Source organism: Chrysemys picta, chromosome 1 (assembly GCF_011386835.1).
Source record: "Chrysemys picta bellii isolate R12L10 chromosome 1, ASM1138683v2, whole genome shotgun sequence".
NCBI lineage: Eukaryota > Metazoa > Chordata > Testudines > Emydidae > Chrysemys > Chrysemys picta.
The window spans coordinates 330,092,672-330,302,753 of NC_088791.1; the positions used below are offsets into that span (position 1 = coordinate 330,092,672).

General features: G+C 43.6%; 3 protein-coding genes across 9 annotated transcripts; 1 reads left to right on the forward strand and 2 right to left on the reverse strand.

Moving 5' to 3' along the window:
- The first annotated feature begins 14,970 nt into the window (after nucleotides 1–14,970).
- Nucleotides 14,971–39,259, forward strand: CHORDC1 (cysteine and histidine rich domain containing 1). Its single transcript, XM_005304059.5, has 11 exons — nucleotides 14,971–15,246; nucleotides 19,598–19,647; nucleotides 22,161–22,217; nucleotides 23,584–23,744; nucleotides 25,852–25,955; nucleotides 27,278–27,336; nucleotides 29,087–29,157; nucleotides 29,640–29,745; nucleotides 32,503–32,622; nucleotides 33,320–33,382; nucleotides 34,214–39,259. Exons 1-11 carry the CDS (start codon nucleotides 15,183–15,185, stop codon nucleotides 34,364–34,366), a joined length of 1,008 nt encoding a protein of 335 aa, XP_005304116.1. The 5' UTR covers nucleotides 14,971–15,182; the 3' UTR covers nucleotides 34,367–39,259.
- Nucleotides 39,260–68,264: 29,005 nt separating this feature from the next.
- LOC101933817 (N-acetylated-alpha-linked acidic dipeptidase 2) lies at nucleotides 68,265–109,038 on the reverse strand. 4 transcript variants are annotated; one of them, XM_005304061.5, is made up of 19 exons: nucleotides 108,813–109,037; nucleotides 106,833–106,944; nucleotides 103,107–103,293; nucleotides 99,863–99,964; nucleotides 98,852–98,977; nucleotides 97,912–98,098; nucleotides 97,152–97,245; nucleotides 96,455–96,553; nucleotides 92,334–92,419; nucleotides 91,374–91,493; nucleotides 90,799–90,881; nucleotides 87,863–87,926; nucleotides 84,897–84,964; nucleotides 78,709–78,800; nucleotides 77,350–77,440; nucleotides 75,309–75,573; nucleotides 72,466–72,547; nucleotides 71,780–71,872; nucleotides 68,265–70,273 (listed from the first exon to the last, which is right to left on the reverse strand). In XM_005304061.5, the coding sequence occupies exons 1-19, from the start codon at nucleotides 108,892–108,894 to the stop codon at nucleotides 70,084–70,086; spliced, it is 2,223 nt and encodes a 740-aa protein (XP_005304118.2). In that variant the 5' UTR covers nucleotides 108,895–109,037; the 3' UTR covers nucleotides 68,265–70,083. The 4 variants fall into 4 exon arrangements, with proteins under 4 accessions (XP_005304118.2, XP_065437746.1, XP_008170063.2 ...); XM_065581674.1 differs by lacking the exon at nucleotides 84,897–84,964 and having other exon boundaries at nucleotides 78,709–78,853; nucleotides 108,813–109,038; XM_008171841.4 differs by lacking the exon at nucleotides 96,455–96,553.
- Nucleotides 109,039–113,666: 4,628 nt separating this feature from the next.
- On the reverse strand, nucleotides 113,667–168,924 carry LOC101934265 (Putative N-acetylated-alpha-linked acidic dipeptidase). Of its 4 annotated transcripts, none has more exons than XM_024108463.3 (19): nucleotides 168,798–168,924; nucleotides 165,266–165,374; nucleotides 159,925–160,111; nucleotides 158,532–158,633; nucleotides 144,678–144,803; nucleotides 142,196–142,382; nucleotides 136,603–136,696; nucleotides 132,009–132,107; nucleotides 130,584–130,669; nucleotides 129,103–129,222; nucleotides 127,116–127,198; nucleotides 124,751–124,814; nucleotides 124,125–124,192; nucleotides 121,317–121,408; nucleotides 119,787–119,877; nucleotides 118,926–119,190; nucleotides 117,288–117,369; nucleotides 115,412–115,504; nucleotides 113,667–114,318 (listed from the first exon to the last, which is right to left on the reverse strand). In XM_024108463.3, the coding sequence occupies exons 2-19, from the start codon at nucleotides 165,304–165,306 to the stop codon at nucleotides 114,129–114,131; spliced, it is 2,070 nt and encodes a 689-aa protein (XP_023964231.1). In that variant the 5' UTR covers nucleotides 165,307–165,374; nucleotides 168,798–168,924; the 3' UTR covers nucleotides 113,667–114,128. The 4 variants fall into 4 exon arrangements, with proteins under 4 accessions (XP_023964231.1, XP_005304120.1, XP_042711934.1 ...); XM_005304063.5 differs by lacking the exon at nucleotides 168,798–168,924 and adding an exon at nucleotides 167,796–168,190; XM_042856000.2 differs by lacking the exon at nucleotides 168,798–168,924 and adding an exon at nucleotides 165,705–165,842.
- Nucleotides 168,925–210,082: the final 41,158 nt, after the last annotated feature.

The window sequence follows — 210,082 nt, forward strand, 5'->3', positions numbered from 1 at the left end:
AATGGGCATATGGGAATAGATAAAACTCTTGATAGAGGGCAAATGGTAGGTTGGTGGCCAAATATGAGGCAGATGTAGAACAATATGTAAATAATTGTTTACCCTGTGCAGCAAATAATGCAGATACTAAAATAACAAAAGGACCACTAGGATATCAGAGACTAGAGGGTCCAAGGGCTAGGTTGAAAATTGATTTTATTGGTCCACGGGCAAAAACTGCAAAAGGAAAGCAGTATTGTTTGGAAATAGTGGATCCTTTTACTAAATGGGTGGAAGCAATGCGCTCAAGAAATAATAGTGTTAACTACAGCTAGAGTTCAGGTGGATCAATTTATTACAAGATGGGGTGCCCTTAAAGAAATAGATTCAGATCAGGGACCTCACTTTTCCTAGACAAATTAGAGGGTTGGGCCAAAAGAAACCTGATGAGGTTCAACAAGGACAAGTGCAGAGTCCTGCACTTAGGACGGAAGAATCCCACGCACTGTTACAGACTAGGGACCGAATGGCTAGGAAGCAGTTCTGCAGAAAAGGACCTAGGGGTTACAGTGGACGAGAAGCTGGATATGAGTCATCAGTGTGCCCTTGTTGCCAAGAAGGCTAATGGCGTTTTGGGCTGTATAAGTAGGGGCATTGCCAGCAGATCAAGGGATGTGATCATTCCCCTCTATTTGACATTGGTGAGGCCTCATCTGGAGTACTGTGTCCAGTTTTGGGCCCCACACTACAAGAAGGATGTGGAAAAACTGGAAAGAGTCCCGCGGAGGGCAACAAAAATGATTAGGGGGCTGGAGCACATGACTTATGAGAAGAGGCTGAGGGAACTGGGATTGTTTAGTCTGCAGAAGAGAAGAATGAGGGGGGATTTGATAGCTTCTTTCAACAACATGAAAGGGGGTTCCAAAGAGGATGGATCTAGACTGTTCTCAGTGGTACCTGATGACAGAACAAGGAGTAATGGTCTCAAGTTGCAGTTGGGGAGGTTTAGGTTGGATATTAGGAAAAACTTTTTCGCTAGGAGGGTGGTGAAGCACTGGAATGGGTTACCTAGGGAGGTGGTGGAATCTCCTTCCTTAGAGGTTTTTAAGGTCAGGCTTGACAAAGTCCTGGCTGGGATGATTTAGTTGGGACTTGGTCCTGCTTTGAGCAGGGGGTTGGACTAGATGACCTCCTGAGGTCCCTTCCAACCCTGATATTCTATGATTCTATGATTTTTATAGGAGAAATTACAAAAGGATTGTGCAAGGCTTTTGGCTTTAAATAAAGGTTGCATATAGCTGGACATCCTCAGAGTTCAGGACAGATAGAAATGACCAAAAGAACAATAAAAACCGCCCTAAGGAAAGTGGTAAATCAACAGGGTAATGATTGGGATCAGAAACTACCGCTAATATTGATGGCCATTAGGGGAACCATAGTGTTAAATGGCGTAACTCCGTTTAAAGCTATGACAGGAAGAGATATGAGGTTGCCTGAACAATGGTGAGTAATGGGTACACCCCCAGATGGATTACAGCCTAGGGTGTTAACAGACCAATGGATGTAAAAATTACTAGAATCTATTCCTGAAATACATAAACAACTAGCAATAGCACTTAAAGCAATGGTTCAGCAAATGGATAGGAAAATGGGACCAATCCTGCAACTTCAGGAATGGCAGATTGGTGATAAGGTCATGTATAAACACATAAAAGAAAAAGGCCATGTCCTAAGCTCTATTTGGGAAGGACCAGTTAGAATAGTCAATAAAGCAAGCCCTACAGTATATCAATTGGATATTCGACAAGGAAAAAGAAAGGTGTCAAAATGGTTTCACTCATTACAATTGAAAAAGTAGAAGGGAGAACAAAATTAGATATAATAATATCTCTCATTATAGGATAAGAAAAAGATAAGATAGGAAAAATGCAGAAAGAAGGAGTATTGAATGAGATGTGGGATGAGGAAGATTGGTACCCATCTGCAGCTTCCTCTACCTGAACTGAGCAAGAGTTAGCTGAGTTCCTGGAAAATCTGCCCATTCTTGAACCAGCTAGTCAGAGTTCAAGGGTAGACCAATCATCCCAAAAAGCTACAGTTTTTCAAACAGAAGGATAACCCTTGAAAGTTGTAACTTCATTAGGAAAGGATCAATGTAGGAGACCAATTGCCCTGATGAAATTAGAGGGAATAAAAATATTGCAGATAGGCTATCTAGACATGGGATCTTCATATTCTGTGTTGAACAACATAAATAACCCCTCAGATTTCTTACCCTGTATTTCCTCAGATGTAGCTGAAGTGCGAGGAATATTGGGAATAAAAAATGAAGTTTCTGTAACAATCCCATTGAAAGTGAATATAGGGAATAAGGAAATACAGAATATACATTTTGGAGTTATGGAGTTGGGACAGAATGGGACTTGAAATAATAGGCATGGACATCCTTAATGCATTATGATGTACAATAGATTTATATAAGAATATTCTGTGGGCTAAGTGAAAAGAATATTGTCAATAAAATATATGTAAATACAAATAAAGTAGAGATTTGTTTTTATTATTTTTATTTGATAGAGAAAGAAAAAGGGAAGAATAGAATGGATAATTAAAATGGCAGCTTGGTTTAAGGAAATCCTGACTATGGAGGAAGATGAAATGGAAGATTTAATGGATGATGAAGAAATAAGAGATTTATTGAATGTAGCTTTGCCAATAGATGAATTTATAAGATTAGACGCAGCAGTGGATGAAAGAGATACAGATGAAAAAAGTGGGATTGAGGAAGAAGAAGAAGAAGAAGAAGAAAGTGCTCCCCCTCTAATTGTGTCTCAGATATATTTAGATCAGAATATTGTCAATAAAATATATGTAAATATGAATAAAGTAGTGATTTGTTTTTATTTTATTTTTTATTTGATAGAGAAAGAAAAAGGGAAGAATAGAACAGATAATTAAAATGGAAGCTTCGTTTGAGGAAATCTCGAATATGGAGGAAAATGAAATGGGAGATTTAATGGATGATGAAGAAATAAGAGATTTATTGAATGTAGCTTTGCCAATAGATGAACTTATAAGACTAGAAGCAGCAGTGGATGAAAGAGATACAGATGAAGAAAATGGTATTGAGGAAGAAGAAGAAAGAGCTCCCCCTCTAATTGTGTCCCAGATATATTTAGATCAGTACCTGAGACCGATGGCTCCAATCCAAATTACTGAAGTAGAAATTGAAATGCTCTGCTATATGGATACTGGGTCATTGGTTTCAATAATAAATACAGCAGTAGATATGGATATTATACAATATATGTCAGGGGATATGTACACACTTACATGACTATTGGAAAAACAAATATTTATTCCCTTAAGCATTCCTCTATCTATTGACATAGATATTCAACAAAAGAATTCTGAAAGAACTCAAATGTGAAATTGCAGAACTATTAACTATTAACCTGTCCTTTAAATCAGCTTCTGTACCCAATGACTGGAAGTTAGCTAATGTAACTTCAATATTTAAAAAGGGCTCTAGAGGTGATCCCGGAAATTACAGACCAGTAAGTCTAATGTCGGTACCGGGCAAATTAATTGAAACAATAGTAAAGAATAAAATTGTCAGACACATAGAAGAACATAAATTGTAGGGCAAAAGTCAACATGGTTTCTGTAAAGGGAAATTATGTCTTACTAATCTATTAGAGTTCTTTGAAGGGGTCAATGAACATGTGGACGAGGGGGATCCAGTGAACATAGTGTACTTAGATTTCCAGAAAGCCTTTGACAAGGTCCCTCACCAAAGGTTCTTACGTAAATTAAGTTGTCATGGGATAAGAGGGAAGATCCTTTCATGGATTGAGAACTGGTTAAAAGACAGGGAACAAAGGGTAGGAATTAATGGTAAATTCTCAGAATGGAGAGGGTAACTAGTGGTGTTCCCCAAGGGTCAGTCCTAGGACCAATCCTATTCAACTTATTCCTAAACAATCTGGAGAAAGGGGTAAACGGTGAGGTGGCAAAGTTTGCAGACGATACTAAACTGCTCAAGTTAGTTAAGACCAATGCAAACTGTGAAGAAATTCAAAAAGATCTCACAAAACTAAGTGCTTGGGCAACAAAAGGGCAAATGAAATTTAATTTGGATAAATGTAAAGGAATGCACATTGGAAAAAATAACCCCAACTATACATACAACATGATGGGGGCTAATTTAGCTACAACTGATCAGGAAAGAGATCTTGGAGTCATCGTGGATAGTTCTCTGAAGACGTCCATGCAGTGTGCAGTGGCAGTCAAAAAAGCAAACAGACTGTTAGGAATCATTAAAAAAAGGGATAGAGAATAAGACGGAGAATATCTTATTGCCCTTATATAAATCCATGGTATGCCCACATCTTGAATACTGCGTACCGATGTGGTCTCCTCATCTCAAAAAAGATATACTGGCATTAGAAAAGGTTCAGAGAAGGGCAACTAAAATGATTAGGAGTTTGGAACGGGTCCCATATGAGGAGAGATTAAAGAGGCTAAGACTTTTCAGCTTGGAAAAGAGGAGACTAAAGGGGATATGACAGAGGTATATAGAATCATGAGTGGTGTGGAGAAAGTGAATAAGGAAAAGTTATTTACTTGTTCTCATAATATAAGAACTAGGGGCCACCAAATGAAATTAATGGGCAGCAAGTTTAAAACAAATAAAAGGAAGTTCTTCTTCACACAACGCACTGTCAACTGTGGAACTCCTTGCATGAGGAGGTTGTGCGGGCTAGGACTATAACAGGGTTTAAAAGAGAACTAGACAAATTCATGGAGGTTAAGTCCATTAATGGCTATTAGGCAGGATGGGTAAGGAATGGTGTCCCTTATATGCCTGACGGCGCCGTCCTCCCCACAGAGGAGAGACAAGTTGCTGGTGACTGCGTGGCCCCTCTTTCAATCAAGGGGCAAACCAGCGCTCATGGCGCATCGATCCCCATCCTTGATGCACCTCTTCCTGGCACGGCCCACCCATGCAGGGGAGCCGCACCGATCCCCGGCCTCTTGGCACTGCTCTCTGGCAGCCCAGGGCACTGATCCTCTGTCGTCCTCCTACTCTGAGACCTCAGACTCTGAGGCGGAGCACTATTGCTCCGATAGGACCAGGAACAGGAGGTCCAGATCCCGCCACGACCACCAGCCCTACTCGGCACCATGGCCTCCGCAGTGGCAGCCTTCGACACAGTGGCCCTTTTAGACACCCTGGGCATATCAACAGCCAAGAACAGGTCCAGGGCCCAAGATCCAGGTCGGCGTCGGTGTCCTCAGCGTCCTTTGTGGGCCCCCCCCAGGCAACGCCAACACCATTGGTAGCAGCACCGCTGACAGAAGTGCCGACACTGCTGTTGCCCCCTACAGCTCCGGCACCAACCCTCCCATCAGCGGCACCGCTGGTGGCTACAGCATTGATTCCACCAGCGTTGACGATATGAGCACCGCCGAACCACCAACTTCAGCACAGCCTGCCTCAGCACCGATGTTTGCAGCCCCTGCGGCACAGCAAGCTTTGGAATACCGCGTACTGCGAGACCCATGGGGCACTGAAGGGAGTGAGCAGGGCCCGCTGCCAGGCCTCTCCTCATCCTCCCCAGATGAAGCTGTGGCGGGAATATCAACGGCCCCAGCTCTGAAGGATAACAGGGCACTCCAGCAGCCCTTATGTCGTGCTGCCCAGAACCTGGGCATACAGGCGGAGGAGGTGGTAGAGGAATCCGACCCAGTCATCAACATCCTCGCACCCTCCAGTCCCTCTCGCCTTGCCCTTGATAAAGACAATTATAGAGACAACAAAAACCCTGTGGCAGACCCCTGCATCGCTGGCCCCTACAGCTAAGAGGAATGAGAGGCACTACTTTGTCCCTTCTAAGGGATATGAACATTTATACACTCACCCACTCCCCGACTCCCTGGTGGTTGATGCAGCCAAACAGCGGGAGCACCAGGGCTACCATGGCCTGTCCCCTAAGAATAGGGAGGCAAAAGGACTCGACCTTTTCGGCAGGAAGATCTACTCTACTGGGGGACTACAGCTCCGCATTGCAAATCAACAGGCCACTGTGAGCAGATACACACACAACACCTGCGCTGTGATGGCCAAGTTTGCGGAGCTGTTGCCACAGGACTCTCGTGCAGAGTTCTCGGCATTGATGGAGGAGGGGAAGCTGGTCTCCCGAGCTTCCCTACAGGCGGCATTGGACGCAGCAGATGTGGCCTTATGTACAATGGCCACAGAGGTCTCTGGTAACATCCAGGACCTTCCCTTCGAGGGTTCGGCCCTCTTTTCCAATAAGACGGATAAGAGACTCCATAGTCTGAAAGACTCAAGGGCCACCCTTATATCTTTGGGGCTCCATACTCCAGCCACTCAGCATAGGCATTTCTGGCCACAGTCTCCCTCAAGGTTCTACCAACCCCAGAGTTGCCAGAACACTCCTCATAGGAGGAATAGGAGCGGTAGAAGGAGGCAGCACCCCTCCTCAGGCCAGGGCCCGAGCCAGCCCAAGCCAGCACCTGGCCCCAGACCATCTTTTTGAATGATCAGTTGAGGATGGCACACCAGTACTACAGTTGGATCCATCCTCTCTTACCTTTTCATCCCAACTATCCACTTTCTACAGAGCATGGTCCCGTATCGCCTCAGACTGCTGGGTGCTCCGCACGGTAGAGAGAACATAAGAACGGCCATACTGGGTCAGAACAAAGGTCCATCAAGCCCAGTATCCTGTCCTCTGACAGTGGCCAATGGCAGGTGCCCCAAAGGGAATGAACAGACAGGTTATCATCAAGTGATCCATGCCCTGTCACCCAATCCCAGCATCTGGCAAACAGAGGCTCGGGACACCATTCCTGCCCATCCTGGCTAATAGCCATTGATGGACCTATCCTCCATGAACTTTAGTTATTTTTTGAACCCGGTTATAGTCTTGGCCTTCACAACATCCTCTGACAAGGAGTTCCAAGGTTGACTGTGCATTGCATGAAAAAATACCTTTTTGTGTTTGCTTTAAACCTGCTACCTATTAATTTCATTTGGTGACCCCTAGTTCTTGTATTATGAGGAGTAAATAACACTTCCTTATTTACTTTCTCTATACCACTCATGACTTTATAGACCTCTATCATATCCCCCCCAGTCACCTCTTTTCCAAGCTGAAAAGTCCCAGTGCACACCCCAGTCAGGCCACGGCTGGCCCTATAAGAGGGCTGAGGGCCAGAGAATGGAAGACACTCTCTCTTTAGCTTCAGAGAGAGAAGGACCTGGCTGCATGGGAGCTGAGAAGGGTACCTAGGGTGAAGCAGTGCTGGGGAAGGGGAAGGGCAGAGGGAGCTGGGGACCTCCAGCCTAGCAAAACCCCAGGTTGCAGGCCTAGTTAAAGGCCTACAAAAGGGTACTGGGGTTGCAGAGAGGCAGCCCAGAGATAGGCAAAGGCAGCAGGTCCTAACCCCCTTGCCAATGATGAGTGGTTTACAGACTGCAGTCTGCCCCAGGGAGCGGGGGTTAGATGATGACTGACAGTAGCCACTGAGGCAAGGTGGGGGTAGAGGTTTGGGGGTTCCCCTGGGAGGGGAGACCCAGAGACAGTGGGTTGCTGCTGGGGGCAGAACCTTGAAGTAGAGGGGCACCGGGGTCCGGGAGGGACACAGGGGCCAGCGGCAGGAGAGCCACCGGCCTGCAGAGGGCGCTCTGGGCTGGAAAGAGCTAATTCCCGAGACAACCAGCAGGAGGTGCCACGCAGTATTGGGAATAGTAGTATGCTGAATAAAGTTTATTTTATTTTTCGAAGAATTACTGCCTAAGTATCAATCCTTCGAGCGGAAGGCTGTATCCGTGTCCTCCCAAGGGTCAACAGAGTTAGTCTGCTCTAGGGAGTTTTCCAAAATTCAGAAAGAAACCCCTGGTAAAACCTTGGCAATTCCTCTAGGGTAGGTCATCCCCTTTCACCAACCAAAAACTGACCAAGTGAGGACTGAGTTACTAATATAGGCAGGCAGGCCATTGTGGGGGTGCCTTGAGTCTGATTTTAGGGGAAACACTGCTGGAATTGATGATGCAGAAAAACACATAAACGTGCAGAAGGAAGTAACACATACCCTCGTCCCGGGAGAGAGCCCCACAGTCATATTTCACAAAGAGAAGCAGCAAGTAGGGGAGAGAGCAGAAAGTTATACAGCCAGGAAGAAGTTGGCACTTGGGACTGACAAATGTCAATAACCCAGATTTTGTAGCCGTTCCATTTAGACAGTCCTTAATCCCACGATTCTGTCCCATGATTCATATGGCCCTGGTGAAATATTGAGGATAGGGCATCGCAGGCCTCTGATGTTCAAAAAAGATGTTCACCCTCTTAAGAGGAAACCTGACAAGGTGGCCATAATAGCCCCTCCATGTAACACTCTCGGAGAAGGCCACAGAGGAAGAGAAAGAGGAGACAGATCTTATAAAGGCAGGATCCTTGACAGAAAAGGGGGGAGATTTGGAAATGGTTCTTAAAATATGCGTCAAAGGAAAAGCTAGACAAACTGTCTACCCCTAACTCCTAGCAAAGCTGGCAGAGCATGAACTGGCCAAGCATAAAGGAAAAAGTCCTAATGTGCCACCAGTTGTCATCCTATAGGGAGGCTGGATGCTCCGAGACTCCCCAATTGTGGCACAATTGAACTCCAGTGGGTGGAGGACAGTTTATGTGGAGTTTGCAGGAGGGGCATTTGATCAAAATGTATTGGTAGATTCAGGTGCCACCTATTCCTTAATCTGTACCCAAAACTAGAACCTGTTTGGACCTCCAGCTGGAATTAAAACCTTACAGCAGTTTAATGTGGCAGAAACATTGTTCTCTTTTGAAGGAAAATCCCATATAGTGTGGGGACAAAGAAAACTAGGGACAATTCGCTTGATGGATTTGGGGGTGGGGGGAGGAATCCTAGGAACAGATGTTTTGAGGGAATTGAGAGTACTGGTTGATTTTGCTAATAGGATTCTGTGGGAAATGCCTCCTGACACATCCTGGGAGCCTATGGAAATTTCAGCAAGCTATTGAATTAAGCAGTGGTGGGCAACCTGTGTGGCCTGTGGGCCGCATGTGGCCCACGAGACATGTGACAGCCAATCAATGTGCTGCTACGGTTCAATCGGCACACCCCGCAAATTCTTGGCATGCAAGCACAGTTAGCCAAACTACCCTATCCCGAGAGACCGTCTTGGTTTCGACACCGGTGGTCTTGTGAGGTTGTGCTTTTTTATGTTATTTTTGCCGGTAATTTAATTTGTCCCTAATTATATAATGGATCACTTTGTGTTGAAAAGGCATGATAAAAAAGGAGAATCAAGTGCAAAATCAAAAAGTACAGAGGAAGAAGTAGCAGCCAAAAAGAGTAAAATCAGTGACGAGGGCAGAAGGGTAAAAGAGAACTGGGAGATGGATTATTTTGTTATTGAACAGAAAGGGAGGCCATTTTGCTTAATTTGCAATGAGGTGATATCAGTTCTAAAAAAATACAACATTAGGAGACTTTATGAAACATGCCATTCCTCTCCTGTAGCAAAATTTCCCTTAGGTTCTGCCCGATGTGCTCGACAGCTTTCAAATCTGAAGGAAGCCAGGGAAATGCAAAAGCAGGTACTTAGACGAGCATTAAATGAGAGGGATGCAGTGACCTTGGCTAGCTTTCGTATTGCTTGGTTACTTGAAAAAAATGGAAAGCCATTCTCACATGGCGAATTAGTGAAACAATGCGTCATCGAATCCTCAGATGTTTTATTTGATGGGTTTAAAAACCAAGCGGAAATTATTAAACGTGTTAAATGTCTGCAACTCAGCAGGCGTACTGTGAGTTGCAAAGTGCAAGATATAGCTGCCGATCTGTCAGAGCAGTTTTTCAGAACTGTACATTCAAGTGTGGCTATCAGTGTAGCGCTGGATGAATGCAAAGATTTTAACGACATTGCTCTGCTCTGCATATGGGTTTGTTGTGTTGACAGTGATCTGAACGTGACAGAAGAATTTTTAGATCTCTTGGGAATACATGGCCAAGCATAGGGCTCAGTATTTTTTGAGGCATTTACTGATTTTTTCAAAGAGCACAAGTTACCTTTGGAAAAAATTGTATCAGTTACAACAGATGGGTGCCCCTCCATGACAGGAACACACCATGGCTTTGTGGCTTTGTTGAAAGCTTGTGTACCTGACATAATTGGTGTGCATTGCATAATACATCAAGAAGTGCTCGGCGCTTAACTTGACAAGGAAGACAGACTGAAAGGTGTAATGGACAAAGTGGTACAGATTGATTGTTAACTTCATATGCGCTCGCCCCCCTGCATCACTGTCAGTTTGTGGAACTTGTGGACCAAATTGAAACAGAATATGGAAACCTCATCATGCACACTGAAGTGCGCTGGTTAAACCGTGGTAAATTACTGGACCGCTTCCTGGCACTTCTACCAGAAATCAAGCAGTTTCTTACTCAGAAATCTCAAGTGTACCCAGAGTTAGAAGATGAAAACTGGATTTTGGATGTGGCATTTCTCGTCGACATCACTAGCCTAGGTTGTCCATCATTGCCTTAAGGCATCTGAAGAACTGGAATGTCCCACTTGGACCCCAGAAGTTTTAGCAATTGCAGAAATACACCGGGAGGTGTGGGCCAACAATTAAATAGACTGTGCTAAAATTGATGCAGCAACCCTAGTCACAGGCCCTGATCCCCCACATCAGAAACAGTACAGGTATCCCAAGGAAGCAGGAACTAGTCTAAAAGAAAAAATTGACAGATTTTTAAGTCAAGGAGTTTTAGTGGCACAGACAAGCCCCAATAACACTGCTCTATGGCTGGTCCTTAAGCATGATGGCAAGACCTGGAGACTCGTGGTAGACTTTCAACCCCTTAACTTGGTTACCCTGCCAACAGCCCCCCGGTGGTTGAGTATCAGGTGGTGATGGCTTCCACTGTAGGAATGGCCTAGTGTTTTTGGTATTAGAATTGACCAACACTTTCTTTGCTACCCCTTTACACCGGGACAGCTACTATAAGTTTGCTTTCACCTTTCAGGATAAACAGCTGTGTTTTGCCAGGGTTCCCACGGCCCGTAGTAATGCCCCAATTATTTGCCATGCCCACGTAATCAACATGTGGGAGGGGATGCCAGTGATTTCTTATGTGCATGATATCATGGTCTGCACTCAGACCAGAAAAAGAGAATTTGGAGGTACGGGACAAAGTATTGCAAAAGATTTAGGATCTGGGTTTAAGGTAAGCCCAAAGAAGGTCCAGTTGTGCTGCCAGCAGGAAAATTTCCTCGGCGTAACCCTAGGACAAGAAGGGCACTCCCCTGACCAACAGAGGGTTGAGCTGATACTTAAACTCTCAGCCCACACAGACGTCACTGCTGTTAGATGCTTGTTTTATAACCCGTCTCTCCAGGAGGAAGTGGGGGAAAACAGTTTATGTCTGTTTTGTGGCTTGATAACCTTGTTGGCGATGTGGTTCTGTGGGTGGTCTGACTCATGTCTGCTGCTGTCTGGGGTCTTGCAAGTCTATTCTGGCATGGGTGTGCCAGATGCTGTCATAATCAAGACTCGGGAAAACTGCATGGAAGACTGTGTAAAGTGAACGATATCCTTGACATTACTCCAAATGCTAGCTTTATTTTTGGAGAAATGCTCACTCTTGTAGGCCCTTTGAATGGATATTACCCCACTTAAGGTTAAAAGGCCTGGATAGAATAAACATCAGAGTGGGACCTCAAAGTGCATTATAATTTGGACTGTGAATGGTAATGTACTGTGGCGGCTACAGAATCCTAGAATGATGGGCAGAAACATCACCATCCTCATGCATTTACTTTGGTGGTGGGGTAATTGGGGTTTATCCATGGAGCCCAAATAGGAGATTAGGTTGTCGCTGGGTGGGAACAGACTGGCTGTTATACAATTGCAGCCAGATTAAGCCAAAGTGTGCTCGGTTGTGGACTGACCTGCCTAAGAAAACAGCCCCCGGAAACAAAACAGTCCAATTTAAATTAGACTATGCCGCCACTTTCATTGACAAGCAGACAAATTTGGAAAAGATAGAATTGCAAATAGTCACACCTGGAGGGGAATGGCAGATCCTCTTGCCCTTTTCCACCAAGACCTAGTGGCCTCCATAGGAGGACCTCCTGTTTCCACAGTGCGGTGTGCTTGTAAGGATGTTATTAACATGTGGCCTAACTTGATGGGGAAATGGCTTCTACAGTGCCCCCCTAGGGTAAAACGTTGCAACTTTTGGGTCATGGAGTCCCCAGTCACCAACTTAATTGGGACCTATGTTGTCTGAACCAACATCAAAAAACAATTGGTAATCAACCTCACCCACTCCCTCAAAAAGGTCATTCTAGACCTGAGCTTAACAAATATCTCAGTAATAAAAATGCTGGTTTGAGCAATTTGTCCCACCCTTATTTGAAGGTTGGAAAAACTGAGTGGAATTTACATGATATCCCCAAACTGAAAATCTCGGGTGGGGGATGTAGGAGGGTAAAGAGGGACCTATGGGGAGCAGTGGCGTAGCCAGGATCCAAGAGCAGGGGGAGCAAACATAAAGAAGGCACCCCCCTCTTGGCTCCTCCTCTGGCCACGCCCCCTTGGTTCCTCCTCCAGCTGCTCCGCGCCCCCCGCTTGGCTGGCTCCTCCGGCTGTACCACACACCCCATTGGCTGCCGGCCGCCATGCTGCGCCCCTACTTTCTCCTCCGGCCATGCCCACCGCCCCGGCCCATTGGCTGCGGGCCGCCCTGCTGCGCCCCTCCCCCCCCGCTCCTCCGGCCACGGCTGTGGGCCCGGGCTGCCCTGCTGCGCCCCCCCTCGCTCCCCCGGCCGTGGCTGCCGGCCGCGCTGCGGGCTGCCTTACTGCGCCCCCCCTCGCTCCTCCAGCCGCGGTTGCCAGCCACGCTGTGCAGGCCGCCATGCTGCGCCCCTCCCTCGCTTGCCTCCTCCGCCGCCCCCCCCATTGGCTGCCAGCCGCGCTGCGGGCCGCCCTGCTGCACCCCCCTCACTCCTCCGGTCGTGCCGCCCCCTCCCCATGGCTCCTCCAGGCGTGCTGCCCCCCCTTGCCTGCAGGAGGTCAGCGCCGGCCGGCAGTCGCGCTGCTTTTTAAAAACGTGCTGAGGGGAAGCGGCTGCTTCCCCTGCACCCCACTAGCTATGCTACTGATGGGGAGCACTAGGAGCAGTCCTTAACAGTACTGATGAGGAAGTGCTGGCAAATAAAGTGAATGCAATGGGAACTAATATAAAAGATTTAGCTACTACACCTACCAAGGTATCATTCAACCAATTAAGCTCTCTACAATATCAGGTGGCATGTATCCTAAAGGAGTGAGAGCAGTCCCAAGAAAAAGATCATTGTCACCTTTTGCTGGTTGTCGTCACCCTTCAAGCTAATGTTTCTTTGGCTATGGCATGTATGCAAATACAAGTGTAGATAATTGATGTGGTAAAATATATGATCCATGATGGCATAAGTGGGGTATTCCTAATAGAAATAAGAAGCATTATTTAGGAAAATTCTAAATCCAAACTGAAAGGGAGTTACAGTCCTGGTGGAAAAAGCTAAATTTCACCTATAGCAAGGAGTCAGAAGAAATCAGTCTTTGTTTTGCTCATGTCAGAGGTAAAAATAACATGAGTCTCCCCATTACAGCTTTAGGCCTCAATATTAATCAGACTGTGATGGAGCCCATAAATCATAGAATGTGGGTTGTAAAAGATAACCAGAAATGGAAAACAGTGGAATTAGAATTGTTTAGAGGAATCTGGAATTGGATATGAATGTAACTGAAATGCCCTCCACTCATAGGATGTGTGTTTGGAAACAACGAAAGGGAAATACCATTCTCTATTAACCCATTTGCAAATAATGACTCTATGCTTGTGTATATAGGTTATCACTGCATGTGTCTTAAAAGCTGTTGTCCTAAGCGTCTTGTAAACTACATGAAAAAGTAGCTCATGATCCTCTTGAGAATAAATGTTTTTGTTCTGCTGTAGCAATTCAGGCATGCGACCTTGAATTTAAAGTGCCTGAACTTAAAATATAATCAGTTAAAAGTGACATAGACTTTGTACTCTGCTTTAAAACCAGTACCCCTTGGAATGGATTTAAAAGTTCTACAAATGTTGCTTTGTAGATTTGCAGAATTTTTTAAATTTTGGCACACAGCAGCTGGTTGCCACAGGGTCACATAATCTTTAAAAGCCTAGAGAAAAAGCTAATGAATGGGGCTGTACTTTATTACAGAATCTGGCCTCTGGGTTCAGCCATCTAGGAGTTAGTCTGTCTCTAATATGAGCCATCTCCACCAACAGTACTTAGATCTTATTTCGAGCTTGTATGAGATTTTTCATAGACTCTGCCCTCAGCTATTCCCCACTCTGCTTTCCTTCTCCCCCTCTGCTCCACCCTTTGCTGCTTCCCTTCTCACCTTTACTTCCTCCACTCCCTGTCTCCCTACCAGGGGGAGCCCGACAAGGGGAGGGGGGCCAGGCTACTTTCCCAAGCCAGGGTGAGGAGCTCCCCACTGCTGTTAGCAGGAGAGGGGGGGCTGTATTCCCTGCCCCCTCAGGGCCTTAATTACCCCCCGTGCCCTCCCGTTCCTTCCCGCTCCGGACAACTCTGCTGCTACCTGCTAATCCGCCTTTCTACCCCCCTTTGAAACGCTCCTCCCCTCCCTAGCCAGCGTCCCTCACTGCGCACGCGCTCTTAGTCCCACCCCGCTAGCGAGTTCTCCTCCTTGCTGCCAGTTCTAGCCCCTCCCTTTAGAATCCCCTGTCGTTCCATTCCCCCTGCTGAGACACATCGCGCCTGCGCACCTGTCCGCCTTCCCTTCTTCCTAGCCCCTCCCTCTGGCAACTCTTCTCTGCCCCACCCCTTAGCGTCTATGCAATACGCCTGCTGCGCCTGCGCTCCCCTCCCAGAGCCGGCCCTTCGCCCCGTCCCCGAGCTACTACGCGTGCGCTAAACCCCGCTTCTCGTTTTGTCCCGAAATTTCGCGAAGGTTTCCGAAAGCTCCGCTCGGCTTTTTCCGGAGAGACTCGAGAGTGAGGCGGAGGCCTCGTCTCTGCCCCGCCGCTTCCTGTCTCCCGGCTCGTTGCTGTTGCCGGCTCCGGTAACCGGCGCTTCAGCTCTGCCCGCCATGTCCCAGCTCTGCTACAACCGGGGCTGCGGCCAGCGCTTCGACCCCAGCACCAACACGGAGGGTACGAGCCGGGGCGGAGGGGGCTGCGAGGCGTCCCCCTGCCGCTGTGTACCTGGGGCTCCTAGCGTGAGGTTTTAAAGGGGTGCCGGGGTGGCCGCGTCCCATTGGGTTACGGGAGGTGATGGAAGGGGGCTGGCCAGGGGAGCTGGGGCTGGGGGGGGAGAGTAGGGGCTGCGCTGTTTTTTGGGGGGAGCCTGGAGAGGAGCAGGGGCTGTGTTGTTTTTCGGGGGGGAGCGGGGGGAGCTGGGGCTGTGTTGTTTTTTGTGGGGGAGCGGGGGGGAGCAGGGGCTGTGTTGTTTTTTGGGGGGGAGTGGGGGGGCTGTGCTGATAGGGGAGGCTGGTCGAGGGGAGCCTGTTAAGTGGGGTGTTGTATTTATTGGGGGGAGCCTGGTAAGCAGGGGGGGAGAGAGATGCTGATATTGGGAACTTGGCGGGTGGGACAGACAAATAACACAAGTATATAGGAACAAAGTTAGAAAGGCTAAGGCACAAAACAAGATTAAACTAGCTAGATACATAAAGGGTAACAAGAACACAATCGACAAATACATTAAGAGCAAGAGGAAGACCAGGGACAGGCCATTACTTAATAACCGGGGGAAAACAATAACAGAAAATGTGGAAATGGCAGAAGTTCTAAATGACCTTTTTGTTTCAGTTTTCATCAAAAAAGTCTAATAGCGATTGGCTGTCTAAAATAGTGAATTCCAGTGAAAATGAGGTAGAATTGGAGGCTAAAATAGGAAAAGAACAAGTTAAAAATTACTTAAATAAGTTAATGTATTCAAGTCACCAGGGCTTGATTAAATGCATCCTAGAATACTCAAGGAGCTGACTGAGGAGGTATCTGAGCTATTAGCGATTTATCTTAAAAAAGTTATGGACAACAGGAGAGATTCCAGAAGACTGGAAAGGGGTGAATATAGTGCCCAGCTATAAAAAGGGAAATAAGGACAACCCAGGTAATAACAGGCCAGTCAGCTTAACTTCAGTAACCAGAAAATACGGTAGCAAATAATTAAGCAATCAAACACCTAGACACATGGAAAGTGATAAGTAACAGTCAGCATGGATTTGTCAAGAATAAATCATGTCAAACCAACCTAATAGCCTTTGACATTGTAACAAGCCTTGTGGAGGGGAGGAACCGGGGGGGGGGGGGGGGGGGGGGGGGGGGAGTAGTTGATACCGTCTCTCGTGACTATCTCATAAACAAATTAGGGAAATACAGACTAGATGGTGCTACTATTAGGTGGGTATATAACTAGGTGGAAAACCATTCCCAGAGAGTAATCATCAGTGGTTCACAGTCAAGCTGGAAAGGCATATTAAGTGGGGTACCACAGAGATCCGTTCTGGTCAATATCTTCATCAATGATTTAGGGCTGGTGTCATTCAGACATGCGAAAAAGACATCCCCCAAGTGAGGTAAGTTACATCGATCTAAGCGCTGTCCACACCAACGCTATGTCAGCGTAAGACGCTGTCCCACCAACATAGTTTCTGCCTCTCGCAGCGGCAGAGTAATTAATCCGATTGGAGAGCACTCTCCCGTTGGCATAGCACGACTTTACGAGACATGCTACAGCGGTGCAGCTGCATCAGTGCAGCTGTGCTGATGTAGCGCTGTGGTGTAGACTTGCCATTAGATAATGGCATTAAAAGTACATTTATAAAGTTTGTGGACGATACCAAGCTGGGAGAGGGTTGCAAGTGTTTTGGAGGATAGGCTTATAAGTCAAAATGATGGACAAACTGGTGAAATGGTCTGAAGAAAATAGGATGAAATTCAGTGAGAATAAATGCAAAAATACTCCACTTAGGAAGGAACAATCAGTTGCACACATACAAAATGCGAAATGACTGTGTGGGAAGGAGTACTGTAGAAAGGGATCTTGGGGTCACAGTGGATCACAAGCTAAATATCAGTGAAGAGTGTAACACGGCTGCAAAAAAAAGCAAACATCATTCTAGGATGTATTAGCAGGAGTGGTGTAAGACATGAGAAATAATTCGTCCTCTCTACTCCGTGCTGATTAGGCCTCAACTGGAGTATTGTGTCCAGTTCTGGGCTATACATTTCAGGAAAGATGTGGACAAATTGGAGAAAGTCCAGAGGAGAGCAACAAAAATGATTAAAGGTCTAGAAAACATGACCTGTGAGGAAAGATTGAAAAAATTGGGTTTGTTTAGTCTGGAGAAGACAAGACTGAGGGGGGACATAACAGTTTTCAAGTACAGTAACTCCTCACTTAACATTGTAGTTATGTTCCTGAAAAATGCAACTTTAAGTGAAACGATGTTAAATTAATCCAATTTTCCCAAAAGATTTAATGTAAATGCTGGGGGTTAGGTTCCAAGGAAATTATTTTGGGGCAGACAAAAGGTATTATATCCTGTACAGTACTGTACTGTGGTTTGGAAGTGCCCCTGTCTTACCTCACACAGAGGCAGCCCGCTAAAGGCAAGGACCCTAGGAAGCACCTTCGCAGCAGCGGCGCCGGCTTCCCCCAGCAAAGTCGGCAACTGTTCTTCTCTGGGGATGCTCCAAGCCCTCCTCTTCCTGTTCCCGCTCCACTCCAGGCCCACCTCTTCCCACCCCCACTCCATCTCCTCTCCTGAGCAGCCGCATCCTCGCTCCCCTCCCACCCCCCAAAGACCTAAGCTGTTTGGCAGTGGGGGAAGCACTGGGAGAGAGGGGAAGAAGAGGAACTTGTGCAATGCTCCCTTATAAAGTCGCTGCTCTTCCACAGAAGCTTACAAACGTTATAAGGGAGCATTGCACAAGTTTAAACGAGTATGTTCCCTAATTGAGACATAACTTTGAAACAACATTAAGCGGGAGGACTTTAAGTGAGGAGTTACTGTACATAAAAGGTTGTTACAAGAAGTTGGGAGAAAAATTGTTTTCCTTAACTTCTGGGGATAGGACAAGGAGCAATGACAGATTTAGGTTGGACATTAGGAAAAACTTCCTAACTGTCAGGGTGGTTAAACACTGGAATAAATTGTCCAGAGAGGTTGTGTATCTCCATCATTGGAGATTTTTAAGAGCAGGTTAGACAAGCACTTATCAGGGATGGTGTAGATGATACTTAGCCCTGCCATGACTGCAGGGGACTGGAGTGGATGACTTCTCAAGGTCCCCTCCAGTCCTATAATTCTAAGGTGGGGGCTCACCCATCTTGTTTCTCTCATATAACTAGGACTGACTGGGCTACAACAACAGTGCATAATTGCAGTGTAGACATACCCACAGGTAACAAGTGGTCAGCCGGTTCTGCACATGGCCTGATTATATCCTTGTGTCTCTTTCACCAGTGATGTCCTGAGTTGGAACAAAGCAAAGAATACATGCTGGCTGTAGCTAGTTCATGGGATATGGAGCCTTTGGCTTCTAGGACACAGACTTGGATCTGGTTCTGTTTGTCCATTTTAGAGTTTGTGCAGTGAGGGAAACTGATGCTTTATCCTATGATTAAGGTTAAGATTTTGTCTATTATTTTTAGAAAAAGTCATGGACAGTCGCAGGCAATAAACAAAAATTCACGGAAGCTGTGACTTTTACTAAAAATAACGGGAGGGCTGACTGCTGGGCAGGACTGACAGACTGAACCCTGCCGAGGAGGGAGGGGAATCCAGCCCCCGGCAGCTGACCGTTGTGGGAGCCCTGGCTTATAGATTGTGATCATGCCACCTCTTAACTTTCTCTTTGTTAAGCTAAACAGATGGAGTTCATTGAGTCTTTGGCTATAAGGCATGCTTTGCAATCCTTTAATCAAGTTTGTGAACACCAAATAAGATTTAAGGCAGTGTGGAACCTTAGGTCCCTTAGGCTTAGGAGGATTGAATCCATCTCCCAAACAACTGTAAATAGTCATGTTGAGTGTTGCAAAATTGAGTTGAGAATCAGTACCCTTGGACCAGGCTGACATTTGTCTCCCTTTCTACTGGGATACCAGTTAAGGTTAGCTCTATATGAGTGCTGATCATGGTCCCCAAAAGATCCCCTAATAAATGTAGTAAAGGTAATTTTATTTATGTGCTTATATTGTGGCGTATATGGCCAAAAAAAGAAGTTTCTACCTTAAGGAACTTAGTCTAAATAGGCTATATATGGCTCCATATATACTCTGGATGCTTGTTCTGTCAAGTCTGAATTTGCTCTCCTGGGGAGTTTTCTTCAGTTTAAAAGAGTAATGGGAAAGGGGTGGAAGGTGGAGCTCATGTGCAATGCGAGATTCAAATGTGTGGAGTTCTGGCCCTAATTGTGTTTAGTTTAATAGTTGCAGGGTTTTTTGGTTAATTTAATTTGCATTTTCAATTAGTACGGCATTTTTCTTTTCTTTCAGATTCATGCACATATCATCCAGGTGTTCCAGTCTTTCATGATGCTCTAAAGGTGGGTATGCCAGTGTATAGGTAGTGAAAGGTTCTTTAAATCCTTAGATAGTGTGTCTTTGTATCAGTAGTGCTGTGCTCCAACTCAGTCAATGATGTAGCAAATGTCCTTTCTCTGGAATTCAATCAACCCCCCCCAAAATGGCATTTATCTAAAGTTGAAAAAGAAACTGAATATTGGCTAGACTCAAGCAATAAGTAACAGGTACATTGTTTGACCACTCACTGCAGCAGGTGATTATTATTTTTCTATTATTAATCTCAAACTGAGCATGTTTTTTAAGCATTACATATCCTATATCATTTTGTGACAAATGTATTGCCTTACCACAGCCATGTAAAAAGCACTGCATGTAGAACTGTTTTTGATTATAGACATTTTAGAATTTCAGTACACATAATTAAAAATTTGTTATTCTTTGTATTCTTTTTGCATTTTAAAGAAAATTATGTCTCTCAAAAACTGACTAATACACTTTGGAAAGGTTAGACTTTTTCCTCAGTAGTCTCTTGTTTATATCAGCAGTTCTTAAACTGAGATCTGTGGATCATTGGTGGTCCAGGAAGCATTTGTTGATGGCCTGCAGGGACCAGGCTGGTCATATGTTGTTGATTCTCCTCAATTTTGGAAGTTGTTTCATTAAGACAGCAAAAATATATTAAATACTTGTATTTGTCCAGGTAAGCAATTAGTGTAGTCGCCATGGAGATACTGTATGGAAAAATCTGAGAATTCTTGGCTTGTATAAAGGCTAAGGTCTTATTAAGAAATTCTGCCTATCTGACTCTAAATTAAGTTAATGTGAAGTTTGGAAGAGGCAAAATGATAGCTTTAAAATATTGACTGCAAGAAATAAGGAATGGAAAAAAAAAAACCCATAAGAAGAACATCTCAAACCTGTAAGATTCGTGAATTTGTGAATGATTATACAGTGTGGGAGAGGACTTGAAAAGAGGCTGTCTGGCATCAGCTTGCTATAAGGAAGAGGTGAGAAGCAATAGTTAGTCCCATGAGGAGAAGCCAGAAGGTGGAGGAGTGGAATTTCCTCAAAACCTTCCTCTTTTTCAATTTTGTGATGAGGCACCATCAGAAATGGCCGTGATTGAGAGGAGAGATGTGCCCAAGATAACTATTCCTTGGTAATGATAGGAGTGAGCAGCACAGCTTACTAGCTGGCTATGAATAGCTATTGAAAAATTGATTGGCTGAAGCTGAATACCAGAATTTTAGACAGAAATAATATCCAGAATATTTACTAACGGACAACTTATCCTAAATTCTCAATTAGTGAGGGTCAATCTACACTCATTGCCATATTTGCTTTCCACAAGCTACTCTTAGTATAACTCTTTACGAGTGATGTACCCAAATATTTGGATGCTAATATTTTAACTGTATCGCTAAATGTATTAACCTCTATTTGGGATATTGCAGAATATGTACTATATCTATATATCTATATATATAATGATTTTTAAACCAAACTTTGTACTTTTGGATAATTTAGGCATTATAGATGTATAGACACTCTTTCTTTAACCTGTGTATTAGATAATTTTAACATTAGCTTTAATAAAAATTTTAAATCAGCACTTGTTACACAAAAAATACACATTCTACCTCCCTTTTTTCTTCTCCCCTCATTTCCTGGTCTCACTAAAAATTTATAGTGAGCCCCATTGGGTATAATTTTCCTTCTAATATGTGTCCTAAATAACCTAAGCAATAAATGCTGTCTTGCTGTTCACAATATATTGCCTGTGTAAAGGATGAATGTTTAGAGGAAACAGGGAGCATTATTTTGCAGTAGTTCAAAGAAAGAAAGTGTCTCCCATCGTCATGTCTCTTAATCTGCTGCAGAAATACATTGTTAGTCAAAGTATCTTTTGTAATACCAAATTAAAGGTTCTCTGAGTTTCCAGATAAGTTGTTTTGTGTAGTGCAGTAAGATCTGTTTCTCTAGCATCAGGACTGTCTCATCTGATATAATAAATGTTGGTTTTGAGTTGACCTAATTTGAGCAGATGACTGTCTAAATCAAAGATGACACTAGAGAAGGGGGAATGAAAGAGGCTGACATAAAATAGGTAGAAGTCTTTACATTTTCAAAAATACAGAGATGATCAGCAGTGTTCAAGGGAGAAGAGAGTGTTAAGACGGGTTCTCAAACTGGGGTTTGGGACCCCTCTAGGGGTTGAGAGGTTATTAAATGGGGGGGGGGGTCGCGAACTGTCATCCTTCCCCCCCCCCCCCCCCCCCCAAACCCTGCTTCAACTCCAACATTTATAGTGGTGTTAAATATATAAAAATGTGTTTTTAATTTATAAGGGGGGTTGCACTCAGAGGCTTGCTATGTGAAAGGGGTCACCAGTACAAAAGTTTGATAACCACTGTGTTAAGACTATAAAGCAACATATGCTGGAAAGAATTATCACTAACCTTTTGCTTCTAATAAACTGTTACTAATAAGCTGTGTTTGCATTTCTCTCATTATTTTATTCCAAATTTTATAGGGCTGGTCATGTTGTAAGAGAAGAACAACAGACTTCTCTGACTTCTTAAGCATTGTGGTATGTATTGGTGATTTTTTTTATTTTATTTTAAATATTATTGCAGTTTATACAGCTTATCTGTTATGCTATCAAAAATGTTTGGTATCAAAAATCATAGAATTAGATGTTACATTAAGCAAATTTTTAAATGGATATATCTTGTTTAAACCAAAATTATTTTGAATCAGAGTGAAGCAAGGCACTCTTTCTCCTTGTGGACTACTTAGATGTTAAGTTTCAATTTCTGAAATTTCGAAATTTATTAATTGGTTCTGTCAAAATGCGTTTATAATATTATAAAAATATGAGGCCAGGAGAAGAAAGGAGGGTGTTTTTACACTCATTTGTCTAAATCAGAGGTTCTCAAACTGTGGTCCACAGACCACCAATGGTCCACGAACTCCATTCAGGTGGTCTATGGATAGTTCCCGCTAAGGTGCACACCTGGGTGGCCCCGCACAAGAGAATGAAGGGCCACCCATCTAATTAGTGGAGCCGTGCAGGGTGAGAAGGGGTGGGGTGAATTTGGGATGTTCAGGGCTGCGTCGGCCAGAGAAAGAGGTGACTTTCCCCAGCTCCAGGGCTGCGGCTTCTGGGGAGAGACAGCCCTCCTTCTCAGCCCCAGCTCAGGGGCTGCCATGGCGGGGGAGAGAGGGAGAGACCCCCACCTTCCCAGCCCCAGCTCGGGGGCTGCTGCAGTGGGGGAGAGAGGGAGAACCCCCCTCCTTCCTAGCCCCAGCTTGGGGGCTGCCGCGGCGGGGGAGAGAGCACATCTGTTGCATTAGAAAGGTAAGACTGCTGATATTAAAAAATGAGTTGTGTGCTTTTATCTGTAGAACAAAAAAAGTGTTTGTTTGTTTGTTTGTTTGTTTTGGTTTTGGTTTGGGTTTTTTTTAAAATGGTGCTTTTATAAGGCGCTTTACAATAGTTAGCCAACGGTGCAAACAACATTTGGAAAGATCATTAAGTCGTCTGTCAAGACCCTCAGCGATTTTCAAGTGGTCTGCGGGGAAAAAAAAAGTTTGAGAACCACTGGTCTAAATCATAAACAACTAAAGAGATTTTGCTCAAACTTTAAAAAAAAAAAAAAAAAAAAAAAGCCTCTTAACAAGTGTAGAACGCTTCATATAAGTGTTCCAGAAAGTTTGTTTATATATCTGAAAACCAGGAGATGCGGATGTCAATTAAACCATTTTTCAACTTTAGTTATAGCATTTGTTACAAAGCAGCCACTAGAACTAGAGCGAAGGATGAGGGTGAAAAATCAAATTGCATTAGTTCATTAAACTTGGATAATAGTTTGGTTTTGGACTTTGCACATGAAGTAGGTTTTTTTTGTTTGTGTTGTTTTGTTTCACATATGTTTCTATGTCATCTACAACAGGGCTGTACAAAGGGTCTCCATAATAGTGAGAAACCCCCTGAGCCTGTGAAACCTGAAGTCAAAACTACCTCTGAGCGAAAGGAGCTAGCTGAACTGAAACCTAAATTTCAGGAGCATATAATTCGGGCACCAAAGCCAGTGGAAACCATTAATAGGCCAAGGTACGGTATATTGAACTGGCATTTGTGCCAAATTTGTTTCCAATGGCTAACTTAGAACTTGTTTTGGTTATTGCCATTGATTTTATTTGGAAGGTACTATGGTGACAAGCAGCAGCATTAAATCTTAAAATAGATATCCTAACCCTTCATTATATATTACATAATTTTCAAGTGGACATTAATTTATTAAGTCAGACATTTTTTCAAACCTTGCAATGACAATATTTAAATTACAGCTTTTAGTTTTATATGGCGTCTCTTATATTAATTCAAAATATTTTAGTTACATGCTGTGGAAGCATAGGCAAATGAAATGACCATTGTGTACGTGAGAATAGCTTGTACACTGTTTTTAGATGTCTTGGTAGGATAATTGGCAACAATATTGAAGTTATTTCTAATTTTGATCTGGACTTGCCTGAAATATGGACATAAAGGGCCCTTGGTTAACATCTCTTCTGAAGGACAGAAACATAGTACAGAACCCCTCAGTGTTGTCATTGTATAGGAACCAAAGTTCTAGTGTGGAACTTTGTGGTCAAGAGTACTGATAACTGAGCTATATTGACATTGTATATTCCAGTAAGAATATCACTATTTCTATTTATTTCTTAACTTCGTAATCAGACCTTAACACACACAATGAGAAATTAAACACATACGTTAGTTAAATTTGTCAATTTAGTATTCTGCCACAAGAAGTAAAGCCACTCTATCGAATCAAATAATGTGACTTTTATCTAAATCACTCTTAACTTCCACCTCAGGTTCCTGAATGCCTGTGATTCAAATATGGGCTGTGTCTACTCTTGGGTTTCAACTGTTCTGTTCTAAGATACCTCCTTATAGATAAGGTGACAGATAATACAAATAATAATAAATGTTGTCATAGTGCCTAGGAGCCATAGAGAAGGAACAAAACCCCATTGTGCTAGGTGCTGTACAAACACAGAACAAAAAGACAGACCCTGCTCCAAAGATCTTACAACCTAAGTGTAAGACAAGACTATATAGGAATACAACCAGATAGGGAAGTACAAGGAAACTGAGATAATGTGTTAGCATAAGCAGTGATCTCAGCACACTAGTGGCTTAACTGTTGTCAAGTTTTTGTAGGCATTATGGCAAAGGAGAGTTTTAAGGAGTCTAATGAAGTAGCTCTGCAGATGTTTACAGGGAATTGCTCAAGCATGAGGGACAGCATGGGAGAAAGCATGAAGGTTTTTGTTTGAAAATTTTCAAAGTCTGCTAATGGAGGATGGCCTCATGCCCCTGTTGGAGGCAGGAGTCAACATCTCATTATTGAATGAGAGAATGGGGAGAGGTCATGAAGGGCCTTGAAAATGAAGACATGCAGCTTTTGTTTGATACGATAAAGAAGGGGGAGCCAGTGGAGAGATTCAAAGAGGGAGTGACATGGCCAAAGCGATGGGCTGGGTAAATGATCTTTGTAGTAGTGTTCTGAAAACATCTTTTAGGGTACAGCTGCTGTGTGATCTTCTGAGTGTAGCCCTGGCTAGGGTGACCAGATGTGAAGAAGAAAATATCGGGACACCGGGTGGGGGGGCAAAAAAAAAAAAAGCGGAGTGATCCTGGCAGTGTAAAATATCAGGACAAAAATTGCATCCCGACCAGGGATCGGTCGGGACGTGGGACAAACAGCTCAAAATCGGGACGGTCCCGATTTTATCGGGACGTCTGGTCACCCTAGCCCTGACTCTAATAAAACACCAAGATTGGGAATCTGAGTCACATGTAGTAGCTGAAGTCCCTCAACCTAGAGTACAGATATTGCCTTTGACAACTCTTCTAGTTGATTTTCCCAACCCACTAACATTAATTTGGTCTTGACTGAATTAAGACTCAGCCAGCTTGCCATCATCAATTGTACTATTTCATAATGAGACTTCATTCTCTTCCCTGGAATTATCTTGCGGGGAAGGTATTTTGTAGTGGCTGATTGAGATGGCTTTTTTTTTCTATGTCATGTCAGAGTGATGGTGAAGAGTATTCTAATCTTGTCACAGCAGAGGTTTGAAAGATATCCCTTGTCATATTACATAATTTATTTTGACCAAGATAACATGAATATATTTAAATATTTTAGCCCAGATGAGCCAATGACAAGTTTACAGCTGAAAGTATCAGCTTCCCTGAAACAAGCACTAGATAAACTGAAACTATCATCAGAGAATGAAGAAGAAAAAAAAGGTAAGAACCTGTACCAACAAAATGACATGCCAAAGACCCACTTGTTGCCATTAGATAAATGGTAGAATGTCTCACATGCAAGTGTTTCAGAATTAATGACTTTACAAAGGTATTCAAGAACCACATTTTCCAGCAAATTAGTTCCACAGAAGGCAGCAATTAAATTGAAACGGACATCAGGAGAGAAACATGTTTCCTTACGCAGTTTATTCAAACCGTCAATGGTGTGTATTGTATACACCTTACTTCTTACTTCAGGAAGTTAGATATTTGTTTTCCCTGGCATATTTTTCCAAACAGTTTAAATGGAAAAACTGTTTTCACTTGGAACAATAGACATTCCAGGTAATTGAAAATAGATTGACCCAGATGATCAAGATTGGATGTCTTTCTAAATGATATTTTCTAGGAGTCGTTTTGGGGGAGTTCTATGGCTCTATGTTTTAGAGGAGTTCAGATTAGATGGTCAATGCTCCCTTCTGGCCTTGGAATCTAGGAATTAAAATTGTATGGTCTCTTTGTAGGTGTTCCCATATTGTTTACTCCGAACTAAAGCCCTCTTTCCAAGGGAAATGGCCCTGCCTTTCTAAAAAAAAAAAATTCATAGAAGTTCTAGTTGTCGAGATAACATCTACTAGGACTGCTATTTTGGCTGTTTTAAAAATCTGTCACAATTAAATCATTGCATAATAACTCCAAAGAGGATGTATGCGATATATAATGTAAAGAAGAAAGTCCTTTAATTTATCAACAAAACTATTAATTTAAATACTGGAGAGTTTTAAACTCTGGGATAGCCCAGTATCAAGTAATTATATTTCTAATATGGTAGCACTCTAGACAACATAGTCACAGTTTTCAGAAAGAGGAGTTCATATTAAGGCACCCCCCCCCCCAAAGTGCTGAGCAGTCATCAACTCCCAATAACCTCCAGAACTGCTTGTGTAATTCCTCCCTGAACATTCCAGCATGCAAGGCGAGTGCACCCTCTTCTGTGCTCCCTTATGTGGTGCACAATGCTTCCCTCAGCACACCAGCTCAGTGTGCAGATACAGAAGTGTATTGGGGTCATGGTCCTGTCTGATCTCTGATCGCATTAGGGAACATATAGGAAGTAGTTTCTGTATGTATTTCTGACAGGCCTTTGTGTAGGGTGCAGAAAATGAGGGATGTTCCTTGTACTCTTTAACCTATCACCTATGGACATATGGAAGGGTCTGTCCGAATCTAGACTTTAACTTTAAGTAAACTAAATATTTGATATTTATAAAGTGGCATTTTTATATTTATAGTAAGGATATGTATATGCCTTAATTTTGCAGAAGAGGACAGTGATGAGATCAAAATTGGGACGTCATGTAAAAATGGAGGCTGTTTGAAGGTAAATAGTTGTTATATTCCTTCTGTTTACGGTATACCTATAGAATCCTAAGAACATGAACAAATCAGTATTTTAAAACACATTACAAAGTAATTAAGAGTCCAAACAAGGTCTACAAGTCTGAATAAATAGATACATCTTTCAACATATTCAAAAGGTCAAAATGTAGGTTCTTTTGGACCAATGAGTTAGTAATCTCAAGAGTTGAGGCCCATCACTGAGGTTTCTGGGCCCCAAATTAAAAAACGTAGGAGTTTGTCAGTCTGAGCATCTCTGATGCAGCAGTCCAGCAGTTAAAAATTAGGTGGAGTGAGGTGGTACCAAACTATGAAAGACTTTATTGATAAATATTTCAAATTTCTCCTGGCAACTAGTGAAGTTCTGCAGTCTATGCAGTACCTACTAATCGAACAATCTTTGCTACCTACCTGAAGAACACTGAGTAAGGAAGCAACTACATTTTACACTTCAACCATAAAACCATTCTTCCAGTACCATCTAAATTGTCTCAGGACATATCTACACTGCAATTAAAAACCTGTGCCTGTCCTATGCCAACTGACTTGGACTCAGGCTTAGGGGCAGTTAAACTGCAGTAAAGACATTTGGGCTTGGGCTGGAACCCGGCCTCTAGGACTCTGTGAGGTCCCAGAGTTCAGGATGCAGTCTGAGAAAGAATGTCTACACTGTAATTAAACAGCCCCTTCGCCTGAATCCCATGAGCCCAATTCAGCTGGCGGGGCCAGCTGAGGGGTCTTTAATTGCAGCAAGAAGCAACAGAGGGTCCTGTGGCACCTTTGAGACTAACAGAAGTACTGGGAGCATAAGCTTTCGTGGGTAAGAACCTCACTTCTTCAGATGCATCTGAAGAAGTGAGGTTCTTACCCACGAAAGCTTATGCTCCCAGTACTTCTGTTAGTCTCAAAGGTGCCACAGGACCCTCTGTTGCTTTTTACAGATTCAGACTAACACGGCTACCCCTCTGATACTTTAATTGCAGCGTAGACATACCCTCACTTTTTCCCCTGACAACCTTCCATTGAACAGGAGGGATGCAAAGTAAAAATCTGTTAACAACCACAAGGTCTGAAGGATTCTTTGTTCTTTATCATTGTGGCTCTCCTGGTGAGGGTGGTGTTTGCACATGAGTTTGTGACCCTCTCCACTGGATTACAGTAGTCCTTTCAATTGGATTACGAGGGACTGGTATTATAATAATAGATCCTTGTGTTGCTAAACACCTAGCAGTACATTGGGCTGCTTCCTTTTATGGTGCTTCATTTTGGTGACTTTTTTTCATCGGTGAATGACTTCAATTTAAGCTTGCAGTTTTTTAATAATGCATCAGATACATTACTTCATCACCTGTGTGTGTACATGTGCACACTTGGTTCACTTGTGAAAAATGTGAAAACAGAGTTGAATAGTTCTGGATTTCTCTTTAAGAAGAGGTTAAACTAGACTTTGAGTACTAATAGCGATACTATCTCGATATCTCAGAGTCAATATAAAGGATACTTTTAAAGCGGATGGGGGGAGGCACTTTTTATGAACATTGAATGAATGTCTCTATTTGAGTTTATTTTGCAGCATAGAGGAAGAAAGAGCCCATTTTTGGTTTGTTTCAAATGTATTAATACATATTGGTCAGTGTTTGCAATCTGTTTTGCTAATTGTTCTGTTCTAATAGTTTATTTTTCTCTTCCTGAAAAGAGAGAAATCATTTTTAAACAAAATTGTGTTTCACCAGACATTTGAAGGTCCACAGAGCACAGAAGAAATATGTATATACCATTCTGGAGTACCTATATTCCACGAAGGGTTAGTATTATGCAATTAATAGAATTTGCTTACATAAATTCTCTATAATCACTCTTTCTAAATACATATGCAGTTGGTTATTTTTAAAAGGAAAGATGTTTACACTGTTAAAACTGTTTATAGTGCTAAATGTTTCTAAATATTTGACTTGTGTATGTATTATGGCTAAGGTTAATACTTTTTGTTGTGGTTATTTTTAGTGAAAGTCAGGGACAGGTCACAGCCAATAAACAAAAATTAATGGAAGGTCGTGACCTGTCCCTGACTTTTACTAAAAAAAAAACCCCTGACAAAATGGGAATCTCTGGGGTCCACCTGCTGCCCATGAGCTTCAGGGTTCTCCCGTGGTGGCTAGGAGCTGAAGCAGAAAATGTCAGAGGTCTCTGGAAATCATGTATTCTGTGACTTCCACGACCTCTGTGACACAATTTTAGCCTCAATTATGGCTTGTTAAATTATTTTCTTTTAAAATTACTTCAAAGGATGAAGTACTGGAGCTGTTGTAGGAGAAAAACTTCTGATTTTAATACATTTTTGTCTCAAGAAGGCTGTACAACGGGAACACACGTGTGGACTAAAAAGGATGCTGTAAGTAGTACTAACTTTGCCATTGGTAATTGGTTACTTAACTTCCCAGTCATTAAGAAAGTATGGTGCTGGGCTGAATTCCAGCTTTAGTTAAACAAAGACTAATAATTCCCCTACCTCCAGAATTATACAATTTCTCTAATATGTGTTGATGGGAGCAGTTTAATGAGTTTAATAATGGAACCAAAACTAATCTGAGTGAAATACTGTACTTGTCTGTGTACAACCACACCTTTTATTGAAACATATATTGTGAAATAACAAAATAAAATAAACCCACTGTTTGTACGCATTGTCATATTTCTAAACAATTCTGTAAGGCTTTTTTAGGTGATAGACTTCCCAACCCAACACTTATAAATGTTACGCATATGCTAACAAAGAGCCCCAGAAAAATTTCACAGAGAAACATCTTCCTAAAACTAGGACTAGAATACATTTAAATAGACTAAAATAATCTTGCTTGCCAAAATCTCATTCACACTGGATAAGCCACAGAAATAGTGAGTGTTCTAGGGCTGGGACTGGTGGCAATATTACTTTTCTGTCCTCTCCAAACACCATTCTTACACTGGGTTTTATTTTGTTCTAAAGCATAGTGCGTTGCTTGGTTTGATTATTTGTATGTTAGGACACAGAGTGTGCTTTTTGCTTATAGCTATTCCATAGCAGAGCTGGGAATAAACCAGACAGGTTAGTATGGACTTGTATTTTCCTTTGTTTTACTTATGGTAATATTTGAAGAAGTTGGGTGAGGATGCTACAAGACTAGAGTGGTGTTACACTATGAAACAATGTAGCTGAGCACTTTCAAATTTAGAAATACTATCTGGTCATGTTCTGCTCTTAGATGTGTATACTCAACTCCAGTGTCAATATCTTCTCTGCTCTTGATCTACAAAATAAGATCCATACAGTAAATGTAGCATTGTTAAAAGGAAGAAAAGAGGTGTACCTAGGTGCTATCTCTTCCCTTAGTCATTTTTTCACCCCAAGCCCACTTAATCTCTTGGGAACACAGAATTCTTGTCAGTTCTCTGTCACTTCCTGATTGTAACTGTATTCCTCAGTTTTTCTTGAAGTAGAAAAATGAGGATAAAAGGACTTGAGTGCGTGTGCAAGGGGGGTGGAGAAATCCCTTTAAAAGGAAAAAGTTAAACCTCATTTTTAGGTGTAGCAACTTCACTAAAATAGCTGGCTCCTAGCCCACGGGGCTAGTAGCAAAATCATGTGTTTCATGGCAGTCTGTATTCCCAGCTGGCTGGTCTCTGCTGTGGGGGTGGCTGAAATGCTGTCACTAATGCTTTCATACAGCCTAGCAACTGCCTCACTGGGCCAACCACAGTATATTAGCTGTACTAGGTGCTCTAGTCAAGATAGCTATGTTGCAATCCACTGGTCTGCAGTGCTGTGCTCAAACTTCTTTCCTCTTTCTTACACTTTGCTGGAAGTACCATTACCTGGGAGTCTAGCATACTCTTTCTCTTCTTTAACTTCACCCACTCACAAAACAAGAAAGATGGGCCCCTGGGAAAACCTTGGTTTGTTTCCCACCTGGTACCTCTTTCCACATTCCATCTCTCCCTAGGTAACTCTGTTTTTATTTCTTTAGCAAAGGTGTTGGGAGTCTGGTTTCCTTTCCTTCTGTCTAGAACAGAAAGTACCAAATTCAGGGAGCCCAGAGATTTTTTTTTTGTTGTTTTTTGTTTTTCTGTCATGCCATTGAATGGATTTAGTCTTTCCTTCTTCCTGGATACTCCTTTTTTAGTGTGTGACTTTCCTCCTTCCTTCCCTTGTCCCGTTCTCTGTACTCTTCCCACCAGAGGCCACTGTGGAGTGTTCTGTGACGTATTTGTTACAGCAGTAATATGAAGCCCTCTCTCCAGTGCCCTTTTACTGCCCGGTTCAAGTTTAGATAACAGGCTGTCCAGTCAATTACTGAGAGATTTTTCTCATTCCCACTAATACTTCCTTCAAGCATTAGAAAGGGTATGAATCTGAGCATCTGATCTTGCACAATTGGTACTTCATAGATGGTATAAAAAAATCCTCTTCAGCTGGCCTCTGCAAATTCCCAATCTAGGAGATATGCCAATAGTATAGCTTGAACTGGTGGAGCGTTCTAGTAGTAGTGCCCATTGGAATGCTCTTGTATCTCTTTGGCTCTGACCTTCTAGAGGGTGGGGCTATATAAGGGATGGGGGTTGTAGTCTATTAGAAAGTTTTAATTCATGTCACTTCTATTTTGCTGGATGGGATGCCTCCCTAATGTTATAGGATGGAGATACTTGACAAGGAAAAACTATATACTAGGATAGTTTTTCTTCACCTGTCATACCTTCCACCCCATTCTATTATCCTTGCTTTTGTATATACATCTTTTATATCTCTAGTATTAAGTTTTGAGTCTGCTTGTCCAATGATAGAGTTAAGAAGTGGCTCCTTGCTAAAGAGATTTCTCCACTGAGATTTTTTTACTTTTGCCTAGAAGGTAGGTCTATAATCCTTTCTGTATGGAATCTTGATTTGTAGGATGGGAGAAGGACCCTCAAACACTTACCATTATGTAATTTTTCCTTAACGTTAGTAGGGTTCCTGCGCACATATCTAAATGCAGAATTTAATCCTGTACTAGTTATATTTATTCTCATTAAAATGTTGTCCTACATGACAATTTTCAGAGCAATTTTTTAAAAATGTATCCTGAATGTAGAGTTCCAATACTGTATTTTTCCAAAATACACCTTTGTTTTGTAGGGGAAAAAAGTAGTTCCATGTAGGCATGATTGGCATCAAACTGGAGGTGAAGTGACTATTTCAATATATGCGAAAAATTCACTTCCTGAACTTAGCCATGTAGAAGCAAATAGCACAATGGTGAGTATCTTTGTTTTATTTTAAATAAATATTCCCTGTTTTTCTAAGCTTGATGTTTAAATATAGCAAAATATAAATCGCTTGGATGTACTCTTGTGCATAAATGTTAAAACACAATCTTTTTGCTCTTTTAAGGAAACAAGTAAAATGTGGTAACAGTCTTCTTCTGTGAGACATAATTCTTTTTGACAGTTTCAGTCTTGGTAGACTTACAAGATCCTAAGCATTTTGTGCCTTTTTGTTCCTTTAGACAAACTTCTTAAATATAAATCTTTACAAAACATCTTTAAAAAGCTTACATAATTTTATTACCAAAATATTACCAAAATATTTTCTAAATTTATATTCTAGGTTTTTAAAAGTAAGCAGACTCTCTCTTATGATATGTAGCTTCACAGATACTGCGTTGTGGTGCAGATTTTTACAATGAAATATTCTAATTTGTGATTCCATAAATACACATTTTGGAAAATTGTATTGCCTAATAGCGGCATCATCGTTGATATCTTCTTCTACAGGTACATCATGTTGCCACACGTGGCTCTGATCCTGCATCAGGAGCCATTTGCGCAGACCTCTGTTTGTGTGGAGTCCTGGTGACTTCAGATATGTAGGATTAGGGTCCTAATGTCATACTTTTATTTTAAACTTAGTCACTTGACATTAATAAATCTCTTCTGTATTTTTTCTTGTTTAGCTAAATATCCATATTATATTTGAAGGAGATAAAGAATTTGATCACAGTGTGAAATTGTGGGGAGTAAGTATAACAACCTTGAATGTTTTGTTAAAACTTTTACTCAGTTTCACCCTCAGTCAAAGCTTTTTTCAGAATAGAATAGTTTTGTTTTTTTCTAAAACTACCACACTTCTACAGGTCTGGATTAACAAAAGAAGTTCATTTGTGCAGGATTTACCAGTCTAAGCATAATTGCAATATGAGTATTGCAGAAAATTTCTAGGGCCAGACCTTTCCAAGTATAGTTGCATATAATTGCATATGCCAAACTTGTGCGTGCATACATACAGTAGCATGCGTATTCTACATACATATGCATGCCAGTTTCTCTCTTCACGGCTCAGAGGAGGGGTTCTCAATAGATGGACCACGGGTCAAATCTGGACCGTCAAATGCTTTTGAATAGTTTACATAAAAAAAAAAAAGAAGAAAACAATAATGATTATATTTTCTCTGGAGTTTGAACTTTGGCTATACCTTGACGAAGAAATTTGGACCTTGAGAAAAAATAATCGATTGCCCCGGCTTAGAGTGTAGGAAAGGGCTGAGGCTGCACAACTTTCCCCGGAACCCAGAGGCAACTCCACTTTAAAAGCTGATCTCTCCCTCCAGTGGACCGCTTCCTGGGACCTCGGGGGCAACTATGTTTTATAGAATTACTCAGTTTTTTTAATTTTGCAAATATTTGGGGATGGAACAGTCCTAGGTAAATTCCATCCTATATTGTTGCCAGATCCAAACATTTGGAGACTGCAAAACTCCCATAATGCGTGCTGAGCAGATAGTAATTATTTACATATTTCCAACAGTCTTATTCCTAAATTTAAGTGAAACATACTTGTTCTATTCCAGGTAATTGATGTGAAGAGGAGTTATGTAAACATGACAGCTACGAAGATTGAGCTCACTATGAGGAAAGCAGAGCCCATGTTATGGGCAAGCCTTGAACTACCAATACCTAAAACGCAGCAAAAACAAAATGAAGATATTACAGATCAAGAATGAATCCTAAAGATATACAGACTGTTTCCTGATTGTGAAAGTGGTGACTTGCTACTGTAATGCATTTCCTTTTAAGACTATTTTATATACGATCGCTTTTTACAATACATCTTGCATTCCGGATCAGGCCAAGCACTCCGTTATGTAAAAACCTAGTGCTTGCCCTGATCTGGAATGCAAGATGTATTGTAAATTTATTGGAGCTCAGTCCACACTGTGCATTAACATTTCAAGCATCGTATTTGGACTGGAGCTACCAGAGTAATCGATGTTAGACTACATACGGTTTGCTATATATCTTCTTGTAATAAGGATACAAGATACGAGTCTATGGAATGATTAGCATGATTCCCATGGTCTAGAATAAAAAAATTTGTTATTCAAACATCAGTAATAAATCCAGAAAGAAAGTAGGTGCTACTCAGATTCTTTCCTTTTGTCTTGTGAAAGTGACAATAATGGCTGCATATTCCACTTCTCAGTGATGAGATCACTAGTTTTTGACAGGTTTCAGAGTAGCAGCCGTGTTAGTCTGTATCCGCAAAAAGAAGAACAGGAGTACTTGTGGCACCTTAGAGACTAACAAATTTATTAGAGCATAAGCTGCATCCGAAGAAGTGGGCTGTAGTCCACGAAAGCTTATGCTCTAATAAATTTGTTAGTCTCTAAGGTGCCACAAGTACTCCTGTTCTTCTTTTTACTAGTTTTTGAAGGGTTCAGGTAGGTACTAGCTTTTTCCCCACCTTGTTGTCTAGATCTGCTCCGAGCAGTTTTAGGTTACATTTGGTAAAAGCACTGGTGCACTATCAACACTAGTACTGTTACCAGTAAAAGTGCAATGGAAGACGTGCCAAAAAAATTGTTATAACTGGAGCCAAGGAGGGGAGGAGTTCATGAAAATTTCCCCCCCATTACCACCCCCATTTTGATTTCTAAATTTTAAATAATCGTAAAACAAAAGGAAATGGAGCAAGATAGTGGTTTGATAGCTTAGCCTCCCAGCTCTGGAAACCTACACACGAGAGACCATCTCAAAACCACTAAGCCAGTTAATGTAAGGGATTTTGCAAGGTCTCTAACATTTGTTAGCTACCACTCCAAAACGCTCACAGTTCATCCGTCTCAAAGAGGGTAAATATTGAAGCAGGAGAGGATAGTGTAGATGGTATTTGATGTGTTGCCTGAGCTGTGTAAGGAAGATGAATGTTTCCATGCAGTATGCCTAAATCTAGCTATTGAGGGATATTTTCTTTCTCAGAGTATTAAATTCACTAAAGGAAAAGTTTTAAAAGAAAAATTAAAAAGTAACAAGCCTCAATGATATACTAGTTTCATTTAAACACAACTGGATTATTCTTTTTTTTTTTAATCTTTTTAAAGATAGTTATTTAAATGTTTTTATTTTAAATTCTTTTGGTTAGTATTTCCAGAAGAAAACTAACAGCATATTTTTGTTTTCAGTTCAAGGGTAGAGACCTTGCTGCCAAAATCCTGGGATATTGTGAAAATATGTGACTGAGCTCTAGGCCATAACTGATGCTGAAATTGCATCTATAAAAGTAAGTTCGGGGCTGTAATTAAAAAAAACAAAACAAAAAACAACTCGATAGATATGTAGATCACTATTCATCTCAGTGTGTGTAGGTCACTTTCTAGCTAATTAAAACTTACCATAGAAAACTTTAAAGCCCCAATCCATTTTACAGACTCAGGCTATACACTGGAGTTGGAAGGCGTAATGTACCAAGGGTCTTGGACAGGATCGTACTTGGTATGGCTAGCCTCTCCTGATGCCACAGCTATACTTCATGTGGGTATGTCAACTCAAGCTAGAAACTACACCTTCCAGCTCCAGGATAGACATACCCTCTCTCATGCAGGGACATAAGCAATTCACTGGGAGTGATATGACAAATGCTTGGAGAATATCAGGGTTGGAAGGGACCTCAAGAGGTCATCTAGTCCAACTCCCTGTTCAAAGCAGGACCAATCCCCAGACAGATATTTGCCCCAGATCCCTAAATGGCCCCCTCAAGGATTGAACTCGCAACCCTGGGTTTAGCAGGCTAATGCTCAAACCACTGAGCTATCTTGATGTATAGTTATTTTTCCATCCTGACGGACCTGGAATGGGGAGCCAAAAGAATTTTTACAGTTGGCAAGATGGGAGTGTGTGGTGGGTTTATGTATATAACAGTGAATATGAGAAACATCTTCGAAAGCTTAAGAAGCAAGGTAGTTTAACTAATCTTTAGGGTTTTTCATCTGGGCTTAATTTTTTTTACCTGTGTAGACTTGAGTTCAGGGTTCCGTCTACAGCAATACTTAAAGACATAACTAATGCTGAAAAACGGGTAGGAAATATAGAATAATGCATATATATTTACAGATAAACTGCCTTAGTGTTTGAGGCTGGGACTTCCAAAGGGGCTGAGGAAGTTAGTTGCTCAACTTTGAATACCCCAGCTCTAGGTGCTACACAAAATTATACAGTTAAAACAAGGCATAGATAAAAAGTTAATGTAATACCATGTAAAATGCCTTAAAGTAGTAGGATCCAGGCTTTCAAAAGTATATACATGAAAGTACATCTGTATTCTTTGCATGTGGAAACTTGTGAGAGCTTATCAGGCATTGTGTGTACACACAAGTGCATGCTTTTCTAAGTCTAATATTGTGGCATTACTTACTTCACTGGAGGGAGTATTCCAGAGACCCAAACAGTAGATGCAAGTATACAAGCTATGCTAGCCATTCCTCTGCAACTCTACCGTCTTCATTGCTTTATGTGTTAGGAATAGCAGTTGTTGCAAGACACAAGCGGAACTCTGAACTTGGATACAACAGGGACGAGCACTGCGTAACCACCAAAATAAAATTCTGGTTTTGGGTGGCAAGTCAATGTGCGTATATCTGTAATATAGTCTTACACACATTCTGTTAATTTTCTAAATCTTGAACTGAATACCTGGGATTTTTTTTTTTAAATCTTTGCAGTTCACTGCAGTATTATTAGTTGACGCATCATGTAAAATCCATTTTAGGGAGCTTGTGTCAGCTAATAAAAGACAGAATTGAGCCAAATTCACACTGATTTGAGTGCAGAATTTGGGTCTTAACAATTATCTTCTTCACCCCAACCATGTTTATACTATGTTCTGGTAATACGCAGAATAAGTTGGTGATAGCTAATGGCTTGAGGGAAACGCTAGTAAATATTCCACCTCTGCTCCCCTTTTGCACTCAGCCTGATAATTAGACTCTAAAACATAACTAAGAGGAAAGTCAGGCATTACTTCTTGTGTTCTGTGTCTTTAATAGAAAATTGTAGATCCTTCAGAGCTTGATAATGACATAATCAAAACTTTCCCATCAGTGTAATAGTAATAAATTAGTTGTGTTTTTAATATTTCTGTTTAAGGAAGTTCAAACATAGTTTCTTTTCTTAAAATTAAAAAAATAAGACTTCTATATATAATAGCTTTGCACTGGCCATAATATGGTTTTAAGACTAAATGGGCCAAATTCTCAACTGGTGTAAATTGGCACAAATCCATTGACTTCCATGGAATTACACTAATTTACAACATCTGAAAATATAGCTTTTTTCCCCTACTCCTCTGCATGTTCACCCAGCAGCATATTATTGAGCTATATCATCTTTGCTTGAGAATTAGAAAATTTTGAACAAACCTTGCCAGTGTCCAGAAACTCTTTGCAACACTGCAGATAGATTGTGTCTTCAAGAAATAGAAAGATTTTGATTTGATGGTTACCTTTAGGGGAATTTTATTAGTATGACACTGAACTCTATCAGCAAATAGGAAGGGAAGGTGAGTCGAGGTTATAATTACTACACTAAACTATTAAATACTTCAGAAATCTGTATTTAGAGAAAAAACAAAGCTTTTAAAAGAGGTTGAAGAGGAATTATTTTCTAACGAATAGATATTTTTATCATTAAATTATGACATTGTAAATATCTGCATAAAGTAAACCAAAATCAGCTTGGTCTGAATGATTCCTGGCAGTCAAGATTGCCATATCTCAGCTTCATTGTGTTACCTTTAACAGGTTGGTTTGCCTGCTGCAATCTGTGGAAATTAGTTTTATATTTTTATAATACACAGAACTCTTACAAAACTATACTGTATTTATTGTATATTTATGTCAGACTTGGCTATACAGTTGCTTGTAAAGCTGTTCACCTCCAAATTCTTAAATACCACTAGAGTATAGACTTACCATTTCTCAAGTGAGATTTACATTTTTCCCTACTGTTTTGCCTGCCTAATATTACATATGAGTTCTGTAGTTATCAGATTTCGGAACTATTTTCAAGCTCTGATTAGTGTTTTGAGCACTGGACCATTCAGTTACCATAACTTTTGATTCTACAGAATATTAGTGTAATTTTACAAAAAGTACCCGTCCAGATGGTTTTTTTTGTTTTTAACATTTATATTATCAAGTCATTATTTCAGCAGTTTAGTACTGTTTTACTCGGAATTTTTTGCCTTGAAAAGACATCTACTTATTTTTTGTACTGATGCAATTCTTTGCTTGTATTCTTAAACATGGCATGAGGACTGATGAATACTGTAGCTGTTAAATTTGTTGTTCATTTTCCATATTACTACCAAATTGCACTTATCCACATTCAGAAAAATAATCTTTTACATTAATGAAGTACTCTAGGTGTCTGGAACACTGTTTTAGGATGGTAAATATTTTGCCATTACAAAAAACATGTGCATTACTGTTTTGTCCATGTTTTCTTCTGCATGGGTGTCTGATTTGTCCTATTCATGTAACTTGGTTATGTGAGCTTTTTCTTGGTATGCTCATGTCTTCATGCTCTAGTTTTGAATAAATTCTTACGATACGCTGGTTATACTTTTGTTTCTGGTTACTTCTGTATCGAGGGAGAACTTTCTTTGGCTCTGCTGTACAGACACACAATACAGCATTTCTTAGGTACTCAGAAGTTCTGTTTCTACAGTGTTTCAGTATGAAGACTAACTCCTGTGTTGGAGTGTTTTTCTACCTGAAAAAATTCTTTTTTAAACCACCAAAGTAAGCAGTATTTTTCAAATTAAGACTGCTGCTACCAGCTTTTCAGTATGGGGAGTGTAGATGGGACTGGAGGCAAGTGGTCTCTCAGCTCAGCACCAATTTTTTGGAATTGCAAACAATGAGGAATCAATACATGGGCTCTTCCCAAGGATACTGGAAGTACCCTTGCTATGAAGCCAGGTCTGAATGGAACACTATCAATACAAAGTTCTGCCATTTGGCCTTTTGACAGCACCTCATGTGTTTTTTCAAAATACTCACAGGAGTGGTGGCACACCTCTGCAAACAGGGAATGGCAATGTTTCCCTATGTGGATGATTGCCTATTAAAAAACCACCACCCAAGCAGATGTCATGGACACTACACACATAATCACCCTCTTCTCACGGTTGTGACTACACCTCAAAGTACAAAAATCAACAATGACATCTGTGCAGAAACTGGACTTCATCAGAGTGCATCTCAACGCTCTAGAGGCCAAAGCATCACTTCCACCGACCAGATTCCTCACCATAATCAATCTGACCTCCATCATACTGAAGAGCCCACATATCGGCATGGACCTGCCTCCAAATATTGGGCCACTAGGCGGCAACCACATTTGTGGTGCAACACGTGTATCTTCACATGCGCGGCCTTCAGGGCTGGTTAAGAATCGTCTACATACACAAACACAGCCTAAACCAGGGATTGACAACCTTTGGCACACGGCTTGCCAGGGTAAACACCCTGGCGGGCCAGTTTGTTTACCTGCCGTGTCCACAGGTTTGGCCAATCGCAGCTCCCAGTGGCCACAGTTCGCCACTCCAGGCCAATGGGGGCTGCGGGAAGCAGCGCGGGCCAAAGGAGGTGCTGGCTGCTGCTTCCCGCAGCCCCCATTGGCCTGGACTGGCGAACTGTGGCCACTGGGAGCTGCGATTGGCCGAACCTGTGGACACGGCAGGTAAACAAACTGGCCCGCCAGCGTGCTTACCCTGGCAAGCCGTGTGCCAAAGGTTGCCGATCCCTGACCTAAACAAACGCCTTGTAATGCTGCTCAAAGTCAAAGACTTGCAATGCTGCTGGAAGCAACCGAACAATGTGTGTGGGAGTCCCTTTCACACAGATTCCACCTTCCATGATTCGCACAACCGATGCCTCCTTGATAGGCTGGAGGGCTCACCTGCATCATCACACAATTCAGGGCAGGCAGTCTCCCGCCAAGAACTGTTACACACAAATCTGGAACTGCATGCAGTTAGCAACAGGTGCTTGCATTTTCTTGCATTGAACAGGAACAAGACTGTATGGGTAATGACAAACAACATTGCCTGCATGTTTTATATAAACTGACAGGGAGGGACCAGGTCGCATTTCCTATGCACTGAAGCCATTAAACCATGGAACTGGTGTATCTGGCACAATGTCAGCATCTCAGCCTTGTACCTTCCAAGATGTCAAAACACCCCAGTGGATATGGTGAGCAGGGAATACTTCCAGGACCACAAGTGGGAGCTAAACAACACAGTCCTGCAGAACATATTCAAACACTGGGATCACCCATGCATAGACCTCTTCATGACATCTCAGAACTGCAAATGCCCACAGTTCTGCTCAAGAGCAGGATTGGGCTCCCGTTCCTTGGGCGATGCCTTTCTCCTCAAATGGGATGTGGCTCTGCTATATGCGTTTCCCCCTATCCCCCGCTATTGAGGGTAATACACAGAGTAAGAGCCAACAAGGCCAAAGTCCTCCTGATAGCCCCACATGGCTCAGACAAACTTGGTGCTCGTACCTGCTGAAGATGGTGGTAAGTGCACAGTGTACTCTTCCACTCTTGCCAAACCTTCTCTCAGAAGATGCCAGAGAGGTTTACCATCCAAACTTAGAGAGACTTCACCTGAGAGCATGGCTCCTAAATGCCTCCAGCACGACAAACTGACCTGCTTGGAACAGGTGAAAAGACATATTAGTAAACAGTAGGAGGACAACCACATGAAATACTTACTGCATAAATGGAAGAGATTCACAACCTGGTGCCAAAACAAACGAGGCTGAGCTGTTGTCTCCTCCTTATCAATAGAATACATGCTAGAACTAAAGAACTCCGGCCTATCCCTCACCTCACCACTGTTACTACTTTTCACCACAAGGTGGACGGGATATTGATATTTGCCCATTCTGCCACCAAATGCTTTCTTAGGAGCATCAGACATGTCTATCCTGAAGTATGAGTACCTACCCCACCTCGGGACTTGTACTTGGCACTATGCTACCTTACCAGGGCCACATTTGAAACATTAGCAACATGCTTTCTAATACATCTGTCAGTGAAGGTGGCATTCTTAGTTGCTATTATGTCCACCTGATGAGTAGGAGAGTTAGGATCTCTCATGGTGCATCCACCATATACCTGTGACAGGTTGAATCACAGAAACCCTCTTGGGAGCTGCCACCTGATGTGCCAAGACTACTTCTGCCCCTGCTTTCCCTGACCATGGCAGAGGCAGTATACCTAAAATTCATTTTTAGGCTCCCCTATGGGGCAGACACTCCTGTGCCCCCCAAAAGGGAAAAAGACCCTGATCCAGCTGTAGGCTTACAGCTCCTTGGGGTCTGTTCCCACTGCAGCAGTCACCAAGACCCCAACTTCCAGCTCCAGGATACATGTCTCTGTGCACCTCTTCCACTCCATTACAGCCAGTTCCTGCTTCTGGGTCTTAATTGCTTTGTTTTCTAAGTCCAGGCTTTGGTGGTGGGTAGCCTTTTCTTTTTCCAGGGCAGCCTTTTCCTGGGCAAATTGCACATCAATTTCAATTTGTCTTCCCTTGAGACTGTCACTCAATGAGCTGGGATACCACAGAGAACCCCCTCCTGCCAGAACAGGCACCCCTTCACTCCTGTCTTGCTAAGTTAGACACTCCAGTCAGCTTCAGCACAGACACCGAGATTGGGCCACACATATCTGCAGTTCACTGAAACTGAGATGCACTCAGCTCAGGAGCTTCTTGGTTAACAGAGATTTTCCCAGCGCCCAGTGTTCAGCCTTTCTGGGCAATTTGCAACCTGTGCAGTTATAGCTTCTTCTGATCTTCCCTCTTACTTTATTTTGCTTCCTCTTCTGTCCCTACTTCCCTTACCCAAAATAAGCAAACCTGAAAATAACAAACCAGTAACCACTTTGTTCTCCAGCCACCACACTTAAAACTCACTTAAAATCACTACTAGTACCTCAAAGCAATCGGCTGTGCCACTGTGATGGGTTAGATCACAGAACCCCCCTTGGGAGCTGCCACCTGATGTGCCAAGACTACCTCTGCTTCTGCTTCCCCCCCTCCCCCCCCATCGGCACCAGTTCAGTTTGTACTTCAGGAATTCAGACATTCAAGAGAACTTACTGTATCTGACATACCAGAGTCTCCCTTGCTCCCCTTACCAAGTCCTCTTCGGACATGGGAATCTTTACAGGCACTGTGTCACGCACCTCCATTCTCCAGTGGGGAATCAGAAAGTGAGCTGGAGCAGGTCATCTCTCACCACTCTTCCCACGTTCCTTATGGTGCCCACTATCAACTTGGGATCCCTCAGTCTGTTCCTCAACTACCATGGTATGGCCAACCATGGGCGCTGTCACTGGTATCTATCCCATCACCCCTGTGGGCCTACTGGTATCCCTGGGTGGCATACAGTTTCCCTGCCTCCCGAGCATCCAGCAAGACCCACCAGGAGCCCTTGAGGCATTCTCCCTCAGCCATGGCATGTACAGCCTCCGAACCTCCAGAGGAGATCACGGAGGAACAGGAGGGCAGATTTGAAGAGGAAGTCACACCAAAGACCATCTTTTCCTCCTCTCCAGACAAGGCAGTGTGGCCCCCTCCCAACATAAGCTCTTGGACACCTTGCACTCCTCTTCCTGCAGAATAGCCCTCTCCATCAAGGAGGATCTTCTGGACCCAGCCAAGCTTATGTGGCAAACCTCGGCATCAGTCATGCCTACCTGCAAACGGGCTGATAAGAAATATTACATCCCAGATAGGGATATGGAATTTTTTCCTCATTTTCCCCCCTCCTAATTCTATTGTGGATGCTATAAACTCCCATGCCAACACCAAATGAGATCCACTCCCTAAGGGAGGGATTGGAAAATCCTCGACCTACTCGGGAGAAAGGCCTCTTCCTCTGCCACACTGCAATTCGGAATTGCAAACTATCAGGCTCTAACAGCAAAGTATGACTGTCAACTATCCAAAGCTTAACGCTTTTATTGATCAGCTCCCAGAGTCCTGTGAACGGTTTCAGGCAATTGTTAATGAGAGACAGCTAGTGGCTAAGACAGTACTCCAATCAGCACTTGATGCAGCCAACGCAGCAGCTCGGTTCATCTCCACAGTGGTGGTTATGTGGGGAGTGTCCTGGTTGCACCTATCTGGTTTCCCTAAGGAAGTGCAGACTACTGTAGAAGACCTTCCTTTTGGAGGCACTAGATTGTTCGCCAGAAAGACTGAGGCATCCCTCCATATGCTTAAAGACTCCAGGGCCGCTCTCTGCTCATTAGGGATTTATACTCCTGGGCAAAAAAATAATAATTTAGTCCACAACCTCAGCATAAATCCCACACTTGGCATTTTTCAACTCAACACTACTATGAGCCTGAGGGAAAAATCCAGATTACCTAAACATTAAACCATCAGGCCTCTAGTCTTCCTTTTCACAACCATCCACCTCAAAACATCAGTTTTGACATATTGGTCAAGGCACTGATAGACCACTCCCCTCAACACCAACTGCAGCTGATCACACCTATTTGGGTACTGCCTTGCTTCGTTCCTCAAAAACTGGGAACAACAAACATCAAACCAATGAGTACAGGAAATCATCAGCAATGGATACTCCATCCACTTCACCTCCCTTCCTCCTCCTCCCCCCTCCCCACCAGCACCCTTCCCTGTCCCTCTTCAAGGACCCTTCTTATGAGAGTTTGTTACCACAAGAAATAGATCTCCTCCGTCTAGGAGCCATAGAACTGGTACCTCAGCATCTACGAGGCAAAGGTTTCTACTCTCATTATTTCTGGTAGACCATAAAAAGGGAGGCCAGAGACCCATACTGGACCTCAGAGCACTGAAGAAGTTTGTCAAAGCTCAAAAATTCAGCATGGTCACACTAGCAGTGATCATTCCATCTTTGGAGCCAGGAGATTGGTTTTTGGCCCTTGCCCTCCAGGATGCCTATTTCCACATATCAATCAGACCTTCCCACAGACAATTTCTCAGGTTTACCTGGGGCCACGACCATTACCAATACAGAGTACTCCCCTTTAGCCACTTAGCGACTCAGAAAGTATTCTCTATGGTCCTCTCCATAGTGACGGCTCACCTATGTTCCCAGGGGATCATAATCTACCCCTATCTGGACAATTGTCTCCTCAGAGCCCACTCCTTCAGCGAGGCCCACTGGGTTACCCAAATCTCTGTAGACTTGTTCATAGAACTGAGTCTACAGATCAACATTCAAAAATGAACGTTCACCCCGTACGGCGCTTAGAGTTTATAAGGGCCAACCTCAACTTGTTACAGGCAAAGGTGCTCCTTCCACAACACAGATTCCACACCCTGGCCATTCTCATAGAGACAGTACAAATCAGCCCTCAAATATCAGCCAGACACTGCCTCCAACTTCTGAGGCATATGATGGCAGGCATATCTATGGAACCTCATGCCAGACTTCACAGAAATATGGATTGGCTGAATGGACTATCAGGTGGATAGAAAGCTGGCTAGATTGTCGGGCTCAACGGGTAGTGATCAATGGCTCGATGTCTAGTTGGCAGCCAGTATCAAACGGAGTGCCCCAGGGGTCGGTCCTGGGGCCAGTTTTGTTCAACATCTTTATTAATGATCTGGATGATGGGATTAATTGCACCCTCAGCAAGTTCGCAGATGACACTAAGCTGTGGGGAGAGGTAGATACACTGGAGGGTAGAGATAGGGCCCAGAGTGACCTAGACAAATTGGAGGATTGGGCCAAAAGAAATCTGATGAGGTTCAACAAGGACAAGTGCAGAGTCCTGCACCTAGGAAGGAAGAATCCAATGCACCGCTGCAGGCTGGGGACCAACTAAGCAGCAGTTCTGCAGAAAAGGACCTGGGGGTTGGGGATGAGAAGCTGGATATGAGTCAGCAGTGTGCCCTTGTTGCCAAGAAGGCTAACGGCATATTGGGCTGGGTAGGAGCATTATCAGCAGATCAAGGGAAGTGATTATTCCCCTCTATTCAGCACCGGTGAGGCCACACCTGGAGTATTGCATCCAGTTTTGGTCCCCCACCACTACAGAAGGGATGAGAGGCTGAGGGAACTGGGGTTATTTAGTCTGCAGAAGAGAAGAGTGAGGGGGGATTTGATAGCAGCCTTCAACTTACTGAACGGGTGTTCCAAAGAGGATGGAGGTAGGCTGTTCTCAGTGGTGCCAGCAGGGCCGGCTCCAGGGTTTTGGCTGCCCCAAGCAGCCAAAACAACAACAACAACAACAAAAAGCCGTGATCGCGATCTGCGGCGGCAATTCGGCAGGAGGTCCTTCGCTCCCAGGCGGAGTGAGGGACCGTCCGCCGAATTGCCGCCGAATACCTGGACGTACCGCCCCTCTCCGGAGCGGCCGCCCCAAGCACCTGCTTGAGAAGCTGGTGCCTGGAGCCAGCCCTGGGTGCCAGATGACAGAACAAGAAGCAATGGTCTCAAGTTGCAGTGCGGGAGGTCTAGGTTGGATATTAGGAAACACTATTTCACTAGGAGGGTGGTGAAGCACTGGAATGGGTTACCTAAGGAGGTGTTGGAATCTCCATCCTTAGAGGTTTTTAAAGCCCGGCTTGACAACGCCCTGGCTGGGATGATTTAGTTGGTGTTGGTCCTGCTTTGAGCAGGGGATTTGACTAGATGATCTCCTGAGGTCTCTTCCAACCCTGATATTCTATGACATGAGGTGCCTCCAGATGTGGTTCAGCTCAGTCTTCAGGCCAAACAGAGACAAACCTCTATCACTGCCCACCAAAGTCAAACGCTCCCTGAGCTGCTGGAAAGACCCAGCAAGCGTCTGCACAGGGATTCTTTTCTCACAAACTTCTCCATTGTTACCCCTTACCACCAACTTATCCCTCATAGGATGGGGGTGCACATCTTAATAACCTTAAAACACAGCGCAAGTGGCCATACACGGTGAGGTCTCTTCACATCGACCTCCTCGAACTCCTAGTGCTCAGGAATGCCTGTGTGCACTTCTTCCCACTAATCAGGGGTACACACACATGCACACGAGTCTTGACAGACAACATAGCATGTATGTACAACATAAATTGACAGGGAGGCACCAGATCTCCTGCCCTTTGCACAGAAGCACTATAGCTGTGGAACTGGTGCATTTCCCACGTCATGGTATCAGCAGCCTACCTTTCAGGTATACAAAACTCGATAGCAGACAGTCTTAGTCACAAGTTCCCACATGATCACAAATGGGAGGTAAACCCAGCAGTGCTTTGTGACCTATTTAGGTGGTGCGGGACACCAACCACAGACCTGTTTGCCACTTACCTGAACAAGAAATGTCCACGCTACTACTCCAGGGCAGGAATAGGACAACACTCCTTGGGGGGTGCTCTCTTTCTTCCATGGGCACGGGCAGCGAGTTCTATGGGCCTGTGGTGCCTGCACCCCCTCCCTCCGCACCCTCTCTGACCCCCAAACTCCATCCCAGAGCCTGCATGCCCAGCCCCTGCCCCAGCCCAGAGCCTGCATCCAGCACCCAAACTCCATCCCAGAGCTTGCACCTCCACCCCTTTCCCACACACCCCCTCCTGCCACCAAACTCCCTCCCAGAGAGTGTACCCAAACTCACTCCCAGAGCCTGCACCCCTCATCCCCTCCTACACCCCATCCTTTGCCCCAGCCCAGAGCCTACACCCAAACTCCGTTCCACAGCCTGCACCCCCTCCCTCTGCACCCCCTCCCATCCCCAAACTCCATCCCAGAACCTGCACCCCCACCCCCTCTCCTGCCTCTAAACACCCTCCCAGAGCCTGTACCCCAGCCCTCTGTACTCTCTCAGAGATCCTGCACCCCTCACCCCCTCCTGCACCCCCACCTCTTACCCCAGCCCAGAGCCTACACTCAAACTCCATCCCAGAGCCTGCATCCCAGACTCCCTCCCAGAGCCCAACCTCTCACCCGTCCTGCATCCCAATCCCCTGCCCCAACCCAAGACCTACACCCCAGACCTCCTCCCCCAACCCCAACTCCCAGAGCCTTAGGCAGGTGGGGGAGGAGTTTGGGGGTGAAGTTTTTTTTGGGGGGGGGGGGGGGGGCTGGATCTGGGCATTCTGGGCACCATGAAAGTGTGTACAAATCTGCCGCCTCTGTCCATGGGACAGGGACCTTTCCCCCCCCCACTATCAAAAGTCCTATTGAAAATGAAAAGACAGATCAAATGTCATATTGATTGCTCCCACCTGGCCGACACAGACCAATCTCTCTGCCACCCACGCCATACCTCCTATCACAGAACAAAGGACATATTCTCCATTCCAATTTGCAGATACTCCAACTCAGGGCCTGGCTCCTTCATGATTCCAGCACATAGAAAGATCCTGCTCTGAGGAGGTACAAAAAGTGTTACTACACCGTAGAAAATAGACTACCCATTGTACTTACCTGCAAAAGTGGACCAGATTTGTTGTAATTCCAGACAAATTTCCCTGACATCTGCTACTCTCCCAATAGTCCTAGATTATATACTGACTCTCAAAAAAACAGGACTATCTGTTCACTCAGATTTCAGAGTAGCAGCCGTGTTAGTCTGTATCCACAAAAAGAACAGGAGTACTTGTGGCACCTTAGAGACTAGTTCACCTAGCAGTTGTAGCAGCCTTCCATCAACAAATAGAGGGATACACAATGTCTCACACCCAACCACAAAGCGATTCTTCAGGGGGTATAGTAAACCCTTTTCCCCCAACCCAGACATCCCATCCTACCTGGGACCTAAACCTAGTACTGAAAAGCCTGACTAGACCGACCTTTGAACTCATGGCTACTTGTTTGCTCACATAGCTGTCGATGAAGACAGTCTTCCTGGTGGTGATCATCTCAGTGAAAATAGAGGAAATAGCGGCACTGATGGCATACCCCCACTATACAATATTCTTTCGGAACAAGGTTACTTTCAGACTGCACCCAAAGTTCATCCCCAAGGTGACCTCATCTTTTCACATAAACAAACTGATTCATCTCCCAACCTTTTACTCCAAGCCTCATTGTGATAACAGGGAGGCAATATTACACAGGCTAGATGTTAGGAGAGCCCTGGCCTTTTACCTGGATAGGATGAAGACTTTAAGGAAGTCTCCTAAGCTTTTCCCTTCCATTGCAGAGAGGTCTAAGAGCACAACATATCGGCGCAGAGACTCTCCAAAGGGATCTCAAACTGTATCAAACTCTGCTATCAGGCTCACAACATAGCATCTCCATCCAGAATGCGCACGCTCTCCATGAGGTCGATTTCCTGCTCTGTCGCTTTCCTCGAGAATGTCCCTATCTCGTAAATCTGTAGAGCAGCGAGCTGGGCATCTGCACGTACCTTCGCAGAACATTATGCAATTACCATTGGAAATGGAGTCCCCAGTATCTTCAGCTCCATAGTATTTTCATCCATAACAGATTTGACTTCAAAGCCCCAGGCTCCCACTGGGGATGCTGCTTCGGAGTCACTTACCGTGGAGCACCCATAGGGACACTACTTGAGGAGGTTTCTCACCTTGTGCAGTAATGATGGATCTTCGAGATGTGTCCCCCATGGGTGCTCCATGCCCCCACCCTACTCTACTTCAGAGTTCTGTACTGCAGAGTCTTTGACAAGAAGGAACTGAGGGGATTCACCCGTGCGCTGGTTAGCCTCGTGGCAGGGCACGGGGGCGGGACAGCACATGTGTGGACCGAACGGACACTGCTACCAAAGTTCTCTGATCAGCAGCGCAGGAATGCAAGCACACCTACAATAGAGCACCCATAGAGGGACACATCTCAAAGAACCATCGTTACTGCACAAGGTGAATAACTTCTTCCAGGGTTCAGGTTGTCCAGTGTAATTCTCATCCAGTCAACTTTAAACTGAGACTGGTGATCAATTCAAAGTCTATTCTCTCACCAGTTCAGAAGGTAGAGTTTATAGGAGCAGTACTGGACTGCACCCAATCCAGAGCGTTCCTTCCAAAGGCAGGGTTTTAGACAATTTGATCTATCATTTGAGATCTCAAGACTTCTCCAGTCACAACTGCATGGAATTGCACAAGGCCTCTTGCACATACATAATCTGGTATGCTAGATGGTGTCTCAAACCTCAATAAGGTTGGCTAACCTCAGTATTTTTGCTGAACCATCACCCTCGGAACATGGCTCAGGGAGCCACCTCACATTTTAGAGTCTCTAGACTGGTGGAAAAACCCTGCCAACATTTGCATAAGCGTTCCATTTGTCCGTCCTCAGTCAACGCTAATGTTAGTAATGGATGCGTGTCCCTTTGGTTGGGGGCTCATCTGGGTTCTCTTAAGTCGCAGGGTTTTTGGTCTGCAAAGGACCTGACTCTTCACATAAGTGTCAAGGAGTTGAGAGCTGTCTGGCTGACATGGCAGGTTTTCCTCCCCCTTATCAAGAGGGAAAGACCTGCTTATTCTCACAGACAACACAGCGGCAGTGTTCTATCTCAGCAAACAAGGTGGCACCTGTTCATTTCTGTTTTGCCAAGAATCAGTTCATTTAAGGGATTTTTGCATTGCCAAGTCGATTGATCTCAAAAGCTTCTTACCCTCCAGGAGTGCAGAACAAGCTGGCAAATCACCTAAGAAAGTTATTTATGAGTCAACCATGAGTGGTCCTTTCATCCAAATATAGCCAGTCCATTTTCCAGTCCTGCGAACTCCCCAGGTAGATCTGTTTTCAGTGAGATACAACAGGAAATGCCAGCAGTTCTGTTCCCTATGTGGTTCCAGTCTACGTTCCCTAATGGATGCTTTCCTGATACCCTGGAAGAGCAACTGCCTGTACGCTTCCCCAGTTTGACTCCTTCACTAATAAAAATCAGACTGTATCATGCCTGTGTCATTCTAATTGTCCCAGCATGGCTGAGACAGCACTGGTTCTCCACACTTCTGTCCCTTTTGGTGAAAGAGCTGATAACTGCTTCCATTGGATCGAGATCTAATTTCCCAAGACCACGGTCGCCTGCTCTGTACAAACCTGCAAGCACTCCATCTAATGACATGGATGCTCCAGGGTTAGATCCTGTGGAGGAATCATGTTCAAAAGAGGTTCAAGATCTGCTGTTGAATAGCAGAAAGCTATCTACTAGATCTTCTTGCCTTTCTAAGTGGAAGTGTTTCTCTATTTGGTCTCAGTCTGGAGTTTGAAGAATGCAATGGCAAATCTAGCATATTTTGGACTATCTTTTATACCTAAAACAGCAAGATTTGGGAGTTAGTTCCATCAAGGTCCACCTAGCAGTGATCTCGGCCTTCCACCTTCAGGTGGATAACTGCTCTGTCTTTTCTAATAGAATGTCAATAAGATTTTTGAAAGGCTTTGAAAAATTGTATCCTTAGGTATAAGATCCTAAATTTGGTATTGTCAAAGCAGGAGAGTCCTCGTTTTGAGTCTTTTGCTCTTTACTGTACCTTTCAACGAAGGTAGCACTTTTGGTGGCCATCACTTGTGCTAGGAGGTTAGGTGATCTGCAGGCCACGATGTCTGGCCCTTTTAATGCTGTTTTCTTTAAAGACAAAGTTTACCTGCATTCTCATCTGAAGTTTTGTCTCAATAGTGGTGTGTAGATTCAATATTAACCAAGCAGTTTACCTAACTTCATTCTTTCCCAAACCACACTTGAATAAAAATGAGGAAAGGCTATACTCTGGTTGTCAAGAGAATGCTGGCCTTCTACCTCAACAGGTCCAACCAGTTCCTTCCCAGCTCTTTGTAGCAATCACAGACAGGGTGAAGAGACTCCCAGTTTCTGCACAGTGGATATCATCTTGGATAGCCTCATGTATTCGCCTGTGCTACAATTTGGCTAATGTTATCGTGCCATGCAGAGCAATAGCACGTGCAGCAAGATTGCAAGTGGCTTTTGCAGCCTTCCTGGCTAAGGCTCCTATCCTAGACACTTGTAAGGTGGCAACTTGGTCTTCAGTGCACACATGTGCTCCCATTATGCCTCAGTTGGCAAGCTAGAAATTATGCCAGATTTGGGCGAGTTGTCCATCAGTTTTTGTTTAGATAGGCTCCGATCCCACCACCTGTTTTCATGGCTTGTGAGCAGGGCCGGCCCACAACATTTTGGCACCTGAGGCGGGGAGCTCAAATGAAGCCCCCATGCACCCTCGCTTGAGCCAAAACTTTTAAAGGTATCAATTCTGCCTTCTTCCTGTTCTACTCTTCTCATGGTACTGCTCTGCTATCTACCCCAATAAAGGAGAACAAACAACTGAAAATGCCTTGTTCAACAATTTTAAGTAACACTTAAGTTTCAAACGCCTGAACAGCAAGTGTAACTTGTCTTGTCTGCATAGTAAACACTGGCATTTTTATCTGTTTGAATCATCAACGTGGTGCTTTCTATGCCTTCTTGGTTGCAAAGATTTGAACTGCTTCCTGAAGGTCCACAGTCTGGGCCAGCTCATGCTCTATTGAGATAGTTGCAAGACCGACCAGCCTCTCCTGTGTCATTGTGGAGCGTAGATGTGTTTTTATTAACTTCAGCTTGGACAAGCTGCGTTCTCCACTGGCAACTGTTACAGGAAGTGTTAGAAGTATGCGCAGAGCAACAAAAGCATTTGGAAAGAGGATGGTCATCTTATTTGTGCACATATATTTCAGAACAGCCTTTGGAGTTGATCCTGCTGAAATGTATCTTGAAGGGGCTTTCAGTTCATCACCTAAATCACTCGCATCAATATCACACATGTCATCATGTGTCAACACTGTCTCTAGTGCCCTGCATTGCTGGTGTAGGTCTTCTTCGGGTATAGTGAGGAGTTTTGGAATATCACACAACATCCCAAATATACTGCTGTCTTCCTTGAGCTGCATGAAACGTTTTTCAACTGACTGTATTGCACAGTCTAGCACCTGGCTAAAGAATTCAACTTTGAATTGTTGTTTGGGGTCTCTTATGGGATTATCCTGCGTCTCATAATCAAAATGTCTTCTTCTTTGGTGACTCTTTTATTCTTGAATGGGTGGGAAAATAGCTTCAGTGTGAAGTTCCTCTGCCAACTTCTGTGCACTCTTCAAAACATTTTGAAATCCCTCATCTGACTGATAAAACTGTAGGTATGACTTTGCTTTGTCCAGTTGTTCCATTGCTCGAGATATATCAAGGTCAACACCTTGGAGTCTCTTGCTTACAACATTTTTTTCAAACAGTATGTCATGCTACAACACTAAGCCACACCGAAATTTGAAGTGATGTATGTTTCTGGTGATTCCATTTCCCTCTGCCACTGTTCTCCCACAAACAGTTCCTGTCATAGCATTATCCTCCAAAATGGCAACTATGGCATCATCTATCTTCCCAATTTGGTGTTTGATAGGCTTTATCACCTCCCCTCGACTTTTCCATCGTGTGGAACTCAGTGGTTTCAGTGTCAGAGAGGATGTTCCCAGATGCTGCTTCAAAATTTGCCATTGGTGAGTTGATGCAGAGAAAAATACATAGATGCTTTGAATTACATTAAAAAATTCAGCAGCCTCACTAGAAGCTGATGCTGCATTACTGACCACCAAGTTCAATGAATGAGAACTGCATGGGACAAAAAAAGCTCGAGGGTTTAACTCTCAGATCTGTGTCTGCACTCCTCTGTTCTTTCCTCTCATGTTGGCACCATTATCATAGCTCTGACCTCTCATGTCAGCTATCGCAATTCCTGTATCTTCCAGCTTTTTAAGAACACATTTGTCATACCAGCTCCTGTAGTATCATCAATGTCAATAAATTCTAGAAAATGCTCTCCGACAGTCACCATTGCAGGGACATTTTCACTAGGTTCTGTTGTTGTTACAAAATGCACCATTAAAGTCATTTGTTCCGTATGGCTGATGTCAGGTGTGCAGTCCAGAATAACAGAGTAATATCTTGCTGATTTCAGATCTGCCACAATCTTCTGTTTGACTTTTGTTGCCAGTAACTGTATGATCTCATTTTAAATTGTTTTTCCACGGTAGTGGTGTGTGTACATTTCTTGGGTGGTGACTCTTCTGAGATGCTCCTGGAGTCCAGCATCAAACTCAGCCATCAGCTCCACAATTTTAAGGAAGTTTTCATTGTTTGGCACATAGAGCTGATCTGAGGTGCCACGCAGTGCTAGGTTTTGGGTAGCAAGCATTCTCACAATGGCAATGAGCCTTTTCAGAACTTTTTGCCAGTAAAGAGACTCTAATGCAATCTTCTCTTGATGCTGATCATTTATGGTGGCCTTTAACCTTAGTCTCATCTCAAGCTCTTTCCACCTATGGAATGCTCTCTGGTGATTTGCTGCCTTCTCATGGCATGCCAGGTTTCTAGCCAGATTTTCAGTCTTTGGGGAAGATGAAGTTTTTCACTTGCTGTGGCCCATGCAGTACAAGGAAGTCCCTCAGGCTACTGCTTAAGTGGGTCCACAGTCCTGGATCATCTAGACTTAAGGAACTAAACTCAGCAGCAGCTCTTTCTTGCGCCTCCACCACACTCTTCTCTGATCTACACTTTTCTTCAGGAATGTGCATGGTTACATCCATTTGAGATGGAGATATGGATGCTGCAGTAGCTGCCAGGTCACCAGCACTCTGACTAACTGGAAGATCAGGCATCCCCTCACTACTCACATCCTCACTGGGGCCGGAAGGCTCACCGTGAACATTTGTGTCTATGTATCTCAGGAGAGCTCCTTCCTGCTTAGATAGAAAAGCTTCCTTTGCTTTCTTTTTTTTTTTTCTGAATGCTGCCCCAGAGGGGCGTTTTCTTCTTTCTCTCATGACTGCTGTCGTGTGTCAGCTATAGTGACTCTTAACACTCAATTGAAGGGGACAAATAAGCAGGCTGGTAGCAGGGCCTGAGTGAGGGAAGATATCAGCGTCTTAAGGGCCTAACTGGCTCCTACTACTTCAGTTGACTGCCTGTTCTCCTCAAGTGGGTTCAGGGAAGCAGCAGGAAACAGGAAGCTCCCTGAGAAGCTGGTGTTAATCAGTCCAGGCTCCTGGGGGTGCTAGAGAGGTACAAAAGAGGCTCCTCCTCCTCTCTCTCCCTGCAGCTCCTGCTGCTTTCTGTTATTCCCTCTCAGCTTTTCTCCTGCCTGCCTGTCATGTCTCTTGTGCCTTCCTTCCTCCAGCACAGCACTCCACCATCTCTGTGCATCTAGAGCAGAGAGAATACATATGCACCAGCAGCAGACACAATTTTCTACACTCTGGGTCCTAGTGGCGCCCCCCCACAGTCTAGCACCTGAGGCGGCCGCCTCAGTTCACCTCCTGGTAACGTCAGCCCTGCTTGTGAGTCACCAAGAGTGGAATGCACGTGTGTAATCACTCGAAAGAACAACAGTTGTTAACTGTTGTTTGAGATGTTGCACATGTCCATTCCATGACCTGCCCACCTGTCCCCTCTGTATCAGAGTTTTTCCAGCAGAAAGGAACTGGGGGGAGATCAGGTGGGCTCCACCCTTCATACCGGCAGCAGAGGATGCTTGATCTTCATCAACGTGGGAAAAATTTCCAGAGGGAAAAATTTCCAACAGCTGTGTTTAGGCGTGCACACGCCCAGAGTAGAAAGGACATGTGCAGCATATTTCAAAGAACAACAGTTACTGAACAGGTTAGTAACAGTTTTTGACCAGAAAAGTAAAGACATCCCATTAACTTAGCGGTATATGAAACATTTTAAAATTAACATTTTCTACTTGGCTGCTCAGTATAAATGACCAGTCTGCATGATGATTCCCTCCACTGCGTGCAGAGACACCAATGGAACCAGGAAGATGGCAGGAGACATACTGCCAGTTTACAGGGATGTTGTCGGGAGCTGGCCAGGAAGAGGAAGAAGTTGCTAAACCAGCCATATGCTGCAGGTTGAAGGTACCATGTCCTCCTCACAAACTACTTAAAAATCTATATTTGAAAATTATTCCATGTTTAAATATCAAAATTACAGCCATTGTTATTCAAACCTGAATCTCAGCATAGCCATACCTTTTACTTACATAACTTTAGGCTAAAAATATTTTAATTATTTTAGGCCAGCTTTTGGCTTTGATAAACATATTGTAAAGCATCAAAGTTATGGTGACTTTACTGCAAATATCATTTTGGTATAAAATGTTCCATAACCTAACAGCCTATATTTTTTTTTCTAGAGAAACTGCCGTCATGTATTTGTTCAAAAACAAAATGAGCCTTTCTGCTTTCAGGAGTTTCCTGTGTAGAGACTTTTTTATAGCATCTAATGCTTTTTAAATAAATGGAATGTTTTTTAATCAAATGATATTGTGCTTAATGGAGAAAACATTTTAACCAAAACTCTACATGTTCTTCATTAAATTTCCTTTATGCCCACTTTTGTGACAGTAATTAACATTAAGGGCACCCACTAATGAAAATTACCTATAGTAAAAGCACTTGGTTCAGAATTATTCTTTAATGATAATGGCACAAATTAATAGGATGTCAGCACTTGCATTATGAACTGCTGGCTTCAAAGAGTTTATAAATTGAAATGAAACACTCATTCCAGCCTGATATCTGCAGTATTAACCATTTAGGGAGGAGTGATATTAATATGCTGTGCAAACAAAAAAGCTATAACCATTGGAATAATTTATCCAGAGTTGTGGTGGATTCTCCATCACTGACAGTTTTAAAATCAAGATTGAATGGCTTTCTAACAGCTATGCTGTAAGAATTATTCTGGGGAAGTTCTATGGCCTGTGTTAGGAGGTTGGACTAGATGATCACAATGGTCCCTTCTGGCCTTGGAATCTATGAATCTATTTCCAAACTTTAAGTGGCAAGGATTTTCAAACATAATTACAGAAAGATACAATGGAGTCTGAAATAATGTACCAACGTTCAAGTTTAATACAGTAGAATGTAACTGCTCCAGAAGGAATAGTCTAAAGTTTAAAAAAAACAAAAACTTCAATCATATATTGTCAGGTTTACAAAACTATTAATAAAACTAAAACTCTTCCCTATCTTGTTTTATGTAGCTATATAGCACTGCCACACTTAAATGCATTGTACATGCACCTTTTAATGTAATGATGCTACATTTTTATATATGACCATAGGAGCATTGAAGTGGGGATGAGAAGGAGTCTGACATCCCACTCGAAGCAAGGAAATCCTGTCCAAATGTAAGCCTGCTCCATTGTGCTTAGGAATTGCAAATATCTCTAGACAATTAAAAAAAAAAATCTGACCTACCTTAAATGTAGACACAGTGAATTAAAGTGACCACATAATTGATGTCCTTTCCTTTATCATTTCTTCCTCTTTTAGTCTTGATATATTTTAGATTGTGAGCTCTTTTGGCAGGGAATCCAGCTATTGTGTATTTTAAGTATCAGGCATACCTAATGCTATATAGAATCATAGAATATCAGGGTTGGAAGGGACCTCAGAAGGTCATCTAGTCCAACCCCCTGCTCAAAGCAGGACCAACCCCCAACTAAATCATCCCAGCCAGGGCTTTGTCAAGACTGACCTTAAAAACCTCTAAGGAAGGAGATTCTACCACTTCCCTAGGTAACCCATTCCAATGCTTCACCAACCTCTTGGGGAAAAAGTTTTTCCTAATATCCAACCTAAACCTCCCCCACTGCAACTTGAGACCATTACTCCTTGTTCTGTCATCTGCTACCAGTGAGAACAGTCTAGATCTATCCTCTTTGGAACCCCCTTTCAGGTAGTTGAAAGCAGCTATCAAATCCCCCCCCCTCATTCTTCTCTTCTGCAGACTAAACAATCCCAGTTCCCTCAGCCTCTCCTCATAAGTCATGTGTTCCAGCCCCCTAATCATTTGTGTTACCTCCGCTGGACTCTTTCCAATTTTTCCACATCCTTCTTGTAGTGTGGGGCCCAAAACTGGACACAGTACTCCAGATGAGGCCTCACCAATGTCGAATAGAGGGGAATGATCATGTCCCTTGATCTGTATAAGTAGTGGCATTGCCAGCACCCCAAAATGCCATTAGCTTTCTTGGCAACAAGGGCACACTATTGACTCATATCCAGCTTCTCGTCCATTGTAACCCCTAGGTCCTTTTCTGCAGAACCACTCCCTAGCCATTCAGTCCCTAATCTGTAGCAGTGCATGGGATTCTTCCATCCTAAGTGCAGGACTCTGCACTTGTCCTTGTTGAACCTCATCAGGTTTCTTTTGGCCCAATCCTCTAATTTGTCTATGTTCTTTTGTATCCTATTCCTACCCTCCAGCATATCTACCACTCCTCCCAGTTTAGTGTCATCTGCAAACGTGCGGAGAGTGCAGTCCACACCATCCTCCAGATCATTAATGAAGATATTGAACAAAACCAGCCCCAGGACCGACCCTTGGGGCACTCTGCTTGACCGGTTGCCAACTAGACATGGAGCCATTGATCACTACTCGTTGAGCCCGACGAGCTAGCCAGCTGTCTATCCACCTTATAGTCCATTCATCCAGCCCATACTTCTTTAACTTTCCGGCAAGAATACTGTGGGAGACTGTATCAAAAGCTTTGCTAAAGTCAAGGAATAACACATCCACTGCTTTCCCCTCATCCACAGAGCCAGTTATCTCCTCATAGAAGGCAATTAGGTTAGTCAGGCATGACTTGCCCTTGGTGAATCCATGCTGACTGTTCCTGATCACTTTCCTCTCCTCTAAGTGCTTCAGAATTGATTCCTTGAGGACCCTGCTCCATGATTTTTCCAGGGACTGAGGTGAGGCTGACTGGCCTGTAGTTCCCTGGATCCTCCTTCTTCCCTTTTTTAAAGATGGGCACTACATTAGCCCTTTTTCAGTCATCCGGATTTTATTATTCAACATTTATATTGAGAGTGTGCCTGAAGGCCTCACCCAGGTAGGGTCCATTGTGCTAGGTAGAGTACAAACATACAGTTCACTGCTCAAAAACTTCATTAACACAAAGTGAAGGTTGGAGCCAGTACCTCATACCCTTGCAGAACACTGAGAGTATTTATTGGAAAACACAGACTAAAGGTACACAACAGCAACTTTCGCTTTGCCACCTGGAGTTGGCAAGAGCCACTGAAAATGTACTAAAGGATTATTCGGTCAGGACTATGCTATAGTAAACAGACATGAGGAATGCTGAAGTACATATGCCATTGCGTGTGGTATGTTGTCCACAGAATTATATTCTCTTGTTCCTCTGTATGCCTTCCCTATGCTAGGGCCAGATGTATTGACTGGTGCAGGGATTGTTTGGAGCAGGTTGCCATAGCTCATAAGTACATGGACCTGTCATTTCTGTGCTGAGTTACACAAGTTGAGGAGCAAACAGTCTTTTCTTGCCATGGGGATTTGTACACTCTGGTACAATAGTGCACTGGGAGATAGAAGTGCAGGTCACACTTCAGAGGGAATCTTTAGGACAAGGATTAAGGAGCAATAACATCTGGCAACACTTACAGTGCTGCAGCGGCACTGCTGTAGTGCTTAGTGAAGATGCTACCTATGCCTCTCAGCATAGATACTCCACCTCCCCGAGCACTGTCTACACCGGTGCTTGTGTCAGTTATAACTGTTTCGCCCAGGCAGGGGTGTGGAAATTCCCTGGCCAACGTAGTTATACCAACAGAAGATGGTAGTGAAGACTAAGCCTCAGGCAGTTTGTGTAAAGTACATCAAGTGGTTGAGTACAGACCAGGCATCGCCAGCTGCTGTTCACTAAGCATGCTCCAAGGACAACTTCTGAATTAATGAGCACAAAATCTGCCAGTTTCTCCAACCATACCCATCTGCTGTGCCATCGCAGTACACCATCTCATCTGGACTGACAGAGTTCTGGGATGTCTGTTGGAGTGGGTTGGGGAGTGACTCAACGTGCCTGTCTACACTGCAAGTGAAGGTATTATAGTAGCACGGATAGGCGTACCTGTGCTAGCTTTAATCTAGCTCGCACGTGTGACAGCAGTGAAGATGTGGCAGCACAGGGTAGCAACCTGAGTACAATCATGTCAAGGAGCCTGGATATGTATGTGGGTTACTAGCCCATGCCATGTATTCACTACTATGGTTAACTATGCCAGCTAGATTCAAGCTAGAAAAGTAAGTGTAGACATACCCAAAGAAGCTGGAGTTAAAGCTGAGGTTTAGAACTAATGTGTTCATTAACATTATAAAAATCACAATTTTTTAATTTCAATTTGATGGGATCTGTATACCCAAAACCCTTGCTCATACAACCTCAGATTTTAGACTACTAACCCTACCCAGCTCCCCATGAGGCACAGCAATATACAAGCCAATCTGAGTTGGCATATGGATTTTAGAACAATTAAAAAATATAAAAAACCAGCTGTTAAGATTGAAATTAGTTTACTATTTAACTACAGTGATGTTACCCAATAATAAAGGACACTCCCTGCTCCTAAGATAGATTTTTATCCAGGCCGTAGTTATCACAGGTCTCCATTTGCCTAGCCGTTATCAGGATGTGGTTTATTGGATGCGTTAGGGAAGAGTGGAGATGTGGGCAGCAACTTGGAAACAAGGTTGGTGGCTTACAGATTTTGATCTGGAGTGTTTCCAACTCATAAGGGGGGGCATAGGAGAAAGCACTTGTCAGAGACATAGGCATTGGAGGTTGAATATATATGACAACTGGTTGAGTGGGTAATTTGAACGTCCACATTTGTGGGTCTTCTCAAAGTTGCAATAGATTGGCTGGGTGGAACGGATAGGCATTTCACTTTAAAGTGTGTCACTGCTGCTCAATCAATTGGCAAGTGGAGCATTGCTGAAGTGTAACTTGGGTGCTCCCACACCCCCCACTACTAGCCTGAGGAGCAAGGGACTGAGATCTGGACATGAACTCTTTTGCCACACACACAGACAGCTCCCATGTCAATCTTCAACATTATTTGAAAGTTTCCCAGTAGAGTTATATTGCTCATCAGGATTGGTCATTCTGAACCTTGTAAGTGGCGGGAGGCTGACATTGTACAAATTGTGATGAGCACTACATCTAAGAGTTTGATTAGGTACAAGTGAAATGGGTCTGATGGTTTTATCTATGGTGAACATGTCTCTGCTTCTGTTTGGGACAACTACCAGAGCATCCATGAATGTTGTCCCAGTCTTTGAAAAGCAGAGTGCTAACAGCCGCAAACTGACAAATATGCATAGAGCAATGTAGCAAACCAAAAGCTCCCCCCTCAAGTTGCTACACCATTATTATTTGTGCTAGTGGCCAGGATGTGCTAGAAATGTTCCATGAGTATAATTGACAGTAAATGTGGGCAAATTAAGTTTTCATCTGCTTCTCATATGAGGGAATATGAAGTTGAGTTTAGGTTAGTTTACCCACTTGTTTTTACCACTACATTACTGTACTCTTCATCTGTACCAGAAGGAATGTTCCTGCCCTGAGGAGCTCACAATCTAACAATGGACAAATAGGTGGACAGAAGTCAAGGAAGGGGAGCAACAAAAGTGGCTTATTATACAACCAAGACTGTATAAGGCAGCTGTAATGGGGTTTGCACCCACCTCTCATGAGTGCCCCCTTCTGATTGGGCGTGCTTCTGTTCTTTAGGTCTGGAGACCCCTTTCAGTGGTTCTCAGGCGGGTTTTCAGTGACTCGGCCAAGTCACACTGTCTGCACATTAGCCAGCACAAATCCTTTCCAGGATATACAGGCCACATAGGCCTATCTCAGTGCCTCTCTGGTAATGTCTCTCTCTAAGCTCTCCCTTGAGCTTCAGTCTTTAAGTAGTCTAGCCCTAGTATGGGGCTGTATCCCCAGGGCTTCCTCCCTAGCAACACTATCTTTACATAGCCCTCTCCAGGCTCAGTCCTTACTCAGTCCCTAGCAGCCAGCCAGGAGCCTCTCGCTTCCCCAGTCCCTGCCAGCAGACTTAGCTGTCCGTAGCCCTGCTGCTCTTCCAGGCAGCCAAGCCTGCAGTCCATTCTTCTCTTGCTCCATGCAGCAACTAACTAGTACACTGTTCTGCAGCTCCTTTTATATGACCCTCCTGGGCCCTGATTGGCTGCGTCCCCTGCAGCCACTCTAGTCTGCTTGGAGGACCTCTCCACTGCTCCTGGGATGGGTGTGATATAACCCTGAGGCCTCCAGCAGGGGGCCTTTGGGCCTAGTCCACCCATTCACACATGAAATGGATTTTTGAGGACCTAAAAGTGGAAAGTGCAAGGTCCATCTCTATGCTCAGTGTCTTGTTTATAATCATAAGACTCACTCTCTCCTTTCTTCTTCTCCACTCAGCCCTGGTCTACACTATGAGTTTAGGTCGAATTTAGCAGCATTAGATTGATTTAACCCTGCACCCGTCCACACGATGAAGCCATTTTTGTCGACTTAAAGGGCTCTTAAAATTGATTTCTGTACTCCTCCCTGATGAGGGGATTAGAGCTGAAATCCACCCTGCTGGGTCGAATTTGGGGTAGTGTGGATGCAATTCGACGATACTGGCCTCTGGGAGCTATCCCAGAATACTCCATTATGACCGCTCTGGACAACTCAGATGCACTGGCTAGGTAAACAGGAAAAGCCCCGCGAACTTCTGAATTTCATTTCCTGTTTGGCCAGCGTGGCGAGCTGATCAGCACAGGTGACCATGCAGAACTCATCAGCACAGATGACCATGGAGTCCCAGAATCGCAAAAGAGCTCCAGCATGGACCAAACGGGAGGTACTGCATCTGATCGCTATGGGGAGACGAATCCGTGCTATCCAAACTCCGTTCCAAAAGATGAAATGCTAGAATATTTGAAAAAATCTCCAAAGGCATGAAGGACAGAGGTTATAACAGGGACCCGCAACAGTGCCGCGTGAAACTTAAGGAGCTCAAACAAGCCTACCAAAGAACCAGAGAGGCAAACGGCTGCTCCGAGCCCCAGACATGCCGCTTCTATGATGAGCTGCATGCCATTCTAGGGGGTGCCCCTACATCTACCCCATCCCTGTGCTTCCGTCCTCCCTCACCCCTCCCTGGCTATCTCGGCAGTTATCCCCCCATTTGTGTGACGAAGAAAGAATGCATGAATTTGAAACAACAATGATGACTATTGCCTCTGCAAGCGGAGATCAAAGGGGCGGAGGGAAGGGTGGTTGGCTTACAGTGAAGTAGAGTGAACCCAGGGGGTGGGTTTTTATCAAAGAGAAACAAACAGAACTTTCATACCATAGCCTGGCCAGTCATGAAACTGTTTTTCAAAGCTTCTCTGATGCACAGCGCGCCCTGCTGTGCTCTTCTAACTGCCCTGGTGTCTGGCTGCACATAATCAGCAGCCAGGTGATTTGCCTCAACCTCCCACCCCACCATAAACATCTCCCCCTTACTCTCACAGATATTGTGGAGCACACAGCAAGCAGTAATAACGATGGGAATATTGGTTTCACTGAGGTCTAAACAAGTCAGTAAACTGCACCAGCGAGCTTTTAAACGCCCAAAGGCACATTCTACCACCATTATGCTCTTGCTCAGCCTACAGTTGAACTGTTCCTTACTACTATCCAGGCTTCATGAGCCATGGGAACAAGGGGTAGGTTGGGGTAGTTGCGACCACGCGGTGCTGCCGACTGGGAGAGCAGCCTGAGGCAGAAGCCTCCAGCTGGCATGATATTCCAGGCAGGACTGAATCTCCATTAGACGAAACTTAAAGAAGAGAATGACCTGGAGTCGTTCCCATTTTTGTCCAGGCGCCCCCAACCGACCTCACCGAGGCCGGCCAGGAGCACCCATGTCTGCCCAGGCGCCCCCGACCAATCTAACTGAGCTTGGCCAGGAGCACCCACGGGACAACGACGATGGTTAGCAGTTGTATTGCACTGTCTGCCGCCCGCAAGGCAAGGCAAGGGGATGCTGCTGTGTAGCACTGCAGTACCGCGTCTGCCAGCAGCACCCAGGACACATACGGTGACAGTGAGCTGAGCGGGCTCCATGCTAGCCGTGGTATTTCATCTGCACGGGTAACCCAGGAAAAAAGGCAAGAAACAATTTTTTGCCATTGCTTTCACGGAGGGAGGGAGGGGGGGCCTGACGACATGTTCCCAGAACCACCCGTGACAAAGTTTTTGCCTCATCAGGCATTGGGAGCTCAACCCAGAATTCCAATGGGCGGTGGAGACTGCGGGAACTGTGGGATAGCTACCACAGTGCAACGCTAGCCTCGGTACTGTAGACGCACACCGCCGACTTAATGTGCTTAGTGGGGACACACACAATCGACTGTATCAAATCGATTTCTAAAAAATTGACTTCTATTAAATCGCCCTAATTTCGTAGTGTAGACATACCCTCAGTGAAAAGCATTCTGATTTAAATATTAGAAAACCAAGTTAATTAGAGTGGGTTTTAACATCAAGAATGAATGAGACAAAATCATCAGTGTTGTAATCCACTGAAGCACCAGGAATTACACCAGGATCAATTTGAACTATTATTGTTTCTTCCAAAGCCACTCAAAATCGTTGACTGACATCCATCCATCCATCCTTGTGTTAGAAATATGCTAGTTTTGACTGTCACCAACTCTCAGATAACACACAGGCTTCAACGTCAGACTTTTTTCCTTGGGGCACTAGTAGCTGGTGGCAATTCTTTCCTACCCTGGCAATCTGCTGCCTACAGATTAAGGAAAGGGGGGTTATAGCCGTAGCCACAGTTCAAGGGCTGTGCTCAGGTTTCACTCTAAGAATATGGCCTAGTTTAGAGATGATGAAAATGGCTGCATAAATAACATCAGTAGGTCATTGTAACTAAGTGTGACTTTATACGCCTATAGGGCAGAAGGAGCTGGTGCAAGCAAGAAAAGCATCTGTCAGTAGGATATCAGATAAAAGAGAGGGAGCCTCTTCCTGCTGACAGCCTCCTGTGAGCTGCTTTTCCCACTACTCTCTCTTTTTCTGAGCTGTGTTTATTTAGAAGTATATAACTCCTCTCCGAAACACCACACAATAGATTCAGAAATAATTAGCCAAACCCTGCAAGAGAAATAATGAACTATCTAATAATGAATTAGATTATTCGTTAAGGTGCCCAGAAAACCTATAGTTTTCAACCCTCACCAAGGAAAGAGATGAGCCTTAGATTGTGGCCTGATGGTCAATGAATTCAGTCTCTCACAGCCCACAGGAAACATTTTAATGTAGAGAATTCATCCTGGGGAAAATCCCCTGCCAACAACCCCCCCTTTTTTTAAACCAGAGAATTAATAGGTTAGCAACCTACCTCCATGGATCAGCACTGGCAGTAGCAGGTACAGACACAGGCTGTGTGGTACATAGGTACAAAACCATTTAGGGCATGTAAGTTGCACCTGTTTAAACTGACTTACTGATGTAACTTAGGCCTGGTCCCACTAACCCCCCACTTCGGACTAAGGTACGCAAATTCAGCTACGTTAATAATGTAGCTGAATTCGAAGTACCTTAGTCCGAACTTACCGTGGGTCCAGACGCGGCAGGCAGGCTCCCCCGTCGATGCCACGTACTCCTCTCGCCGAGCTGGAGTACTGGCGTCGACGGCGAGCACTTCCGGGATTGATCCGGGATCGATTTATCGCGTCTAAACCAGACGCGATAAATCGATCCCAGAACATCGATTGCCTGCCGCCAGACCCTCCGGTAAGTGTAGATGTACCCTCACACTGCCTCTGTATGTGGCTTCAAACCTGATTTCTTACTAGATTTACTGTTCTGTCGCTCCACTACTTTGATGGAGCTACTTTTGATTCTCACCTGTGTGAGATAGGAATGGTTTTAGGGTTAAGATGCAGTGGGTTAATCATTGGTGAAACTCCTAGAGGCTTCTGTGAAGTTGATCCAAGAATAAATTATTGCCCAGTGGCTGAATGTGTTACCACTTACTAGCTATTGCTCTGCGGGAGACCGAGATCGCTTTGATAAGGCTCAAAAGATGCAAAAGTATCAGCAGCAAAGAGTTCAATAATGAAATGCTCCCACTTAATTTAAGTATTGTGTCTCATAGTTAAGGGGATCAGCCAGAAAAATTGATCTGAATAAACTAAAGATGTAAATGTGAAGTGATTTAGTGAAATCTCTGCAAGCTGCATGGAAACTTCTTAAAGACACCATAATAGAGGCTCAACTTAAATGTATACCACAAATTAAAAAACGTAGTAAGAGAACCAAAAAAGTGGCACCGTGGCTAAACAACAAAGTAAAAGAAACAGTGAGAGACAAAAAAGGCATCCTTTAAAAAGTGGAAATTAAATCCTAGTGAGGAAAATAGAAAGGAGCATAAACCCTGGCAAATGAAGTGTAAAAATATAATTAGGAAGGCCAAAAAAGAATTTGAAGAACAGCTAGCCAAAGACTCAAAAAGTAATATCAAAATTTTTTTTAAGTACATCAGAAGCAGGAAGCCTGCAAAACAACCAGCGGGGCCACTGGATGATCAAAATGCTAAAGGAGCACTCAGGGATGATAAGGTAATTGAGAGAAACTAAATGAATTCTTTGCATCGGTCCCCATGGCTGAGGATGTGAGAGAGATTCCCAAACCTGAGCCATTCTTTTTAGATGACAAATCTGAGGAACTGTCCGAGATTGAGGTGTCATTAGAGGAGGTTTTGGAACAAATTGATAAACTAAACAGTATTAAGTCACCAGGACCAGATGGTATTCACTCAAGAGTTCTGAAGAACTATCATTTAAATCAACTTCTGTACCAAATGACTGGAGGATAGCTAATGTGATGTCAATTTTTTAAAAGGGCTCCATGAGTGATCCCAGCAATTACAGGCTGGTAAGCCTGACTTCAGTACCGGGCAAACTGATTGAAACTGTAGGAAAGAATGAAATTGTCAGACACATAAGATGAACATAATTTGTTGGGGAAGAGTCAACATGTTTTTTTGTAAAGGGAAATCATGCCTCACCAAACTACTATAATTCTTTGAGGGGGTCAACAAGCATGTGGACAAGAGGGATCCAGTGGATATAGTGTACTTAGATTTTCAAAAAGCCTTTGACAAGGTCCCTCACCAAAGGCTCTTAAGCAAAGTAAGCTGTCATGGGATAAGAGGGAAGGTTCTCTAATGGATTGGTAAAAGATAGGAAACAAAGTGTAGGAATAAATGGTCAGTTTTCAGAACGGAGAGAGGTAAATAGTGGTGTCCCCCAGGAGACTGTACTAGGACCAGTCCTATTCAACATATTCATAAATGATCTGGAAAAAGGGATACACCATGAGGTGGCAAAATTTTGTAGATGATACAAAACTACTCAAGATAGTTAAGTCCCAAGCAAACTGCAAAGAGCTACAAAAGGATCTCATAAAACTGGGTGACTGGGCAACAAAATGGCAGATGAAATTCAGCATTGATAAATGCAAAGTAATTCACATTGGAAAACATAATCCCAACTATACATACAAAATGATGTAGTCTAAATTAGCTGTTACCACTCAAGAAAGAGATCTTGGAGTCATTGTGGATAGTTCTCTGAAAACATCCACTCAATGTGCAGCGGCAGTCAAAAAAAAAAAAAAAAGCGCACAGAATGTAGGGAATCATTAACAAAGGGATAGATAAGAAGACAGAAAATATCATATTGCCTCTATATAAATCCATGGTACGCCCACATCTTGAATACTGCTTGCAGATGTGGTCACCCCATCTCAAAAAAGATATATTGGAATTGGAAAAGGTTCAGAAAAGGACAACAAAAATTATTAGGGGTATGGAATGGCTGCCATATGAGGAGAGATTAATAAGACTGGGACTTTTCAGCTTGGAAAAGAGATGACTGAGGAGGGACATGATAGAGGTCTATAAAATCATGACTGGTGTAGAGAAAGTAAATAAGGAAGTGTTATTTACTCCTTCTCATAACAAGGAAGTATTTTTTCACACAACACGCAGTTCAACCTGTGGAACTCCTTGCCAGAGGATGTTGTGAAGGCCAAGACTATAACAGGGTTAAAAAAAGAACTAAAGTTCATGGAGGATAGGTCCATTAATAGCTATTAGCCAGGACCGGCAGGGATGGTGCCCTAGCCTCTGTTTGCCAGAAGCTGGGAATGGGTGACAGAGGTCACTCGATGATTACCTGTTCTGTTCATTCCCTCTGTGGCACCTGGCATTGGCCATTGTTGGATGACAGGATACTGGGCTAGATGGACCTTTGGTCTGACCCACTATAGCCGTTCTTATGTTTTTAACTGCATTAAACTCTTGTGTGAACACACTCATTCAAGATAGGTCAGTCTTTAACCTGGTTCAAGCTATGGTCTCTCTTGTAAGGCTGAGAATACAGATGGCAATTAAAAGTTAGTTTTGCTAGAAATTTTTCTTATGTTGACACCTGTTCCCTAGGATCTGGACAAAAGGCACTAAAGTAACCACTAAATGGTTGATCACTGTCAACCTGGGCTGGATTTGAACTTGCCTTTTAGCATCCCCACCCACCTCATTAATAGTAAGGCTTTTTTCCTCCTGGTTTCCAGTGAAAATGAATTAAAAACTGACTGACCATTTCAAACAGCAGAGCTAAACTATTTGGCAGGGTTTCCCTGAAGTTATTTTTCTGAGAGACATCTAGCAAACCAAACATCAAGTTTCATCCAAATTTAATTTTGTCAAACTGCTTTATTGTCCCATGTTAGGCTTTAAACGCTGAGGATTGGATGCTTTTCAGTTACATGACCCACACATTGCTTCAGACAGGTTGAATAAATGAATCAAAACATAGGCACTGTGTAAATGGAGTTGTGGAGGGTAGTGTAAGTGATTTTTAATATTATCCATTTATATCGACAGCCTGAAAGACCTCATAACCCTTATATGCAGCCAGAGCCACAGAAATGCAGCCACCTTGGGAACTGAAGGTAAGCTACTATATTGCACACCCTGGGGAAGAGAGGGAATGTTGGCCAAGTCACTGAGGAAAATCCCCATTCTTAGAATATTTTCTTCTTTTTATATCGGCGTATGGTTTCTGAAAAGCGTTTCAGTTCCCTTTTTGTCTGGTCATTTTACTTTCTTCCTTCATCCCCGGAATTTAAAATAACTGTAAGTTTCACATTAAAGTTTTAACTGGGAACATCAGAAGACAAAAATTGTGTGTCGTTTAGTCCTGTAGAAGTTGAAGGAGAAATGCCGAGCGTTCCATCCCTTCTGCTCAGAACAGTAATTAATAGCATTCTGGGAAAACACTTTCCGCCTCTGTCATCAGACATCAGCTGGTGGGTGAGAGCATGGTATAAAATAGCTTTCCCAATTAAAGAGGGCACGATGAATAACAGGTGATGAGAGGAAAGTAATGGCATGTTACAAATGGAGCAGATAGCTCATCACAGGAGGGATAGTGATTCTCTACTGGTTCTTTTTCCTCTTAAAAGCACCTGGGTAGTGATATTGCATAAGTCTGGGATTTTCAGAAGGAAAATTTCAAAAAGGGATTTTGATGCCTAACTCCCCCACGATCCCCTTTGTAAATCTCAGCCTAAGGGTTTTCAAAACTTCTGCATAGAAATAGATTTTTTTAGTACTTCATTTGATTTTTTAAAATGGCATAAAAAGCATCTGGACCTACATTGTCAACTGTTCACTGATTATGGATGTGCAGCATGGGACACCTAGAACTGGAGTTTTCAGAGGAAGAGAACACCTAATACCACTGAAGTAAGTTGGGATTGTGGGTGCTCACCATCTTTTATAATCACACCCACAATCAAAGACTATGGGTAGGGAGATAAAGCCTGATGATGCACAGTATATCAATCTCTATGAGGGGATGGCTGTGAGTTTCTTGTACCTTTCTCTGAAGCATGTGGTGCTGACCACTGTCAGAGACATGATACTGGACTAGATGAACCATGGGTCTGATCCAGTATTGCAATTCCTATGCCCTAAATCATTGTCCACACTAGGAAAATTAGGTCATAGGCGTAGCCATAGTGGATCAGACCCAATGCAAAAGCTGCCTCAGTGATGGAAGCTCTAGTGCGGACAGAGTTCAGGCATTCTTACCATGTTGTTTAATCCTGCTCAGAACACCATTAAGACACATGGTGTTAAACCCCTGAGATCTGTCTGCATTATGACTTCCACCTGCTACCACTAACAAAACTGCACCAGTGGCAGGTTCTAGTTTCTCTAGTGCAGATGCAGCTTGGGAGCTTGATTTTCAGAAGTGCTCAGAACCCAAAAACTGAGGTCCCAAAATTAGTGGATCTTTTGCCAGTCTCAGAGAATCAACACTGGTTCCTTAATCAACAGTCCCATAACACCAACAGCTCTCACTAACTCCCAGGGGACTTCTGTATGCAAAAGGCTGGTTATATTGCAACCCGAGTAAATACTATGCACAAAGTGGAAGTCTAGTACACTGACTGCCATTTTTTTAAGAGTTAGGCCATGTGTTCAAGCCTGCTGGTGCCTTGTCCCTATGCTACGTCCTTCAGAGTCCCTGCTGCAGCCTGCACGGTGAAGGCTGCAATGGAGATCTGCCTCTTTACTTCTTCCCAGGCTTTGCGCTGATCCGCTTTGTTTTCTATATCGAACACGGCATCGTAGATCCCTGGGAATGACTCTCCAGCGTACTTGTTGTGGCTGCTCGGAGCAAAAATAATGTGTCTGTGGGGAAAGAGAAAAAAGCCTTAGGCAGGAAGGAGGGATATTAGGGAGAACCAGGGGAGCTACTGAGACACGGCTGGGGGGAATCCCTGAGAGAAAGAGCAAAAATTATGCTAGAACTAGAGCTGTTTTTTTTTTAAAGTAAATTTTCAGTGAATTTAACATCATTTGAAGTTTCAGTGGATTTTGATTTCATTTTTTGGCCCAAATGAAAAATTACTGGCTCCCCCCTTTCATGTTTGCCCCAAGTTGAATTTCTCTGCTTAGCTGAAATAGCATTACACTCTGAATGATGCAAAAACCTGAGCTGTCCAAAAAGTCACACTAAGTGGGGAAAAAAAATGTGAGCAGCTCCAGCTGAAACCCTTGCAAGCACAGGGAAGGATTTAGTAGTGGGAGGGTGAGCGGTTGCTTCCTGGAAGGCTGTTGGCATTTGAAGACCCCTGAACATTATTTAGCTTAGAAACAGATAAAGATTGGCTTTGGATTTTAAGAACATAACATAAGAACGGCCATACTGGGTCAGGCCAAAGGTCCATCTAGCCCAGTACCCTGTCTACCGACAGTGGCCAATGCCAGGTGCCCCAGAGGGAGTGAACCTAACAGGTAATGATCAAATTTTTTGTGTGCCCTGGGATTGGAGGACTTCTGATTTGGCCAGAGGGCCACACCACTGGCATCCCTTCTCTCAGATAACTGCGTACTTCAATGAAACTGAGGCATTGGGGCAAAATGAGGTATAGCCATACACTTGACACCAAAGAGGGAAACTGTTCTATCACCATAGCTTTATGACTATACATCTTACAATGTACTCTTCTTGTAAGATAGAATAGCATTACGGCATTCAAATGAAAATCCTCCTAGGATATAAGCAAACCTTACTAGCTGACAAGAAGGATGGTCCAATGGTTAGCACAGGAGTTGGGAAGACGTGGGTTCAATCCCTGCTTTACCCTGTGACCTTTGACAAGTCATTTAGCTTCTCTGTATCTCAGTTTCACAGCTGTAAAAACTGGGCACTAACAGCCCTTCCCTACCTCAAAGGGATATGTGAGGATAAATGTGTTAAAGATTGTGAAATGCTTTGAAATCTAAGACCAAAATTCAGGGACATTTAATATTACTAAAAATACAGTCCTACACCCAACAGGAGAAGCTCAATAGCCCAAATGTGTTATTGAGCTACATAAAGGATGTAGATCACAACCTCATGTCTTTCAGCACCCTCTCCTTCTCCCAAATCTGCTCCACCGTCAGGAGGGATGGAATCAGCAGACGAATGTCCTCACACTGCTGTAACCAGCACAGTTATTTTCATCTTATTTCTTTAGCACTGTCCTAGTTACTGTTCCTTGTAACCAAGCACTCTCGATGCCACGGCGAAGGTGCAGGAGGTGTTTACAAGAGAACTTCTATTTTAGGAAGCTGTTCATAATATGAAAAAGTTGAAGAGTCATAGCACAATCAATGCTTTTTAGTAGTCTGCATAACTTGTTACCTTACCTGTAAAATTTCCTGCCTGGTAAACCAAGAGGATCAATGAAAGCTCTTTCCACAAACATCAGCTGATCATTCATGATTCGCACAGCAATTGGACTGCGGGGGATGAAGACAGAAGCATTTCACACAACAATGCATGAAAATGTATGAACTACATGGTTTTCTAGAGCTGGTTGAGAATTTTTCAACATTATTTTTTAGTCAGAAAAGCTGATTAGGTGAAACCAAAACTGCTCCTGGGAACATACTGGCTTTGATGAAACTTTCACAAAGAAAGGTTTCTCAGGCGAAGTTTTGGTCAAAACCAGAGAGAGAGGAAGACGCCTTCAAACCCCAGAATAGGCAATGGCCTTGTGGTTAGGGCACTCACCTAGGATGTGGGAGACCTGGATTCAAGAAGATACTAACTTTTCACTAGCTGCTGCTTTACGTGAAAAATACGTTCATTACATTATATAAGATTTTCACTAAAATTATCACAAAGCTCATACTGTTCATTGGTGAGTGCGCCCAGGAAACAGAATGTGTTGAGGTCCAAATCCTGTAGTCCTCCCTCAGGCAAAACTCATTGATTTCAAAGTCAGTTTTTGCTGACCAAGGCCTGATTCAGGATTGCAGGACTTGGCCCTCAGCAAACAAAGTTGAGGAGCATGGAGGCGAATTTGTCAAGACTGGTTTTTTTAACTTACTTATTCACATCAACCTCTTTAAGTCTTCTGTGAAAATCAGCAGCAGCTTCTGTGAAATTCGTCACAGCAGAAAAAAGGGGACCTATAAATAGAAAGTCCTTTTTTACTTCAGCATCACACACAGAGCCTTGAACAATAAACATTTCACTTATTGAGGAAAACCATGTATTTATTTTATTTACTGACTTGACAAGGAATCCTTGGCTTCCCCATTTCTTCTGGATCTGACTTTTAAAGGGCTGCAGTGCCCTCTCGTAACATGGAAAACCTATTTTAACTATGGCAGCAGTGCTGAGGAAGAATGTCTAATAAAACTTCTATAAAGAAGCATTAAAATAATATTTAATTTAAATATGCTGAGAACGATTCTTGGGGAACCTCTGGCAAAGAGCAAGTTCTGAGATTGGGGTGGATGGAGAGGAGGAAAACCCTGGATCTGCAATTTTAATTTTACTGCAGACTTTACATGAAGAAACTTGACATGTATCAACGTTTCCAGCACTTGTGCCTGCCTGTGCAAGGATTGCACCATTTTCACCTTAGGAGATTTCCACCCCACCCTTTGCTTGTTTTATGTGAGCTCTTTCCCCGTCCATATCAAGACAGACTTGGTGTAGCGAGATCCCGTTGGGGAGGAACCCTCCCGGCCAAGGCATAGGATGGTGGTAGAGCCATTCTACAGCTGCTACTCAACACCTGGATTGTCTCCCATTATGTGGGAGTGCAGGCCCGTTGGATCATTGTAGTTGCAGAACACCCCCCCCCCAGCTCGTCCCCACTCTTTCCCTGGCAACACACTCAAGCCCTCTTAACGGCTACTGGCAAAAGTCCCTGTGGGACTTAGCTCTGTGGCATACAGGGCAGCCACAGCCCTTGGGGAAGGCTCTCCCTACGCAGACACAGAGCTGTACTGGTTCCACCGCAGCCAGGGTGGACAGGACTTGGATAACGGTGTCTATTTCATTTCTACAGCCGAGCACCCCTGGCCCGCCCAGCACTGCCGGTCCCCGGCCGAGCACCCCTTGGCCCCGCCGGCCCCCAGCCGAACACCCCTGGCCCGCTCAGCACCCCCCAGCCCCGCCGGCCCGCTCAGCACCCCCCGGCCGAGCACCCCCCTGGCTCCACCGGCGCTCAGCCCCACCGGCCCCCCCGGCGCTCGGCACCGCCGGCCCCCCCGGTCCCCGGCCCCCGGCCCCGCCAGCCCCCGGCCCGGCCCCCGACCCCCCTGGTCCCCGGCCCCGCCGGCGCTCGGTGCCCCCGGCCCCCGGCCCCCCCCGGCGCCCCCGGCCCAGCACCACCGCCCGCATGTCCCGATTTTCCCGGACATGTCCGGCTTTTGGGGATTTCCCCCCGGACGGGGATTTGGAGCCCAAAAAGCCGGACATGTCCGGGAAAATCCAGACGTATGGTAACCCTACTTTAGAACCTTGCCAAACATACAAGTTCTGTAGGCAAAAGGGAAGCTTCAGACTATTTCAAATTTAACCACGAGTTTCAGAAAGCCCTGGCAAATCTAAAGTAGCTCCCTCCATATAAAGCCACCTCCCCTCTGATTGTTTGTATCAAGAGAGTTGAATCACCCCCCCCAATGTAAGGTTTCTGTGCTTGGCTGCCTCTGTACACTGAATGGGAGCTGTGTGTACGTGAAAGGACAGCGTTTAGCCATTGTTGACATTCTAGCCACCGTTTCGCAACTGCTCATGTTTCACAAGCAGGAGAGGGCTGACTACGGAAAAGGTCTCCTGAAAACATACAAGTTTATTTATCACGAACAATGCCAGTGTTGCTCACTCTACTTCTTTTTTAAAAATCACAATACGTACAAAATTTATGTTTCTTTAAGCTCCGCTTTCTGGAATCTCTGATTGGGAGAGAAATTTGAATTGAACCTCAGAGTTATGAACACTCAGGAATGGAGGATGTTCGCAAGGCTGAACAAAACATTATGGTTGTTTTTTCAAAAGTTTACAGCTTTGACTTAATTAATATACTTTGAAACTTTACTATGCAGAAGAAAAATGCTGCTTTTAACAATCTTAATTTAAATGAAACAAACACTGAAACAGTTTCTTTACCTTGTAAATCCTTTTTAAAAACTTTCCCTTTATTTTTTAGTAGTTTACATTTAATGCAGTAACGCAGTACTGTACTGTATTTGCTTCTTTTTTTTTTTTTTTTTTTTGGTCTCTGCTGCTGCCTGATTGCATACTTCTGGTTCCAAATCAGGTGTGTGGTTGATCAGTCAGTTCATAACTCTGGTGTTCATTACTCTGGTGTTCGTAACTCTGAGGTTCTATTGTCATATTTGTCTGTGTTTATCTTTATCTTGTTAGAAGTTTAACAACATGATCTAATTAGCTTGTAGATGCTAAAATTTTGTTCCTGTCTCTAATGATATCATCAATGTTGTCTATTGATTCAGAGATCAAAAGGGAATATTATCATTTAGATGGGACTTGTGGTGTAATAATATTATTGTCCTCATTTCTCTTTGAAACTTGTAAATTCCACATAGTAAACTATCTGTGAACTGTTGGAATGATTAATTGCCTCATGCTAATGAATGTAACTAGTTATGGGTATATGCTTAGGAAACAGAGATTAGCTTCAAAGCAACAGTATGCATTACTTATTGTTCAGCCAAAGAAGGCCTGCTGTGACCACAACTGGCTTCAAGCTATAAAGAAAGCGTGGGGCCTCATCCTTGATATCTCAGATCTGCTTACACTGAAACTCAAAGTCCAGCTTCATAGATACAACAACCATATTTCTTCCCTTTGTGTACTTCTAATTGATGCACTCAGGACATATAAACGTTTAATATCTGCATGGTCATTACTCACCAAATGACACTCCGTAAGTCTCTACCTGTTCTTCATGTTTCTTGGTCAAATTATAGATTCTATTTGTGTATTTTCTTAAGGCTTCTCCATAATCTTGGCAGTTGAAAGGAATGACCTGGGAGTCTGCCAGTTCATACACCAGTCCTCCTCGTAACTGGGCAACAGTAAGCTGTTTCGTGAATGTGGGGTCATAAAATCGTTCTACTAACTCAAAAGTCTCATAGATGGTGTGGTAAACTGGGTAATTGCTGAACTTGTCTGCTCTCTGAAAAAGAATGAACAAAGTCTCAGATGTTGTAACTGAAGCCAGTTTGAGGGATGAAATTGGTTAGAAATGGCCAACAATAGATCACCACAACTTCCATATCACGATAGCTCTTTTCCAGACACAGATGAATTACTGTCCTTACTGCTGTTTGTGTGAGGCTCCTATGAGGAAAAAAGCAATCCAAATTCATGGGGTACTATGGCAGAACAAAAAAGTGTGTAGCAATCCTTACTGTCTGTCTATGGTGGCCTCTTTCTGGCCCCATCCTGAGCTCCAATACCCACTGACTCATTGCCAACAAGCAAAACAATGTGGTTGTTTGAGTAGCACAAGTGCAAAACAGTAGTCCCGTTGGATCTTGTGCAATTCAGCCACCACCTACATCTCTTCCCTCATTTCCTCCTCATCATCTTGCCCCAGAACTATAATCTTTCCATTCTCTATTCTTGTCTTCTTTCCTTGTATGCTCCACTCCTTCATCCAGCATTCTATCCTTAGAATTATCTTCCACTTCTTACGTGCTGAGCTGCCTTCCTCCTTGAAATGCATGCTTCCTCCCCCTGAAAAAACAGCCTCCAATGCTGACCTCTTTCAAACATTGATCTCTTTATGGACAGTGTCTCTTCCCAACTGCTCTTGAACTAACAGCATATTTTAAAACCATAGGTTACCTCCTCAGGGCAGAGAGCTAAGGCCTGATTGTCCACTCCATCCTGTGTAACCACTTACACTTGTGCTAAGTGGGTAGTAAAAAAAAGCTACAGCTCTGATTTGGAAGCACTTCATACCCATCTTACACATTTTAAAATGGCTATGGATACTGAATGGTAAAGAATCAGGCCCCGAGTCTTCTGTATTCTGTAAAGCATCATGCAAACATATGGAGCTTGACAAATAATGATCCTAGAATCTTTAAAAGAACTTCATTAGGATTGTTAGATATATATCTTCTGCATCTCAGCTTGATTTTTTTTCCTCCAAAAAGATTCAGTTTTACCAAATGTCTACAGTCTGACCTAAACTTAAACATTTTTACTGACTTATCTATGTCTGTAAAGAGTGTGATTTTTTGCTGATGCAGTTATGCTACTACATACCAGTATCTGTTTGGATCACTTTGCTTTACTGAATCAGAGTAAGCTATACAGATATAAGCCCTTTTATGTCAGTGTAATTGTGCCTATATCTGGGGGAGAGAGCAAGAGAAAGTTACAGCTTTCAGTATGCCCGTATGGTTAAAACGACAAAACTTTTAGACAAGGCCTCAGTCTTAAATTCCAGTTGGCCCTGACATTGTAGGACCTTGACCGTTAGTGCTAATGAAACACTTGTAAACTGGCTTAAACATAAAACTGTAGTTTAAAGGAAAAATTGGACAAACCTTTCCCTTACTGTGGTGGGTTACAAGTGTGGTTTTTCACTTATGAGGCAATGTGTCACTAGAATGAAAGAAAATACATGCAAGGGGACAATGTGATGTGTGTGGGAATGACAGCGGCGACTAGGAGCTGACTCCATCTACACTTCTTCATCAAGGGCCCTCTTTGTGTAACTAGAGGTTTAGAATGAACACATCACCATCATGGGTGAATTGTCCTTCCAGTGTTTGTTTCTTCACAAATTCCAAAATTGCATTTCTGTGAGCACAGGACCAACACTTTGAAACAGTTTTTTTTTTTTTTTAATTGTTGAATATCCCACGGTAGAGTCACTGTTCTCAAAATAAAGCCAAACCTCAGTATCAGTTGTTTTCAGGAAATCTGGATACCTTACCCTGTTCTTTGTATAACGGGCTCTGCCTGATGTAATTCCCAGACGCTGAAAATAAGCTTCAAAATCACTGCCTGATCCCAGGTTGTTTATTCTACATGCAGGAAAGAAAAGGTATCAAAATGAGGCGACAGTTAGACCTAGCATGAATGATTATGCAAGGTGTTGCTAGCCGAGTTTCCAAAGTATTGTGGACAAGGCTTCTGACAAGCAAGGTCATAATGGTGAGGTAAGGCTATTAAGATGAAGAATGCATTGGAAAAGGATACACATTGAGCCTGATGTGAGAGTGCTGTAGAATGGGACCTGGGGCATCTTGGTGATCTCAAACATTAATAATGTACTGTCGACTGAAATCGGTTGGGAGACTATATAAAGATGTGTTTATATGTGGCAGACCACTGTACAATCAAAGCCTTGCAAATAGTTTCCATTGCGGAAGAGGCTGTTGCTGGTGTTAATTTCAAGTGGATAATACCATCTGCTGGGCAGAGGCGGCAACACAGAGGAAAGGAAACAGAACAACACACACAAGTATATGGAGGAGGGGAAAAGCATGTCATTCTAGATCGGATTTGTTTATTTGTACGTATACATGCTTCTACGAAATGAAATCTAATAAAGGCCAGCTCCTCAAATTGCTGTAGCTCCACTGAAGTCAATAAAACTATGTGTATCAGCCGAGGATCTGCTCAGGGAATCTGATCCTAGCGCTTACTTAGGTGAGAAACCTCATTGAATTCATGTGAGCAGGGGCTACAAGATTGGGGCAACAGACTTGGGACACTTGAACCAAGTAACATTAGGGGCTAAACTCCATTTACCTTACTGACATGATTTGTCCCATCTTGTGAGTAAGGATTTTAGCCTTGGCAGGCAGGAGCATGTAAACAACTGTATAGTTTCCATGGGGATGTTTTAATTTAGATAGCAACATTCACTGTAGATCACCTTGCATATTTAAAGGAATTTAAGTACACATTTGTATATATAGTAGGTCATGGCCTTTTATAGTCAACTGAATCAAAAAAGAATGAGAAGTACAAGAACAACTCTCCTTCTTTACTGTTGTAGTTTCTTTTAACGAAAATTTGTTTAACCTAACAAGAATGCAGCACTAGATCGTCTTCCAAAGTGTTATTAACAGGACATTTAAACTTTTGGTTAGTAATTGGCACAGGTACTGCCAATGTGGCTTTGCACAAACATTTCCTAAAGTCATCGATACGGCTAGCTACTCACCTGCTACCAGACAGTTTTGTATCATCACTATCAATGGCAACGATGCTTTTAAAGACAACACATTTGAAACACTGACGAGGGGGAAGGGGGAAAAAAAAACATACAGTTTCATGAACTTGCCTGGGATGACTTTTACTTTCTGTTGAGGGGTCCTTTTCAAGCCAGCTTTCATAGAGAGACTTGCCTTCAAAACCCTCATCAGGGCTTGCAATCTGGGGAGGCAAAGCACATGCTCGAAATGAAAGTGTCTCCGCTTCCAGTTGAACTTTATCAAGAGGAGATGCATATCGTTAATCTGCATTATTCCTGATCTCAAATGTTAACACATATGTGGCTTTACGCACGTTATTTATAATCTATGGGTCCCGATCCTGAGCCACGTACATCATGCACTTGGAACAACTTGAAGGAGCGGGGCTTCTTGACACCAGCCCAATGCTGGGGCTGGCCAGAGCACTGGTGTAAATTAGAGCAGTGCTGAGGGTTGCTCTGACTTATGCCCATTGGACTACGGCCCTTAGGGATGCTCTGAGTGGCAGCCTGGGATGCCCCGACCACACTCCTTTCCCCTTGGGAATGCCTCCTATGGTAGGAGATGGGAGACAACAGCCCTAGCCCACTCAAGGTTCTCCCTAGCCAGGGGCGATATTCTCTACACATAGGTTGAGCCTACATTATGGATGCTTTGTGCTACTGGAGGAGTGAAAAGCAGATGCACTGGACGGCAGGATCTGGACCATAATAATAATTATTTATATAAGGGGAGTGCCTTGAAGTCCTGACTGAGATCAGGGCTCCATTGTGCATAGTAAGAGACAGTCCCTACCTCAAAGTATTTGGAATCTAAATAGACAAGACTGACAATGTCAGCGTTATTATCCCCATTATATAGAGGGGAAACGGAGAGGTTTTATTCGATGACTTGCCCAAGGTCAAACAGGGTATCTGTGGCAGAGCCGCGAATTGAACCCAGGTCCCCAACCACCAGACTGTCCTTCAAGAGCGAGGACTGAAGATAATCTTGTCCTTTCAATACCGGTCTCAAACCGAAGTGATTTGACAAGCAGAGCTTGCAAAAGCAGCCTGAGCTTGTTACCTGGAAAGCTGGAGATTTCACAAACACAAGCACTACAAAGCTGGGAGTGAACCGTTTCAGAATACTGGAGGGGGTCACTTTCTGCATTGAATATCTACAGACATATATAGCTTTAGAGATACACGCCAGACTGAAAATCTTTAGGGTTCCGACCTCTGAGATTATGCCTGCAGCTAGCAGAAATCAAGCTTGTGAAATAACTGCCTGGCTGCTATCATTTCCCAAGCACTTTGCTCAGGTTTGGGGGCTAAACTCAAAATGAGACCTCCGCAGGAGCAAGCTGAACTCTACAGCCAAGTGCTCCGTGCTCCAGTACAGACTTTATCCTGACATTATCGGCCAAACCATTATCAGGTAATGTAAAAACCATTTTTTGTCTTTTCCACAGCACAGGAATAGCTGAATAGAACCTCAGGTTTGCAGTGGCTTACATCCAATCCTAGGCTCTCGCATAGCTTCAGGGTTGATCTTTTATAGTGCCGATGCAGAGTTTGGCAGGTATAGGCCCAGGCTAAAATGTGACGAACGGGACAAGAGAACCCAATCCTGTATTAATGCAAGTGTTGCCATGTGGCTATTAAATGATTCCTGCCTTGCAGTGGGTGTAGGGCCAAAGAGAGAGGCGGGAGTAACTAAGGATCTCAATTCCATGCTGAGGATCATGCTTAATTAAGCTCATCCCTCCTCAGAAATCTCTACCTCATTCACCACACTCTTCCTTATAACTTGTAAGGGAGAGGGGGTAAAGGGGCCTTAAGACTGATTTCAGCCCAGCGTAAAGGATTATGCCGAGTGTATAACCTTGCTTTTACCCATAGCCTCCACTCACATCTGCACTGACGTGCAACAACCTACCACACCTGCTGTGTTGGGGGGCGGGGGGAGGAAATTCAACCCTACACAGAGGGCCAGCACCAGGCACAGGTTCCACTTCAACCCTTGTTTTGAAGGATTAAGTGGGGACTGCAGAGGTGCAAAGGTTCTGTGCTGTCCCCCTGCATAGGACAATCCAGGCACAGACTTGTTGCATCAGGGCCTTGTGGTACATTTTCTTGCTTCTCAATTATTTCCCCAAAGCAATGACATTTTAATTAGCATTTCAACACTAACGAACCTAGTCCCTCTGCATCCCAGTGGCCTATGCTTTTGTGGAAGGCTTCCATTGAGTCCCATTTTCCAATCACTACCGAAGTTGCTCCTTTACAGCTCAAAGGGAGCTACATGCACTATTATCGAAGGCACAGAAGATCCCTTAGTCTCTCATTGAAATAAATGAGGTCACTATTTTAGATAAATTAAGATAAAAATAAAAGCTTGGTATTTAAAAAAAAGTATAAATTGAGCAGCTTTTTGCAATTCTAAATTTCTAAGGATAACTAGAGGTAGGTTGTCTGTGCTTGTTCTCTGAATTTCACAGAATCATAAAAATGTAGGGCTGGAAGGGACCTCAAGAAATCAGCAAATCCAATCCTCTGAGCTGATGTAGGGCCAAGTAAACCTAGCCCCTCTCTGACAGGTCCTTGTCCAACCTGTTCATAAAAACCTCCAATGAAGAGCATTCCATATTCTCCCTTGGAAGCCTATTCCAAAATTTAATGGTAACCTAAATCTCCCTTGCTGAAGATTAAGCCCATTACTTCGTGTCCTACTTTCACTGGACATGGAGAACAACTGAAGAACATATCTGAAGACTGTTATCAGATCCCCCCCACTCCACTCGGTCTTCTTTTCTCAAGACTAATCATGCCCAGTATTTTTAATCTTTTCTGACAGGTCAGGCTTTCTAAATTTCATCACTTTTGTTGCTCTCCTCTGGACTGTCTCCAGTTTGTCCACATCTTCCCTAAAGTGTGACGCAAGGGCTGCAGAGCCTGCCCAGAAGTGGGGGAGGGCAGAGCCCCCCACCCCGCCCCTCCTCTTTCGCCCGAGGCCCCACCCCCAGCCAAGCTGGAAGCCAGAGCAAGGCAGGTGCTGTGGACCCAGGGCAGGAGGGTCCACGGATCCCCACAGCTGCTTGCGCGCCATGCATGACTCTTACCTGGACCCAGCTCTGTCTGGGGGACCACAGCCCAGCCATGGTAAGAGTAACATGGGCAGCTGTGAGGAGCCACGCTGTGGACCCTCCACCTGCCCGAGGTAAGCGGGTCAAGAGCAGCCCCTGGCCCGTGTCCCTGCCCCATGCCCCCTCCCCCGGGGCAGAAGGGTCTATGGTGCAGCTCCCTACAGCTACTCATGAGGCTCTTACCATGGCTGGGCTGCTGTGGGGATCTGTGGATCCTCCTGCCCTGAGGGTGGGTGGGGGGGGGGACAGTGCGGAGCGGGGACATAGGCTGGGTACTGCTCTCGACCCTCCCACCCCAGGCAGGTGGAGGGTCTGTAGCGCTGTGCCCCAAAGCTGTCCGGGCTCCACAGTTGGGCTCCAGCTGCCAGCCTGGCTGGGAGGGGCGGGGCCCCTTGTGAAAAGTGGGAGGGCTATGGCCCCCTGGTCACTCCTATTCCGGTGCCTAGAATTGGACACAATACTCCAGCTGAGGCCTCACCAGTGCTGAGTAGAGTGGGACAATTACATCCCATGTCATACATACGACACACCTGTTAAAACTTCCCAGAGTAATATTAACCTTTTTCACAACTGCATCACCCTGTCGGCTTATATTCAATTTGTGATTCATTATGACTTCCCCCCCCCCCCAGATATTTTTCAGCAGTACTACTGCCTAGCCAGTTATTCCACCCCATTCTTGCTGCCTCCATGCCTTCCTGCCTTCAGAGCTCTTCAAGACAGAGATGCTGAGCCCTCAACTGTGACCTTTATCCTTTAATGCTAGCAAAGGAATGCAGAGCCCAAAATGGCCAGTGAACTGAAAAATCCATTGTTCACACAGCTCTGCTCCTGGCCATTGCTGGACATTAATGAGCCTCTACCACTTTAAATGAAGAGCTTAAAATACATCTGGAGGAAGAGGAGAAGTCCTAAATGAGCAGGTAGGGGAAAGTGCCTCTGTGCATCTGGTTAGGTTTGGGTATAGGACTGTGTATGGCTCTTTGACCTGTATAGCTGTCATGGGCTCAAGTCCCGTTCTTTGTTGATTTTCACCAGCCCTGCACTTAGAAGGATGAAGAAGTGAAAATGTGGCTCTCCATTCCACAACCTACACAAGTTTTTGGCCAGTCCTTCCCTAAGGAATTTAGGGAGGTGAATAGCTACATTAGAAAATAAACAGTCATTTCCAGGACATAAAAAGGTAACCGCTCTCCTTAGGGTCCGATGAGCAGCTTTAGCTGTACCGGAGGAATAAATGCATCATAATCTTCCGTATCCTCGAGAAGGATGAGGATGTTCTCCAGTTGACTTAGACAAAGCAAGAAGAAACAGAGAGAAATAGGAAATGAGCCATTAGATTACCTCAGGGATGGAGACAGCAGAACAGACAAAAAAACTGGGGAAACTGCTCTTTGAATGAAGACAAAAAGCAGAGAAAGGAAAAGAATCAGAATAATGTTGTGTCTTTCATCTACAAACTAATAAAAAAAACAACAACCCAGATCATTCCAAGACTGACTTCAAACCGTTCAGAGAATAGACAGGGCTTTTCAATGACAATAAATGCATCCCTATGATAAATGAAGTAGTGGAAAACATGAATGAATATAACGTAGTACTGGGAATTCCCTGATACCGAGAGAGCATTCAATTACTGAGCGCCTCTGAGGCCCTTCGTTGTTCTATTCTACACTTATGTATTATTCAAGCTCTTAACAGAGGCATGGGAGCTTTTTCCAAAAGAAGACATGCTCATGTCTCTCAAGCATCTGATGGTATTTAGATGGAAGTTATCTGGCTAAACACATGCCTAATTTAAGGTGAGATGTAAAACAGTGGAGGCCGGAACCACTAACAATGTTTTTCACCCAAAGCATTTTTAGTCTGTTTCTCTTTGCAGATGGCTCCCTGGTGAATGAGGAAAGGGAGCAATCCTAATCTGTTTCTTTCAGCAGTAGGAGTGTTTGCAAGTAAAACAGCCTTTCCTTCATTGTGTGAAGTGTTACTGTTGTGCTGATGATCTCATAAACACTTCCCTTTCCTCTTCAAAAGAGAGAGAGAAAAAAAAACAAGAAAAGTTGAAAAGGGAGGGGGAATGCACAAGAAGGAAACACAAAGTTGAAACAAAGAAGCACACAGCCTGGAAATCTTGTGCATTACTTTGTGCATAAAGGAGTATGATTTACGCTTGAGAACAACTCAGACTAGGAAGAGTCTTTCATAGCCGGAGACACTAGATATCTCAGTGGGGGGTCAACTTTTTGTGTCTGTGCCAATAATTGATATCCACTGCAGGGACCAATGAGTGGGTGATCTCAGTCCAGTTCCAAGTGAACAGATGTCCAGCAGAAATGTCAAAGACTGGAGATGGAAAGTGAATTAAGCTATCTGCCTCTGGAGGTGGCTCAAGATGAGGCACTTTGGTGACTAAACTCCACTATTCACAAGCCCAGAATTCATACAAGAGTCACTTGTATGGCAAGATGAAGCTTGCTCTATATATTTGAAAACTGTCAGTTCTCATTCTTAAATGAGTAGAATGAATTCACCTGAAGAGCCACATTTTATATGCATTCAAGGAGAAGCAGCATCCTTTAATGTGCCTGCCATCTACAGTAACAGAAGATCTAATGAGCATTACTAAGAAAGAAAGAGAAAAGGATAGCTATCTGGGACACCATTTGTACAAATTGGGTATATCTGACTCATTGGAAGAATAATTTAATCCTTTGATAAATACTGAGGCATTTTGGAGGGGGTGTGAGAAAAGATTTAGGGGGATAAGATGAAGAGTAAGGAGGGCACCAAGCCAATTTGTCTTAAATCTCTTCCATTTTCAGGATTTCTTTTTAAATCCCATTTTTAATTCCTTCCAGCTTCCTGTCTACTTGTCCAATAACTTAGCTTTTAGTGGGTTGATTATCTTCTTCTTGGTGTTTAAAAATATACACTGTAGTATAGTTTTGTTTCCTTTAGTAATACTCTTCATCCTCCATAGACCACTGAAGAGCAACTGTGGGCCTGGATCATGTCCTAATGAATGGAAGTTTTGCCATTGACTTCAATGGGAGCAGGATCAGTGCCTCTGCAGGCTACAAACTAATCTGCAGTAAGTTTGTGACTTCAGTTATCAGAAAGTCATGTGCAGCAAACACTTCGCTTTTGTACCTCTTCTGTCAGATTATACACCAATTTGTAGAGAAGGGGGCTGCAGTCAACTCTTAAAGTGTAGTTGCCTGAAAACCAAACACAGACAGGGAAATCTTTTTTAAGTGGCTCTGACTCCCTGCTAATGGACCAAACCCTGCTGTTCTCACCTGGGTAAAGCTCTCATTGACTCCAAGAGGAGTTTAAGCTAAGTAAGGACTGCAGGTCTTGGCGCAAAGCACTTACAAATACAGATTGTCTAGTTAGATTTACAATACGTAAAGCACTTCTCCTAAACTCATCTTTGCCACAGATTCCAAATACAACCATAAAAATTAGACCTGCCGTTGATCCTCAAGATCAACCCCCCTCCCCTGCCCCCCCTCCAAATTATACACACCCTCACCACACATACCAACCCCATTTGGTTCTTTCCTGTGTGAACAGATGCACCCTAAAAATCAGCAAATCTGTGCTATTTTGGATTGGGAGGAGGGAAAGCAAGTTCCAGGGTGGAAATCCCCTCACAGAAGAAATCCTGCCAGCGGCTGCTTTTCTCCTATAATGAGGGATTTATCTTCTGTCTTATAATGAATGCCTTTGCTGGCCGCAACTACAGCAGTGAGACACTACGAGAGACCAGCTCTCAAGTAAGCGATCCCCAGGCCATTTAGAGCTTTATATGTAAAAATTAAGACCCTCAACTTCACCCAGAAAACAGCAGTGCTCTGCAATCTGCATTGGCTGCCTGTCGTTTGCTCTCCACAAAATGCACTAGTTAACCAGCAGGTGTCTGCTCCTGCATTCTGCACCACTGTTAGTTTGCAAGTTGATTTAAGTCAAGATAGAACACACTACAGCGAGCCAGTGTTCAGGTGACAAAGGCATAGATTATTGCAGCAAGGTCCACAGCCAAAAGAAACGGTCACTATCTTTTAACCAGACAAAAGTGCAAAATGGCCTTCCTAGAAAATGTTAGATGATCATCTAACATCAGCTGATAGAGAATCCAATAATACCCACAGACTGTAAACTCTAGCGACAAATGGTGGGTACATAGGGATATATAAGAACTCTGCCACATCTGATAGTTTATGTTTTGTTAGAACGGTTAGCAGATTTTGATAATATTTTAGAGCTGTGTATTGTTTCTGGCTGAACAGACAAATGAAATTCACATTAAAACTAGTCAGACAACTACAGTAATGTAATAATGGAAAAGAACACTGGGTTACATTAGCTAGCATAGCCAAGGAGTTTGTATATTTAGCAATTGGAAATTAGATGCAAGGCAACGTTCTCAAAGGACACCAATCATTTTCTGTGCAAAAGGACAATGAATAAGATAAATGTGCTGTACTGTACTTGGCATAGTGCAGAATGTACTGTGATGTACTAACTGATTCCTCCAAGGAATATAGATGCTATCACTCCATTTGGGATTCAAATGCCTGGAGTCAAGGGAAAGAGGACTAATGTACTTAAAACAGTGCACTGAAGCGTGGCGCCAGTTTTGTTTATTATAGGTTTCACAATGCTTTACTTTCATATTTTGCTTTGATACATAAACAAAGGCATCACTGCATAATCAAGATTTGGAAGCAAATTGGCACTGCAACAGCATGCTGGCTTCAAATCGTCTCCAATAGATGTGTTACAATACACACTGCGAATATGAAGTAGGGAGAAAGCTATTCTTTCAGCAGCAAGATCTTCTGTAGGCATGAAATATAGGCTAAAAGTCTGATCTACTTTTTACACAGCATGTAGGCTGTGTAATTGAAGGAACCGCTCTGATTTCCGCCCCTGTCCCCAATTCTTACTGAGCATTTAGAAAGCAGGTTTTGTTTTTGTTTTTTTGTTTCCAATCATTGTGTGATGAAGAGAATTCTCTGCTAACCAAAACAAAACTGAACTATTAAACATTCATGGTGAACCCTACTTCACTCATGTAAAGAAACCAGAGTAAGTGGGTTTTAATGGACAAAGTGTAGATAGAATGTGGCACCCTCTAACAAACTGAGGCCGCGGTGCAGCACAGCACCCACTCTCCCCTGGCTGCTACCCCAGGGATGGAATGGTAGCTGCAGCCCCAACAATAATCACTGGTGTCACTGAACACTGGGATGTGATGGGGTATTGATGTCATCACTCTGACTTAGATCACGTGGCTGGGGGCCTGCAAATAAAGTCCAGTTTCTTAGCAGCATTCCTGTGTGTCAGAACCTTAATACGCCCTCTGCAGGACCTGAGTGGTGTGGTAGGGCCAGCTGAACCATGCATCTCTGGATCACTTCCCCTCTTGGCCACTCTCAACCTCCCCTTGTTGCTGGCATGAGGACCCCACCCCAGCGCACATAGCACAGAGGCTGCCTATGCAACGGCTCCACTGGCACATCTCTGCACAGACAGAACACTGAGCTCAGCTCATGGCAGGGGTCTGTGGCAGCAGGGTGAACTCCATCCCCAGTGAACTCAAAGCTTAAAGCGATAATGTGAGTTGTCTTGTGATACTACAATACACTGTACCGTGAGACGTTACACCAGAACTCCATTGAGTAAAAGGAGTCAGGCCGGTACAGTGAACATTGCCTTCCATAAACTACATAGCAAACTGGATATCAAAGCAAATGTAGCGATGAAATAGATTAAAATCTGAGTTAAACTGCTGAGCTCATTAAACTATCAATATTAAACCCTGACCTTTTCAGGAGACATATTTAAGGTATATTTATATAATCACCTGCCTTTGGCGTAAAGATCTCTCCCCAAGTACATAGCTCATGATGGTGCTATTTGCCGGGGGGAAATAGTATGAGAACCGAGTTGGATTCTCTCTCCACTCTACCCTAAACTTGCCTCTGTGCATTCTCAATATCCTGTTATGTACCTTGCATCACAAATCCTTGAGGCAGTAACAAATATGCAGCAAAATGTTAACCTACAACTAGGAAGCCAATAGACTTAAAAAAAAATTTTAAACACACCTTCTATAGAAGAATCTGTGTTGATGTAAGCAACGGCCCGTTTCTGAAGAACTTTAGCATTCTCCTGTAGTTGTGAAAAGGGAAACATGTTTACTTTACTGATAATATGTGATCATGTAATGCTGCACCATTAATACTATAAAAAACAAAGAGGTTCTGGACCAGTCAAGGTGAGAGGTACTATATAAATGCCTAACTATATTAATGAATAAGATTGGCCAGTGGTCAGGGAGCATGACATTCAGCTGTGCTAGCTGTGGTGTTTTTAAAGTTGATCTTCAAGCCATTCATGAAATATTAGAGGTGCCAACTGCAGCTCCATCAGAAGGAAGATGGGGTGGGGAGGCTATTGGTGGTATTATTATAATTGCATGGTGTCACTACAGGCCAGAATTAAGCCTGTATGGGTGCCTTTATTGTGCATTTCCATGGCTTGACTTGTCTGGATTTCTTTCAAGATTAAGATTAATTCTGAATTTTGTGGTTTTGCAACACTTGGTTTTGGGATAATTACAATATCCCTCTTCTGTGTCTTACCCTGAATTACTAATATGGGCTCTCAGACTCAACTCCATTTTAACTAGAGCTGTTGAAATTTGGAATTTCTGTTCCACAGGAAACTCTTACATTTAAAAAAGAAAAAAGAAAAAAAAGATCTGAATTGGAATGAAAAGACAAAATGTTGAAGTTTCACAAAAATAAATGTGTTTCAAGTAAATCAAAATGTTTCATTCTGATTTTGACTATTTACATGTCACTATTTTTATTTTACAAATTGGTAATTCATTTTGAAATTGGTATTCTGATTGTAAGCAGTGATTTGGTACTCAATATTCTAATCGGTTTTTAAATCGGTACTTGGCTTTGTCAATTGATATTCTAACTGGTTTCTTTTGGTAAGCATTCTATTTGGTAATTTTCTATTGTAAAGTAGTATAATGTACAAATGATATAAGAATCAAATGTAAAAATAAATATATGATAAAATAAATGATCTGATGGATGATTTCTCCAATGTTGTGTGTGCATGTGAGCAAGAGGGAGGGAGGGAGAGACAGAGTGTCTGTGTAAAAAGAAAAATAAAGGGAAGGACTGAGCATGTGTGTGTGTATATATATATTCACTAGCCTCTTGATTTGAATGAATCACTTCATTTATGAACAGATGTTTCCATAACTAGGGGGTACTGATACATTTTCAGATACTGTGTTCACAACCCTCACCTAATGAGCAAAGGGTTAATTTTCCTCAAGACTTAGTGGATGAAAGATTGTCCAGGTAAATAACTGCAGAGGACCTTTAATGTGAGCATTGACTAGCATCTCTAGAGTCAGAGTCTAATCCAGGATTCAGGGGGAGGGAATAGATGGCACCAAAATGAAGCTAAAAGGCAATAAACTAGAGAAACTGGGGCTAAAGTCTGAGAGGTTGTTAGGGTCCAGAGATTCAGTATGATTCTGCCATTGGATGAACAATGGATAACTGGGTATTAAATTATCAAACCAAAAGTACCTTAGGACAATGATTCACAAAAAGAAATTCTATTATACTCCTGTAGAAACAGACATGCTTGATGAGAATTGGTGTTTTTTAAACGTTTTACATTCACTGGAGCTCAGTCCTGTTAGCTATGAGTTTTTATGCTTCTTACTACTGGAGTTTAGTTGGGATGAATATTTACTCCACAAAATTTAGTTTTCCTCAAGTCAACTGTTGTTACACTTTAATTTTGGTTTTCTTGTTAGTGACCAAACTTCCTCTGCATTAAGCAGAATGGGCAGGCAAGTCTATTTCAGTTGTATATTGGAGAATGTACTTGTGAAAGAAGTTCAAGGGCAGTGGGAACCTCAAATTTGCCATCAAGCAGGAAAACAGGATTCTTTTGGACATTAGGAATAAAGATTTTCCATTTTCATTTGTCACAGTATTTTGTAGTTTTTGGTTTTGTTCCAATGTCAGCGCAGGGGGAGGGACTCAGAAGATAACCCCTGGAGGTCCCTGCCAGCCATACACTTCTATGATTCTATGAATGTAGGCACATGAATTTAAATGCTATACAGCAGCATAAAATATAATATAGTTTTTTTAATGAAAAGTTATTTTGAAACAAAAAAATAATCAAAATGTCTCTAAACAAATTGTTTCAAAATGAAATTTCATCAAAATCAAAATTTCCCCTGCCCACCGTTTTTGATTTCAACAAACCAACATTTTCCAATGGAGAAAATTTTCCACTCTAATTTTAACCTCAGTTTGTCAGTGAGTTAAGATCAATTTTGATTAAGTCCTACATTTCTTAGTAGGGGTGACCAATCCACTTGCAGCATAAGAACTGAGGCCCAGATTACCTCACTCATGGTAAACCCCCATGAAGAGAGAAGTGGGAGGAAAACTCCATAGATTCCCCTCTCTGATGGAGAGATATGGGGAAACTCAGAGTCAGGCGGTCAGGGCTCCCACAACTGAATTAGCCCTGGGTCCAGCACCCAAACCTCTGGGACCCACAGGAGGCAAAAGCCATCCACAAAAAGATGTCTGGCCCCTCTGAATCTCAATTTGTGGAGGCCATTTTGTTTGTTGAAGAAACAGATTTTCAAGCAGGACAGCAACTTACCATACTCTTCCTTAGTGTATTTGATTCAAAGCCGACAGTCCTGTAGTTTTTAAATCTTATGAGGAGCTAGTGCACGCAGACCATCATTATTAGTTAGTTAGCATTTATATTAGGGTAGTGTTCAGGAGCTCCCATTAGGACCCTGCTGTGCTACAAACAACTGCGCCTTGATCCTACAATGGGCTCTGTATATATATACTGTATATGCATGGAGCTCCATTAATTTAAATGGGGTCTGTCCACATAGACTCCATAGCCCATATAGGCAGACATAGGCCCACATATCTTCATCAGTCATGCTTTTGTACTATTCTTTATTTACCTCAGCCCATTCTGTGGAACCTAATAGTCCAAATTCTTCTGCGTCCCAGCTAGCAAAAATAATAGTTCTTTTAGGTCTCCAACCTGTAATCACACAGTTAAATTTGACTTCAAGAGAAAAATTCTATTAGAGAAAGACTGCCACAGTTGACTGAGTCACTTAAATAAAAATTAGTACATCATGGAAAATGATGTGTAATATGTATCAGTGAAAATTTGTCACCCCAAATTCTGCAGATCAGCACATCCACTGCAATATTTTTACTGTAAAGGCAAAACTCTCAGAGCACATAACGTTACACAGGCAAGGAGAGCAGAAATTCAACCAACTCACATCATATGTGATGTTAAGCTCATTGCAGATATATATGTTTAGGAGCTCCCCCAGTTCCTGACTCATATGCATGTGCACACACATATAAGAAGTTGCAATACCTATTATGTGAAATTCAACCCTATGCAGAGGGCAAACAAAGTCTATGCATTTGCTTATTGGTAAATTCCACTTAATTTCTCAAAATAGTGTTTTTCATAGACCTGGTGTTTCACTTTCTCCATTTACAATGAATAAGTTACCTTCCATCATCATTTTGCCGAAACTCCGAGCAACTTCTTGAAGAACAGCTGCACCAGTGGTTGGATCAATCCCACCAAAGACCCAGGAGTCTCTATGTCCTCCCAGAATAATATATCTGTCTGGAAACAAAGCTACAGAATCAGTCTTTAATTCAGAATACACTTGGGGTACCTATAATTCAGTCTTTCCCTTTAATTTCATTCCCCACCTTCCCAAACCACAATGAAAACTAATTTCATTGTTTTTAAAAAGCCCAGCCTATCAGCTCTACTGATCTTGTTGCAGTTTACAATCTGACACAAAAATGCTTTTTTAATTCCTCCCCCCCACCCCCCGTTTACAATCTTTGTATGTACACAGACTTGTTTTAACAATCTTTTCATCCCTTATCTTGGAACCACTGTTAGAATAAAATTACCCGGATCTGTCTGCTCAATGATGATTTGAGTAATTTTAGACTCTGTGATCTTGAGATGGAACCCAGATACAGAATTCAAATCAGAACACAAAATCAAATACCAACCACCCCAAAGTTTGTGTCCAGGGTTTCAATTTAAGCCACTATAAAGATACAAGCAGCTGAGAAATGTGAATCTAGACCTTGGTTCATATCCTGAATCTCCAAAGTTCAGGATGTTGTGGGATCCAGTACTTTGTTCAGCTCATGACTAGTCCATTATACTTTGTGTTGCACTAGAATATGCTGGTGTAAGACTGTATGAATGATGTGTTAGAGACCCTATAGAAAATGAGATGTCTCGCACAACGCTGTCCCAGTGAGCTGTTTATTGTAGCATTCTCATCTGTGTACCACTTACAGATCTCTTGGGGGAACACTGTGATGGGAGGGACAAGATGACCTAGTAAGTCTTTTCCAGTTCCAAATTTTATCTGATTATCTCTGAAAAGTTAAACCTCATGCCACCTAAGAACATCTTCAGCAAATGCAAAAAGGTCACCTGGTTCCTCCGCTCCACTGATAGTGCCAATAACATTGTAAATTCGTGTTATTTTGTTGTGAGTGTGGACATGCATTCTGACCTTTCTGAAACAAAAGCAAAATGAAGTAGTTATCCATGACTTGAGGAGGCATTTACTAGGGTTGGAACAGTGATAGATGAACCAATTTTAAACATGTTTTACAAACACAGTTAGAACAAGCCCATGTACTTCTGCAATAGCCATTTAAACACCGTAGTGGAATGAGGTTGGATTAGCACCCACAAAAGGTTGTAGAGGGGATGAATTGTATTTCAGTCCCCCATTTAGTTCCCCAAAATAAATGGAGTTTTTGCAGAGAGGAATGAATAAGGCCAAGGTAAGAAAAAAATGTGTTTAGATATTTACGATTCTCTTGATGGCGAAATTTAAGAAAGTTAATTAAAGGACTAGTTACCATGGTCAAACTATCAAGAGAACACTGATTGAAACTTAAAATATAAAAGTTGAGAATACAGTCCATGTGTACAATTTTATCTTTAAAGCTTTAAGAATATAATCCAGCAACACTGGTCAACCAATTCCCAGCGACTTGCTATTTGGCCTTGGCTAACATCTCAACTTCCCCATCTGTATAATAGGAATAATGAAACCTTATCTCTGTAATAAACTGTTTTACAATCTATGAATGAAATTACTTATACATGGCAAATGATTATCATTTTACAGGATCTATACCAGGGCTGTGCTAGTTCCTTATTTTTATTTGAAACTGAAGGATGACAAGAGAAATTCCACCAACCACATGAATTCCTAGACTTTCAAAGTTCCTTATGAAATTTGTCACAATGGTTTCAAAGGGAGTCATGCCAATAATATCTCCTTGCAATACTTTTAAGATGGGGTAGATTAGCAGCAGGCCAACAGATCACACTAAAAACAAAAAGTAATAACTGAACGTATATTAAATTTTGACCCAAATGATTGGATAATATTTAATAAAGGAATGTGTTTTTAAAAATCTCATAAGAACTTGCTTCTTTCCTTTGTAGAAATATGATGCATAAGTCTGATTAAATGGTAACTGGAGAAACAGTCATTAAAATTGCATGAAACAACTGAACGGTGAAAACCTTTGAATAAATTGAGTATTTCTCCAAGAACATTAAGACAGCAGATCAAAGTGATCAAGCTTTGCCAGACCATTAAAAAAATCATTCATCTATTAGGAACTCTGTAAAAGACAAGGAATGTTCCGTCCTCTCTCTCTTTGTGAAACAAAACACACATTTGTCTGCCCTGGGCAAAAATCCAACAGGGTCTCATTTGAAGTTATTTTCTCAATGGTAAAGCTCTCTAGCTGTCAAAACCAATACCTTCTTCAGCACAACTAATGGATTTTTGCCCAGAAGGGAAGCTAAGCCCAAGGCCTTGAGCCTGCAAAGAGTTAAACATGTAATAATCCCACTGGACTCAAGAGGACTACTCCCATCCATAAAGTTTACTCTGGTGCACAAGTGCTTGCAGGATCAATGCCCTGAGCTTGTAGTATAGTGAAACCTTGGGAGCTTCTCCAAGAACTGACTAAAAAGGACACTGTCAAGTAGGTTAGGATGTCAAAAATCCTATGAATAAGTAAGTCCTCAAGAAATGTGATTAGCAACCTAATACATGTTCTGTTCATTTTAATATTGTTTTTCCTCTCATTATACAGTTTATTGCTCTCCAGTGTGCTCAAAACATTTTGGATCAGATCCTCAAAGGTATTTAGGTGCCTAACTCCCACTGATTTCAATGGGAGGTAAGTGCCTAAATATCTTATGGATCTAGGCCTTTGTCCCTCTAGCAGGGGTACTACTCCCTGAAGGAACAGTCTGGCGCTTATAGCTGAACCAAGTCTGGGTACATTCAAGGCTCCTTCTGCCCTAACCTGGGCTATTTAAACAGGAGGAGGAAACTAGAAGGCATGCAGCTTCAGAGAGCAGAAATGATATAGCTAATGAAATATTACTGTTAACTGATTTGACACACTTGGGTGTAAGCACAATAATAGCATGGACCCAGTGCATGTAGGGATATTAGTCACTGAGCTGGCAGACAAAGTGGCAAAAAATGCTGTCAAACACCAGTAAGTTGATTTGGCAATCCCTTTCAGAAAACTGGAATTTAAAAATCTAATTAAAAATGAGTTTAAGAGAGGAATGGCAGGAAATACGGGAAAAGAAATGGAGGGGGAAAGATTTCATGAAATATTCCGAAGAGTTGAAAATACGGATATACTCCACGGCCCTGAGAGAAAGAGCAAAGTGGCTCTATTTAGAACTTTAACTGGCCACTGTGGCTTAGATAGTAATTTGTTTCTAACAAACATAAAGATAGATTATGTGGGATATGTAAGATCCAGAAAACAACTGATTATCTCCTTTGGGAGTGTGAAGAGTGTATCATCAAAACGGGGTATTTATATGAAAAACGTAGAGGCCTTAAAGTCAAAATTCTCACTGCAATGCCTAGTAAGAGCATCAGGAAAATAAGGCCCTATTAAAAAATAAAGCAATATTGCAACTCTTTAAAGAATTCTGGAAAAGGTGAAAGACTGATTCTTGAATTAGCTGTGGTGTCCAGTGCTTGGCAGTCATAGACTCAACAAGTGAGTCTGCTTTGTCATAAAACGTAAGGGGAAGGAGGAGGAGGAGGCATGCAGATTGCAATGGTTGGTGGTCTTTCTCTCAGGATCTTGGGGACCAGCATGACCAAGCCCCAAGACTTTATTTGCTGACTCAGTTCAGGAGCTCTGAACCAGGGCCCCGCAGTAAGGGCCATGAACTTTGTTAAGACTGCTCCTTCCCTGAGACCTTCTTAAAGGGGACATTTGTTTTATTAGTTTGTTTTGGTTTCCCCTTGCTTGGATCCTTTACAGTCCTCTTTATCTTAAGTGTCAAATTTGTTCTGTCGACATTTTTGTTTGTATGTTTTCTAAATCTTCAGTAAGTTTTAACACACGCATGAAAAAAAATCCAATGAAGACTTCAATTTTTTAAATTTGAACATGTCCTTGCAGTGTTGGAAAAAACACATCATTATGCCCTCCTGTTCATGATCTTTCAAACCACCTCCTGTCCCATTGGCAATGGAGGACCGTCCCTTTGTCAGTCAACGACAGCCACTGCTAACATGGCACATTACCATAGTAATGCATTTTTTAGCTTCATTTAATGCAGTTCAGTGGCTGGAAGCTAGGAGGAGGAAGCATCACCATGTGACCAGAGCAGCTGCAGACTATCAGCTCCTTGGCCCATAGTTTGTGACCCTCTCCGCCAGTGCCAGAGAGCCAAAAAATGAAATTGACCAGTTTTGTTTTACTATACAAGCTGAGTGAAGTATAAAGAGCAAACACAATATTGCAAACCCCGAGCATTCAAAAATCACGAGTCACAGCCCCAAAAATATGAGCAGATATTTAAAAGTAATATGTTTTGGGTTCTTTTTATTTCCCTTCTTGGGTTCACATTTCCAAGATTTTCTTTGCAACCAGAAAGGCTAGAAACTTTGGAGAGCAGCTGATCTCTGGGCCCCAGCCACGCCCATACTCCATAGCTCTAACTCCAAGGAATTCTCATAGAAGGCTTCCATGGGACTAGGGAAAAGGTGAAGGCAAGAGACCCACTGCAGAAGTTGTGCTCCGCTCTTCCACCACCATAGATTACCAATTTCTTGTCACCTTGGTCTTCAGAAACAGAAGGGAAGAAAAGAGCCCAGAAAGAGAAAGGTTTTAAAACATTTGCTTTTCACTTGACAGTGGGAAAAAAAAGTTAATAAAAAGGCTAGTTACTGTTGACCAATGCTAAATTTTGAAATTCTCAAGAAAATGTAATACAAGAGCTGAGAAGGAAGATATACATGGCCTCATTCAATGCCTGTTGAAGTCAATGGCAGTGTTCCCATTGTCACTGAGCAGGCCCATTGTTTTAACATTTTATCTTTAAACCCTAAAGATCCTCATCCAATCATACTGCCTATTTCAGAGGGAAGTTAGTTTCTCCTCTAAGCTCCAAGATGTAATATTCCTCAGAATCCTACTCTGAAAGGTAGTGGTTGGTTTTGCAGTGTTCAATAAATAGGCAAAAGTGCTCAAACAGACCTTATAGAATAGCTGCCTGCAAATCCAGGCCCAATGTTGTAAGACACATTGAGGTTTCCCCTCCAGCTATTGTCTGGTGCTGCAGGTCCTCCCAGGGTGCTGTTAAGTGAAAACCAAGACAAACACAGTTGGCCAATTTGCTAACAGTAGAAGTCTCCCCAGTGGAACAGCACACCTGAAAATGAGTGTGAGGAAGGATTACAAAGCTCTAAGAGATTGTGTTGCACAAACTGTATGTGCAACCATTTACTGTTTGTTAAGAGGGCCCGTAAATTAGCATAAACTCTATTAAAGTGCTTAGAAATTTCGTAAGCTAAAATGAGCATTGAGTTAAAGCACAGAAACTAATAAAATAAACTCCTGGTCTTATCTCTCTTCTGTGGCACATCTAGAGAATAAACTTGTGCTCCACTTTGTTTTTCAGTAAAAGACTATGAAGTGGGTTCTAGCCCACGAAAGCTTATGCCCAAATAAATGTCTTAGTCTCTAAGGTGCTACAAGGACTCCTCATTGTTTTCAGAGCCAACAGTGGTTTGTATTTCTGTAGCATATGTTGCTACTATTATATGTGTCTGCCTGTAACACACAAGAGCAATAAAAAAGGGCATCAGTTTTACTATCTTTTAATGCAAAAAAGGCTTTTTGCAGTGTGCACACGAATACCGAAACCAAGTACATAGGATTGAAGTTGACCTACCGTAATAATATTTCTGCATCATGATATCCAATGGGATGAACTGGGATTTTGGGAATTCCCACTCCCTCATCAACTTCAGACCTGAAGGTATATTCTGAGAAACCAAGAATATATTGGAATATCAAATTTTGCTGTCCTCATCAGCTTGCCTTTTAAGTTGAGTTGTTTTTGTAACAATGAAGAGTCCCACAGTCATATCTAGAATTGATGTATACTGATCCCTCCAGTCATCCAGCATCTTGTCACACATCAGAGATTAGTCCCACTGACTCCAGTGGCTACTGCTAGTTTTAATGCAGAACTTTCACTCCATATAAACAGAAGTTTGCAGTGTTTTTTACCTGGCATTTATGATCAGCAAAGAAATATACATCCAAGCAAGGTTATTACTCCTCTATGATGGTAGGCTATAATCCAGTTTCAACTAGTCCTCTTGAGAAACATAGTTCCTTGCAAATCTCAATAAATCCTAACTCATATCTACTGCATGGCCTATCCACATCTTGATTTACAAGTGCTATAAAGCTTGGATCATATGCAGAGAGATATTGCCTGGCAACTGTTTTTGCTTGAGAAAGGCCAGTTGGAATGATGTGCAGATAGAACCTTCTCAACACTAGGAAAATAAACTCTTGCTGGAAATTCTCTTAAACAGCAAGTCTTTTTGCATGGGTACGAAAAACAGTTTAATTGCTAGTGACAAGACCCTTTTCGATACCAGCAAGTGTCAGATGTTTAGAGCTACAAATCTGTCACTCACCTTTTGCTGGATAACCTGGCGTGAGAGGATCCCCTGCCCCATTCAGATTTAACACATTCCCGCGCTGGACTCCACCTCCAGGAAGGTTCCAGCCATTTGGGTAAGGATCTACTCCAGGGGCGCAGTAGTCAGCAGGGTCTGAATACAGTATAATGCCTTTGGCTCCAGCTAATATGGCATTTTTAACCTGCAAAATTATTTGTTTTAAGAACTGTATTTGGCTAAGGGCTCTGCAACATGCCACCAATTGGGAGACACTTCAGAACTCTCATGTGGCAGAGCTGGAATCATTGACCCAAGGGAAGTGTATGTCAAAGTGCAGCATGACCTCAAGCATTGGGCATAAGACTGAATCAGGAGAACCAGGTTCTGTTCCCAGCATAGCCAGATTTGCTGTATGACTTTAGACAAGTTATTTAACCTCCGTGACTCAGTTTCTCCAGCTGTCAAAATGGGATAATGACACCTACCTCTTGAAAATGCTTTGAGATCTATGGCTGAAAAAGGCAGTAGTGTTTACTGGTTGTATGGGCTATTAAATCCCCTAAACTAAACTCTTGTAAGCCCCTTCTGAGAAGTTTGCATTCATCTGAGTCAAAGTTTCAGTACTCCAATACAGCCATCTTACTTTGCTGTTTTGCAAGTCCCTGTTAATACACATGATAAGCATACATGATTTTTGGATCAGAACTGGCTCCCGGCACTCACATGTTCTGGTTTACAGTAAAATAAAGAATAAAATTTCTCTTTGGAAGGAACTTCTGGCTTCTGAAGCAAGGGTTTAATGCTTAATCTGGCCCCCACTGACATCAATAGCAACACTCCTATTGATGCCAATGTAAGGAGCCTCAGACCTTTAATTTACTAATCTAATTATGATTTGAGAGAGAGAGAAACAAACAAATGAACAACAACAACAAAACAACCCCACAACACTCACTTTGTTTCCTCTGAAGATTTTCCCATATCTGGCAATGACAATCTTTCCAGTACAATTAATTCCCATCTCTCGCTCTAGTTTGAAAAAATCTTCTGTGCGGCCATAGTTCACGTACACCAGATCTGCCTATCCAAGGAAGAAAGAAGGCTAGAAACTAAAAAATATACTGTCATAACTTATAAAATATCTGGTTTTAGAATCATGCAACTTTATTTATTGAACATCTGTTATATAGTACCCAATATTTGCAGTTCTACAGGCTTGATCCGGCTCCCAGTGAAATTAATGGCAAAACTCTCCCAAATTATTTTTTTAGAAAGGCTTGTTTCATTGATGAACTCTCTATATAATCCCATGTTTAGAAGCATCCTCATTATCTGATGTTGAAAACTACAACACTGGATTGTTCTTCTAGCAAAGCATGTGCAAGCTGTTTATGGCATGAGTAAAGAAAAGAGCGCTATTCCTAACATGCGGCTGCACAATAGGTAGACTTCCTATTTTACTTATTTTTGCCCACTCATGTGATGTGACATGTGTGGTGAATGTTGTCTGGAATTATCCATCATAGAAGAATCAATCAGATTAACTTTAGAGAGTGTGATCTTTCAGAACATGAGTGTGCTTCAGATTTATAACAAACAAGAAGGTTTACTCTTAATGACTAAAGCAGATAAACTTCAGACTACTTCCCCCCACCCCATCGCTTAGGTTTCCCCATTAGAAGGAACCATATAAGCCTTAACCTCACCCTGAAGTATCTTTCTAATTAGAAATAGTAATATCTGATTTGAACAATTTTAGAGCATTTTTGTTAAATGGGTAACTTCTAGACTTTACTCTGTCCAGTACATACTGTCGCCATCCCTTAGGCTATAGCATAATGAACTTCAGTATTGTCACCTGAGATCACTGCAAAAATATTTTAAGAAGTCAGAACAATACAGGAAAGGTAACTCTTTCCCAAAATATGATTTCAACCATCAGGACTCATAAGAATTGTTTTCATACCTCTGGCACTCCTTGAGCTGAAAATGCATTATATGGTGGCAGCACACCAGTAATGTTTTCATATCCCTGAGGGGGCGGTTCAAACAACGATGTATTGAAAATCTACCAAAACACCCGAGAAGAACAAACAGTTATTTTAGTAAAAGCTTTGGGTCAGATTCTTCCTCTGGGTAAGCTCAGTGAAGTCTTGGCACAATTTTGTGCACTAAATTTAGTTATTAAGAACAGTGTGCCATTTTGTATAAAAAAATTATCAAAAAAAGAAATCAAGTATAACTTAAAGTGAGAGAGGGATACATAGTTAGAACTTCATAACTGAACAAGAGTAGGAAGACAGGCAGACAGATAGAGAGATATTTGTGTGGGTTTTATGAATCACTACCTGAATCAAAACAGAGGAATAACTGAAGAGTGCTGAAAAGGGACGATAATTATAGACACCTAGTTTGTCCCTATTATTATAGAGACTTTTTGTAATTTAGTGGTTACTCCTACTTAAGACTATTGCTCCTTTCCTACTACTTCAGTAGATGATCTACTCTCTGATTAGGTACAGAACCTTTTGTTACGACCCAAAATAGTCCCATATCTTTAGTGCTCATGCCACTCTGACTCACACAGTCAGATACTACTCAATGTGAGTAAGGGTGGCAGGATGAGCTTTTACTTTGGATCTGATCATTATTATGTAAAAGAAAATCAAGAAACACTTACAAATAATAACTAATATTACAAGGGGGTCTGTGAAGATTTTATTTAAATAAAACAAACAAACAAAAGAAGTACAGGAATTTATCAGGATGAATTTTTTGGGGACTGGTTGTCCACCCGGCAGAACAGTGGGGTTTGCATGTGCACATACTAAGGTTGCAGAGTCAAGCACTGAAAAGTTAGGAAATGCTAGATAACATGTGATCATGTAATTAAAGTCTGTGTCATAATACATATGCATTAGGGGGCTGAATTAAGGATACACAGGCAATCTTAATTCTTAATTTTTCAGTGCTTGACTCTCCAACCATAATAATGTTCTTTTAATGTATTTTTTGTGTGTGTAATTTCATAGCTTGGAGGTGATAGTGCTCCAATGGGCATACACTGTCCTGCCCATTCACCCCAAACTTCACCCCTTCTGCCCCTCACCCTATACCTGTCCTAGTCCTGCCTCTTCCCCATCAAGGCACCTCATCCCATTCTCCTCACCTAGCCAGTCCCAGTTTCCACTCTGGAGGTTTCTCATTTCAATGCCCATTTTCATGCCAGCCACTTCTAGTCTCCCCCCTTTGGACTTTCCATCCAAGTCTCCCTACACTCCCAGTCTTCCCTTCTGTAATTATCCCAGTCTCCTTGCCCAGTTTGTATCCTCTAAGGTGCCACAAGTACTCCTGTTCTCCTTGCCCAGTGTTTCTCCCACACTCTGGTTCCTTGTTTATGCTGTCTTAGAATCATAGAATATCTGGGTTGGAAGGGACCTCAGGAGGTCATCTAGTCCAACCCCCTGCTCAAAGCAGACAGATTTTTGCCCCAGATCCCTAAATGGCCCCCTCAAGGATTGAACTCACAACCCTGGGTCAGGGCCAACTCCAGCATTTCTGCCGCCCCAAGCAAAAAAAAAAAAAAAAAAAGCCGCGATTGCGACCGGCGGCGGCAATTGGGAAAAAAAAAAAGCCGGAATCGGTGGCGGCAGTTCAGTGGCAGGTCCTTCGCTCCCAGAGGGAGTGAGGGACCTGTCGCCCCCGAATTGCTGCAGGTGCCGCCCCTCTCCCTTGGCCGTCCCAAGCACCTGCTTGTTAAGCTGGTGCCTGGAGCTGGCCCTGCCCTGGGTTTAGCAGGCCAATGCTCAAACCACTGAGCTATCCCACCTCACTTGTTGCCACTCCCAGACTTCCTCACCAGCAGCTCCCCATCTCAGTCACCCCCCACCTTAGCTCCCAGTTCCAATTTTCTCCACCCCTCACAGGCTCCTTTTCCCAATCTCCTCTCCCTGCCCTAGTCTGGCTCTTGTCTTCTCTGCATTCCATTCAAGTGGCTTTCTTTTTTCCACTGCTGGGATATCAGCAGAGGGACCCCTGTGAGCACAGGGGAGACAGCTGCCCTACTCTCAGTCCCGGTGCCCAGCCTGCAGCAGCCCAGAGTCCTGGAAACTCCTGCTCAGCCCTAGACTGGAGCATGCTCAGTGCATACAGAATCTTCAGGGAATTAGCTCTACCAAGTAGCTACTGATCATGTGCAAACCCCAATTCTTCAGAGGTTTACAACTTGACCCAATTTGGATAGATTTTTCACAGGGATAACAAAAGGCACATCCCTGAAACAAAGGTAACCTCCCTGCCAAATTCCAAGTCTCTGCTCCAAAGCACAGGGGCTACAGAGCTTCTTAGATAAAAGGTCATCAGAATTTAACATGGGCAAAACAATATATTTTCCCCTAACCTCATTCTCAGAAACAGCTGTACTTGTTTGGCTGAAATTTAAAAAAAAAAAAAAAAAAATCAGCATGAGGCAGACACCCGGCATGGTAAATTTCAAACGGTTACAGTTTGGTAATGGCGTAAGTGACTGAAAAGAGGATCCTAGAATGGGAAGTGTTGGGCAACCTTAATAATGGCAGTACTACGTGCCCCTCCTATAACAAATAAATTGGATAAACTAAGTTTTCACTTCATTTGCACGGTTACTTGATATTTCATATTCTTTCCAAAATCTTAATTCTAGATGACTGAGGTTGCCCCTGCATTGTACTATTGCATTCTGCAGAGAAGGTAGGCATGTAATGCATTCATGCATCATTACGTCTACTTCAGTGCACTAGGCACTTTGAGGGGGGGATCCAGAAGGAAAAAAACAAACAAACATATGGAGTTGTCAAAACTGTACCTGAAAAGCAGTGAAATATTGGTATTCGATCTTGGAGTGGGGATGGCTTCGCCATACACAAAACTTGCCTTGTGCTTGGTTTGCTGCACAGCGAAACAAGGAGGGTACAATAAACCAGTAGATTCCTTTTGTGTGTTTGTAAGATGTAAGCAATCCCCACTGATCTGTCCTGGCAGAAATTATTTCTAAATATTAGTCCAAGAGATTGGGTGACATAACCCAGCAGCAGTGGATTTTCCTTTTTAAGATAGAGGCTTTTCATCAGATTATAAAACACAATGAAGATGCACAGGTGTGAGTGGGAGCAGAACCTGACCCCGTTTCTTTAAAGAGCTCTTCTACATACAGTTGACTAAAATAAAATCACCTCATTCCCTTGATCATCAATAATTGAGACATAGTTGGGCTGAGTTTCATTTGGGTAGGAAAGGAGGACATCATAATGAACCAACTCTGCTGAATCCAATCCAAATTCCTTCCACTGGGCTTGAATTTGCTTAGCAAGGTGAAGGTTCTGTTCTGTTCCTGCCAGGTGAGGAAACTTTGTAAACGAACTAAAATAAAACAAAGTCATGGGTAAGGAGAAAGTTCAGAAAAGCATTTGACAGAAGAGTCCAAGTAGCCTAATCTTCATAACACGTGCAAGAAGTAAATTGTTATGGTTAAGTCCCTTAGATGAAATGTTGAATGGTACAACAACATAGTTACCAGAACCTGAGGCAGGATAACGTGCAAAGAGATCCTTCCTGAGGCCCTAAAATAAATCAGCTTAGCTTTTCACTCTGAGTAACTGCCACAGGGGATAGAGCACTCTCCCGAGAAGGGAGAGACAGCCTGCTCAAATCCGTTCTCCCCTTCTGGCACAGAGGAGGGAACTGAACCTGGGTCTCCCATATCCCAGGCAAGTGCTCTAATCACTGGGATAAAAGTTATAAGGTGGGTCACTCCGCCACCTGCCAGATTTTGAATGGGGAGGCAGCCACTAATCACACCAACCAGATTAGGCTCTGCATGCAAATTAGGTGGACGAATGCATGTGTTCCCCCATTTGTGAATTGCTCTAAGGCTTAGGTGGAGGCAACAGCGTGCATGCCTAGAGGCAGAAACTTAGGCACAGAGTGAATTTAGATGCCTACAGGTTTAGGTAGCAGATTTGTGGATCACTGTGGAGACAAAACTGGGATTTAGGTACCTAAATCCAATATATAGGTGCCTAAATCTGGGGTTTGGGTGCCTAAATACCTTTATGGATCTGGAGTTATAATTCCCAAACAAAAAACACAAATAAAATAAGTTACATATCAGTAATTTAGGGTTATCCTCCCAGTTAGGAGAATGTAAAGTAAATAGGGTAGAGACTAAATAATAATTATTTGGTCTTGCTTTTAGTTTAAATAGGCTAAATAAGCAAGTAAGGGAATATAAGTGAAAGCACAAGGCTGCACCACCCTCACCTTACCTTCCCCCCCACCCCCCGGCCCCCTGCAGCTGGTAGCCTTGAAGATAAGGGGCTAATCAAGCAAGGGGTTGCAATGGTTACCAAGTAGCTGGAGGGGAGGGGAGGGAAGGGTGTAAGGAGGGCATGCAGAGTCTGCAAGAGAGTAACCATGACCAGAAGAAACACCGCTCCTTACCCCTCCCATCAGGTACAAAAGAGGTGGTCTTATTGACCTCAGACTCAGGACCCCCCAGAACGGAACATGACCATATATTGGTAGGGGTGGTACCAGGGGAGGGGCACTACAAGTATAATTAAGTTTGCCAAGAAAAGGGGGGAGGAGAGGGAGCGCCGTTGGCGTGCAAAGCTAGGGGTTAGGAGAAGAACGGGGTTCTATCAGTGTATAGAACTGTAGTTGGGGGAGGGAAAAACGGAAACTCTATTGGCATATAAAGATAGCCTGACTGATGTGAAGGGTTTCGGAATATGTTTGCTTGTTTAGCCCCAATAAACCCACCAAATTGTCTGCAAACTGGACTCTGAACTGTTATTTTCCGGCAAACTGTGTTTAGGAACTGAGAGGAAAGAGGGAGCTGGACCCCTGCCAATGCTCCACCCACCCCCCAAATAAAGCCAGAAAATTCGACATCAAAATTAAACTTAAAAGAAATCCAAATATGTTAAGGTATAGAAATGCACCTAAACAGCCTTAACTTAGCCCCCTAATGGCTCCATGCAATAACTGTACAATTATGGTTGCTGCATATTAATTATTTTGGTCTCATATTAAAATGATTTTTAAAGATACATTAGGGTTCACTTCATATGTTTTTTCTTGTGGTCTCACTCTCCTCCTTAGAGCAGTGATCAAATGGCTGCACAGTTAAGGTTATGTGATGTGGGAAGTATTACTTGTACCTCTGTATTTCCTGGCTTTTTGATGTTGAAGTTTTGCTTTTTCCACCCTGTGGGGACAGATTTAATAGCTTGAGGGAACGAGAGTGTGATGTGGAAGCCTTAATCTTGTATTTCTTTTACAACACCATTAACATAGTCTTTGGATAGTGAATTAATGTAAAAATTTCTGCAGTTCCTGCTTTATAGTTTGATTTAGCAAAAATGTACAGAAGGTGTTCTGGCATCATGAAAACAAGCAGACTAGATACTTATAATTCCCTGTGACCCAGAGACTTCAGCATAATTACTGAGAAATTTCACACTGTTTTCAGTGGGTACATTTCCTAGACTTTTGTATGCTCTCTCTCTCTTTCTCAACACTCTAATTTATTGTGAGCATCAAAAAACAAAACAAGGTCTATGTACTTTATTGGCTCTAATTCATGTTAGAAGTGAAAGCACTTAGGTTTAAAATAAATAAAATAAAATAGAAATCAAATTAGTTATGAGTTGTTTGGTGTCCTAGATGCATCCTCACACTCTCAAATGCTGAATATTAACATACGTTAGTAACCAACGTTGATTTATGTTATCTTTTGGGGATATTTTTGATTACATTATCCAAAAGTAAACATGTGCAAGAGTCATTGTTTTCATTTCCAGTGAAATACATGACAGAAGTAAAGGCTCCTGATGTGTTTTTTACTTTTCATACAACAAACTTCGTATGAAGGAACCACATAGCACAGTGGGGTCCAAATAATCCAGTTTACTAACTATGCACAACATGCAAGATCTAGTTACACATGTCCCAGCAAGGGTCTTGTGCCCTGGTTCGCTTCTGAAACATGGAAGACACTGAGGGCCACCAGAGGGCTCACACACCATTTAAAGGGATACTATCCAATTCCTGTACACTAGAGAGTACTTGTATAGGCAGTTCAACTGCATTCTTTTCCCCTCCCATGGTTAATATATTCCTACAGGATGAATTGCTTTCTACTTTACCCCAGCTAATTGGGTCACTGGGTGCTGAGATACAGAGATTAATGAATCACTAGCTATATTATTTATCATGTAATAGCTGTCCATCTGCAACACATAAAACATTTTCCTTTTCTAAGGTATCTGTTTGAGACTAAAGCAAAGTTCTTTATTGATGTTAGGACTTAAATAATGCAAGATTCAGGGGGAAAATGTTATACTAGCTGGAGTTCAGATAATGGAAAGGCTTTTGTATAAGAAACAGAGAGCTTACAGAACTGCATAGATAACCTTAATAAAAGCAACATAACTAACAGCATGAATTTTTTAATGAGAAAATCATATTGTTCAAACCATAGATTTTTCAATGGTCTGGATGTAGATATGTTTTGTCTACACAGTCTTGCAACTCTATGTATGCCTTTAACATCTACATTTATATAACAAATATATTACAAAAAACTAACTTGTGTAAATAGAAATATTTTATATATATCTCACACCCTCTACTTCTCAAGCTTTATCAGTCTATTTTGGGGAAAGGACACTTTGGAGTACAATAATTTCTAAAAAGTCAACTTGGAAAAAAACATTAAAAATAAGAGCATGTGTTTTATTACTTTTCTCAACATTGGGCACAAACCCATGTAATCCCCAAATATAAAAGAGATCATAAAAACACAGCCAACAAATGCTCTTCCATGGGGCTAATGTTACAACTTATGGCTTTTGTGGCTGATATAATTATTGAAAACCAAAAAGGATAAAGCTTACCGTAGAAACTGCTTGATGTTTTCTGCTTTCATTTCAGCCACAAGTTTCTGTCTCACATTTTGATAGGCATCTGCTGAGCTAGTTGTTTTTTTAGTGGGTTTCAGTAACCAGCCTGAAAAATATCATTAAAGCCCAATACTTACCAACCCCTACAATGCTGAAGTATTTGTGCATATGGTTAACTTTAAACACAAGTAATCCCATTAAAGTCAATGGAACTAGTCACATGCTTACATTTTAGCAGATTCCAAAGTGTTTGCTGGACTGTGGCCCAAAATATAAAAGTAAAATGTTTATTGTTACTGGATCATGATGAAGTGACAGGTCACTCCTGTATTTATATGAGCACACATTGATAAATATAGAATACATTTAACCAGATTCTTCTGTTAGCATTTTTAGACCTGTAACTTGAATGCAGTTCACAATGAGAGGAGAATCAGACCCATCATATTCACAGTGAACATTCACTGAATAGTGAGAGGGACTGACCCCTACCTGAATGAATCTGCTCAAGTATTTAATGTGAATAATGGGCATGAGCATTTTCAGGATGAAAGCCTAGGATTCCATGACCTCCCGCCAGCCCCATAATAGTTATTAGGTGTTCATGGGAGGAGTGAGGAGAGGGGGAAAGTTAAAAGTGTTTTCAAATACTGCAACAGAGAGTCCTGTGACACCTTTAAAACTAACAGATGTATTGGAGTATAAGCTTTCGTGGGTGAATACCCACTTTGTCAGACGCAAGTGGGTATTCACCCATGAAAGCTTATGCTCCAATACATCTGTTAGTCTTAAAGGTGCCACAGGACTCTCTGTTGCTTTTGACAGATCCAGACTAACACGGCTACCCCTCTGATACTTCAAATACTGTATTGTCAAATACTGCCATTCCTTGCAAATTTTTGTGGTGTTGCTCCTCTGTAGCAGAAAACCCATATAAACAGGGAAAATGACTTCAATGAAAATGGCAATCCACAGCAGTGATGTCAAGTGCACAATGGAAAACTGAAAGAGACTCTTTCTCTCTAGCATCTTTCAGTAATAGTAGTCTTAAGTGTGTTCCGTAAAAAAGTTTATTTTGAAAAAGGGCAGAAGTGTTGGGTTTGTTTGTTTGTTTGAGATTGACCACATTCTTTTAATGTTTAGCCTGATTAGTTTTAAGCATTTTTAGGCCCTGTTTTGCAAATGACTGTACAGTCAGACCTCTGCATCCACACAAAGCCCCACTGGAGTAAATGGGGCTCCCATAGGAGTGCAGCAACCCACCTGTGAGCTGTCAATTGACAGTCCCTTATTTCAAAACCCAAAGGTCCTGAGTTACTCTGCCCTTAAACTCTATGATGGCAGCTAATGGAAGCCACATCCCCCACCTTTTACAATGAAACAAGGAGGAAAAGCACAACCCTCTAATTTCCAAACTATTTTTCTTGAATCATCCTTGCTAAGAAGCTGCCAGTTCACTCAGCCAATTTGGTGATACACACACATACAAATCATGCAGGTGGCTGGGAATGGAAGGAAAAGACAACCTTTTTTGAAACCCTCTAAGGAAGGTGATTATTTAGGAAGCCTCTAACAAGCAGTAAAATCCCCCTGGTTGGGTGCTATTCTTAACCTTCACACACACACAGGGTAGGGAGGTTTAAAGTGCAGACCTGGTCTCTCTTTGGGAGATGGAAATAATAAAGGGGACTGTGTCTGGTGGAGGATGGTGTACGGAGTGGTGGTATATCTATAGTAGACTAGTACTGGGGAGTTGGGTGTGGAGGGCTGGGTGCCTAGGAGGTTGTGTGCCTGTGGGGGAGAAAGGGGTGCATGTATTTGAAGAGGGAGAGGTGAAGGAGACCATGTACTGGGGTGGGGAAGGTAGGTAGGGGTGTGTGTGTGTGTAAATCCCCGGTTCAATCCCTGCCTGAGCTCTGGGGTCCCACCTACTCTCTGTGTCCTCGCCCCCCGGCCGGGGGGATCCGTACTCACCTCCCAGGAAGCCCAGCAGGAAGAGGGCCAGCAGGAGAGCGCAGCCCAGCCCCGTGCGCAGCGCGCCCTGCCTCCCGCCCATGGCTCCAGCCCAGGCACAGCGCGGGGCCAGGACCCCTGTCCGCCTCCGCCGGGTCTCCCTTCTCCCCGCGAGTGGCGCCCTGGCGGAGCGCAGCGCGAGCCCAGGTGTGATGTGTCACGCTGCGGGCCGCTGCCCGCTGGGCCCTTCCCCTTTGGCAGGGAGCAGCGCCGCGGGTCCCTCCTTGTTCCCGCAGGCCTGAGCTGAGCGTGCCAAGCGAGGCCGAGCGGCGGGGAGCAGCTGCTCCACCAGAGGAGGCACTAGGAGGAAAATCTCGTGTTTGCTTTGGGGGCTGTTTCTGTTATTAGGCTTAGCAGCGCCTTTTATCCCAGACCCTCAATCTGCTCCCCACCAGCGGGGAAGTAATCTCCCCCATTTTACAGGTGGGGAAACTGAGGCACGGCGAGATGAAATGATGCCCAAGGTTAGACTGTTGTCAGTGGCGATGCAATCTGGGTCCCCTAAATCTCTGCCCCTGGTTCCTTGTAAGACTTTGAGGCAAATTTTATCCCTGTAAGGACATTTAAGATAAAACAAGTGTTTTTCTTTAACACCCACAGACCAGAAAATAATAGCAAGAAAATATCTATTTAAAATGTACCCAGAGTGACACAAAGGATATCAGTTGTTCTGAAGGACAATTTGTGAAAACTCTCTCTCCTGCTTTTATTTAAAAGTTACTCTTTCTATATATCATTTGCCATTTGCTATGGTAGAATGGGCTGCAATAGGAGATTAGGTTGATGAAGTATATGTGGGAAGGGAAGAAAAGACTGGAAAAGCATGACGGACTGTTGCTGATTCTTTATTGTTATTTATTGTCCGGTTGATAACAGGCGCAGTGATGAATAGTTGGACCAGCTCTAAATACAACTGAGTTCCATTGTCTCTGGGAATTTTTACAAAATTCATCCAATTAAGCTGATTGTGAAACCAAAAGTTGCAAAATTGTTGCCCATAATCAGCAGCCTTGTATGCCTTACCTGACTGATTCTAAAGGCTCTTACAGCCAAATCTTGCAGTTCTTACTTAGCCAAGTAAGTACTCCTAAGTACAACATGCTGTCAGACAGGCCCAGGGATTCAGACATCTTACCTAAGGTAAGTGGACAAGTTGCTAATCAATCGCACATTTTCCCTTTAAAGCTTATTAGGACCCTGATCCTGAAGGTGGACTCCTAGAGCCTCACTGAAACCAAGGGGCACAAAGACCTGTCCACGTTGGATCCAATTATAGGATTAGATTATAGGTTAAGGTTGAAGGTGTGAAAGCTTCCTGGGGGCCCCTGGACATGACCTCAGCTCTCCTTTAACCACCACATAGAAAGGATGATCCCAATAAGGAACGCTAAAATAAATGGCTGTGCTTCACATATCACTCCTTCCTCAAACACAGGCAGCTGAGCTGAAGACATTCAAAAACAAGTGGACGATCTGGTTAATGTTTAGATCACTTCCCAAGGACTCGGCAGTGGCTTTTCAGAACAGACACTGATTACAATACAATTATATCACGTGGGGATTCTGCTCTCACTCACATCTTTAGCCCCTTAGTCAGATTCTGCCTGGTTTTCTTGGACAAGTGAGACGCATGTCCAGTTTTGTGATTACTATTATTGTTTTTAACCACTTGATGACAGCTTGCAAAGCTCTCACCGGAATTCAGAACAGAGAAATCTTCCACTCCAATAGTTCATTTGAGATGCCAGATGGAATTCCACCTACAGGAATGATAGCTGGGAACACATGATGTATTATTAGCATTGATGTAGCACCACAGGTGCATGTGTGGCATTTAACAGACAGCAAACTGACAGATTTCTGCTTTTAGGCATTAACAGATGAAGTTAGACATAATACTGCATGTGATGATGAACAGGGGAGTGGGAGAGGAGGATGAGAATGAGAGTAGCAACAGTTAGAAAGTATGATATGATTTTATTGGTATGTATGGGTCTGTTCAGTGTCACAACCAGTACTAGGGTCAACAGTGGGGACTAAACCTAGGACCTCCAAGTGTAAAAGTAGCTCTGCCACTTCAGCTACATGCCATCCTTAATTCCTCTAGCTGAGACCTATAGTATCTTATCTGTGGACCAGCCACTAGAAGGCCACATGCACTTTAGCCATTTATTAGTGTAATATGTTAAAATATTGTCCTGTGTCTAGAATAAAAGGGTGAGGTGGAGGTCTGTGTAAGGAGAGTCACACACCAAGCACATTCTTCCCAGTGGATCATTCTAGAACACCTTCTCTCTCTCACACACACACACAGTATATGAATGCCATTAAGGAACCTTGTGTTGAAATACCATTAAGTCGTTATCCCACTTATCTGCCTCCTGGGAAAACAACAGAATCAACATATACAGGCCTCAGGAAAATCCATTCTCCCAGGGGTAAAGAGAAATTTTAGCTTGGTGAGAGGGGCTGGAGATGCTTCTATTTCTCTGGAAGGGAGGAGGGAGAACAGCCCCCGAAAAAACATCGTTTCTTTAACCGGAGGGGGAGCAGAGCAGTTGGAGCTGCAGCATTTTTTCCCAAGGATGGGGGGAATGGGTATAGCTTTCCTTGCTTGTAAACTGGGGGGGAAGGTGCTCCTCCCTTGTTCTGTCCTTCCCTATCACACTTCTCTTCTCTCTGTCTCTCTGATTCTTTCCCCTCCTTTCTCTCCCTCTCTTATTTTCTCCCCTACAAATATGCTGCTCTGCTCTCAGAAATAGTTTCTCTTCTGCTGTATGTTGGAGGTCTGTGTCATTTTATTGATCTCATGCATGGTTGTGTTTCTTGTCTGCTTTAAGATGGTGCATATGTATGATGAATAGTCTTCTGGGGAGACAGGAGTTCTTGGTAACGCTTGACAGCATCCCATCTCTCGATCATATTTTGTAAATTAATCCATTCAGTAAACACTGTTGTTTTTCTAAGCTACCACCACATTCTTTAATACTATTGCTCAAAACAAAGGACAATGTTAGTTAAAGTTTCCCCATAACTGGTTAAATTCATACTTGGCTTCCTTCTGCCTTTTGGCAGGTGCTTTTAAACACTACCTACAATTAAAATCATCTGCTGGTAATTGTGGGTGTACAAATCAAGGCCTTGATTAACAAGTTTGGTGAGTTTGTCTTTGGGAATTTTGAAAAGAGCAAATGTGCAATACTCAGCATCACAACACCTAAATTCCTTTGTGGATCCTGGCCATAGGCAACTTATATATTTAGAGTTTTGCAGCCCTTTTAATGATTAAGAAATTGATTTAATTCATGATTTAACTCAGCTGTCCATCTTTGTTAATCAATCTGAGATGATGAACTTCTGCACTTTGACAACCAAAACTGTTACTCTGGTAAATAGAGCCTGACAGTGTCTGAGACTGAAATTTGCCTCAGTGCAGAAGCCCAACAAAAGGCCTTTAGGTTGTTTGGATGAAAAGTAATTAGTACATAAGACTTGCACTGGACCCCGTACCAGGGTGAATTTCATCCTTGGGCCTACATTCTGCAAATGGATCCATGTGGGTGTAATCCTGTGTCCACCCAGATCCATTTTCGGGAAGCAGCCCTTAATAAACTGCCAGGATCCCCACCTGGGTAATAAATCTCTTTGTCTGGCTTTCAGTTTTTATAATCAAGGGATCGGAAATGTTACCAAACATGCACATCCCCGTGGCCTACACCACTTCCCGCAGCTCCCATTGGATAGGAATGGCAAACTGCGGCCACTGGAAGCTGTGGGCGGCCATACCTGCGGATGGTCAATGTAAACAAACTGTCTCGCGGCCCGCCAGGGGCTTACCCTGACAGGCCACAGGTTGCCCATCACTGCTATAGGGGATAATAACCATGTAAGTGAAGGGTGCAAACATAAAGGAGGGAGAGGAATAGTTTATGGTGCAACAAAAAGTTTGAGGTCGGGGGGGAATGTCATCATGACAGTGAGAACCACTAGAACATGGAAGAATCTTCCAAGAAAACTGCTGGAAGCCTCATTTCTTGGGTCATTTAAAATTGGCAGGTCAAAGCACAAGGAACTACACCATAGGGAGAAATCCAAGAGGCAGAGGATTGGAGAGGTGACCTAACTTTGAAAGTCTTTTCTCTCTCTGATTTGAGTTGGCTTGTGTGCTCACTGGAGCAGCCACTGCTGATCATATGAGTAAACTGCGTGCCAGACTCATGCATGTTTAAATTTTTACTTTGTCCCACATTTTTCTTTCTCTACAAATTTTACGGCTGGCAGGTGTGCTGTACTTCTAGCAAAACTTGAAAGGAGGGTCTAAGGAAGACAGTAATAGTTTGGCCCTTTCAAAGTCATCAGTGTCTCCTTTGCTTCTCATTGCTTGCACGATAGAAATACCTTGAAAACAGACAGACAAATAGATTTAGTTAGGAATACCTTTTGCACAGGATCATCATCCTCAGACTGAAAGCTTATTTGTGCTAGGTCATTTCATGGCTGACATTTATTGTTCCCATCCACCTTTTTATTAATAGTGACTGGGAGGTTTCTTGTTTCATCTTGTTTTTAAATGGCTTCAAGATGCTAAAAGAGAAAAGTAACATAGATGAGTCACCTGAGCGTTCAGCCCAGAACTCTCCATGATCACTACCTTTCCCCCATGCCATCTGTGACACCATTTTAAGGAGATATTTCCATCTCATTGTATGACTCTTTGTGCAATAGGGGAGCTGTAGGGGCATCACTTAGAGTGTATTTATGCAACGCTGTAGAGAATACTAGAAAGTTAACCAATATGTTAGAAAGTGTTGGAAATAAGGATGACTGTTCTGTTTTACTGATAAAAGTACTACAAGGTAATCATCAAAACAATCAGGCCAATAGATTAGATTAATTACATTGCACAACTGTGAGACTACAAAAATTGTGATTTCTGCAATTTAACATGTTAAGTGAAAAGGAAATCGGGGGGGGGGGAGGGTGTTGTTTTTAAACATGAGGTGGCAATTTGAAATGAACATCGTTTAATTTAGTATCTCACTTGAACAATGATCTCAACTCCACTCTCTCCTAATAGAGTTTCAGAGGCATCATACCTTATTAATTTTGTTAAATGTAATGGAAGTGAGTGAGGGAGACTGACTGCAAATAACTGTACTGTTTGCAAAGAACAAGGTTTTTAAAATAATCCCACTCATGTCTGTAAATGCTCTTCTTTTTGAGGGCTCCACAGCTGTCAACTCCAGTCTTTCACTTCTGAGTATGTTGCTGATATGTTTATGCGAGGTCCTTCAGAGTCCCTGCTGCAGCCTGCACGGTGAAGGCTGCAATGGAGATCTGCCTCTTTACTTCTTCCCAGGCTTTGCGCTGATCCGCTTTGTTTTCTATATCGAACATGGCATCGTAGATCCCTGGGAATGACTCTCCAGCGTACTTGTTGTGGCTGCTCGGAGCAAAAATAATGTGCCTGTGGGGAAAGAGAAAAAATTACTGCACATTATGAAAACAGAACAAATGTTTATTTTCTGAATAAATCCTCATCCAATGAATATATCAGCTGTCAAAGCAAATCCTAGGTATCGGGAATGCAAATACATAGGATTCTTTTAGCAATGACGCCTGCACTATATAAAGCAAAAAAACAAAAATCTAAAATTCCCATTTCTCCCCCAGATATCTTCGAAGCACACCTACGCACACACTAAATTAGTCCATGTGAATGCCAGTGTCCTGGAGGAGTGTAGACACGGATTATAAATGGTTTTTTTCTTCCCCAATGTTTTTGATTAAAGAAAAAAAAAAAACAACCACAGTTTCTGGCAGCTGAAGAATACTTTGAGTTAGGAAGGCTGACGCTTAAAGTGTCAGTAAACTGGCCTTGACAGATATTTATTCAGGAGTTGTTAAAAGTACAAGGATTGTAAATCTTAATGTCTGTTTTCTCTTGCTAGACTGCTTTTATCAGGAAAGGTGAATGCTCTGCATTATGGTGGAGTGGGAGAAGGATGTAGAAGGTTCAACTAGTCTGCCCACAAAACGAGATTCAATGGTTCAGTTAAAATGTTAAGAGACCAGCGAATCTATTTTTCTACTACTGCAGCGCTGCTCTTTCACTATATTTCGTACCACTATGGTCAGTCTAAGGTTAACTGTTCCACGTGTTAGGGCACCCCCCGACCCCCTTTTTTTTAGGAGCATGTTAGGGATTGATTCTACACTGCTTTGAAGTTTGGATTGGACTTCAATGGGAACAGGATCAAATGCTCATGACCTGATCCAAAGCCCCCTGAAATCAGTGAAAATACTCCTGTTAACTTTAACGGCCTTTGGCTCAGGCCCTTATACAATATCACTGAATTTTATCCTAATATTCAGACTAATTTTTCCCTTTCTTTTTCTTATCTTATTATACTTATTTATGCCCCCTTTTCCCATGCAAAATAATACTTTCCCATTCTTGTTCACACTCTGCAGATACCTGTAAATCACAAATGGTTGACATTTCTTAGAGCGCTTAGGCAAAAAACAAGTAAAGTTTGTTGTAGATAATGTTTTCCTACCTGTAGAATGGCCTGCCAGGTAAACCAAGAGGATCAATAAAAGCCCTTTCTAAAAACATGAGCTGATCATTCAATGATCTTACAGCGACTGGGCTGAAAAGAAAGCAACAGAGGACTGTCTTAGCCTCAGAGTACTTTGAACATGTGCATCCTGTACTAAAACTTTCACAGCTTCAATACATATCTAAACACAGCTTGTAGAATTTAATGAGTGTAACACCTGTGACGCCAATCACAGTTAAGTCAACAGATCAATGTCGATCTACCCTGAGGATCTGGCACATAATGTGGAGGTTCTGTAAGGCTGTTCTTAGGTGCTAAGGAATGTGCTGTAAGAAGGAAAAGATAATTAAATACTTTCTCCCACACTGTCCCTTATATTTGAAACTCTCTCCCACTGTCATGTTCAAGACAACCACTCCCTCTCCATACAATTTTTTTTAACACTCATTTCTTCCATGAAGCCTATCAAAGTCAAGCAACTTCAGTAAAAATGCACGTATTTTTATATATAAAAAAAGGAACTTTGTAGAATAATTTTTGGGCTGGTCTGTGAATTGTGTTGCCTGAATTGTTCGGTATGTTTGTTTAACTATAAGTTTCTTGGAGCAGAGATTGTGTGTATCTGTGTGTTTTGTACACCACCAAGCACTCTACTGATTCTTAATAAATAATAAATAATGTATTTACCAATGGGACTGGAAACTTGTGTGCAACGTGATATACCACTGAGCTTTGCAGTGGAATCACTAGGGCAAAATCTCAGCTACATTAGTATAAATCTGGAGTAACTCAACTGTAGTCAGTTTCAAATTTACACCAGTATAAACAAAAGCAGAATTTGGTCACTGCTTAAGTTCAACCCAAATTACGTTAATGTAATTGCTCTTGAACTGAGGTATCCCATTTGGTATGCTGTAGTGACATTCAACAACACAACACATAGCAAAAATTCCATCTTTGCCATATGGAATGATTAAGGTTAATAATTAGTGTTCTGATCTTAAAAAAAGACACCAAGCATTTTTTTTTAAAATGATGAAACAAAGTTTAGTTAGAGTCCATTTGTTTCTACTGATATGTTTCAGTGGTTCAGAAAAAAACAAAAACCAACCAACCAGCTAAACAAAAACAATCCATCCATTTACAAATGGTGAATCTTAAAGTGTAAGCCTTATAATTGATAACTAACAGAAATTCATGTTCCTAGAGTTAGGGAGAGGTGCTGCAAAAATCAAAATAAGTAAGAAAGGAGAGAACTAAGAAAGCAGCAACATTTTTATGTGTAAATGGGATGTAAAAGAAACAGCTGACCAACTACACACAGCTTTAAAGTGAGGACCAGCTCCTCAGCAGGCATATATCCGCATGCTGCATTGAAATCAGCAGCCTTTTAGAGTTAATATGTTGCATCTTTAGCACTGTGAGCAGTCCTGGTACTAAAGAGATGATCATCACACAAATGCCTATAAATAAGTCAAATGCTGTTAATTTATTTAAATTCAGAATGGCCACCATTAAAAAGCCAATAACTATCTATCCTGGATCTGCTTCTCATTTGCAGTAAGGCCCTGTTGCACCCACTCTGGCTGTTGGTCAGAAAATGAGACCCTGAGTGGCAGAAAGGGACATCACTGTAAATGAGAATTTGGTACTCTAAGTATAACAGTAGACTGGCTAAACATTTGTGCTTTAATGGCGTCCAGATTCTTATAACCCTTAAAGGGACCCAATTGGTACAACCCTCACTCCCATTATTGGGCACTTGTTAATGAGATAGTTTATATAAGTGTTCACAGCATGAGTGAAGGCTGCCCCATTAGGCCTGAAGAATTTAATTGTTTGGTTTGATGGCTAAGGAACCTGTAGAACTTACTTATTGATGTCTACTTGCTGCAGTCTCCTGTGAAAGTCAGTGGCAGCTTCTGTAAAATTCTTTGCAGCAGAAAAGAGAGAGTCTGCAGAGATGGGAAAGGAAGAGCTTAACTTTGAGGTCTGTTTAGCTTTTGCCAATGAAACAACATGATCATATTAATTCTCATAGCACAAAGAGCAAAATGAAGTGTGTGTGTACAATTCGGACACTCAAACAGCAGAAATGCCCTCACTATCACATGACTGCACATGCACGCTGAGAGCTGACAGAGCTCACATGAAGATGTGGGAGTTGGTTAGTGTGGTTTTGTTTTTAAAAGTGTTGGGTCATTTGAAGAATTATTTAAAAAAATAAATAAGGCCTGGTCCACACACGGATTTTACTGGTATAACTATACCGGAACCAGTCCGAGTGTGGGCACAGTTATACCAGTATAAAGGTGCCTTATGCCGGTATAGCGTATTTCCCTTCTTGTACAGGTAAGTAATTTTAGCACTATAAATGTCAATGGTATTCTTTGTATTTTTATCAGCAAGAGTTTAATTGGTGCAAAGCACTGCACTAGCTTCTATTACCTGCACTCATTTGGCTTTAGGCATTATGGGCCACACTGTAGCTTGGGTAGCGTATGTTTGTATCTCCAAACATTGCAGCCAGGAGGGGCATTGGGGTATGGAAACTGCCTGCCCAGGTGGTGACTCCTTTTCCATCCCACAGAAATGCCAATCTAGGAGTCTGCAGGGTGAAATCCTGGCTCCAGTGAAGATAGGCAAAGGGCCATGCAGGGCAGGATTTAAGATTCCTTGGGCATGGTGCTCAGTTTAAGCAGGAGAGGGTTGCTGACAGTGTTTTTTTTTTTTTTTTTTTTTCCTGTGAGGGACCCTCAGTATTTCCAACCCCAAGAGTTCTAAAATATTGAGACAGCCTCCAAAATCATGAGATTTTAAAACCAATCACAAGGAGTTTTTTGAGCAATCAATTTTGTAGTCACTTTGTCTTCTGGTGTTCGAGCTTTTAGGAGTAGCTTTTTCAAGCTTTTCTCAGCAACCATCAGGGCTAGAGACTTACTTTTTGTTTTAAATGAAAGTTGAGATTTCCCCCATTGTCATGTGACTACAGCAAATGGCGTTTTGAGAAAAACACCAAATATCATGAGACCCGTGATAAAAATCACAAGAGTTGGCAACTCAACTTTGTAATTCCTTCCTCCTGATTTGTTGAGATTAGCGCACAATTGTTGACCTTCAGGGCCACAATGCAAAGCCCATTTATTTCTCTAGACATCTGGCTACAGGTGGTGACCTGGAGAAAATGGGGGTTTGTTTATTCATTTGCTCTGATTGTATGGTTGCATTTTGCAATGGGGGCTGGGCCTTTTGTCTTATAAGAGGTTTATTTTAACTGATATTCAAAAGGGTCTTGTGCAATTAGACACGTGATTTCTTTAAAAAAAAATAAAAATAAAATCATTATTTTAATTAGATTGTAATCTTCTTGGGGGCAGGGACTAGTTTTGTTCTGTTTGTGCAGCACCCAGCACAATGGGGCCTCGGTTCATGACTGGGGATCCTACATGCTATCACAATACAAATAATGAACAATAATAAGAGGAAGGGTCTGGTGGAGGGTAGTACATACCAAACGACACACTGTATGTTGTCAGTTCCATTTGATGATTCTTTGACAAATTATAGATGACTTGAGCATAGTTCCTTAAAGCCTCTGCGTAATCTCTGCAGTCAAAGGGAAGGACCACAGAGTCGGCCAGTTCAAATACCAGCCCTCCTCGTACCTGTGCCACTGTCAGGTGATTCTTAAAAGTCGGATCATAAAATCTCTCGACGATCTCATAGGTGTCATAGACACTGTGGTAAACTGGGTAGCTACTGTATTTTTCCACTCTCTGAAAAAAAAAATGAATTTAAAAATGTGTTATTTATGATGCCGGTTTGGACAGCTCGACTATCCTGCAAAACATTCCCTCTTGTGTGCCTGTGTCACAGCAATCCTCTTTGTTCATATTTTCAATACTCCTCTTCATAGGGGAAGACCTTGCTTAATAGACTGTGACTTGTTATCCTATTGTAATTGCGCATGTCTCTCAATGTGGACACAGAAAGAATCAAAGCAGTCATGGTTGTAAAAAAAATCACTTCAGCATTCAAAGCTTTCTTAGAGCAACTGGCCATAAGCAATTCTGTCTCACTACCCTGTCATTTACTTTGAACTAAATGCCTTTATGATTTGGTTGGTTCATGCCAAGTTCACAGTTATTATTATCACTATGTATGAATTATTGCAGTAACAGCCAGGCACCCCAGTCCTGGAGCAGGACCCCATTGTGCTAGGCTCTGTACAAACAGAGAACAAAAAGGCAGTCCCAGCCCCAAAGAGCTTACAATCACTGAATCGCAGCTGATGGTGTTCAGTGGGTTACGAGGGACAGTGATGAGATGAGGAGTACTTGTGGCACATGAGATGGTGTGATGACAGACTTACCCAGTTTTTGCTGTAACGTGCTCTGCCTGAAGCAATGCCAAGCCGCTGAAAAAAGACTTCAAAGTCATTGCCAGAACCCAGCTTATTTATTCTTTTGACAAGAAAAGGGAACAGATCTTGAGTAAAGTATCTAAGTACAATGTTTAGTATGTTTCAAAACATAGTATTAATAAACTCCCCATTCCTGTCTCTTGCCTATTTCATCCCTTCCACCCCATTCCAGGGCATTCCCCACCACACTCTTCCTCTAAACATCTCCTTAACATAATCTCTGTCATTCCTGAGTCATCTATCACCCACCATCTATCACCCACCCTAGCAACTCTGCTGTTCACAGTGGGCCAGACTCATCACATGGAACTCAGTGGAGTTAGTGCAGGGAAGAATTTGGCTCCAAATCCACTTCCTTATTCTTGCTCACTTAGAGGCCTCTCTGACATGGAGTGTCTACTGAACCCTGGTCAATCCCTGCCTCTCATCTGAGGGAAATACAACAGCACAGAGCAGGAATCTACACAAGAGATACGGACAGGCCTAGGGGAATAGACCCATCGCCCAGCACCTCCTAGTCACGACTTAACAGGATCAACATTATATGTTATGAGGGGCAATCCCAGTAGAGCTGAAGGGGGCTAGTGCTACAAAAAGCAGCCCTGACCCTTTCTCACCCAGACAAAGTGTCTTCTTTAGGCTACAGAATCTAAGGCTTTCCATGCGGTTGGCAGTAAGGGTTAGGGGATGATGCTGTATTGACCCAATCCACCTCCCTCTAACTTCTGCTTTTTCCATTTGAGAAAATATTTCTATCCCTACCCAGGTAGCTGCAGAGACCTTTACTGAGAAGATTATGGGGGGCTATAGGGCTTGAGCCTTGCCTTTCAGAGAAGCACAACAAATGATGAAGTAAGAAAGATGGAAAATTGTTGATGTGACCAGACTGAAGAAAACTGTACAAAACAAAACACCAGTTCCAAAAAATTCTGGCTAGTTTTACTTCCTCCAGGCACTGAATAAAATGCAGACTCCAAGGGCTGCTAAACCTATAGCATTAAGGGTCACTGTTTCTTTTCACACACTAGTTATGCTTTCTCGGAAACAAGGCTAAAATGACAATAAAATGCTGCTTCCTACTGCTAACCATAGAACAATTACACTTAGGTCTGATTTCAACCCCAGATGGGCTGTGTTGTAATTGACACCACACCCACAAATGTTCTGGAAGCAGATAATCCCATTTTAGCTGTGGTTTCCTAGGGAGTTAGACACATCCTGGAACCTATAAGGAATCATGTGGCTAAAGCCCTGTTATACTGACAATTTACTCTCTCATATGTAATTCCTCCAATTCTGAGTACGGGGCCAGATCCACAGCTGGTGTAAATTGTCGCAAGTCCATGGATCTTTGACAATTACACCAGTTCTGAGGGTCTGCCCCACTATTTCTTTTAAGAGTTCAGCTTTCCATGTGGCTAGAAATACAAAGAAAACCTATTTGGCAATCCGCAGTAACACATATCCTTTGTCACTTACCTGGGGACATCTTTATATTCTGTAGATGGGTTTTTTTCATGCCAACTCTCATATAGTGATTTGCCTTTAAACCCCTCATCTGGGCTTGGTATCTAGAGAAATACATTTAAAAAAAAAAGCCAGAGATACAATTTTAGATGTTATTAAACAACAAATTCACAACCAGACACGACATAAAGTCGACTAGTTAGAACAATGACTAAGCCACTGACTCAGGTACCACGGGCAAATCACTCAGCCTTTCTGTGCTACATTCTACTTATTTGAAAAAAGGGTGTAATAATAGTTACCTATCTCACAACAGTGCAGTGAGTCTTAATTATTGTTTGTGCTGTGGTTTGTGGTGCTCAGATGAAAGGTGCTACAGACACACATAAATATTAATAATAATTAAGCTCATGTCATACCTCTATTTTTAGAGTGTCCTCTGATTTACTCAGCAGTTTCAACAACTTTAGGTATATTTTTTTCAGAAAGATTGCTACGTTTTTATTTCTTTGTTTAAGGAATTACTCTGAAACCAGCACAGAAAAGGTATTTGCATTTACCTCTTTAGGTCAAGATCAAGATTCTTAAAGAAGTAATGTGAAAGCATTTTGTCATGTATTGGCCCAGGATAGGGATGGTGTAAGTCTAGTATTGCTCAGACATTAGCAACCAATAGGCTGTGGTATCACTAGGTCTAATTCTGTGTACTTTGCTAGTGGTACTCAGTTTGAGTATGGGTTGTGGAATCAGGTTCATTGTTAGGTAATTGGGCCAACAGTTTCAAAAGTGTTCTGGGTGCTCAATCTGAGATGCCTTTGGTTTGATTTGTAGAGGCGCTGAACACATACAGTTTCCACTGGCTTTAGTGGAAGCTGTGGGTGATCCACATCAATGAAATTTAGACCAGAACTATCTCAAGTTGAGCACCCGAAAACTGTGGCACCCAGTGTAAGCAGGCTCTTTTGAAAATTTGGTCCACTGGCTTTCAGTTGTCAGCAGTGACTATGTTGATTTGTGTGATGACATATACAAACCCCACACTGGCCTGGGAAGGGTTAATGAACTGCTGTGGGCTCAGTCAGCCCTGCCCCGCTACATCTTGGAGGGAAAGGCTAAAAGGGGAGAACCCAACCTAGTTGGGAACTGGATGGGAGGGAGAGCAGACTTCCTGCTCCCACTCTGTGAGAGAGGCATGGCTGGGGCCAGGGACTGGGAGGAGTGGTAGATACGCTGGCGGGTAGGGATAGGATACAGAGGGACCTAGACAAATTAGAGGATTGGGACAAAAGAAACCTGATGAGGTTCAACAAGGACAAGTGCAGAGTCCTGCACTTAGGAAGGAAGAATCCCATGCACTGTTACAGATTAGGGACCGAGTGGGTAGGCAGCAGTTCTGCAGAAGAGGACCTACCTAATAAAATTTCACACAAAATACTGTTAACTTGGAATTAAGGTTGCACAAGTGCATTTTTGTTTAATACAGTCACTAAAAGTAAAGGAAATCTCCAGTTCAGCCAACTCTAACATCCACACAAAGCTCAGTTCAAAGGCTTTACCTGCCAAACATCGTAACAGTCAAACATACCCACCTCCACAACAAACTCCCTTTCATTTTCAACAAATGACCACCCAAATACAGGTCTGTCGCATCTTACGCGCATTTAACATGTGCGATTTCAGCTTTATGCGGTCGGCAAAAATAAAAAAAAATAAAAAAAAAAAGAAAGAAAAATAACAATTTTAATACTGTACCTGTAGTGCGGGCGATTCCGCCCGCCACTGAACTCAATGTAATTTTGACTATACGCGGTTTTCACTTTACACGCTAACCGCGGAACGGAACCCCCGCGTAAGATGAGACTCGTCTGTAGTACACACCCAGTTCCTCACCAATCACACTCTAGCTGCATTCAACCAGTAAACCGTGGGATTTGACTCACATTGTGATAGTGTCTTCCAGGTGGCCTAGTGGCTAGACTACTGGCCTTTCAGTTTGTAAGGCGGGGGGGGGCAGGTAAGGGGACCTAGACCCACCCTCTCTACCGGGTCCCAGCCCAGAGCCCTGTGCAGATCAACCCCTAAACAGGTGAGATGGGATCTCCCTCCCAGCGGGGAGTCAAGACCCACTTGCCTGGGCTACTTCCTACAAGTCTCTTCAATTTGGAGCATGGCCCTGCTAGTCCAGTTGCCTCAAGTGCTGGGGCTTTTTTGTAGCCTCTCCTTGGCAGGGGAGCTCTTACTTGGCGCAAGAGGCTGCGCTGGCTGGCAGGTCTCCTGACTCCTAGCCGGTCATCCCCCAGTTGAGCCAGGCTCCCTTCTTTTCTCCCCACTCCAGGCATGCATTGGCTGTAGGTCTAGTGGGGTGGGGCTAGCTGAACCTAAAGGTTTTATTTAACCCCTGCTGTGCCAAACACCAGTTTCTCTGCCCCCTCACACACATTTTAAGGGAAAAACTCAACATAACCTTAACTATGGAGTCACTACTGACCCCTCCAGAGTACCAGTATATAAGAAATGCGAATGGGTGACATTATTAAACTGAACTCTTGATGGCCAAATTCTACTCTCATTACATCTGGTCAACCACACTGGTGTCTGTGGTGGCACTGAGGTAAATGAGAGTGGAATTTGACTATTGAGACCTAACTATCTGATGATGCCCATGACAGATTTTACTACAATCAGCAGAAGCCCTGACAACCGTGCAGAATTTTGGCCTAAGTATCTTTGTAATAAGAACAGTTTCACATCCAGTACAATAACCAGCTCCTATGGGTAGTTACTGTTGCTACCTTAGTTGATATTTTAGTGTATCTTTACCTCTTTGGTCAAGCTGTACACCAGGCTGTACATCAGCGGAGTACAATCAATTCTCAGAGTGTAGTTTCCTGAAAGACAAGGGCAGCGTTTACAATAGAAAACCAAGTCTGCTCTGTGTCTTTGTGGAGGGAGGAGGCATGTCTGTAATAAGAGGAGACACCAGGAGAAAAAAGCAGGATCTCCAAAGTAGATAGGGCCGCCAGCTGTAGGGTGCTCAGTGCATTCACACTGGCTTAGGATTTGGGCTGAATTGTGCTTCAGCTAGCACAGCAGCTATGGGGTCCTGCCTTACACCCCTGTGCTGGCTACCCATATCACGGATAGCCGAACGGGAGGGGAAGCTGACTCTACAAAGCTACTGGGAGGGGTGGATAGTCTCCCTTTCCTCCCCACAACACCGTGTGTCAGATAGTGTAGTTATATGCCCAGCACAGTATACTCCCTCCCTGAAGCAGGAGGGTAATTGTAACTCTGGGTCACCATCTCCCTCCCAAGCTGCTCCTGGGCCAACACAACAATGCACTTTTCTTAGGGCTCACGGCAAAGCCAGCACGGAGCCTCAAGTGAAGTTGTCTCAATTTCATCTACCTCCCACCTGCCACTGCTATAGAAACACAAGTATACACCTTCAACTGAGGAATCGGCATTGATATAGGCCACCCCACGTGCTTGTAATAGTTTGGCATTTTCCTGTGGTGGGGGAAAAAAAGAAGTTAGTTAACTTTCTCCTCAAAGTAACACTGTACATTTTAACTAGAATCGTGCAGCTTTCCAAACTACCACAATCCAGCCCATATGATACTTTTGGGCCCACACGTCAGTCTTGACTCCCAAAGCAAGTGGACTGACTGACACACGAATCAGTTTCTTTCAGAGCAAGGTGAACTGCATACAAGAGTTTTTGGATAAGTATTTAAAGGTGAGATTTGGGGCCCATTCGAACCAAACTCAGGGTTTTGTTTAGTTAAATGGAGCAGATTCTCTGAACTACTATAGGTAGTACCTCACGCCTTCTTCACTGTTAGGAACATACGAATGGCCACACTGGATCAAACCACCTAGTTCAATATCTCATCATCTGAACTGGCCAGGAACAGCTGCTTCAGGGGCAAGTGCAAGAAACACTGCAACAGACAGTTACGGGATAACCTGTCACCAAGGGAAATATCCTCCTAATCCCATTAGTCAGAGGTTTGCTTATGCCATAAATCTTGCAGGTATTTATACGCCTTCCAAAATTCTTGCTGCTTTAATATTTACTATTACAGCTCTGCATCTGAATCTGCTAAACTTCTGGCCTCAACAGCTTCATGTTGCAATGAGTTCCATAGGCTAACTGTGTGCTATATGAAAATAAGTCATTCTATTGGTTCTGAATTTCCCACCTTTCAATTTCATTGAATGTCCCCTTGTTCTTGTGTTATGAGACAGGAAGAACAGAAGTTCCCAATCTCCCTTTTCTAGATCATTCATTATTTTGTGAACTTTTGTGATTTATAATTACCATGTCATTCAAGAGAAAACAAGAAGATTTTGCAGTAAGGAAAACTGTGGATGATAAAACAGCAAGCCAGTCATACTTCACATGCTGAAAAGGAGCCTCAATGCAAGATTTATGGGCCTTCTTTGGAAGATTTGAGTTAGAACAGTCTTTAGCTTGACCTTGTGGGTGCTTTTAAAGTCAATGAACCAGTGTCTTCCTCTAAGTGGCTGTACAGAGACATTGTACCCTTGATTCTGAATATTATTAATATAGATGGATTTATGACACTGGGAATTCACAATCTCAGTATGAATCAGAAAGTTCTAGGGCAGAAGTCACTCTTAATAGGGCAGCAACCAAAACAACAGACCTGATTCTGATCTCGCTTACTTCAGTGTAAATCTCAAGCAGCTCCACGGGAGTTAATGGAATGACACCTATTTAAAATTGGTTTGAGAGGAGAATCAAGCCCAATATCTCCAATTGGCAGGGTCACTACCTGCAAGTATAGGTTGGTATATTCTCAGACACACTTTGTCGTGGGATGTAGCACTGTTACTTTGGTCATATTGTAGGTAGCACATGTGGCCTCTTCAGATGAAATTCACACTGAGGTTGCTCATTGCTAAAGCTGAGAATAATTTACTTTATTCCTGGGGAAGGGTTATTACTAGGGCCCTACCAAATTCACGGCCATGAAAAAAGTGTCACGGATCGTGAAATCTGATTTCCTCCTCCCCCGCCCCCATAAAATCTATATAGTATCGGGTAAAAGCACATAAAAGACCAGATTTCACGGGGGAGACTAGCATTTCTCAAATTGGGGGTCCTGACCCAAAAGGGAGTTGCAGGGGGGTCACAAGGTTATTTTAGGGGATCACGGTATTGCCACCCTTACTTCTGCACTACCTTCAGAGCTGGGCGACTGGAGAGCGGCGGCTGCTGGCCGGGAGCCCAGCTTTGAAAGCAGCGCTCCACCAGCAGCAACTCAGAAGTAAGGGTGGCAATATCATACAATGCCATCCTTACTTCTGCACTGCTGCTGGTAGCAGCTCTGCCTTCAGAGCTGGGCTCCAGGCCAGCAGCTGCCGCTCTCCAGCTGCTTAACTCTGAAGGCAGCGTCACCGCCAACAGCCACGCAGAAGGGTAGCAGTACCACAACCCCGCCTATAATAACCTTGCAACTACCCCACAACTCCTTTTTGGGTCAGGACCCCTACAATTACAACACCGTGAAATTTCAGATTTAAATAGCTGAAATCATGAAATTTATGATTTTTAAAATCCTATGATTGTGAAATTGACCAAAATGGACCGTGAATTTGGTAGGGCCCTAGTTGTTACTTGAATGTTGCGGGACTGTTTTTTTGGTATTTAGCAATACAACCTTGGACACTCTCTCATGTGTTGAGTGTATATGAACACGCTTCATTGGAGGAGGTTCCAAAAAGTGGGGGAAAGATCTACCATTGTACAGAACTCTCTTAGATCACTTATTCTTGATTTACCTCAGCCCACTCTGTAGATCCTAGCAAGCCAAATTCCTCCGCATCCCAGCTTGCAAATATCATTGTTCTTCTGGGCCTCCATCCTACAATAATACAAGATTTAAAGCACCAGGAGAATTACTCCAGAGAAATACACTGTGAGTGTATATCAAACAGAAACTAAATCATACCATGAGTAACAACAGTTTGGGTCTCAGCTGCAAGAATGATGTGTGGTGCAAAAGGCACACTTGGGGAATCTATCCCCAAAATCTTTTGTAATTTTACTCATAGTTTGCAGTATTATGCCTGATACAGACCTTTGTCTTTGCTCAGTACCTGAGTTGATTGACATTTTCCTAAATTCAACATTTTGGCAAATAACTGGGGAAGACTTTTTGCAAAAGTGTTTTGATTTTTTACAACCAGCTCTACTCAATACAGATATTAATTTACTGTCCTCTTTCTTTTCAATATACATCTTAGTACTTGTTCCATGTCTAGTGCCATAAAGGCTATCCCTGACCCTCTTCCCAAACACCAACTCTCAAATACCGAGGATCCCCCGTTGTGGCTTTGATAGAGCCACCTCTAAACAATGATCTTTGCATGTGACTTGAAGCCATGGTAATCTGGAGCGGGGTATATTGCAATGTGTTTTTATCTGTATCTTCTTTATCCAAGCTCTCCTTCATGCCACTGCTATTACTACCCTTCCTGGTTGGTTTCACTAAACATTGTTTTCTATTATGTTCAGTAACTAGGCAGTGAAGGAAACAAATTAGCCTCTAACTGGTTTTAAATGCTGTGGTTGGGCAAAGAAAGCTACTGTAGCACAATGTTCTGGTTATGTCAGGACTTCTGTCTCCAGGATTTCAGACTCAATAAAAGGAGACTCCATTTGTTCTGGCAGCTGACTTTTAATGGTGTTGATGTTCCTCACCACCCTGGAGTATAACTAGGAACCTTGTATTTTTAAACTTGTTCTCCCATTAATTTTCCACTGTGTATCCTGTACGTATTCCGGGTCCCATTCACACTGGTTTAACACTAATGTACACTTAACTGATTTGGAAGCTATAAATGTTGTCTTCTCAGATTCTTGCTTACTCTCTTATGGCATAGTTCCATAGATTTTTAAGGCCAGATGGTACTACTACATGATCTAGTCTGACCTCTTGTGTATCACAGACCGTAGAATTTTAACCAGATACCCCGTATGTCATATTTACTTCCCCATCTTCTACACACTACCTGATTTTTTTCCCTAGATGAAACTTCCTATACCCATCACCATTTTGGAACCCAAGGGTGTCATAACATCAATAATTTGATTACCTAATTATAGTTAAGATAACAGTGATTAGCAGCTCCAAAGCACTGTAAAGATGAAAACTGCTATACAAGAGTTCAGTAATTTCTATAATTTAGATACTTTAATTCCTTGCCAATGCAAATGTACCACACTATGAATGAGAGAGGCACGTAGGCCAAGATCCACGAAGGGACTTAGGCATTGCAACGTAGAGCATGTCTACCGGCTCAGACTCCTGCCCATAACTTAGGCTGCTGAATGCCTAACATCCCTGGTTTGTGAATTGTTCTGGGGCTTAGGCATGAGAAACAGATCTGGGCACCTAAAGCATGGCTGCAATGTGCATGCTCATAAACAAAAACGTAGGCCCTGAGCGAATTTAGGCACCTACAGGGTTAGGCGGAAGCTGACCAGCAGTTTTGTGGATTACAATGGTGCCTAAAAATGGGACTTAGATGCCCATATATCTTCATGGATCACACCTCTGGATACCATAATTATAGGGATTTTGAAATATCTACAATAGATAACTGAAGAGTTGACAGCAAATTCCAAATATGAAGGACTAAGGCCTTGATTTAGCAGAGCACTTAAGCCCGTACTTAACTTAAATCAACTGAGAGCAGAAATTTGACCCTTAGTTTAAGAAAAATCTGTAAATGGTTTTGTTTGCTTTATTCTTTAGTCACATACCTTCCTTCTTCAATTTCCCATAACTTCTCACAATCTCATGAACCACAGCTGCCCCGCTCTGAGGATCAATTCCACCAAAGACCCAGGAGTCACGGTGGCCTCCCAGGATGACGTATCTGTCTGGAGAAATTAATGATGGGGGTTTATTTGGAGGATCTCTTTCCTGCAGTAATAGTGTCAATGGAGAGTCACTATGTATTCTATGTAGGTTTGCAGGCAACAAATACATCTCTTTAAACAGTTTACTTCACATGTGGCAGAATGGCAGGAGCCACTGTAAATCTCTTTGGAAAAAAAATTACAGGAAAGTTTATTGCTGAACTGCAGCTGGTTTGTGGCTTATTTATATTAGCATCTGTAGAAGTTCTAAACTTAGTAGCACTTTAACCCCAAAGATGTTTATAACAGACACCATAACAATAACTAGTTCCAACTGCAGTCTAAGTTTTTAAAGTTGTTGCAATTTCTGACATGCATCATTTTCCAAAATATTCATCATTTGGGCTTTTCATTTTCTATGCTGTCTCTTTGCCTGAAGTTTAATCAAGTCCCATGAACTAGCAAACAAAAACTGTACGAACCACCAAATCTAAAATAAAACTGCACACATTTAAAAACTGTATCAAAACCAATAACCTTCTGGGTTTCTATTTATCTTCATTATTCTGTTTCAAATCCCTCCTTAAAACTTTCCTTTGCTATGACAGACACTCCATCATACACTTTATTGTTGTGCATTTGATGATCAAAATTGGCCCAGTATTTACATTTTTACATCATGAGTGTTCTTAACTCAACAAGTTTTAAAGACACTGAAGTAGTATTTTCTTGCCCTAGGTGAGAGGTACATTACAATGAGGGTTAACCAAGTCACAATGGAAGATGTAGTTGACATGATATAGTATCAAAGAAAGAATAAATCCTACTGTCTTGCTTGATGTTGTTACAATTGTGATTCAGCCCAGAAATGGCTGTTTTGTGGTTGCGGATGACGTGACCTTACCACCCTATAAATATCTGAAAATGAGTTCCAGGGCTTTCAGATCACGTTGGATAAAAGATGCCATAATATAGTACACATAAGCCATTAAGGGGTGAAGCCATTTCATTGGCAAGAACATGAATGTCTTTTCAAACTCGTAAAGATCTAAACTTCCATTTATTATTAAATTCCCACAACTCTCTCATTAAAAAAATCCATTAGAGAATGTACTTGCAATATTGCTTGCCTGGATGCAAATGTTTATATCTAGGTTATGTTCCCCTTGGAAAACCAGTTTTTATAGTGAAAGTGCTGACATAACCTAAACTGTATGAGTGCTGCTGGAGGAAATCCCCAATGTGTACAAACAGACGTGCTCACCAAGTAGAATATAGAGAAAACCTTCTTCCACATCCTCTCTTTTTAATTACTTATGTTTAATTAGGTGTATCTGCAGTTCACTGCACCCACAGATAATTTATAAGACAAATGGCTTTACCTGGTTCTGTTGCTCCTCTGATGGTACCGATCACGTTGTAAATTCTTGTCACTTTATTGCTACTGTGAATGTGCATTTTGACCTTTCTAATGCATTGGAAAGCAAATTTAAAGAGAGAACTCATCAGATTACTTAATAAAACATTATATGCTTTAAAATGTATGATATATATTGTTCAGAGTGAGAGATTAAGGGCAGAATTTTGCTCTCAGTTAAACAAATGTAAATCTGGAAAAAGTCCACTGAAGTTGCTCCAGCTTTATATTACTGAAATTGAGGACACAATTTGGCATTGGAAAGTTACCTAATCACATTGTTGGTGCTATGATTTATACTGGTAACATGCTCTTTGTACTGGTTGGTGCTATGATTTATACTGGTAACATGCTCTTTATACTGGTTGGTGCTATGATTTATACTGGTAACATGCTCTTTATACTGGTTGGTGCTATGATTTATACTGGCAACAGACTAAAAGCTCTGAACTTAAAATTATGTTCTGTTAGCAGCTGTTTTTAAAGTTAGGAGGGAGAAAAGAAAAATAACATATTTTATAAATATTTTATTAAAAATCTAGAGGTTGGTTCCTCTGTCCCAGTGTAACTCCAGGGTAACTCCACTGCAGAGAATGGAATCACAGGGGTTGGAATCAGTGAGACATCAGGCCCCAGAACATCAGGAGACATTCTAAGTTGTATCACAAAAATGTCTTTTGTTCCATTATGTACCAGCCAACCTAAGGGGCAGCATCTGACTCTCAGTGCAGTCCTGTATGTCTTTAATCTCATTTTCCTGATGATTTGACTATAGTAGGAGGAGGAGGCCAAGTGGTTCATCTGAGGACATTATAATAGTTCAGCCTGAACGAGAACTCCAGGATTCATGTGGCTTCTAGCCGTTGGCTGTAATTCGTAGATCATGTGGCCTCAGTCATAGCCACCTGAAGCAAAAATGAGGCCTTGCAATTTAAGGAATGACACATTACATTAGAATTTTCAGAACAATGTACATTTGAGATTAATAACGCCCTTATTTTATATGATGCAACAAATAGTCCCAAAGCTGAAGACAGATTAGTTCAAAATAGACGTGAGTGGAACTTTTATTATGAGGCCGTCAACTCAGCCCTGATTGATCAGAGAGTTTGCTAAGATCTGGAAACCTTTCAAATGAATTTGGGCCACGGATTGCTTGAACCTTGAACATTGTACGAATTTGCATCAAAACCAGGAGACACTCAGCCGATGTTTTGCTTTGAGTTAACTTTAGCCCAGAAACAGCGCCATATGCCCTGACACCAAGGAAAAACTTGCAATGACCCCCAAATGTCAAAACTTGCAGAGCTCTAGTTCAGAGATTTCACTAACTGTTGTTATATTTCCCTATCTATTAAAACTTCAATGCTTTATGTAATGCAAAACTGACCTTGTAGAGTAAAGGCTCATGAAACCAGGACCAATGTTGTAAGACACATTCAGTCTTCCTTTCCAGCTGCTGTCTGGTGGGGCAGGTCCTCCCATGTTACTGTTATAAAAAAATCTGTTTTTTATTATTTATTATTTGTATAAGTGTAGTGCCTAGGAATGCCAGTCATGGACCAAGCCTCTACTGTGCTAAGCGCTGTACAAACACTGAACAAAACCCCCCAGACCTTACCTCAAAAAGATTACCATCTAAGCTTTATAACAAAAAATGTATTGAATAGGCTTCTAAAATAGAGGGGAATTGGATTGGATGATTCAAGTGATCTCTTCTTGCACCACTGCCTATGGGCTAGATCCTAGTCTCAGTTACACCTTTGTAAATCCAGAGTAACTCCATGTATTTGCATCAGTGGAATGACATCAGAATTGGATACACCAAGCTGATGATTTGGCTATTCAATTTAAATGACATTTCAGTGATACACATGGACTTGTGACGAGTGTAGTTTATTTAGCTTCACAACGTGCTAGGGTCTTGAAAAAACGTAGACTAAGACCAGTCCTTATTCTAAATAGTGAACAATCCAAAGCCCCAAACTAAGTCAATAAAAATCAGTGCCTGCTTAGCTGTCTGTGTGAATAGATGCCTTTTTTAATATTTATATATTTTGCTAAGTGCTTATAAGTGCTTATAAGAATTGGGGTCTACGAATGTCAGAAGGTGGCCCTGATTCTAGCATTCCGGCCCCAAATCAGCATAACACTTAAGTGTGTACTTTATTTTAAGCATCTGTATAAATTCATCCTCATTCAGCAAAGCTATTAAGAATATACTTTATGCCCAGGAGCCTCTAGGATGGAATCTATGAAAAATGCGTTTGTTTTATAAATAGGAAAAACTAGGCATTCTGATCTTTATATAATTGTGCCCTCTTATGCAGGTAGACAGCTCATATTTGCTTCAGGGAAGGTCATGCACATACAGCTAGGGGAATAATTCAGCGCAGGAAGAATGCCTAACATAAATGCGAAGACCAGTTATAAGCAAGTTATATGTAAACCCGAGATTGACAATATCATGCCCATTGTCTGGAATTGCCAAAAGTTTTGGATTTGTGTAGCTTTTAACATTGTATCTCAGATGGCTTAAACAGATGTAAAATCAAATATGTTGGACTTTCCCTGTCAGAAGCTAGGAATTGTATTATGTGTTACTAGAGAAAAGAAACTATTATATCAACAGATTAACACCCAACTGATGTACAAAGTAGAAAAGCAAAAAGATAAATGTGTGGGAGCCTATGTCCCATTGAAAGTCAATGGACACTAAGTCACTTAGACACCTCTGACATTTTTTTCAAAAGAGAAGGAAGTAAAAAAAGAAGTTTATGTTGCTGATTCAAAACATTTAGTTGGTTTTTTTTTAAAATGTCTTTTCATGCTTCCATGATGATACACCAAATACCCAAGAGTTACAACTGGATGCGGGGGGAAGAGGGAGGGGGAAGGGAGTACACAACTTTACAGTACTTCCAGGGCGCCAGGATTTTCATGTCTGCCTTGCCCATAATGACCCTAATGTTCTAATTTTTCCAAATACTCTTGCCAAGGTGTTTGTGAATGTGATCTCTGACCTTTTTGTTCTCAACACTGAACACTAGCTTATTTCTGGCTCAAATAAAGATTTCTGCAAGAGGGGGAGAGGGAGGCAAGAGTGGGAGAGAAATAACTTTTGTAGAGCAGGGAAACAGAAGAAAGAAAAAGACTGAAGAACTTGTACCAGCACACAGTGTCCCCTTCGTCACTGCTCACTAGAATGATCTCTGATGCACAACCAAGTTGGAAGCTATTGTTTTAAGATTACTTAGGCTTAAAATTTCCCAGATTAATTTTCATAAAGCTTGTAAAACAGACAGGTCCACAGACTTTTTATATATACACTATAAGCTCTTTGGGGCATGGACATTGTTCACCTTTATTGCCCTGATCCTAAATGTGCTTATGCACAAGAGTCACTTTATGTGAATAGATCCATTGAGTTCAACAGGGTTATTTATGGACATAAAGTTACTGTGTGTGTTTGCAGGATTGGGGCTTGTTAACACAATACACAGCACCATCAGACTCTGAGCACTATCATCAATATTAAATAATTAGGGCTGTTAAGCGATTAAAAAATTAATTGTGATTAATCGCACGATTAAAAAAATAATTGCAATTAATCGCACTGTTAAACAATAATAGAATACCATTTATTTAAATATTTTTGGATATTTTCTACATTTTCAAATATATTGATTTCAATTAAACACCGAATACAGTGTACAGTGCTCACTTTATATTTATTTTTTATTACAAATATTTGCACTGTAAAAAACAAAAGAAATAGTATATTTCAATTCACCTAATACAAGTACTGTAGTGCAATCTGTTTATAATGAAAGTTGAATTTACAAATGTAGAGTTATGTACAAAAAATAAGTGCATTCAAAAATAAACCAATGTAAAACTTTAGAACCTACAAGTCCACTCAGTCCTACGTCAGCCAGTCACTCAAACAAACCAGTTTGGTTACAATTTGCAGGAGATAATACTGCTCCCGTCTTGTTTACAATGTCACCTGAAAGTGAGAACAGGCATTCGCATGGCACTGTTATAGCCAGCATCTCAAGATATTTATACGCTAAAGATTCATATGTCCCTTCATGCTTCAACCACCATTCCAGAGGACATGCGTCCATGCTGATGACGGGTTCTGCTCGATAACGATCCAAATCAGTGCAGACTGGCGTATGCTCATTTTCATCATCTGAGTCAGATGCCACCAGCAGAATTTTCTTTTTTGATGACTCGGGTTCTGTAGTTTCCACATCGGAGTGTTGCTCTTTTAAGACATCTGAAAGCATGCTCCACACCTAGTCCCTCTCTCAGATTTTGGAAGGCACTTCAGATTCCTAAACCTTGGGTTGACTGCTGTATCTATCCTTAGAAATCTCATTGGTACCTTCTTTGCATTTTGTCAAATCTACTGTGAAAGTGTTCTTAAAATGAACATGTGCTGGGTCATCCTCCGAGACTACTATAACATGAAATATATGGCAGAATGCAGGTAAAACAGAACAGGAGACAAACAATTCGCCCCCCAAGGAGTTCAGTCAGAAATTTAATTAACGCATTATTTTTTTAAAGAGCATCATCAGCATGGAAGCACGTCCTCTGGAATGGTGGCCGAAGCACGAAGGGACATATGAATGTTTAGCATATTTGGCACGTTAATATAACGTGCCATGCGAAGGCCTGTAAATAAGAAGCAGTCATCAGGTGAGATTGTAAATAAGAAGCAGTCATCAGTATCTCCTGTAAATGTAAACAAACTTGTTTGTCTTAGCAATTGCCTGAATAAGAAGTAGGACTGAGTGGGCTCTAAATTTTTACACTGTTTTGTTTTTGAGTGCAGTTATGTAACAAAAAACCCCCTACATTTGTAAGTTACACTTTCACAATAAAGAGATTGCATTACAGTACTTGTCTGAGGTGAACTGAAAAATACTATTTCTTTTGTTTATCATTTTTACAGCGCAAATATTTGTAATAAAAAATATAAAGTGAGCACTCTACACTTTGTATTCTGTGTTGTAATAGAAATCAATATATTTGAAAATGTAGAAAAACATCCGAAAATATTTAATACGTTTCAATTGGTATTCTATTGTTTAACAGTGCGATTAATCGCGATTAATTTTTTTAATCGCAGTTAATTATTTTTTAGTTAATCGCATGAGTTAACTGTGATTAATCGACAGCCCTATAAATAATGTAATATTAAATAGTAATAATAATACCGCACATCCTACCAAAATCTAAAAGCAAAAGCTGATCGTTAAACTCATCCCAGCACCTGGCCTCAGGGCAAATGAATGAATGTCCTAGAGAATTATTTGACTAAACAAGGAATCTGATGGTCACTAGCTTTGTGTAATTGCACCTAGAGTACAACTAACATGATAGGTTTAGTCTGGAAGCTAACAACAAATGAGTTTTGCCTTACAAGAAGGTAAGAATTTTGCTGAATGAATGAGAAATGCTAGATGAATACTGGGTCCAAGTTTTGACTGGTTGGCATCGTTTCACATTCAGCTGATTGAATACACTGTAAGAGAGTGCCTGTATCTAGCAATGTGGGGATGGCACACAGGTCCTTACCCATCCTCCAGACATGAGAGAGAAATGTTTCACAGGGTGAATGGTTGATTCATTTGGGGGTGTCACCTCCCACAAGTAGGTGACTTGACAGCCCTGCTAATGATTATACTTTAATTACTTATTCAAATTAAGGTACATTTTATAGCTTCAGTAAAGTATTTATTTATTTTGATTTATTTAAAATGCTCAGGGCACATACCCAACATACACTAACAATCTAATAAAATGCTTCCTTACGTTTTTTCCCTGGAGGTCCCCATAATAGCAAACAAACTACTTTAGTAAATGTGCAAGAGGAACAGTATGAATTATTTTCTTTCCTTCTTTCAAATACCTACATGAATTTCACAAGACATTCTTATGAAGCTTCCCCTTGTCTTCCATTTACTTACCGTAATAACTTTTCAGCATCATTGTAACCAATGGGATGGACTGGAAGTTTCGGAAGACCTACAGCCCTGGCTTCTTCATATCGATAGGTGTACTCTGGAGGTATAAGGCTGCTGTTTATTTTATCTGACTTTTAAGGGTGAGTCATACAACATGTAGCACAGCACTACATAGAAGTCAGGAATAATTACCCTGCTGTGCTAAAAATGAGGCCGAGATTTCTACAAGAACGCTGTTCTCTACATGACATAAATATAGTTTCAGAGAGACCTCAACTCATTTTCCTTGGGTGTCCACAACCCTGCATCCCATTCCCCAGTCTGTTGTGTGTGCAAAATTCCCACATTTGGAAGCCATTTCTGAATACAGTTCCTTTGTAGGATGGCTGAGAGAAGGATTTCCTTAACATGGGAGTGGGAGGAACCCTGGCTGGGGGGTAAAGGGCATACGGGGCTTTCTTGCAGAGAATATCATTGGATCTAGTGCAGGGATGGCAGCTGATCTCCTACTTTCTCCCCACTATCTTTTCCTGCTGCACTGAGAGGCACAACAGTAGGGATGGGAGGAGAGATGGCCACAAACAGCTCTACAGGGAAGTGCGGCCCCATCAAAGGGCCAAGTGGCTGAAAGGGAAACAGACCCAGTCTTGTACAGCTGCGGAGCTAACGATACCTCCGCTCCATGGGGATTATGCAAGTGGGCTTCGACCACCCGTAGCATGCAGAAATGAAGGGGAAGAGACAGAAGGTTTAATACATATATCTGTTTAAACACACACACACGCGCGCGCGCATAGGGTATTGTACATATTGGGTTCCAGGAAGGATCCCCCCACAGCCTAAGGGGAGGATCTACAGGACCTGAAACCCAACTGATTTCGGGGGACAACTAATAAAATAACAGGGACAGAAGTGAGGTCAAAGGGTCAAAAGAAGGGAACCAGACGGGGACACCGAGCAGAGAACCCCGGACAACGCCCACTGCTCCTCGAAGGCGTCAAGGGAGCCAATGGACGCCGCCCAGAGGAACTCTGCCTGGATACGTGAACGGACAGAGGATCGGAAACAGGCCCCACAGTCACAGGAGACTCCATCGGCCAACCCCCTCTCCCTGGTTTATAGATGGCCGTTTTAGCCAGGGCCAGGAGGAGGTTGACCAGGAGGTCCCGCGACTTTGTGGGCCACGGATAGGGAGTGCATAAATAAGAAGGTGAGGGGAAAAGTGCAGCCAAAAATGTAACAGAATATTCGTGAGGAGACCGGTATAGGGGCTGCAACCTGGCGCACTCCAAGTAAACGTGCGCCAGGGTCTCCCTCATGCCGCAGAAGGGGCAGTATCCGGGACAGGGGTAAACCACGCCAAATACATGCCCATGCTAACGGCCCCGTGAAGGAGCTGCCAGCTGATATCCCCAGTGGGCCTCGGGACCAGGGTGGAGTATAAGCTGGCCCACCAGGGCTTCTCACCCTCCACAGGTGGCAAGAGGTCCTGCCACTTTGTGTTGGGGCGGGACATGAGGGTGAGGAAGTGAAGGGTATGGAGCATGAGCATGTATAGGTGTTTCCTTGGTGCGGTCTGGAAGCGGACCGGCTGCAGATTATGCAGCCGGCTCACGGAGAAGGGGCGGGGGGGCCGGTTGGGTCCACGGGGCAAGGTCCCGATGAAAAGGTCTGGAGGGTCTGGGGTGGAGGGTGGGCGGGGCATGCCCTCATGCAGGACCCGGTCGAGGTAGGCCCGAGCAGCGGGCAGCAAAGTAGCCCTCACCTCCTGAAGTACACGCCGGGGAGTACAAAGCCTGGAGAGCCCCATGCGCTGAGCGAGCGTCAGGGGATTCAGCCAGTCTCCCCGGTCGTAATCCAGGGAGTCTCCAACTCTGTTGACTTCTGCCAGGACCAACCTCTGGCGCACCGAGGGGGACTCCGCCACCTGCACACGGAGCTGGGGGTTGTGTAGCAGGGGCTCCGAGAGGAGATCTGCCCCCCCGGTGGCTGCCACGGACCTGGTCACTGAGAACGGTTTCCAGGTCCGCAGGAGGTCCTGGTAGAAGACCGGCAGCCCGGAGAGGTCGCGTGGAAGACCTCTCGGATCGAGATAAAGGAGCTGCCGGTCGTATCGGAGCCCTCGGAAGCAGCGCAGGAAGGCGTGCGACAGTACTCTCCACGCTGGACTACCTGCACCATAAAGGTGCCTCTGCAGGGCCTGGAGGCGGAAGACATGGACCTGAGTGTGGAGGCACTTCAGGCCCTGCCCTCCCTCCTCCAGGGGCAGATGGAGGACCCCTGAAGAAACCCAGTGCAGTCCTGGCCAAAAGAACTCCAGAATCACCCTCCGGAGGTCGGCCAGGAAGCCCGGGGCCAGGACCAGGGTGTTGAGCCAGTACCAGAGCATGGACTGGACTAGTTGATTGAATAGCAGTGCCCTCCCGCGAAGGGAGAGGCACCGGAGTAGTCCTGTCCATTTCCGGAGCCGCTCCATCACCCTGCCCTGTAAACCTTGCCAGTTCTCCGGCGGAGACGGATGCGTGGCAGAAAGGTAAACGCCGAGATAGAGCAGTGGACCCGCGCGCCACTGGATGGCCTGAAGCACGGGTGGGAGGGAGCTTGCCTGCCACCTGTCCCTGCATAGGGTATTGTACATATTGGGTTCCGGGAAGTGGGCGGGCGTAAGCCCGCCCACTGCTAAAGGATCCCCCCCCAGCCTAAGGGGAGGATCCACAGGGCCTGGAACTCAAATAGTTACGGGGGACAACTAATGTAAAAACAGGGACAGGAGTGTGGTCAAAGGGTCAAAAGAAGAGAACCAGACAGGGACACCGAGCAGAGAACCCCGGACAGCGCCCACTGCTCCTCAAAGGCGTCAAGGGAGCCAGTGGACGTCGCCCAGAGGAACTCTGCCCGGATACGTGAACGGACAGAGGATCGGAAACAGGCCCCACAGTCACAGGAACCTCCATCGGCCAACCTCCTCTCCCTGGTTTTATAGATGGCCTGTTTAGCCAGTGCCAAGAGGAAGTTGACCAGGAGGTCCCGCGACTTTGTGGGGCCACGGATAGGGAGTGCATAAATGAGAAGGTGAGGGGAAAAGTGTAATCAAAAACGTAACATAATATCGGTGAGGAGCCGGTGTAGGGGCTGCAACCTGGCACACTCTAAGTAAACGTGAGCCAGGGTCTCCCTCACGCCGCAGAAAGGACAGGTGTCCGGGACAGGGGTAAACCGCGCCAAGTACACGCCCGTGCTCACGGCCCCATGAAGGAGCCGCCAGCTGATATCCCCAGCGGGCCTCGGGACCAGAGTGGAATAGAGGCTGGCCCACCGGGGCTTCTCACCCTCGACAGGTGGCAGGAGGTCCCGCCACTTTGTATCGGGGCGGGACACGAGGGTGAGGAAGTGAAGAGTGTGGAGCACAAGCGTGTATAGATGTTTCCTTGGCGCGGTCAGGAAACGAACCGGCTGCAAGTCGCGCAGCCGGCTCACGGAAAAGGGGCGGGGGGGCCGGTTGGGTCCACGGGGCAGGGGCGCAATGAAAAGGTCTGGAGGGCCAGGGGTGGAGGGTGGGCGGGGCGTGCCCTCGTGCAGGATCCAGTCGAGGCAAACCCGAGCAGCGGGCGGCAAAGCGGCCCTCACCTCCTGAAGTATGCGCTGGGGAGTACAAGGCCTGGAGAGCCCCATGCGCCGAGCGAGCGTCAGGGGATCCAGCCAGTCTCCCCGGTCGTAGTCCAGGAGGTCTCCGACTCTAGTGACTTCTGCCAGGACCAACCTCTGGCGCACCGCGGGGGACTCCGCCACCTGCACACGGAGCTGGGGATTGTGTAGCAGGGGCTCCGCGAGGAGATCTGCCCCCTCGGTGGCCGCCACGGACCTGGTCGCTGAGAACAGTTTCCAGGTCCGGAGGAGGTCCTGGTAGAATACCGGCAGCCCGGAGAGGTCTCGCGGAAGACCTCTCGGATCGAGATAAAAGAGCTGCCGGTCGTATCGGAGCCCTCGGAAGCGGCGCAGGAAGGCGTGCGCCAATACGCTCCACGCCGGACTACCTGCACCATAAAGGAGCCTCTGCAGGGCCTGGAGGCGGAAGACATGGACCTGAGTGTGGAGGCACTTCAGGCCCTGCCCTCCCTCCTCCAGGGGCAGATGGAGAACCCCTGCAGAGACCCAGTGCAGTGCTGGCCAAAAGAACTCCAGAATCACCCTCCGGAGGTCGGCCAGGAAGCCCGGGGCCGGGACCAGGGTGTTGAGACGGTGCCAGAGCATGGACAGGATTAGTTGATTAAGTACCAGTGCCCTCCCGCGAAGGGAGAGGCACCGGAGTAGTCCTGTCCATTTCCGGAGCCGCTCCGTCACCCTGCCCTGTAAACCTTGCCAGTTCTCCGGCGGAGACGGATGCGTGGCAGAAAGGTAAACGCCGAGATAGAGCAGCGGACCAGCGCTCCACCGGATGGCCTGAAGCACGGGTGGGAGGGAGCTTGCCTGCCACCTGTCCCTGCATAGGGTATTGTAGCGGGGTGGACACCCGCTCCTCTCTGGAAGGGCTTAAAAGCAGCCCTGAAGAGGGCTGTGTCTGGGGACGGCTGATTGGGGATGCAGCAGCAGCAGCTAGGCCATGCCCCAATCAGGCCTCAGCTGGCCCTATATAAGAGGCTGGGAGCCAGGAGCTAACAGATTCCCTCTAGCTTTTGAGAGGGAGGGACCTGGCTGCAGGGACCTGAGTGGAGCAGGGCTGGGGAAAGGCAGAGGAGCTGAGGAGCAGCTGGAAAGCCCCAGGCTGCGGCCTAGCAGAGGGCCCATGGATACTAGGGGTTGCAGAGGGCAGCCCAGGGGTAGGCAAAGGCAGCAGGTCCAAACCCAACCTGGCCTATGATGAGTGACTGACGCTGCAGTCTGCCCCAGGGCACGGGGGCTAGTTGGTGACTGGCAGTAGCCCACAACTGAGGCAAGGTGGGGATAGAGGGCTGGGGGTTCCCCTGGGTAGGGAGACCCTGAGAGAAAGAGGGGTTACTGCTAGGGAGCAGCACTCCAGAGAACAGGGCACCGGTGTCCAGGGAAGGACATGGGGGCCAAGCAGCAGCAGGACACCGGCCTGCAGAGGGCGCTCCGGAGGCTGGAGAAGAGCTAATTCCCAAAATGACCAGCAGGAGGTGCCACAGGGGTGAATCCCTCTCCTCTACAGGTATATATATTACCCTAACAAAACATGTGTATGTTGCCCTGTGACGGCTGGCCCCAGTGAGCTAGGAGTTGTACCAGCACAGAGGGTGTCCCCTCCCAGTCCAGTATTTGGGCTGTTAAACGTTAGTCATAACCTCAGTGTTATTCCCCCATGCAGACTGTTCTCTCCAATGCTGCCCACTCTGAATCCTCTGACGGCATCCTGCTCCCTCTTGTGGGTCCCATGCAGCAGCACTCTGTGAAGGAGGAGCCCAAAGATGCCCCCTCCATGCAATGGCAATTACAGATGGGTTTATATACATCTGCTCCAAAGGAATGAGGAATGTCCTGTCACCCTCTCCCACTCTTCCTGAGACCAGACCCCTTTGGGACTACCTGGCTCTCATCAGAGCTTGGGCCATGGCAATGGCTTCTTCTCGACGCCACTCACCTTTTGCTGGATAACCTGGCGTGAGAGGATCCCCTGCCCCATTCAGATTTAACACATTCCCGCGCTGGGCTCCACCTCCAGGAAGGTTCCAGCCATTTGGAAAGGAATCTACTCCTGGGGCGCAGTAGTCAGCAGGGTCTGAATACAGAATAACTCCCTTGGCACCAACTAGCTCAGCATTCTTCACCTAAAAAGCATATCCCGTTTCCTTATTCAGTCCTTGACAACTTGACACCAATGCATGAATTCTCCAGGCCATAGTCCCAAAGCGAGAGGAGGGTATGTGGCATTTCACAGAATAGACTCTTTGATTCTTTGCATTGAGGGAACTGATTAAAGCAGCATCCCCTTTTAGATTCCTCAAAAGAGGGATGAAAATGATGACAAGTCCTAGGACAGGAATCTCATTTATTACCATTCTGGCATTGTAAAGGGCTGTAAATTATATTAACACTCACTTTAAGGCCCCTTGACACTACCCGAGTGGCTTAAAGGAATTTTAGTGTAAATAAGTAACTGGCCCATAATTATTCTCATGTCATGCAATTTCCTGGCAGCCAGTAGGTTTGGTATCCTGCTGAGAAACCTGATACAGCATGTGCATAAGGGACTTGGTGCTACTTAGAATCCTCGGCAGGAGATATGTGCAATAACATGGAAACACCACTCCCAGCGTACTACTGTACCAAGCGTAATTCTAGTTTGTTTCCTGTCACCCAGACAAAAACAAGCAGCTGATTACTGAAATATTCAGTGCACAATATAAAAATGTGACAAGTGTTAATACAACCTGAAATCTTAGTTGCTAAGCGAACGCTTTACACTGAATATCTCCGGGGCGGGTTTCAGAATCATAAACCATACGAGACAGAAAAATGTATTACTCCAGGATTTGAATCTGCCATTTGTTTGAACATGTACATAAAGCCAAAGAGTAACTGTTTATCTTTAGGCTTACAGGGGCATTAGATCAGCTCTGTGCTGTTTTGACAAAGGGAAGGGTTTTCATATCTGTGTTTCTGGCAAACAAAATCAGTGTTTAACTCTGGCCCACAGATAGTGCTTTGAGATGCTACAGATCTCATTTTGGCTTCTTAATCTATTTTGCTGCAGGTAACACAGATCAACATAGTAACGGAGTGGCAAATAATCTTCAACTGAGGTTGTAAGGTCCATATATTTTAGTCAAAACTTATCATAGCCATGCCCAGGACATACAATATTTGCCTTCATCCCTATATCCTATGGGACTGTATAAGCAAACTTAATATAATCAACCAATGGAATTCATTGGACCAGATATATATTGTCTAATTTGTCAGTAGGAATGCAGCGTTTCCAACAAGTACAAGAATGAATTTGTGTTGCTCGTTTTAGTGACAGTAAGTCCATGTCATTCTCAAGCCTTAGGCGTCCTGCATGCCACAGAGGAATGCTACAAAACATGGGAATCCTCTCACTTTTCATGAGCCTTTCCCATTCAGCTGGATTCTTGACCACTTGGTGTTCTAGAAACAATTCAGCAATATAGACTATTATTTATATTATCTTTCACTTATGAAAATGACACAAGTCAGTTGTCCCTTCAATGGGCAGAAAATATTCCTCAAGAGAATATCACAAATCTAGGTATCCCTATTAAAAGATTCAGTATTTGGATTGCTGGGTTAACTGAAAACTGTGTAAAATTACATGTAAGGTCTAATCCTATTCAAATTGAAGTCAATTGGATTTTTAAGAGAAATATGATCAGACATATACAGGCTTTCTATTGACTATGGGCCTGACTGAGGAAAGCATCCCTTTCAAGAAAGCTCTTAAACATGTGCTGGATCAGGGCCTAAAGTATTTGAGGAAATCTATAGGTGGGTTTTTTTAAACTAAAAAACCCTCTGTTGGGCTAATCCCTGCCCAATTTGGGGACATCTTTAAACCAAAACATGTTAGATACATTTTAAAGAACAGTGGAATCTGTAAAAATGAGTAATTTTAAACAAATGTATTTAATTATTTATACTGTCATAGGCCTGGTCCACACTAACCCCCCATTTCGAACTAAGGTACGCAAATTCCTGTAGCTGAATTTGAAGTACCTTAGTTCGAACTTACCGCGGGCCCAGACGCGGCAGGCAGGCTCCCCCGTCGATGCTGCGTACTCCTCTCGCCGAGCTGGAGTACCGGTGTCGATGGCGAGCACTTCCGTGATCGATCCGGGATCGATTTATCGCGTCTAGACAAGACACGATAAATCGATCCCAGAAGATCGATTGCTTACCGCCGGACCCGGAGGTAAGTGTAGACCTACCCATAGATGTGCTTGTATATATCTCCTACTCAGGAAGCATCTTTTGAGCATAGTTTGATAAACACCTCAATTATACAAAGATCGCCAAAAGATTCTAAATATGGCCATCAGTTACGGAGAAGGCATATCTTAAGCATAACCTGAGACTAGAGATCAATGATAGAGTAGATACATTACCTTATTTCCTCTGAAGATTTTCCCATATCTGGCAATGACAATCTTTCCAGTACAGTTAATTCCCATCTCTCTCTCCAGTTTGAAAAAGTCTTCGGTACGGCCATAGTTGACGTACACCAACTCACCCTAGTAGATGAGAGGCACAGTGAGAACGGGGATATCAGTGAGCATAAGAAAGGAGATGTGCTCTAATAAGGGGGCAATCGGGGAGCAAGGAACTCAAGTTATAACCCTGGGTCTGATGTGGGATTAAAGAACCTGAGTCTGCAAGCTGCTTGAGCACCTTTATCTCCCATTGGCTCAAATGGGAGTTGAGGGTGCTCAGAACCTCACAATGGGAGATAAAAGTGCTCCAGCAGCTGGCAGACTCAGGCTCTTTATCTTCCTGATCCTGTGCCCACTGAAGTCAATAGCAAAGCTTCCATTAACTGCAGTGGTACAGGATTGAAACCCCATCAGTTTCCCCATCTGTAAAGCGGGGACAGCAATACCTAGCTACTTCACAGGGATGTTGGGAGTCTTAATTAATTCATGCTTGAAGATTAAAAGTACAGCATAAGCATTCCTAGGTATTATTTTTACGAAGGTAATGCTTTTGGCTTTGCTTTAGTAACAAAGACGTTAGAAGACATTAGTTCTGTGGGTGGGTTGATAAAATGCTTGAAATCTTTGAAGCTATTGCAACATTGCACCCCAACTCCTTCTTTTCAATGAACTCAAGAATAACATGGATCTGCTACGACTCTGTTAATAGCAGATCCATTGTATTCTTGCGCTTACAGAAAATGAGGAGTCGGTGCAATTCTCCAATAGCTTTGAGGCCATCTGTAAGGGGGTTTATGGCAAAATGGATACAGTATATTTATTCTGGGTGTGCTGTAAATCTTTATGTTGTCATTTGGGCTTGGGCTACACTGAAAAGTTATATAGGCATAACTGCATTGGTCAGGGGTGTGAAAAAAACCTACCCCTCTAACTGACATAATTATGCCAACAAAACCCACAGTGTAGAAGCAGCTATGTTAGTGGAAGAGTGCTTCTGTCGACATAGCTAATATGATTGGGGGAGGTGGTGTTCCTATTGAAAAACTTCTTCTGTTGGCGTAGGCTGCATTGACGCTAGGAGGCTGTGCCGGTACAGACTCCATAGTGTAGACACAGACTGAGTCAATATGAGTTCTCTTACATCTATTTTGAAAAAATAATTGCATGTTAGTTTACTACTACTATGCTCCAACGCCCCAGTCGGGCACAGGGTACTAGGTGTTGTACAAATACTTGAGTAGTCACAATGTCTGCCCCAAACTGCTTATAATCCAATGAGACACCAAAGTAGGTGTGACAAATAACAGGACGGAATGGATTAGAGAGGACATGGGTGACCATTCTATATTATTTCTGTAATTTTAGCAGTGTGACGGGCACATTTCAGACAAGTATAAAAACACGAGGCCAGAACTTTGGCTGGTGTACATGGGCATAACTCCAATGAAGTCAATGGAGCTATGACTCTCACCCACTGAGGACCTGGTCCTTGGTTACTGCCTGAAAAATCAGTGTCCAGATAGATGTCACACACATGTAGCAACAGAGGAAGGAAGATACCACAATGATGGAACACCGGACTGGATGGGACCTCCTGGGTCATCGAGTCCAATCCCCTGCTGTTACAGGCAACCCCATCATATAATCCCATTCAGAAATTTATCTAGTTCCATCTTTAAAGCCAGGTAATTTTCTTGCCCCCACTACTCCTTTTGGGAGGCTATTCCAGAACCTTACTCCTGATTAGAAACCTCCTAATTTACAGACTAAATTTACTCCTGGTGAGTTTATATTCATATGTTCTTGTGCCAACAGTGTCCTTCCCTCCCTCGTGTTTACCCTCCACAATCTACCTATAGCAAACAATTATATACGCGCTAATTTTTTGTTTTGCTAGGTTAAACAATGTGCTTTTTTTTTAATTTTGGGTTTATGAATACTTCACTGAGGAGAGGACCAGGGTTTGCAAGCCTATTGGAAGAAGTGCATACATTGGGAGGCACTCCTCGAGGAGGTTCCTTGCATAAGAGGCAACTTGGAGGCAAGAGTGGGAGAAGAACATGAAGGGGATGCCAAGTTGAGCATCTTGGTTGGAATGAAATGGGTGAATAGGGGAATCAGAGAAGGACAGAGTGGAGAGGGAATGGGAACCTGGTTATGCAGAGCCTTGAAGGCAAGGACATGGTGCTTGAGTTCTAGATGGAGGGTGAGGGGAAGCCAATCAAGGGTCTGGATGTGGTCAGAGAAGTGAACAAGGAAGAGGATTTGGGTGACAACTTTTTGGGTAGATTGAATGGGACGAAGGGGACTGTCAGGAAGCCCAAAGAGGAGAAGGTTACAGTAACCGAGTTGAGGTATAGCCAAGGTCTATTGGCACAAGAGTTTTGTTGATGGGAATGGAGAGGAACAGGTGGATTTGGAGGATTTTGCACTCTTTCCCCAGCCCCTTTTTCACCAATGAAAGGGCCATTAGACAGGAGAAGAGAAACTCTGAATGCAGCAACCGTAGCAGTTGCAAGCAGAGTTGACTGAAATGTTACCAGAGTTTGAGATGAAAAGACTAAACAACCCTACATCTTGACAAAAAAAATTGGGAGGATGCTGAACTAGCAAGACAACTAGTTGGAATTCTTTGATTTGTCTACAAATTTTAATACTATTTTAAGAAAATATTCATGAATATTTTTACCATCTTTTCAAGCAACATTTATAGCTGCATCCTGCCAATTCAGCCACTCACAGGCTGGTTTCCTACACTTTTGCATAAAAATAATCCTTTGTATTTACGTTTCTTCCAATAGTTAAATCACTTCTATTGAATCAGAATCAAGTGGTGGCCTGGTTGAACCTGAAAGTTTGGGAAGATGATCTCCTATTTGTTACTCTATATACAGGTGTTTGTGAAGTATGGAACAATGGTATCTATTTTGAAGCAGTTGCCATCCTAGCAGCATAAATAAATACACCTGTATACAGAATGGCAGATTTTTCCAATCTTTCACATTCAAAAATAGCCCTGGAGCTTGGGTTTTAATGGAGCTATTTAGTTACTGGAAGAACATATATAATGAATTATCTGTATGCATTACTGTGCACATGCACAGTTATTTTCTCCTTTAATTCCAAAAAGGTACTACAGTGAATCTCTTCACCGTGGGCTGCTGGCCTCGAGAAGCATATATTTCTATAAAACAGTCGTATAAAATATGACCTACTCAAGAATTGTTCTTGAAGGGTCAAAAGGGGGATATGTAGTAGTAGGATTTTATGTTTGTATTTTTATAATAAAAAAATAATAATGTAACATGTATTAAATGTATTGGTATATGATTTGACCATATCCGGACACCACCCTTTTTAAATAGCAGAAAGGAATGGGCCATTGGTAGAGACGCCTCAGCCAGAATCTGTGTCTGGGCTGATTTCAAAGCAGTAACAGACCCTTTAGGGTCACCACTTCGTTGTAGGTTTAGCATTTTAGAATACATAAAAGAATGCAATAATTGTTTTTCTCTTGCATTGCAATTTGATGTTCCTGTTTAAATGTTCTGTGTAAATCAATTCCGTTTTGTATGTGAATGAGAAATGTGTGTGTTAAAAAAATAAATGTAAAGGCCATCACCGAACCAAATGTTCTAGAAAGGAACCAAGAACGGACACAAAAGCACCAGAAAATTACAACACGCCCCTATTAAAACGTCAAAAAAGGGCAAATTAACAACTCTAAAATAAAACAGGCACCTATCAATGGGGACAAAATAGCTGTAATCAAAACCAGCATGGGGTAACTCCCTAAAAAAATTAATAAAAAAATAAAAAGAACAATTTAAAAAAAACAAGCACTCAAACATCAATTAATTACAGCATGATGGTGCAAAACTCTTTGGTTCCAATAAAAAAACATCCACTTTATAAACAAGGTGCCTTGCCATACAACTTTAGGTTCATCCTGCCAAGACTTCTCCGGAGCATCATGTCGCAACCGACAAAACCTGTCTCCTACCTACCCGTGATCGACCTAGCTGGCCATTAGATTGATCCGGACTCTGGACTGGTAACTATAACATCGACTGGTGTGACAGCATGTGTGTGTGATTAATGTGTGTGCATATGTTAATTGCTGTATCTTCAATAAACACAGCGTATTGCCTTTTCCCCTGAAAAAGATCCCACGTGCTTCTTATAAGCATAACAGCCTGTCTTTAGAGCCCTGCGTGGATTCAAAAATGTGGATCCGCATCCGATCCACATCCGCCAGGATCAACCTGCGATTCACTAGCCGTCTTTTACCTGCATCCGCATCCACACCCACAGCAACAAGCCATCTCACAAAGGCTAGCAGTGGGTGGGGAAGTGGGGGGTGGAAGGGAAGCAAGGAGGGGGGAGGTCTTGCAGGGATGAGGCAACATGAGGGTGGGGACTGCTCCATACAAAGAGTGGACTCTACTTAAGCCAAACACGAGGGGCCAGATCTTCAGCTGGTGTAAACCGGTGATGCTCTGTTGAAGTTAGTGGAGCTGATTTACACCTGCTTGAGGTTGTGGCCTGGTTTGTTCAGACCAAACGATATGTCCATACTAAGATGATTTTTTGTAACAGCTTTCTGAAACCCTACCATGGGCTTGAGTTTCCACATGCTTTCACCAATGTAAATCATCGGGAACTCCATTGAAGTCAACAGAGTAACACTGGAGTCAAACCACTATAAGGGAGAGGAGAATCTGGCCCATTCTCCCATCATTATTTCTATAGAATGTCTAGTACAGAATCCCCAATTTTGTACATCTCCATATTTGTCAGCCAATACAAAAATGCTGATTTCTGTGCATTCATAACTGGAGAGATGTAATTATACCAATTAACGGCAGCCTGCTGGGTTTCCACAATCAGGGAAATTGTTTTACAGTGAAAGGATAAGCCAAGTCACCATAGGAGTTAAAATTTATTGTTAAAACCTTTTCATACAATTCTATAGCTTTTCATTTTTATGAATTCCTTGATTAAGCAAAGGTAATCACTGCAACATGCAGACACAATCCCACTTTTTAAGAAATACGATCAGGAAAATTAAGTACAATAAAAAGAGTCACTTATCTGAACGCTCAGGCATCTCTGACACATTACTCAAAAATACATTATAGGATGGTATTTGTTTATGAAAAATCCCAGCTTTACCTTTCAATAACCCCACTAGGAGTCACACAGCTACTTTAGATCCCCGCAGAACTTTACACCAGAACTTGCTAGTAATAGAATGAAATTCCCAGTGTTTATAGTGATGTCACTTCAAAAACGCACAAAATTATGCAAATGGTAAGAATTCAGTGTGGACTCTGTAGTAAAATCCTGAAAGACTCTTTCAATTTAATTGCAGGGCTTGTGGGTTTGGCAGATGCCCTCTATGCTACCTGCTTGCCTAGTCAGTGTCTGATTCTGCCTGCCTTTCCTGACTGGGACTACTTGTGTAGTAAAATATTATTCAAGGTGAGTAAAGGTGGCAGAACTGGACCATCAATGATGCTGATGGAGGTACTCCAGATTTACACCAGTGTACACAAGTGCAGAATTTGGCCCAATGTGTCCTCACATCACTGCTTTGCCTGTTTTCTATAAAGATTTCTATTGGATATCCAAAAATGTTTAGAACACTCTTTTTATTTAGTAAGAACACAGATGGATACCATAGTAACAAAAACAAAGGAGGCCATCAATAGGTCCTGATATATGTTCTTAAAATCGAGGCGCACAGGGCAGGATTAAGGCATAGGTATAATTGGCAGCTCCTGGAGTCACATGATGATGTCAGAATCTGAGTCTTTATTTAAAAATGAAATAAGGTCCCAATATCAGAAGATTACATTGCATACCTCCACTGAAGACAACAGAGGGATTGATCCCCAGCTGCACATCTGGCCTTATGTTTTCATCCCTCACGATTACAAAGATTTGTTGAAAATTTGAGCCCAGAACAGCCAACACAGTGGTGTCCACCTGAGTCTGCAGAGAACCTGAAACAATAGCTCAATGAGTTGTACACTAGCCTGTTCACAGAATCACAGGGTTGGAAGGGACCTCAGGAGGTCATCTAGTCCAACCCCTTGCTCAAAGCAGGACCACTCCCCAGACAGATTTTTACCCTAGTTCCCTAAATGGCCCCCTCAAGGATTGAACTCACAATCCTGGGTTTAGCAGGCCAATGCTCAAACCACTGAGCTATCCCTCCTCATTTGAGTAAGTTCTAAACTCTGAAACCTGCTGCTCTTGGAGCACTCCCTCCAATACTATCCTCACAGAGGACTCTAGATGTGTTTAGGCCCTCACTGCTCTCATTCCATCATAGTACTTTGGCAGGAGTGGGAGGGGGTTGTTTGCAAGTGCCCCACAGGCAGAATCCCCTGCTTGGGTGGGTAGGAGTTGTGTTCAATGGGTTTTAGGTTAGGTCTTTCAATTACAATTTTCTCTGTGTGCTTTCAGACAGGCTACAGTGGAGCCTTTATTATGTTTCCTGCTGGTCAGAATCTGCACTGTTAGGGGGGTTAATATTTCTCTCTTATCCTTCCTACTGGGATTCCGTTAAATAAACCAAGTAAAAAGTAAACAGGCTAATTTTCAGTACTATTTACATCTGGGATTATGCAAATTTCAGGGACAAACTCTGCTTTCTGATGTAAATCTGGAGCTACTTAATTTAAATCAATGGACGTACACTGGTGTAAATAAACGTATTTTGGACCTATAGCCTTGAATTCATTTAAATGGCTGATTTCTCTCTTCCCCACTTCTTTTTTTTAAGTTTTTGCTGTGAAGTGCCCTAGGGTTTCTTTGGAGGGGGAGGTTTGTAATGGTCTCTGTTAAATTTATGATGCCACATGCTGTAATGAGCATTCCCCCACATTCCTAATGATGTTAACTGTGGATTTGAAGCAAGCACTTTTAACAGAAACAAAGAAAATCACTTTAGAACATTATACAATCAAACAGTTTCCTTGTGATAACCAGGAGTCGAGTCTAGTCTAACTGTGGTATGTTGCTTCCTGGTCATGTGGGTGGGGGGCTCAAATTGTTATGGGTGCAGAATATTTTTCAAATGGTTTGTGCTTTTTAAAAACATCCCATTGCTTTTGTCCAACAGGAGTCTTGTTAACTACAGTTCTCATGTTGGATGTTTGGGAGCATGCAGGGTGCAAAGAAAAAAATCCATGTGCAATTTTACCTTAGTAAGACCCGTGTCTACTTGGACTCCTGGCTCCTTCAAAAGATTGTCATCGTTTCTATAAAATGAACCTCCATATATAACAAAACTAGGGCTTTCAGTAATACCACTGGGAATCGCACAGCGAGTGTAGATCCCTTCAGAACACTGTGATGATTTCATAGTATTACAAGCAAGTTCCAGTGTAAATTATAGAAATAGCACTTCAAAAACGTGCGAAATTATGCAAATGGTGGGAACTCATTGTGGACTCTGTTTGGGGTGAGGGATAGCTCAGTGGTTTAAGCATTAGTCTGCTAAACCCAGGGTTATGAGTTCAATCCTTGAGGAGGCCACTTGGGGATCTGGGGCAAAATCAGTACTTGGTCCTGCTAGTGAAGGCAGGGGGCTGGACTCAATGACCTTTCAAGGTCCCTTCCAGTTCTAGGAGATGGGATATCTCCATTAATAATTATTATATTAAAGTCTTGCAAGGCTCTTTAAATTTAATGGCAGAGCTCATGGGTTTGGCAGGTACCCTCTACCTACAAAATTAAGTCGACCTAAGTTATGTTGATGTGCAGACACTGCAGTAAAACCAATTCAATTATATGTCCACACTACACTCTTTGCGTGGGTGGTGCACCTCCTCACCAGGAGTGCTTGCACCGATTTAACTGCCAGTGTTGAGCACTGCGAGACAGTTTCTGAAAGTCGATGTAAGTAATGCAGTGCCTACACTGACACTGTCTTGACCTAACTACATCGACTTAACCGCTACACCTCTTGCAGAGGTGGAGTTATTAAGTCGGTGTAGTGGGCGAGTTACATTGGTAGGAGCTACATTTTAGTGTAGACCAGGGATCAGCAACCTTCAGCATGCGGCCCGCCAGGGTAAGCCCCATGGCGGGCTGGGCCAGTTTGTTTACCTGCCGCGTCCACAAGTCCGGTCGATTGTGGCTCCCACTGGCCATGGTTTGCTGTTCCAGGCCAATGGGGGCTGTGGGAAGCGGTGCGGGCCAAGGGATGTGCTGACCGCGGCTTCTCGCAACCCCCATTGGCCTGGAACGGCAAACCGTGGCCAGTGGGAGCCACGATTGGCCAAACCGGTGGACACGGCAGGTAAACAAACCGGTCCGGCCCGCCGGGGGCTTAGCCTGGGGGGGCCGCGTGCCAAAGGTTGCCGACCCCAGTGTAGACACTTACAGAGTTAGATTGATGTAAGATGCCTTATATCGACTTAACTCTGTAGTGTAGAGCAAGCCTCAGAGGAGGCCTTTTCTAAGAGGTCGTTCTTGCATCTAGACCTGAACATGGTAAGAAAAACTAAGATGAGGTTAGGCTGCATAAAGAATAGAATGATGAATAATATGGAGAATATTATAATGACTTTATATAAATCAATGGTGTGACCTCATCTGGAATACTGTATACAGTACTGATCATCCACATGGAAAAAGGGTATTGAAGAACTGGAGGGGGTTCAGAGATGAGTGATAAGAATAATCAAAGGTCTGGAAAAACTCTCTTGTGAAGACAGCTAACAGATTGCAATTATTTACCTTAGAAAGGAGACAAATAAGAGGGAACCATGATAAAAGTAAATAAAATAATGAAAGGTCTGGAGAAGAGAGATCGGGAACTTCTGTCCTTGTCTTGGAACAGAAGAACAAGGGGACATTTAATTAAATTAAAAGGTGGGAAACTCAAGAAATAATTTTACACAAAATGTGTGATTAAACTGTGGAACGCATTGCCACAGGAAGTCATTGAGATAAAGCATTTAAAAAGACTTTAAAAGGGAATTGGATATTTATATGGATAACAAAAATACCCAGAGTTATGATTAATAACAAACATTTGGAAAGGCTATTAAACCTCATGCTTTGGAGTTTAAACCAATCTCTAACTATTCAAAAGCAGGATGAGATTTACATGAGGGCAGATTACCCCACATCTGCTTACTGAAGGGTTCTTGCACCTTCCTAGGAAGCATCTAGCACTGGCTACTGTCAGAGACAGTATACATAGGTCTGATCGCATATGGCAATTCCTATGATCTCCTCTGTTCCATAGCTGCAGTCTTGATACTGAACTCCGCTTTGTCTGTACACAAGAGCCTTATTGTGTGCCCGTCTAGTTGTAGTGTCCCTGTAAAGCACAGCTGTCTTAAAGGTCATGAATGGTGGTCTTTGAGGCAGCTTGCACTCATCCTGTTATGTGCCTTGTGGACCAGGATCTTAGTCACTCCCGCAACAGATAGGCTGGCAGTGGAGCTCTCAGCACAGTGCTAGGATTAGGGCCCTACCAAATTCATGGCCATGAAAAACGTGTCACGGACTGAGAAATCTGGTGTCCCTCTGTGAAATCTGGTCTTGTGTGCATTTACCCTATACAGATTTCACGGGGGAGATCAGCCTCTCTCAAATTGGGGGTCCTGACCCAATAGGGAGTTGCGGGGTGGGGCCAAAAGGTTATTTTAGGGCGGTCGTGGTATTGCCAGCCTTACTTCCGTGCTGCTTTCAGAGCTGGGTGGCAGGAGAGTGGCAACTCTTGGCCAGGCATCCAGCTCTGAAGGCAGCACCCCACCAGCTGCAGCAGAGAAGGAAGGGTGGCAATACCATACCATGCTACCCTTACTTCTGCGCTGCTGCTGGCGGTGCCACTGCCTTCACAGCTGGGCTCCCAGCCAGCAGCCGCCGCTCTCACGCTGCCCAGCTCTGAAGGCAGCACTGCCATCAGCAACAGTGCAGAAGTAAGAGTAGTAGAACCGCAACCTCCCCTGCAATAACCTTGCGATCCCCCCCAAAAAAACTCCTTTTCGGGTCAGGCCCCCTAGAGTTACAACACCATGAAATTTCAGATTTAAATAGCTGAAATCATGAAATTTACAATTTTTAAAACCCTATGACCATGAAATTGACCACAACGGACCATGAATTTGATGGTCTAACTATGATGTGTTCTTGCCTGCGTTTGTTGGCCAGGGGGAGTGCTGCTCCAAGCTGTATGAGCTTTTGCTTCCTGGTAGAGGTCCCATTTATACTTTTACAAAGAGCAAGTTGCCATCTTCTTCTTCAGTTGTGTGCATGGGGCCAAAATCATAGGTAGCATAAATTTGCTCATCAAAAATATTTTTATGTACCGCAGGTATGCATCAACCCTGATGGGGTGGTCGTACTGTATCCAAAGAAGGGAGAATTCTATCAGAAGCAAGGCAGTCACCCCACGTCTGCCTTCAGTTCAGTAACATTATTTGAACACGCTCCCAAGAGCATGCCAGGGAAGTACAGCAAGCAGGATTTGGCCCATAAATATAATGAGCTGATAATGGAGTGGGCATCCCTGGCTAAAACATAACTCACAAGTGAAAAGGGGCTCTGATCTTGTGCAGTTGAACCAATCATATCTTATGTTGCCTCTCCTAAAGGAGCCCATGTAATGTTCCATGATTGATACAGAAACTATTAGCGACAGCATTCAGACTAATGGGAAGGCCACTGTGCCTAGGCAAGGATGATCTTGTGGCTGGGGCACTGGACTGGGACTCACCAAACCTGGATTTTAATTCTTGACAGTGACAGACTTCCTGTGGGCCCTCAGGCAAGTCCTCCCCTCTGTGTATCAGTTCCCCACCTATGAATGGGAATAATACTTCCTTTCTCCCACCCTCTGTTTGCCTTGTTTGCTTAGATTGTAACGTCTTGGGACAGGGACTGTCTCTTACTATGTGCCTGGCACAAGAGAGCCCAGATAGTGTTTGGGGCCCCTACGTCATACAATTATACAAATAATAAATAACAGGGGAAGCAGTTGGCACTGATGTAGACTGTACTGTATCTGTTGTATGGAGAAACTAAAGACTTCAAGCTGCCAGGTCTGCTGACTTGGAACTTCTCACAAGCACTAAAACTAATTGTATGGGGGGTAGGGGTAAAAGCATATAGTTAGTATAAAAAGAAAACCCATCATCTAGAATTTTCTGATATGTAATGGAGCAGCCCATTGGAATACTTTATTGTTGATAGCACTAGCTCAATGTATGAAGATTTTGCCAACTCTGAGACTACAAGTAAGGAACAATTAGCATCCAATTCTTTGAAGAGAAAGTCTGGTGTCTCTCAGGCATCATTTTTTTTCCTCAGATAACATTCATGTATTTAATTTTAATTAGTTTTTCGAAAAGGCAGCTTCAGCCTTTCAGATCTATGGGTATTGTTCCCCTACTTTCTATCACTTATTGTGGCTCACCAGAGACCAAATAAAATGACACAGTCAGAGTGTTTTTCTCAGGATACTATTTTATGACAGGCGGTCATAATCCATGAGTGTTCCCATACACCATGCTCCAAATGTCCTGCTGCAGTTCTACAAAATCTCATTAACTGAAAATTGCCTGGTGAATAGAGTTTATCTGGTCTGATTTTCCAGCTACCTCTGAATATTAAACCAAACTGTGAGCAGGATACCTTTAATTTTCTGGACTTGAGCAGCCTATTACTAAACTCCAAAAAAAAATAGTAATTAACAGCCTGACATAACACAGGGAAGCTCGTGCTCTACAGACTAGTTTTACAAGGAAGCCTCTGTCCTTTGGAACCCTCTGCAAAACAGGAGGTACCAAAAATAATACTCCACGGAATGTTCTAAAGTGCAAATGTCTGTTAACACAAGAGCACTGGGATTTAACAAGAGCCAGATTGTACCTGATTCTTGCCCATGTGTGCCGGGCGGGGGAAAGACACAAAAAGCTTTCCCTAACTCCTCTTCTGCAGTGGGCAGCACAACTGACTGGATGCACATTCCCCCCATACACAATTATTTCCAGATCCATTTGGTATAATCAGTGACCTCAAGGAACTACTCGCCCTAAGACAAGGGTAGCTTGCCTAGAATTTTTTGTAACCAAAACTTTCCACACCACATGGGGGTCTGATCCTGCATTCCTTATACTCCAGCCACCGTCAATGGGAGTTCTGGGTGCATAGGAAATGAAGGATCCAGCCCATGATGAGTGCCATATGATTTCTCATCATTTCTGGAAATGTGGTGCTTTCTAAGAATGACACGGCAGTGACAGCAACAAAGAGTCCTGTGGCACCTTATAGACTAATGCTGCTTTTACAGATCCAGACTAACACGGCTACCCCTCTGATACTTGATGGCAGTGACAGTGGCACAAGATATTGCGAGGTGGGACTGTGGCAGCATTCACAGAAACACTGGTACTTTCAGAAGCAACACAGCAATAAGGCACCCACCATTACTCCATAGATTGTGTGGCTGATTAAAGTATAACCACGCAGATACCCACGAGTACCGAGCATTTCATCACCAGCTAATGTTTCATACAATGTCTTTTGAAGGAGTTGGGGTATGGGTTAAATACTCATTGCTCATAATAGGGCTTGTCTATACTGGTAAAATGGATCATGTTAGAAAAGTTATTAAACTCATATTGTTTAGCTAACATGATGGTAAAAAAAAAAAATTGCCCTGAGAGGCCATGGGGTAGATTTTTAGAGGCATAAAGGACACTTAAGCACTTTACTGAATTTCAATGGGAGTTAAGCACCTATGTGCCATTACCATTACTTGCGTCTGATGAAGTGGGCATTCACCCACGAAAGCTTATGCTCCAATACTTCTGTTAGTCTTAAAGGTGCCACAGGACCCTCTGTTGCTTTTTACAGATTCAGACTAACACGGCTACCCCTCTGATATGTGCCATTTGACCTTCTGAATATCTACCTCCATGTCTACCTTAGGAGAAATATGTATTTTAACATGTGCTAGCTAGCACATGGTATTTTAATAAGTATTAGTCAGCTGTGTTTGCTGCTTAAGCTAGCTTGTTTTGAAATATGGTTGTCCTTAGTGTAGACAAGGGCAAAGTAGCATTTAACACTGTGCTAATTAAAACATGTCAGTTAACACACTTTCTAACATGACGTATTTTCCCCAAATAGACAAGCCCATAAGATACAAAGTTTCTCCTTGGACAATATCCTGTCCTCACTGAAGTCAATGGCAAATTCCCATTGACTTCAATGGGGCCAGGATCCCTTATGTTTAATATGGCACATTTATATGGCCATCTTCTGAGATACTGAAGCTCAAAATTTCTATTGATGTCAATGGAAGCCGTGGGTACACAACACCTTTGAAAACAATGTTATTTATTTAGATACTTAAATATGGATTTAGGATCCTGACTTTTTACCCAAGATTGAAAATATTAAACTAAGTTTACAGTGATCACTGGGGTAGAATATAGCAGCCAACAACACTAAACATCTTTTTTTTAGAAAGAGTCAAAAAAGGAACATCTTCAACTGAAGCTAGAGGGTGAAATTTAAGCAGGCAAATATAATTGCCTAATTCAAAATTTTCCCAATACACAAGGGCTAACACTTGCTAGGGATGATGTGGTCTCATGGTATGAGTGTAGGATAGGGTTGCCAACCCTCCAGAATTGTCCAGGAGTCTTCAAGAATTAAAGATTAATCTTTTAAGATTATGTCACGTGATGAAACCTCCAGGAATACGTCCAACCAAAACTGGCAACCCTAACATAGGGTGGGGAGCCTGGAATTTGAGAGTTCTAACCTCTTTACCTCTGGTACCCCTTGGGCTGAGAAGGCACTGTATGGTGGCACAACATCTGTAACAGTCTCATATCCTGGAGGGGGAGGCTCAAATAATGATGTATTGAAGATCTAGTTTGAAAGAAGAAAAAGACATATTAGAAAGAGCCACAGTCCAAATGGGCATATTTCTCAGATGGTTATGGTTTAGATCAATTTAGTTCTGCTGTCTAACCCAGGGTTCCTCCCGCCCAGCTATTGGGCATGCGCTTCAGGTTGCAGGCTAAAGCCCTGATCTTGCAAAGAGAACTAAGTAGGGAGACCCTGCACCAGCAAGGAGCCCCAATAAAATATGCATGAGCACAGTGGCCCACCCATATGGCTCTCTCTGCGCAATATGCAACCCAAGGTTAGATAACACAGTGGTAAAAAGATCTAAGTTTTGTATACACCACAGCTTCTACCAGCAAAGGAGCTGCCCGGGTGGTGAACTACACATCCAGTTTTTGCTTGTATATATACAGCCTTAGTCCCACGCTCTAGCCCTAGACACACACGGCCACCCTTACAACTGCTAAGTTTGCTCCACTATAAGTATGTGACTAATGAAGCTGAATGCAGCTTTTCTCCTTATATTTGGAGTGGTAGTTTAAAAATAACACAGTAATAAGCAGCATTCATGTAGTACATCCATAGACCACAATACATTCTACAAATATGGGCAAGTATTAATAATAATAATATATGGAGATATACCTATCTCATAGAACTAGAAGGGACCTTGAAAGGTCATTGAGTCCAGCCCCCTACCTTCACTAGCAGGATCAAGTACTGATTTTTGCCCCACATCTGTAAGTGGCCCCCCCCTCCTCAAGGATTGAACTCACAACCCTGGGTTTAGCAGGCCAATGCTCAAACCACTGAGCTATCCCCCCCCCCCAGTTGCCAATCTACAGTAGGGGAAATTAAGGTACAAAAAGAATAAGGTCTCAGTTTTGGTCCAAAGCTGGTCAGTGACAGTCTCTTACCACTGACTTCAATGATCTTTGGATTGGGCCTAACATGATTTTCATACAGTAAAATATTAGCAGAGTGGAGAATAGATTTCCCCTCCCCGCACCCACAGTTTCTTATCCCAAGGTATATGAAAGTGAGTTTTTCCTCTTAGGGCTTGTCTACATGGGGAGCGAATCCTGATTAATTATCTATGTGGCCACTCTTATTCTGAATTATTTTAATCCACTTAATCCTTCAGTGGACTAAAATAATTCAAAATAAGGCATTCCTAATCCAAAATAAGAGCATCCACAGAGTGAGTTAATAAGGATTAACTATTCCACTTTAAATTCACATCCTACTCTAATCCAAATTAACTTCCCTGTGTAGACAAACCCTGAGATGCAAAACCTGATGTCTTCTTTACCTCATTTCCATGCTCATCAATAATTGAGATGTAGTTGGGATTCGTTTCATTAGGGTAGGACAACAGGACATCATAGTGAACCAGCTCAACTGAATCCAATCCAAATTCCTTCCACTGGGCTTGGATTTGCTGTGCAAGGCGCAGGTTCTCAGCTGTGCCTGCGAGGTGAGGACGCTGTGTAAAATTACTAGGGAAAGGAATGGGCATTTATTAGCAGTCAATACTAGGAACTGGACTTTGTAATTAGAAGTGAGCTTCTTGATTTAACTGGAAACAAGTACATTTTAAAACATAAAAAGCCATCAGAACTGCCCAGAATAAACCAGCTACCCTGTCATCCCTGTACTTATGGTTTTAAGTCAGTTTTATAAACGTAGAAATCAAAGACTTCAGTTTCCCCTCAACTATTACTACTTTCCCCTTCTAGAAAGCAGTGTTGCCTTGTGCATAGATCACTGCATTGAAATTCAGGAGACCTGGGTTCTATTCCCAGCTCTACCATTGGACTGTTAGATGAGGCCTTCACCACTCAGTTTCTCCCTCTCTAAAACAGGGATAATGATACTGACCTCCTTTGTAAAGCACTTTGAGATCTACTGATAAGAACTAGATATTATTATTATTATTCCCCTGTACTACAGCCGAACAAACACTGAAGAACCTGATTTACAAATTTACTCAAAATCTGATCTCTAAATTTGATTTGCTACTGTTCACGGGGCCATATGATATGCAATATTCATGATGTTTTTCATAAGTCTTCATGAATTTTGGCACAAATGATTATTTGTCCAAAAAACACCTTCTCCTCTGGTGGGACCCACAGTCCAGGTCACCTCCTCTTGTCTCAAATAGGGAGTTGAGCGGGATGAGAGGAACCCGGGCCCACCCTCTACTCCGGGTTCCAGCCCAGGGCCCTGTGGATTGCAATTGTAGGGTTACCATATTTCAACAATCAAAAAAGAGGACGGGAGGAGCCCCGCCCCTGTCCTAGCCCCACCCCTGTCCTAGCCCCGCCCCCGTCCTGTCCTAGCCCCGCCCCTGCCCCTTCCACTCCCTCCCACTTCCTGCCCCCTCAGAACCCCCAACCCTCCCCCCCACTCCTTGTCCCCTGACTGCCCCGCAGGACTCCACACCCTCCCTAAGCCTCCCTGCCTCTTGTCCCCTGACTGCCTCCTCCTGAGACCTTCCCCACATCCTAACTGGCCCCCTAGTACCCTACCCCCCTACCTGTCCCCTGACTGCCCCAACCCTTATCCACACCCCCACCCCCTGACAGCCCCCCCCCAGAACTCCTGACCCATCTAAACCCCTCTGCTCCCTGTCCCCTGACTGTCCCCTCCTGGGACCCCTGCTCCTAACTGCCCTCCAGAACCCCACCCCCTACCTAAGCCTCCCTGTTCCTTATCCCCTAACTGCCCCTTCCTAAGACCCCTCTCCCTAACTGCCCCCCAGGACCCTACCCCCTACCTGTACCCTGACTGCCCAAAACCTTATCCACCCTCCCCCAGAAAGTCCGCCCCGAACTCCCCCCCCCCGCTCCTTGTCCCCTGACTGCCCCCTCCTGGGACCCCTGCTCCTAACTGCCCCCCAGAACCCCACCCCCTACCTAAGCCTCCCTGTTCCTTGTCCCCTAACTGCCCCCTCCTGAGACACCCCCCCCACCTGTACCCTGACTGCCCAAAACCTTACACCCCCAACCCCCAGACAGCCCCCCCAGAACTCCCAAACACCCCCCCCGCTCCTTGTCCCCTAACTGCCCCCTCCTGAGACCCCCCCACCTGTACCCTGACTACCCAAAACCTTACACCCCCAACTCCCAGACAGCCCCCCCCGAACTCCCTGACCCATTCAACCCTCCCCCCTGCTCCCTGTCTCTTGATTACCCGCCCCCCCGAACCTCCTTGCCGCTTCTCTGGCCCCCGGCCCCCTAGCACGCTCGACAGCGGGGGAGGGCAGCAGGCTCGGAGCTCCAGACGAACAGCCGGCGATCTGTGAGTGCAGGGAGGGCGGGGGAGGGAGAGGAGGGGAGTGGTGTCAAGTTTCAGGAGGGAGGAGGGGGAAGTGCAAGCAGGGCTCTGGCTCTGGCTGTTGGAGCACTGGCTGCTTTGTAAGCGCGCGCACGCTCTGCATGGGAGGGGGGGAGGAGGGGAAGTCCGGACATTGACAAATTCCCCCCGGACGCTATTTTTAACCCGAAAAAGCCGGACATGTCCAGGGGAATCCGGACGAATGGTAACCCTATGCAATTGTCTACAGTGTCTCTTGTAACAGCTGTGTGACGGCTACAACTCTCTGGGCTACTTCCCCATGGCCTCCTCCCAACACCTTCTTTATCCTCACCACAGGACCTTCCTCCTGATGTCTGGTAACACTTGTACTTCGCAGTCCTCCAGCAGTACGCCTTCTCACTCTCAGCTTCTTGCGCCTCTTGCTCAAACACGCCTCACTAACTGAAGTGAGGTCCTTTTTAAAACCAGGTGCCCCAATTAGCCTGCCTGTCCTAATTGATTCTGGTAGCTTCTTAATTGGCTCCAGGTGTCCTAATTAGCCTGCCCTTAATTGGTTCCAGCAACTTCCTGATTGTTCTGGAACAGCCCATTATCTTACTCAGGGAAAAGGGACCTGCTTAATCTGGGGCTAATATATCTACCTTCTATCACTTTCCTGTAGCCATCTGGCCTGACCCTGTCACAGTATCTAGTGCAGGGATCGGCAACCTTCGGCCCGCAGCCCACCAGGGTAAGCCCCCTGGCAGGCCGGGCCGATTTGCTTACCTGCCGCATCCACAGATTTGGCCAATCGCAGCTCCCACTGGCTGCGGTTCGCCATTCCAAGCCAATGGGGACGGCAGGAAGCAGCGCGGGCCAAGGGATGTGCTGGCCGTGGCTTCTCGCAGCCCTCATTGGCCTGAAACGTCGAACCGCGGCCAGTGGGAGCCGCGATCGGCCAAACCTGCGGACATGGCAGGTAAACAAACAAACCTGGTGGGCCGCGTGCTAAAGGTTGCCAATTCCTGATCTAGTGCTTCCTTTGTTTTACATTACTTACTTAAATACTTACTTTTTTAATTACACTGATATTGCTTTTTGAAAATACTAGATTATGTACTTTTAAATACATGCCATCTGCCACATTGTGCACCCTTGTGTACAGTGGCATCTAAGCCCTAATCTGGGGAGAATTCCTGATACGCTAGTACTCTGGTGAAGATCAGGCAATGCAACTTTTACAGAGAGCAGTTACTAGCCAAGCCCTAGAGTCACTATATTAGTCAGTGATGCAATATTATGTGAACTGCAGAGATACGATTGAGAACAACTTTGACCCTTGCTCCCTAGATCAATGAGAACAGAGTTGGCAAACTGAGCATTCTGGAAGACCCGTGTTCCTCTTCTTTTACAAAGAATGTTTGTGGTTAACCCAACATTCCCTAAGTTAATATTAAGCCCATGTTCTAACATGGTGTTGTGGCAACTGTTCTGGTAAAGGTGTCAACTCCTGGGTGACATGTAGAACTGAGGCCCTGACCATTTGTGGTCATTAAAGAGCCAGTCACATTTTTCATTAGAGTTGGGAACGTTTAACTCCCAGGATCTTGGCTAAGGTCCATTTCAAGTAATTGAATTCTCTATCCTTATATTCCCTTTGCTGTTTTAATTGGATGTTGTGTTCATTTCCTGCACCAATCTGCTGTTCAGTATTACTGTTGTGTAACTGCCACATTCTACCTCAGAGCTGCCTGCGTTTTGAAAGCTGAGGCAGCAATGTTTGCGGTGGGCATAGAGATAGGGAGTTCTGATGGCATAAAGCAATCCTACCGCAAGAATGTTTAGCAACCATCTTACTTTGGTAATAACCAAATCCTGGTTTAAAATTTTATTTCCTATACAATCCTGGGCATTTAGCCTGATCTTATTTAGTCCAGGGTAATTTAATAATTGCAATGGTTTGTGGCAAATGCATTTAACATTAAATCAGTGGAATTGCCATGATCTCATCAAGTGAGATTGGTTTTCTAAGAACATTTAAACCTAGGCCCAAGCATGTGTTTTTTAAAAGGTTGGGAGTTATATGTAAGGCAGAATCCCTAAATCACTGATACTTCTTACACTGAAAGTTAATTACTAGCAATAAACAGAGGTCTCTGGTCTGTTCCTGACTGGAATTAATAATAACTTCTAACAAATGCTGGACTCCATTAAGAGACTACTAATAAATTTACCCAACCACGTCATATAAATTACTAAATGTGTCTCAACTTTTCCCTAATTAAGGTTTCTAGAATAAATTATGGAAATTAAGGACTATTATCGGGTGTTGTTTTTTTTAATCTATGCTCCCCCCCCATCCTCTTGTACCATTGTCTCAATTTTCAGGAGATGCTAACAGCCTTCCAGCCAGGCTTTAACACAAGGACAAGATTATTTAAAACATTATGGACCAGATCCTCAAATCCAAAATCAGTGGGAGCTAGGTGACTAAATACCACAGACAATCTGGGCCTACCCTCCTAGTTAACATGCCTTGGGATGGGTGAGTGGAATAAGCCTTTTGGATTAAATGTATCCTTAAGAAGGAACTTGAAGGTGTGAGAACCACAGATTTATTTTGTGGTAATTGGTCAGATTTTAAATTGACCAGCTGGGGCCATCTCCAGATGCCCATCTCCAGACGCCCATATCAATTATTCTCATCACAAAGGAGTAGAGCTTAGAGGCATGTCAGAGAGGAGATTCCAGACATAGGGTCCACATGGAAAGAATCGCCAGGTAAGAGTGGCAGACGAAAATGAAAAGGACATGTGACTTGGACATAGCAAATGTGAGTAGAAGACAAGAGCAGACAGGGAGGAGGGGCTATCCTGCAAATAGTCTGGAAGGCAAGGACCTGCTGCCTGGTTCTCCTCCCATTTACACTGGTGTAACTCCGCTAACTTCCCCGATCCACTTTATCTTCCTTTGAAGTCAGAGTATTGCCTGAAAATTGATGCAGAGTAAACACTCCCCTGCAAATGGAACCTGGCTGCAGTGGGGGAGCCTGGGCTGTGATGGGGTGGCAGCCTTGACCTCTGGTCCTCTGATACGGTTCACCACCCCAGAGAAGCACAGAGTGAGGGTTTGAACACTGAAATCATTGGACCTTGCTCTCTATAGAGGGACCACTGTTTCCCACAAAAGTTACGAAGCAACAGGAAGAGCTGTGATGGGCTCCACTGTCAAACATGACTCACATGGGTATTTTAGACAGAGGCTATAACCCAAAGTCTGTTTACAAACCTAGTCATTGTACCAGTTGATCACAGATGAATGTTGTGGATAGAAGTACGGACTTCACTTACTATAGAAACTGCTTGATGTTTTCAGCTTTCATTTCAGCCATAAATACCTTCTTCACCTTCTCATGAGAAATAGGGGCTGTTACCTCATCAGTAGGTTTTGTAAACCAGCCTGCAAAATACAACGATAAGCGCACTAGGAAAACATTATTTCTATGGGCCATGACAATAACTTTCAGTATCAGTTCAAGATTTTATCATGCCTTTTATTATTGGATTTATTACACTAGTGTTTAGAGGACCCAACCAAGATCAAAGTCTGATATGTGAGACATTGAACCAACACAAAGTAAGAGAGCTTATAGCCTGGATAGATAAGATAGATGGAATGGGAAAAAAGGAAATATTATCCCTATTCGTCAGTGCAACCCTACTTGACTGTGGATTTTGAAGAGTTCCATCTACTGTCCCATAAGCACCAGGCCACCAAATGACTAATTACCTTGGTTCAATTCATCTCAGCAGAAAGACAGCATCTTTAGAAAGATGCACAGAAACAAGGAAGGATGTGGGTTGCAAGTTTATGGGGTGACATGTAAATCTCTGTAACTTTGGGCTCTGCATACTCCGGACTTTTCTCCTATGAAACATTGGTTATTATAACGTCTCCTTAAACAAAAGTTAACTGTTGTAATGATTGTTTTGTTTCTGATATTTAAAGGGCAAGGATTTGTAAACTTATTCAAACGTCCTAAATAATTATTTTAAAAAAACCAGTTAGAACAGTAAAGACAGAGGATGTGCTCCACCAGGGACATCTGGTTATAGAAACTAGAATTCCAGTAGTTCTGAGTTCCATTTTTTAAAAGAGCTCCCCTCCTCCCCCCACCCCCCTCACACACACACACACAGAGTTTTCTGTGTGAATACGGCAGAGATTACATCGGTAACTTCAAAATGTAGAAAGGGAAATATACAACAGGGAAAAACCCTTCAGTGACAGAGAGGGGGACTAGCACAACCTAATACATATGTCCATCTCTCTGAGCAGAAAATAATTCAGTTAAGGCTTTCTAGCGATACAAACCATGAATAAATGGCAAAGAAACCCCCAAGATTAAAGATAGGACTTTTTGGTCCTTTTCTTATACCTTTTTCCATTACTGCTCCCTTTTAACCTGTGGAATTGGGGGAAAATGGAAGTCTCCTATGGAAAATGCTCAGTTCAGTGGTGGGGAAGATGAGGAATTAAAAGAAAAACCTCCAAAGGAAGAAGTGTATGCTCTCTACCAGCCAGTCTGTGGCTATTCATCTGGGACTCTTTGTTTCAGTGTGTTTGTTTCATTCTTTCAGTGTGTGTCTCTCTTCTGCCTTTTGTTCTGGCCCTGTCTCTGCTATTCCTCTCCCTGACAAACTGTGAAACAATCACACCCAAAACACCAATTCCGCCCTTCCCCCACGCCACGCACTTGCTTGTGAGCTCAGTTGCTGTGAAGTCCGAGGTGTTGCATGGGGCGCTTTACCCTGCAGTGAGTGACTGCAAAGTGGAGCGGGTTTGATCTCCTGGAGCAGTGGTTTTCAAACTGCGGGTCAAAACCCAGTACTGGGTCGCGGCGGCTCTAGTCAGCACTGCCAACTGGGCCGTTAAAAGTCCCGATGGCGGTGCTGCCCAGCTAAGGCAGGCTAGTCTCTACCTGTTCTGACACTTCGCTGCGCCCCAGAAACAGCCAGCAGCAGGTACGGCTCCTAGGCAGGAGGGCCACGGGGCTCTGCGCGCTGCCCCCGCCCTGAGCACTGGCCAGGAATTGGTCAATGGCAGTTGTGGGGGTGGTGCCTGTGGGCGAGAGCTGTGCAGAGCCGCATGTACGCCTCCACCTAGGAGCCGGACCTCCTGCTGGCTGCTTCCGGGGCGCAGCACGGTCTGCAGCGCCAGGACAGGCGGGAAGCCTGCCTCTGCTCCTAGGCTGCGCCACTGACTGGGAGCCACCGGAGGTAAGCCCGCACCCCAACCCTGTGCCCCAATCCCCTGTCCCAGCCATGAGACCCCCTCAAATCCAGGGCCCGCTCCTGCATCCCAAACCCCTCATCCCCAGCCTCACCCCAAAACCTGCACCCCCAGCCCAGAGCCCTGACCCCTCCCATGCACCAATCCCCAGCCCTGAGTCCCCCCAAACCCAGAGCTCCCTCCTGCACCCCAAATCCCTCGCTCCACCCCAGAGCCTGCACCCCCAGCCCAGAGCCCTGACCTCCTCCCGCACCCCAACACTCTGCCCAGCCAAGCCCTCTCCCACACCCTGAATCCCTCATTCCCGGCCCCAGCCCCCAGCCCTCACCCCAACCCCTCCCCAGCCCCATCCACACCCCAGACCCTTCATCCCCAGCGGGCATCAACAATTTTCTTCAACTGGGTCGCCAGAAAAAAAAGTTTGAAGACTTGGAGACTGACCTGGAGAAGAACGAACAAACCTCGCCTGACCTAAAGGGGCTCACTCCCTGTGTGGGCCTGTAAGGAAGCCCCCACCCCCTTTATCCCAGCCAGAGCCCTCCTCGCCTCCCCGCCCCAAAGCCTGGCCCCAAGCTCGCTGCACAGTACCGATGAGGAAGCCGAGCAGGAGCAGCGCGGCTACCCCCAGGCTCAGGGCACAAACGCGACCCCTGCTGCCCCGCGGCGAGGTCCGCTCGGCGCCGCTCCGGAGCGCGGTCCACATGCTGGCCCGGTCGGGCTGCTCTGCGCTGCCCGGCGATCCGGCCCTGAGCTGGGCGCTGCCACTTGTCCCCAGCCCGCTCCGCGCCGGGGCGAAGTCCGGTTCGCTCCCGCAGGCAGGGACGGGCGATTCCGGACTACGGCGCCTCCCTGAACCCAGCCCGGGCCCCAGCAACTCTCGCTGCGTGGCAGAGGCGCCTGCCCTGGGAGGCAGCTCCGCAAGTCTCCGGCCTCTTAAGGGAGCAGGAATTTGTTTCGGTTAGAGACGGGCTCAGATCAGCCCCTCCCCAATTCAAAGGCCCTGGGAAGATCCGGATCCCGAGCCAGACTTTGCAGCTTCTGCCTCTTGCGAATTGAAAAGAAGCCGGGAGACAGACATGCGGGAGAGGGAGAAGATGATCTGAACGGGGTTTGGGGATGCTAGCGTGGCCGAGGGGCTCTTTCTCCAGTTCCCTCTTTTTACATACCCCACTGCCCCTCCTTCTACCTGTTCGCTCACATCCCACTTGTTTATGTCTGTCCATCCACTCTGACAGGCTTCATTTCTGCCTCTAGATAAATTCCTGGAGGATAGGTCCATCAATGGCTATTAGCCAGGATGGGCAGGAATGGTGTCCCTACCCCAGGGATGGGCAAACTTTTTGGCCTGAGGGCCACATCTGGGTATAGAAATTGTATGACGGACCACGAATGTTCACGAAATTGGGGATTGGGAGCTCAGGCTGGGGTTGAGGGCTCTGGGGTGGGGCTGGGGATGAGGGGTTTGGAGTGGAGGAGGGTGCTCTGGGCTGAGACCGAGGGGTTCAGAGGGCGGGAGGGGGGTCAGGGCTGGGACAGGGGGTTGGGGCGCAGGGGGGGGAGTCAGGGGTGCAGGCTCTGAGCGATGCTTACCTCAAGCTGCTCCCGGAAGCAGCGGCATGTTCCCCCCTCCAGCTCCTACACGGAGGCGTGGTAAGGTGGCTCTACATGCTATCCTGTCCACAGGCACCCCCCTCCATCTCCTACGCGGATGTGTACTGGCAGCCAGAGGGCTCCGCACACTGCCCACACCCCAAGCGCTGCCCCCTGCAGCTCCCATAGGCCAGGAACCTCAGCCAATGGAAGCTGTGGGGGGCAGCACTTGGTGCAGGGGCAGTGTGTGGAGCCCTCTGGCTGCCCCTACGCATAGGAGCCAGAGCGGGGACAGGCCTCTGCTTCCGGGAGCCGAGTGGAAAGCCCCCAATCCCACACTCCGCACTCCCTCTTGCACCCCAACCCACTGCCCCTGAGCCTTCTCCCACGCCCTGCACCCCTCCTGCACCCCAACCCCTTGCCCTGTGCCCCTTCCTGCACACTGCACCCCCTCCCACATCCCGCACTCCCTCCCACACCCTGCCCCAGCCCTACATTCATGGCCCTGCATGCAATTTCCCCACCCAGATGTGGCCCTCTGGCCAAAAAGTTTGCCCACCCCTGGTCTAGCCAAACAATTCCAGATCATGTAAAGCGGGGTAATTTGATAGAGGAGAAACCGGATTGTGGATGTTGCTGGGGGTTGTTAGGTCTGTGTGTTTTCTCAAATGATCTACAGGCCTGTTTGGGGGCCCTGTGCTAATATTGCATTGAGGCTGTTTTATATCAAATTTTGTAATGCGTCTAGAGCCATAGACAGGTGCAGTGACCAAGTCTGAATAAACAAAATAAGTAGACCACAGAGGCATTATGAGTTTAATTCAATAATTTTTGTCTTGCACTTTGAGGTTGGTAAGCAGAAGGTGTTATGTAAGTGCAAAAGTGTGATATATTACACTCAGGATTATAGAGTTCACATGTGAAACCAAATAGATAATTTGGATAGGTGGAACTGGCACAAGAATCAGGGAAGTTAATATTTCTTCTCCACCTGTGATCTAGCAGAGAACCTGTTACCAAACTCTACCAGCTATTCTAATTTGTTAGTGAAACATGAGGGTGGAGGCAGAATGACTTTTTTTTCCTTTATTTTTTTCCAACTTGAGTAGTTTGAAGGCCAAAAAACCTGCTGTCTGTTAAAATGCAGGACACAGATAATCTCTTAGCTGGGATCATTCAGTCTGGTGTCATTGGCATGATACAGTTTTCCCTGGTACAAATAAAACCACTTCTGGTTAATTCTATTATGTGTTTATTTGTATTGCAGTAGCACCTAAGAGTCTAGTCATAGACAATTAATTAATTATAAGTCTGCAATTTTCCTTTGCAGTGGCTGCAGAGTTTCTAGTTTAATCTCTGGTAGAGGTTGTGGCTGTGAGCATGTTATTGTATTAATTTACTCTGAATAAAGTTCACGAATCTTTGCTCTACGGGGGCTCTCTGATGGAGTGTACCACCCATTAGAGTTCCAGAGCTAAACTGGTGATGGTGACTAATGCAAGATGCTCTAGAATTTGTCCACAGAAAGGCCAAGGTTAATAGAAAAGCCTGGGAAACCGCTGAAGCTGGCTAGCCTGCCTGCAACCTATTTAAGGAAGAGTAAAGGTATGTCTACACTGCATTTAAACAGCCCCTAAACTGAGCCCTGCAAGCCTGAGTCAGCAGGCACAGGCCAGTCCTGGGTGTCTAACTGCAGTGTAGACATACCCTCTATCAGCTGCTGGGTGTGGAGACAAGAGGTTGTTTTGGGAGCCTGGAAGGTTAATTCTGCCCTAGCAAACAAGTCAGCTGAAGAGACTGTGAGTTTGTTTTTGTTGTCTATGTCTGAATTGTAGTTTCTGAAGTAGTTCCATTTACTTCTGGGGGCAACTTATGGACTAATGTACTACCATTCACCTGCAGTCAGGATCAGCAGCTAGCCCTGTATCCCTGTGTATAAAAAGGCAAGTATTTGCACTTCCCATCTCCCAGGAGTGTTGTGAAGATTAAATTTACTTTGAAAATGTAAAGCAGTGTAAGTGCCAAGTATTATCCTAAAGAGCCCATTAATTAAACCTGACACGTCCTCTGGGAGATAGGTTATTGTTACATGCTTTATGGATGAATTAAAGGAGATGTATAGAGATGGTGTCAATAGGACAGCAGGACATGAAACATAGGGGATGCATACTCCTACCCTCCCTCAACCAAATTTGAGCCACCCACTTCCCATTTTGTACCTGTCCAACAGAAGGCACTGAAGCAACTTGTGACTTTTTTTATTACATGAAGATTTTTTTCACTCCATATCCCTTTCCTGATGTATTTACAACCTAGGTTATAAGCTCCTTGGGGCAGGGCTCGATCTGCACACAGGACGTAGACTTATTGCAACACCTAGTGCTTAGGTGCCCTGCTGCCTAGTGGAATCCACAGTCCCAAGGAAGATGCCCAGGCTCCCATAGGAGAATTAGGTGCCTAAGATTGGGATTCTCTGAAGACCGCAAGCTGAGTTAGCCAATAGGAAATACCAAGGAAAGGAGCAGGGCTAAGGCCCACTCCTCAAAGGTAGTTGGTGCCTAACTCTGGGGTGAAGGGAGGCACGTCCTTCCACTTGGGGTTCACAACTATAAACCCTCTCCTGGAATTAGGAGACTAAGTCAGGTCAGTCCTTTCTCCCCACCCCCTCAAAAAAAGAGAGAGGCCCCACACCCTTAGAGTGAGGACACTCAACTGGGATGGAGAAGACCTGTTTTCAAATCCAAGCTCTGCCTGATTTGGAAGAGGGACTTGAAACGAGGTCTTCCCATCCCAGGGGCTGTACAGACATTCTCTCTCTGCCCTAATGATTAGTGAATTATTTATACAGAGTGGAACAGCTTCAACAGGAAAGAGTGAGAGAGACCCAGGCCAGAATACCCAAGGCGCTTGCCTGGACGGTAGGAGACCCAGGTCTGAATCCTTGCTGAGTCTGATTTGGAGCAGGGGCTTGATCCTGGGTCTCTCAGAGGAGTGCCCTGGCTATTGGATGTAAACACATACATCTTTTGTGTGGCTTAGGTCATGCAGGTGAAATAAGTGGCGAATTGCCTCGTTTGTGAATCTAGGCATGAGCTAGGGTGCCAAACAGCTTGGCAGTTTTGCGCATGCCTAATGGCAGAAACATTGGCACCTACAGGACTATACTGGTGGAAACAAGTGCCTACGGAATTTAGGTACCTATGGGGATAAGCGGCAGCTGAGTATGGGTTTGGGGGAATCTCATTGGCTCCTAATTGTTGGACTTAATGGACTCCTAATTGTTGGACTCTAATGGCCACTTATTGCCTAAGACCCTTTGTGGATTAGCACTTAGTGATTTAGGAACTTGGGCACAGCTGCCAATGAGACTTAGGTGCCCAAGTCGCTTAAGCACATCTGAAAATGTTGCCCCATTTCTGTATTCTCTCTGTAAAGTGCCATGCACATCTCTGGCACTACAAGCAAACGTTAAATTGTATTAGTACCAGGGCCGGCTCCAGGGTTTTGGCCGCCCCAAGCAGCCAAACAAACAAAACAAAAACAAAAGCCGCGATCTGCAGCGGCAATTCGGCGGGAGGTCCTTCGCTCCGAGCAGGAGTGAGGGACTGTCCGCCGAATTGCCGCCAAACAGCTGGACGTGCCGCCCCTCTCCGAAGTGGCCGCCCCAAGCACCTGCTTGGTAAGCTGGTGCCTGGAGCCGGCCCTGATTAGTACATTTCTTCCAGCAGAGCCTCTCACAACCTGCAGAAGCAGGAATGCTGCTGATTTGGCCTGTGGTGCTATAAGAGGAACTTTGTGTAATGATAAAAATCAACCTGGCCAATGACTTTCTGATTTTAATTTCACTCCTAGGTTTTTCATTAGTTATATTTATTAGCCTTCCTCTACCCTCCACAGTGTGTGCTTGGGAGCGCGTGAATACTTGCATTGCAAGGATAAAGCCTCAGCTGCAGAGATTTTAGTTATATAAAATAAAGAAGATATGCTAGCTTCTGCTGATCAATTTTACAGTAGCTACTACTCACTCATCTTCCTTCCAATTGCTTTTCTCCTTTGGACTATTTTTCCCTTAGCAGGTTCATTCATTTCATTCTCTATCACTTTTTAAACAACACAGGTACTGGGCCCAATACTTCTCTCAGTGAAGTCAATGGGAGGTTGGCAATTGACAACAATGATAGCCACAATGAACTGGCCCCATAGATGTGTTCTTGCAAATAGCTTCAAAGACCCATTCAACAGCTTCAGACCCCCAGCTCCTCTCCTTTTTAACTCTTATTTGCATTTGGTATCACTACCCCCTGTTTAGCGAGTGATGTTCAAGTTAGGGTGACCCCCTGAATTAGGGTTGTGTCAGTACAATTGTGCTGCCCTTTACTCATACAATAAGGATAACAACACTTCATTACCCTTGCATTCAATACATTTAAAACTTTTATTAAAACTAATGTTAAAAAAATTATATAATACATAGATTGAGACAAGAGTGTCTGTACATCTGGGTATAGTGCTTAGATTATCCACAAATACAGAGTTTGTTTTTAAAAGTTATATGATACATATAGTATATAATCAGTAATAACCCATATTTAGGTGAATACATTTACGAATATAGTTTATATATTAGCATCCAAGTATTCCGGTACATCACTCATGAAAAGATGTACAGAGATTTGATTGTGGAAAGCAAAATATATCAATGAGTGAAGACTGTCCCTCAGTAATTGAGAATTTAGGGTAGGTTCACCATTTAGAAAATACAATCCATGAGGAAAGTATTTCAGTAACTTTCCTGACTGCGCTTCTCATATTAAAATGAGTCTTAATCTAAAACAGCCAAAATTGATCACTTTGGCAATGCAGGTCTATCTACTGATCCCCAAGCAGAGTAAGTGTGTCTATGAAAATACAGTCAACTCCTGAGGTCTTTTCCCCCAGTTCATCACTAGATGTCAGGGGAGAGCTCATTCAGATTCTGCTTACATATATATTTGCTAGGATGCTACCTGCATGATTAGTACCTTCATATGTGTTTGAACAAGTTCATCGGATAGCAAACATTTACCCACTTAAATCTTCCACTCAGAGTATCCACATCTTGAGCAGCTTTGGTGCATTAACTCAGAAGCACAGATCCATTTCTGTTGTATGGGAGAACAAGGCATCATGACCTTAACATTGAAAACAAGTTAAAAATGTATGAAACTTTAAATTTTCATTTTATTTTGCTGTGTGATCGCAATGCAATGTGAAATAGAAATTTTTTAATCACACCCTCTTCAATATTTCAAAGCAAAGATGACACATCTCAGTGGAATTATATATGGTCAGCATGGAAAACATGTTCAGAATGAATATTTGTTCTTTCGGTCTCACTCTTTCCTGAACTCAGGAATAGATTATAGATTGAGACTCTTAGTGTGGCTGTAGTCTGAAAAGTGACTATAAGTAATTATATTCAGCTCTTACTGTAGCACTCTTCAGCCCTCTATTTTGAAACACTATATCAAGGAGGGCACCTCTCTTATTTTTATTGAGTCTGAGGCACAGAGTTACAGTGAATTGTCAAAGGTCTCAGAGAAAGCTATTGGCAGAGATAGGACTAGAACCCAGGTTTCTGATTTCCAGGCCTGTGTCTGATCCACAGGATCACAGTGACTCCTTCCTTGTTCTAGCTGTCTGCTCCCCATATTTGCTGAATTGACTGAAGCCTGGTCTACACTATGATTTTAGGTCAAATTTAGCAGCATTACCTCGATTTAACCCTGGACCCGTCCACACAATGAAGCCCTTTTTTTCGACTTAAAGGGCTCTTTAAATCGATTTCTTTACTCCACCTCCCACGAGGGGATTAGCGCTGAAATTGGCCTTGCCGGGTCAAATTTGAGGTAGTGTGGATGCAATTCGATGGTATTGGCCTCCGGGAGCTATCCCAGAGTGCTCCATTGTGACTGCTCTGGACAGCGCTCTCAACTCAGATGCACTGGCCAAGTAAACAGGAAAAGGCCCGCGAACTTTTGAATTTCATTTCCTGTTTGGCCAGCGTGGCGAGCTGATCAGCGCAGGTGACCATGCAGAGCTCATCAGCAGAGGTGACCATGATGGAGTCCCAGAATCACAAAAGAGCTCCAGCATAGACTGAACGGGAGGTACAGGATCTCATTGCTGTATGGGGAGATGAATCCATGCTAGCTGAACTCTGTTCCAGTAAACGAAATGCCAAAACATTTGAAAAAGTCTCCAAGGGCATGAAGGACAGAGGCTATAACAGGAACTCGTGGCAGTGCTGCGTGAAAATTAAGGAGCTCAGGCAAGCCTACCAAAAAAAACCAAAGAGGCAAATGGCCGCTCCAGGTCACAGCCCCAAACATGCCGCTTCTATGATGAACTGCATGCCATTCTAGGGGGTGCAGCCACCAGTACCCCAACCCTGTGCTTTGACTCCGTCAATAGAGTAGGATGCAACATGGAAGCGGGTTTTGGGGACGAGGAAGATGATGAGGAGGAGGTTGAAGATAGCTCACATCAAGGAAGCAGAGAAACCGGTTTCCCCAACAGCCAGGATCTGTTTCTCACCCTAGACCTGGAGCCAGTAACCCCCGAACCCACCCAAGGCTGCCTCCTGGACCCGCCAGGCGGAGAAGGGACCTCTGGTGAGTGTACCTTTGTAAATATTAGACATGGTTTAAAAGCAAGCATGTTTAATGATTAATTTGCTCTGGCATTCGTGGCCAATACAGCTACTGGAAAAGTCTGTTAACGTGTCTGGGGATGGAGTGGAAATTCTCCAGGGACATCTCCATAAAGCTCTCCTGGAAGTACTCCCAAAGCTTTTGCAAAAGGTTTCTGGGGAGGGCAGCCTTAGTCCGTCCTCCATGGAAGCCATCAAAATGCGACCTTGTAACGAAAGCACATGTGCTATGTAATGTTAACAGCAAGGTTTACCATGAAAGAGTGTACCCATTGTTCTATAAAATGTGTCTTTTTAACTACCACTCTCCCTTTTTTTCCTCCACCATCTGCATATGTTTCTCCTTCCTAGAGGCTAGCGAAGATTAGAAGGCGAAAAAAACGCACTCAGGATGAAATGTTCTCTGAGCTCATGCTGTCCTCCCTGACAGAGCACAGCAGAATGCGTGGAGGCAGACAATGTCAGAGTGCAGGAAAGCACAATATGAATGCAAGGAGAGGTGGTGGGCTGAAGAGAGAAAGTGGCGGGCTGAAGCTGATAGGTAGCATCAGCTTGCTGATAGAAGGCAGGAGTCAATGCTCAGGCTGCTGGAGCATCAAACTCATATGCTCCAGCTTATGGTTGAGCTGCAGGAAAGGCAGCAGGAGCACAGACCGCCGCTACATCTCCTGTGTAACCAACCGCCCTCCTCCCCAAGTTCCATAGCCTCCTCATCCAGACGCCCAAGAATGCGCTGGGGGGGCCTCTGGCCACCCAGCCACTCCACCCCAGAGGATTGCCCAAGCAAAAGAAGGCTGTCACTCAATAAGTTTTAAAGTTTTTAAGTTTTAAAGTTTTAAAGTGCAGTGTGGCCTTGTCCTTCCCTCCTCCCCCATCCCACCCGGTGCTTCCCTCCTCTCCCACCCCTCCCAGGCTACCTTGGCAGTTATTCCCCTAGTTGTGTGATGAATTAATAAAGAATGCATGAATGTGAAGCAACAATGACTTTATTGCCTCTGCAAGTGGTGATCGAAAGTGGGAAGGGAGGGTGGTTAGCTTACAGGGAAGTAGAGTGAACCAATGGGGGGGGGAGTGTCATCAAGGAGAAACAAACAGAACTTTCACACCGTAGCCTGGCCAGTCATGAAACTGGTTTTCAAAGCTTCTCTGATGCGCACCGTGCCCTCCTGTACTCTTCTAACTGCCCTGGTGTCTAGCTGCGCATAATCAGCGGCCAGGTGATTTGCCTCAACCTCCCACACTGCCATAAATGTCACCCCCTTACTCTCACAGATATTGTGGAGCGCACCGCAAGCAGTAATAACAATGGGAATATTGGTTTCACTGAGGTCTATCCGAGTCAGTAAACTGCACCAGCGCGCTTTTAAACATCCAAATGCACATTCTACCACCATTCTGCACTTGCTCAGCCTATAGTTGAACAGCTCCTGACTACTGTCCAGGCTGCCTGTATATGGCTTCATGAGCCATGGCATTAAGGGGTAGGCTGGGTCCCCAAGGATAACTATAGGCATTTCAACATCCCCAACAGTTATTTTCTGGTCTGGGAAGAAAGTCCCTTCCTGCAGCTTTTGAAACAGACCAGAGTTCCTGAAGATGCGAGCATCATGTATCTTTCCCGGCCATTCCACGTTGATGTTGGTGAAATGTCCCTTGTGATCCACCAGGGCTTGCAGCACCATTGAAAAGTACCCCTTTTGGTTTATGTACTCGCTGGCTTGGTGCTCTGGTGCCAAGATAGGGATATGGGTTCCGTCTATCACCCCACCACAGTTAGGGAATCCCATTGCAGCAAAGCCATCCACTATGACCTGCACATTTCCCACATTTTCAGCAGCTCTTTGATTGCATTGGCTACTTGGATCACAGCAGCCCCCACAGTAGATTTGCCCACTCCAAATTCATGCCTGACTGACTGGTAGCTGTCTGGCATTGCAAGCTTCCACAGGGCTATCGCCACTCGCTTCTCAACTGTGAGGGCTGCTCTCATCTTGGTATTCTGGCGCTTCAGGGCAGGGGAAAGCAAGTCACAAAGTTCCATGAAAGGGCCCTTACTCATGCAAAAGTTTCGCAGCCACTGGGAATTGTCCCAGACCTGCAACATTATGCGGTCCCACCAGTCTGTGCTTGTTTCCCGGACCCAGAATCGGTGTTCCACGGTGTGAGCCTGCCCCATTAACACCATGATGTGCACATTGCCAGGGCCCATACTTTGTAAGAAGTCTATGTCCATGTCTATGTCCTCATCACTCTCGTCACCGCACTGCCGTTGCCTCCTCGCCTGGTTTTGCTTTTGCAGGTTCTGGTTCTGCATATACTCCAGGATAATGCGCGTGGTGTTTACAGTGCTCATAATTGCCGCAGTGATCTGAGCGGGCTCCATGTTCCCAGTGCTATGGCGGCGTCTGCGCTGAAAAAAGGCACGAGACGATTGTCTGCCATTGCTCTGACGGAGGGAGGGGTGACTGACGACATGGCTTACAGGGAATTAAAATCAACAAAGGGGGTGGCTTTGCATCAAGGAGAAACACAAACAACTGTCACACAGAATGGCCCCCTCAAGGGTTGAACTCAAAACCCTGGGTTTAGCAGGCTGTTGATTTCACGGAGGGAGGAAGGGATGGGAAGACCTCGTTTCAAGTCTCTCCTCCATCTATCTTTTACATCTTAGGCTGGCAGCAGATGGTGCAGTACGACTGCTAGCCATCGTCATCTCCTGGGTGCTCAGCAGAAGACGCTGCAGTACGACTGCAAGCCATTGTCATCTCCTGGCTGCTCGGCAGAAGATGGGAATGACCTGGCTGAGTCACTCCCATGTCTGCCTAGGCGCCCCTGACTGACCTCACCGAGGTCGGCGAAAAGAGCACTACCAGTCATAATGCACCATCTGCTGCCAAAAGGCAATGAGCTGCTGCTGTGTAGCAATGCAGTCCAACATCTGCCAGCACCCAGGAGACGTACGGTGACGGTGAGCTGAGCCGGCTCCATGCTTGCCGTGGTATGGCATCTGCACAGGTAACCCAGGAAAAAAGGCGCAAAACGATTGTCTGCCGTTGCTTTCACGGAGGGAGGGAGGGAAGGAGGGAGAGGAAGGCCTGATGTCATGTACCCAGAACCCCCCGCGACACTGTTTTTGCCCCAACAGGCATTGGGATCTCATCCCAGAATTCCAATGGGCGGCGGAGACTGCGGGAACTGTGGGATAGCTACCCACACTGCAACGCTCTGGAAGTCGACGCTAGCCTCAGTACTGTGTACGCAGTCCGCCGAGTTAACGCACTTAGAGCATTTTGTGTGGGGACACACACAATCGACTGTATAAAAATGATTTCTAAAAAAACGACTTCTATCAATTCGACCTAATTTCGTAGTGTAGACATACCCTGAGAAACTAGTTTTTATGACTGTTGTCGTAGAGACAGGACAGCTCTGGAAAAGTGAGTTGAGTTCTGCTTGTCCTCATGCACTGACAACAATCTTGCCAGCACTGTTCCAACTGCTGGATCTTCGATTCTGGAAGAGAGAGGCAACAGGGAGAAAGCTCAACTTTCAGATCTTAGGATGAGTTTGCAGTAGTAGGAGTTACAGGAAGAAAACATTCTTTTCTCTGAAAACTGAACACATTTGAGGAAGAACAAGCATATAGAGCCCCCTGATGTTACTGTATAGTTAGGTCTCAGACCACCACAAACTTCAAATGATATAGGCACATAATGGTACCTAACTAGCGGCCTGATCCCACACCCATTGAAACAGGTGACAAATTTACATGGACTTAAGACCAAATAATATTGGTTCCATATGTTTGTTAAGGATTGGTCCAGAATGGGACATCCAAATCATCCTCCCAGATTCGGAGAAGTTCCAGTCTGGATCCAAACTTCATGATTCAGAAACCAATCTAGAATGGACTGAACCTTCAGCAGGAATCTGAATGCTTTAAGGAAATTCATTTCCAGATCCAGATCTGTACATTGGGGCCTGATCCACTGCTGCACTACTCCAATTTTATCCTGGTGTAACTCCACTCAAATCAAGGGAGTTGCAGTGGTATGAAACTGGAGCAATGCAATGGCGAATCAGGCTCTTGGACTTGGTGGCTTTATGTAATAAGTGTGCTAGGTACAAACAGATAAACTTTCAGCCTCCTGGGTTAAAAAAAAAATGCAACTGAGAAACCGATCAAAGAAAATGTAAAGGTAGAGCAGAATAAAAGAGGATCGAGCGCAGGTTAAGAAGGAAAACAAAGGGAAGGAAAGGATTAAATTTTAATCCTTTTAAAATAACTGTCACAAAACTTATGTGGTAGAAGAAAAACAACTTGCTCCTCCTGCCTTTGGGGAAGGCTAGGAGTTGGAGCCAGTATCTGAAAGGCGAGCTCTGTAAATATCTGACAATAATGCTGCTGCTACACGGATAGAATCAGTGTATTAGACAAGAGGGAACAGAAATCCTCAGCTGCAAAATCACACAGGCTGCTCTGTCCAGGAGTGGAAGGAAATACTCTCTACTGATCCTTGAAAGGCACATCGCTAAACCTAGAGCAGAGGTGAATCGAGCAATAAAACAGATTAATTGAAATGAGGCTCTGAGAGTTTGCAGGTGACTGGAAATCAGTCCTCCTTCTGGGTCCACTTCTTCCCTTAATCATTGCCAGATTAATCACTTCAGATGTAGATAGTGCCCTCCCTCTTCCTGCTAGAGAGGAGACTGTTCACAGAAGGGGGAGGGGTTATGTTTTCAGCTCTTCTGTGGTTCAGTAAGACTGCTGAAGTTACTGCTGTCCATCTCTCTGCCTCCAAATGAAGGTCAATGCAAACTAGTGACTATGCAGAGAGTCAAACTTTCCTGCTTTCCTTCTGTGATTTTTTTTCTTTGAGAGGTTTGATGATGAAACAAAAGCCAGCCACTATTTACAGATGATGACCCCGGTGACCACCCTTTCTGTGAGTGCTGTCAGAGGGGATGGGGGTGACATCCTCAATGCACCCAATCTTCATTCCAGAACGAGCTAGAGCTCTGAGGGCTGACTGGGCACCAGGTCCAGGAGTTTTGGTCCTATTTCCACCTGTAGCTCGCAGCTTGATGTGAAGGGCAGTGATGCCCAGCTCCTTCCACCTCTGGGCAACATCCTGGGCTGCGAACATAGCAGCATAGGGCGAAGACTGTCTCTGTCGGCGTTCACCTACATACCACCAGTCACTTGGCAGATGGTTTCCTTGATATGCAAGGCAGGCACAATGGCTCAGAGCTACTATCCTATTTCACTTTCGAGTAGGAAATCACTGCCAAAGGAGTCCTTTCCAGGTGGTGCTGTTGCTATGCAAGAGACATAAGGCTTGATCCAGCTCCCATTGAAGTCGACGGCTGAACCGATACTATGTTCAGTGATTGAGCCCAGGTGACAAGCATACATGGACAGCAGAAGGGGAGTCAGTGGGAATGGACACATTTAGGGATCATTACAATGAAACAATTAGGAAGCTCTTTAGAGAAACAAAATGACTGTTGGCAGCCTGAGAAACGGACATGGCATCTAGACAAAAAAGACCATGCAGTCTCCTCTGAAACAGCCATGTCCTAGCTGGAGAGGTGCAGAAGAGTCTGACTAATATACCAACTGAAACAAACTTCAGTGGCTGGTTTGAGTGCTTGGAAGAGTACCCCAGTGTTGGCCTTACTACATAGCCCCAAAAAACCCAATGAAGCATTTCTCAACATCTCTGAAGGCAAAAGTAAATCTGGTCTGCAGCTTGATGGAATTCCTCCTTGTGGCAGTTCCAAGACAAACCATTTTAAGGTATTAGAGTTTTCTTTGTTGCTATTGTTTAAAGGTGGCCGTCCACATTTTATCAAGGATTATACTTGTTTTAAAATTTATAGAGAAGTTCATATTGTCTATACCATCTACATCCTCTTGCCTATTATTAATTTGTATTACAATGACACCCTCGAGGCCCCAACTGAGATTAAGACCCTGTTGTGCTTGGTGCTGTAAAAACATATACTAAGCATCCCTGCCCCAAGGATCTTACCATTCAGCCATAAAGAGAAGTCATTTAACATACTAGAATCTACTCCAAGTAGTGCATGTGCTGAGACACCACCCAGATGCCTTTTGAAGGGTCCATTAGAACGATTTGCCTAGAGGTGTGTTCTAGGCTCCATTGCTGGCAGTCCAAGTCAGGACTGGATATGTGTTTCACAAAGATGCTCTAGCTCAAACAGAAGTTATGAGCTGGATATAGAAAACACTGGATTGGGTTCTTTTGCTTCTACTATGCAGGTAGAGGGGGTTAGATTAGATAAGCATAATTGTCCCTTCTGGGATTAAAATCTATAAGGATTAATAATGCCTAGTAAAGTAGTAACTGCTTTTTATGCATGAAGTTATGAAAACTTCTTAAAGGGCTCCATCTAGCCAGGGTAAAGAAGTATGTTGGGAAAGATCAATAGTCTTTGATAGGCCCACATACCAATTAGGGAGAAAATGAAAAACTTGTATATTGAGACTTGAAATGACTGTAAATGAAACATTTATAACTACCCCTCTAAAAAACCCTTAGAATTTAATAGCAAATGATAGCTTTTTGAACCATCCCATAGAATTCACCACAGGATTATATCTTTGTTATAGAATTCAGTGCAACAGCAATAACCCCAACATACCTACTACAACCGTCCCTGCTCATAATACCAGCACATAGCAACCTAAATGCCCACCTACTTCGTAAGCCCCACTGTCAACCAGTATTTGCCAACCCAGCACTACCTAGTGCCCCAAGGCCAGGCCTCTCTATCCACAGTCATTAGGTACAGGTCTGTCTCATCTTACGCTGGGGTTACGTTCCGCAGTCAGTGCATAAATCAAAAACCGCGTATAGTCAAAATTACATTGAGTGTAATGGTGGGCGGAATCGCCCACACTACAAGAACAGTATTTAAATTGTTTTTTTCTCTTTTTTTGTGTGTGTTTGTTTTTGCCGACCGCGTAAAGCTGAATTTGCGCATGTTAAATGCGCATACGATGCGACAGACCTGTACTCGCGGCCCATAGTACAGTGGCTGGTGGTATGTGGATTGCGGGATGGGTGTTGTGGCAAAAAAGGGTTCACTGGGGAGTGAGAACAACTGGAGAAGTGATCATGTTTTCTGGGAGCAACTGAAGGCATAAAATGAGAAAACATGAAATTCACTTTTCACGATCAAAAGATTTGTAAATAAGATATTTCTCTTATTTGTATGTAGTACTTAAATTTAACCACCAGATGGCATCAGTAGACTATCAACTAAACTGATCCCATTTCTCTCCTATTTAACCAATTTGACCTGAGAGGAGAAACAGAGATTCTTTTCCTTCAAGGACCTATACAAAGAAAAATGTTACTGTAAAATGAACAGAGTGGGCCAGATTCTACCCTCATGTACACTGTGTCTACACTAGAGTTAATCCACTGTTTACAGCCTGAGGAGGATCAGGCCCACGGGACCCTTATCAGTGTAAAGCAATGTTCATGTAACGGACTTAAATCCAAAAGAGTAAAGACACTCAGAGTTGAGGTTGTGGTTGCATTCTTCGCACACCCTTTTTTGTACCTTTGGTGCAAATTGACATAGCTCTGCATTCACTGAAGCTGCACTGACTTATACCAACCAAGAATCAGGGGCTAGCTTTACAGGAGTCTGTGATCGGTGTGAGCTGTATTATATGCACCAACACAATTGGGTGTGTTGACAGTGGAAACCTCAATTTTTAATTTCTCTAATTTTGTGAGTTAATTGTTTGTATTTCTGGAAAGCCCAAAAGCCCCAACAGAGATTGGGTCTCGTTGTGCTAGGCATCCTACAAACTCACCAGTCCCTGCCGTGAAGAGTTTACAATCTAAACAGACAAGACAGACTAAGGGTGGGTGAAGGAAAACAGAAGCTTAGAGTAGGGAAGTGACTTGCCCAAGGTCATATGGTAGGTCAGTGGCAGAATCAGGAATAGTGCACTAGACTAGAGACTCCAGTTCTGTCTACTAGGCTGCACTGCCTCCGTTGAACTTGGACCTTGAACATTTTATTAAATAAAGAACATTTATTCCCATTGTTTTCCTGAGCTCTGAAAATATGCTGTAACTTCACTGCAGCCAGATATTAATATAGAAATTACTTGGCCGGGCAACCACAACCACAAGAATAACAAAGCCAGGGAGCAGAGTTTCCCCATGAGTCTGCAGATGTGCAATTTCTGCTTGGGTTTTGTTCTGCCTGTCTGCTCTGTTCTTCTGAGCAGGCAGGATGTTTGGAGCATACAGAAAAAAGCGAGATTTTAATCCCCTACCTGCTCCAAAGGATGGCAGTGTGGGAAGGCAATGCATCACAGACACAGATGCAAATTCAAATGAGGCCAAATTACACAAGTGTAAACGGAGAGCAAATCCATTTGTGTTAATAGAATGACTCTGGATTTACACTGAGGGGGAATGTAAATCCAATTGGACTCCAATCAGCCTCAGCAGTAGTAGTCTGAGAACAGTTTTATTTCTTAAAATAAAAAAGCTTTCAATGGAAGTCTGAGGCACTTCTCTCACTGGTCCTCATCCTAATTGACCTCATTGGGCTTTCAATCTGGCCCATAGCCTGGCCTGTATTGTAGGGGCTTTTCTTCATCAGCGGATCAACACATTGGATTAGTTACAGGCTCATCCTGGAATCCTGGGAATGTGGACATGGTGACTGGGGTACTGGATGTGGTGGTCATGGAAGGGTGGGAAGCCGTAAGTGTGGGCAGTGAAGATTGTGACTAGAGCATGACCACATTCTTCTTCAGGCCCTGCTCATTATTGGCTGAGCGAAGCAAACCTCAGCTCGATGGCATTTTTCTGCATCTCTGTATGTAATGCAGTAAGTTTCAAAAAAAGCATCCGATCAATTAGTGCATTAGTGGGATCTGTTGACACTCTAATTCTCCACCCTCTCCCCAGTTTTACACAGCTAACGCAATTGAAATCAATGGTTCCAACACTGTAAACATGAAGTAACAGAATAGAGAAACAGGCCCTATGTGTCATGCATATTGTGTTGCATATGCTTCATTGAATACTGGCACACCTTATGAAAAGCTGTTCCTTTTAATGTGACACTTTATAACTTTTATTGGTGATTTGATAGATAGATAGATAGATAGATAGATAGATAGATAGATAGATTACATACACACACACCACTAAGTAGAGCAGGTTGAAAAGCAAAAATAATTTTTTCAGGAAAATGGCAAAATTTTCAATTCAAAGTGTTTGAAAATACAGTAAGCAGATATAAATATACAGCACATGAAAAGATGCGAAAATTATTTTTTGTAGTGACCCAGCCACTCCCAGATTTTATTCAGGCCTAACTTCAAAAACAAACGTCAACGAGAAATTGCAGAACTGGAATTAATTTGCAAGCTTGACACCATCAAATTAGGCCTGAATAAAGACTGGGAGTGGCGGGTCACTACAAAAAAATATTTTCTTTCTGTTGAAGGAACACCTTCTTGTCAACGTTGAGAATGGACCACATCCACCCTAATTGAATTGGCCTCGTTAGCACTGACCCCCCACTTAGTAAAGCAACTCCCATCTTTTCAGGTGCTGTATATTTATACCTGCTTACTGTATTTTCCACTCCGTGCATCTGATGAAGTGGGTTATAGCTCATGAAAGCTTATGCCCAAATAAATTTGTTAGTCTCTAAGGTGCCACAAGGACTCCTTGTTGTTTTGTTCAGTGTTGTGGCCCTTCCCCTGCTCTGCATGTAATCCAAAGAGGATATGTCTGCTGCAGCTCTTGCACCTGTGATTTAGGCCCTGATTTTGCAATGAGATATATGCAGGTGAATCTTTGCATCTGCACAATGCTCCATTGACTTCAGTGGGGCTCTATATGGGCACAGTGCAATACCTGCACTACGGGGTCTAGGCCTAGAGGTCTGACATTCAATCTCTGATGACCAAATTAATCACTGCCCATATACACACTGTCAGGGGCAACATGGAATTAGAGGCTGAACCTTGGCTGTTAAAACCATTACAGTGCCAGGGATTATCAATTAGTAACTGTCTAAGATTTTCTGCCTTTCCAGAAAATGGAAAAATGTAAATTTATAAAATGTGGAGAGGTAAAATCCACCCCCATACTTTGAAATAACATTAGTATTCATAACATAAAACTGTGGTTCTAGTGAAGATAGTATCACACTGGAGAAGTGGTTGAAAAGAATATATATGTGTGAAATATATATTTTAATCATCTGCCACATATATATGTATGCATGAGTATATCTTTTCTTTGATTTATAGCCCTCTAATGGCAGTTCCATTACAAACTTCTTTCACTTGCATTAGTCAGATATGCAGGACAGGAGTGGAGGATGTCATGCTGCTATTACTATAGAGGAACTGAAATTATACAGCACACCAGGAACACTAAATCATTTCCCTAAGCGATCACTCCTCCTTGCTTATTCATGGCTGGTTGCAAAACCAAAACTAAAAAGAAGATTACGATATGATGCTGCAGTACATGCTCCTTCTATACATCGGCAATGTCCTCTCAGTTGCTTAAGTGTGTTTTGCCATTATACATCTCTAAACTTTTGAAAAAAATACACTCCTGTGATATTTTTTCTAGCTGATCATTTGCCTGGCTGCTGAGATATTATATAGTCCTAAAAGGACACAGGATAGGTTGGTGGGGGATGATCTACAGCTGTTAGCAGTAGTGCTCAGGCAGAAAATTGCTTCAAAAGGACCGTTTGAACTTTGTCCGTGTCTGCTATTTTGGGGCCTGATCCTGCCACCCTGGCTCACATGAGCAGCCCTGTGTGCTTCCCTGTGTTATTCATGTGACTAAAGGTTTCAGGATTGGATCCTTGTGCATGGTGTGGTGGGACACTGCTGGGTTGTGGGAACATCGGACACTTCAATAGAAGAGCTCAAGTGGTTATTTTTACCAGATGTTAGATGGTATTATATTTTTGCATATTGATGGTTTGTTTTTTTAATAATATGAGGTTAGGGTGTTTCTGTTGGAGAAGATTTCTGTTTATCTTCCAGATGAGTAACATATTAGTGCTATCATTGGGATAGCACATTAAAATGGCTCTGGTTTTAAACAAGCACTAATAGACTTTCTATATTACGTGCTGCTATATATTCCATACATAATTCTCAGCTGTTACGTCAGCAACTGGGAGGGAGCATTGTTACCGGATAGAGCAGAATCAGAGTAATTGGTCAAGAATATCCAAAGTAACTAGTGATTTGGGCGTACTATTTGAGACACTGCAAAAGGGCTAGATTTTTCAGACAGAGTGAGTATTTTCCCTCTGAAAATCAGGCCCTTTTACTGCGTCTTGAGACAGGTATCTAAAATCCTGCTAAATCTTGGCCCTCACTCCTTGGTCTGTCCCCAGCTCTGACACTGACTTGCTGTGTGAACCTGATTGTCACTTGGCGTATTTTGTTAACACTTCTGGAGTATGGGTATAATATCTAATTATCTCAGAGGGGGTATGGAGAGTGAATGAGCATTTGTAAAACAATTTGAGCGTTTTTCTTCTGCTGAAAAATCACAATATATTGGTAACAAATAAATGGGCCTGATTCTCCATTACACTGGAGTAACATCATTGATTTTAACCAAGATAAAAGCCTCGTATCTTCAAAGAAAGCTACGATGAGAAAGATCACATGCATTCTAGATGGTTTTAGAAGAATCTATTTCTTCCCATGAAGTTCTCTTACTAAATCCCATACAATTAACTGATTTAGTTTTCCCCAGTTATAAACTGGACCTGTCAAGCAACCCTATGTCATTTACAGTCAATAACATCAGCGAAACCAATAATTAATGCAACAAGGCAACTCCATGTCAACAAAAATAAATAAGAAACCAGCCCCGTTCTGTAGAGACTGGCTGAGCAGGCAATCACTGCAGTGTGCCCTGAAGCTTGGGCTTTGGAACAGCTTCCTCTTTGGGGTCCAAACTCTGCTTGGCAGAGGCTATTTACATGTTTAAAAATTAATTTTCTCTCTTTTAGGAGAGGGAAGGGTGTTGGCTGGTAGGGGTCTAGGGAAGCAGGAGATGGTGTCAGTGTTATGAATCATTCTTATGGTGGAAAGACTTTTTAGAAGGTTTGCAGTGTTCCTTAAAGATGGTCAGACCTGGGATTTGCCGGATCTCTGGATTTCTTCTCTATCCAGTTTGTTTCCTCCCATCTGCTCCTGGAGAGTCACAATGGAATAGCTGATTTTTATAGCCTTCATGCAACCGTCCAAGGTAACTTCTCCTCAAAATTAAAGAGCTGAGCGACTGTCTGAGATTCATGATGCTGGTTGAAACACTCTCTCACTCATTGTGTAGGTTTCTTTCTCTGTAATAAAAACCTTGTCAACTCTTGCATTATATATGGATTTTCCTCAATCCTGCTCCATACTAGATAGCTGGATTTTTAAAAAGCCTTCAGCTTATTGCTTACTGTACTCTTTACATCCTTATTTAACCACAGTGGGCTCTTTTACCCTTTTCTCTAGTTAAAACCAAGCAAAGTACATTTGGTGTCTCTCTCTATTACTAGTAAATCAGTGAACGGATATGGTTTTGATCATTAGAAATCTGGTTTAGCTCCCAGTTTTAAATGAGGTTGGGTCAACTTTACTGCCAATATTTACATATTGAACTATGTGATCTAATGGTTAGGGCAGGAGACTGGGAATCAGGAACTCCTAGAGCCTGACTATCCTTCCTAAGTGTTCCAAAACAGGAAAATATAAAATCCATCTTGTCATCTCACCAAATCCAGTAACAACTAGGGACTGTGGCTTTGATGAAGATTTGTGTTCCACATTTAACAATCATCAGGGTTAGTCTGTATCCACAAAAACAACGAGTCTGGTGGCACCTTAAAGACTAACAGATTTATTTGGACATAAGCTTTTGTGAGTAAAAAACCTCACTTCATGCTGCAAAAGCACCATCCTTTGCCACTCCTGGACACCCAGCACTTATAGCATGTTCTCTGACCATAGCACTGTCACCACCACTGTCACCAGGGTGAGGCACAGATAGGTGACACAGGAATTTTCAAAAATGACTAAGCAATACCTATGCTGTTTTCAGTTCAGCTGCATCTTTAGATACTAACCTATGAAAATCTGGTCCTAAGAGACTTGCCCAAGGTCCATCAGGAAGTCTGTGGCACAGCAGGGAGTTGAACCTATGTTTACCAAGGCCTTGGCTAGTGACTGAATCACTGGACCACCCTTCCTCTCATTTACCTAGGTAGCTTCATCTAGACTTTCATGAGGGCGAACAGTGACTCCAAAGTGCAGCTTTAAGATTAGGCAGAATTGTAAGGCTTTGTCTAAATGACACAATCCAGCCCTTATTGACTGGTGACAGTGATTTGTGCTGTACAAAATAGGATGTGGGCCTTGCCAAAGGAACTTGAAATCTAAGCCCTGAAATAATATAGTTCCAACAATAACAATGCACCAGGTAACCAGAACTGGATTTATCAGAAAGGTAGTTTAAATAAAATGGATAGTCAATAATACTAAAGAAACAAGACTTCTAACAGTCTTAAGGTTGATCAAATTTAGTACCTAAACCTTTGACAAGAGCCCTTATTAAGTGTATGAAATCAAATGTCAGGAAAACGTTTTTTTTTTGGTTCAGTAGTTTGACCATATATGAAAGTGAAAAGCCTGTTCATTAGGATAGTTTTGTGTAGGCAAATTTTCCAGTGCCCAGTGCAGCTACTTGTTCTTGCCAGCCTGTCACGTGTACAATACAAAGATATACGTTCCTGGGGTCCTTGAGCTGATGATGGCAATGCCATTGCAGGTTATATTTCTTCATGGCTATCTGCACAATAGACGCTGTCATCTTTCCACATTAGTCAGGCATTGAGGAATATGCTTTTCTGGTCATTATATGTATTAAACCCATATTGGACAGGTTGTTAACTTCACCGCTCATTGATCAAGCAATAATACAACATATTATATCATCCTGCTGGCAACCTTACCCTGGAAAATCAATCATTAGCTGTCTAAATTGGTACTTTTTCAAAGGAAAGATCTACAGTAGGCCTTAAAAGGCTTGCTTTCCCCTCTTGGTTGGACATTGTTATTAGGTTGTTAGGTATTAGTTCTGAATTCACTGCTCAGTTTAAAAAATCATCCATATTGCCTAGCTTCGCTGGCTTCAGAATTGGAGGGACAGGTGGTGCTTTTGTGGGTTATGTTCCTCCATTATGCCTGAAGTTATGATCCTCCTTATTGGGAGCAAAGGCCTGCAGATAAACCTATTTCCTGAATTGCCTCTCCATATTTTCTATAAAGGAGTCATTCCTCTGCACTGCTGCAAAGAGGCAGCTGGGCTTAAGTTGATAGAGTCAGAAACTAATCATAATTTGCAGTTGTCATCCAAGGGTCTCGAGCCACTTCTAAACACTAATTAGAGCAGATACAAAACACTATTGTGAAGCAGGTACGTGTAGTCAGATGTTTGGCTGTGCGTGTGCATTCTCTTTGCTTGCTGCACTGGCTCTGGCCAGATAGCCCATATGGCAGCTCTGATCAAACTAACCAATAACCACAGACCTGTTCAGTAGTGAAGGCACTCAGTTAGGTTTATTGCCAATGAAGCACGGGGCTCAATGGTTACAGGTACGCTACACATGTATGCCCGGGACAATGGACCAGTTCAGTCACTAGCGGGACTTTGCACTGCCTCCTAGGTCAGACGAAGGGTTAAAGCCCGGTATCCGAACATTTATAGACTGAGACAAAGAATCTGGGATAAACAACCTACGTATCACCTTACGCGTTTCATGATGTTTGTTACCACCCCTTGTACTTTTCTGTTTGATGTTTCAGACAAAATATCCCCATTCCTCACTTTTGTTAAACCATTTTATCGTGCGCTAGGGTGGGGTGTTCTTGTGCTGGCCTGCTGGAATGTGTTTACATATTCAGTGTGTTTTAGCAATGCTAGCAATACTGGTGCCCAGTTCGTGTACCGGACTCTGACTGTCAGGCAAGCATCTGCGTTTGGCAGGGCCTGACTGTTTCTCACAGTATAACTTTTGCTGACTTTGGTTCAGGCCTCAGGCCTTGCACCGGGCCCATGCTTTAAGCTCTCTCTTTCTACTATATTTAGTATAAATACTAGAGCGGATTTACATTTCCCATAACAAATTCTAATTCAGATGAAATTTGGTAGTTTGGGATATAGATGAGGAATTATGAATTCATTATTTTGTATTCCTGTAGAGCCTAGGAGCACTAGCCATGCACCATGACCCCTTTGTGCTAGGCGCTGTACAAAGAGAACAAATGATGGTCCCTGCCCCAAGGTGCTTAGGTATCGAAGTGTAAGATGAGACAAAGCTTGATTAGATAAACAGCTGGGAGAGTGCAAGGAAACAATGAGACAGTATTGGTCACCATGATAGGGTTGTCCCAGCATACCTGTGGACTAACCATTGTCAAGCTTTTTGTAGGCATGATGGCAAAGGAGAGTTTTTAGGAGGATAATGAGGTTGCTTTGCAGATATTTATGAGGAGTTTCTCCCAAGCGTGAGGGCAGCATGAGATAAAGCACAATGGTGGTCATTTGAAAGTGTAACAAATAGACAATGGAGGCTGGTGTCATTGGCCAATCAGAGGAGTCAACATCTCTATAGTAAACAAGACATGATAGCTAGAGTGGGGATTGAAAGATAATTGCTTATGTAGCTGGAAAGCATGTATTATTCTGTCAAAGACATACAGTTGGGATATATTTTAAAATCGGATATACCCAGAATTTAGGCAGGGAAGGTTAGCATGGAGGTAAAATGGGTGTGTGACGGTCCACGCCCCTAAGGTTGCAAGCGGCATGGACTATCCACAACCGTCCGTCAAATAGCCCTTCAGTCCAGGGCAGTATGGCCTAGCGGCCAGAGTCTATGACATCCCCTTTTCCTCAAGGAGAGGCGGCCTGACGGCAGGAGTCTGTAACACAGCCCTCGGTTACAGGGCAGTAGGGCCTAGCGGACAGAGTCCAGGAAGCAACCCTCGGGTGGACGGTAGCGTGGCCTAGTGGCCAGAGTCCAGGAAGCAACCCTCAGGTGGAGGGTAGCGTGGCCTAGCGGCCAGAGTCCAGGAATTGGGGTGCGACAGCCCCAGTAGAGGGGCCCCGACCAAAACACGTAGGGCTTTTCCACCAACTCAGCGGGGGGTCCCGACCGAAACATGCTGAGTTTCCCCAGGGGGGAGGGGGAAGGTACCACTCTGTCACCCCCCCAGGGTCCCTTCCTACCAGGTTCTCCGTTGGGGTCTCCCAGGAGTTGTCGGGTCCTTGGTGCTCGGCGGATTTGGTCATCCCCTGGGTCTCCTCCAACCGCCGGGGCGCCGGCAGGCCGTGGACGGCGTCTCTTCCCGGCGCAGTCAACGGCTGTGGCTGGTCCGCCGCAGGAGCTTCCCCGGCAGGTCCTTCTCCTACGGGCTCCAGCCCAGAATGAGCTGGTCTCCCTCCCTTTATACTCCTATAGCACTTGGTGCATGCCCAGTCCGCCCAGGGAGGTGGGACTTCCACTGTCAGTCCCTGGGGCTTAACTCCTTCCGGGTTAAGGCGGGGTAGCCTGGCCCTGCCACAGGGTGAAAGGAAAATCTAAGGCCTAAATAAAAGTTGTACTGCTTAATTATGCTGGTATAGTTTAAGCAGTACACTCCCCTCCTCCCTCCAGTGGGGATGCAGGTATACATGTATAAAGGTGCTTCGTACTGGTACAGCTTATTTTTGTATGGGAAGGGGAAGAAGCTATACCCATATAAATACATTTATTAATCAGATAATTGCTTCCATCCGAGGGGGTGTGTTGGTGTGACCATTTGGTAGAAAAAAATCACCCCTCCCTAACCAACATAGTTATACCAATACACAAACTGGGTGTAGACCAGTCTTACTCTTGTGAATGACATTCTGCTCAATTGGTCATCTCCAATAATTATGAATTATGTAATTATGTATTATGTATTAATATTCAGGGAAAGTGAGGCACAGAGAGGTTAAATGGCTTTGGGTCACACAGCTAGTTAGTGGCAGAACTGGGAATGAAACCCAGTCCCATGTTCTAATGGTCAGATAAGGCTCCCTCTCCAAATGCCCTGGAATGTCCAATCTTATAGTAACAAAAAACTATTTCTGGGATGCCCATTAGAGTGCTAAGGCCCCCAGGGCTGAAATGACGAAGCGTTGATCGTAGTAGATATTAGTGCAGTATATTTTTCCTGACTTAGTAACATTCTGCACACATGATTCTCCATGCCCTCCGAGCAGAGGAGGCCACAGGGAACTGCTGTGGCTCCTGAACTTAGGAACTGCTTAGGACCAACACAAATTATGGACCTTACACTAGTGGAGGATCAAGCATAGCAAAGCTCTGCTCCACCATAGCCCTGCCACATAGCTCTCCATTCCCTTATGCCATGGGAGAGGTAGCTGGTGTGAAATGTGGCAGAACTGCAGAGGAGGAATCCTCCCCTGACCTTTTCTAGCCACCGAGTCCTACGTTTGCAGCACAAAGTAGCTTTCGTGGATGGAAGAATCCATCCCATTGTCAGGATATATAACGTTTGCTGGGTGAGAGTGTTATGTATGATTACTAGAAACATGAGGATAAGGCTTGTGTTCCAAGTTCTGGAAGAAAACCTGCAAACATATAGCTTTTTCGAGTTAAGATAAGTATCAGAATGAATAGGATGTACAGCACTGTGTGCCTTAAGAGTTTCCTGCTTCATGCTTCCAGCATCTGAGTACAGCTCTGTACCAGTCTACTCAAAAACTGCCTTGCTTTGTACATGGAGTAACAGTTTTTCAGGTACTAGCTACTGCTAGATATACCATTATATAACAGAAGCACTTGTCTTGACTCCTTGGCAAGGCCATGTTGAGTTTTATCATATATAAGTGCAGGGATGGGCAACCTTTGACCTGCGGCCCGCCAGGGTAAGCCCCCGGCAGGCCGGGCCGGTTTGTTTACCTGACGTGTCTGCAGGTTCGGCCGACTGTGGCTCCCACTGGCCGCAGTTCACTGCTCCAGGCCAATGGGGGCTGCGGGAAGCGGCACGGGCCGAGGGATGTGCTGGCAGCGGCTTCTCGCAGCCCCCATTGGCCTGGAACGGCGAACCACAGCCAGTGTGAGCCGCAATCGGCCGAACCTGCGGACACGGCAGGTAAACAAACCGGCCCGGCCTGCCAGGGGGCTTACCCTGGTGGGCTGCGTGCCGAAGGTTGCCAATCCCTGTATAAGTGTATAGATATGAACCTGCAAGCCAAATGGGATGTCCAGAAGGAAATAATGTCATGAACTGATAAGACAGCAGCTGCTGAAACATGATTTGGTGATTGAAAATCTACAAATTAAAGACCAAACTATGAATCTTCAGCTCTTATGGATGTGAAAGCTGGAAATCCACTGAAAGGTACAGACAGACATCAAAATGCCTTTGAAAGCAAATGGCTTAAAAATACTAGTTATTAAATGGAATGAGTTCATAACAAATGCTGAGGTTCAGCAGATAATTCTACAACCTCTTATGTCTAAAATTATTCAGAAAAGAAGATGGGAATAGCTGGGACATGTGCTAAGAATGAAGTCGGGCCATCTGCCATTGCAGCTGGAGGAACTGGCCATAGGGGCCAACTGAAAGAATCATCCTGTCAAACAGTGCTTAGAAAGGGAAAGTTTATAGGATTTAAGAACACAAAAGACACACAAAGAATGGCCTAAGATAGACGGGGATGGTAGAACCTTGTTCGTGCCCTAAGTGGCATCGGACAGTGCAGGAAGGATTCAGATTCATGTGTATGTAAAGTTGAAATGCATGCACGATCATTGACTGCACTCCTTCAGTCCAACTAGCTGTCGTGCTGAGATTCACCCAAGCACCGAGGGCCCATAAGGCTGTCAATCACTGTCAGACAACTGCATCAGTCTATGACTGGATTTAAAATATGAGGCTCTGGCCCACCGTGATCTTGAATTCAAAATTATTGGGGCCAGATTCTTCCCTGACTTCACCACTTGGCATCCTACTGACTTCAGTAGAGTTACATGGGATGTAAGTTAACACAGAGTTTGGTCCTTAGCTGTGGAAGATATAAACGAAGGTCTGGACGGGTGCAATTGGCTGTCGTTCAGGTTGAAAAGACTGTTAGTCTCAGTCAGCTGGGATGCTGTGCTGTAAGCTTGGCTTTGATAGAGAGGATGATTGATAACTTATTTGTGAATTAATTAAAACCAAAATGTTTCTGATTTACCATCCACACGAGGGTTACTGCAGAACCTCTTCTTGTTGGCATTGATTCAGAATTCCCCCTAGCATAAACAATATATATGTCATAGTGGGCAGTGTTATACCAGATTTATCCTCTGTGCCTGGGAGAAAATACATTTCATAACCCACAAGAGGGCTTAATCTCTTATGAGTCATGGCTCTCTCCCTTCCTGAGGTAAAACTAATACTGCACATTTACATACAGGAGATTGTACCATTTATTGTACAGTGGGAAATCTTTTTTAGAGACTCTTTACTCTTTGGGAGTGGGGATTTATTGCTTGCATGGAAAAACCAGCTAACATGAGTCCAACAGGGTTCAGGGGGAGATAAAGTTGTCTAATACATTCGAGAAACCTCTGGAATACATGTGTATGTAAGATGATGGGGAAAGATTGCATGATGCAATATTGCATTTGAGAATTAATTCATTAACCATGTTTATTATGGGAGTGCCAACCAAGAATGAGCCTCCATTGTGCTAGGCGCAGTACCAACACGGAGTAGCAAACGGTCCCAGCTCCCAAAGAATTTACAATCTAAATTGACAAGACAGGCAAAGGGTGAGAGAATGGGTCTAATATACAAGCAGAGGAAGCACAGTGATGGTGGCAAACGTTATGTTAGTTCCATGGTATTTTTGGTGGGAGGATGGGTTCAGTTAGGAGGGGATTATCTTCCTCTTTTGTATGGCAAGAGAGGTGATTAGCAATATTCCGACAAATTTCACATTGCTAATCATATCGCGAGATCGACAAATCAATGTCCAGCAGCCTTTAGAGGACATTCATTGTGTTAATCAATCACATGAAACAGGAGCACCATGTGAAATCAGCTAAATGAAAAGAAAAGGAGGGGGAGGGGGCGGAGGCAGGGCAAGTGTAGAGTGAGACTGTGAGGGAGGGGAAAGGAGCATCAGAGGGCAGATCAAGCAGAGGGCAGATCAAGACCAGGCACAACTGTAGCAAGTGCTCTGAATATCCAGATGTCCCTGCTTTGTCTGCTTCTATGCTTCTGCTCCTCTACCGACTGAAGTCTCTCGCTGGCTTCTCTCTGCAGTTTTCTTCCAAGGCCACATGGCAATGGGAAGGAGGGGAGGTACCAGCTGGGTTCTAGTGCTTTTAAAGTGGAGGGGTTCTGCAGGGTCGGATTTAGGGGCAGGAGACCCAGCTGACTGCCTGGGATGCCAGGCATTGGCGGCGCTGGTCTTGGGGTGCTGTTTTTGTTGTTAGCGACAAAAGGGAAAATAGAATGTTTGAAGTAACATGTTCCAGGTATTCCGTATGTGGATTCATTTGTCACTAACCTCTTAGAATGTTTTGGACCTTTGTAGAAACTCGCAAAACTGTCCAGACTTTCTGAGAACTATATTTTCTTCAAACGTCCTAGAATGTTGTCAGCCACACCCTCACAGGTATAAAAGGGACGGGGCCTTGCTAATCAGTCAGTGAGCTATAAGAATGAAATGAAGTGAGAGCTAAGCTGCAATATTGGGAATCTTGGTTTATTGTGTAATTGTGAAAGTGTACTTGTGTTTTAAGACTTGAAGAGTATTAGTAGCGACTAATAAAGGACATATTTAATGAGACACCAGAGATACCTGTAGTAGGAAGAGAGCCTGAGACATAAGCCCTTGTATTAGAGGCCTGATATGAGGCAGGACCTGCTCACAGAATCTGGCAAGAACAGGGCTGATATTGCAGAAATACACATTCCTAAGAAGTGCTAGTCACAAAATACTTATGCAAACACATCTCGATATTAAGTGGTACCAGAACATCCTGATATCAAAGATGGTACAAAAACATCCCCCAAGGATAACAGGAACACACTGACCCCTCTTAAAAGATAAGGTCAGGATGACAGTATGTAGCTTGTTTACATCAGGGTATAAAGATGTATCTTAGAGGGAGTGTCTTTGGCCAGCCTAAGGAGCAGTGGAAAGTCCCGCCACTGACTGGGTTGTGTCCATTGTTACAGGCATACATATTTTAGTAGCCTCGTAGAGTCTGCCAGGTACTATTACCGTGCTTTGTCGACAGTAAACCTGGCTGGGTGTCTTCGCTGAAAACCAAGTCTGTGGATTTATTGGGCAATTTAATTGAGGTCTGCTATCTCCTCTATCTGTGCAGAGCTGGGACAGCACACTGAATGAACACACATGCAGCCAACATCTGACCACAATACTTATCAAACCCTATCTATGCAACAATATAAAATAAATACTATTACTTCTTTTGCCATGCTTAACACATAATGTTTGATGACTTTCTAAGACTGCAGAACATCGTCTTTTGCTCTCCCTAATACTGTCTGTTTCCCCCCATAGAAAAGAAAAGATGCCTCTCGAAGAAGCCTTCAGGAGCTCAGTAGGGGAAGTGAAAAGCTCAGTTGCAATCTAGTTTGCAACAAGGGGCAAATTTGATGGAAAAATATCTGAAACAGAACAACATATACCAGATTTTAGGCCGTAGCGATTGTTCCAGTGCAGAAGAAATTGAGGAGCGAATCGTAAAATTCCTCCCCTACAGTTCCTCACATCTCCTTGTCAATGGCGGGAAATGGGCCATTTTCATTACCACTACAAACAGTTCTTTTTCTCTCCTGCTGATAATAGCTCACCTTAACTGATCACTCTCCTTATAGTGTGTATGGTAACACCCATTGTTTCATGTTCTCTATGTATATATATATATAAAACTTCCTACTGTATTTTCCACTACGTGCATCCGATGAAGTGGGCTGTAGCCCACGAAAGCTTATGCTCAAATAAATGTGTTAGTCTCTAAGGTGCAACAAGTACTCCTCTTCTTTTTATGAAAAGGAGAGAAACGATAAAGAAGAATCAGATGACAGAAACAGCAGTGAGAAAAATTGCACACCACAAATCAATTAATCAGATCCTGCTTTATGGCGGGTGATCCTAAACTCTACCGATATTGATCATACAATTTTGAATGGACTGGGTAAAATGGAGGATATGACATTTCTAGTAAATGAGCAGAAGTGACACTTCCCAAAGTCACACTGCAAAAGAGTGCTTGAGAATGGTGAGAAACTGAATCAGCATTGGCTAGTTTACTCGAAATCAACTGACAAAGTGTTCTGTTTTTGTTGCAAAATATTTGACAAGAATGCCAAGTTGTTGCTTGTGCTTTTGAGGGACAATTACTGGCATAACTTAGCTGATGCTCTGAATCAACGTGAATCAGCATGAAAAGTCATCTGGCCATTTTGCGGCCTACTCCAAATTGATGGAAGTTAAGTCCCGGCTCAAACAGAATATTACCCTCTTCCTTGCAAAGAATAATTTGGCTTTCCAGGGATCATCCGATAAGTTGTTCACTGAACATAATAGTAATTTCCTCGGTTTGGTAGAGCTGCTGGGGAAATACGACAATGTCATGCGTAAGCCCCTTTGTTGAGTAATTCATAAAGAAGCGATGGGCCATTACTGCAGCAAAAAAATTCAAAACAAATTGATTGATCCTATGCCAAGGAAGGTACTCAATATCATATTGATGCGGCTCAGCAAAGCAAAGTACTATGCTGTCATAATGGACTGCAGTCCCAACATTAGTCACAGTGAAAAGATGTCATTTATAGTAAGATTTGTTGATGACAAGGATGGCTGTGTCCAAGTAAAGGAACACTTTATCTGTTTCCGGTTGGTGTACAACTCTTCTGGAAAAGGCCTAACAGAACTGTTTATGAACGTTTTGAATGAGAATAAAATAAAGCTTCAGGAATGCCGCGGCCAAGGCTATGACAATGGCATGAACACGAAGGGAAGAAACAGTAGCGTCCAGGCAAGGATTCTTGCGCTGAATCCAAGAGCTTTCTTTGTGCCTTTTGGCTGCAATTCCCTCAGCCTGGTTGTGTCAGATGCAGCGTCATCTTCTTTAGATTCAGTATCTCTCTTCAGAGTTCTGCAAAGGATATCCATCCTGTTTTCAGCATCAACTACCGGGTGGAAGAGCCTCACAGACAATGTTACAAATCTGATCCTGAAGCTGCTCATTGACACCTGCTGGGAGACCACATTGACAGCGTAAGGCCAGTGAGGTACCAAGTGACCGAGGTTTACAATGCCCTGATGAAACTGGCACAGTTGAGTAGAGTCGAGGCCAGAATCCGACACAAGGTGCAAAGCCTGGCAAACCAGCCCACTGACTTCAAATTTCTGATCTCAGTTGTGGTTTGGCCTGGTATCCTGTTCCAACTAAATGTTGTAAGCAAAGCATTGCAAACTCAGAGGATGAACATTGTGATTGCTACTACTTCGATGAGAAGCTTCCTTGAGTTCATTGTGGCCTACAAAGTTAATGGATTTGAAGGTGCCACCACTGCTGTCAAAGAAACAGTGGAAAACTTAGGAGTTGAGCCGATCTTCAGGGAAACTCGTATTCCTCGGAAGAAGAGACAGTTTTATTATGAGGGCAGAGATGAGGTGAGGGAAGCTCAGAAGACAAATTTTAAGAGGGAGATTTTTGCTCACTCATTGACACTGCTCAAGTGTTCATCGAAGAAAGTTCGGACAAATGAAGCACCATAAAAAGACCTGAGGGAGTTTGTATGACCTTAATAAGCTGCTTGCAGAAAGGAAAATACTCTTGAACAATTGCATGGACTTTCACCAGATGCTGACACATGGGGAATGTTTGAACATCAATGATAAAGGCATCTATGTCGAACTGGACAACATCCGTCACATTTTGCAACATGGGAAGAACTCTCCACTCTAAGTTCTCCAATTCATTCGTGATGCAGAGCTGTGTGAATAGCTTTGAGGATTCTGCTCATGCTGATGGTCACAGCCGCGAGTGGTGAGCACAGGTTTTCGAAGCTCAGGCTCATTAAAACATATCTTCGATCGACAATGGCTGAAGAAAGACTGACATCACTTGCTATTTTATTGCTTGAAAATGCCATTGGCCAGTGTTTGGATCTCTCTGACGCAGTGCTTCAGTTTGCGTGGGCAAAGGCAAAAAAAGTGAGCTTTTGGACTAAAGGACTAGGGTTAATATTCTAAGGCTGTCACCTGCTGTAATCTGGTCTACCCAGTGTTGGTGCAATTTCTTCATATTAGTACATTTCAGTTATTCTTAACATTAAAAAGTTTCTCTACGCTTAGAGGAAACAATTTTTTATTTGCTTATATATGGCACGAATAAAGACAGATTTACAGATCCTAGCATGCAAATTTATTGTCTTATATAACAAGGATAAATCATGCATGCAAATCTTACATCAAAGTCATGAAATGCAGTACACATGCAACAAAAAATAAGGTATTCAAAGCTTTAAGAAATGGGGGGACACCATTTGGTCTGGGCCTGGCCTTGGGGTTATTGGTCTAAGGGGGTGGTGAGGAGAGGGGTGGTTCTGGCTACGACCCGTTCCCCCACCACTCCTCCAGTGCAGCAGTCCCTGCTTTGGCTGCTTCTGGTTGTGAAGCAGTATGTGATCACATGTTTGAAGATTCTTGAAATGTATCTCTACAGGGGAGCAGACTTAAAATTGTATGTGTAAACTTTAGCATGGCTGGATTTGAATGTCTGACCATTTACACACTTAACTGTATATTACTATATATATGCATACACTGTTTTTTATTATGTGTGTATATGAAACTTTATTCACGTGCCCATAGGTAACTAGACTTCACTTTATATAGTCAAATATTTTGTTTCTCTAGCAAATAATTACCTCCTAAAAATATGATGGAACATTTATGCCTTTAATACCAGAGTGACAGTCCTGCCCGAGGCCTGCTTTAATCTAGATGCTTCTCTACTGCTGCTTGTAAAGCTTTGATAGCTGTTAGATTAATATGTTTTCTGCTTTATTTCTTTTAGCTCACTTAGAGGACTTGCTGAGGTTACTCATGTTTTTTATAAGTTTATGGTTTAAAATACTTACCCTTCAGCTCAAAGAATCTTTCTACTTCCTTCTTTCAAGACACTAGGAAGGATTATCTTTTTATTGTGTTAATTGGTCTTGGTTAATCTTTCTCTGCTCCTACTCCGGTTACCTACTATAGTTTCCCTTAATTCCAATGAAAACCTATCAGCATTCACAGTCACTCCTGTAACAGTCTGTTAGAAAGTGTGTTGATGAAGTATGGCTGATGAATTCCCAGCACCAGCTGTTCTTTCCAACTGCTGCTGGATAAATGAGAACCATATACAAATACATTGCACAGTGATCATCATGAACCAGCAACATCTGGTCCATTTGCAGGTGCCCCTATGCTGCCTCCATGTATCATATTAAACTTAAACTTTCTGCACTGAATGACAAGGTAATTAAGGCATGCATTTTGTATCAGACTCAGGAAAAAAATAGTTGAAACCAGGGCCCCCATTATTAGATGAAGGGAGGTGACTGAAAGTAAATGAGCTTATTTTGCTGTTGTTTCAGACACAAATTTGAGATAATTGGGGTCTGGCCAATTGGAGCTTACCCTCTCTCTGGTTTTGTGCAAAGGAAAGTATTTTGCTTTGGCAAGTGATGTACCTTTGAATGCTTTGATTTGATGACTACTGGCATTACAGTCACAACTGATAGTCTCCTACTGTAAATTTGTGGAAACTGAGACTTTCCAAAACTCATTCTGTCTCTGAACTTAGGCCAGGCTTAACCATTGTAAACTTGGAATAATGCCACTGATATCCCTGGATCTACACTGGTATTATGGAGAGAAGAATTTGACCCTGTATAGATGATATGCTCTTGATGAAAGGATTAAGGACTGGTTATTCTGTTTGACAAGAATACAATGAAATCCAATTCTTACTTGTTTCTTCTGGAGGATTTGGTCTGCAGAACTTTATCTGTCAGTTAATGTTGTTCTAATCTGGGTGGTAATACCAACGGACAAGCTGCTTGTTACAGCTGGGATAGGACACGGTAGTGAGCTTACTCTGGGCCAGATTATAATGCCCTTACTCACGTTGAATAGTATCTTGCTCCATGAGTAGTGGCATTCAAATCAATGGGACTACTTGTGCAGTAAGGTACTACACATTGTGACTTAGGAGATCGCAGTCTAGCCCCCTGCAAACTGTAAAGGCCCAAGTCTGCTGTTGAGTACATGGGTAGAGTTCCTATTGACTGCAGTGGGAGTTGCATCCATGTAATTAAGAGTGGAATTGAGGACTTCCTGGCTCTGAATATTGCATGGAAACATAGGCCATATTCTCCTTTCATGATGGCATAAATATGAGCAGAATTTGGCCAACAAGTTCATCAACCATTTGCCCAATGACGTCCTTGCTGATGTACTGGGAATAATGGAAGAAATGCTCTATCTAGCCACATCAGAGCAACTCTGGATGGTGACTATTATTCAAGCATACCTAACCAGTAAAGTAGGGGTAAGAGTTTATGGCAATCTAACAGCTCTGCAGTGAGTAGTCGGACTGCAGAACAATATTTAACATTGCCAGCTCTTGTGCTGAGCAATAGTTTACAGCGACGGCTCTTTGATAGCCTCCTCCTTTTTAAAAGGCTTTCTCAGGTCAGGGTTCATGATACTCCTGCATGATGGTTAATTTAGAATTAGTTGTTGCTCTCATTTTTTTAGAGCCCTTACAGACATATTCCATGTACCATGATGCACTTACTGTAAATGAGGCTACAGATGCCACTGTTGTGCTGAGTGGAGTGGCTCCTGACTGTGAGTGCCTATCTCTGGGCAGATTGTCAAAACCAGTCGGGGTGAAAGTAACTTACAGGATTTACCAGTACTGCCGGAGTCCTGGAGGGCGTGGCCTCATCCGGAAGAGGTGGGGCCTCTCCAGATTTAAAGGCCCTGGGGCACTGGCTGTGGCTGGGAGCCCCAGGGCCTTTAAATCAACCTGGGGCTCCCAGCTGCAGAGGTGGCTGGGAGCCCCCAGGGCTCAGGGGCAAATTAAAGGGCCCGGGGCTCCAGCGGCTGCGGAGCTCTCAGCCCTTTAAATCCCGGCCCCAGCCCGGCCACTGGAGCTGTGGGCGGGATTTAAAGGGCTCTGGGCTTCGGCCCTTTAAATCCCCGCCGCGGAAGCCGGTGTGCTCTGGCACGGAGTACTGGCTCTTGCCGGTATGCCATACCGGACCATACCAGCTTACTTTCACCTCTGAAACCAGGGCAGATACGCCAAACTGGTGGGGCATTCTATAATTAGATTTCACCAAGCCAGTAAAAATGTGACATCCTGGATCATTATAACAGTCTCACCCTGAAGTCAGAGACACCCTTCGACTCTCCTGTCTATCTTGCCACCCAGGCAAACTAGACTTAGGCCTTGGCTACACTTGCGAGTTACAGCGCAATAAAGCTGCCCAGAGCACTGTACCTCACTCCCCGTCCACACTGGCAAGGCATGTACAGCACTGTATCTCCATGGCTACAGCGCTGCAGGTACTCCATCTCCCTGAGAGGAATAAGAGATGCAGCGTAGTGGCTACAACTCCGGGGTGTCAGTGTGAACGAGGAGTTAACTTGCTGCGCTGTGATAATCCCCTTATCAAGTGGCCACTCTTTTCATTGTTGTGATTGGCTCCAGAAATGCGGAAGTGCCATTTCAAAGCTCCGTACCAGAGAGAAAATGCAAACATTTTGCTGTTTGCTTTGAGTGAGTGAATGAGAATTGGGAGGGCAGGGGTGTTGGAACTTGCAAGGCAGGGTGCTGACACACTCTCAGCACCCCCAAAACACTCTCTCTCCCCCCACACTCCCTGTCACACTCCATCCCACCCCCTTTGAAAAGCACGTTGCAGCCACATGAATGCTGGGATAGCTGCCCATAATGCAACACTCCCAATGCAGCTGCAAATGCTGCAAATGGGGCCACGCAAGTGCGCTGTCAGCTGTCAGTGTGGACAGACTGCAGCGTTTTCCCTACTCAGCTGTACAAAGGCGGGTTTAACTCACAGCACTGTACAGCTGAAAGTGTAGCCATTTCCTTAGGCTACATCTACACTACGGGGGGGGTCGATTCGCGTAGCTGAATTCGACGTATCGCAGCCGACTTACCCCGCTGTAGGGATGGCGGCAAAATCGACCTCTGCAGCTTCCCGTCGACGGCGCTTACTCCCACCTCTGCTGGTGGAGTAAGAGCGTCGATTCGGGGATCGATTGTCGCGTCCCAACGGGACGCGATAAATCGATCCCCGAGAGGTCGATTTCTACCTGCCGATTCAGGCGGGTAGTGTAGACCCAGCCTTAGTGATAAATGGTTACTTACACCAGAAATCACACCACATCCAGGTTGCTTCCAGTCCCAAGAGACCAGTCACTTATCCTCAGATCAATGGTTACCTTAGATCTTACAACAAAGACAACATCTGTTGCCAATCCTGTAATAAACTATTTAAAGGTTTATTAACTAGGAAAAAGAAATAAGAGAGTTATTTACAGATTAAAGCAAACAAACATATACACACGAATGAGGTGTCATCTAAATCCTAAGAGTGACAGAGTTATAGTGATGTCAATTCAAAGTGTCTTTCAGGGTGGGGACCCTGGAGGTAACCCCTGGGGATCTCTGGCATCAGTTTGGTTTCTCTGGACTTGTGAGAGTTCAAATAGCAGAGATGAAAAATCTTCACATCAGCTATATTTATTTCCCTCTTCCAGCATTCAAAGCGGTGGGAGGAGGCCTTCTGCACTTACTACTCCATGGGTTAATGGGTCAATTAACAAAGCTTTTGTCTTATAAAGGCCCACTTAAATTTTGATAGTCTTCATGGGTGGGCAGAGGGAATGATTCCCATGGCTGAGTTCACAATTTCAGAGCAAACATTTTCAAAGGTTATAAAGCAAAATGTTTATATTTTCCTATAACATGGAATACAGACATTACAAGTGAGATTAATACATGCAGCAACTTACAAACATTTCACAGAGTCTAAACACTAAATTAACATACAGGGGAACTACTCTGGTCTCCACCTATGAGTTTGTCAGTTCTTAGCTAATGCCTGAAGTCTTGCAAGATCTGGCATCTGGCCTGCCAGTGTCACAGCCACAATGAAAATTTAAGAGGACACATTTACTGGGTGGGTTTTTTTCCCTATTCAAAGAGTTGGTATCAATTCAGATAATGGTTTTTTAAAAACATGCAAAATTCCACCTTAAAACAGTATGACAGAAAGCTACTGAGTTGTTACTGCTTGTTTCATATTCCAGCATACAAGGACCATAGTTGAAGAGAGAACCGCTCCCCATGATTATTAGCTTTTTTCCCCTCATCTATAATAATATCTGTGTGTCAGACTATCTAAATTTGATTTGTGTCTCTCTACTAGAGTGCTTTTGTTTGTCATAGTATGGTTAGGATCATGTGTTGGACTGATGTTCTTCCATGTCAGTGATATGGTGGCTGACTCCTATGGTGTCCAGCTCTTGGATGAAAGGGTTCATTATGGGAGGAATTCAGTGGACCAAGATCCAGGCTCTCACCTGGCTCTGCCACTGACCTACTGGGGACCCTGGGGCAAGTCACTTCATTTCTCTGGGGCTCATTTTCTTCTGGTTTAAAATGGATTAATGATGCCCACTTCCTTTGTAAAGTGCTTTGAGATATATGGATGTGTTATATTATGATTATGATTATTAGATCTTGGTCCAGAGACAAATCTTTGATTAGTTTGCCCAATATTCCCATCTCCGTTCAGATGTACTTTGCTCTGCAGTGGTGAATGTCTGGGCATGTTGTTGAAGCGAGTGATGTAAACTTTAGTGAGTTTGGAGCAGGTGTGCTGGCATTGATATTTTGTAATTATCGGCAGTGCTGTATCCTCTCTGGCCAATATTGTAGAGGTTATTTATTCTTGTGGATAACAATCCCTTTTGATTTTTGTGCTAGTTCTTGTACACTCACTATCCTGAGCAGATTTCTAAGGCTTTCCATCTATAGTGGGATGGTTGACAGAATACTTTTCTCCCCCTTTCTAGGAACTGGTCGTTTTTGTTTCTGAGGGTTAGAGAGTTTTGCTAGAGAGAGGCTCTGGAAGTCAAGTTGTTTCTATTTCCTTGGGTTCATTGATCTTGTTCTTATTCTACATTCTATTTCATTAGCAGAAGAGACAGGTGCTATTACATTACTGTGTGCACTCCTCATGTGCATGTGTAGGGGTGTCTATTCCAGACCACGTTTTAATCTGGTAGCCTGGGTCTTCTCTTTTTCTTACTTTGCTTAGTTCCTTCCAGGAAGTGTTTCCCTCATTTTGAAGTGTCCTTTCCTCTTTCTTTAAGTTTTTAGAGTGCTGATCTGATCAGGTTGTTTCCTAGAATTTAAACGCTGAGTGGTCCCTTTCTGTTTGTTTTTTAAGCTTATCATTTCATCCAATAGATGCTGTTAGTTATTAAATCCCTGCTAACTCTTTTTTAAAATATAATTTTCCTAAATTCTGCTTCAAATGCTGCACTGCTGTCTTGTAGAGTTAGATGATTATTCATTGTAGTGGTACTTTTGCTTTAGGTTTTTCTATTTTCCAGGGGACTTGTAGCACAAGGGATCTTTCGATTTGACCAAGTTATTTGTATCAGCCCCACTTCGCTTTTCATTTAAAGATTTCGTGCTACTGCGTTTTTCATTTATTCTAAGTGGTTTTGTATTGTCTCTTTCCTTAAGTAAGTACAAATATTTCTAGATGTTCATTTTCCTATATTGTGTCTGTCTCAGTTTCATAACAAATGATGCTCAGAAGTTTACTTTCCACCCCTCCTGACTTCTACATAATTATTTGTATCCTTTCTTTGTATTCATTTATGCTTGTCATTATACTAATTGCATAGCCTTCTTCCATACATTCATTCTTTCTGGGGACATCTTTGTTTTACTGCCCTTTGTAACTAAAATCTGGGTATAATACTTCAGGGTTTTCTGTTGATAATCATACCCTCTCTTTCCTGAGAGAGTCCATATGATTCTGCTGGCATTTGGATTTCTTGGCTGTAAATAACTGTTGGCGATTTAGATCAGAGAGGCATCATTCAAGGTTAAAGCAAGCAAGCAAACAGACCCAAGCCACCCATCAAGCTCCAGCTGTGTCAGAGAGGGAGTCTGGGGTTGATGCAAAGTAAAAGGGTAATAGGTGACTCATGGTGATATAAACAATCTCTGCATTTGGCGAAGGCATAAGAGTTTGCTGGGCATTACAGTTCTGGGCTGTCAGGCTGTGGCTGAAACAAACAGGCAGCTCCTTACACAATTGGTTACTTGCTCAGTGAGGGTTGGTTGCTGCCATGGCACATGTGGCAGCTGTAGATATCTCCCACTTCCCTGATAGTGCCTCTTCTGATGCTACATCTTTGGACAAGTCTGTGATGCAGACCTACAGGAATGTTTAGACTTAGTTTTGACTTAAGACCCATCGTTCCTACCTCCCTGTTCTGGGTTTGAACTGATGGTGTAGAGGTGAAAGGTTTTGTGTCCTATTAGCAGTCTCTGAAGTGAAAAGAAAATTTTGTATCCAGTACCTGAGGGCAACTTTTCAAGAGTAGCCTCTAGGTTTTGGGTGCTTTTGTTTATGGGAGTGCCCCAGGCACTTTAGACTGATTTCAAGACGTGCTGAGCTCTCACAGCTTCTGTTGACTTCAAGTAGAGTTACTGACACTCATTAACTCTGAAAAGCAGGCACTCAAAATTACACACTGCTCTGGGTAATTTTGGCCTTGGATTCTAAGACCCTGATCTTGCAAACTGTCACTTGGCATTCTCATTTACTACAGTGTTACTACTCATGAGTAATTTTAAACCAGGTCCGGCTTTATATCCCGCAGGGCCCGATTGGAAGGGGGCCCCGCTCCGGGGGTCTTCGGTGGCATTTCGGCGGCAGTGGGGTCCGCTCCGGGTTTTCCGCAGCACTGAAGGACCCCGCCCCGCCACCGAAATGCCGCCATAAACCCGCGGAGCGGGGCCTCCTTAGGCATGGGCACGGGGCCCTCTTCGGCATGGGGCCCGATTCCGGGGAATCGGGTGAATCGACTTAAAGCCGGCCCTGTTTTAAACACATGCGTGTAAGTGTTTGAGGGATCAAGGCATAATGGCCCAAGATTGCTCCCACTGAACACCATAGAAGATTCTCCATCATCTTCAATAGGAGCAGACCCTCATGTATAATAAACACTTGCTTAAAAATATATGTCCTCCTTTTTTAATTCATCAATATTTTGTTTCAATGTACTTGATGCATGAAGACCAGGAAAATATGTAGGTGTGAATTACCAGAGGGTTTCTGCAGTTTAGCACTAGGGAAACATTCTCTTATGTTTGCTGGTTTCTAAATTATTTCTGGATAATTAAGCAATTAATGAAGCTAAAGTTTTAGACAGTTTTTACCTAATTACCTTTGTAATGTCTCTATTTGTAAATTGCATTAAGAATGTTTTATCTTCCTTTCGGCAAAACCAAAGTCTTCCTGCTTTTACACCCCACGCATGCACAGGCACTGAATTGTTTTCTTCCTTTATGTTTATCATCATTCTCCTGGCAAAGCCCAGAGGGACGTGACCTCCTTGCAGTTCGAGCGCCACCCGGATCGATCCCTGGCTAGGTCATGAAGGTGATCTGGCTGGATATTCAGTATCTCTCAATCACTGGCAAACTTGTTCTGCCCCTGAAACTTTTGGTTTGATTGCTGGTCATGCAGTGGCATTCCTTGGTTCACATGCTTTGGAATTCATTGGTCTTACATTCTAACAATATGGTCATATCAATAAAGCCACCAAAACCGAACCAGTGCTAATGGAGGTGGTTACTTGGTGTTAAGGTACCAATTTCCTCATTTTGATAGAGAAGGCAGCTTTAGCTATTCCAGACAATTTTTCAAATGTGCTAGGCACCAATTTTATATATTCCACCAACATGCAGGAATGGCCCATTCACAAGGTTTCATTGTCATTTTTGCCTCAGTGACAGAGAAGTTTTTGGGCATTTCAGCTACCAGGACAATTGACCAGACTGTTATATGTAGTCAGCTTTGATATAAATACCCTCATGAACATACTGACCCATGCAGGGGTCCTTTATGTTTCTGCAGGCAGAGAAATTAAATATAAAATACCACTTGTAAATCAAGGAGGCATGCAACAAACTGAAAGCAAAAATGCAGGACAATGAATTGCAGACTTACAGAATCTTTCAACTCTTCACAATTAAAATAAATATCCATAAAGCATTGGGTTACACATTCTTATATCATGTAATCATCCTATAACAGTCTTAACATTTAGAATGTAAACTCTGTAAAATGGTGAAATGTATGATATCCCATCTCTCTTTTGACCATTCCATCTTTATTGACGACTGAACTATTTTAATCAGTTTTTTTCATAATTAAAAATGTTAATTTCTTTTATACAGCGCTTTTCATCCATAGATCCTGGAGCACTTTGTAAAAGTGTCATTTTATAGGTGATAAAACAGACGCCCGGAGGGGATGAGTGACTTGCACAAGCTCATGCAGGAGGCTAGTGTCAGAGCTGCAAATAGAAACAAGATCTCGCTCCATGCCGCCTCTCTATAAGGGATCGTGGCCATACACCTCCCCCCTTGCCTGAATCATACTCTGCTTTCACACAAGGCTTTCCATATGGCAGAGGTTTTCAAACTGTGGGCTGCTCCCCTTTAGGGGTGCGCAGAGGAATGCTTGGGGGTGGGGGACAAGCAGCAACACAAGGGGGCGCACTGGGGTGGGGAGCACCACTTTCACCGCCAACTCACCTCAGCAGGCGACAGAGCCTTGCATGTGTCTATTTTTGTCAGTGTTGGGGGCGGGGGTGGGGAGCACCACTTTCACCACCAACTCACCTCAGCAGGCGACAGAGCCTTGCATGTGTCTATTTTTGTCTGTGTTGGGGGCGGGGGTAGGGGGGTAACCAAAAATTGTAACTCAAAGCGGGGGCTCAGCTCAAAAAGTTTGAAAACTGCTGCCATACAGAGTAATATAATATGCTTAGCAGGAACTTCAATTGGAGACCCATAACTTTACCCAGTGAGTCTTAAGTCATGCATATATTCTTAGTAGAACATGGTTCCCTTCATGTCACACCTGCTCTGCTCCTGCTGCAGGGTGAGTGAATGTCTTGCACTTTAAAAGCGTAGGAGTGAGAGGCAGAATGCCAGGGCTCTAGCCCTGGTTCTTATGCAGCTCATTTTATCTTTGTGCCTCTGTTTCAGCAACTTGCAGGATCAGGCTTTATGTGAAATCTGGCTTAATGCTACGAGGTCAAAAAATGTAAGCAGA

Bases quoted from the DNA above. Each gene is read 5' to 3' on its own strand.
- LOC101933817 (XM_005304061.5), bottom strand. From the start codon at position 108,894: ATGGGCGGGAGGCAGGGCGCGCTGCGCACGGGGCTGGGCTGCGCTCTC. The intron at 96,554-97,151 runs GTAGGTCAACTT...TTCACTTAACAG, and splicing joins GATGCAGAAATATTATTACG to CACCCTGGGAGGACCTGCAG. The intron at 92,420-96,454 runs GTCTGTTTGAGC...CTTTTGTTTCAG, and splicing joins GCAGGCAGCTATTCTATAAG to AAAGGTCAGAATGCATGTCC.
- CHORDC1 (XM_005304059.5), top strand. From the start codon at position 15,183: ATGTCCCAGCTCTGCTACAACCGGGGCTGCGGCCAGCGCTTCGACCCC. The intron at 29,158-29,639 runs GTTAGTATTATG...ATTACTTCAAAG, and splicing joins GTACCTATATTCCACGAAGG to GATGAAGTACTGGAGCTGTT. The intron at 32,623-33,319 runs GTGAGTATCTTT...TTTCTTGTTTAG, and splicing joins TAGAAGCAAATAGCACAATG to CTAAATATCCATATTATATT.
- LOC101934265 (XM_005304063.5), bottom strand. From the start codon at position 167,910: ATGTGGACCGCGCTCCGGAGCGGCGCCGAGCGGACCTCGCCGCGGGGC. The intron at 160,112-165,265 runs GTAAGTGAAGTC...TCCTTTCCCTAG, and splicing joins AACATCAAGCAGTTTCTATA to TAATTTTACACAGCGTCCTC. The intron at 132,108-136,602 runs GTAAGTAAATGG...TTTTTATAACAG, and splicing joins GATGCTGAAAAGTTATTACG to TAACATGGGAGGACCTGCCC.